Here is a 226,988-nt window from a genome sequence, read left to right on the forward strand (position 1 = left end):
CTTGTATCAGCGGCTCAGGCTGGTGGTGGTGGTGTCATGGATCCATCCTGCCTTGTATCAGCGGGTCAGGCTGGTGGTGGTGGTGTCATGGATCCATCCTGCCTTGTATCAGCGGCTCAGGCTGGTGCTGGTGGTGTCATGGATCCATCCTGCCTTGTATCAGCGGGTCAGGCTGGTGGTGGTGGTGTCATGGATCCATCCTGCCTTGTATCAGCGGCTCAGGCTGGTGGTGGTGGTGTCATGGATCCATCCTGCCTTGTATCAGCGGGTCAGGCTGGTGCTGGTGTCATGGATCCATCCTGCCTTGTATCAGCGGGTCAGGCTGGTGGTGGTGGTGTCATGGATCCATCCTGCCTTGTATCAGCGGGTCAGGCTGGTGGTGGTGGTGTCATGGATCCATCCTGCCTTGTATCAGCGGGTCAGGCTGGTGGTGGTGGTGTCATGGATCCATCCTGCCTTGTATCAGCGGCTCAGGCTGGTGGTGGTGGTGTCATGGATCCATCCTGCCTTGTATCAGCGGCTCAGGCTGGTGGTGGTGGTGTCATGGATCCATCCTGCCTTGTATCAGCGGCTCAGGCTGGTGGTGGTGGTGTCATGGATCCATCCTGCCTTGTATCAGCGGGTCAGGCTGGTGGTGGTGGTGTCATGGATCCATCCTGCCTTGTATCAGCGGGTCAGGCTGGTGGTGGTGGTGTCATGGATCCATCCTGCCTTGTATCAGCGGCTCAGGCTGGTGGTGGTGGTGTCATGGATCCATCCTGCCTTGTATCAGCGGGTCAGGCTGGTGGTGGTGGTGTCATGGATCCATCCTGCCTTGTATCAGCGGGTCAGGCTGGTGGTGGTGGTGTCATGGATCCATCCTGCCTTGTATCAGCGGCTCAGGCTGGTGGTGGTGGTGTCATGGATCCATCCTGCCTTGTATCAGCGGCTCAGGCTGGTGGTGGTGGTGTCATGGATCCATCCTGCCTTGTATCAGCGGCTCAGGCTGGTGGTGGTGGTGTCATGGATCCATCCTGGCTTGTATCAGCGGCTCAGGCTGGTGGTGGTGGTGTCATGGATCCATCCTGCCTTGTATCAGCGGGTCAGGCTGGTGGTGCTGGTGTCATGGATCCATCCTGCCTTGTATCAGCGGCTCAGGCTGGTGGTGGTGGTGTCATGGATCCATCCTGCCTTGTATCAGCGGCTCAGGCTGGTGGTGGTGGTGTCATGGATCCATCCTGCCTTGTATCAGCGGTCAGGCTGGTGGTGGTGGTGTCATGGATCCATCCTGCCTTGTATCAGCGGGTCAGGCTGGTGGTGCTGGTGTCATGGTGTCTTTGGGCCCCTTGGTACAACGCCACAGCCTACCTGAGTATTGTTGCTGCCCATGTCCATCCCTTTATGAGCACAATGTACCCTGTAACATCTGATGGCTACTTTCAGCAGGATAATGCGCCATGTCATAAAGCTGGAAGCATCTCAGACTGGTTTCTTGAACATGACAATGAGGTCACTGGACTCAAATGGCTCCACAGTCACCAGATCTCAATCCAATAGAGCATCTTTGGGATGTGGTGGAACGGGAGATTCGCATCATGGATGTGCAGCCGACAAATCTGCGGCAACTGTGTGATGCCATCATGTCACTATGGAGCAAAATCTCTGAGGAGCTTCCTGCACCTTGTTGTATCTATGCCACGAAGAATTGAGGCAGTTCTGAAGGCAAAAGGGGGTCCAACCCGTTACTAGCATGGTGGACCTAATAAAGTGGCCGGTGAGTGTATATGGTGGCTTTGTGTGGTGACTACATCAGCTTGTGTGATGATGGGTCTTCTGAAGAAGAACCTTCAGTCTAAAGGGTTCCTCAACTTTTTGATTAAGCAGAGGATAAAGTTTTCAAAGAAACTGAGACAACTGGAAGGCTCCATGACCTCGGCGAAAACCAAAAGTCAAATAATTGTCCAGAGGACACAAGTCGGCGTCCAGCTGATACCCATGTACGTTTGTCCTGGCCCAACACCTCCGCGACACACTTTGAGGAATGATTGTTGAGCAAATTGTGTCGAAAGAACCTTATTGTTGGGCGTGAAAAAACAACACATTAGTCAGCAGTCCATAAAAGGAACTGGAAGAAGAAGTCATCGAGGCAGAGACACTTTACCGTCCTTGGCTGAAGGCTCAACGATTGTAGACATGAAGGCCGGCACTTTCATCCTACTGATCTTCCAGTGTTCAGTGGTGTCCAGATTCAGCAACTCCGAAAGACTTTTCCATAGGAGGGATCATTCTGATATGGAACCATCTAATCTCCAGCAAGCCGAGCTGGTCACAGACGTGGTTTCAGCACAGGTGAGTTCCACCGATGGTGACTTCCAAGCTATGGTTCTCCAGTTGTTACCAACCATCAACCTCTACCATGCCTTGGCAGTCTGGAGCCAAAGAACCACAGCTTGGAGAGCGCTGGGGAACATGTCACTAGATGTCATATGATGGAACTAATTTTATAATTTTTTTTTTTTTATTTTTAGCAATATTTATCAAAATACGGCTGGACAGAACCGGTAATCTGGGGAGATCCGATCACTAAAGAAAATGAACACTTGCAAGATATCCATTCAGTGCAAGAGGCAACAGGTCAAAGTTCCCCAGATCCAAAAAAAAGTTCTCCCTTCGTTGAAGCTTTGAAAAAGTTTCAGAAACTGAATAACTTACCCGTCACTGGAAGCCTGGATGATGCCACCATTAATGCCATGAACAAGCCTAGATGCGGGGTCCCCGATAACCAGGCCTTAAAAACTATCCAGGAACAACCAAACTTGACCCAAACCTCAAGCAAAGCCAACTCCAACAAAACCACCACAAGCCAAGATGATGGAGCTCCTAAGAGACGTTCCAAGAGGTTCCTGGACCTGATAATGTTCTCGAACAAGTATAAGAAGGAGCCGGAGGCGTCTCAGAATCCCGGAGGCAAAGTCTTCAGCAAGAAGCTCCTGAAATGGCGCATGATGGGGGAGGGGTACAGCAGTCAGCTCTCTATAAGCGAGCAGAGGTACGTCTTCAGACTGGCCTTCCGGATGTGGAGCGAGGTCATGCCCTTGGACTTTGAAGAAGACAACACATCACCGTTATCACAGGTTGATATCAAGCTGGGCTTTGGACGAGGTAGGTGCCCATTGTGGTTTCGTTACGGTTTTATTAACTCCTTGCTTTATCATGTTCTTCTCATGTCACCTGCAATGTGCTCGGGGGGCTGGGGAAAGTATCTCCAGCGCTTCCAGAATTTGGGTCTTCCAGAGCCGTAACTCCTCCTTGGAGGATTGTGTTGTATTGGCTTGTCAGGTGAAGCATTGGGTGGGCGCCCTTGTATCCCACCATTGTAAGGGGGTCTTAATTGGATACGGTAGGTCACTTTTTCTTGTGTGCCGCAATCGTACAGCATCCGTATTTGTGGTATATTTAGTGGACACTTCACTTTATTGTTGTGTTTACGGCTATCAAGCAACAGATGTAAGGCGGCTTCCAGGGGGCACAATATGGCACTTTTTATAAAGGGATTATACCATAGGGACTTACCGCCATAGGGAGGTGTAAGGTGGGCACTGCCTTTGGCCACTAGTTTTCAGTGGGCTCTATTTGTCACTATTATAAATGCAGCTATATGGCAGTTTTAATTGAGCTCTGGTATTTTCGTATTAATTGACAGGCTTTATCGTCCCGCAGCAGAGTTTATTGTCCCGCAGCAGCCCTGCAGCCAACTATACCACCCTGTGGCCAACCGTACCACCCCGCAGCAGGATATACCAACCTGCAGTAGATCTTACCACCCCATGGCAGTGTTTAGCGCCCCGCAGCAGACTTTATCGTTCCGCGCCTTACCAGAGTGCGGTAGACCTTACAGCCCGCAGCAGACTATACCAACCTGTAGTGGACTATCACCCCATAACAGACTATACTGTCCCGTAGCAGACTTTACCCCCATAGCAGTGTTTAGCGCCCCGCAGCAGACTTTATTGTCCCATAACAGATCTCACCTTGCCACAATGCAGCAGACGTTACTGCCCTGCAGCAGGATATACCAACCTGCGGTAGATCTTATTACCCCATGGCAGTGTTTAGTGCCCCGCAGCAGACTTTATCGTCCCTCACCTTACCAGAGTGCGGCAGACCTAACAGCCCGCAGCAGACTATACCAACCTGCAGTAGACTATCACCCCATAACAGACTATACTGTCCTGCAGCAGACTCTAGTGTTTCAGTGTTTAGAGCCCCGCAGCAGACTTTATTGTCCCATAACAGATCTCACCTCACCACAGTGCAGCAGACCTTACTGCCCCGCAGCAGACTTTACCCCCATTGCAGTGTTTAGCGCTCCGCAGCAGACTTTACCCCCATTGCAGTGTTTAGCGCTCCGCAGCAGACTTTGTCCCATAACAGATCTCACCTCACCACAATGCAGCAGAAGTTACTGCCCCGCAGCAGACTTTACCCCCATTGCAGTGTTTAGCGCTCCGCAGCAGACTTTAACCCCTCTGTGCAATCAGCAGCATATTTTGTATACAGGAAAATTCGGGTTCACCTTAAGCCGTAAATGGCAGAACGCCGTCCGTAATGAGGGTTTCAGTCTCGTAAAAGTCATTATTTGTTCTGAGAGAAGATTTTTATACCGCGAGACGACGGATAATTATAAAATAGTTTAATATGCAAATGTTTTCTGATTGTTCAGGATGCGATTTATTATGGATGAGATGAATCTGCTGCTTTTCCTTTGTTCTCGATGCAAATGACGCGCGTCCGCCAGACGCTGAGACGCTTGCGCCGCCGCTTCTGGAATTTGCTTTTACCCTTTAGCTGCCACAATGTAATTCCTCCTGTCACCCACAGGGCGGCACCTGGGCTGCTCCAGAGCATTCGACGGATCGGGCCAGGAGTTCGCTCACGCCTGGTTCCTGGGAGACATACATTTCGATGACGATGAACATTTTACCGCCCCGAGCAGCGATAACGGGATCAGTCTCCTAAAAGTAAGTGACCTTAAAGGAAATCTACCACCAGGATAAAGGATTGTAAACCAAGCACACTGACATACTGGTAAGTGCCCCCTCTGGCAGGTTCAGCTTTTCCTTTAGCTTCTTAGGACCTTGTTTTTACAATAAAAAAAAGATTTCACACATTATGCAAATGACCCTCAGGGGCTCCAGACTCTATAGATGTCAATGAAGTTTGGAGCCCCAAAGGCTCATCTACATAATTTTTAAACCTCTTTTTCTTAAAAACGAAGGCATACGAAGCTACAAGAAGAGCGGCTTCTGCCAGAGGGGGCACACACCAGTATGTCAGTATGTTTACAATCCTTCATCCTGGTGGTAGATTTCCTTTAAAGGGATCTGTCACAGCATGAATATCTGTATTCCTCATAGAATATCAGACCTGGGTCATTGATCTATATAACTATGTCATGTGGTCCCTCTGTTATTCCGCCTGGAAGTGTATAAATTGGCAACTGGGCGTTACAAGTTTGGAGGACGGGTTTCCCTTCACAGTCTGAGACCGTCCAATCAGTGTTGAGGTCGTTGGACAGTGAAGGGACACGCCCCCTGATATATTTTACACCAGGAATAACAGAAGGACATCGCAACAAAATGTTACAGTAACAGATGATACAGAATTGTTATTTTGTGGGGAAATAAAAGTCAATGTTTCAATGCGGTGATTACAGTCCGGCTGATTGGTTCTGGTTCTGCTTCTCCCAATGAATAGGTTGCGGTTCATGAGATCGGCCACGTTCTTGGACTCTCTCACATCCACCGGACGGGATCGATAATGCAGCCCAATTACATCCCCCAGGAATCGGGTTTTGAACTGGACTGGTCCGATAGGAAAGCGATACAGAACCTGTATGGTAAGAGGCGGCGGATCAGGTCTCGCACCGGGGATGACAATTTTCCGGATCTTCTTGCTTGTGTTTGGAACTTTTCCCAGAAATCTTCACATAAAAGTGATGTCAACTGGGTTTCTATCTGTTTCCGGGAAAGCTGGGTGAAAAGTAATATGGCAGATATATGCACTTACAATGTGATCCAGCTTTTCTAGCATCCAGAATGGAATATGTGCATTGATCTACATCTATTTCTTCTATATAATTACCTATCAGGGCAGCTCTCTCGTGATGGAGCCTAGTGTCTCGATTAAAGGGGTTGTCCAGAGGTTGAAAAACCTTGCTGATTTATCCCAACAACAGCGTCACATCGGACCACAGGTAGTGCGTGGTATTGCATCTCTGCTCCAGTCATCTCTATGCAGCGGAGATGTAATACCACACAAGACATGGTCAGGTGTGGAGCTGTTTTTGGCAGACGTTTTCAACCTCCAGCCCTTTAAGTGACCTCGCCAGTGATGGCAGCGGTTATATTGTTCTCTGAGAAACGTGCAAAAAGTGTATCTTATAGCTGCCGTCTTCAAGCAACAGCTCCACATCGGTCTTCAGGTTGTGTGTGGTACTGCAGCTTCCTTCACTTTACTGGTGCTGAGCTGTAGTAACAAACTCAACCTTGTGATCAGGTGTGGCGCTCTTTCTTCTCATCCTGAACAATCCCTTTAATAACCTGACTCCGGTCTAGTTTAGTTGACACCAGATTAAAGGAGCTTTGCTGTATGTATATGGTATATACGTTCTAAAGCATCCGCTATATACCTTGGGGTATATTCACACATGAGCTCGTAGAAATTTATGTGGTTGTTGCCTACAATGTGACGCCTATAGAGGCGGGTTGGGGGGCGGGGGGTCGGTGTGAATGGAGGAGTCTGGAAACCGGAAAGGCGTCAGGGCTGCAGGATGACAAGATACTAACACTGAGTTTTGTTGGCTTCAGTCTATTCAGTCTATGAGTTCTTAGGATTGATTGGCAGCAGAAGAAGAGGATGTTGACCTTGTTGGAGGCAGTGACCAATCCACCTGTGGATACACTAGTGATATCAGGCCTGTACATGAGAAAAACCTGAGAGGGGTGGTAGTAGCCAGTAGTAGTAGTAATAGTAGCATCTAGTAGTAGTAGTAGTAGTCGTCCCCCTGATCAATTGCGCCAGTGTCGCTTTAAGAGAAGTATTTTCCCTGTATGCGCTGCCATTCATTGATGCGCGCGATGCAATGGTGTCACGCGTCGTCACATTGTGTGCATCTATGGTCCGGATCTGCACTGCAGTCCAAATTTTGCTGCACCATGTGAGCTGTGTCATGGGGGCATGGTACTGTTAAAAAGTAGAGGGGGTCCTAGTTACTATTACTGAGGGTCTGGGGGATTCTGTAACTTAGCTACTGGGGTCCCTGTGACTATTGGCTGCTGTGTGACTATATTGGCTGCTGTGGGGACACTGTGACTTGGCTGCTGTGTGACTATATTGGCTGCTGTGGGGACACTGTGACTATATTGGCTGCTGTGTGACTATTGGCTGCTGTGGAGACACTGTGACTATATTGGCTGCTGTGGGGACACTGTGACTATATTGGCTGCTGTGTGACTATATTGGCTGCTGTGTGACTATATTGGCTGCTGTGTGACTATATTGGCTGCTGCGTGACTATTGGCTGCTGTGGAGACACTGTGACTATATTGGCTGCTGTGGGGACACTGTGACTATATTGGCTGCTGTGTGACTATTGGCTGCTGTGGAGACACTGTGACTATTGGCTGCTGTGTGACTATATTGGCTGCTGTGGGGACACTGTGACTTGGCTGCTGTGTGACTATATTGGCTGCTGTGGGGACACTGTGACTATATTGGCTGCTGTGTGACTATATTGGCTGCTGCGTGACTATTGGCTGCTGTGGAGACACTGTGACTATATTGGCTGCTGTGTGACTATATTGGCTGCTGTGGGGCACTGTGAATTGTTATTTTACTGTTTTTATGAACAAAGCATCATGTCATTTAAATATATTAGACTGGTGTGAGAGGACACATCAGTCTGCACCTGTGGCAGGGGGGCTCTGCTGTCCTTGTGTAACACTGTTCCGGGCTGTTGCCCAGTGGCCTATTTAAACCTGGAGCCGGCCCTGAGTAGTGGTAAAAACTGGATGAGTAGCCCATAAGAATATATGAATTATGACAACAGCAGATGAGTGGGATTCCCTTGTATGAGAAAGTGAAGTATTTTGTGGGTGAGTGAAGATGATAGTAATAATGAGGACCGTGGAGGGAGCGGTGCTCTGCTCATATCTGAGACCTTGTCCACCACTGATGTTATTCAGAGGACGGGAACAGAGTCATGAACTGTACGGAGAAACATTAGATCCTAGGATCTCCTCAGCAGAGGGAGATGAGTGTGTTGTACCATGCTGCAGGCAGTGACCTGTAGTAGGAGCCATTGTCATTATAGTAATGAGCAGCAGCAGCGGCTGAATGTGATGACCTTGTTGGAGCCAGTGACCAGTAATAAGAGGGTTACACTTGTCATGGTCAGTGTTCTATGCGGAGGGGAAGCCCCGGGTAATATCTACACATATTTCGACGTCTTGTAGACTGTAAGCTCTGCAGGGATTGGACGGTTTCGGCCGCGAGTGCGAAGTAGAAGAAGCGGAACTGAGTTTATTACCGAAATAAATGTCTGCTTTTCCCATTTGGTCTCGTGTCAGCAAAAACCGAGGCAGAACGAGCGCCGGACAACTTACTTACCGCTGGACTGACAGGTTCACGGCTTCCATTTATCAGGGGCCAAGTACATTAACCGTGTGGACCGGGGGAGGGGAGGAACTAATGTTTTCCCAATTTAGGAGCCGGAATGTCACCGTCCGTTATAAAAGATGGGAAGAATCTTACAAATATAACTTTTTTCTAATATTTTAAGAAAAAAAATATCATTAGGAAATCAATATTTGATCAGCATCAGACCCGGTCCATCAGCTGTGAATAAGCGTCAGTGAGACTTTAGTGAGGGGGCAATGTTATTTCTGGGGGATTTTGGCGAATTTGCGGCAACTTTCATGCGACACAAATCATGTATACAGAGAGCGGGGATTGGCTGCGGCGCTCATGTTTCCAGCCTGAAACAGCCCAAAATGGTCTTTCATTTTATCAAATTTTCTTCCAATTAAGTAACTTTTTTTTACACATAAACCATAAAACAGCAAAACACACGACTACAATTCTCTGCGAATATGAATATAAAACAAGTCACGAGAGGGAAGACAAAGGTGATTCCTTCCCATAGAAGTTTCCAGCAGATTCATTTTCCCTTCAATACACAAAATAACAGAGAAAAATCATCTGCGGGAGAGGAACCTTCATCACAGGATCACACGTACAAATAAAAGCCGCAGAAACTAATAAAAACTGCACGAGAATGCCAATAAAAGCTGCGCAGTGATATCCCGGCTGCAGGTAAGTAATAATGATGTAAATGCCGAGATCCGGAGGCTCCGGGGAATAACATGGCGCACAGACGTGACTACAATTTACAATTGGAGGGGATTTCATTTAAAGGCGAAGAGCTTGTTGTGTATGGAGCGTATCCACCTTAAAGGGGTTGTACCACATTAGATTATCCCCAATTCTGTGATAACAATCAGATCATTAGAACGGGGGTCCTGTATCTCTTTCCATCATTTGCAGAGCACAGCGCTCGGGTATCTCCACCACTCTAATTCACTCTCTATGTTCTGGAGCGCTGTGCTCAGCAAATGATGGAAAGAGATACAGGACCCCCGTTCTAATGATCTGATTGTTATAGGGCATATATGATAGGGCATAACAAATCAAACTTGGTACAACCCCTTTAACTCGGCCTAGTCTTACTTTAGCCGTTGTCTTCCCTAATACAAAATGTGAGGAACAGGCAAACAACAGAGTCACTTTAAGAGGCTTTTTAATGAGAATCAGAACTAGGCCTCAAGTATCTGTCTCTGTGTTTCCCATAGCAACCAATCAGAGCTCAGCTTTTATTCAGCCAGAGTTGTTTTCAGAGTGAACAGTGAACCCTGATTGGGTGACAAAGTCAATGTATTGGTATTAGAGAGTTTTTAATATTATGGCCGAGGTTTTTGTATTGATTATGGTGATTTTTTGGGGTGTGGCTTATTTATTACATTTTCTGATCATCTGAAGTTATGTTAGGTTTATAATAATATTTTTTTCATGTCTGGAAAGAGGGGGTAGGGGGGGGGGATCTAGAGTCGTCCTGGAAGAAAGGGAATGTCCCATATAGACAGATCTTGGTCATATTGTAGGTGCACAGCGAATATAGTCCCTATACACCAAAGAGGGTGCGTCACTTTACCCGTATGGGGTGTGACTAGGGACAATTGTAAGCAAGTAGGTTGTACAGGATTACACAAATACTTTCTTCCAGAACAGCTCCACACTGCTCTGCTGGTCGTGCGCGGTATTGCAGTTACATTCACTTTGATAGAACTGAGCTGGAAATCCAGAGAGAACCAATGGACGGAGGGTTAGAATTATCATTTTGTTTGGAATTTTCATATTTTTAAGAGAAGATTTTATTTAGTGTTTCTAACAATCTACATAATGAAACTGTATATGGGAAGGTCAGTCAGCGGCCTTAAAGGTCGTCCCGCGTGGCCGCCGTATTCCCAGGTCGTGCCGCGTGGCCGCCGTATTCCCAGGTCGTGCCGCGTGGCCGCCGTATTCCCAGGTCGTGCCGCGTGGCCGCCGTATTCCCAGGTCGTGCCGCGTGGCCGCCGTATTCCCAGGTCGTCCCGCGTGGCCGCCGTATTCCCATGTCAGAGCGGCCGATCCTCCAGCGATCAGCTGATCTCCGTCCTCTTCTCACACGTTATTCAGGCGTCTTCTTACCGATCGTCCATTTCAGGGTCATGTGAAGGACCTTTCGACACCGTATTCGACTTTGTGAGAAAGGAGAGAAACCAATACGGGGAGATCGCCATCCGCTACAACACCTACTTCTTCCGGAAGGGCTGGTACTGGATGTACGAGAACAGGAATAATCGGACGCGCTATGGAGACCCCATTACCATATCCACTGGATGGCAGGGGATCCCGGCAGAGAACATCGATGCCTTTGTGCACGTCTGGACATGGACCAAGGACATCTACTACTTTTTTAAAGGTACAGAGATAGAAGGTCCTGCTAATGTACTGATATCACTATATAATAATGTATGCCTGTGCTGTAGGGGGCACTGACCATCACGGGAGTTGAGCCTCTTGCCTCAGGCAGCACCACCTGTAGCAGCACCAGGAGTGCAGTCATCTGCTACAAAGCAGAACTTCACACCTAAAAATAGTCTTTAACAGCAGATGTTAGCATTGGGGTGAGAACCCAAGTACTAATAATATAACCCGAAATGTTACTACTGGATGGGGTGGAGGGGGCAACAGCTGGCACTGACCTTATGAGTGGTCCCAAATATGGACAGAGAGGTCATAATAGAAGGTCACGGTGACCCTGGCCCGGTGGCCAGCCGCTTGCCTTGGATCTGGCTTCAGAAACCCTTGGTGATACAGACACATGCATGCTCAGCCAGGTGGTGGGAGACGTGAGCAGGACTCCCCATACAGTTGGTAGGTCCTTCCAAATAGTTGGGTTCAGCCATGCTTGATCCTGCTGCTGTGACAGGCTGTATGTTCACGTTCCACTAATGTGGCATATAAATCTAGATGAGGAGATCCATTGTCCGGTACCGGTCACCGCTGCCCTGGTGGTTCCTTCTGTGCCGCTAACGTCTCCCCGGTGTTTGCAGGAACCGTCTACTGGAGATACGATAACGAGAACGACAAAGCCTTCTCCCAGGACCCTCAGGGGAAGACCTACCCCAGGCCCATTTCTCAAGGATTCCCTGGAATTCCCAGTCCAATCAGCGCCGCCTACTTCGACAGAAGGACCCAGAGAATTTACTTCTTTAAAGACGCTCAGGTGAGTGGCACTTGGATGAGTTACTGCATATCATGAGATGTCTCCAGACTGTAGGGATGTAACGGCACTAAACACATTGGGGAAGAATCCATGTGAGTCTCCCTGCCCCTTACTCCACCCAGGACACCAATATGGACCAGAGACCGGGCCGGGGCATGAAAGCCTCGCCCGTCACATTGACTACTGTCTCCACAGGAAAAAATGGCAAAAACTATAGCAACAACCTCCGCTCGCTCTGATTTGGTCTAAATAACTGGCGGAGTTTGCGGCGGAGTCTCTTGGTGAATATGGGAGCAGGACCCCCACAGGGGGAATTATAAAACTGCCCTTCCAAACGCCCGTCTTCATGAATTCCCCCCCGTAGAGTTTTCTCACAAGAGGTTCTTGGCCCATGGAATTCTGTGGTATCAGACGATCTGCAGACCTTCTGAGATTCCTGATGAAGAGACTATGGCCATAGTTCTGACCCTACAAAGCTGAAAAATACATTTATAGTCCAGGACTGAAGCCCATACCCTCTGCTATGAGTCACTGCTGTAGTACCTAAAGGAAGTCTATCCATGGCCCCTTCCTTCTAAAATCATCTTGTAAAATTATGCTAATTACCCCTTATGTGCTTCAGATTCACAGCTTGTTACACTGTGCAGGAGCACTCCCCGCCTACCATGCATCAGGAAGAGGGAGGGTGAGACAGTGTAGCAGCCTGTGAAGCTACAGCATGAAAGGGCTCTGGTAACACCTCAAGGGGAACGTCTGGCTCATTAGCATAATGCTAAAAGTTGATTTTAGAAGGAAGTTGGCCATGGATAACAAATATAACAAGCACAGGGACTGGATTTATAAGGAAGGGCCCCTGGCCTGATTTTGATGTAGATTCCCTTTAAGCAGAAATAATTGGAAGCAGTGACTTGTAGCAGAGGAACATATTATTTCTCCGGAGCTAATACCCAACACTGGCTGCAGCTTTCTGTGGTCAAAACTGTGGGGACAATCTCTTTAAATCAAGGTTTGACTCGTTGAGCGACCAGTGCTCCCAGAAGTGCTTTGGAGGCGGTCCCCAATGCTGCAAAGGCTCAGCAGTGAGCGCCTCCACTTGGGGCAGTAACTTCCAAGCAGGAGAGCCCAGAGCCCCTCAGTATTAGGGACCGCTCTCTTGGCACTTGCATCAAGAACTTTGGGTCATTTTAATGTAAAATTCCTAAAAACGTGATACCTTCTCCTGCCGGGGATTTTCTTGTCCTGTGACGAGATAACTTTATTGTTTGTTCCCTCGTCCTTATTATTCGCAGGTTTTTGCTTTTGATGTGAACAAAAACCAGGCGCTTCCAAACTTTCCGCAGAAAATCCTGGATGTTTTTCCCGCTATTGTTAGAAACAACCATCCGCGGACTCACGTGGACGCAGCGTACTTCTCCTACAGCCACAAATCTCTCTTTCTATTTAAAGGGAAGCATTTCTGGAGAGTGGTCAGCGAGGTGGAGCGGCGAGCCAACCCTTCCCTGCCCCCCAATGGCTTGTATCCCCAGCGAGCCATCTCCGAGCAGTGGTTTGATATATGTAACGTTCACTCATCATTGTTAAAGCTATGACCTACGACCTCAGGAGCTTAAAGGGGAAGTCCCAAGTTTATCCATAACATCCCCTATCAAGCGGTCGGACCCCCATCCATCACAAAATGGTCCCCGGCTTCTTCATCTGCAGGGGGTCTGACTGATATGAGGATAGGGGGACGTCCTGTACACTGGTCCCACCACTCGGATACCAGCGACCGATTCTGTACACACATTTCGGACTCGCACTTCAAAAAAAAATTCCAAAATATGTTGCCGGAACCTTCCAAAGTCTGAACTTCTAGAGTATAGAGAGAATTCCCAAAATCCGCAGGCAAAACGTGTTGTTCAGGATCTGCCCCGCACCAGACACTGTACATTGCACACCGCTTATATGACAACAGGGAGGAGCTAAGTCTTCTCTGGCTTGTAAAGATATCACAGGTCCTCACGACACTGACGTTATTGTGTAAAAGACAGAAAACCAGAATGGTTTTACCTTTTGTTCCCTGACAAAACATTAGATTGTCCTGTGGCTTCTGATATTTATTTTCTAAATAAAAAAATTTATTTATGAGTTGCAAAATATTTGTCATATCTGTCTCACAGGATGTCACAATAATTGTACTGCAACCCCTTGAGCAGAAGGATGTACAATCTGCTCAGCTCCTCCTGCTCTATAACATGCTGCCTGCAGATAGGACACTATGTACAATCTGCTCAGCTCCTCCTGCTCTATAATATTCTGCCTGCAGATAGGACACTATGTACAATCTGCTCAGCTCCTCCTGCTCTATAATATGCTGCCTGCAGATAGGACACTACATACAATCTGCTCAGCTCCTCCTGCTCTATAATATGCTGCCTGCAGATAGGACACTATGTACAATCTGCTCAGCTCCTCCTGCTCTATAACATGCTGCCTGCAGATAGGACCATATATACAATCTGCTCAGCTCCTCCTGCTCTATAACATGCTGCCTGCAGATAGGGCACTATGTACAATCTGCTCAGCTCCTCCTGCTCTATAACATGCTGCCTGCAGATAGGACACCATGTATAATCTGCTCAGCTCCTCCTGCTCTATAACATGCTGCCTGCAGATAGGACCATATATACAATCTGCTCAGATCCTCCTGCTCTATAACATGCTGCCTGCAGATAGGACCATATATACAATCTGCTCCGCTCCTCCTGCTCTATAACATGCTGCCTGCAGATAGGACACTATGTACAATCTGCTCAGCTCCTCCTGCTCTATAACCTTGTCATGTAATCCACCGGACTAGTACAATCACCCTGCTCTGCAACAAATATCTATTCATCCTCTATGGGGCTGGTGAAGAGTCAGGAGGTAACATTAACCTCTTCAACTTTATGGCATTTTTTTTTTTTTTTAGTTCCTCTGTTTTACCTCCTGGAAATGCAGTAAGTTAAAGGGGAAGTCAATCATGTCATGTAACAACTACATGATGTGACATTACCTGTAGTACTGTGCCTACTGAGATGCTGTAGGGGGAGGGCTCCGGCCATATGTGCCATTTCCCTGATCCAGGCTTCTGGCAACACCCACTTGTCAATTTATTCATACATTTCCAGGAGGTTATGAGAAAACGAGCAGAAATAAGGGTCAGTGATACAATCACTTAGCGAATTATCAGAACCTACACATTGGACTCGCCACCATTGTGTTAATAAATAAAATATTATAACTTTATTTCATAAGAAGCTATTCACATTTGCAGGTAGAGAAAATGTACAATACCAAGACGCTGCCTCCAGAACGTACGTGTTACCTGTCCTGTCACATGTGGACTGTATGGATCGGCACCACTTGGCCCATATAGATGAACATAACGGTACCGAATACTGGCGCAGCATCATGTGACCTGCCCAAAAACCTGTGATCCAATCACGAGCAGTAGATATCAAACTGGCCACGTACAGTCATATTTACATCTTATTTCGATGGCTAAAACCAAAAAAACAGGGTCCTAAAAACACAACGTAACAGAAGGTCACAGAATAACGCAGGTCCCTGTTCACACTGATAATACAGAAAGTAACGGAACAAACCTGGAAGATCTTCCACTCGCCCCCATCTACTATCCTGAGGCCACTTACCGGCTCCGGGCTCCCTCCTCTCTGACACAGGGTCTATCTAATGGATGAATGAAGCCCCCAGAGATATTCCGGGCCGGCACTACTATTACTACGATACCGGCAGCACCTTGTTAGTGGAGTGCGGGTTTGCCTGGAATAAGTCCCTAAAACACAGGTTCGTTTCAGTTTCTCACCATTTTTACATTTGTACATCATCACAGCTGAGGGTTTGGTACAATTACAGTATATGTTCCTCTGAGCTATAGAGGAAAACACATACATTACTCTCCGGTTTGTTACAGTGTTTCAGTGTAATTGAACTGTATCAATCCCAGTCCTGTCAGTGAGACTCTTATGGAAACACCAAACCACTGTAACAGACTCTCAGCTGTGAGCATCACAGTGGTGGAGATTCATCTTTAAAAGTCAGGTTTGCATTGATCGAATGATCCACGATGGTTGAAAATTGTGTGATAAATCTGGTGCCGCAGGAATCATGCACGGAAATCTGGAATTAGTGGCCTAATAGTTTTTGTGCAAATAAGCCCAAAAGCTGCAAAAATCTGAATTCTAGCATTAAGCAGCAACTTACAAAATGGTGAGAAATGGACCAAATAAGTTAAAAAGTTGCAGAATTACAGGATAGAAGTCTCAGGCTTAAAGAAAATCTCCCATCAGAAACCATCTGGATAAACCAGGGACATTACTGATAGGTCCAGGCACCGGGACTGTGGGATCTTCTTATATGTGTTATCCATGGCCTCCTTCCTTCTAACATCAACTTGTATAATTATGCAAATGAGTCAAGAGGTGTTACCAGAGCCCCTCTGTGCTGTAGTTTCACAGGCTGTTACACTGTGCAGGAGCACATCCCCCTCCCCCACACTGTGTGAAATGACATCAGGCAGAGGGAGTTGGGAGTGTAAATGCCTTTGAAACTACAGCAAGGAAGGACTCTGGTAACGCCCCTGCCCAGAGCCCTTCTGGCTCATTAGCATAATTTTAAAAGTGAATTTTAGAAGGAAGGAGGCCATAGATAACAAATAGCAGAAGATGATGTATAGCTCCAGGCAAGGGGTAGGTGTCCCTGGTTTATCATGATGGATTTTGATGGTAGATTTCCTTCCGGGGGTAAAAAAAAAAAAATTAAAATAAAATGTATGACCTATCCTCCAGGATTGGTCCTCAATATCAGATTTGTGGGGGGAGGAGGGGGGGGACCCACAGATCAACATTTCTCAGCAGCTGGGAAACAGAATGGGACAAGAGGCAGACAGTGACATTATCAGTGCAGTGGTCAGACCAGGTTACTGCAGGGCTCTACATTCATCTCAGTGGGAGCCGAGCAGCAGTTACTCAGTGCACTACACTGCAACTACTACTTCCTGCTCCATTCCCTGTCAGGAAAAGCTTATCTATGGGGGGGCTGGGGTGAACTCCAACCTGATATTGAGGGCCCACTGGGTTGTAACAAGATTTAAGCACAGGATCCTGGGGGTCTTGTGGCTCCCATATACGATTGTAGAAGCGGTCAGGTAGCAATCACACTGCTGTTCTCTGACCCGATCAGAAGTGACCAAATACCCTACTAAGAGATTAGAGCGTCATGTGCACCTTTAACAGGACCCCCCCCCTGTTCTGGCGATTGGTGGGGGTCTTACAAATGTGTCACATGTAGATACCAATAGCCAGTAAACTGTGCGCCTGGACCACAGGGACCTGGACGTGGGCACATCCCGTGCGGCAGGACAGTGAGTCTTCCTGGTAAGGAGGAGGCGGCAGGCGGATCCTGGGTGTAACAAGGCACAGGGTGTATCCGAGCAGCGGCGGGTCATTGGATGACGCTCTCGCCGGCCTCGCTCTTTGGAGACAGCTGGTCCAGTAGGTGTATGAGAACGCTCAGTCTCTCGGCCAGTGAGCAGTCCTTGTTGGTTGACGCTCGTAAGAGATTGGAATAAACTTGCTTGTAGGTTTTCAGAGCGGCCTCCTCTTCAGTGGAGTTACTGGGGGGAGAAAAGTCACATAATGAGGGTCCGTGTTATACAGCAAGGTCACCTGAGGCTGGTAATTACTCTGTGTCCACCAGACTACATATCGTGTGGTTGCAGGGGCGGAGACACAAAGTTGCAGGACAGTTTTAAAGGGCACCTGTCAGTTAAACTAACCCACACTAACTAAACAGCAGTATAACTATCCCTATATTGTTCCTCCCCATGCCTGAAAAGTTCCAGTCAGTTAATAAAGTTTACTCCACATCTATGTATATTCATGTTCCTCCAGCTCAGCCACAGCTCCAGCTTCCTGATAGACAAGGGGGCTGCTTTCTCTTCAGCTCTGCTACATCATTCGCCTCCTCAGGAATGAGGAAGAGTCGTTGGCCGTGTGTGACTTGCTGGAGATAATTTCTGAGGGAGGGTGGAATGAGACGACTTCTCTTCAGCGAGTCACACAGCCTCGCCTGAAGAGAAAGCAAGTGTCTTGTCAGGAACCTAGCGGCACTGCCGAGCTGCTAGAACATGAATATACATAGATGGGGAGTCAATTATACAGACTGGAATTTTATAGGCATGGGGAGGAACAATATAGGGATAGATGTACTGCAGAACAACAAGTTTTTAAAGAAGTGTTCAGTGAGTGTGGGTTAGTTTAACTGACAGATTCCCTTTAAAGAGTTTTTCCAGGCTAAAAATATTGATGACCTTTCCTTAATATCTGAGTTTGGAGGGTCTGACACCCAGCACCCCTACAGATCAGTAGCTGATATACAGAGAATGTCGGGGGGGGGGGGGGGGATGTATAATTGTACCACAGAAAACTGGGAAAACCTATTGACTCGAGTATAAACCTGGGGTGGGAAGTGCATTGGTCACAGCCCCCTGTATATAGCCAGCATCTAGGCTTATACACGAGTATATACGGTAAAAAAATTTTTTATAAATAAGAGAAATATTTAGGAAAAATAAATTTGTTAATATTCCCAAGCATAAAGTTTAATTTCTGCCCCCAGTGTGTGCCCCCGCCCTCGGTGGGAGAGATCCCTTGTCCGATTACAAGTGAAGTAGAGGGTTTTGCCGGCTGCTCCTCATCTGTCCCTTCCTGCGCCTCCATAACAGAGCGGGAGCTGCTTAGGATTGATGACGGGGCCCCGGACATAAAACTAATTTACCTCTGCAGATTAGTGATCCTGGCAGCGGGTGCAGTGTATACAGAGGAGATAAAGAGCCGCAGGTCTCCTCACATTACACTGGATAAAGCCTTAAGCTGATGAAATATCGTGACACCGGAGAGCAGAAACAATTACCAGATGTGGACAATTACACTAAACAAGCGTCTCCTTAGGACGCGGCGCGGGGCCCTGCCATACGTGGAGTGCGGCGGCTCTCTACTGCCATCTTGTGGAGAGCTGCCGCGCCTGTCAGTCCACCCGGGTGATGGGAGACTTCACAGGAAGCCGCAGCAGAGGCTGATAGAGACCCCCCTATAGAATATCCAATATAGTGTATCTATATAGTGTATGTGCAAATCCTGCCCTGAGCGCTGGTCTAACGCTGAGATCTGGCAGCAGGACAGATCGGTGATGCCACAATTTCTGTGTATCAGGACAGGATTTGCAGCAGTCATACAGTAAGTGGAGAGGGGCTGATGGGGGGACACTTGCTGCATCACAAACCTCCCCCTCCATTGCGTGCATTGAGGGCCATCTAAAGGCTCTTAAAGGGCTTGTCCGGAGGTTAAAAAACATGGCTGCTTTCTTCACAAAACAGCTCCTCTCCTGTCCATAGGTAACATGTGGTATTGCAACTGAGCTCCATTCATATCTATAAAAGCTCAGCTGCAATACCAGCACCCACCACAGTCAGGAGTGGCGCTGTTTTTAGAAGAAAGACGACATTATCAACCGTCGGACAACCCATTTAAGATGTAGACTTCGGCTACACGCGGCCACATGCTATAAGATGGCGCCAGTATTAGACGTCTCCGCTTACCTGCTCTTCTTCTTTGAGGTTAAAAGTTTCACAAATTGTAAGAGAACAAAAGACAATCGCGACTCAAATATGTTGACAAGTTTCAGCACTTCTTCCGTGCGGAGGGTCTCGTCTCCCGTGGCCTCGCTCCCTTCTCCCGGCCCCTGGGAATCAGAAGACGTGGGATTAGCGATAACACATCATAGGGACACAAGGATCTACATGAGACCCGGCGTTGTTATACATGGCGACTATCCCCTGAATGGGTGCAGCAGCGCAGGCAGGTGGGTGCTATCGCTCTGCTGCTGAATATTAATGGGTAGATACGCTCTCTGCTACCAGATTTCATGTTACAGAATGAATGTACAACACAATGAGACACCATAAGGAGAAGGAAGAGAGAGAGCGGGACAAACAATCCGGTGCCGGGACAGAAAGCGAAAGTACCGGAGGGTCGGAAGAACCGCGACTGCCGATGCCAGGAATGGGCTCAGTCATTAAGCTAATAGGGTCATTTACACAATGAATGGGGTCAGAAAGATCAGAACACCCCAGGTATAGGATGCAAGTCCCCTCAACTACCACAGCCAGAACTATGAGGGTCCACATCCGGCGCACCCTGTTATTTACTAGCACAGAGACGCAAGTAAGTGACAAGTAGGCGGAGACACTGCAGGGGCGCTGCAGAGCTGGAGTCACCCAGGACAGGCCTCACAGTCACTCACATATCATTTTACAGGACGTCTATACTGCCACATACTGCACAGGTCGTGCTCCTGTCCCGACTAGCAGGGCAAATACCTCTGTAATGGCTTCCCTGCTGTGACCAGAGGATCACTTTGCGGAGACTGGGCTGGAGGAGGAGTACACGTTCCGCTCATTAAGCCACCTGAACACCAGGTGGCGCCATATCATGTAAATAAATTTCTTAAAGGGATTGTTCAGGATGAATTATTTTTGACCTCAGAAGCTATTAAAAAAAGAAAAAACAAAAAAGGACAAATACTTCTGTCCTGAGCTCCAGTCCCTTCCTGTCGGTCTCCGAGGCTCAGCAGTGACATCACTTCTTGTAAGAAATGACACTAATATTTTTTCTCAAGCCCCGGCAACAATCAGAAAGGGCCACGAGCTGCAGCGCACAGCAGGAGGCAGGGTAAGAACATGCTCCTCCTATGAGGATCGGAGATAAAGGAAACGCAAGGATTACAATTGTATCCACTGCACAACATGTAGGAAGCCCCTCCCAAAGATGGCGGCGCAGCCCAGTGCATCATGGTACATGCGGTCCTCTTAGAGCACCAGCAGATTTATGGGGCGGATTAGTCCGGGCCTAGTGTATCCGTAGCTCCACCAGAGGAATGTATGGAAGGACGGGCACAGGGATCCGGAAGGTGACATATTAGTAGTGGGCGGAGTCAGCACATGGCGGCGCAGAGAACGTCTCACCTGATCGGCCTCGCACTCCAGCTCCTTCTGCAGAACAACAAAAGCCTCGCGCGTCTTCATCATGATGTCCAGCGCTGCGCTCAGGCTCCGCAGCTTCCCCCCGCTGCTGCTCTGACCTGTCATTAGCAGAGAATTAGTGTTATACATAAACATAGGACCCCCCGAATCCCCCCACAAATACATCCTGCATCGTACAAACATCTTCCTCATTATGGTTTATTATCTTTATGCACTGTCCACCTCTGCTTCATGTCACTACAGGATCTTACTCCTGGCCGCCCACCTCTGCTTCACGTCACTACAGGATCTTACTCCTGGCCGTCCACCTCTGCTTCATGTCACTACAGGATCTCACTCCTGGCCGTCCACCTCTGCTTTATGTCACTACAGGATCTTATTCCTGGTCCTCCACCTCTGCTTCATGTCACTACAGGATCTTACTTCTGGCCGTCCACCTCTGCTTCATGTCACTACAGGATCTTACTCCTGGCCGTCCACCTCTGCTTCACGTCACTACAGGATCTTACTCCTGGCCGTCCACCTCTGCTTCATGTCACTACAGGATCTTACTCCTGGCCGTCCACCTCTGCTTCACGTCACTACAGGATCTTACTACTGGCCGCTCACCTCTGCTTCATGTCACTACAGGATCTTATTCATGGTCCTCCACCTCTGCTTCAGGTCACTACAGGATCTTACTCCTGGCCGTCCACCTCTGCTTCATGTCACTACAGGATCTTACTCCTGGCCGTCCACCTCTGCTTCATGTCACTACAGGATCTTACTCCTGGCCGCCCACCTCTGCTTCATGTCACTACAGGATCTTACTACTGGCCGCTCACCTCTGCTTCATGTCACTACAGGATCTTACTACTGGCCGCTCACCTCTGCTTTATGTCACTACAGGATCTTACTACTGGCCGTCCACCTCTGCTTCATGTCACTACAGGATCTTACTACTGGCCGCTCACCTCTGCTTTATGTCACTACAGGATCTTACTACTGGCCGCTCACCTCTGCTTTATGTCACTACAGGATCTTACTCCTGGCCGTCCACCTCTGCTTCATGTCACTACAGGATCTTACTACTGGCCGCTCACCTCTGCTTCATGTCACTACAGGATCTTACTACTGGCCGCTCACCTCTGCTTTATGTCACTACAGGATCTTACTACTGGCCGCCCACCTCTGCTTCATGTCACTACAGGATCTTACTCCTGGCCGCCCACCTCTGCTTCATGTCATTACAGGATCTTACTCCTGGCCGTCCACCTATGCTTTATGTAACTACAGGATCTTACTCCTGGCCGTCCACCTCTGCTTCATGTCACTACAGGATCTCACTCCTGGCCGTCCAGGTCATGTGATGTCACACAGGTGCACGGCTTGTTATATACCCGTTATATCACCTGTGTGACATCACATGACAGAGGACAGATTTTTATCCCCCAAAAGTAAACCAGAATGACAGCAAGCAGAGATCTAGAAAACATTGAGGAATTGATACAGGAAGTATATTGGACAACCCCTTTAATACGTCATCTGTAATATATAGATCATAGTGTAACAATGTATTTCGTGCACTTACTGGACATCTGGAACTCGGCAAAGGCCACTCGTTCTAGTTGTACCCGGAGCAGTTCGCACGGAGCGTCCCTCAGGAGCCGGAAGAGCTTCAGCGCTTTGCTGTAATGCAGATCGGCCATGAGCCGGTGCTGCTTCCTCACGTGCTCATCACCCACCTGCAGCAAGGAATCACACAGGACGTCTTCATTGTTACCATTTTGAGGACTGTGCAACATTTTGATCACTTATTACATTTTTTATGTGGCGGTTTTGGACATTTGAGCGCCATTTTCGGTTAGGGGGTTCACCTTCCGGCAATAACCGGTTTTATATTTTGATAGATCGGGCGATACCCAACACGTCTGTGACTTATACGGTTTATTATGTTTTATATCAGTTCTTGAATTTAATATATATTTTTTTTAACTTTATCTTGTTTTGCCATTTCTTAGACCCTGTAGGGTACATTAACCCTAGATGGTCAGATTGTTCCCACCATATACAGCAATACTATTGGAATGCAGTATATGGCGTTTCTTACACAGAAACCATGTCATGGCAACCGATCGCCGACATCAGGGAAGCGGCTTTCTCAACCAAATGTCAGTGCCCATGTTATTTCTAGGTCACATGATGTCACACAGGTGCACGGATCGCCATATCCCTGGTCATGTGATGTCACACAGGTGCACGGATCGCCATATCCCTGGTCATGCGATGTCACACAGGTGCGCGGCTCGTTATATCCCTGGTCATGTGATGTCACACAGGTGCACGGCTCTTCATATCTCTGGTCATGTGATGTCACACAGGTGCACGGCTCTTCATATCCCTGGTCATGTGATGTCACACAGGTGCACGGCTCTTCATATCCCTGGTCATGTGATGTCACACAGGTGCACGGCTCGCTATATCCCTGGTCATGTGATGTCACACAGGTGCACGGCTCTTCATATCCCTGGTCATGTGATGTCACACAGGTGCACGGCTCTTCATATCCCTGGTCATGTGATGTCACACAGGTGCACGGCTCGCTATATCCCTGGTCATGTGATGTCACACAGGTGCACGGCTCGCTATATCCCTGGTCATGTGATGTCACACAGGTGCACGGCTCGCTATATCCCTGGTCATGTGATGTCACACAGGTGCACGGCTCGCTATATCCCTGGTCATGTGATGTCACACAGGTGTATGGCTCATTATATCCCTGGTCATGTGATGTCACACAGGTGCACAGCTCATTATATCCCTGGTCATGTGATGTCACACAGATGCACGGCTCGTTATATAAGTGTCATGTGATGTCACACGGGTGCATAGTTCTATATCAGATGCTGATGCTTATGAGCCAGGCACCCATAAACATTCACTTTACAATCTTAGGGGTAACCGTCTACATAAGATGATAAGTGTGAGAATACACAGACTGGATGGAGGGTGAGACATTGAGTGAATGACCTGGTTGCGCAGGCAGCTGTGATACATGGAGGCCAGTCTGTGATGGATGGTCGCTGCTCGGTACTGGCACAGGGGCTGCCGGGCAGACACTGTGTCCACGTCACAGTATTTCAGGGACTTCATCATGGCTTCAGTGACTTCTCTCTCAATCTATGGGATGCAGAAAAGAATAGGACATGAGGACTACGTCACAGGGTTAAACAGTGAAGATCAACGCACACAAAAGGGTTTGAGCGTCTACATCATAACCTGAGAAACATTAAATGACTCATTGTTACCAGGGTAATCTGGCTCCACAACATGCACCTACCCCATCTCCTCTGACTACGACTACGACATCCATAAGACTCAGTAATAGCAATACACAAAGTTTGTAAAGTTTCCTACTAGAATGGTAACTCACAGCTAACAGCGCCGTATGGTAACATCTTCAGAGGAATTCTATGTAAAATATATAACATATAGTTGTGAAGCCAAACGGAAGATATGGCCATTAAAGGGGTCGTCCACTTTCAGAAAGTATTCGACATGGTTTGTGTAAGCAAAAGTTATCCAATTTCCCAATATACTTTCTGTATTAATTAAAGTTTTCTGAATCTCTGCTTGCTGTCCTGCTGTAGGAAGCTTCTATGTTTACTTGCAGTGGATAGAAATCTGTCCATGTGATGTGATAGACAGGCAGGTGCCGGGATTATTACAGAGAGTAATAGGAGCCGTGTGATAATACCGAATCGTGCACCTGCACCCCCCGCACATCACATGGACAGATTTTCTATCCACTGGAAGTAAAAATTGAAGCTTTTATAGCAGGACAGCAAGCAGAGATCTAGAAAACCAAGAGAAAATGATACACAGTATATTGGAAAATTGTAAAAATTTTCCTTACACAAACCATATCAGATATTTTCTGAAAGTGGACAACCCCTTTAATTCTAAAAAAAACTAAATTACAAAGACTGGGTAATAGCACCCAAGAGTAAGAGTCATGTAATGCAGCGTGATGGGCTGATTCCTACAAAGGATCATGACAAGCAGCTGCGTGTATCCAGGGGGTTATTCCAGACATGTGATTGGTCACATCCCTCCGCACATCTGCAGGGCACATTACTCAGGAAGTGCTCGAGATCATCAGCAATAAGTTGGGAAATGATGGAGTCTTTTCAGTGCCGACTATAAGGGAGATGAGCCTCATAATCCGGACATAAGGGAAAGGCAGGAGAAAGGATTTCCCTTCATGTAGCCACTGAGACGTTTAACCACTTATATACCTTCATCTCTCATGCGGGGAGCAAAGTTTAGTTATTAAATCGTTTAAAGGGATTTTCCAGACCAACAACATGCAGGTCTTGGCTGCCATCTACTCCCAAGAACATAACGCAATTCTTTGGACTGCACAAATAACTTATGTGACCTGCTGGAAATGTTCGGAAGGGCTCCCGCCACTCCCAAAAATCCCTGGAGATCCATAAGTAAAAGCAGATCTTTTATTTGACTCTTACATGTTAAAGGGCATCTCCCACCAGGATGAAGGACTGTATGCAAATAAGCCTGAAGGGCTCCAGGCTCCATAGGTGTTAAAGAAGCCTGGAGCCCCTCAGGCTCATTTGCATATAGTCCTTCATCCTGGTGATAGATGTCCTTTAAAAGAAGCTATAGGACACACAAATAGATTGATGCGTTTCGACCCTTATGGGTCTTAGCCATGGACAGAGATGCACGAGCATCGAAACGAGTCAATCTATTTGTGATTTGCTTTTATTTATGGATCTCCAAGGACTTTTGTGAGTGCTGGGAGCTCTTCTGAACACATCTATGCGTCTACTGGCTGAAGATTTGGGCCATGAGCACCATAAGGAGCCCAGGGGTTATTTCAGGAAGAGACTGGGTGAGGACTGTACTGCCCTTTTCAATGATGGCACCATAGAGAGATATTTGGGGGGCCTCGGGCAGGCGTGAAATCCCCATTCCCTTTGGTGCAGTGTTCAGTGTCAGTGATCATTACCTGTTCCTGTGCTTTTCTGGAGATGGGTGCATAGTCCTGCAGGAGGGTGGCCATAGTGAAATACGTGGTGGACAGCTCCCAGTACACCGAATCCCAGACAGCCTGGTGCGTGTCTCTCTTATTGAGCGATTTCAATGCTTTGTGATAGTAATCGATGGCCTACAAAGACAAGGAAGATTATACACCCTTACATCCCCATTAGCAGCGGGATGAGGATGTACAGGATCAACTTTAACCCCTTAATGACGCCTGTGTTATACTCTACAGTGTAAGACCTGCACAGGCGTCCTATGAACCTTCCCCTAAAACTTCCCCATCCATCTGGTCAGTGGAGGCGAAGGGATCATACATCCCCCAATTCCTGCACAGACGGATCAGTGGGGTCTCATTATAGGACGTGTACAAATCTTACTATTTGACTGCATGGTAGGAGATCTGCTCTGATGTACAGCCTGTGTTACCTTATTATAGTACAGGGCCTCCTCCGGGGAGAATTCCCCTCTCCTCTCATCACTGCCGCCGCTGTGGGCTTGGGCACAGATCCTCATCAGCCGCCCCATGTTGCACAGCAGCAGCGCACTGTTTGTCGTGTCCTCGATGGAGCCAAAGTTTGTGATTCCCCTTTCGAAACAGGAGAAGCTTTTCTTCCACAAGTCTTGCTCGGTGCTAGAGACGCCTCTGTTGGCTGATGGACAACAGATTTATTGAAATGTTAAACACAGGAGAAAAAAAAAATGCATATTTCCAAATCATTATTATGAATAATTATTAATCAATACTAATAACCTACTTATAGGCTAATCAATATCAGAAAAGTGGGCTGCAATCATCAGCACCCAATGCTATTCATCCCGGACTGTCCACCTGTATCCGTCTATTAAGTAGCTCCGGTCCACAATTATGGAGTTTTGCATAATAATCCAGTATTTATACTTAGTAATAGATCCAGGCACCGCGACTGTGGTATCTTCTTATATTTGTTATCCATGACCTCCTTCCTTCTAAAAGCAATGTTTAAAATTTTGCTAATGAGTCAGAATGGCTCTTGGGAATGTTACCTTTGTCCCTCCATGCTGTAGCTTCACAGGCCATTACACTCTCCACCCTCCCCCTGCAGTGAGCACTTCCTGACAGTATAACAGTATAAAGCCAGATCACATAGGGGCTAGGGTAGCCCTTGTGGCTCATTTGCATAATTTTAAAAGTTGATTTTAGAAGGCAGGAGGCCATGGATAACACATATAAGAAGATCCCACAGTCCCGGTGCCTGAATCTAGAAGTAATGTCCCTGGTTTATCAGGATGGATTTTGATGGCAAAATTCCTTTAATGGCCAATACACACGGTTATGGTCAGGCCTTGTTTCACGGACCATGCAGCGTCCTGGAGTTCTGTCCTAGACAACAAAATGGACTGTATTTTTTAGGACAGACAGCGGACATTTGGCTTTCATCCCTTTCTGCCCGTGACTTCTGACCCATAATTGATACATGTCGGTCATTGGTACCAACAAGTTCTTCTTGTGACCACAAACACGTTCCCAGTATTTTGTGGAAAGGTCACAGATGACGTTGTGCGTGGGATAAACCTATTATAAAACATCCCCATACAGGCTGCAATGTTCTGCAGATTGCGATTAAACTCCCACCTTTATCACATACACATTACCACCGAGTCTTCGCTTCATCCCTCTCAAAAGGAAAAAAAAAAAAAAAAAGGGCAGAATTTGCATGAAACGTGCACAGAAAGTGCGCAGAGAGGATGTAAATATCAGGTTTGTCTGCAGCAGAAAATCACTGCCCTGCAAATAACAGGAAGAGGAAAACAGCCGGAAGTGCCGACGCTTCTACCTCCATGTACAGAACAGAGAATCATAACCACATTATACCTGAAGGGGTAACAAACCCAAATATTACTCCTGGAGATGAAGACGACAACCCCAGCAGAGAGGTCCCGGGATTAGGGACAGGATGACCATTCGCTCTTCATGTTTTGTTCTGTCCTTTTGTTATGGCAGGATCTGCACATTTCTGTCCTGATTCAATATCAGCCATTTATTTGTGCACATATTGTGTAATTGCAGCTTTAAAGGGAACCTGTCATCAGTAATTGGTCTAATAAACCACTACTAGTATATTGTCAGGCAGTGTAACACTAGTTTTTGTATCTTTCATGGTTCAGTGTTCTGACATCACCCAGAAAATCAACTTTGAAGTGAAATGTAAATTGGTTGTCAAGGAGGAGGAGAGTTTAACACTGAAGTCAAGGTGTGGAGCTCTGAACGCCTCCTCCTCTGTGATTGACATCATGAGATCTGGTTAGCGATGTCTCTGGATGTAGGACCAGCAATTACTGTGAAGGGGCTTTTATGCAGAAGAGAGAGCTTGACTTCGGCGTTAAACTCTCCTCCTCCTTGGCTTTATACAATCTATTTACATCTCACTTCAAAGTAGATTTTCTGGATAATGCCACCACATTGGAAAGAAAAAAAAAGGAAGGTGTTCAGCTTCTTGACAAAATAAGTGGTTCAATTGGTCAATTACTGCTGACAGGTTCCCTTTAACGTGACTGAGCCACAATATCAGAAACAACCAATGGACAATTGTAACTCTTTTTAAAGGGGCTGTCCAGAAGTTGAAAAATCTTGCTGCTTTCTGCCAAAAAGAGATCCTCTCCTGTGTTTTGCAGAAAGCAGCCAATTTTTTAACTTCTGGACAAGCCCTTTAAGTAGCTTCCTTACTAAGTAAAATACTTGATCCAGGAGCACTTACTTGATCTCTCAGTCTGGAGGGCAGCCGCCTGGTTCATATAAAACACTCCGATTTCATTGCGGATGTTGCCCAGTCTTTTTAGCACCTGGTTCTGCTGCTCCGGGTTTTGGGTCTTGAGGTTTGTAACAACCAGGATGTCATTGGCAGCTTCATAGCACTTGCAGCTGATGGAGAGCTGACACTCCAAGTCAGTGATCAGGTCTGTTACAAATGAAAACCCTGAGAAGAACAAAGAACATGAGCTTTAAACTGCATCTCTGCTTTTCATGTATATAAAGGAAACCTATTGGATTTAAGCACAATGTCCTTGGACCCTTCAATCACCTTTTGGAATGACACATTGTAACGCGAAAAAATATTTTAGACTAAGATGAGACTTTAATTTTGCCCCCAGACAAAATATTCCATTTGTTAAACATCCTCCTTATAATTAAATCACTGCTGGGGAACCCCCAAGATACAGGAAAATAGGTGAACAATCACCAATCCACAGGGTAAAGAATAACAAAGTGATTGGTAAGGGTCCAATGGGTAAGACCCCCATGGATCCCAAGGACAGGACCCCTAGCAATCTGGAGAACAGGAGTCCTTTCTCACCTATGGGTGTAGTGGTAGGTCGAGCATGAGCCATGCCGCTCCATTCAGTTATATGGGAGATAGTGCCGGAGATAGTGAAGCGCTGTACGCGGCAAATTCCGACACTCCCATAATATTGGATGGAGCGATAGAACGCATGTTCAACCTACTGCTGCACCCAATAGCAAGAACATTGGATAGCTGGAGGTCCCATCAAATGGTCTCCACCAAGCAGCTTGTTATCCTCTATCCCGTGGACAGGAGATAACTTGCATAACCCTTTAAGCTCTGGAGTAAATAGAACATCGTGGTTGGACCCCCAGTGATCAAACATTTTTTGCCATCTCTTGTCTTTGATGGCACAACCCCTTAAATTTCCATTTCTGAGACTATACCAGGAGCATTGTATGGCTGAGGGGATTGTATGGCCGGGGGGATTGTATGGCCGGGGGGATTGTATTGGTAAAACAAGGAATCAGCAGGACTCACCTTCACAGCTGGATTCTCTGTGCAGACTGTGTAATATCTCCTGATCATCTCTTGTCTGGTAATTATATTCCTCGAAGTATGCGGCCCGATTGGCGGCGTTCTGGGCCAGCATAAGCTGGATGTCCCCGCAGAGCGTAAGGTACTGGCACATCAGCAGCATCACCTCAGGAATCTGGTTGGTACAGAGGCAGCTGTAGGCATCTAGACATGGGGAGAGAGGGATAGTAGCAGAGCGGCTGTACACATATACGCAGTGCGGTATTCATCAGCCCTGTCCCTGAACGGCAAAACTCATCTATACCCGACTGATCCAGCAGGGAGAGGTCATCCACCCACAGGCAGACACTTCCCATATGCAGCTCCTATCATTGTCTGTACGGCTTAGGAGCCTCCATGCGGAGATTCTCCGATGCTTCCGAATAAGAGTCTTACACAATGCCGGAGATGACATCTATTCATACATTCATAGAAACTGCTCTGAGAACAAACTATGGATTTTTCACAGCTTCTCTATTCACTGTCACTACAAAGGATTTCTGGGATTGGGGGTCTTATACCCGGCCCCAAACCAATCAGCCGAGAGTCTACAGCCAGAACCAGAAGGTTTCATACAATCTGCATTGGCCCAGTGCAGATCATCTCCCATTCATTATACATTGTGTCAGATTTGTTATCCAAACAATAACTTACCCTAAACATAAGACCTTTATTTTAAGGCCCAGACCTCCCCTTTAAGTGTGAAAATATAAAAAAATGTAAAGTATAATACACTTTAAAGGGAGGGGATGTATTACTCTCTATACAGTGGATGGAGATTTCTGCTTTATTCAGTATATAGGTTCTGGCACCTGGAAGGTACAAGATCCAAGTGCTGGACCCTGACAATCTGATACCACATCCCTTTAAAGATTTTACGAGCTCCCAAGTCACCTCACAAGTAAAAGCAGTAGGATACAAGGACATAAGACCTTTTATAAGCTATAACGTAGATATAGATTTCCACCTATCATTATAGAGAAAATCCAATTATCGTCTTTTTGCAGATTAGCTTCTCAGTGCACCCAATATTTTCCTTCTACCCCTCCAATCATTGTGTGATGCCTGGTGCTGCTGAAAAGCACAGAAGGAACAAAACAAGTGCATCCGGTGATGCGCCTCTAGTGCACTGAAAAAATAATCCAGAGCAGGAAAAGCGGATGAAACGTCACACACAATGTTATTTTTACTTGTTAACTTTATAATGTGGGGCAGTGCATTTACAGCAACACTTTGAAATGATTCCCAATATTAAAAACCCTCAGTGCTACCTGGTGCCGAGGGACCAGAAGTGGTGACGTCCCTGTACAGGTCACAATGATCACATCACCAGTTCTGTAACTTACCATAACACTGTAGGGCCAGCTTGATGTATCGCAAGGCTCGGCCGTACTTCTGCAGGCTCATGGCGGCGTCTGATAGCACATAATACGCCTTTGAGGCTTTAATAATCAGCTGTAGCTTCATCTTGAACTGCCAGGAACCAGGGATGATCCCGGATCTACTGGAGCACTGGTTGTCAGAACTTTCCACTAGACAGGAGAGAATAGAGTAGATTAGACAGAAAATATTGTAAAATCCTAACAAGAACATTCAGGATCACCAAATCAGAATAATAGGACACAGAGACTAGTCCACAATCAGTGTTGTGAGCCCAAGTGGATGGACTTAAAAGCTCTCCTTTAACCTCTACATAACTGTCTGTCATATACAAACTTTTTGCACATGCCCCGTCAAGAGAGAGGACCGTTTAAAGTGGGACCATCTCCTGAACCGTGACACCTAGAAACACAGTTCTGGTGTCCTATTAAAGAGGAGAATCTCTGTTAAAGTCTCTGTTAAATGTGACTTTTAAATGCACATCTCAATTCTTGACTGTAAATGGATATCTCTGGTTCTGTTTCAGAAACAAACACAATCCTGATATTATAGCAAAGGGGAGATTCTCTTCTTTAATAGGACACCAGAACTGTGTTCCAGAATATATGACCATTGAAAGGACACCTACCAATCAGTTCAGTGTCCCAGTAAGAACTTCCTAAGTAACATCATTCCTCAGGACTTCTTTTATTATAACTCTATATCCCATGATCCTCGTATTTTAAATGAATGCAATGAATGCAAACCCCCCGCTAGTGGTCCCGCCTGTCAGATAGATACGCGCTAAGGGTTGGGGGAGCTTGTGGAACCGGGCAAGAACGCCAACGCTACAAGGGGTGCAAACATTAAAATACGAGACTCCTTGAGGCGCTTGGGTGACGTAGCCCCAGGCTGATTTGCATAACTTTAATAACTCTATACTATTATGTTCATTTAGTGCCTTTAAAGGGGTTGCCCAGGTTCAATATGTTTATTTTGTATTTGGCTATAGCAGGTGTGTGCCGGCAATGCTATGCAACTGCTGACACCCTGTATACCAAAACAAGCCGTGATAGGATATGCTGCGCAGGACATGAGGTAAATACCCAGGTAAGTATAACTTTATTATGTTTACACCACCTGGGGACTAACGTAAAAAGAAAACCATGAAAATAATCAATCACTAGGAGTTCAGCGGAGGTCCGGCATCTGGAATCTCCACCAATCATCAGCCCGAAGAAATAGTGGTGGTCTGGTGAACTACCCAAAAATATAGACATAAATTCACATTGTCCAATATGAAAAGAAAACTGACTTTTCTGCAGGAACAGTTCCATCTGCTTCTCCAGGCACTCAGACACTACATTGGCGGACTCATCTTCATATTTTAAGGGTATTGGCGTGTTGGGGTCAGCAGCAGGCAGCTCTCCTTCCTTCTTAATACTGCTGTCAATGCATTTTAACCCCTAAAAACAAAAACACAAAGCTTTATGTGAAACCTCGTCATAACACGCCAACTATGAATCTTCAGGAAAGAACGTGAACGAGGACTTACTTCTAGGACATAACTTAGGACCAAGCGACAGCGCTCCTCTGTGTCACTGCAAACCGGAAATGTGCAACTAGGCTGCAAGTGAAGGGTAACTAAAATCATACAATGTACAGCAGCAGGGAATGAGGATTGGATATTGGAATATGATCACCTGCCCCCGGTGTCACCATGAAGGCACATGCAGAGGGGGTAATGCAGGTGTAGGTCTCCTTACCCTGATCTGATGAGTGGACTTGTACTTCTCAGGAACAGACAGCTCCCGGACAGATTTAATGATGGCCACGGCTTTACAATCTTCTAGGGGGTGAGGAGCTCCGGTATAGGAGCCATTCTCATCACTATCGGGCAGCTCCTCTTCTTCCTCATCTTCCTCACTGTAGCTCTCATCAGAGTTCCCGTTAAGAGATCCTTCTCCATTTTCTTCTTTCTTGGGCTCTAGTTGGAAGAGCTCTGACAGCATGTAGTTGGCCGAAGCAATGATCTGACAAGCAGGATAAGACGTTACAATGTCTATAGTGTAAGTATGGAGTAGTCAATGCTTCACAGATCCTGATGTGGAAGGCGAGTAGGAAGGCCGCCGTACAAGATGGTTTGGCTGAACCCATCAAAAGCATCTGAGAAAAATCTAATCTGTGCTGTTAAAGGGGTTGTCCATGACTAGCAATAACTTAGGGACGGACTGGGACGGGCTTTTAAGGAAAAATAAAAATAAATGTGCCCTTACCTCCTCCTCGGGCAACTTCCGTCCACTTCCATCCGTCAGCATATCCCAGCGCCTACAATGCCGAGAGATGGGGACAGATGAGAGTGGTCGGGCGGAAGCTCCCAGAGGGCGGCTTACGCGCCCCTGTAAACTAACAGGAGCACGGACTGCGGCGTGGGACATCAGCAGCGACGGAGGAGGAGGAGAGTACATGTTTGTTTGTTCTTTTTTAAAAAGCCCGCAACAGCCGATACTCTAAGATCAGAAAACCTTTTTAAAGGGGTTATCTTTAGTAGATGCGGGTCCCATTTAACTAGAAAACAGGGAAACGATGAGCCACTTCCCACAGCCGGGCTAAACGGAAAGTTTGCATCCATGTAAAGCAACTTTCCATCAAGGTCTCTGGGAACATCACAAGGCATATAGTCTGTACGTAGGGCTATTTTCACCACTTCTGTAGACTGGAATGGAGAGTGACCCTGAATCCTGGGGATGTTTTTCTAAATACTAAATATAAGAATAAACCTTTAATCACCACTATTAGGCCACATTCACACATGGCGCTTGCATTTGCTTTACAAACGCAGTGCGAATGCCATGGGAAAGGGGCTCAGCCTGATCCAATATTTGTTTCCATTGAAACGCATGTGATCAGTAACGAGCACCCAGTGTTTGGCATTGTTCTCATGCTTAAGTGCCATGTGTGGCCTTACAGATGTCATCTCAGATGTCACCCTTGGGAACTACTGAATCAAAGCTGAAGCCGGCGCTGGCCTATGTGCAAGTTCTGTGCAACCCAAATTATACTGTATGACTGAGTATCTACATAAGAGTAAGTGGAATTGCATTGTCTCTGTAAGAAAGTCAGAATTTAGTACATGGTAGACAATTTGGATTCAGCCTTAAAAGCGATTAAGCCCAAAAGCTGTCCCCAACCTATTATCCAGGACAATATCTCAATGATTCTTGGAGATGCAACTTCTCTATTCTGGGAAACACAGAGATCTTTAAACGTTGCATCTACACTCACCGGCCACTTTATTAGGTACACCATGCTAGTAACGGGTTGGACCCCTTTTGCCTTCAGAACTGCCTCAATTCTTCGTGGCATAGATACAACAAGGTGCTGGAAGCTCCTCAGAGATTTTGCTCCATAGTGACATGATGGCATCACACAGTTGCCGCAGATTTGTCGGCTGCACATCCATGATGCGAATCTCCCGTTCCACCACATCCCAAAGATGCTCTATTGGATTGAGATCTGGTGACTGTGGAGCCATTTGTGTCCAGTGACCTCATTGTCATGTTCAAGAAACCAGTCTGAGATGCTTCCAGCTTTATGACATGGCGCATTATCCTGCTGAAAGTAGCCATCAGATGTTACAGGGTACATTGTGCTCATAAAGGGATGGACATGGTCAGCAACAATACTCAGGTAGGCTGTGGCGTTGTACCAAGGGGCCCAAAGACACCATGACACCACCACCAGCCTGAGCCGCTGATACAAGGCAGGATGGATCCATGACACCACCACCACCAGCCTGAGCCGCTGATACAAGGCAGGATGGATCCATGACACCACCACCACCAGCCTGAGCCGCTGATACAAGGCAGGATGGATCCATGACACCACCACCACCAGCCTGACCCGCTGATACAAGGCAGGATGGATCCATGACACCACCACCACCAGCCTGAGCCGCTGATACAAGGCAGGATGGATCCATGACACCACCACCACCAGCCTGACCCGCTGATACAAGGCAGGATGGATCCATGACACCACCACCACCAGCCTGAGCCGCTGATACAAGGCAGGATGGATCCATGACACCACCACCACCAGCCTGACCCGCTGATACAAGGCAGGATGGATCCATGACACCAGCACCACCAGCCTGACCCGCTGATACAAGGCAGGATGGATCCATGACACCACCACCAGCCTGAGCCGCTGATACAAGGCAGGATGGATCCATGACACCACCACCACCAGCCTGAGCCGCTGATACAAGGCAGGATGGATCCATGACACCACCAGCACCAGCCTGACCCGCTGATACAAGGCAGGATGGATCCATGACACCACCACCACCAGCCTGAGCCGCTGATACAAGGCAGGATGGATCCATGACACCACCACCACCAGCCTGACCCGCTGATACAAGGCAGGATGGATCCATGACACCACCACCACCAGCCTGAGCCGCTGATACAAGGCAGGATGGATCCATGACACCACCACCACCAGCCTGAGCCGCTGATACAAGGCAGGATGGATCCATGACACCACCACCACCAGCCTGACCCGCTGATACAAGGCAGGATGGATCCATGACACCACCACCACCAGCCTGAGCCGCTGATACAAGGCAGGATGGATCCATGACACCACCACCACCAGCCTGAGCCGCTGATACAAGGCAGGATGGATCCATGACACCACCACCACCAGCCTGAGCCGCTGATACAAGGCAGGATGGATCCATGACACCACCACCACCAGCCTGACCCGCTGATACAAGGCAGGATGGATCCATGACACCACCACCACCAGCCTGAGCCGCTGATACAAGGCAGGATGGATCCATGACACCACCACCACCAGCCTGACCCGCTGATACAAGGCAGGATGGATCCATGACACCACCACCACCAGCCTGAGCCGCTGATACAAGGCAGGATGGATCCATGACACCACCACCACCAGCCTGACCCGCTGATACAAGGCAGGATGGATCCATGACACCAGCACCACCAGCCTGACCCGCTGATACAAGGCAGGATGGATCCATGACACCACCACCAGCCTGAGCCGCTGATACAAGGCAGGATGGATCCATGACACCACCACCACCAGCCTGAGCCGCTGATACAAGGCAGGATGGATCCATGACACCACCAGCACCAGCCTGACCCGCTGATACAAGGCAGGATGGATCCATGACACCACCACCACCAGCCTGAGCCGCTGATACAAGGCAGGATGGATCCATGACACCACCACCACCAGCCTGACCCGCTGATACAAGGCAGGATGGATCCATGACACCACCACCACCAGCCTGAGCCGCTGATACAAGGCAGGATGGATCCATGACACCAGCACCACCAGCCTGAGCCGCTGATACAAGGCAGGATGGATCCATGACACCACCACCACCAGCCTGACCCGCTGATACAAGGCAGGATGGATCCATGACACCACCACCACCAGCCTGAGCTGCTGATACAAGGCAGGATGGATCCATGCTTTCATGTTGTTGACCCCAAATCTGACCCTACCATCCGAATGTCGCAGCAGAAATCGAGACTCATCAGACCAGGCAACGTTTTTCCAATCTTCTACTGTTCAATTTCGATGAGCTTGTGCAAATTGTAGCCTCAGTTTCCTGTTCTTAGCTGAAAGGAGTGGCACCCGGTGTGGTCTTCTGCTGCTGTAGCCCATCTGCCTCAAAGTTGGACGTACTGTGCGTTCAGAGATGCTCTTCTGCCTACCTTGGTTGTAACGGGTGGCGATTTGAGTCACTGTTGCCTTTCTATCAGCTCGAACCAGTCTGCCCATTCTCCTCTGACCTCTGGCATCAACAAGGCATTTCCGCCCACAGAACTGCCGCTCACTGGATGTTTTTTCTTTTTCGGACCATTCTCTGTAAACCCTAGAGATGGTTGTGCGTGAAAATCCCAGTAGATCAGCAGTTTCTGAAATACTCAGACCAGCCCTTCTGGCACCAACAACTATGCCACGTTCAAAGGCCACAAATCCCCTTTCTTCCCCATACTGATGCTCGGGAGAACTGCAGGAGATTGTCTTGACCATGTCTACATGCCTAAATGCACTGCCGCCATGTGATTGGCTGATTAGAAATTAAGTGTTAACGAGCAGTTGGACAGGTGTACCTAATAAAGTGGCCGGTGAGTGTAAATGACCTGGAGGTGTCACAAATGTGGAGAATGACGAATTCCTGCTTAACTAATGACTTATGATGGGTACTCATTGTGAGCAATCAGTACAGGTTGGTAGATGATTTGTGTGACTAAATCCTCAAGATTTTTTTTAGCATAATTATACATAAAATATCCCTACAATATATACAACCCTTAATATCAGATATGTGTGGGGGTGCTGACACAGCATGCTGCACCCCCACACTTCAGCTGATGAGAAGAAAATGTCTGGACTCTTCCAGCACCTCACCAGGAGAGATGGGTCCATCACATAGGAGCGGGTCCCAGAGATGGGCCCTGTATCCACCAAACATTCATAGCATATCCTGTGGATGCACCATGAAGTCAGAGGAAAAGCTCCTTGTAAAACCTACCTGTGGGTGTCTTCCTTTATCCACTAACTTCAGACAGTTCAGTAACAAAGTGCGGATAGTCCCGTAATGTTTTCTATTTTGGGTTTTCTTCATCATCATGTTACAGGCTACCCTAAAAAAAACAAAAAAAAACAAACATAAATAACAGGCAAAATGTCAGCTGGATGGTAGTGATCCTGCAGTAGCACAAGCCGCCACACGAGGTCGCTCTCAGCTGGACCCTTATTTGTCTCTTTCTGCAGTCCCTCCACCTCCCGAAGGTGGTAAAAACGTTCCCGTTTTGATGCATGGCGCTAAATATTTAATGTTATTGTAGCGAGTACAACCCTGCAGAGACGACGGCTTGGTTTACAAACGCTCTCTGGGGAAATCTCACAATCGACGCGGATTACAAAACACGAAAGTGTTCAAAAAGATGTCGGCTTATATGGATATTATTAGGAGGACGTGGGATTGAGGGATGGGATTTAATTACTTAACTCGTCAGGAGTTAATTATTCTCCAGCGCCTCTTTTAATGTCCCGCTGAGACACGACGCTCCGTAACGTGCGTCAATTTCCCGCTTCAATTTCTTATTCTATAAATATTATAACCTGTTCCTGCACAGGAGGCACATGGAGACATAAACCAGAATAAATTAGGGGTGACAGATGTGCTTTACTCTCGGGCAGGAATAAAATGTTACATGTATAAGAGGTTAGGAAGGTGAGAAGACTTTGCCTTAGAAGCTGGCTATGAATATCCGTTTGTCAAAGGGTTAAAAAAAAAAAAAAAAACTTTGCCTGGAGTTACAAAATATACCAGTTCCAACTTACATACAAAGGTAAATGGGTTGGCCATTCTTTAACATTAGTTTCACATGTGCCTTGACTGCCTTAATAATAATACCTGAATGTTCTAGTGATTCAGCAGTCCTGCTACTTACTTTTGTGCTGTGTGCAGACTTTACATGATTCTTTGTTTACATGTCTGAGCTCTGCTGAATAGGAGGAGTTGTAGAAGGAGAGTCACGACTCATCCTGCTCCCTCCCCCTCCCAGTCTCTGTCAGTGAGGACGAACAGCCAGATGAAAGATACAGTGTGTGATGCCATGAGGACGGCTTAGAGCAGTGAGAGAGGAAGCTGTGTATATGCCGAGTGCAGCACGGTGAGAACAGGGAAAGGCTGAAGCTATCAAAGGAGGTACATATACATGCAGAGACATGTCTAATGGAAGAGATTTATTATAAAAGTGGCCAACCCCTTTAAGGATAAACCTATCTTGTATGTAAAACGGGAGACTTACCTCCGCCCAAAGAACTTTATGATACAGGGAGATTTGGGACACTTTATCACAGGTCCATAAGGATCTGTAGTTGTTTTAGTGTCCCAAGTCACCATGATAGGTCCCCTATTTTTGTACTACAGAGTACTGCAAAAGTTCTGCAAAAACAGTTCATACATGTTGGCCATTACTGTAAATTTAGATACCTTCCAAAAGTATATACTGTATATACTCGAGTATAAGCCGACCCGAGTATAAGCCAAGACCCCGAATTTCACCACCAAAAACTGGGAAAACCTATTGACTCGAGTATAAACCTAGGGTGGGAAATGCATTGGTCACAGACCCCCCCAGTATATAGCCAACCAGCCCCCTATAGTATACAACCAGCCCAGCTTGCCCCCAGCGGTATACAGCCTGCCCAGCCTGCCCCCAGCGGTATACAGCCCAGCCCCCAGCGGTATACAGCCCAGCCCCCAGCGGTATACAGCCCAGCCCAGCATTATAAAAAAATAAACTTATATACTCACCCTCCGGTGGCCCCGATGTGCAGCGCTGCTCCCCCAATGTCCGAGCGGTTCGTCTTCAGGCTTCCGGGCCATCTTCTTTCTTCTGCTGGGCGCCGTCATGGATCTTCCCCCGGCCGGCAGGCGCATAGTATGACGCGCCGCTGCTGACGTCATACTAGGAGAAGAAAGAAGACGGCGCAGAAGCCTGAAGACGAACCGCTCGGACATCGGGAGAGCAGCGCTGCACATCGGGGCCACCGGAGGGTGAGTATATAAGTTTATTATTTTTTAACTATTTTTTTAACTTTATATTGACTCGTGTATAAGCCGAGGGGACGTTTTTCAGCAAATTTTTTGTGCTGAAAAACTCGGCTTATACACGAGTATATACGGTACTTCTGATCAATTTCAACTTACTTGTAAAGTAACACAGCCACCGGCATAGTAAAAGGGTTCTGGTACTTGTCCTCGGTTTCTTCACACAGAGTAGTCAGGTCATAGAGTTTCACAATGTCACTGCCGCTCGCTGCAGGAGGGAACAGGTGACAGTGAGTGGATACAATCATAGGAAGGAGAATCCACATGTACCCAGGCAGTCCGTGCGTTACCTTTGAAGAGCCAGTATGTGTGGCCTTCTTTAGTGCAGTTTGACTTCAGAAAGGATAAAATATTCTGTGCAATGTCCTTAATCACCTTGGTGGAGAAGTTGGAGTTCTCTAAATTTGGAATATCCTCTGTTTTAATCATCTCATATTTCTGCAAAGAAAAAAAAAAACAGAAAGTTTGACCACAGATCTGGCAAATTTCTTGACTTAAAGGGGTTATCCGGGTTTAAAAAAATTTTTATGGCCGGGCTGGGGAGGGCTAGTTAAACATAATAAACATGTACTTACCTCGTCCGGCGCCGCTGATGTCCTGCGCCGCAGTCCCTTCGATCCGTGCCCCTGTTTGTTTACAGGGGCACGGAAGCCGCGCACAGGGAGCTTCCGGTCCGCAATGTGGACGGCTCCTCCCATCCGTCCCTATCTCTCAGCGTTGTGAGCGATGGGAGGCGGTGAGCATGGGAGCTTCCGGACGGAAGCTCCTTGTGCGCCCTTGTACTGAAACCGGCACACGGTACAGTGTCGCACCTCACCGCTCCCGTATGGCGCCATGTGCCCATTGCCTACTATGGGGGACACATATATGACTTATATGCGTCGGTCGTATATATATACGCCCCCCATACGGCAGTGTGAATGTAGCCTAAGAGATGATTACTACTTCATTGGTAACATTTTATTTAGAGCAGAAATAAACCTTATGCATAAAATATTTCGCCATCAGACAAGTGTTCCTCTCACCTGCACAATTCCATTGACGTGGAAACACATGACGAGCTCCGGGACGTTACAGATCAGGTTGTCAAGCCAATAATCAATCCCAGTCAGGACATTGATTGGCTTGTTGTTGTCCCTACATTAAAAGTAAAAAATTTTTTTTAAAGTCAATGGATATCAGATAATTATGTAAGAAATAACCCAAAGCAGAAAAATGTCAACTATTCAAAAGTGATCAGAATGCCAACAACTGTTTAAAGGGGCTTTACATGCATACCCCGGACATGCAGAGAATGGGGGTACTAATGGGTGAAGTAGCAGGACGAGCATGCTTCAATTTAATAGTATAGGGCTGTCAGAAATTGCAGAGCAAAGCGCTCAGCTATCTCTAGCACCGTAATAGCCAGGTAATGGCAGTGCTGGAGATACCAAGGGCTGTGCTTGGCAATCTCTGACACTCCCAAAGTAACGAATGGACCCATGTATGCCCAGCCTCCCCGTCCATTAGTGAGAAGGTGACCTCCATTTTCGTGATTTTCTCAGCATTCGGATCCTCACTAATCACCCTGTTATCCCCTACCCGGAGGATTGTAGATAACTTGCAAAGTTGGTCCATTACTTTTATCCCTCTTGGTCACAGTATGGCGTTGCCTCCAGAAGATGGACTTGGCCTTTCCCCATCTACGCTCAAAATAACATGTGGAATCAACAGGAACGGGATCTAAAAACGAGTATCCCAGGGCTCCCTATGCAGCTCCGCTGAATCATTCCAATGACAAAGATTGGCAATACAATTCCATAGTCACCGTAATAGTCCTCGCTCAAGTGCTTCCCATCATACCCAGGTCCTGAGTTACCCCCAGACAATCCTTAGAAAGCTAGCAAGTATAATATGTTGGCCTGGAAGCCTTACCGTAGACGTAAACTGACTGCTGGGTACCGCCCTCCTCCGAAAATGGGCATGTTAGAGCCAACCAGCATATGGATGTCCTCAAAGGTCCATAGGATATTCCTAACAAAGTCATTTTTAAGACCCTGGGGAAGATCAACAAGAATCAGCTTCCGCAAGCCAAATCTAGAGCAAGGAAGTGTTAGCAAAGAAATGGATGGAAATGTTGCAAAAGAAAAGAAATAAAAGGTAAATGTGTCCAACTACAACTACGGTGATTGGTAACAGATGTCGGATTGATTTCATTCAAGTAGCGATGATTTCTTGAGCAGAGGAATTATGTGGTTACTCTGAAGCTTCACATAATTCATACCTGACTGTTCTCCCTGTCAATAAACAGACTGGGATCTGTAGCGGCAGAGGCCACCTGCCCCACTAGCAGTGAGGGCTCAGTGGTGACACTTCCCTGTGGAGAGTGCAAGCACATGAGATTTGGTTGTAGGAAACGTCGATATAGATGCTGCAGACACAGTTTCACATCCTAATAACAATACACCTATAGGAGATCGTGTATAATGCATTACTTTGGGCTTTTAGCATGACGGGATATACTGAGGCTTAGGACAGGTCATTAATTCCTAATTGGTGGGAATCAAATAACAAGACCCGTCAGCAACTGCTTCCATGTTATTCCACATAATCAGTGAATAAGTGAATACTGAAATGCAGTACCAAGCACAGCCACTATACAATTTACAGCTTATGCAAATGCTGTGGTCTCTCCAAACGGCGGATTGGCAGGGGTGCTGGGTGTCAGACACTCCCTGATCAGATATGGATGATTAAAAATTAAGGCTACTAAAATATTGAAGGATTTTGCCACCTTTATAAAGTGATGGCCTGATACCAGAATACCGTATTTTTTGGACTATAAGGCGCACCATTAATAAATGCCTGCTAAAAGGACTAGGTTCATATATAAGGCGCACTGGACTGGAAGGCACTCCTTTGATTTTTGAGAAAATCAAAGGATTTTTTGTGCGCCTTATAGTCTGAAAAATACGGTAAGTCAAAACTTTACATACAACCTCCAGGGCCGACCATCAATGACAAGGAAGCTGCAATAGGTTAGCACCGAATACCCTTGATCGTAGTACCCCAGGGATGGTAGCCCAGCACATGGAAAATCGCTGGGAGCAATGATACACAGGCACTTCTATTGATCTGAATGGAGTTGTTTCTATACCTAAAAGCCGCATTGAGGTTAAAAAGGGCAGTTTCAGTCATAGCCAATTCACGGCGCAAAATTACCAGGAACTAAATGTATTTAAAGTACATAACAATAGACTCACTCAGAGACTCACCTGATCGGACGCTCCACTTTCTTCTGACACTGAACTTAACGTCTCAAAAGGAGCAGGCCAGGCGACGTGATCACTTGGTGACGGCTCCCTAAGATTCTGATCTTCTTGTGACTCATGAGAAGTGGATGGAACGGGTTCAGCCGGATCATCCCCATTAATACTGGAAGGAAGGAGAGTTCTGAGTCTATGTCAGAGGTAAACATTATGGACACAAGTGCTGAAGGGACAAGGCTCACTACCTGTAGTAGAGGAACTTGGAGAGTATGGCTTTCTGATACCAATGTTCTTTACTTTTCTTCTTTCTTTGCCATTTTTGATCCATCAGTCTCTGATAAAACTCCTTCAACCAAGTCCAGTCTCCGGTCTACAAAAATCCATCCCATACATCAATAAGCCATAATCTGTTAAAAGGGTTGTCTCAAGTCACAACCTATCTAAAGCTGCATTCCCACGGCTGTGTGCCCGCGGTACCACATCACGACGGGCACACGTCGACCCCAGAAAGAGGAGGAGGGGGGTGAGCAGCGTTCTACATAAAGGAACATGGCCTGTCTTTTCACCGTAGGGTGCCGTGCGCCCATTGCGGTCTATGGAGGACATATATAGGCCGTTTATACGTCCCCCATACGAAAGTGTTAATGCAGCTTAAAGGTTATGGTAATAAGAGCAAGACTACAGGAGACTGAATCTGCTGATGAGAATGGGGTCTTGCGTTCTCCAAGTCAATCTCCACCCTCCATTACCTGAGATGACCTCATGAAGAGCTCCTGAATGTCCAGCTCATCCAGCAGCAGGGTCCTTCCGATGCGGTGGACAGCCATACTGACGTGCGACTTACTGTACGGGATCTTCAAGAGCTTCTTGATGTTCTATGTGTGGGAAGACAAAAAGTTTCATATAAAAGAGATGACAGATGACATATAACCTGCAATACCCTAAAAGATCAACTCAAGGCTGTAACATGAGGCTCCAAAATGTATGACTTGTGTATCATTCCTGCACTATGGAGGGATACATTCTGCCTGTCTGGATTGTTCTTGCATATTAACATGTCTATGAAGGTGGGACCAACAACCTTACTTGGTGCCTGACCTTACCCGATACCTACTTGAATGCAAGCAGAGTGACCTTGCTTAACAGCACAAGGCCTTAACCTCGGGCACATGCGCAGTGACCTCTACTTCACCAGGTATAATGTGCATGCACCGGGCAGTAGGCAAAGCCGGACTCTTTCCATTATCTTTGAAACTCAGGACCGGTTTGGAGTAAAATAGTTTTGGAACCCTGGAGATTGACACGTCCAACCCAAAACCTTTAATGTTCACTTACAAAGTAAATTTCACTTACTTCAGAATCTGCCACAACATCCACTTCCTTCCCAACAGAATCAATGAAGTCGTACGCCATGCCGAAGCTGGAATAGATAAGCAGATTCCTGAATGGATACAGCATTTGAAGTATAGTACATATAAAAATTAAAAAACGGATCAACCAAGAACAAAATACCAGTGAAAACATAGACAGCCCCAGGCCATGGTAAATTACACCTGAACCGCACATACAGCCCGAGCCCGGACGCCAGAACCGCACATACAGCCCGAGCCCGGACGCCAGAACCGCACATACAGCCCGAGCCCGGACGCCAGAACCGCACATACAGCCCGAGCCCGGACGCCAGAACCGCACATGCAGCCCGAGCCCGGACGCCAGAACCGCACATGCAGCCCGAGCCTACCTTCTAGGAGAACTTAGAAGTTCTGACCTCCACCCAATACACTGGAGCTCCATTCAATGATATAGAAGTGTTGGAAGTCGCGCTCGGGTATCTTCCGCACTCCCACAGACAGTAATCGGTTAGCGCTGGAGATAGCTTCTCTAACTCTCCCATAGAACTGAATGGAGTTAAAGAATCCAATCCAGGCTCCATCTGCCACTTCAATTACATAATATTAGTGAGAGCAGGACCCCTGTTCCCGTGATCGGATTGTGATTCCTCATTCTGTGGGTAGGACATAACAATCAAACACGGTACAACCCCTTTAATTCGATTATGGCCAGCACAGGCTATGAACCCAGCTCCACGTCTGAAAATAACCCCGGACCCCCGCAGCCCCCACACGAATAACGGATCTTACCTGGAGAACGCTTTGCTCTTCTTGCCGTTTCCTAGAATGGTCGGGCCGAGCTTGGCGTTCTCTCGCAGCCAGTTAGCGGGCGGCAGCTTCAGGTCCGTTTTTTCTTGAAGACGAGCAAATGCAGCAGCAGGGGGCGCCGAGGAGTACTTGACTATAGCACAACTCTTAATCTCATTGGCCCCGTTAGTCGACACAGACTTCTGCTATTCAAAGAGAAACTGAGAATCAGAACCACGGTCTAGACCTTTGTGCATGTTGTCAGTAGTAGCAGCAGGGTTGTGAAAAATGCATTTATATTACAGGATTTTGAGGCTTCTCCATGTGCATTGGGGACGGGTCCTCACACCGCTGTGCTCTGTGCAGCCAGGGTTAAGTATCATCCCTGGAGAGATGTTTAATCACAACCTTTGGGTGTGTTAGTAGCAGCAGGACTGTGAAATGTGGAATTATATTCCGGGATCGTATTGCACTGGATGTGTCCCTCACCCTGTTGTGCTCCGAATTCTCCTCACCTCTGTGTAAAAGCTGGAGCAGGCCTCTGGTCAGATACTAGTACAATCACCCAGCATTGCAATGCACAGAGCACAGCAGTGTGAGGACAGGTACGCCGGGCACTTAGAGAAAAAGAGTCTTTTTTCAACCGTATAAACTATGATATAATTTTTTAAAGTGAAAATCTAAGATTTTTCTTGCGGATATAAGAGGGGAGAGGCCTCAAAGTGTCAAATAACGTAACCTTCCCCATCCGGATCTGGTCTTATGTGATGACCCCTTAAAGGGATTGTCTGGGGGGGGGGGGGGGGGGGGGAAACAGCCACAGGTGGTCAAAAAATCTCCATCCTTAGCGCTGTGCTTGATTCCGGTCCAGCACGGAGCCGGCGGGTCCATTAGGTGCCACATTACACAGAACCGGACGCTATAACTGGTCATATCTAAAACCTATAAAGTTAATTCCCTATGACAACTACGCCGGGCGCAAAGTCCCCTGCTGTCATTGATCTTACAACAAACACTCCAGTCTGTCACCATATGGAGTGTGAAGAGGGGTCTGTATCCCCCTTCTTTCTACAGAGGCGCTACACACATGTACACACGATGCGTTACCTGCTCCGCGTTCTCCTCACAGGGCGGCTTCATGAGGTCTTCCTCCTTCTTCAGGTCTGTATCCTCTTCCTCCATCATCTCCGTCACCTCCTCCCGCTGTCACCAGAAACTTCCAGACCGGGTACCAAGCAACCGGAAGTAGCCCGGTCCAAGCCCCGCCCACCACACGCATCAAAGCCCCAGAGCTGGAGGACCCCACACCATAGAGCTCCGAAGGTCGGTGGCTAGAGCGGCTTATGCATACCATAGAGAGGACAACTTTAGAGAAGACAATCGCGTGGTTAGCGCAAAGGCTACGACAAAATGGCGTCTGATGTGAAGACATAAAGTGGACACATTGTCAAACCGGATGTGTAAGAGATGTCAAGGTTGCTACGGTAACTGGGAAACTTTAGTTTGACAACTATTTGTGTGTGTGACTAAATTGGGAAGACAATGCCTAAAGGACGGCGGTGCAACCCCTCCATTGATAAGGACGGTATATGGGTGAGAGATCTATAGGGATCACACTATAGCAGACAGAAAGCATCACAAAAAGTGTATATCTCTTCCTGGGAAAGCTGGGTGACAACCAACAGCCAACGAGCTTTCCCAAACGTTGTGATATTGCACAGTTCGGGAAGGTAAGTGACAAAGGTAAGTGCAACACCCTCGCCGATGCAATGGCGAGGTAGGGTTTGCGAATACGTCCCACCTGCATGTAATACCATTACACTACATGGTCCTTATAGGACATAGGGGTATTGCAGTGGTGAATCCTGCCTGGCAAGGCAGAGGTTAAGTATTTTGTATGATGCAAGATGCTGTTGTCCAATGATATGTGTTACATCCTGTGCTCTGTAAGCTGAGATGTGATTGGAGGAGCAGCCACCACCTGACCAAAGGGAGGTAATAAAACCTCTGGCCAGGAATGTTCTGGAGAACATTGGATGATTATTCTAGTGGAGAATCCTAGAGATCAGTGAGTGAGTGAGTAATCTCAGTCTAGCCCATACCAGAGCAGGAAGAGCCTAGCCCCTGCCTCTGAAGAGTGGAGTATTAGATTAGAGTTAGTGTAGTGAGGAAAAGGGGTATCATCTTACCTTTGAAGGTGATACCTGAAGCCCTACAGGACAAGCTGAAGCTTCCTACCAGGACACAGCTGCCTCCCAGCCTGCCCTCTACATCCAGGCTGGTGAACTATCTCCTGAGGCTCCCTCCAACTCACATCTCAGCACTCCATCTACCTGTTAAAGGCACGTTTGCTGCGGTTCCTGCCGGTTCAAATAAAGAACTGTAAGTTGTTTTCTTCAACTTCTGTCTCCGTCTGGTCCCTGCTAATACGGCTGCCTTCATCACCGGCACCCTGTCCATCACCCAGAGACTCCCACTCGGGACATTAAGGGGTTGCCCCAGGGAGATCCGCTATAGCAGCCTCTCCCTCATCATTTCTTGCCAACACCACCCTGCTGGAGACCTGCCAGGCTGTAGGACAGCCCTCCGGTTCCCCCGTACCAAGCACCGTGACAATAGCGTGCTTAGGCCGCAACCGCCAGCCACTCCGGTACCGCGGGCCCCGGCTGTCTCCAGGCCGCACCTCAAAGGCTAGGCCCCGGTGGGGGATGTTGCAAGTGGCGTCACGAACAGGATATATACTTCTGTGCCTTATCCTGGCACTAAAGACTGTACTTTATTAAGAAAAAGACTGTGCTGCCTAACCCTGATGCCATCCGGGTTTAGGCCCATGTATTTGTGTGTTTCTACATTGAACTTTATACTGCTGCCATGTGCTGTCGAGCGCCGCTCCAGCACTCAAGAGGTTAATTCCTGCAAGAACTGTGTCAGCTCTGCTACATCCGGCGCTGCTGCGCCTGAAGCATTTACCTCAGAGGCGTGTGGCGCAGCAAGTATTTCAAGCCCGCCAAATCTTGACTGGCGGGAACTCCAGAGGCGTCATTAGGCTCCGCCCCCTGCACGAGTGGCGCGAAGCACCGTGGAGGAGGAGCTGGAGCGTGTGCGGCCGGCAACGAAGAGGGTTAATCGGCCATCTTGGATTTCGGCGCAGGCCGCGCCTGAAGCCTGCCAGCAGCGTGCGCCTCATCCGGAGTTCCGGCGCACGTGTCCTGCCACTGGAGGAGAACACCGCTGAGCATCACTGAGCCCTGCTGCCTGCCGGACATCGGGAACGGAGACCTTCGTGTACCGGAGCTGTCCTGTCACCGCGGCTGATCCTGAGTGAGTACCGCTGGGGAAGTTAAAGGGGGGTAGAGATTGTTTCCGACGCTAGGTTATTGGCTCACCTCCCAGGGAATAGTGACTGTGTCTTAAAGTGCCCACGTCCCATTCTAGCCATCGCCCATAGCAACGGACTTTGTGTAACCCTACAGACTTCCCTCAGCTAGGCCAGTCATGTCCGCCCAGGACGAAGATACGGGACTGGCGCAAGTCCCGTCCCCTGGTCCCTCCTCAGGGTACCGGAGCATGTTAAGTCCTCCAGAGAGTCCCTTCAGCCCTGCTACAGCTAGTGTCCCTGGGACTCCCACCATGATGCCTCTGACTATGCCCTACTATCTGGGGGCCCCCTGGTTACCCTACTACGAGGGAGAATCACATACTCTCCCTGAATTCAGGGACAAGTTGTTAGCCACCTTCGCCTTGCTCCCATTCACAGAGGAACAGAAAGTGGGCATCCTCATCGGGCAGTTGAAAGGACCCGCTCTCCGGGAAGTCAAGTCCTGGCCCCGAGAACAGTGTCAGAATGTGGTCCAGATTCTTGATAGGCTACGTAACACCTTTGACAAGTGTACTGTCTCCGAGTTGAAGCAGAAATTCTTCGGGAAAAGACAGAAGCCCCAAGAGTCCCTCCGAGACTTTGCCCTCTCCCTACAGGAGACATGGAAGGCCATCACCTGCCTTGAGCCCAAAGACGCTAAAACCTCTGACCAAACCTTAAGGGAACAATTTATCAATGGACTTGTTGATAGAAATCAAAGGTGTCAACTAAAGATCATCTCTTCTCAACATGCCCAGGCCTCTTTCCTTGAGTTTAAGGAAATTGCCATTGACATATTAGGAGACCGATCACCTACTGGACCGCAGAAAGAGCCTGAATCCGTAGAAATGGAAGAATCTGCTCTCGCTTGCCATCCCACGCAGTCAGCATCACCTACTCCTGCGACTATGGAAGTTACTGGCATAACAGGACCGGTCCCTAATCTGGCGGACACCCTGCATCAAATCCTTGATCGGTTGACCCAGTTGGAAGTAACTGTCTCTGCTATGAGGAGGAAACCTCCAGAGAACCCGGTACGGTCAGCTACTCCTCGTGAATCTCCGACTAAACAGCGCCCAAAAGAAGCGAAGTCGTTAAGCACCTGGAGTCAGAGGAAACCCCGCCAGCGGTGCAGCTACCGCCATAAATATGGGCATGAAGAGAATGATTGTCGTCAGTTAAACGACAAACCCTTGGAGCTAAGGGACGACCTCCAAGGGAAGAACTTGTAAGTCCCCGAGATGCTAACTGGATGCCCAGGTTCGTGGGGACTCGCCCCATGGTTCATGTAACCATCAACGGAGTTACTCTACCGGCCTTAATTGATACCGGCTCTCAAGTGACCACCCTCCGGAGTGCTGCCTTCGAGAAATGCCGAGGAAGAGCATCCTTAGTCCAGCCTCCAAAGGCTTACTTGAACATCATTGCTACGAATGGAAAACCCGTACCCATCCGCGGCTACTGGGAGCCCACGCTAACCATTGGAGACACTGAGTTAACCAGACAGGGCGTAGTGGTGACACGTGTGCCCGAAAACGGTAACTTCTCCCTGGTACTGGGTACCAATGTCCTCCGCAACTGCTACCCCGAAGTGCTGAAGGCTCTCCATGACTCCCTGCCAACAGTGCCCAACGGTTCCCGGAAGGTAATTCAGGAGACTATGCAGGTTCTAGCGGCGCAACAGAAGTTTGCTGGCCCTAATGGAGAAATCTGCAGAGCCCGGATCAAGGATCCCCAACCTGTTCGCCTTCAACCTGGGACTGAGACGTTAGTATGGTGTCGAGCCTGCATGGGCGTCCAAGGTCAAGACTACCAGGCGATAGTAGAACCTCTACCAGCCGATGAAGACCTGCCCATTCTAGCCGCCAGGAGCCTAGTCACGGTATCCCGAGGACAAGTACCCATTCGACTACTAAATGTGGGAGACTCCCCAGTGGATCTGAGAAAGTACCAAGCCGTAGCCACTCTCTTCAGCGTGCATCCTGAAGACTTGGTGGAAACCTCTCTGTCTGCCTCCCAACAGTTGGAACTGAAGCAAAGTGCTGAAGGTGAGCCTGCCGAGCAATCCTGGTGGCTTGAGCTCAATATTGGAGATGACGATTTTACTCCTGCAGACCGAGTACAAGGTGTCCTGGATGTCGTTATGAAGCACCACCAGGCCTTCAGCAAACACCCACTGGATTTTGGGCAGACTACTCTGATCCAACACACCATCCCTACTGGCTCTCATCCTCCTATCAAGGAACGATATCGGCCCATACCTCCAGCCCGTTACCAAGAGGTGAAGAAGCTGGTACAAGAGATGAAGACAGCCAACGTTATCCGGGAGAGTCGTAGCCCATGGGCTGCCCGCTGGTCCTTGTGAAGAAGAAGGATGGAACCCTTCGATTCTGTGTTGACTATAGGAAGATCAACAATATCACCCACAAGGACGCCTATCCTCTGCCTCGAATCGAGGAATCCCTCGCAGCCCTAGGGTCAGCTGCCTACTTCTCTACCCTGGACCTGACCAGTGGCTACTGGCAAGTGGCCATGGCGCCGGAAGACAGAGAGAAGACGGCTTTCACCACCCCAATGGGCTTGTTCGAGTTCAACAACATGCCGTTCGGGCTATGCAACGCCCCAGGCACATTTCAACGGCTGATGGAGAGATGTTTGGGTCATCGCAACTTCGAGACCGTCCTGCTATATTTGGACGACATCATCATCTACTCCAAGACTTATGAAGACCACCTCCACCATCTGGCTGAAGTCTTCCAAATCCTGACCCAACATGGGTTGAAGGTCAAGCCATCCAAGTGCCACCTGCTACAACCTAGTGTCAAGTACCTGGGACATGTGGTGAGCGCTCATGGAATTGAGCCAGATCCAGAGAAGATTGCAGCTGTCCACGACTGGCCTACCCCATCAACCGTACGGGACATCAAAAGCTTCCTGGGATTTGCCAGTTATTACAGGCGTTTCATCCCGAAGTTTGCCCAGCTGGCGGCTCCCCTGCAAGAGCTTCTAAGGGGCCTGCCAAAAGAGAGCCAACGTTCCCGAGTAGCCATTGAGTGGACGGCCGAACGAGAAGCTGCCTTCCAGATGCTCAAGCAACGGTTGACTGAGCCCCCGGTGTTGGGATATCCAGACTATAGTCTGCCTTTCACCCTATACACTGATGCCAGCAAGCAAGGTCTAGGGGCGGTATTATCCCAGCTCCAAAACGGAACTGAAAGGGTCATAGCCTACGCCAGCCGTTCCCTCCGAGAACCGGAGCAAAACGACCAGAACTACAGTTCCTTCAAGTTGGAGTTTCTGGCGTTAGTCTGGGCTGTGACCGAAAAGTTCAAGGACTACCTAGCTGCATCATCTTTCACTGTCTTCACAGACAATAATCCGTTGGCGCATCTGAACACCGCACGTCTTGGAGCACTGGAACAACGGTGGGCCTCCAGACTTGCCAATTTCAGCTTTACCATCAAGTACCGGGCTGGTAAGACCAATGACAACGCCGACGCTCTGTCCCGTCTCCCTGACCAGTGGGAGGGACCCTCCACGGATGCTCAGTGGGAAGATGTCGAGATGCCCGCATTCTATGCCCGGTTTGTGCGTCAAGATGCCCAGAGAGTTTACTCCCTACCGACAGAGGCAGCGCCAGTTACTCCTCAAGAAGAGTCAGAGCCCCCTGCGGAAAAGGACCTCTGGATGAGTCTTCAGGCTGATAGCCGTGCCATAGGAGAGGTAATGGACTATCTCTCTAGTGGGCGAGTGCCTGAAAGAATCCGGCGCAGAAGAGCTGATGGAGAACTGTCTCAATTGTGGCGCCAGAGAAAGACTCTGAGCATGCACCAGGGTCTGCTAAAGAGAAGAACTCTGGACCCGATCACTTATGACCGGCTATACCAGGTTGTGATTCCCAGGAGGGACGCCAAGATAGTACTGGAAATGTACCATGACCGGTCTGGACACTTTGGCGCTCAGAAGACTGAAGCCACCCTCCGAAGGCGATTCTTCTGGGTCAACATGAAGTCCGACATTGAAGCCTGGTGTCGAGAATGCCCAGCCTGCGCCATCGCTCGAGGAGAGCGACACAATCAAAGGGCCCCTCTACGTCCCATTGTGAGCCAACGGCCCTTGGAGATCCTGGCATTGGACCACGTGAAGTTGGAGCCCAGCAGATCCGGTCACAGTTATGCTCTTACGATCATCGACCACTATACCAAATTTGTGGTTGCAGTACCTGTCAGAGATCTGTCTGCAAGGACTACCGCAGCGGCCCTGTGGAAGAGCTTCATCCTCCCCTATGGCTGTCCGGACCAGATCCTTACAGACCAAGGAACAGCATTTGAGTCCCAAGTCTTCCAGGAGCTGTGCACGCTATATGGATGCAAAAAGCTGAGGACCACGGCTTATCATCCCCAAGGCAACGGGCTTTGTGAAAAGATGAACCAGACTCTAATTAATATGCTGAGGACTCTGACCCCGGCAAAAAGGGCTGACTGGCCAAAGCTGTTGCCCGAATTGGTGTACCTGTACAACAATACCAATCATTGCTCCACAGGATACACCCCGTACTATCTGATGTTCGGGAGACACGGCCATCTCCCTGCTGATATGACCTGGGACATGGAGTCCCCTGATTCCCAGTCTTTACTCCCCCAGACTGACTGGGTTCACGAACACCAGAGGCGCCTGGCGGATGCCAGAGAAGTTGTGGATCTGCGGTTGGAAGAGGCCCGAGAGAAACAAAAAAGGGACTTTGATCGTAATGCCTGTGCTGAGCCTTTTGCCCCAGGAGATCGAGTGTGGCTGCGCAACAACCATCCTACCAGTAAGCTAGATGGGCGTTGGGAGCGTGAGCCATACCTAGTTAGGGACAGTCTCTCCCCTGAAGTCTACGAGATTTCAAGAGGAGACCGTCCATCACTCCGGGTACATAGGAACCGGCTGAAGAGATGTCTTCGTCCTTTTGCCCCTATGTCTACACCTCTCACCTCGTCCCCCAACTTACAGACCTCCTTGTGTTCGCCTACCCCCAGTTTCTTGGAACTTGTGACTGTGCCTCAATTCTGTTTTGTTTCCACTCCAGTAAGAGGTACCTCGGAGAGACCATCATCCCCACCGCAGTCTCCAATACTGCTGCCTGTGGAGGATGATCCGGCTCCAGTGTCTGCAACCCCTGAAGCATCAGAGGCAGCTGAGACTCCGACTCCAGCGCTTGACTCAGAGGAGGACGATGAGGAGGTTGTTATCTTCTCCAGGCCGGAACTTCGAAGGTCTCAAAGGGAGACAAAAGGAAAAGCTCCTGCGTACCTGCAGGAGTACCAGCTGGTGACACGCAGAAGCAGGAGGCAGGTACGTTTTTCTGACACCGAAGTACTTACCACCGAAGAAGATGCAGACTAACCCCTGAAGGGCTGTAGCCCACTTCAGGTACTGTACCATGTGTACATATTGTATATTTCTGTCCTTTCCCTAAAGAGCCAGAGACTTTCCTGAGACTCTCATCCCTATTTATCTCAGTCAAGAGACATACCTTGAACTGATTATTGTCCTGTGCTATGATAGCACCCCTTCCTCTGCCACAGCAGAGAATTTCTTCAAAGGACTCTGTCCCTCTACACATAGAGGAGACCCTTTGCTTCCCAGCGCACTTTTCCCCACATCAAGGGCTGTACCCAGAAGATGGACTTTGTCACTAGAGACCTTCTGTGAGACTTTTGCCAGATACTCCAAGGAAAAGTTGCCACTTTATTTATTATCATTTTGCACTTAATGCCTTCCTTTTTAGGTACGGACATTATGTTTGCACTTCCATGCCTTTCCTTTTCAGGTAAAGAGACATTTTCTATTCTGCTACCCTGAGTAGCCTATCTACCTATGTAACGTTTGTAACGTTCAAGATGTGTACCCATTGGGCTCCTAAGCCAATGTGAATTTACCTGTTTGCACACTGTCATATATGCCAGTAGTCTGCATTAACCCTTTCATAGGCTTTTCAGGTTGTAGTGTGGCTGTGTCGGACCGTCTCTATGTAGTACAATGTTTTATTGTGTCACATATGCCAATGTATGCATATATACACTATATAATTGCCGCCAGGGAAGAAGCGTTGATAAAACAAATATACAGGCCTTGGTGCAAGGAGTGGATTACAGTACATGACACCACACCTTTCCTACTGTACAGTTTGGTTTAATGGCGTCAGCGACCAACTGTCAAGCACTTACATGTTTTGTCTTAGTCCGACACCAACCCAGGTGCCTGTCTCCAGGACCATGGGCGGTTTGTCCCTACACCTCACATAGCCTGCACTTCCCAGAAGTGCCCTTAGCCCCCTCTGTGCCCCAAACCATCTGTAGTCGAGCCGAGGGCGGCTCTTTCAATTGCCCCCGGGGTATGCAACACCCTCGCCGATGCAATGGCGAGGTAGGGTTTGCGAATACGTCCCACCTGCATGTAATACCATTACACTACATGGTCCTTATAGGACATAGGGGTATTGCAGTGGTGAATCCTGCCTGGCAAGGCAGAGGTTAAGTATTTTGTATGATGCAAGATGCTGTTGTCCAATGATATGTGTTACATCCTGTGCTCTGTAAGCTGAGATGTGATTGGAGGAGCAGCCACCACCTGACCAAAGGGAGGTAATAAAACCCCCTGGCCAGGAATGTTCTGGAGAACATTGGATGATTATTCTAGTGGAGAATCCTAGAGATCAGTGAGTGAGTGAGTAATCTCTGTCTAGCCCATACCAGAGCAGGAAGAGCCTAGCCCCTGCCTCTGAAGAGTGGAGTATTAGATTAGAGTTAGTGTAGTGAGGAAAAGGGGTATCATCTTACCTTTAAAGGTGATACCTGAAGCCCTACAGGACAAGCTGAAGCTTCCTACCAGGACACAGCTGCCTTCCCAGCCTGCCCTCTACATCCAGGCTGGTGAACTATCTCCTGAGGCTCCCTCCAACTCACATCTCAGCACTCCATCTACCTGTTAAAGGCACGTTTGCTGCGGTTCCTGCCGGTTCAAATAAAGAACTGTAAGTTGTTTTCTTCAACTTCTGTCTCCGTCTGGTCCCTGCTACTACAACTACCATCATCACCGGCACCCTGTCCATCACCCAGAGACTCACACTCGGGACATTAAGGGGTTGCCCCAGGGAGATCCGCTATAGCAGCCTCTCCCTCATCATTTCTTGCCAACACCACCTGCTGGAGAGCTGCCAGGCTGTAGGACAGCCCTCCGGTTCCCCCGTACCAAGCACCGTGACAATAGCGTGCTTAGGCCGCAACCGCCAGCCACTCCGGTACCGCGGGCCCCGGCTGTCTCCAGGCCGCACCTCAAAGGCTAGGCCCCGGTGGGGGATGTTGCATAAGTGTCACCCAGCTTTCCTGGAAACGGATATAGCAAAGAAACAACTGTACAAAGTCTTTGCTGTGGTTTTATGGACCTCACTGGTTTGGGGTACCACAGGCGCAAACAAAGAGAAAAACAAGGTTTTATGTTAAAGGTTTTAATTTTACATCTGTATAACACCAGGGCTTGATGGTTTATAATGATGTATTTATTGTTATATCTTTATAGTTCCCGCACATTGGGGTCAGTAATACACTGCCCATGAGCAGCACAAAGGAAATGCTCTACTGGGCGAGGACAGCGCCATGGAAAGAGGCAAAACTACCTCATCTGTGCACAACCTGTAACAAGGTAAAATATCTATTATCTCTGTCAGTGACTCCACCGAGAGAATGGTGAGAAGCTCTGGGGTATGATACAGGATGTAACTCAGGATCAGTACAGGATAAGTAATGTCATGTATGTACAGTGACTGCACCAGCAGCAGAATAGTGAGTGCAGCTCTGGGGTATAATACAGGATGTAACTCAGGATCAGTACAGGATAAGTAATGTCATGTATGTACACAGTGACTGCACCAGCAGCAGAATAGTGAGTGCAGCTCTGGAGTATAATACAGGATGTAACTCAGGATCAGTACAGGATAAGTAATGTCATGTATGTACACAGTGACTGCACCAGCAGAATAGTGAGTGCAGCTCTGGGGTATAATACAGGATGTAACTCAGGATCAGTACAGGATAAGTAATGTCATGTATATACACAGTGACTGCACAAGCAGCAGAATAGTGAGTACAGCTCTGGGGTATAATACAGGATGTAACTCAGGATCAGTACAGGATAAGTAATGTCATGTATGTACACAGTGACTGCACCAGCAGCAGAATAGTGAGTGCAGCTCTGGGGTATAATACAGGATGTAACTCAGGATCAGTACAGGATAAGTAATGTCATGTATGTACACAGTGACTGCACCAGCAGCAGAATAGTGAGTGCAGCTCTGGGGTATAATACAGGATGTAACTCAGGATCAGTACAGGATAAGTAATGTCATGTATGTACAGTGACTGCACCAGCAACAGAATAGTGAGTGCAGCTCTGGGGTATAATACAGGATGTAACTCAGGACCAGTACAGGATAAATGTCATGTATGTACACAGTGACTGCACCAGCAGCAGAATAGTGAGTGCAGCTCTGGGGTATAATACAGGATGTAACTCAGGGTCAGTACAGGATAAGTAATGTCATGTATGTACACAGTGACTGCACCAGCAGCAGAATAGTGAGTGCAGCTCTGGGGTATAATACAGGATGTAACTCAGGATCAGTACAGGATAAGTAATGTCATGTATGTACACAGTGACTGCACCAGCAGCAGAATAGTGAGTGCAGCTCTGGAGTATAATACAGGATGTAACTCAGGATCAGTACAGGATAAGTAATGTCATGTATGTACACAGTGACTGCACCAGCAGAATAGTGAGTGCAGCTCTGGGGTATAATACAGGATGTAACTCAGGATCAGTACAGGATAAGTAATGTCATGTATGTACACAGTGACTGCACCAGCAGCAGAATAGTAAGTGCAGCTCTGGGGTATGATACAGGATGTAACTCGGGATCAGTACAGGATAAGTAATGTCATGTATGTACACAGTGACTGCGCTAGCAGCAGAATAGTGAGTGCAGCTCTGGGGTATAATACAGGATGTAACTCAGGATCAGTACAGGATAAGTAATGTCATGTATGTACACAGTGACTGCACCAGCAGCAGAATAGTGAGTGCAGCTCTGGAGTATAATACAGGATGTAACTCAGGATCAGTACAGGATAAGTAATGTCATGTATGTACACAGTGACTGCGCTAGCAGCAGAATAGTGAGTGCAGCTCTGGGGTATAATACAGGATGTAACTCAGGATCAGTACAGGATAAGTAATGTCATGTATGTACACAGTGACTGCACCAGCAGAATAGTGAGTGCAGCTCTGGGGTATAATACAGGATGTAACTCAGGATCAGTACAGGATAAGTAATGTCATGTATGTACACAGTGACTGCACCAGCAGAATAGTGAGTGCAGCTCTGGGGTATAATACAGGATGTAACTCAGGGTCAGTACAGGATAAGTAATGTCATGTATGTACACAGTGACTGCACCAGCAGAATAGTGAGTGCAGCTCTGGGGTATAATACAGGATGTAACTCAGGATCAGTACAGGATAAGTAATGTCATGTATGTACACAGTGACTGCACCAGCAGCAGAATAGTGAGTGCAGCTCTGGAGTATAATACAGGATGTAACTCAGGGTCAGTACAGGATAAGTAATGTCATGTATGTACACAGTGACTGCACCAGCAGCAGAATAGTGAGTGCAGCTCTGGAGTATAATACAGCATGTAATTCAGGATCAGTACAGGATAAGTAATGTCATGTATGTACACAGTGACTGCACCAGCAGCAGAATAGTGAGTGCAGCTCTGGAGTATAATACAGGATGTAACTCAGGATCAGTACAGGATAAGTAATGTCATGTATGTACACAGTGACTGCACCAGCAACAGAATAGTGAGTGCAGCTCTGGGGTATAATACAGGATGTAACTCAGGATCAGTACAGGATAAGTAATGTCATGTATGTACACAGTGACTGCACCAGCAGAATAGTGAGTGCAGCTCTGGGGTATAATACAGGATGTAACTCAGGATCAGTACAGGATAAGTAATGTCATGTATGTACACAGTGACTGCACCAGCAGCAGAATAGTGAGTGCAGCTCTGGAGTATAATACAGGATGTAACTCAGGATCAGTACAGGATAAGTAATGTCATGTATGTACACAGTGACTGCACCAGCAGCAGAATAGTGAGTGCAGCTCTGGGGTATAATACAGGATGTAACTCAGGATCAGTACAGGATAAGTAATGTCATGTATGTACACAGTGACTGCACCAGCAGCAGAATAGTGAGTGCAGCTCTGGGGTATAATACAGGATGTAACTCAGGGTCAGTACAGGATAAGTAATGTCATGTATGTACACAGTGACTGCACCAGCAGCAGAATAGTGAGTGCAGCTCTGGAGTATAATACAGGATGTAACTCAGGATCAGTACAGGATAAGTAATGTCATGTATGTACAAAGTTTATGGAAGGAAGATTTCTCAAAACTATTACCGTACATCATCCTTATCCTCATGGTCTTTATGTATTGCATTACAGAATGAGCTACAGAACGGTTTCCCCTTTTCTGCACATGACAACAGGAACCTAATACAGGGAGCAGGAGAATATCTGGATACTGTAAGTATATTCCAGGAACAAACTACAACAGCCTGGATGAAAAACAAAACACACAGAATGGCCGGCACTGCCCCACACATCTCTCAAGAGGCACAAAATATCTTCCAGGTGCAGGCCCAACCCCCTTTGCACTAGGAGGCGGAATTTATATAACTTATCGTTAAAACGATAAATATTTCTGCTTTGGCTGGACTGTTTTGGGCAACAATGGCATGCTTGTCGTTAAAAGGCTCTACGAGACTACTGTAACATTGAACCAGTGTTTGTCACATTGTGCACAATCATTAGTTTAGGCTGCTATGACATAAGCGTGTTTCTGGGAGATCTGCTGCTATGACATCACAAGTGTGTGTCACATGAGCAGCTCTGACATCACACAAGTCACTCCGTTAGATATCCTGCTATGACATCATAGGCTGGTGTAACTTAGTCTCAGCCACATGTCTGTGTGAGATCACAAGAGACAACTGCTGCTAGTCCATAGGTTTTGCCCATGGACTTTCTGTAGTTGATGTCCTGCCCAGAACTTAGACCTCTGAAATAAATAGTTTCAAGCTTATCTTGAATATGTATCTGATCACTTCCATCTTTAATATTTCAGGGTCTCGGAAGAAAGAAAACTCCACTGGATAAAAAACAGCACAGCTCTGGACATTTTAACGTTTTTTGCCACGACCAACCTCCTAGACCGACAAGTTACTGGGACGGCTTCACAGATCATCAAATCTCTTACAGAGGAAGCCAGGATACGGAGAAGCCGTTGTGCAGAAGATACCCCAAACACCACCACGAGAGGTCCACTCACATGAGGGATCTCCCCGAGAACAGATTCATGTGGTTTGGCGATTACCGCAGTGTTTAGTGATACTAATCATCGGTCTGAGGTCTACGTGTGGTTTTCACGTCCATAACATTGCATGCACAGCCGCAGGACATGTAGTCATGAACTGCAAATTTATGGATGCATCTACCACAAGGCGGCCCCCACACCAGCATCACTGACATCTCCATATGTGTTCCCACCATTATGTAGCATGACTAGAATATACATTTTTGCTAAATCGACTATACAACTGTGTGTATGACTTTACTCTATGGGCCAAGGAGACTCTAAAAAGTTTGTTAGACCCAGCACTGATTTATTCTACATGATGAACGACCAGCGGATACAAGAGATCCGGATCGTGTCACACGGATAAAGCACCATAGTGCACGTTCAACCGGCCCCATTCACTTCTATAACATCTCCCATAATAGCAAATGGAGCACCGAGTGAGCTTCTGTACCATTCACCCCACACTCATGGGCCCCTTGCCTTCTGATCCCTGGGGGTCCTCATGTTCAGTCCCTCAGTTAGCAATGGATGGTGTAAGCAGTGCATGGACAATTCAATGGGGGGGCGGGCAGCAGCAGGGATAGCAGCCCCACTCCCTAGTGCGCCAAGAAGCTAATTTAGATAAATGTAAGCTGAATTTTCACTAAAATTACAAGAAATCAGAAAGGGTAGAACCAAAATGCTCATTATGTGCCCTAAACAATGCTGATCACATTTGCTGTTGCTCCCTTCAAAATTATGGAGGGGCGATCGGGAATTGCAGAGCACAGCGCTGGAATATCTCCTGCAGTCCCATTCCCTGTCTATAGGAGGCACCAATGTTCCTGTATTATTGAATGGGGCGTCAGGACTAATGTTTCACCTGCTGTCATGATTGGGGGTCCCAGCAGGATGGGGCATTCTGATCAAACTTTATACAACCCCTTTTAAGAGCCTGCAGATGGTTTTTTTATCATACATGTGGCTGCTCTATTCCGAGAGGCGGTTATTACGCCGTACCGTTACACACCAGCGCTTGACAAATGTATTTATTGGAATCAAACATCTGATATTCTTACGCCTTAAATGTTCGGTCACAAAGAACAACCTGTACAAAGTCTTGAAATAGAAATTAAGTACAAAAAATATTTAATTGAAAACAAAGAAACAGTATTTCCGGATGCCCTGATAAGACGAGCCCATTGAGCGCTGCAAGGGGTTTGGGTTCTGCTAACACTGGCCTGTTCCCTGCTTTCGGACCTTCTTTAATCCTCCAACTAAGAATTATACTGAATGCACCAAGAGTGATTTCTATGTCTAAGGGCATAGAAGAGTAAAATCTTAGGAGCTCTACAGCCCGAGCCCTGCAGGAGCCATGATCAGCCGGGGCGCACAGCTACTGCTCAGTCTCTTCTGGATAATCTGGGGGTCTCTCTTATTTCATCAAGGTGCATAGTCGCTTTATCTTACATAGAAGGCTATGGCCGTCTGTCAGCATTGTGACTGCTGGGTGATCCCTGACACTACATGAGCTCTGTGCTGGTTCTAGCTGCTTGTTCTCTGGGGTAAGGGAATATTTTCATGGAGATATTTCATGCTTCCTTGTTCTGAGAAGTCAGAGACCACGTGATTCTCCCCTCGCAGTAACCACTTGGTGGTCAGCAGACCCTCTATTCCCACCGGACCCCGAGCGTGGATCCTGGCTGTGCTGATGCCAACTTCTGCTCCTAGGAATAGAAAGCGACACCAGGTGTGAGAAGCCTTAAGAATAAGAATCAGGACAAAAAAAAAAAAAAAAAAAAAAAGTAAACAGTATAATATATAAAAAATTTAAATAAAAAGAACAAATACAGGTAAAATATCTGCAGCTGATAATATGAACAACTTGCTCCTCCAGTCATAGAGGTAATAGGAAATCCTCCTGTGTATGTACCATATTATCCAACATTTTAACCCATGAAAATCGTTTCAGAAGTCGGGGGTCGTTTTATAAGCCGGGTTAAAAGGGGATTCAATAAGGTCCCCCATGCACCAAAACCCCACCCATAGCACCTGCAATCACGTCCCCCGAAACAGTGTCTATCATCTTCTTTACTGCTGTGAACGACGGCTGTAAGCACCAGCTCTGAAGCCAGCAGATGTAACATCATCAAGTCTGCCGGCATCAGAGCCAGTGCATACAGTACAGAAGATCATGGCCGCTGCTTCGGGTATTACTGTGACTACTGGGGGGGGGCGGAGGGGAACTGTGGCTACCGTGGAGGGCACACAAACATGTTAGGTTTCTCCGCATCCCAAAATGTCCGATACATCAAAAAAGTAATAACAGCTATTCCTGGTGTTTAACCCAGTAACGGAAAATAGCGTCCAAATGACCAAAGCGCCACTTTTTCGCCATATAAATTTTTTTTATAAAAAGTGATCCAAAGGCCGTACAGTCCTCAAAATAGTAGCAATAAATAAAAGTCATCGCCTCTCACAAAAAAAAAAAAACACGTCACACAGTCCCGTACACTGAAGTATGGAAAAGTCATTAGCGCCAGAAAATGTTGAAATGAAAGATTAAGTTCAGAAGTTTTTCATTAAAATGACAGTGCTGAAATCAGATCAGGTTTTTTTCCCCATTTTTTTACCATATGCCCGTTGGAAGAGGGGTAGGAACTTTAGATTTTAACTGGAAAAGTTGGGGGTCGTCTTATACGCCGTAAAGTACGGTTCCAACTAAATTCTGCAGGGATTATGAGACCTTATTCAGACCATCTATTCCGTCCTGATTTCAAGTAACGTTATATGAATTAGCAAGATCATAGAGTTTTATACTGTTGTGACTTGGGAAAACATGGAACAGACATGAAGGGACATAATCCGTGTGCAGCGACATTCCCCAAAACTACACCGGATTTGTATACATTCCAGTTAGAATAACAGCGGGACAGCACCAGGGTTCAGAATGGTTACATGATAAACATAGTAGCGAAGCGCACAGGTCGTCTGGACACATGGAATGGATTGTTTTGTCTACACTGTATCCACAGCCTCGGGGCACAGATACGATTGAAGCCTGTGGCCCATCTGCGGCTTCTTCTATAGATTATCACAGCTGATCCAAAGCCACAGGCAAGAGGATTGCAGGAGAAAGTAAAAAATTCCAGACAAACATTTTTGGTAAGCGTGTTGCAGCATTGAGATTCTATCCACATACCCAGCCCAAAGCGGTAACCGTCCGAGAACCGGCTGCTGGCGTTCCAGAAGACGCAGGCGCTGTCTACGTGCTGCAGGAAATATTCTGCCGTCGCTTCTGTGAAGGGAAAGGATCGGGATTAAGTCTCCCAGGATAAGACCCGAGCGTGTGACATGCGACGGGGCGGAGGCCTCACCGTTCTCCGTGACAATCACGTCCGTGTGAGAGCTGCCGTATTTATGAATATGTTCAATCGCGTCTTCCACTCCGTCCACCACTTCGATGCAGCACTCCAGGTCTCCATATTCCGTTCTCAGGGATTTTACTTCGGAGGGGCTGAAGGTCAGGTAGGAGGCAAACTTCGGACCGGCGTGGATTTTTACCTGCACATCGTAAATTGATTTTAGTACAGGTGGTCCCCTACTTAAGAACACCCGACTTATTTTTAAAATCCAATTGTTTATAAAATTACAATTAGAAAATATACAGTTCCAACTTACATACAAATTCAACTTAAGAACAAACCTACAGAACCCATCTCGTACGTAAACTGCCTGTACCAATGTACAGGCTACCACAGCTATAAATCTATGCATAAGGTATGATGAGCATCAACTCAATCTACTAGGGGGGGGTCCGTAACATCCCCACGAAGGAAGCCCACAGGGGCCACATGCGAGAGGGGTGCTAATGGAGAGGTCATCAATGTGTGACCACATCTCTTGTCACTTGTAGACAGAGCATTGCCATGTACAAGCCATAGGGTAACGGCAAAGAACTAGTCAAACATATGATAGGCAGTCCTAATCTTTTAAAGGGGTTGTCCCAAGTTTTGAACTTATCCTCTGCCCACAGGATAGGGGATAACAAGCTGACAATGAGGGACCCGCACTAATCACAAGGACGGGACCTCCAGAAATGCTGAGAACTAATGGGTGGAGTGTCAGGTTGAGTATGTGTCCATTCACTACCATTGGAGTGTCTGAAATTGCAGAGCACAGCGCTTAGGTTTCTCTGGCACTCATAGACAGTAAATAGGAGTAATGTTTTTGTTACTTTCTGACACTCCCATAGTACTGAATTGAACATCCCCAAACAGCTGAGAGTCCATTCTTGTGATCAGCGGGGGTAATGATGTGGCCTCCGCAGCCAGATCCCACTGGTCACCTCGTTATCCCCTATCCACAGGATAGCTTAAAAACTTGGCACAACTCCTTTTAAAGAAAATATAAAATTAAAGTCCATCCTGATAAAACAGGGACATTACTCATAGATCCAGGCACCGGGACTGTGGGATCTTCTTATATGTGTTATCCATGCCTCCCTCCTTCTAAAATCAACTTTTATAATTATGAACAAAAAAAAAGGGCTATGGAGGGTTTTACCAGAGCCCCTCTGTGCTGCAGCTTCATATGCTGTAACACTGTCCCTCTCTCAGAACTTCCCCCTCCCTGTTGTAATCTTACAGCACCAGTACACAGTCTGCTTCTGCGCAGTGTAACAGCTTTTAAAGTTGCAGCATGGAGGAGCACTGGTAACACCCCCTAAGACTACCATAATTTCAAAAGTTAAAATTTTAGAAGGAAGGAGGCCAGATTTAAAAATATTACCATTGCCACTGTGCATGAATCTATGATTAAGTGTCCCTGGTTTTTCACGCTTCATTTTGGTTTCCTTTAACCTTTACCAGGCAGGCAGGGTGTAACAGAATTGCAGTTTTTGGACCACAGTAATATATATATATATATATATATATGTATGGTTTATATATACATCCTGGATATAAGCCATAAGTGCACAATAGGAGAATTATCCCGGTCACTTAATAAAACTACAGGAGAAGAGGAGAGTCACACTGAGCCGCATGTTACCTGTTCCACCCTCAGCATGTCAATGATTTGGTCAAACAATGGGGTCCTCAGTACGTCTCTGTGGATGAGCAGAGTCTCCATGGCGTTGCAGGCGGCCGGGTACTCGCACTTTGAATCTCGGACTAAAGATCACAACATAATAATCAGTACCAAGACGGAGAATAGTGTCACACACACACATTAAAGGGGTCCTTCAGGTTCCCCATATGGGATGAGCGGGGTCCTGGCTACCAGTATAATGTGAGGTCTCTTACCAATCCTTGTGACCTTCTCCACACTGGCCTCATTGTCCACATACACATGACAGATGCCCTCGCTGTGGCCCATGACTGGGATTCCTTTAGCCGCTTTCTGGATATCCCTGACCAGCTCAGAAGAGCCACGCGGGATAATCAGGTCAATCAGCTTATTTAAGCGGCACAGATCCTCCACCTCTTCCCTTGTGTTCACCTGTAATACAGAGGAGATACAATATGCACCGATCAGTAATCACATTATTGCAAAGGTCATTCCTCACACTGCTGTGCTCTGTGCAATGACCTAGTTCACAGTCCCTCCCCTCTGCTCTAAGTAAAAGCTGTAGCAGGCTGCTGGTTGGATACTACAGCAGGGAAATAGATCAGCACAAGGCACAGAGCACAGCAGTGTGAGGACACATCTCCAGCTACAATCCTGGAAGAAAAATTTTTTTCACAGTTCTGCTGCTACTAACATCTCTCCGGTTATCCTAGAAGTCACCGAATGCAGTCAAAACCGCAGACAGAACATAAAAAGCTAAAAAAAGATAGGAAAGTATGTACCAGCTGGATGGCATCCTTCACTCCATGAATAGACAGCGCCTCTTGTGTAAGTCGGTACAGAGTCTGGTTGCTGTTAGACGCCTCTTTTCCTCCTTTCAACAACAGACCATTGCCGCTGGCGATAGCTAAAGCAGAAACCTGATAAACAGGATAGTAAGGAAGGAAGGAAGATCCATTATCCATCACAGTAACGAAAATTAGCACATGCGCAGCATCTTCTGGATATAGATGTAATATACAATCTACCAGTATGCAGTGAGCTTGTGAGCCCCCTCTAGTGGTGACTGCAGGTAGCTGGAATTATGGACACATTATGAACCTCAATAAGCTGACATAGTATCGGATATAATAAGGTCTCACAGTTGATTTATGAAACATAAACTCTTAGTAGTACCTGAGGCAGGCAGTCTGGCCGAGACTCGAAAATAACAAGCAGGACTCCAATGGGGACAGTAACTTGTTCCAGCTCCAGTTCCTTAGCAATTCGCGTTCTGCGGATAACACGTCCCACGCTGTCCTGGGAGGAGGCCGCTATCTGTCTAAGTCCTATGGCCAAGCTGTTTAGTTTTGCTGTTGAAAGGCTCAACCTTTTTAACAATGGAGGTGCGAGTCTACCTGTAATGAGAAAAATTAATAAAAACTAAAAAAAAAAAAAAACCTCAACCCCAACCAATGACAAGGGCTCTTTTTACACCCAAATGCATGCAAAGACTGTGTGCGCATGCGCTGCTGCTCCAAGCAATTCCCAGAAGTGAATGGAACAAAATATACAGCTCAACTATCCTCACCAACCCAAGTTTATCACTTACACCCCCCCCCCCCCCAATGGATTGGGATAACAGAGTTATCCCAGCAGTGACTCCCCCAGTGATTACAAGGACTAATGGATGGGGGGGCAGGCTGAGCGTGCATGTGCTGGCGCTCCATTCTATCCTATGGAAGATCTGGAGATAGCAGAGCGCTGTGATTGGCAGCGATCACAGAACCACCCACCTTTTTCCTCGGCCTCCTCCATATCCTTCCGGTTTGCAGCGAGAATCTCGTCTCGGTGATCAGTCAGTAAATCGGCGAGGTGGAAAATGATTTCTGCTCTCTGTCGTGGAGAAATTATAAAACTTTAGCATCGTCCCATTAAGGACACTAACCTGCGAGAAGATTACTAGGAACTGAAGCAATGAGAAGCCAGTGATCTATTACAGGAAACCTCCCGTGAGGAATCAGAAGTAGATCTGATGGTAGATCCCTCCTGCCTCTGCCCCTGTAGCCTCTGCAGCTAATTTACATATTACAAAAATAGAGGCTACTGGGACGTGTACTAGCCTGGCCGAAAACCACACCCCAGTAGCCTCCACAGTTAATTTACACATTATTAAAATAATTAAAAAAAAAAAAAGTTGAGTTAGGTTCCAGGATTTTAAATTTTAGATTGGGGCAGAGGCAGGAGGAGGAATCTACCATCAGCTTTACTCCTAATGGTAGATTCCTCATGGAAGTTTCCTTTAATTGACCGCCGGTCCCCATGAAAGCCACAGCAGCGGCCACCCGCCGGTCCCCATGAAAGCCACAGCAGCGGCCACCCGCCGGTCCCCATGAAAGCCACAGCAACGGCCACCCGCCGGTCCCCATGAAAGCCACAGCAACGGCCACTCGCCGGTCCCCATGAAAGCCACAGTAGCGGCCACCCGCCGGTCCCCATGAAAGCCACAGCAACGGCCACCCGCCGGTCCCCATGAATCCCATAGAAGTAAAATGAGCACATGTGCAGCTCTATATGTACGGAGCACTCCATGGGACTTGTGGGCCCCCATTCTAAAGATCAATTGGGGTCCAAACAATATGAACCTCAGTAGTTGGATACTATGCTGTGAATAGGGGGGGAAATATTTGCCCACTGGATGTGTAACTTGGAGCCCCAAGGTCTCCATATAAAATCTGCCCAAACAACCCCCACCTACCATGTGCCTTGTAAAATACTGAGTTATTGTATGCGTCTTATGACAGATTAGGCTTGTGTGTTGCTAGATACTCATTCTCCTTTACAGGCCATCTACTCAGGCATACGGATTATTAAAGGCCGTGCTTTTTCTGCTGGGGATTCAGGTTAAGTAATGAGCAGGGACATCTAAAGTAAGGTCGCACCTTAAACAGCAACATCTGATGAAAAGGCATAGGGCTGTGTAAATGTTATTGCATCTCATCAGTGCAGTGTAGGGAAGCAGTTTGTCTGTGTGAGAGGCCATGTATGCAGGTCAGGAAGCGATTCATTCTGCCTTTTTACAATTTGATAGAAGATTATTATAAGACATAACAAAAACCAATAATCTTTTTATCACCTGCTCGGGCTTCAGAGTTGCCAGATTCCTTCCACCTGCCCGGGCCATTTCAGCCTGCTGCTCCACAGTGGGCCCTGGAAAGGATCAGGAAAAAACCCCAAAAGGTTAACCCCTTAAGGACCAAGCCTATTTGATGCTTAAGAAATGTAGGTCTCTTTTTGCCGGTTGGGTTGTATTTTTCAATGGCACAACTTTACCATCTGTATTTGTAGCTTATTGATCTACTTTTATTACCTCTTTCTTTCAGGACGTAATTTTTAAATAACATTTGTGTACATGAACCTTTCCACACTATTTGTATTACTTTTTTTTTGGCCCCATATTGGGCGTTTATTATTATATTATACTGTAACATTATGCAGTCTTGAAAGGTGATCCAAGATGGCAGCAATGGATCTGGATACTGTGAGGACACCCACAATCATTTAGACCCCCCGAGATCACATAGCAATGGCTAAACCAGGGCCACAGTTCACTAACAGGCGACAAACTCCCACTGACCCAATACTGATCTTAAAAAAAGACCCATTAGCATCTTGTCTGCAAATTTAAAGGACTTTTCCAACTTACCAGCAGGTTTCACTTCAGAAAAGAAAGTTCCAACTTTTTTCCCTTCGACGATATCAGTGATGACGTGGCCAGATATTTTTGGATGAGTCCCATTGGCGATCACAACCGAGGTGCCTCCCTGAAGAGCCCACAGAGCGGCCTTCACCTAGAAGAAATTTTTTCATAATTAAACTAATATATATTCTATATGAAATAATGTCAATAAATAATCTGAAATAAGCCAAATACTGGATCGGTTACCAGTAAACTACATTCAGGAAATCTCTCCCAACAAACAGAAAAGCGTTTCCAAAAATAAGTCTGTGGCGACTATGATCAAAAACAAGCCATGTACCACCACCGGGTGTCAAACTCCAGTTCTCGAGCTCTAACAAGGTCCTTTTCACGGATTAGAGACCCATCACTTACACTTCTTATGTATCGATTCATAACTTGTAACTATGTTATTAGTTGTTATTTAAAATTTTGCTCCCCTTGACAGAAAATGCTGATGACATAGACTGTAATGAAGAATTAAAATGCTACCGGCCCTTTAATTAGTCCATTAATTTCCTCCGCATGGAGGAGACACAGGACAGAAGAAGCTACTGGTCACATGTCCACATCATATGTCCTGCAGCTGCCTGGGCAGGTCATGTGATCACCACTACGTTTGGCTGTAGTTGGTTGGTTGCAGGGCATCCAGTATGGCCGGTGTGTGGTGAGGCGTCATCTCAGTGATGTAATGTGCAGTGACGGCAGTTACATATCAGTACTATGGTAACAGAACAGGACAGTCTGTTACATCATCACTGGGAGCAGAGCATAAGAGGGAAGAGGAGTTACTGAGAACTGAGGGATCATGGGACTTGTAGCATCTAGTGATGGCCATTTTGGTGATAACTCCGCCTACTTTAGAGATTTAGTAAATTATAAAATCAAACTATTTAAGCTCCGTTTTGTGACTAGTGACATTGAGTTTTGTTACATTCATTTATTTATAGCATCATGGGTTTTTGTGTCAGATGTTCATATTCCCGGAATATCCCTTTAATGCTTTCATACCAAAGTGAAGACCTACAATGATCTTATCACGGAGACTTACCTTGGCCTCCATTCCTCCCATACCAACTCTCGATTTGGTCCCGAATGTCACCGACTGCTGGTCTCCAGGGTAGAAAATGTCAATGAGTTTGGCATCATCTGACCCAGGTGGGCTGTCAAAAAGGCCTGCAACCGAGAAGTGATGCCGGGTTATAGGGGATGTGTCAAGTGATGAAATATCCACTAAAACCCCCCCCTATACCCCACCAGAGGTACACCTCTATATCTAAAGCTCATTTGTTGTTGACTCATAGTCCTAGAAAGTTTTATAACACCTTGGCTCCAGATAGGAGAACATTAAGGGAAATTAATGGGGTCATGCCCAGTTATCGGAGCAGAACATTGGCAATCAGCACAGTAATATAATAATAATACCTTCCACATCAGACAGGACGATGATTAAATCTGCCTTCATTTCGACAGCGAGCCGTGCTGCCAAGCTGTCATTGTCCTTGATACTGATCACCTGAGGAATAGAGCAAGGTCAGCAAAGAAAACCGAACCCAAAGGAGAAGACAGACTGAAGGTTAAAGTGAAGCAGGGGAGGAAGAAGAGGTGAGATGGATACAAGGCACAAGTAGGAAGCAAAGAAATGTTCTGCTACAAACCTTGTAAATAGCAAAGCCCGAAAGTGATTACAGATGCGGTTATTAAATATTTGCATACACCAATATACATGCCAAAACCTCCGGGGGGAGGGGGGGGGGTTTCCTACAGGTGCATTGAAAAACCCCAGGTGTCAGATCGGGCATAACTGAGCAGGATTTGTGCACATGAAGCAAAGAGGTTAGTTTGCAAGTAGGTAGCACATAGCAGCAAGAGCCTCGGCCAATGTTATGGGTTCTACATTTCATTTGGGGGCAACTTCAGGTTGGGAGTGGTGTATTTTTGGCTGTCTGGTGCATTTGGCTTGGGAACATTGTCCCGGGAGGTGGCTGTATTTATATGGTTTGCTTTGGAGCCTTATAATGAAGGTATCAGGTCTATATTAGGGCATGGGATTGCTGGGACCTCTATTGATCACAAGAACTAGGATCCCTTTCTTACTCATTGGGGCACATTCACTAAGAGCAGTGCAGTGTGTACTATGTGCAGTTGCCTGTGTATAGTGCAGGGGGCACCAGATTCAGGATTTATGGCGCCCGTTCTTCACGAATCTGCTGCCCCCTGAGTTCGGCATTTCCAACACTCCCGTGGCTACAGGACACATGATCGACCTGCCTCTCCATCCATTAGTGAGAACGGGATCCCCATTTCTGTCATCGGTAGGGAGGTCCAAGATGTCAGACCCCCATCAAAAATATTGTTATTTAAACTTTGTCAGCCCCTTCTTAAAAGTTAGGGCAGACATCGTAAACCAACTGCCCAACCACATAATATGTATCCTTTATAAAAAGAACTCCACAATTGGCCCAGAGCATCATTTTTAGAGTCATTTTTGCACCATATGTATTCCCCCTTTACATAACTCCGTATTATATACGTCACCTACGTCCGTCATCTCCAGCGCTCACGTGTTAGTTAGCCAAGCCATGCACTATTGCTACCGGAGCCCTGCGAGCGGCCGCACACCCACACAAATACTTCACCCACATTTACCCCCTGCAGGTCACTGTTTGGTTCCGGAGGAGGAACAACGGCATCATTGGTGTTAATGATGGGCACAATGTTCATCCGCAGCAGCTCATGTAAGGTGCCGTTTAAGTTCCGTCTTTTCTGTTCGTCGTGAAAATCCAGATTTGTGACCAAAATCTAAAACAAAGAAACAAAGTCATAAGCAAAAGAAACTTTATTTGAAATATTTTTCAGACCCCTTTAAATTCAGGGACCTCTACCCCAGAAAGTGCGTATGAGCCGGTATCTGGCAGCCGGCCCAGAGTCTACAGAGCCCCCTCCCGCGCCAATGCGGCTTTTCAGGTGAAGTCACACGGACAGAATCGTAAACTAAATATCACACATTCCAGATACCAGATGGGGTAATAAAAGGTCTGGGAGTCTGCTTTCCAACAAGGACAAAGTCTGATGAGGGCACACGTGCAACAATTGCTTCATGCATTTAATACAGATAATGGGGCACAGTTACTTACCCGGTCCAGTCGCGATCCAGTGGCGGGTTCTCCGACGCTGATTGGGTTCCGGCCGCGATTCACTAAGGTCCGTGCGCCGATATCCACTAGGTGTCGCTGCTGCGCCGAGGTCCGCTGGAGTTCACCTTCTATTTCTTGGTGCAGGTAAGTGCGTGTCAAGCGACACTTTTTTTTTTAAATACCGCGGTTTTTCCGAATCCGTCAGCCACGCCCCCTGATTTCTGTCGCGTGCAACCCGGCGCGATTGCACCGAAATCCGATCGCGTGCGCCAAAATTCCAGTGGAATTTGGCGCAGATCGGAAATTGTTGGGATACCTGATGGATTCGTGTAATTCGGACCCTTAGCAAATGAGCTCCAATATTTCTAAAATAAGTATTTCCAGGATTACAAAAACATAGAATCTCTTATTCCAAAACAGCGCCACTCTTGCCTACAGGTGATGTGTGGTATTACGGCTCAAAGTAATGACTGCTGTACACTACATCCCAGCAAACCTATAGCACAATACAGCAACTGTGTTCAGAGGATGCAGCCAGACAATTCTACATAACCCATATAGCACCTCAATGGCCACCACAAAATTACTATCTTGAGTCGCTGTTTCATAGTATCATAGTATATAAGGCTGGAAAAAGCCGCAAGTCCAACCTTTAAGAATTAAATAAATGTTTTTTCCCCATAACCGTGATATTTGTAGCTGTAATCCCCAGTAAGAACAGGACGTGCATATATAATATATATATCCCTATGCACTGACCTGGGCTGCACATATGCTGTACTGGGTAAACATGGCTTCATATAGGGCCATAAGTCCACTCTGTCCGGCCGCTGCACAGGCTCGGGCCTCCAGGACCGGAACTTGCTGAAAAAAATAAATAAAAAAATTAAATAACATTGTAATAAAAAAATTATAAAAATAATATGAAGCAAATAAAGCAAAGCTGTGTGTGTGGGTGCATATATATATATATATATATATATACACACAGCTTTGCTTTATTTGCGTCACGCAGTTACGGTTCCGCTCACCATGTCCTTCAGCTGGTTCTGTCCGGAATGTAACGCCTGCCTCACACTCTGCGACAATAGGATTTCATGGCGGAGACGCTGTTTCCCGAAGGCCACGGCCCCACTGGTGACGATCATCATTTCCCGGCCTTGGTTCTGCAGCACGGACACCTGGAGCAGGACAGGGATACATCCGGGTTACATGTATCATCTCTGCTCAGTATAACAGCTACAGAGCATCAGGCCTCATTAGACCAGATACATTACTGGTTGGGCCTTGTGTTCATTATTACTATACATTTACTTTAATATCTGATTTTGTTTTTAGAATTATTTATACAATAACTAAAGTGATTTCAAAGATTGATATTGAATAGACTTGTCATTGACTGGAGACCAGTGGGGTCCATTAGCTGGGCTCTTCTATACATCTATCAGAGCGGAGCAGTGCAGATGGCTCTGTACACGTCTATTTGTAGGACCCCCAACAATCTCTAATTAATAACCAAACCAAAGTAATGTCTGTTAATGAAGCTGTACCAGGTTTGCATGTTATCCCTAAATAAACTGATTGTCGAGCGTCTGACTGCCGAGACCCCCAACGATCACCAGGGCAGACCCCATGGGATCCAGAGAATGGGGGTCCTGTTCTCTGTAATAGGTGGAGCTTCAGGTCAAGGATGTGTCCTACCGCTGCATTAAATATCTTGAAAGTGTAGGAATTTGCAGAGCGCAGCGCTCAGATATCTCTACAACTCACATTCACTCTATGGAGAGCACTGGAGATACCCGAGAGCTGTACTCCATTCAGGGGTTCAATCACGTGATCGGTAGTGGTCCCACAAGACTTATCCCCTATCCTATGAATAGGGGATAACATGGAACAACCCCCTTTAATTGTCAGTTTTTGGATACCCCTTTAAAGATGCATTTCCATTTTGGATCTTACAAGATACAAGGACATAACGGGTCAGCGGGTTCCACTTTTTAGACTTACACCCATCACAAGTAGTGGGGTTCACCTACCCCCCCAAACACTAATGCTGCCCATTTACAGTTAACCTGTTATTATCTGGCACAACATCACCAGTGTTATTGTCTAGTCTAAATAAAACCAAGTTTAGACTTTGTCCATAGACTGACATCTCAAAGATGATTATTATTATCACTGTCCCCCCATGTCCTGACCTGTGGATGTAGGTTATATCAGAGGTCACCTGAGGTCGTTCACCTGATGCACCGCGCCGATGCTGCTCACCTGCTCTACGATGGATGCCAGACGACCCAGCGCCAGCCCACACTCATCTCCCCGGGTCACCACGGCGCTCCCGAGCTTCACCACGATGCGTTTGGCGTGCTTCAGCTCGCTGCGGTGCGCAAATGGCTTTCCATGAGAGCGGATAAGAGGCATCGTCATAAAGGGAATGTTGCTCCATTGTCTTGGATGTTGCTGGGCAGTGACGGAGGATGGGACATCTGCATGACAAATCAAAGACATATTAGGTCACCACACAGAGACTTCCCCTTTAATTTCATGTAATATTCACTCCACATGAGAACATCCCCCAATTATGATGGAAGCTCATTGAGGATTCTGACATTACAGCACGGCCAACACTACACTGATCATACTATAAACTATCCCTATGACATAGGGAACACTTTGAGGAGTTTTCCTCTTTGCGGCTCTGCCAGGGCTGGTTATTGGAGACCGGCTGCTATGAAGTCCGGCTGCACACAGAAAGTAGCTGACAACCTTCTCCATAACTATCAGGATCTGCAGGATCATACAAGAGATTATAGAGAAAAACTGACCTGGACTCGTGAGACCAAAGCACTTGGGGTGAGAAAGAAATATTATATTCCGCTCCAGCAGCCTCTGCCTTTCTCCTCTCATGCCCCCTCTACCCTTTCTATAGACTACTATGTAATCAATAACTTTACTGTGCCTTCAGTTTAGAGGAGGAAAATGGCATAAGTGGAGAAAGAAGCAGGTTTCTCCAAATTATATTAGGGGGAATTTATAAAGTGCTGACTACAAACATTGACCCCCACCTAGACCAGCACCGATACGGCCAAGGACTCGCACCCTGACACAATCCTCTGTGTAGTCCCAGGGGTTGGGCTTTGGATGCATTTCAAAAAAACAATAAGTGACTTGTCTGTGCTGCAGACTCCTCAGCTCTCAGCCCCCACTTCTGTACTCATGTACAGCTCCTCCCTCCTGCACAAAGCTCACAGCCTGGTGAAATGAAATCAATGGGAGAGGGAGGAGCTTTACAGGGGCACAAAGTTGGGGGCTGAGAGCTGAGGAATCTGCAGCACAGAAGTAGTCACTTATTGTTTTTTGAAATGCATCCAAACCAAAGCCCAACCCCTGGGACTACACAGAGGATTCTGTCAGGGTGCAATGTAAGTTAACACACATAATTATATGGTAATACAAATGCTTAGAGAAAGCAGAAAGACAGATGTGCACTACAGGTGTAATGGACTTCTGTAACCTGTCTTGAGTGAAAATTAGGTCCCAGGTGACAGGTTCCCTTTAAAAATCCTGTCCATAGGCAGTCAGTGGCATTGCAACTAAACTCCATTCATTTCTATAAAGCTGAGCTGCAATACTGGCACAAGCCATGGTCAGGTGTGGCGCTGTTTGAAGAAGAAAACAGCCAGACAACACCTTTAACTCCTATAATACCCGGTCTATTTCCATTTTTCTCCTGGTGTAGTAATATTGTAGATGCCAGTAAACTGGATAAACTGCATTCACTTGCCACGACGGCTTCACATAAAGCATGTCATAAAATGACAAACAAAACAAAAAAAACAATCAAAGCAGTAAAAGAGAGAAAAAAAAAAAAAACTACTTACATTTCAAATGGGAGGATACAGTGGTCCGAACGCGGGAAATAAGAGATCGTCCATGGGTGGGACCCCGGCAGCTCAGTGCAGCCCGACACAACATTTTTCCTAAGGGACAATAGAGCAGCAGTTAGTACAGTCACTGGGTTTTATAGTGCAATAACACACCCTCAAAGTCTATAAAAAGGGCCGACATCAGGAAGATATGGTGGAAATCCAAAAAAAAAAAAAAAAAATAATAAAAAAAAATTAAATATTAGCATATGCAGCTGAAAAAAAAACAACCAGGAATATAAAGGGTTAAAAGTAGTCCAATGCAAATACAAAAATCACCAATATCATTGTTTGGGGAGTTAACTGCTTTAGGACATGAAGTGTTGTCATAGGGTCACAGAAGACTAAAGTAGCAAAAACCTTTAATGCACCACATACTGCACTCAGTGATTGTCCGGGTCTCATCCGGGGATGCAAACATTAAGGGAGGCCAGTATTAACTCTTTCCTGACCCTAGAGCAGAAGAGATCCCTACAGTAATCCCTCCCATATGCTATAATTATCAACATACATATTAACCCTTTCAATGCTCCAGGGTTACATACAGACTTAACAATTGTTATCAGCTATTCTGTGGAATGGGGATAACAATGTGATTGGTCGGGATCTGACCCAAAATTTATGGCAAAGTGGTCATTTAGTATTCTCGGATAACAACTCAAGAAACTTAATAAAGGCACTGCAGTTTGTAATTCGGCTTTCCTAGAAAAGTGACATCATCTATTTGTCATTGCACACCTGTACAAGACCGGCCGCCCCTGACCCGGCTCCCTGATGAGAGTGCTACCCCCGGGGTCAGCCCCTGCACTGAGCGGCTGCATGGATTTATTCGGCAGCCAATGAGAAGAGCAGGATGATCACACGGAAGATGATGAAACCCTCGTGCAGGATTGCAGGAGACAGCCGACTGCGAGGAGGAATCCAAGGTAACGAGCAATCAATGCAGCATCGGCCTCTCGAACTGATGTGTAACTACTACTCCCAGCATCAACTCCAGAGCGGAGTCTGAAAATCTGAGATCTGCATATGTGACTTTAAATCAGTTTATGGAAAGCTTTGAAATTGACCTTGTGTGTGTAACAAAAAGTTATCCAATGCTCCAATATACTTTCTGTATCAGATCTCTGCTTGCTGTCCTGCTACAGGAAGCTTCATTGTTTAGTTCCTGTGGATAAACACCAGTCCCTGGTCATGTGATGTCACACAGGTGCACGGCTCGTTATATCCCCGGTCATGTGATGTCACACAGGTGCACGGCTCGTTATATCCCCGGTCATGTGATGTCACACAGGTGCACGGCTCGTTATATCCCCGGTCATGTGATGTCACACAGGTGCACGGCTCGTTATATCCCCGGTCATGTGATGTCACACAGGTGCACGGCTCGTTATATCCCCGGTCATGTGATGTCACACAGGTGCACGGCTCGTTATATCCCCGGTCATGTGATGTCACACAGGTGAACATGAACACAAAAAGTAAGCCTGACCCTTGTATTCATAGAGCTAGCAGACGTCTCTCACTTTGGGTGTTGGGCAGCCGGCACATACCTCAAAGCCTCTGCTGTTTTTTATGGTCCTGTAGTAATACTGTACTAGACCAGTGACTGGACCCCTGCGGCTGATCACTGGCTGTAAACACAGGCGACATCTGCCAGTGATTGGCTGCAGCAATCACATGGACATAAAACACTATTGTCAGGAGAAAAGGAATTTATCACCACTTTGGTTTCTTTTACTATTTTTTTGAGACTTTTTTGTCTCAACTGAAACAAGTCTGAAAATGTTGTAAAATGAACCAAAGCGGCGCCAAATCCTCACCTATAAACCTACTGATTGACTCATGATCCCAGACAACCCCTTTAAGGCATCTACTCTTGTTTTATCAAAATTTTACAAAGGGGGACCTAACCCAATTACTTTTCCACCAATCACAGCGCAGCGCGCCCCATCACACATTCAACATCACAAAAAAGGAAAATTAAAATTGAAACTGGATTGCAATGCGGTCCATGGATCTGGAGGAGGTTGCTGCTGAAATACTCTTTTGGAATCCCCCTTTAAATCAGGAAGCAGTTTGGGTTTCTGATGACACCTCTGCCACGTTGTCTTTAAGATCTGGATCTCCTCCAGGGGATGTATCTACACAAGTGGCGACATTGTTGCAATCTTCCTGGATACACTTAGAAACAAGTGCATGGAAACCCACGACAGCGCCAGCACCACAGCTTCTGCCAATCAAACTCCAGCAGCAGAGATCGCACGACCAAAGTGCAACAACTTCATCTGGTGCACATCGTCACTGCGTTATTCCACGCCGACGCAACTATCGCAAGCAAATCGGCATCGATGCAATCCCACTTACCCTTCACTGCCGACCAAATCCAAGTTCTGCCGGAATTCGCTGGATTTACTACAATTTATCCAGCTCAGAATATTGTCCCGGCTGGCATGGCCTAGTGCACATGCGCCGGGTACACGCACAAGGGCCGGACGCGCATGCGCCGGCGATTTCCATCGCGCCAGCGAAGACAAAAGCACACTGAGCATGCGCGGCACGGGGACGCGCCTGTGGCTCTGGGTGCGCGCGCGCGCTGGAGAAGTTCACATGAGGTGTGTGTGGCGACGTGTGGACGTGTCAGGGAAAGTCTGAGGAAAAAAATTCTTGTTTTTATCTTATGCGTCTAAATCAGAACTAATCAGGTAATAAAACCCCCCGTAAATATAGGGAGTTGAATCAAAAGACACTGGGAAAGCTGAGTGATAACTAATATGGCGGCAATTGCAACCCCTAGAGAATTGGGGGATTATCTTCTGGGAAGATTTGACATTCAGGGACCCAGAAAAGATGGGTGACAGAATTATATTTATTATTCTGGCAAAATTTTATAGGATTTATCCACCAGTGTCTGGTAATGGAGTGGCTATCCAGTGTAAAGCAGAGCTGCAGTGTAAAGCATGGAGGAGGGACAAGATAGTAGCCTGAGCCGCTATGAGACCAGACACGCTTCATTAAAGGGGTGTGTAACAGTCCACGGCCTGGAATAATACTATCGCTACAAGCAATAGTGGATTATAATATCGGTGGTTTGGGTTAGTGATGGGGAGGCCGGTTCTTCTTAGTGAGCTGGCCCATTAGGCTCGTCTCATTCAGAAGAGCCGGCTCTTCTGGCTCCCTATTAAATATATAATAGGGAGCCGCAGGCCAGTCAGTCACCCCACACCACATCACTTTGAACCCGATTTTTATCGGGTTAAAGGGGGCGTGGTGAGCCATTTAGGGGCGAGGTTTAGCGAGCCATCGGCTCACTGAGGTTAACTGGCTCATTCGCGTGAATGACCTGAGCCGGCTCACTAAACCTCTTCGTGAAAGACCCATCACTAGTTTGGGTGGTAGCCCTGAGCCCGTTTTTTCTAGGGGGCCCATGACCACCCAAACCATCCGCCAAATTTTATACAGAGATGGACCTTCACTCATAAAATCCTCTTACACCCAGTCGTCCTCTCAATACACATGTACACAAGAGCCATTTCTGGACCTTTAACCCCTTAAAGGAAATCTACCACCAGGATAAAGAATTGTAAACCAAGCACACTGACATACTGGTGAGTGCCCCCTCTGGTAGGTTCTGCTTTTCTTTTAGCTTCTTAGGACCTTCCGGAGTGGGCACACACCAGTATGTCAGTGTGCTTGTTTTACAATCCTTCATCCTGGTGGTAGATTTCCTTTAAGGACGCAGGGTTTTTTCACTCATTTCTCGCTCTCCACCTTCAAAAATCCATAACTTTTTCATTTTTCCGTGTATAGGGCTGTGTGAGGGCTTATTTTGTGCGTAACAAATTTTACTTCTCTGTCACATTATTTATTATTCTATGCCGTGTACTGGGAAGCTGGAAAAAAATTCCAAATGTGGAAAAATTGGAAAAAAAAATCTCGTTTTTGTGGGCTCAATTTTTACAACTTTCACTCTTCGCTCCAAATAACACGTCTACTTTATTCTTTGTTTCGGTGCGATCGCGGTGACACCAGATATATAGGTTTTATTGCGTTTTAATCCATTTTTAAAAATTAAACGAATGTGTACGAAAAAGAAAAAAAAAATTTGCCCTATTTTGCCGCTAATAACTTTTTCATACTTTGGGGCACGGAGCTGGGGGAGGGGTCATTTTTTGCGAAATGAGCCGACGTTTTCATTGCTACCATTTTGAGGACTGTGCGACATTTTGGTCACTTTATTCCATTTTTTATGTGAAGTAAAAGTCGCATTTCAGACATTTGGGCGCTATTTTTCGTTAGGGAGGTCAGCGCCAGCCGTAACCGTTTTTATATTTTGATAGATCGGGCATTTTGGGATCGCGGCGATACCTGATGTTTCTGTGATTTTTACTGTTTATTATGTTTTGTATCAGTTCTAGGGAAAGCGGGGTGATTTGAACTTTTAGGTTTTTAATTTTTTTTTTATTGTTTTTAAAACTTTTTTGAAACCTTTTTTTTTTTTTTTGCTGTTTTTTAGACCCTCTAGGGTACATTAACCCTAGATGGTCTGATCATTCCTCCCATATACTGCAATACTACTGTATTGCAGTATATGGCATTTTTGCACAGTATACATTACATTGAGCCACGGGGGAGCGACAATCGGATCCACGCGCCACCGTGGAGGAGTTAATAGCCGCAATCGGTGCAAGCACTGACTGCGTCATACAGCTACAGCGCAGAGCGTCAAGGGGTTAAAGGTTCTCCAAAGGTCCTGAAGCCGCAGATTGAAAGCAGCAGAAGGGACACGTCCTCCATTCTCCAACAAGCTGATTCTAGTACCAGATGTAGGAAGTGAATTTGGGACATGTAGGGGCCATAATATTCATACAGTCCAGGGACAGCCCAGGGCTCATGGAGGTCTTAATTCGCCCCTGCTAGAAAGTACAGCAGAAACAAGACCCCACACAGCTCTGTACATGGGGAAAAATAAAAACCTTATGGATTTTTGAATGTGGAAAGCGAAAAATGGAAACTTAAAAACGAAAAAAGGGCCAAATTGTTAAGGGGTTTGTGTACAGCGCAACCTGCTGATAGATGCTCATTACAGGGTTTATCACGTATGGAGACCCCCATTAGGTTACAGGCCCTTTGTTGCAGGAGTTCTAGGTCCTAAGGCCAGTTATTAGCTGTTATCACAATGGGAAATTATCGGCACCTACACGTTTCATGGTGACCATTCGTGGAAATAAATAACCATACACACTCAAACTTAAAAGCCACATGACTATGTTGTCTTCTCCAGCAGTTGTGATGGGGAGAAATGTCAGGAAAGATTCTTCCACATTAGCTATGGATCTCCTCCAGAGTGATTCCCAGTGGGGACCCTTGTCAGGCCGCTCAGTGGCTTCCACCTCAATCTGAATTCGGAGATACAGTCGAGTTGTGGTGGCCGGTATATTTGCCACACAACAAGTTCAGTTACAGGGGGGAAGCCAAATATGGGGCCCAATCAATTCTCGCTACGCCCCTGACCCCTGTGATGAGTGCTCTGCTTTTCTGAGCTGTCAGTTTAGGAGAACATCCACGTCTTGGTAGCTTAGCTGTTGTGCCATTCATCTTCTTGTTATGGATGATGGGTTGAACAGAGCTCTGTGAGATGTTCAGGGCCTCACAGAACTTTATCCCTTGATCTCTGGTGTGTTCTCTGGTTTTCATGATGCTGCTTGTTCTCTAATGTTCTCTTACACAACTCTGATCCTTCATGAAACAACTGTAGTTATACTGAGATCTAGATGCGGTCTGGTTACTAATTGTGCGACCTCTAAAGGTGCTTAGATACACTAGCCCTTTATTTAGGCCTATAACACTACAGGATGCTCTTCCCCCATCTTGAAAGAAAAAAACTGAAATGTACATATTTTTGCACTAAGGTGGGGGCTCAGATCTGAGGAGTGAGCAGCACAGACAAGTCACATGTTGTTTTTTGAAAAGCATCCAAAATAAAGCCCAACCCCTGGGACTACACAGAGGATTCTGTCAGGTTGCAAGGTAAGTTATAACACACAATTATATTGTAATGCAAATGCTTAGAAAAGGCAGAGAGGCAGATGTCCACTGCAGGTGCAATGGGCTTCTGTAACCTGTCTTTAATGAAAATGAGGTAATTGGTGATAGGTTCCCTTTAACCCCTTCTGGGTGCATCGAGAGGGCTCATGGGCTGAGCCCTCTCCTTAGCCAGTAAGTCTTTGCTGCATATTGCAGCAAACACTTACCGGTAACACCATGACAGCTTTGGGTTTTCTGAAGACCCGAGGCTGTCTGGATTTAACCCATTCATTACAATGTGCGATTTGGTATGATCATTCAGACAACCTAGGGTTAAAGTACCCTAGGGGGTCTGAAAAATAGTAAAAATTTAAAAAGTTTACAAAAAATTATAATAAAAAAACCTAAGAATTCAAATAATCCCCCTTTTCCTAGAAGTCATATAAATAAACAGTAAAAATCATAAACACATTAGGTTTTGCCTCGTCCAAAAATGCCCGATCTATCAAAATATATTAAAGGTTTTTCACTGCATTTAACCCCGCAGTGCCTGAAGTTGAAAATGGCACTTTTTTGCCATTTCGAAACAATAAAAAGTGAATAAAAGGTCGTACAGTCCTAAAAATGGTAGCATTGAAAAATCAAACATTTCAAAAAATTACACCACCCACAGCTCCGTACACCAAAGTATGAAAAAGTCTTTAGTGCCAGAAAATGCCGAAAACAGTTATCCCTGTGATCGCACCGAGCCAAATACCATCACTATGAAGTGTAATTTGTTACGCAGAAAACAAGCCTCCACATAGCTCTTTACGTGTAAAAATAAAAAAGTTATAGATTTTTGAAAGGGGGGGGAGTGAAAAATGGAAATGAAAAAACAAAAAAGGGCCAGGTCGTTCAGGGGTTAAAGCACTGTCTTTTGAGCACTGTACCGGATTATACCTCATGCTGCTAGATGGCGACTTCTTTTTATCTTTTTTCCCCCCTTGTGCTTTGTATGTTACATCTTCATTGTGCATTTCCCACTTTCCTTTAGGGGGCGCTATTGTCATTTCTAAGCCAAAGTAAAGTTGCTTCATGACACATACATTGATGATTGCTTTGTTAAGGGTAAATTCAAATGCAGTAATAGAACACATGCAAGAGTCTATAACACCCACCCCAGGCTTTCAGGGGCATTGAAAGTGTCACAAGGTTATACTTACATTCTGATATCTGATATATTATTTTGACCCAAGGGTAGACCCAAGTTTTAAAGGGGTGTTTCAGGATTGTTTCTATTGTTAATTGTCCTTAGTATAGGTAATCAATATCAGAGTGACAGCTTGTGTGAGCGGAGTGGATGTGATGCTGCAGGCCTTGGAAGTTCCCTACCAATTAAATATTGACCAAATATATTGACCAAAAAACTTGTGGAGCTGCCGAAAGTAGCCAAATACTATACTTGGCTTCAATTCAGCACTCTCATAGGGGCACATTTACTTACCTGGTCCGGAGGAGATCCCGAAAGTCCATTGTGCGACGACAATGCACTGTGCCTTGATTCAATAAGATTGTGCGCCCGATATCCTGCATGTGTCGCTTCCCCGCTCAGGTCCCCGGAGTTCACCTTCTTCTTCCTGGTGCATATAAGTGCATTGTCCGTGTATAATGCGCTGTGTGGGGAGTCACTAAGATCCTGCCCCCGATATCCTGCATGTGTCGCTTCCCCGCTCAGGTCCCTGGAGTTCACCTTCTTCTTCCCGGTGCATGTAAATGCATTGTCCGTGTATAATGCGCTGTGCGGGGAGTCACTAAGATCATGTGTCCGATATCCTGCATGTGTCACTTCCCCGCTCAGGTCCCCGGAGTTCACCTTCTTCTTCCTGGTGCATGTAAGTGCATTGTCCGTGTATAATGCGCTGTGCGGGGAGTCACTAAGATCCTGCGCCCGATATCCTGCATGTGTCGCTTCCCCGCTCAGGTCCCCGGAGTTCACCTTCTTCTTCCTGGTGCATGTAAGTGCATTGTCCGTGTATAATGCGCTGTGCCTTGATTCAATAAGATTGTGCGCCCGATATCCTGCATGTGTCGCTTCCCCGCTCAGGTCCCTGGAGTTCACCTTCTTCTTCCTGGTGCATGTAAGTGCATTGTCCATGCATAATGCGCTGTGCGGGGAGTCACTAAGATCCTGTGCCCGATATCCTGCATGTGTCACTTCCCCGCTCAGGTCCCTGGAGTTCACCTTCTTCTTCCTGGTGCATGTAAGTGCATTGTCTGTGTATAATGCGCTGCGCGGGGAGTCACTAAGATCCTGCACCCGATATCCTGCATGTGTCGCTTCCCCACTCAGGTCCCTGGAGTTCACCTTCTTCTTCCTGGTGCATGTAAGTGCATTGTCCATGTATAATGCGCTGTGCAGGGAGTCACTAAGATCGTGCGCCCGATATCCTGCATGTGCCGCTTCCCCGCTCAGGTCCCTGGAGTTCTCCTTCTTCTTCCTGGTGCATGTAAGTGCATTGTCCGTGTATAATGTGCTGTCCGGGGAGTCACTAAGATCCTGCGCCCGATATCCTGCATGTGTCGCTTCCCCGCTCAGGTCCCCGGAGTTCACCTTCTTCTTCCTGGTGCATGTAAGTGCATTGTCCGTGTATAATGCGCTGTGCGGGGAGTCACTAAGATACTGCGTCCGATATCCTGCATGTGTCGCTTCCCCGCTCAGGTCCCCGGAGTTCACCTTCTTCTTCCTGGTTCATGTAAGTGCATTGTCCATGCATAATGCGCTGTGCGGGGAGTCACTAAGATCCTGTGCCCGATATCCTGCATGTGTCACTTCCCCGCTCAGGTCCCTGGAGTTCACCTTCTTCTTCCTGGTGCATGTAAGTATTGCGACACAATTTTTAAGTTAAATCCTGCTGTTTGTCCAAATTCGTCGGATCGTCCGATGGCCCGCACCCCGATTTGTGTCGCATGAAAGTTGGTGCCCAAATCCGATCGTGTGCGACCCAATAGCCTGCTAGATACCTGTCCCAGCGGCGCGATCCCCGAAAAACGTCGGGAAAACCCAACGGAAATGCGATCCGCCGAGTAAAAAAGCCTCATAGTCTGTGAGTACAGTGATAAGCGTGAGGAGTCATGACTTCTGCTGCATTCATACTAAGAGCATGGGACCCCTGTCCTAAGTTTGATTGAACCCCCAAATGACTCCTGTTACCTAAGCGAATAGCCAATAAGTTTCAGCCTTAGGACAAACCCTTATAATGTTGGTTCCAACATGGAGAATCCATTCTGTAGATAATTACATCACAATTTACCTCTGAACAGTCTATATAGTGAATATCTATCTATAGAGATACAATGTCTATTACATATTTCTATTGTGACTTATATTGACCAAAAGTTATTTTTGTAATTTTTTGCCTTAGCTACAAAATACCCAATTCCCCAGTCCCCTCCTGAAGAAGATGAACTCCTCCCAGCTGATGATACGTCATAGAATTTTTATTTGAAGAGCTCACAACAATATCACGATACAATAATCGTTCATAAACGAAAGAAGGAAATTCTGTTTTTGTTTCTACAATAACAATGCGGACGTTTCAGAAGAGAATCGTGTAAACTGTTTTTACATCGGCATGGAAACAATGTAAGCAAAGAACAAAAGTCAAATAGATAAATAAGCAGAAGAAAATGTTGGTTCTCGCTGGGATGAGAAGTAGTGGAAAAAGTTTAATTTTGGGTACTAGTAATGGCTTATCCAAGTAGGAGAGTTCAAAAGTATTAATGGTTTTATGACTCCTTGATGCTTTTGTATTGCAGAACTAAACCTCCTCTGCCGTTTTGGGTATACAACCTGTATGTAAAAATATTTGTCTCCATGGTTACAGACTACAACTAGAACATATATACCGTATATACTCGAGTATAAGCCGTGGCCCCTAATTTTACCACAAAAACCTGGGAAAACTTATTGTATAAGCCGAGGGTGGGAAATGCATTGGTCACAGCCTCCCCAGTATATAGCCTGCCGAACCCTGCCCCATAGTATATAGCCAGCACCTGCCCCCCAATATATAGCCTGCCGGACCCTGCCCCATAGTATATAGCCAGCACCTGCCCCCCAGTATATAGCCTGCCGGACCCTGCCCCATAGTATATAGCCAGCACCTGCCCCCCAATATATAGCCTGCCGGACCCTGCCCCATAGTATATAGCCAGCACCTGCCCCCCAATATATAGCCTGCCGGACCCTGCCCCATAGTATATAGCCAGCACCTGCCCCCCAATATATAGCCTGCCGGACCCTGCCCCATAGTATATAGCCATCACCTGCCTCCCAATATATAGCCTGCCGGACCCTGCCCCATAGTATATAGCCATCACCTGCCCCCCAATATATGGCCAGCCCCCTGCCCCAGTATAGAGCCAGCAGTGGGGAAGCCAGAAAGGTGAGTTCTAATATATTTTTTACATATATTTTTTGATTTTTTATATACATTTTTTTGTGCTGAAAAACTAGACTTATACTCAAGTATATATGGTGTGTATGTATATATATATATATATATATATATATATATATATATACACTCACCGGCCACTTTATTAGGTACACCGTGCTAGTAACGGGTTGGACCCCCTTTTGCCTTCAGAACTGCCTCCATTCTTCGTGGCATAGATACAACAAGGTGCTGGAAGCTCCTCAGAGATTTTGCTCCATAGTGACATGATGGCATCACACAGTTGCCGCAGATTTGTCGGCTGCACATCCATGATGCGAATCTCCCGTTCCACCACATCCCAAAGATGCTCTATTGGATTGAGATCTGGTGACTGTGGAGGCCATTTGTGTCCAGTGACCTCATTGTCATGTTCAAGAAACCAGTCTGAGATGCTTCCAGCTTTATGACATGGCGCATTATCCTGCTGAAAGTAGCCATCAGATGTTACAGGGTACATTGTGCTCATAAAGGGATGGACATGGTCAGCAACAATACTCAGGTAGGCTGTGGCGTTACCAAGGGGCCCAAAGAGTGCCAAGAAAATATTCCCCACACCATGACACCACCACCACCAGCCTGACCCGCTGATACAAGGCAGGATGGATCCATGACACCACCACCACCAGCCTGACCCGCTGATACAAGGCAGGATGGATCCATGACACCACCACCACCAGCCTGACCCGCTGATACAAGGCAGGATGGATCCATGACACCACCACCACCAGCCTGACCCGCTGATACAAGGCAGGATGGATCCATGACACCACCACCACCAGCCTGACCCACTGATACAAGGCAGGATGGATCCATGACACCAGCACCACCAGCCTGACCCGCTGATACAAGGCAGGATGGATCCATGACACCACCAGCACCAGCCTGAGCCGCTGATACAAGGCAGGATGGATCCATGACACCACCACCACCAGCCTGACCCGCTGATACAAGGCAGGATGGATCCATGACACCACCACCAGCCTGACCCGCTGATACAAGGCAGGATGGATCCATGACACCACCACCACCAGCCTGACCCGCTGATACAAGGCAGGATGGATCCATGACACCACCAGCACCAGCCTGACCCGCTGATACAAGGCAGGATGGATCCATGCTTTCATGTTGTTGACGCCAAATTCTGACCCTACCATCCGAATGTCGCAGCAGAAATCGGGACTCATCAGACCAGACAACGTTTTTCCAATCTTCTACTGTCCAATTTCCATGAGCTTGTGCAAATTGTAGCCTCAGTTTCCTGTTCTTAGCTGAAAGGAGTGGCACCCGGTGTGGTCTTCTGCTGCTGTAGCCCATCTGCCTCAAAGTTGGACGTACTGTGCGTTCAGAGATGCTCTTCTGCCTACCTTGGTTGTAACGGGTGGCGATTTGAGTCACTGTTGCCTTTCTATCAGCTCGAACCAGTCTGCCCATTCTCCTCTGACCTCTGGCATCAACAAGGCATTTCCGCCCACAGAACTGCCGCTCACTGGATGTTTTTTCTTTTTTGGACCATTCTCTGTAAACCCTAGAGATGGTTGTGCGTGAAAATCCCAGTAGATCAGCAGTTTCTGAAATACTCAGACCAGCCCTTCTGGCACCAACAACCATGCCACGTTCAAAGGCCACAAATCACCTTTCTTCCTCATACTGATGCTCGGTTTGAACTGCAGGAGATTGTCTTGACCATGTCTACATGCCTAAATGCACTGATTGCCGCCATGTGATTGGCTGATTAGAAATTAAGTGTTAACGAGCAGTTGGACAGGTGTACCTAATAAAGTGGCCGGTGAGTGTATATCGATGTATCCATAAGTAATTTTGATGCACAGAGATATGTGCTCCTCGCTGTGGTCAGTCCGTGAGATCCAACCAACGCAACGTGATGCACCAGACCCCATCTCGTAGCTCCGGCCTTAGTTCCTACTATAAGTGTCCCTTTTTTCTACCCAGGAAATCTTTTCGTAAAAATGCTGATTCATCAGGCTCCACATCTGAGACTTCAGTAATCCCTCAGTTCCGCCACTTCTTATCATTTTTACTGTAAGCTCCATTCCATTCTTACTGTGTCATTCCAAAACTAAGCTTTATTTTCCCTCCTATTATGCATTTAACATGGGAACAATGCCAGATTTTGTCACTTGTGTTGAAAGATTTGTGTTTTCTTTTCTCTCTTTCTACTTGTCTTCTAGAGTGTTTAGTGAAAGTGATTTGCAATAATGACAAACAGTATCCTTGTGATACAAAATTATATAGTCTGGCACCTACATCTGGTACCAGACAATCTAAAAAGTCACAAAGCCAGACGTGGAAGACTGAGTGACCTCAGCTTATATTAACCAGTTTTTAATAATTTTATCCCTGCTGTAATGGAAATCGTGTCTCCATAGATTAAAGAGATTGGGCCACATTTATCAGAATTAGTGCAGTCCGTACTATCTGAAGTTTGCATGTGGAGTGTGGAGGGAGCTCCAGATTCATGAATCTGGTGCCCCCGCCACTGCTCGGTAAGTCTGCACCATTTTTTTGGTGCAACTTTGTTAAAGGAAACTTACCATGTGATGTGATGCAGTATGAAGCAAACATACCTTGTGAATGCTGTAGCTACACTGATGCCGGATCATATCTTGGTTAATCTTTGAGCTGAGTGGTTTTTCGGATAAAACAGATATAACATTATGATAATGAGGCTCTGTGGCTTCTATGTCTGCTTTGGCGCTTGCTTTGCCGCTTCTCATAGCAGGAGAGTTTCTCACTGATTGCATCATCATGTACTGCAATTTACTTCCTGCCAGACAGAATAATCAATTGCTGCACCATCCCCCAGCTGCTGTGTATGAGTCATCCAGCTCAGGTGGATTAGTGCTTGACTAGTCATGCTTTATTTAGCAGCCATTTTAATTCCAAGCTCCCTTGTAATGTGTAAGCCAGCCTGTCCCAGCTTTCCCAAGGTCCTGAATGGTATAATTGATTTTTTGGCAAAACTACTCAGCTCAGGGATTAACCAAGATATGATCCTGCATCAGTGTAGCTACAGCATTCTCAGGGTATGTTTGCTTCATAATGCATCACATCACATGGTAGATTTCCTTTAATGCTGCAAAATTGTGGTGCACGTCAGTAATTATATATGTGGCGCAAACACAAACTAAGCAGCAGGACACAGAGCAGCTGCAACACAAAACTTGGGCAGACACTTTATAAATACATGTACAAGCAGTCTGCACCTTCTTTTCAGTGCAAAGTCAGACAGAAAACTGGAGCAATAAATGTGGCCCATTGTCTGATATAACATAGGTCATAAATTGGAGTGTAAGGAGCCGGAAGCAGATGGAGTTCTGAATTGTGTAGGGACCTGAGCACCCGCAGTCCTTTTAACCCTTTATAGTAGGAAAGGTAAATTATTGGGGGAAAGAAAGGGAAGATCACATTTCTTGGTTAAAGACTTGACATAGATTTTAGACTACTCCCTTAACCGGTTAAGGACCGGGCCCTTTCCCGTTTTTTCATTTCCATTTTTCACTCCCCACCTTCAAAATTCTATAACTTTTTTATTTTTACACGTAAAAAGCTATGTGACGGCACTTCATAGTGATGGTATTAAATATTCCATGCCATGTACTGGGAAGCGGGAAAAAAATTCCAAATGCAGTGAAAAATCGCATTTGTGTCGTATTCTTGTGGGCTTGGATATTACGGCTTTCACTTCACGCAACAAATGACGCATCTAATTTATTCTTTGGGTCAGTACGATTACAGGGATACCAAATTTGTATAGGTTTTATAATGTTTTCATACATTTACAAAAATTAAAACATCATGAACAAAAATTTTTTTTTTATTTTGCCGTCTTCTTGTGCTTATAACTTTTTCATACTTTGGTGTATGGAGTTGAGGGTGGTGTCGTCTTTTGCGACTTCTGATGATGTTTTCAATGATATTATTTTTAGGACTGTACGACCTTTGGATCACTTTTTATAGAATTTTTAATTTTTTTTTTAAATGGCAAAAAAGTGCCAGTTTTGACTTTGGACGCGATTTTCTGTTACGGGGTTAAACGCAGTGAAAAACCGTTATCATGTTTTGATAGATCGGGCATTTTCGGACGCGGCGATACCTGATGTGTTTATGATTTTTACTGTTTATTTATATTTATATCAATTCTAGGGAAAGGGGGGGGGGGTGATTTGAATTTTAGGTTTTTTTTTTATAATTTTTTTTTTTTAACTTTTTTTTTAATTTTTATTTTTACTATTTTTCAGACTCCCTAGGGTACTTTAACCGTAGGTTGTCTGATCGATCCTATCATATACTGCCATACTACAGTACACTACAGTATGGCAGTATATGGGGATTTTACTACTCATACATTACAATGTGCTGATAGCACATTGTAATGAATGGGTTAACCTGAAGTAGCTTTGGGTCTTCGTGAGACCCGAAGCTACCATGGCAACGGAACGCCACTCCCCGATGACGTCACGGGAGCGGCGATCCTCGGAAAGATGGCGGCGCCCATGCCCTTTGCCGGTGGCGTTCTGCAAGAAAACACCCGCGATCGGTGCCGGCACTGATCGCGGGTGTTACCGGTAAGCCTTTGCTGCAATATGCAGCAGAGACTTACCGGCTGTGGAGAGGGCTCGGCCCGCGAGCCCTTTCCATTCATTGGAATGCGACCGCCGCAGTGAATACACGGCGGGCGGTCGCGAACCGGTTAAACAATGTATGAGCATAGAACATCAGACCTAAAAACATGATCAGAGAGGTTCAACATTCTGAGTTTAGAACATTGATCCACCAATCAGGACCCTCATTAATTAGCGAAAGGAGGTAGTGGCTGCACATAGCCCCTCTTGCTTTAGAGGACAGGGTGATTATCTAAAAATGCTATGGGATTTATTTACTAAGAGCTGCGGATCGCACTTTTGTTGGACTTTCCGACGTTTTCGGGGATTGCGTGGCTTGGACAGGTATTTAACAGGTGTCTGCGCTGGCATTGTGTCGCACACAATCGATTTTTGGCGCAGCTGGGCTGCTTTCATGCAACACAAATCAGGGGCTGGCTGTCGGAGGATCCGACTAATTCGGACTGAGCGCGGGATTTAACTTTCAAATTGAGTCGCAAGCCCAAGCACTTACATGCACCAGGAAGAAGAAGGTGAACTCTGGGGACCTGAGCGGGGAAGCGACACATGCAAGATATCGGGCGCAGGATCTTAGTGACTCCCCGCACAGCGCATTATTCACGGACAATGCACTTACATGCACCAGGAAGAAGAAGGTGAACTCCGGGGACCTGAGCGGGGAAGCGACACATGCAGGATATCGGCCGCAGGATCTTAGTGACTCCCTGCACAGCGCATTATACACGGACCATGCACTTACATGCACCAGGAGAAGAAGGTGAACTCCGGGGACCTGAGCGGGGAAGTGACACATGCAGGATATCGGGCGCACAATCTTACTGACTCCCCGCACAGCGCATTATACACGGACAATGCACTTACATGCACCAGGAAGAAGAAGGTGAACTCCGGGGACCTGAGCAGGGAAGCGACACATGCAGGATATCAGACGCACGATCTTAGTGACTCCACGCACAGCGCATTATACACGGACAATGCACTTACATGCACCAGGAAGAAGAAGGTGAACTCCGGGGACCTGAGCAGGGAAGCGATACATGCAGGATATCAGGTGCAGGATCCCAGCGTCAGCATGGGTTTATGAGAGATCAGTCCTGTCAGACTAATCTGATTGGTTTCTACGAGGAGGTAAGTTCCAGACTGGATCTGGGGGACGCTGTGGATGTTGTATATCTGGACTTCTCAAAGGCATTTGACACCGTGCCACATATAAGGTTGGTATATAAAATGAGACTGCTGGGAGTAGGAGAAAATCTGTGTATTTGGGTAAGTATTTGGCTTAGTGATAGAAAACAGAGGGTGGTCATTAATGGCACATTCTCAGATTGGGTTGATGTTAACAGTGGAGTGCCACAGGGGTCAGTATTGGGGCCACTTCTTTTTAATATTTTTATTAATGACCTTAGCAAAAAATCTACAGAGTTGAAGGAGTGGCACAATGATAATCTGGATTGAAATCCGTGTGGGTGCAGGCTCCAGGGAATCCGGCTCAAAGACTCCTTTAGCACAATAAATCCAACGACAGGGAAGCAGCACTCCAATTGAATAGTGGTATTTATTTCACCAGTGGAAAAGATACAACGTTTCAGCTAACTCTATGTAGCCATTTTCAAGACCTTGTAGTGGGTTTACACAGTCAAGTTTCAATATTTGCAGATGATACTAAGCTGTGTAAAGTAATAAATACTGAGGTCGATAGTTTAGCATTACAGAGGGATTTGTGGAAGCTTGAGGGATGGGCAGAGAAATGGTTGATGAGGTTTAATGTAGATAAATGTAAAGTTATGCACTTGGGCCATGGAAACAAAAAGTATAATTATGTTCTAAACGGTCAATTACTTAGTAAAACTGAAGCTGAAAAGGACTTGGGCGTATTGGTGGATGGTAAACTTATTTTTAGTGACCAGAGCCAGGCGGCTGCTGCTAAAGCAAATAAAATAATGGAATGTATCAAGAGAGGAATAGATTCTCATGATAAAGACATAGTTTTGCCCTTATACAAATCCCTGGTCAGACCACACATGGAATATTGTGTACAGTTTTGGGCACCAGTGTATAAAAAGGATATAGTAGAGCTGGAACGGGTGCAGAGGAGAGCAACCAGGATTATTAGGGGAATGGGGGAACTAGAATACACTGACAGATTAAAAAATTTGGGATTATTCAGTTTAGAATAAAGACGACTGAGGGGAGACCTCATTACAATGTACAAATACCTGAACGGACAGTACAAGGATCTCTCCAAAGATCTTTTTATACCTCGGCCTGTGACCAGGACAAGGGGGCATCCTCTACGCCTAGAGGAGAGGCGATTCTACCATCACCATAGACAGGGGGCATCCTCTGCACCTACAGGAGAGGCGATTCTACCATCACCATAGACAGGGGACATCCTCTACACCTAGAGGAGAGGCGATTTTACCATCACCATAGACAAAGGTTCTTTACTGTAAGAGCAGTGAGACTGTGGAACTCTCTGCCGCAGGAGGTTGTTATGGCCGACTCTATGTACATGTTCAAGAGAGGCCTGGATGACTTTCTGGAGAGAAAAAATATCACGGGTTATGGGGATAAAACATTTATTTAATTCTTAAAGGTTGGACTTGATGGACTTGCGTCTCCTTCCAGCCTTATATACTATGATACTATGATCTTAGTGACTCCCCGCACAGTGCATTATACACGGACAATGCACTTACATGCACCAGGAAGAAGAAGGTGAACCCTGGGGACCTGAGCGGGGAAGTGACACATGCAGGATATCGGGAGCAGGATCTTAGTGACTCCCCGCACAGCGCATTATACACGGACAATGCACTTACATGCACCAGGAAGAAGAAGGTGAACTCCGGGGACCTGAGCGGGGAAGCGACACATGCAGGATATCGGGCGCACAATCTTAGTGACTCCCTGCACAGCACATTATACACGGACAATGCACTTACATGCACCAGGAAGAAGAAGGTGAACTTCGGGGACCTGAGCGGGGAAGCGACACATGCAGGATATCGGGCGCACGATCTTAGTGACTCCCCACACAGCGCATTATACACGGACAATGCACTTACATGCACCAGGAAGAAGAAGGTGAACTCCGGGGACCTGAGCGGGGAAGTGACACATGCAGGATATCGGGCGCACGATCTTAGTGACTCCCCGCACAGCACATTATACACGGACAATGCACTTACATGCACCAGGAAGAAGAAGGTGAACTCCGGGGACCTGAGCAGGGAAGCGACACATGCAGGATATCGGGCGCACGATCTTAGTGACTCCCCGCACAGCGCATTATACACGGACAATGCACTTACATGCACCAGGAAGAAGAAGGAGAACTCCGGGGACCTGAGTGGGGAAGCGACACATGCAGGATATCGGGTGCAGGATCTTAGTGACTCCCCGCACAGCGCATTATACACGGACAATGCACTTACATGCACCAGGAAGAAGAAGGTGAACTCCGGGGACCTGAGCGGGGAAGCGACACATGCAGGATATCGGGCGCAGGATCTTAGTGACTCCCCGCACAGCGCATTATACACGGACAATGCACTTACATGCACCAGGAAGAAGAAGGTGAACTACGGGGACCTGAGCGGGGAAGCGACACATGCAGGATATCGGGCGCAGGATCTTAGTGACTCCCCGCACAGTGCAATATACACGGACAATGCACCTCGGGGATCATGACAGGACCGGGTAAGTAAATGTTCCCCACTGGGTAACACAGCTTTGCACCTACCATGTGCCACATATAATACTGGTGTTTTCTTCTGGGGCCTCTAAGACCTCCGCAGGGCCCAGGTGAGGCCGACATTTCTTCAAAGCAGGTATTTAAGTACTTAGCATGTCTCAGTAATACGTTTTCTTCTTTGTTACCTGTCATTTATTTTTGTAGCCATTTAATTCTTTGAAACCAGAATTAAACACCCTCCTGACATCCAGACCATAATAAGATGATTTATGAATCCCCCTAATGGCTCTGTGTATACAGCGGTAATGAGCGCTAAGGATTAACGTACATTTCTTCAGAAGTGGGAGAATATAAGCTTCACTTACACCTCCACCTAAAGTCATAGACAATATTTTAAATGGTTTGGGTAAGAACACTTTCACCCAAAGCACATAACACGCCACTTCTGTCATAAATTCATTATATATACACTCACCGGCCACTTTATTAGGTACACCTGTCCAACTGCTCGTTAACACTTAATTTCTAATCAGCCAATCACATGGCGGCAGCTCAGTGCATTTAGGCATGTAGACATGGTCAAGACAATCTCCTGCAGTTCTCCCGAGCATCAGTATGGGGAAGAAAGGTGATTTGTGGCCTGTGAACGTGGCATGGTTGTTGGTGCCAGAAGGGCTGGTCTGAGTATTTCAGAAACTGCTGATCTACTGGGATTTTCACGCACAACCATCTCTAGGGTTTCCAGAGAATGGTCCGAAAAAGAAAAAACATCCAGTGAGCGGCAGTTCTGTGGGCGGAAATGCCTTGTTGATGCCAGAGGTCAGAGGAGGATGGGCAGACTGGTTCGAGCTGATAGAAAGGCAACAGTGACTCAAATCACCACCCGTTACAACCAAGGTAGGCAGAAGAGCATCTCTGAACGCACAGTACGTCCAACTTTGAGGCAGATGGGCTACAGCAGCAGAAGACCACACCGGGTGCCACTCCTTTCAGCTAAGAACAGGAAACTGAGGCTACAATTTGCACAAGCTCATCGAAATTGGACAGTAGAAGATTGGAAAAACGTTGCCTGGTCTGATGAGTCTCGATTTCTGCTGCGACATTCGGATGGTAGGGTCAGAATTTGGCGTCAACAACATGAAAGCATGGATCCATCCTACCTTGTATCAGCGGGTCAGGCTGGTGGTGGTGGTGTCATGGATCCATCCTGCCTTGTATCAGCGGGTCAGGCTGGTGGTGGTGGTGTCATGGATCCATCCTGCCTTGTATCAGCGGCTCAGGCTGGTGGTGTCATGGATCCATCCTGCCTTGTATCAGCGGCTCAGGCTGGTGGTGGTGGTGTCATGGATCCATCCTGCCTTGTATCAGCGGGTCAGGCTGGTGGTGGTGGTGTCATGGATCCATCCTGCCTTGTATCAGCGGCTCAGGCTGGTGGTGGTGGTGTCATGGATCCATCCTGCCTTGTATCAACGGCTCAGGCTGGTGCTGGTGGTGTCATGGATCCATCCTGCCTTGTATCAGCGGGTCAGGCTGGTGGTGGTGGTGTCATGGATCCATCCTGCCTTGTATCAGCGGGTCAGGCTGGTGGTGGTGGTGTCATGGATCCATCCTGCCTTGTATCAGCGGGTCAGGCTGGTGGTGGTGGTGTCATGGTGTCTTTGGGCCCCTTGGTAACGCCACAGCCTACCTGAGTATTGTTGCTGCCCATGTCCATCCCTTTATGAGCACAATGTCCCCTGTAACATCTGATGGCTACTTTCAGCAGGATAATGCGCCATGTCATAAAGCTGGAAGCATCTCAGACTGGTTTCTTGAACATGACAATGAGGTCACTGGACACAAATGGCTCCACAGTCACCAGATCTCAATCCAATAGAGCATCTTTGGGATGTGGTGGAACGGGAGATTCGCATCATGGATGTGCAGCCGACAAATCTGCGGCAACTGTGTGATGCCATCATGTCAATATGGAGCAAAATCTCTGAGGAGCTTCCAGCACCTTGTTGTATCTATGCCACGAAGAGTTGAGGCAGTTCTGAAGGCAAAAGGGGGTCCAACCCGTTACTAGCATGGTGTACCTAATAAAGTGGCCGCTGAGTGTATATAATTTCTTAGCATGCACTTTGAGTAATGTGACCACTAATATGGCCCTGCTTCTTGTCTTGTTTCTAGGAATGGCTTCTGCCAAATCCCTGAACCTATTCCCTAAACCCCCAAAAACAGAAGGACCTGCAAGAATTTGGCTTCCTTTCCCTGAGCTCTTCTGCCTACAACAGGGCATTTGTATCCAAAGTTATGTAACATTATGTGATCTAACAGAATAGACCATTAAAGGTCCCTTCTCTGTCTCCAAAATGGATCCCCTGGTGAGATGAGTAGATGATGAGTATGGCCCTTGTACTACTACTATTGGGACTGTTATGGGATCCGGCAAGTAGCAAGCAATGGGGTCAGTCTATATGCAGTTGGGTGCTCAGCTGGACATATAGATAAGTGTAAGTATCAGCAGAGGGTCACACACCTGTAGTATTTGCATTTTTTCTGCGGTGATACATAGCAGAAAGATACCAAGTAGGAAATTAATGGAGAAGTCTATTCTACAGAAAGGGTATACTATGGATGTCTCAGACTGCTTTAAAGGGAACCTGTCATCAGTAACTGGCCTAATAACCCACTACCAGTATATTTACAAAGAACTTTATGCCTTCTAGCTTTCGTGGTGCAGTGTGGTGGCATCAACCTGAAAATCAACTTTGAAGTAAGATGTCATTTGGATGGATAAAGTTAAGGAGGCGGAGAGTTTAACATTGAAGTCAAGGTGGGGAGCACCAAACGCCTTCTCCTCTGTCATCGACATCATGCATTGGACTTCAGGAGATCTGGTTAGTGATATTGACGGTCCTGCATTCATAAACAAAGGGCTTTCTGAGGCAGGTAAAGCTTGATTTCAATGTTAAAATCCCCGCCTCCTTGACTTTATACAACCAAGTTATATCTCACTTCAAAGTTGATTTTCTGGATGATGCTACTGCACTGGGTCATGAAAAAAACACCATCTGGAAGGTGTTAAACTGCTTGGCAACATCCTGCTAGTGGTTTATTAGGTCAATTTCTGCTGACAGGTTCCCTTTAAGATATCCCAGCATTTGTCCCCCTAAAATACACATAAATGTCCCTGTTTGTTGAAATGAGTGTAATCCACATCCACTTCACATGAAAACCTGTACTTCTGGGATGTATTTTAGGGCAGCAATGAACCAGCGGAGCAGAAATGTGCCATATAATCCTCTACTTAGAGGGAGGTGTTAGCTTGATTTTTGCAGTGAAACCTGCTATCTTCCATCTACGCCCCTGACCATGTGCCTTCATTTTTGGCATTTTATACAGCCGGACTATACCTCGTGTATAATTGTTTAGTCACAATAACTATAATTGCCAGTATATGACACTATGTTGGCATGACAGCAGCCCTTTCACTCTGGCAGCATAATAAAGACGTTCCTTGCTTACACGTCGTCGTGACTTGCAGCTATTTATTATCTATTTTTCCATTGTCTCCTCTCCAAAATGTCCTTAGCGCCGAGATCAAGTGGAGAAGGAGTCATCATTCTGCCTGCATTGTGTCTCTCGCCTGGCATCTTTATACACTGTGTCACAGAGTCAGCATCATATGCCATGCACACCATCCGCTGCCAGAGGCGACAAGGCGGCACTTCAAAGAGCCGACATTTACAAGAGCTTTCTTGTGGTTTGTTTTGTGCTTTAAAAAATATAGTAAGGCATTTAGTGGGACGTTGTAACATTAGAGACGTTGCTCATTGTGCAAAGAAGAATAGCGCTGGGGCTACTGGAGGCTTGTGGGATCATAGAATAAGAAATATGAGTCAGCTGTATCCCAGGCTTGGACGTCTGCCCCGCTCCCTATTCATTTCAGTGGGAAATAGTTTTTAGCTATTCTTTTCCCAGAAGGCATAATCAGGCATTGTACTCCTAAATCCACTGGACTCTGATGAGGCTGAGATGTTTTACTCTATAATATTGTATTTGTTTTGTCTAAGTTTTGGGAACTATGGCCATTACAGTAATGTCCGGGACCATAACGGACCTCCATTCAGCATGGGTTATGTATGCTGCTAGTGTTGTCTTTTAGGACCTTTGGACCCCCTCAGTCACAATGGCTCTGGTTAGCCACAAAATTCTTGAAGGGATTGTAGGAACTTAGAAAGTTATGCCCTATACCCAGGACACAAGCTGATTGCTGAGGGTCCAACCACTGGGACCTTGTCCACCGATGACAAGTTTGGGACCCCCCGCAGTCTGGAGAACGAGCATGTGTCCTCCCGCGCCTTTCAGTAGTAGCTTTGGGAATTGCAGAGAACAGTATCTCCTGCACTCTAATAGACAATGAATGGGAGTGCCAGAGTCAATTTCTGATGCTCTGATACTATTTAAAGGGAACCTGTCACCAGGAGAGCCATTTTTAGCACTCCCCCAGTCCCCACAGAGCATAGTACATACGCTGCCAAAGTGTTTTTGTATAAAAAAAATAGGTTTTACAGAAAAAAAGATATGTTATATTGTACCTTTCATTAGCATCTGCTGTGTGACTAGGCACTCGTCCCCTGGGAGGGGCTGGAAAGGAGCAGTGTTTTTTATGGGTGTTTTCATATATTTGAAAAGGTCACATGGAGGAGCTGTTTCCCAAGGGTGGGGGGGGGGGAAACTGCTCCTTTCCAGCCCCTCCCAATTAGCAACTGCCTAGTCTCACAGCAGATGCTAATGAAAGGTACAATATTACATATCTTTTTTCTGTAAAACCTATTTTTTATACAAAAACACTTTGGCAGTGTATGTACTATGCTCTGTGGGGTAGGGGGGAGTGCTAAAAATGGCTCTCCTGGTGACAGGTTCCCTTTAATGGAGCTGGGCTTGGCCCCGCTAGAAAATAACCTGTGTGCCAGAAAACTCAGTATTGTGGTGCAGCTAACTAACCCAACTAATAGGAGGTGCAAAGTGGGACTCGTCAGTCTTAAACCGCACCAGATTAATCATCCAGGATCAGATACAACGGCCCGCACCTAACATTCTGGATGCGCCAGTTTTCTGTCTGACTAGAAAGTGCGTCTTTGGATCTCGCACATGTATTTATGAAGTGTCTGCGCCAGTTTTGTGTCGGGGCTGCATGCTGTGTATTAAAGGTGCACCCTCAAACAGATCACACATCCAGAGCAGTGCAAGGGGCGCCATATAATTGAAGAGCGTGCACCAGTATTCAACTACCTACACCCTGCACATTCATGAGGCAAATCTGGGGCAGCAGAGAAATGTCTACTTTTACTCTGCACTGGTCTAAAGACAAACACACTGGCGGGGAGTCACTATGATTGTGTGTCCGATATCCTGCATGTGTCGCTTCCCCGCTCAGGTCCCCAGAGTTCACCTTCTTCTTCCTGGTGCATGTAAGTGCATTGTCCGTGTATAATGCGCTGTGCGGGGAGTCACTAAGATCCTGCGCCCGATATCCTGCATGTGTCTCTTCCCCGCTCAGGTCCCCGGAGTTCACCTTCTTCTTCCTGGTGCATGTAAGTGCATTGTCTGTGTATAATGCGCCGTGCGGGGAGTCACTAAGATCGTGTGTCGATATCCTGCATGTGTCGCTTCCCCGCTCAGGTCCCTGGAGTTCACCTTCTTCTTCCTGGTGCATGTAAGTGCATTGTCCGTGTATAATGCGCTGTGCGGGGAGTCACTAAGATCCTGCGCCCGATATCCAGCATGTGTCGCTTCCCTGCTCAGGTCCCCGGAGTTCACCTTCTTCTTCCTGGTGCATGTAAGTGCATTGTCCGTGTGTAATGCGCTGTGCGGGGAGTCACTAAGATCATGCGCCCGATATCCTGCATGTGTCACTTCCCCGCTCAGGTCCCTGGAGTTCACCATCTTATTACTGGTGCATATAAGTCCATTGTCCGTGTATAATGTGCTGTGCGGAGAGTCACTAAGATCGTGCGCCCGATATCCTGCATATGTCGCTTCCCCGCTCAGGTCCCCGGAGTTCACCTTCTTCTTCCCGGTGCATGTAAGTGCATTGTCCGTGTATAATGCGCTGTGCGGGGAGTCACTAAGATCCTGCACCCGATATCCTGCATGTGTCGCTTCCCCGCTCAGGTCCCAGGAGTTCACCTTCTTCTTCCTGGTGCATGTAAGTGCATTGTCTGTGTATAATGCGCCGTGCGGGGAGTCACTAAGATCGTGTGTCGATATCCTGCATGTGTCGCTTCCCCGCTCAGGTCCCTGGAGTTCACCTTCTTCTTCCTGGTGCATGTAAGTGCATTGTCCGTGTATAATGCGCTGTGCGGGGAGTCACTAAGATCCTGCGCCCGATATCCAGCATGTGTCGCTTCCCTGCTCAGGTCCCCGGAGTTCACCTTCTTCTTCCTGGTGCATGTAAGTGCATTGTCTGTGTATAATGCGCTGTGCGGGGAGTCACTAAGATCGTGTGTCGATATCCTGCATGTGTCGCTTCCCCGCTCAGGTCCCCGGAGTTCACCTTCTTCTTCCTGGTGCATGTAATCCCCAGTTAAATACCTGTCACATCCCGAAAATTTAAAAAATCTGACGAAAGTGCGATCGGCGAACCCTTAGTACATAAGCCCCACTGGATCAGATTTATTAAAGCCCCTGCGGCAGTTTTCTGTCTGACTTTGCACGTTCTTATTAGTGCAAACTGCTTGTACATGTATTGATAGTGTCTGCACTGCCACACAAAATTCTGCACATAAAGGAGCGTTCCTTAGTGAATCCTGGCCGGACCCGAATCAGCATCGGGTAAGTAAATGTGCCCCTTTATTGTACCTTCAATGAAATTGCCAGTGACAAGCAGGAGGTATTGTCTTTGAACAAAGCCTGGTAAAACTCACAAATCTTGTAATTCTGAATGGGGTATTATTGTAATAACCTCCCTGGGGGATTGAGGCAATGTGCATATAATAAATATAATATTTAATAAATAATAATTATAATATAATAATATAGTAAATGGCTGTCGTATACTGTAACAGTGTAAGGATAAACTTTGGTACCACCATGAGACATTGTAGTACCCACAACCGTGCCCATGTTAGATAGGTAAGACCACCCCAGCTCTTACATCAGTCTATACCAGTGATGGCGAACCTTTTGGAGACAGAGTGCCCAAGCTACAACCTAAACCCACTTATATGTCGCAAAATGCCAACATGACAATGTGAGCAGTAACTTAGTGATTCCTGCTGTATCACAGGTTGTAATCGTATTGGCGTCCTGAGGACACCATTACAATAGAAAGGTGATGGAGAAATTTGGATTGTAGCTTCCCACCAGGGTGCCCTGAAGAGGAAGAATCAGGGGACCCAGAGCAGGAGCTCCAATGATGATCCATCTCTATCCACACCTTCCTATCTCTATCCTGAGGACACCATTACAATAGAAAGGTGATGGAGAAATTTGGATTGTAGCTTCCCACCAGGGTGCCCTGAAGAGGAAGAATCAGGGGACCCAGAGCAGGAGCTCCAATGATGATCCATCTCTATCCACACCTTCTCGCACCTCCTTTAGTCCTGGCAGCCAAATATAGCTGAGCATGGCACGTCCTGGGCTTTATTGGATCACAGGAGAAAAGCCTTAGCTGGCAAACTCTGTGTTGGGGTGAAGGCCTGAGTGCCCACAGAAAGGTCTCTGAGTGCCACCTCTGGCACCCGTGCCATAGGTTCGCCACCACTGGTCTACACAAATACTCTACAAATAAAGCGTTACGTTACTTATATGTTTGTTTTCTTTTTTTACTAGAAGTCCCTGTATTTATGGATCCCATTTATCTGAGTTTTGCTCATTGGTAGTTGGAAGTAAACCAAAGTAGACTCCTGCCCTATGTTAAAGGTGCACCACAAAAAAGATGGTGAACTCTGTCGGACCTGAGCTAGAAAGCGACACATTCATGATTTCTGGAGAGCCCTAGTGGTACCAAAACAGAGGGGAACCCCAACAAGTGTCACCGCTTTGGAAAGTGCACCCTTTGGAGAATTTAGCAAGGTGTAATATTGTCCCTACGGGTGTCTGCTTCAATTAGGTCCCTAAGAAAAAGATGAAAATTTTCCCAAAAAAGTCACTTTTACGGCTAATTTTTGTATCCCATAAGGCATCAAAGATTAAACAACCCCCAAAAATGTGTACTACTATTTCCCCCGAGTATAAAATTGCCCCACACGTGCAAATAAACTGTTGTATGGGTACGCAGTGAAGCTCAGAAGGGAAAGAGGGGCGTTGGCCTTTTAGAAGCCAAATTTGACAGACATCCTTTACATATGTCAGGATGCATTTAGAGACCTGTAGTGGTACCAAAACAGAGGGGAACCCCTACAAATGTCACCATTTTGGAAAGCACACCTCTTACAGAACTTAGCAAGGTGTAATATGTGTCCGTGAAGGTGTTTGATTTAGTTAGGACCTAAAAAGGAAAAAGGTGAAAATTTTCCTATAAAGGTCATTTTACCCCTAATTTTTTTAGCGTCACAAGGGATAAAAATATGTAATAACCCCCCAAAATGTGTAAACCTCGAGTGTAGAAGTAAAAGGGAAGGGGGATGTTTGCCTTTTAGAAGCCAAATTTGACAAAAATGTTGGACATGCATTTGGAGAACCCTAGTGGTATAAAACAGAGAAGAACCCGAAAAGTGACCCTAATCTTTGAATGCACACCCCTTAGAGAATTTTGCAATGTGTAATATATGTATTTGCCCCTACAGGTGAATGATCCAATTAGGCCCTAAAAATTAAAAAGGTGAAAACTTTCCTATAAATGTCACTTTTACCCCTAATTTTTGTAAGCCACAAGGGATAATATATTAAATAACCCCGAAAAAGGGGTAAAACTATTTCTCCCGAGTGTAGAAGTCCCCCACATGTGCATATAAAATGCTTTATGGGCGCACAGTAGAGGAAAAGAGGGATGTTTGTCTTTTAGAAGCCAAATTAGACAGAAATCCTTTACATGTGTCAGGATACATTTGGAGAGCCGTAGTGGTACCAAAACAAAGGAAAACCCGAAAAGTGACCCTAATTGTTGAATATACACCCCTTGGGGAATATAGCAAGGTGTAATATGTGGTGTAGTGTAATACACGTGGTGAAATGAGCATTTTGAACATACAGGTGGTTTCCAAATATGATGTGCAATGGAGTCCTAGATGGAAATTTCAATTATTTGTGGAAAGTTAAGTGCCCGTTATGTGGCGCCCGTTATGTGGCGCCCGTTATGTGGCGCCCGTTATGTGGCGCCCGTTATGTGGTGCCCGTTATGTGGCGCCCCACAAGTGCCCCTAGTTTGCATACTACATCCCGCAATGAAATAATGGAGGGGTATAGGGAGCAACGTGACCTCACAGTTGTTACAATTTTACCAAAATGAATTCACAACAAAGGTTGGACGTGAATTGTGAATGTGTTGCATATAAGGAGGTGGAATATACCAGGGGACCAACCCATGTATTTATTGTGGCTTGGGGGCAGCGGATGAGGTACCTCGTACAGGGGTGACAAGGACATTGCATGTTCTGATTGCTGAGCTCCTTGATCTCACCACCTTTCTAACCCGTTGCCTAACAAGGGTTCCAGTTGTCCATGGGGCAGGATGGATGGCTGTCAGGTACAGCCGCCATCTTTCCCCGATCACTGTGTTGGCAAGTCACTACCCGCCGCACCGTTCTATTACAGCGCGCATTGGGAAGGGGTTTATAGGCTATACAATCTTTATTTATTTTTTTGGCAATTTAAGGGCTTATTTTTTGCGCAAAGAGATGCATTGTAAAAAAAAACGTAATAAAATTGCTTCAATAAGCTAAAAACCCACTAAAATTAACTCTTTACGTGTGGAGGAAAATAAAATCATCAATTCTTGTTTTGGGCTTTTAGCATTTTTTTGGGGGGGTGTTCACTGTAGCATAACAATAATATATTATCTTTATTCTACGGATCACTACGATTACGGTGATGCCTCATTTATATAGTTTTTTTTATATTTGTCCAATTTTATTGAAGGGAAACTAGAATAGAAAAAATTGCATTTGTTTTAGTATCGCCATTTTTACAGCGGCATAACTTTAGTATTTTTTGGTTGACGGAGCTGGTTGTGAGCTTATTTTTTGCGTGACAAGTTGTTCTTTTCAGTGGTATCATTTTGGTGCTTGTAACTTTTTCGCATCACTTTTTAGAACATTTTTTGTAAAGCAGTTTGATAAAAAATGTAAACTTTTAGCAAGTTTTTTTTGGGGGGGTTTTTTTCACGTTCACCGAGCGGGTCCAATTATGATTAGGATTTATTGTACAGATTGTTACGGACGCATGGATACCAAATAAGTGGTTTTTTTTTTTTGTGATTTAGTGTTTTTTTTGTACTTTATTACTTGTGTACAGGGAAATGTGGTGTTTGGGGGGGACTTTCACTTTCTTTTATTATTAATTTTTATTTAAAAAACCTTTATTGTTTAAACATTTTTTTTTACTTTTACTGACATCTTAGCTTGAACAAGTGATCTCCTGATTACAGGTTACACAGTGCAATACATCTGCGCATGCTCAGTGTCTTACAGCCGGCTCCTGGCAGAAGGCAGGGATCCGACTCCCGGCAGAAGATCGCGTCCAATGCCCCTGACACGCCGCGGTCAGGCAGGTGTCAGCTATAATATATAGCCGACACCTGCAGCTTCTGGCGCCGGTGCCAGAAGCATGACGTAATAGTACTGCAATTTGCGGGAACGCACCTCCCGCGATGCAGTACTATTACGTCAAATGTCGGGAAGGGGTTAATAGTCCAGCTTTATCTGGTTCCTCTTATCATTTTATAATGACAATAATGTAACATATACAAAGTATTAATTATCATTAATTATATCCTTCTCCATGAGGAACCATGCCAGAAAGCAACGTGAGTTGAGCATGCCGTCATAGTCGGAACAATGCCATAATTGTGTTTCATTTTGTCAGAGCTGACAAATAAATAGGCACGCCTCGTTTCCAAGTCTGGTAACTTTCATGTTCTAATAACCGCAAGTTTAGATGAAGTAAAATACAATTCAAGCGAAGCGAGTTTTATCAGCTCTCGCCAACGTTAAAGGGACACGTAGGGTAAACTACTGTGTCATGGTTAGAGCCGGATCTGAGGAATGGAGCATGACACAAGATTATCTTTCTGCAGTTCTTGGAAACAATTTACAAAGCACCTTTCCTTGAAACCTGCAGTAGGCAGAAAACAATGTAACTTTGATAAACTCCAACTGTTGAGTGATTCCACGGGGTGCGCCAATGCTAAAGAGCCTCAAATTTGGCACATAAATCCCTGTTCACCTATGCAAGATGGCGGCTTTGCTCTAAACTTTACTCTCCAAGCCCTGATGCTCACTTAATTTCCTTGCTGCCACCACCTACCGTACCTTTTAAATTAATTATTAATATTAATTAGGCAAATAACCACCAGACTACATTAATCCCTCAACAATTTAGAAACCCAAATTATAGATTTATAATTATGCAATTATCTTTATGATTACTAAAGAATTAATCCAGGTAGCGCTATCTTTTCAGAAACTTAGAATATCTAAGGCTACAAGCAGAGATTTATTAATTTTTTTAAATTTTATATACAAAAGTACAGTGCAAACATAAAAAAACATACAATTGTCAGATAAAAACAGTTATAAAACAATATACATATGATACATAAGCAAATCAGTTATGAAAATAAATGGGATACAAACTAATAGCCTTACTAATGAATAATAGCAGATATCCGTGCTGTGAGACCCTATTTAAGAATTATTTTGTTCAGCCTTCCAGGTGGTGTTTGGAGTCTCATGATGACTGGCAATGGACATTAGCATTTCTCCATAATGGATCTTCCTCCCAACTCCCATCTTGTCACATCACTAAGAATGGGTTTTTCACATGCTAATGAAATACACCACCCCTAAGTGAGACACATTTTTAGGTGAGTTGTTAGTAAACGCCATAACTCTGGATAGAATGGTGGAACAATTGTGTCAATACCTCCAATCCACTGGGCACCTTGTTACCTTTCACCCCATTCCAGGGGTGTTATGTGATTTATAGGAGCTCCTGGAGTCCCACCTACTCATGATTCTCAAGGCTGATGGGGCTAGCCTCTCTTATCCTATTTTGTAACTAAACTAAAGATTATGCTTAAGTTAGTAAATATATATGATTTTCCATTGTTTCACTTTTGGAGGAAACTAAACCACTACCAAGCGTATTCCTTTGATTCCTGGCCCAGGACATGTGCTTTGGTTAGTTTGTAAATGGACACACTTTCTGTACACATAAGACTTCCCTTCAGTCTTTTGAACTTCAGGCCCCCCTGGTGCACAGCCAGAACCACATTTGCAAAAGAGGCTTTGTACTCAGGGTAAGTTTATTGCTGGCTTTTCTGTGGATGTAAATGCAGTTGTCAGAGGGAAGAGGACTTGAAACAGTGGGGGTCATTTACTAAGGCCCCGATTCGTGTTTTCCTAACGTGTTACCGGAATATTTCCGATATGCGCCGATTTTTCCCTGTATTGCCCCAGGATTTTGGCGCACGTGATCGGATTGTGGCGCATCGGCACCGGCATGCGCGCGACGGAAATCAGGGGGCGTGGCTGAACGAAAACCCGACGGATTCAGAAAAACCGCCGCATTAAAAAAAAAAAAGTGTCGCAGGACTCGCGCTTACCTTCACCAGGAATAGGCCGGTGAACTTCAGTGCATTCCGGCGGGCCTCGGCGGACTTCAGCGCAGCAGCGCCACCTGGTGGACGTCGGAGGAACTACCTTAGTGAGTCGCCGGAAGACCCGAATCCACCGCAGAGAACGCGCCGCTGGATCGCGAATGGAGCGGGTAAGTAAATCTGCCCCAATATGTTATGGCTATATCTCATACTTTTACCACATCAACCCTGGAAAGGTGATTGGCAGTGGTTATGCAGTAACATGATGAGACGACTCTACAGGGAATGGAGCATCCTCTTTCTAGTGTCATCCACTTCTTATACAGGACACAGGCTCTGGAATCACAGCTCTGCTTTCCTCTGTCTGGGCGCTTTCCATCTCCAACACGGGGATTGCTTTTGCTGTTTGGTGAGATCCTTCTGCCAGTTTGGGAGGTGTAGAGGCTTTAGTGCGCTGCGCTTGTCTAGCAGACTGCGTCTCACCTCCTGGTACGTCCTGCCATCAGCTGAGGGGTAAACTGTACTAAGTCCAGTACAAACGACTGCCCTACCGCTGCCACCATATGTCGAGGGGTGAATAGTGAAGTATTTGTCTGTCTGGTGCTTGTATCGTTCTCCGCTTTTCTCCTCCTGCTGCCAGCAAAACTTTGTCTCTATCCACAACAGACAAACTAGTTCAGCATTGACCACCCAGTGTTACCTGCATCGGAGGGTGATGCCACACCCGTTTAAAGCTTGCGTTTTAAAAAGTGTTCAGAGTGTCGGAGCTGACCGCAGGGGATCTGCTTGACCCCTGAATTATCTGCATTTTTGTAATCATCCCACTCTCTTCTATATGGATCCTGTCTATGAAGAATTCACTCCTGGACTCGTCATTTTCGTGTTAGATCTTATCCCAATTGACCTCATCGCAATTATCTCAGGTTTGGATCATTTCCTTGGAAATATGGGCTATAATTTCCAGCCTTTTCCATTGCTCTGTATATACACATCTCTCTCCTCCCTTGAGAAATGTCTGTTGCTAAGTTTCCCTTATCGGTCAGCAAAAATGCACTGAAGTCTGCAGTTCGTGGTGGTCCTGCTCGGGTCACAACCTTTGTTAGAAAAGCAATGAAGATAAAAACTCTCCCTGTTATTGCGGCCTACATTCTTGCCTATAAGCGCAGTGCTATAGTAGGTAGTGCAGAATTAAAGAACATCTACCATCAAATTTACTGCTAGGATGATCTTGCTTTTGTTACACTATACACTCGTGTATAAGCCGAGTTTTTCAGCACAAAAAAATGTGCTGAAAAACTTCTCCTCGGCTTATACACGAGTCAAAAAAAAGGGAACTTGCATACTCATTTTCCGGCGCCCCCGATGCTCGGCGCGGCTCAGCTTCTCTCTGCAATGTTTGCGTCACCGTGCCTCCTTTTCTTTCTTCTGTCCGCTGTAACAGCCAGCAGAGACGCGGCCATGCGCTCTGCCTGCCGGCGTACACTATGATGCGGTGGTGTCGCCACTAATGACATCACAGTATGCGCCAGACCAAGCGCATGGCCGCAGCTCTGTCAGCTGTTGCAGCAGACAAAAGAGAGAAGAGGAGCTGCGGTGACGGAAACATCGCAGAGAAGACAGAAGAGGAGCCATGCCGAGCATCGGGAGCGCCGGAGAGTGAGTACTTTTATTTTTTTGTGCCAGCTACTAAAGGGTGCAAGAAGGTTTCAGAAAACCGAGAAAAAGTAGCTGGCACGGCGCTGATTAAGGGAGATTAATCGACTTGACGACCCTCTCCCTTAATCAGCGCCGTGCAAGCTACTTTTTCTCGGTTTTCTGAAACCTTCTTGCACATTTCCGAATACTGGTTGAGACCCTTCCAAGGGACAACACCAGTAAGCTGAAGAGCAGCTTGGGAGGATATATATATGCCTGATTTTACTAACCCAAGGTGAGCATGTTTTTAGGGGGGTATAGCCTATACCCTTCCCCAACATACGTATCTCGCTGATACAAGGTTATTTTCATCTTCTAAGCCACAATAATACACGAGGCGCCGTCCTCTTGTTTTTGTCCTTGTTTTTTCTTTTTCCTTTATATTAGCTACTAGAGGGGGCTGGCTGGCTACTAGAGGGGGCTGGCTGGCTACTAGAGGGGGCTGGCTGGCTACTAGAGGGGGCTGGCTGGCTATATACTGGGAGACTGTGACCAATGCATGAGTCAATAGGTTTTTTTTGGTGGTAAAATTAGGGGCCTCGGCTTATACTTGGGTCGGCTTATACTTGAGTATATATGGGGTATCCAGGTACATCAGCATTTATTTAAAAATCATTTTAAAAATGTTCCCATGAGACGTAGGCGGCCCGAACTACGTCACCTGGGCGTCTCTCGGCTCCGCCGCCTGCTCAGTGTTCAGTACAGCTTGGTCCCGCCCAACGATTGTGGCATCAGGGGATCGGTAGGCGGGCCCAGGCGCCATGAACTTGGCGGGAATGGGGGGAACACATATTGGTGAAGCTAAGGGGTGCTCGGGTAACATTGTATAGTTTTCTCAATGAAACATCTTGGAGGACGGTCAAGCTGTTCCATAGACATCTGCTGCTTCTGCTGACAGTGAGACATCTTATGACGGTCACCAGCAATGACTGCAGAGTCTCGGCAGCGTCACAGCGTCTTATAATCGGCACTTTTTCTTCCTTCTCTCCTCTGCTAAGCTCTTAAAATTCATGTGTTAGGGGCTGTCACGTTGCCAGCAAGTTTCCTCGCCTTCTGCTTGTATCTACCATACAGACACCCACGTGAGGGAGCAGATTAAGTTTATCTCCATAACACCGGGAGCCCCGTCTTCTCCACCCACACCCTTCACAAAGGAGGGGACCCGCTGACGATATTGTAGCCACACAGATGGATTGGTTCCCTGGCACAAAGTCCTGAGAATGAAAACTCCTTTCATGGAGATGTCACCGGCTCTTGCATATCATTAAGGAGCGGCGTCGCATTTTTTACGTATTTGTGAATGAAATGGAACAGATCGCATTACTCATGTTATGGTAATGGATTAGTAAGCTTAGTATTCATGCTGGAGGATCACAGTTCCATTGTCTACATGAATATTAATTGTATATTTTCATATAATTCATAGCATGATGTTGCATATAATAAGTTGCTCTGAGCACTAATCCGTTTAGCGGCCAAACAGATCGTATCAGTTTTATTTTAAGTTTAAAGGGGTCGTCCACTTTCAGCAAATAATCGATATTGTTTGCGTAATGAAAAGTTGTACAGTTTTCCAATATACTTTATGTATCAATTCCTCCTGGTTTTCTAGATCTCTGCTTGCTGTCATTCTAATAGGAAGCTTCTACTTCCTGGGGTTAAACACCGGTCCCTGGTCATGTGATGTCACACAGGTGCACAGCTCCTAATGTTACACAGCTCTGATTACTGTCTGTGATATAAGGAGCCGTGCACCTGTGGGGCATCACATGGCCAGAGATATAATGAGCCGTGCACCTGTGTGACATCACATGACCAGGGATATAACAAGCCGTGCACCTGTGTGACATCACATGATCAGAGATATAATGAGCCGTGCACCTGTGTGACATCACATGACCAGGGATATAACGAGCCGTGCATCTGTGTGACATCACATGAACAGGGATATAACGAGCTGTGCACCTGTGTGACATCACATGGTCATGGATATAATGAGCCGTGCACCTGTGTGACATCACATGATCAGGGATATAATGAGCCGTGCACCTGTGTGACATCACGTGACCGGGGATATATAACGAGCCGTGCACCTGTGTGACATCACATGACCAGGGATATAACGAGCCGTGCATCTGTGTGACATCACATGACCAGGGATATAACAAGCCGTGCACCTGTGTGACATCACATGATCAGAGATATAAAGAGCCGTGCACCTGTGTGACATCACATGACCAGGGATATAACGAGTCATGCACCTGTGTGACATCAAATGATCAGGGATATAATGAGCCGTGCACCTGTGTGACATCACATGATCAGGGATATAATGAGCCGTGCACCTGTCTGACATCACGTGACCAGGGATATAACGAGCCGTGCACCTGTGTGATATCACATGACCAGGGATATAACAAGCCGTGCACCTGTGTGACATCACATGACCAGGGATATAATGAGCCGTGCACCTGTCTGACATCACGTGACCAGGGATATAACGAGCCGTGCACCTGTGTGACATCACATGACCAGGGATATAATGAGCCGTGCACCTGTCTGACATCACGTGACCAGGGATATATAACGAGCCGTGCACCTGTGTGACATCACATGACCAGGGATATAATGAGCCGTGCACCTGTGTGACATCACATGACCAGGGATATAACGAGCCGTGCACCTGTGTGACATCACATGACCAGGGATATAATGAGCCGTGCACCTGTCTGACATCACGTGACCAGGGATATAACGAGCCCTGCACCTGCACCGTATTTATTTCCATAGGCAGTAAACAATGAAGCTTTAGAATGAAAGAAAGCAGAGATCTAGAAAACTGTGAAGAATTGATACTGAAAGTATATTGCAAAAATATATATGTATATGTTTTGGGTGATACATTTCAAAATTATAGTTACATACAGCTGCCACTAGGGAGAGCTATTGACACATATTTGCATACAGTTAATATTGCACTTAATGTAGGTCAGTACTGAACTGACACATTTCTTATAGGCCATATTCACAGATGGAGGTTCATGTGATCTCTAACTGCCTACGAGCAATCAGAAAAAAATTACGATATTTTCACATCCAAAAAAAAAGGATAAAAAGTTATCAAAAAGTAACATTTATCCCAACATGATACCAATAAAAAGTACAGCTTGTCCTGCAAAAAACATCTCTGTATATAAAAAAAAAAGTAAATGTTCTGCCTCTTAATACACGGCGATGCAAAACAAGCAAATTTCTCACAAAATGGGGCTTATTTACTAAGGGTCCACTAACGCACTTTCGTTGGATATTCCGACGTTTTTGTTGGGACAGGTATTTAACTGGGGATCGTATTTTTGGCAACAGAACTCGGACTGAGAGCGGGATTTCAGATTCAAATTGTCGCAAAATCAAGCACTTACATGCACCAGTTAGAAGAAGGTGAACTCCGGGGACCTGAGTGGGGAAGCGACACATGCAGGATATTGGGGAACGATCTTAGTGACTCCCCGCACAGGACATTATACACGGACAATGCACTTACATGCACCAGGAAGAAGAAGGTGAACTCCGGGGACCTGAGCGGGGAAGCGACACATGCAGGATATCGGGCGCTGGATCTTAGTGACTCCCCGCACAGCGCATTATACACGGACAATGCACTTACATGCACCAGGAAGAAGAAAGTGAACTCCGGGGACCTGAGCAGGGAAGCGACACATGCAGGATATCAGGCCCATGATCTTAGTGACTCCCCGCACAGCGCATTATACACGGACAATGCACTTACATGCACCAGGAAGAAGAAGATGAACTCCGGGGACCTGAGCGGGGAAGCGACACATGCAGGATATTGGGCGCACGATCTTAGTGACTCCCCGCACAGCACATTATACACGGACAATGCACTTACATGCACCAGGAAGAAGAAGGTGAACTCTGGGGACCTGAGCGGGGAAGCGACATATGCAGGATATCGGGGGCAGGATCTTAGTGACTCCCCGCACAGCGCATTATACACGGACAATGCACTTACATGCACCAGGAAGAAGAAGGTGAACTCCGGGGACCTGAGCGGGGAAGCGACACATGCAGGATATCGGGCGCATGATCTTAGTGACTCCCCGCACAGCGCACTATACATGGACAATGCACTTACATGCACCAGGAAGAAGAAGATGAACTCCGGGGACCTGAGCGGGGAAGCGACACATGCAGGATATTGGGCGCACGATCTTAGTGACTCCCCGCACAGCACATTATACAGGACAATGCACTTACATGCACCAGGAAAAAGAAGGTGAACTCCGGGGACCTGAGCGGGGAAGCGACACATGCAGGATATCGGGTGCACGATCTTAGTGACTCCCCGCACAGCACATTATACAGGACAATGCACTTACATGCACCAGGAAGAAGAAGGTGAACTCCGGGGACCTGATCGGGGAAGTGACACATGCAGGATATCGGGCGCACAATCTTAGTGACTACCCGCACAGCGCATTATACACCGACAATGCACTTACATGCACCAGGAAGAAGAAGGTGAACTCTGGGGACCTGAGCGGGGAAGCGAAATATGCAGGATATCGGGGGCAGGATCTTAGTGACTCCCCGCACAGCGCATTATACACGGACAATGCACTTACATGCACCAGGAAGAAGAAGGTGAACTCCAGGGACCTGAGCGGGGAAGCGACACATGCAGGATATCGGGCGCACGATCTTAGTGACTCCCCGCACAGCGCATTATACACAGACAATGCACTTACATGCACCAGGAAGAAGAAGGTGAACTCCGGGGACCTGAGCGGGGAAGTGACACATGCAGGATATTGGGCGCATGATCTTAGTGACTCCCCGCACAGCGCATTATACACGGACAATGCACTTACATGCACCAGGAAGAAGAAGGTGAACTCCAGGGACCTGAGCGGGGAAGCGACACATGCAGGATATCGGGCGCAGGATCTTAGTGACTCCCCGCACAGCGCATTATACACGGACAATGCACTTACATGCACCAGGAAGAAGAAGGTGAACTCCGGGGACCTGAGCGGGGAAGCGACACATGCAGGATATCGGGCGCACAATCTTAGTGACTCCCCGCACAGCGCATTATACACGGACAATGCACTTACATGCACCAGGAAGAAGGTGAACTCCGGGGACCTGAGCGGGGAAGTGACACATGCAGGATATCGGGCGCAGGATCTTAGTGACTCCCCGCACAGCGCATTATACACGGACAATGCACTTACATGCACCAGGAAGAAGAAGGTGAACTCCGGGGACCTGAGCGGGGAAGTGACACATGCAGGATATCGGGTGCATGATCTTAGTGACTCCCCGCACAGCGCATTATACACAGACAATGCACTTACATGCACTAGGAAGAAGAAGGTGAACTCCGGGGACCTGAGCGGGGAAGCGACACATGCAGGATATCGGGCGCAGGATCTTAGTGACTCCCCGCACAGCGCATTATACACGGACAATGTACTTGCATGCACCAGGAAGAAGAAGGGGAACTCCGGGGACCTGAGCAGGGAAGCGACACATGAAGGATATCAGACGCATGATCTTAGTGACTCCCTGCACAGCACATTATACACAGACAATGCACTTACATGCACCAGGAAGAAGAAGGTGAACTCCGGGGACCTGAGCGGGGAAGTGACACATGCAGGATATCGGGTGCATGATCTTAGTGACTCCCCGCACAGCGCATTATACACAGACAATGCACTTACATGCACCAGGAAGAAGAAGGGGAACTCCGGGGACCTGAGCAGGGAAGCGACACATGAAGGATATCAGACGCATGATCTTAGTGACTCCCTGCACAGCACATTATACACAGACAATGCACTTACATGCACCACTTTCGACTGGTATTTAACTGGGGATAGTATTTTGGCACAGCTGCGCCGATTTTCATGCAACAGAAATCGGACTGAACGCGGGATTTAAGATTCAAATTGTGTCACAAGATCAAGCACTTACATGCACGCCCAGGGAGAAGAAGGTGAACTCCAGGGACCTGAGCGGGGAAGCGACACATGCAGGATATCGGGCGCACGATCGCGGCACAGGGCATACCGGACGGACAATGCACTTTTGGGGATTGTGACAGGACAGGTAAGTAAATGTGCCCCAATGAGTTCCATATTCCGTAAAACAAGTCAACCTTAAAAAAAAAGCTATATGAATGGGGTATCGCCGTAATCATGGTGAACTATACAATAAAGATAAAATATTAATTTTATGATATGGAGAACGGCCAAGAAAAAACAACTAAAAATCCTAAACCAGAATTAATTATTTTCTTACCCACCAACAAGAAAGTCTCATCAATTAGCTATTGAAATCCCCTAAAATGATGTCCCTAAAAAGTGGATCTCATACTGGAAAAAGTAATCCCCCATACGTCCACAGAACAAAAAATATAAACATTTTATAATCTGCTCTGAATGGAGCTCCATCCATTCTGTGCCCGGCCGTGCGCCCATACAGCAGTATACCAACACATATGGGGCATCCTCATACTCTGGAGAAATTGGGTATCAAACTTTTCGTCATTTAATCCATTGTGACTGTTTAATTTTTGGGCCCAAGTTAATGTATTGTCCAAAAAAATTACAAATTGTAAATTCCATCTCCACCAACCTCTGTTAAACACCTAAATGCCTAACAAACTAAAATTTGGTTCCACACATTGAGGGGTGTAATTCCTACAATAGGGTGATTTATGGGGTCTTACTTTTATTTAAGTCTCTCAAAGTCCTTTAAAAACTGAGCTGGTGCCTGTAAAAATTTGAAAAATTTAACCCAAAATTCTAAGCCCCATAAAATCTTAGAAAAATGAAAAGATGCTTGAAAAGCCAACGGCAATATAAAGCAGACGTTCGGGAAATGTTAGTTATGAAGTTATTTTGGTCTATGACTATCTACCTGAAAAGCAAAGAATTTAGAACTTTGGAAAATTGAAATTTTTTCAAAATTTTTGCCAAATTTCCATTTTTTTACATAATTAAACACAAAAAGATATTATCCAAATTTTTCCACTAAGTACAATGTGTGACGAGAAAACAATCTCCGAATTAAATACTAAATTAGAAACAACATAATAAGGGGTTAAAGTTTACAATGATGCCTTATGTACAATAGTAGAACTATAATTCCCATTTTAATATATATGGTAAAGCGTTCGAAGGTTATAACCACTTATAGTGACATAGGGCATCCTGATCTAGCTCCAATCAGTGGACAAGGAAGTCAAGTTGACTGGCTGCCGAGGAGGATTGGAATTTTATAGAACATCATCCACTGTTGCAGTCACTGGCGCATTTAGCTTGTATAGTAATGCAAAAAAAAAATAAAAAAATTAATAAAAAATTAGTTTAATCACAATCCATCCTGATAAACCAGGGACATTACTTATAGATCCAGGCACCGGGACTGTGGGATCTGCTTATATGTGTTATCCATGGCGTCCTGCCTTCCAAAATCAACTTTTATAGTTATGCTAATGGGCAAGAAGGACTCCATGTTGCCTCCTTATCTGTCTGGGGTGGACAGCGATAAGGATTCCAGATAAACTGCTCACTGCTGGAAAAAGAAGCAGAAAAAAAGTTACTTTACTTAATGAAGTATATTACAGAGTTTACTATTATCACCTACACTATGCATTCTGACATTTTAAAAAATTGCTTCAAATTGCAGGTTTAGTAACATTTTTAATTTTGGGAAATAGGCAATATTTTAAATTTTAATCCTACCACCTGGAGCAAGGATTGTAAACCCAACACACCGCCATACTGGTTTGAGTCACGTCTGTCAGGATCCAATCTCTTTTAGCTTATTATGCCCTTGCTTTTGCAAAAAAGGCTTTAAAAATTATTCAAATGAGCCTGAGGGGCTCTGGGCTCCATAAATGTTCCAGGAGACTGGAGCCCCTCAGGCTCATTTGCATATTTTTTTAAACCTTTTTTTAAGAACAAGGGCATAAGAAGCTAAAAGAAGAGAAGATCCAGAGTGCCAAAGGGGGCACACGGCAGTGCGTAAGTGCGCTTTGTGTACAAGCCTTCATTCTGGTGGTAGCTTTCCTTTAAGCAAGATCTACCTATCCCTAGTTGTATGTTAGAACGAATTGGGATTAAATTTATTCACTGCTAATGAGTCATAATATGGATCCAGACAGGCGTATGAAGCCATTCCCTAGAGGTGCCTGACTGGGGTGAATAGTTGTTGTTGTAAAATAATTGTGTAGGGTACGTCATAACCATCTGACAGATGCGGGGCCCACCTTTGGGAATGTCTGGGGATGGCTGCACATTAGATGGCTGCATCATATACTCCTTCAGCACTATTATTGGTCCTGCAGCTATAAAGCACTTAGACCCCTTTTTCCAGTAGGAAAAATGCAGCAGAGGAATATCCCTGCAGCAAACCTAGGGAACGGGGAAGTGCTCCTGCACAGTGTAACAGTCTGTGAATCTGCAGAATGGAAGGGTTTTGGTAACACCCCCAGGATCATAAACATAATTGATTTCAGAAGGATGAAGGCCATGGGTAACAAATATAAGAAGATTACCACAGTCACAGTGCCTGGATGTATGATGGTAGATTTTCTTTAATTTTGCCATATGGTGGAGCTGCAGCAAAAGACATTCTCAACGAGATTTCCTATTTCTTCTTTACAATGTTTGAATCCCTTGAAGGAAACCTATCACCATGGATCCACCTATAAAGGTAGATTGGGTGCTAGGTGCATCTATTGGATGTGAGGATAGTTCTTTTAAGGGCTAATCCTCACGTCCCTGCAATCTTTTTATAACTTTTATTTCCCTAATATGCAGATTTTTTAAAGAGGCTACTGGGGCGTGGAGTAGCCGGAGCTGAGGCTACACGATGCACCTACTCCACGCCCCAGTAGCTTCTTTGACCCTCCTACTAGATATCTTCGGTGCGCAGCTATGAGGAGCTGCGCGCCCTCGTCCGCGAAGCCTGTCACCTGGGCATGCGAATACGAAGACGCCAGGCTTCATGGACGAGGGCTACCGAAGATATCTGGTAGGAGGGTCAAAGAGGCTACTGGGGGCGTGGAGTAGGCGTGTCGTGTAGCCTCAGCTCCGGCTACTCCACCCCCAGGAGCCTCTTTAGAAAATTGGCATATTAGGGAAATAAAAGTTATAAAAAGATTGTGGGGACGTGAGGATTAGCCCTTAAAAGGTCTCTCCTCACGTCCAATAGAGGCACCTACCACCCGATCTTTATAGGTAAATCCGTTGTGGTAGGTTTCCTTTAAATTTTGTAACATTTAGATTTAAAAAAATATGATTCACGGCAGCCACCACTAGGGGGAGCTCACCGGTAACCATTTATTACCTTTTTAATTAAATGTCAAATCAGTAGTGACTGGTACAGGAAGGAGCTCCCTCTAGTGGCTCAGTAGGCAAAAAATAGTTATTTATTAAAATCTTACTACATAAGAGTGTGTCTGTCAAGTGTTGACAGATGTATCTATACACTTTGCATTGAACCTTTAGTGAATTTCAGAATCTTTGTTACTACTCATAGCCCTCTATTCATAGTAGTACATCAAGATTCTGTTCTATTTGGCTCGTGAATGGATAAAGACAATGAAAGCGCTCCTTTGTGTGATACCTTTTTTGTAGATGTATAAAGCCTGCTCACCTTATGTTGTTGTGCTAGAGGAGACAAATTGCGCTTTTTATACAGTTGTCCCGTCCCATCTTGATCCCTAAGAATAGACTGTTTTATGTAGTGAATCACTTGCCAAACAGGCTCAATAGGGTTCCGACATTGGGGCACATTTACTTACCTGTTCCTTGGAGTTTGCATTGTCCGTGTATAGTGCGCTGTGCGGGGAGTCACTAAGATCCTGCGCCCGATATCCTGCATGTGTCGCTTCCCTGCTCAGGTCCCTGGAGTTCACCTTCTTCTTCCTGGTGCATGTAAGTGCATTGTCCGTGTATAATGCGCTGTGCGGGGAGTCACTAAGATCATGCGCCCGATATCCTGCATGTGTCGCTTCCCCGTTCAGGTCCCCGGAGTTCACCTTCTTCTTCCTGGTTCATGTAAGTGCATTGTCCGTGTGTAATGCACTGTGCGGGGAGTCACTAAGATCATGCGCCCGATATCCTGCATGTGTCACTTCCCCGCTCAGGTCCCCGGAGTTCACCTTCTTCTTCCTGGTTCATGTAAGTGCATTGTCCGTGTGTAATGCACTGTGCGGGGAGTCACTAAGATCCTGCACCCGATATCCTGCATGTGTCGCTTCCCCGTTCAGGTCCCCGGAGTTCACCTTCTTCCTGGTGCATGTAAGTGCATTGTCCGTGTATAATGCGCTGTGCGGGGAGTCACTAAGATCGTGCCCCTGATATCCTGCATGTGTCGCTTCCCCGCTCAGGTCCCTGGAGTTCACCTTCTTCTTCCTGGTGCATGTAAGTGCATTGTCCGTGTGTAAAGCGCTGTGCGGGGAGTCACTAAGATCCTGCGCCTGATATCCTGCATGTGTCGCTTCCCCGCTCAGGTCCCCGGAGTTCACCTTCTTCTTCCTGGTGCATGTAAGTGCATTGTCCGTGTATAATGCGCTGTGCAGGGAGTCACTAAGATCGTTCCCCCGATATCCTGCATGTGTCGCTTCCCCGCTCAGGTCCCCGGAGTTCACCTTCTTCCTGGTGCATGTAAGTGCATTGTCCGTGTATAATGCGCTGTGCGGGGAGTCACTAAGTTCGTGCGTCCGATATCCTGCATGTGTCGCTTCCCCGCTCAGGTCCCCGGAGTTCACCTTCTTCTTCCTGGTTCATGTAAGTGCATTGTCCGTGTATCACAATTTGAAAGTTAAATCCCGCACTCAGTCCGAAACAGTTGGATCGTCCGATGGCACGCCCCCCAATTTCTGTCGCATGAAAGCAGCACAGCTGTCCCAAAAACCAATTGTGTGCAACACAATCCCAGCGCAAACCCGTTAAATACCTGTCAAAGCTGCTCAAATCCCAAAAATGGGAAACAGCCCGACGAAAGTGCGATCAACGAGCCTTAGTAAATAAGCCCCATTGTTTTGGTCCCTAGAAGCTGCACTTGGCTGACCGGACACAAAACGCGTAGCTTGTTTTTAAAATCATGTTTATATATTGTTGTTACCTTTTTTATGTAACGTATAAATAAAAGCCGGATGTTATTTTTGGGATGATGTTCCTGTCATCCTGAGGCACCAAAACAACGTACGGACCCTATTGATCCTGTTCGGCGAGTGATTGACTAAACTGGTTGGTATGATCCATGCGGCATTGCAAAATATCATTGTAATAGATGCAAAGACAGTCGTCCGTCAGCTAGATTGGGACGTACTCACAGGCTCAGGTTAACAATTAGCAGGATCCAGTCATTGGCTATATCATCTTATATCGGAATGAGATGTCTCACCCCAGTTAAACCTCAGCAGATATAACCACACCTAATAATTAGATGCATTTATCTCGTGCCAACCCCATTCATCCTACATGACTTTTGCATGGCATGAGATCCATCATGTAGCAGGGACAGAGGCAGGAGCTGCTGCTATAGCCCAGTAATACCAATCAGTCCTGCACATGGAAGGTGATCTGGTGGCTGAGCACACACTGAGAGGCTGCATTGTACTGCATGTAGGGCAGGGACTGGCTCTTTAAGAACAGGGCATATTCCCTCTCTCTCTCCTTCTCCCTCTCTCTTCTCACATATGTCTTCTTTCCTGTGTGGAGCTGCTTGTAGAGGATGAATAATGACCCCCTCTGTCTGCAGCCCAGGGCTCTTATTATTGCAGGGGACTGGGCTCTGCTGCTGTACAAGCTGAAGACATGGGCTGCCTCCACTAGCTCCTATCCATCCTAGAGGAATCCCGAGCTCCAGCAGCAGCCAGGCCCCTGTGTCCTCTCCATCCTCCAGAGACACTGACCTCCTGTCAACTGGGATCTTCCATGGAGAGAAAAAAATTCTGAGTCCACCCACATGCATGCACCGTTAAATAGGCAAGTCTCATGTGCATCTCTCAGTGAGACTGCAGCAGGCACAGGCTGAGCAAGGAGCAGCAGAGCTGATGGAAGAACCAAAGGGTGAGTGCTAGCTCTGTTCTCTCTCCAAGTTTTTAACCCTTGCTGCCATGGAATGGAGAGATCACCGCAGAGCTGAACTTTTATTGTGCATGGGATACATTGTTTCATTCAAACCTTTTTGTCGTGAAGCCAGTGGATACTGTTACTGCTGCTGGGAAAAGTTTTCAATGAATTCTGTACCACAAGCAGTCTCATAGTAACCATATGGTCTCCAGGTTTACAAGAAGTATTGCTTCTACCATGTCTAGTGTAGGTATATTGTATCCAGCAGTAAGGACTTTCATTGTAATATTGGGATATCTGTAAGTTTTCCTTATTTAGATTTACCTCCCACATACTACTGGAACTTGTATAGTACATATAATGGAATGACCCTTAGTATGGAACATATATAATATTATAACTGTGTAATGTTGCTAATTTGTTTCCAGAGCTTGTGCAGTACATAGAATATTATGTGAACTGCATGTATTCCACATATAATATTAGATGACTGAATATATATATATTACTTCTATGTATTGTAGTGTATCTGGTACTGGAGCTTGTATAGTACATACAATATTATAAGACCCCTGGGCATGTACATATAGTATTATGACTTCTATGTATTATAGACAGTGTATCTGGTACTGGAACTTGTATAGTACATATAATAGAATGACCCTTAGTATGGAACATATATAATATTATGACTGTGTAATGTTGCTAATTTGTTTCCAGAGCTTGTGCAGTACATAGAATATTATGCGAACTGCATGTATTCCACATATAATATTGGATGCCTAATTATAGTATTATGACTTCTATGTATTGTAGTTTATTTCTTACTGGATCTTGTATATTGCATACAATATAATATGATCTCTGTGTATCTGGATATAGTATTATGACCTCTATGTACTGCAGTTTGTATTTATGGTGCTAGTTTAGTACATATAATATTATCCTGTAATAACTCGGCCTGCGATGGGCTTATTAATTATTGGAGCTTGTATAGTACATATGAGCTGAATGCGTACTACAAATGACTCATATGTAATATAATTTATTCCATTTGGAGCTTCTATAGTATATATAATATCCATAGTTATGGCTTATAGTATGTATATTATTGAGAGGAACATGACTAGCGCTGTGACTTGTATGTATTGGACTGTATTTACTTACTAGGAAAGCGTGTAATCTTTGCTGTGATGTCCTATGTGGTTACTAGCATAACTGTAACTTTCTTCTCTATTTGTTCTATTACATTTGCCATAATTGTGTTGAGAAACAACAACCCCCAGCAGCCAGACTTGTATCTAGAAGTATTACTTTTACCATGCCTTTTATCAGTAGCCATAAGTCTAACAATGCTGCTTACAGCGTTCAGTAACAATACTTATAGTACTAGACATCTACGCATAACTTATTACCCCTTCATCAACCTACACTCCCATAATGTGTAGACAGATGTCAGGGATCATATTGTGCCCAAAAATCAGACCTCCTGGGGGTCTTTTTCTAGCCCCGCTGCCCCTTCATTCTTCTTATCAATGGGGTCACAGTAGTTGGACACATGGAAGCTGGAAATTAGGGATATGCTGCCAAAGTCTGTGATATTGTATGATGAGACAACCCCTATAAGTGCTCACATATAGACCCAGGCTAATAGTAATAGAAAGTAAATTCATTAAGTATTTTGGGGGTACAAAGTATCTCGGACTCCATACATATGGATGCTCTGGTCAAAGACAAGGTGACATGTTTGTACTATACATCCTATGGAGCCGTAGGATGTATTTACACTACTTTATTAGCATCATATAGATATAAGAACAATACTCAACTGAATGGAGGACTATAGGTCTGAGTTTAAAAAACATGTCTGTTTTCTTCCCCAAAAAAGCACCACACCTGACCATAGTTTATGGCGCTATTGCAGATCAGTGGAGCTATAGCGTGTACTATACATTGAGAGTAGCTGTTTTGGAAGAAAGCATCCATGTTTTTTCCCCCTCCGGACATCCCCTTTTAGTGTGTCCAGATGATTGCTATGTCTAGACGGGGTTTGAGGCCGGTTTCACATGCCTGTATTCTGGAAAATATGGTCCATATGTAGGTTGTTTTCCTGGACTGAACACTCTCCAAATCATAATCGCCTTGGATGTTAGGAACCTCTTCCTCCCTATCCTGTACTATTATTATGTTTTTGTAGCCCGGCTGAGAGAAAGGCTACAAAAGGTGACTGTGATGCTGGGAGCCGAGGCCCTTCTATAGGAAATAAGACTGACATATTGTACATATCTCCCCCCATGAATTCTTGTGATAGCTGAATAACAGGTAATCTGAAGAACTTCACATAACCGAGATCATAAACATTTTTGCCCAATATTTTGAGGTCCTGACCTGTAGGATAACCTATGCAGCATGAATGCAGAAGGAATCTGCTGAGTCTGGATTCTCCGCGCCCCTGTTACTTTGTGTTCTCTCTTGTTACTATATGTTTTTTAGCCTCTTTGTGTCAGGTGTTTCTCTTCGCTGGAGTTTGTTTGTTTAGTTTTTTTTTGTATTGGATGTACAAACACAACCCGTCTACATAGATCAGGCAGGAGTCTACAATGTGTGGCATGTCACCCGTGTGCATGTGTGACTGCCACCTCTGAATAGTGAGCGGGGGAGGGGGGCTGACCGCCGGCCTTGGGGGATTGCTACAAGTTATGTTTTTCAAAAAGATACGACCTTGCTGCACTGCAAGATAACACTGATCTACCCAGTAGAAAACAGTCATTGATAACCTACCCTCCTACAACAAATACATCCCCTTACCAGACCCCAATCTGCCCCAGATATTTTATTTGCAGTGTGTTATTATATTTCTGCACCAGGAGGCTCAGGATGAACACCCCTTTATATTTAACCGGAATGCAGAAATATATCTAAATGGTGACCACAATAGAGGAAAATAGAAATGCACTTGGGGGCTATGATTACCGCGCTTTGCATCCTGACCGGAGATCTATCGGGTGCCCTAGTAAAGCTCTGAAAGGTTCCCACAAGAGCTGAATGACTGTGCAGTGGAGTTTTGTGGTAGGTCTTGTACGTGCTTTTGTCAGTGTCTCGTCTTGTAAATACCGTAGGTGAACCACAAGCTTGACCAACACTGAAGGCAGTAGGAGTGTTACTGTAAGCAGACATTGAAGTGCTTTTTTTTCATAGAATTTTTTTTCCAAATTGAGATGAGACAACATAAGACTAAATAAAAACACGCAAATAATAATGTAATAAATTACACATTCTGCTACCAAAGCAGCGGTGACCCATTGAAGCACAGGTTCTCCAAGACTAGTAACTTTTTTTAGCATTTTGTTCAAAGAAGCTGTTCTAAGGGTTTGTCAACATGGATTAAAAATATGTGAGCCTTGGGTGCCCACAACTGAGCGTCCTCTAATGAAACCGCTTTGACAACCATGTAACAGTGATACTTCTTTGTACTCTATACTATTATTCCTAAAGGTATTAAACAACTGACCCTTAACCCCTGTACAAGAGTCTGGACTTGTCTGTGTCAAGGTTTCAAGGCTCAACCTAGCAGAGTAGTCCTGGTGTAGGTTGTCTCAGGGGATCAGGAGGCATCTACGCAAAGCATCAAGGGGTCAGGCAGTGAATGGTCAAAAACAAGCCAAGGTCTCAAAGGGGGCAGACAGAGAATGGTCAGAAGCAAGCTGAGGTCAGGGCAGCGTGTCAGTTGTAGAATGGTCAGAAACAAGTCAGAAACAAGCCGGGGTCTGGGCAGTGGAACAATTAGAATGGTCAGGAGCAAGTCGAAGTCTGGGCAGTGTGTCAGTCATAGAATGGTCAGGAACAAGTCAGAAACAAGCCATGGTCTGGGCAGCGTGTCAGTCATAGAATGGTCAGGAACAAGTCGAGGTCTGGGCAGTGTGTCAGTCATAGAATGGTCAGGAACAAGTCGAGGTCTGGGCAGTGTGTCAGTCATAGAATGGTCAGGAACAAGCCAGGGTCTGGGCAGTGGAACAATCAGAATGGTCAGGAACAAGCCGAGGTCAGGGCAGCGTGTCAGTCATAGAATGGTCAGGAACAAGCCGAGGTCAGGGCAGCCTGTCAGTCATAGAAAGGTCAGAAACAAGCCGGGGTCTGGGCAGTGGAACAATCAGAATGGTCAGGAACAAGCCGAGGTCAGGGCAGCCTGTCAGTCATAGAATGGTCAGGAACAAGTCGAGGTCTGGGCAGTGTGTCAGACAGAGAATGGTCAGAAACAAGTCGATTTCTGGACAGCGGATCAGGCAGAGAATGGTCAGAAACAAGCCAAGGTCTGGGCAGTGGGTCAGGCAGAGGATAGTCAGAAGCAAGCCAAAGTTTGGGCGGTGGGTCAGGTAAAGAATGGTCAAAAATACGCAGAGGTCTGGGCAGCAGGTCAGGCAGAGAATGGTCAGAAACAAGCCAAAGTCTGGGCAGCGGGTAAGGCAGAGAATGGTCAGAAACAAGCTTATGTCTGGACAGGTGGAGTTCTAGCAGATATAAAGTACAGAACAAGGTCGGCAGTACAGTTTCCAGGTCAGGTCAGTGTCAATAGATCAGGAACACAGATGAGAGATGGAGTCATATATAAGCTGAGGTCAGGAACACAGATAAGACAGTAGGAGGTCAAAACACCTAAACAGGGCACTATCAGCCTACAAATCTATAATGTTTAGGGATAAGCTGTGATTTTCTAGGGGCACATTGAGCTGTTGGCAGCCTGGTCCTGGAGCAAGTGGTGGGGGATGAGTAGCAGTGTCCACCGGGAAAGTCAGCAATGTCACAATTGAGTTCATCCAGACCTTATACTTAAAGCCATGGAGCAAATTGGAGAGCCATGTGATCAGGATAAGCGGAAGCATTGGACGTACTACAGGTATGCCCGGTGTTTGTGGAATGACACAACTCATGGTTTACATAAAACTCTTGTAGGTACAGAGCATCTCTCGTGCACGTGCTGCGAGTAGGAAGGATGATTGGTAAGTTGTGCACAGGCCTTTCTTTGATGTATAGAGACTGCGCTCTCCCCGCTGTGATATGTTTTTGTAGCTGTAATTCTAGATGTGACCTCTGTCTCAGGAGCCTACAGGAAAAACAGCGTATACCCCAAGGGAGCGCCTTGTAAACCTCAAAAACACTTGTGGTAGCTATGTAACTATGCTCTGCAGGGAATGACAACGGCTGGAACAGTTGTGCATAGTTATCCCTTGGCCATTTTGATGGTTTCTCTGGAAACATTTCTCCAGGTGACTAAGTTATGGGCATGTTATGGGCATAACCTTGTTGTAAGGGGTTGATGTTTTAGGATATCTTCTTGTGTGATGGGGTAAGAATGAATACGTTGACCCAAAAAATTTGTAGACGCCTGCGCTGACTGGAGGGATGTATAATTATCCAATAAGTGGCATTCTACCACCCATAAGTATAAAGAGATACAAGTTTGTGTTAAAGGATTGCAAAGTGGGTATTGGATATAGCTGTAAGGTAACCCGTACGTTTGTATGTAGTGGCCACTGGGAGTATATATGTCTGTATGATGGTAATACCTACAACACCTGAGCCCCTATGATGTAAAGGTGTAGATAGTGTTTGCAGTTCAAAAACACGATACAAACAAAGTGAATGCTCGGGAACCTGTTTCAGGAGATAAGACGATCCCAGTTGCTCTTCCTATAGTGGACAAACGGTCTCCGCTGTCTTTCTATAACGATGCCTTTGCTGGATTACCATATCCTCCGGGTTAGATAGTGAAGCTCTTTTGGGTAGCAGTTTGTTCCTGTAGCTAACAGGAGGATGCCCCGGCCAGTGGCAAAAACCCCCTGTATGCCGCGACTCACCTGATTCGAGTGACGTCACTTGAATACCAGGACCAGCAAGGTCCATAAACAGTTCCAGGGATTCCCAAAGTCAATTTTTTTAAAGAATGAATAAGACACAAGCAGCAGGGGGCATTCCTGCTGAGAATATGGTTATTTAACTTGTGGGTCTACAGCAGTAGATTGAGAACTGTAAGTGGCCCTGGAAAGAATCTGAAAGGGAATCCATCATCTGTTTTCATAATAAACTGCAGACAGTGTTAGCTACTCATACCTTTGTGTATATATAGTAAGTAGCAGCAGGACAGTGAAAAGTGACATTTACTTTATCCAGATGTGCAGCTCCTCTAAGTGCTCTGGGTGGGTCTGAAGAGCCTGAAGAGCTTTCTGCTCTTTGCAGTGAACTATTCTACAACCCCTCTGCAGAGTGACTGAGTATCCAACCAAATCCTGATACAGCTCCTCCTTCTAGCAGAGGGGAGGGGCTGTGGAGCACAGAGAGCAGAAAGCTCTTCAGGCTGGAAGAGCTGGATTATAACTTTACTTTTCACAGTTGTGTTACTCCTAGGGCAGCACGGTGGCTGAGTGGGTAGCATCCAGGTCAACATCTGCAAAGATGTTAAGTTGTTTAGATTGTGAGCCCCATGGGGACAGGGACCAATTTGCCATGCTTTGTGCAACGCTGCAAAATCTGTGTGCGCTATATAAATAAAGAATTATTATTATTATATGCTGACACAGCTCTCCAGGTCCAAAACCTTATACTGTCTGCAGCTTTGTATGGTTAAACTGCTGACAGATTCCCTTTAAAATGTCTACCATTAGCCTTTGTAGGCCGCTCTAATCAGTGGTCGACAATAATGACCTATAGCATTGCTGAGCCTCCTGATCCCTACATCAATGATTAAACAGCATGATGTATATGCCGCACAGGGATGCTTGTTATACCCTCGATGGGCGGCTTCTCATATGGGCACTGTACATGTTGGCCATATTACCCAGCACCTCGCGTGGGATAACAAGATAATCCATAAATAGCTGAGTAGGAAACTAATGAGGACGCACGAGGATGACTCAGAATTCTGTAATTCTTATTACATTTCATTTTGGATAGAAATTCTTGATACATTTTACCTCTTTTATGTTGCCTTTTTACATTCTGTATACAGTTTATATATACAAGATGCTATTGGATAATGGAGGAAGTTGTCATGACTCTTTCACATTCCTCGCTCGGGACTTGTCTGTCTTCATTTCAGTCACTGGTTGTTGTCCTTTAGCTTCAGTTACCTCCTAATGTGAATGGTATGTGGTGCGCTGCACGTGCCAGCAGACAGATTGCCATAAAACATGGACATACAGACTGAGCACCTGCAATCCGGGAGATGAGATGTGAGTAATGAAGGACGTAGTGCTGGGGATATGTAAGTAGACGTAGATATCTGATGAGTAACACTTGTGCTGGTGTTAGTTGCTCTATGATGTTGTTTATTGAGAGAGTAGAATAAGGAAGTCATGATGGCACAAGAGTCACTATTTTGTCTTCCTTCCGTTTTTCACATTAAGAACTAACTACATGCACAATTGTGTCCTACAATAAGGTCATAGAGTGATGGGGCAGAGCTTCCAGTCTGTACTTGGTGATTGCAGCAACAAACTAAGAGAGTCCGTACAAATTCCATACAGCGGGTACGGAAAGTATTCAGCCCCGGGTGATGAGTATTTAGCCCCGAGTGATGAGTATTCGGCCCCTGGTGAAGAGTATTCGGCCCCAGGTGATGAGTATTTGGCCCCCGGTGATGAGTATTCGGCCCCAGGTGATGAGTATTCGGCCCCAGGTGATGAGTATTCGGCCCCAGGTGATGAGTATTCTGCCCCAGGTGATGAGTATTCTGCCCCTGGTGATGAGTATTTGACCCCCGGTGATGAGTATTTGGCCCCCGGTGATGAGTATTCGGCCCCAGGTGATGAGTATTCGGCCCCTGGTGATGAGTACTTGGCCCCTGGTGATGAGTATTTGGCCCCCAGTGATTAGTGTTTGGCCCCCGGTGATGAGTATTTGGCCCCCGGTGATGAGTATTTGGCCCCCGGTGATGAGTATTTGGCCCCAGGTGATGAGTATTCGGCCCCAGGTGATGAGTATTCGGCCCCAGGTGATGAGTATTCGGCCCCAGGTGATGAGTATTCGGCCCCAGGTGATGAGTATTCTGCCCCAGGTGATGAGTATTCTGCCCCTGGTGATGAGTATTTGGCCCCCGGTGATGAGTATTTAGCCCTGAGTGATGAGTATTCTGCCCCAGGTGATGAGTATTCTGCCCCTGGTGATGAGTATTTGGCCCCCAGTGATTAGTATTCGGCCCCGGTGATGAGTATTCGGCCCCCGGTGATGAGTATTTTGGCCCCCGGTGATGAGTATTTGGCCCCCGGTGATGAGTATTTGGCCCCCGGTGATGAGTATTTGGCCCCCAGTGATGAGTATTTGGCCCCCAGTGATTAGTATTCGGCCCCCGGTGATGAGTATTTTGGCCCCCGGTGATGAGTATTTGGCTTTGGAGCTGGTGCAGCTAGGAGTCTTCTTGGGAAGATGCTACAAGTTCCTCCCCCCTGGATTTGGGGATCCTCTGCCTCTTCCTTGCAGATCCTCTCCAGTTCCCTCAGGTTGGATGGTGACTATGGTGGAGACATTTTCCAGTCTCTGCAGAGATGCTGCATTGGGTTTAGGTCTGGGCTCAGGAATGGTCACAGAGATGTTCTGAAGCCTTTGCTGTGGTATTTTAGCTTGTCCAGAGGCTTTGGAAGAGGTTTTCATCCAGGATATTTCTGTACTTGGCCACATTCATCTTTCCATCCATTACAACCAGTGGTCCTGCCCCCCTTCCTCTTAGCATGATGCTGACCCTTATGTGTCACTGCTGGGATTGTATTTGGCAGGTGATGAGCAGCGCCTGGTTTTTTCCACTGCTTAGAATTGTCACCAAAAAGTTCGTTAAAAATCTTCATCTCATCAGAGCAGAGAATCTTATTTCTCATAGTCTGGGAGTCATTCATGTGTTTTGCACAGTGTATGCGGCTTTTCTCCTACGATTGCATGTTTTGGCTGGACAGCCAGGTTGAGGAAGAGTTGTGGTCATCCCAAACTACATAAGGATTGTGGTGGCCATTGTGCTCTTGAGTGCTGCAGAAATTCTTTTTTAACCTTGGTCAGATCTGTGCCTTGCCACAATTTTGTCTCTGAGTTCCTTTAGCAGTTCCTTAGACCTCATGATTCTCATGTGCTCTGACATGCACTGTGAGCTGAGAGGTCTTGCATAAACAGGTGTGAACCTTTTCTTGTCAAGTCCAAACAGTTTAATTAAATACAACTGGCCTCCAATGAAGGAGTAGAACCATCTCAAGGGGGATCAGAAGGAAATGGGCAAAAATATCTATATTTCTGTCAAAAGATGGGGGCACATTAATGAGCAAAAAAAAAACAACTTTTTAGATCTTACCAATTGGCTGCAATTAAACAAATATTTTAAAATTTGAAGGGCTCTGGATACTTTCCGTACCCGCTGTATGTATCAGCTTTACCCACATGTTTCTACTGGACCATTCAATGTGAATGGGTGAATGCTCTTCCAATTAACGGCCTCTGTATCTCATGTGTGTATATATATATATATATATATATATATATATATATATATATGTATGTATATATATATATATATATATATATATATATATATGTATATATGTGTATATATACATCACATGTATACTTGGGATGATTGAGTACTCGTGCTTATAATGATGGAGGAGTAAGATGTTACATCCAAAATGTGCCAGACACCTTCCACCGGAGTAGAACCAAGAAACCGCTATACAAGGTCAAGATGATCATCTCATACCACTATGATAAGTTGGTCAACCACTATCTAAAAGGTTGGGTCAGATAAAATTGGTTTGTGGATAGGCTGTGGAGTGGTAGCCTTGTGGTCCCCATCAGTAGTGGATTATAATATGGGGGGTTTGGGCAGTAGCACGGGGCCCAACCCTTCTAGGGGGCCCATGACTGCACAACCACCTACTAAATTTAATACTCAATTGGCTCTCAATACATATGTACATAGCAGCGATTTCAGGACCTTTGAAGGTCCTTCTTCTGAAACTGCAGACAGAAGGGACAGATCCTCCATTCTCCGAAAAGCTTGATTGCAGTACCACTTGTAGGAAGTGAATTCCAGATATGTAGAGTCTATAATATTTGTACAGGCCACCGTAGAGAATCTTGAAGAATCCTTAAATAGGTGCTCTGCTGCTTCTGACTTAGTAGGAATTTCCTCCTTAGTCCCCACCATTCCCAAGAAATCAATGTCATCACATTTGGATCTCTATCATCAGGACCACCCATCTGACAGTAGAGAGCCTAAATATTGGGTGCCTAAACTATTCAGCATATATGCTAATTAGCCTCTCTACTGTCAAATGTTGGTCCTGGGCTGGAGAAGGAAGCATTGGACTCGCTTCTCCAGAACTTTGGGTGCTACAGAAAAAATTACACATAGGATGAAATTAGTTGAACAATGTCCAGTAGAGGATGGAAAGAGTTGAGGTTAGTGAACGTGGTGAGAGGTTCTCTTTCATTGCATAATCTTTGCACACACTACTTACACCACGCTGCAGCAGACTAGACCAGTGAGGGACACTCCAAACTCGCTTCATACAGGCTACCGAGAAGTGCGTGGGGGGAAGGGAGGTGACATTCTGGTGACATTTCAGGTTCTATTTGTCACTTTTGGATTTACTCAACGTGTTAAATGCTAAATATCTAGACCTCTTATGAAAGTGTAGTAATTGTAGTCATAAAAGAGTCTAGGGAAATAGAAGAAGATCCCACACATGTCATTTGCTGATAGCTTAAAGTATATTTATAGGATCGGGGGCCCTTATCCCCTACAGGTGCTGAGCTCAGGGTGTCATTGATCACCTGCAATCTGCAGAGAAACCCATTAGCAGGTGTTCTGTTTGCCTGCAGCGTCACCACAGGTCAAATGTGGCATTACACAGTTCAAATTAAAGGGAACCTATCACCAGGGATCTCATTTTCGCTAAAAACAGATTGTAGAAGCCCATTACAGCTGCAATGCAAATCTCCCTTTCTGCTTTCTCTAAGCATTTGCATTACTTACCAACTTATTTACACCCTGACAGAATCCTCTGTGTAGTCCCAGGGGTTGGGATTTGGTTTGGATGCATTTCAAAAAACAACATGTGACTTGCCTGTGCTGCAGACTCCTCAGTTCTCAGCCCCCACCTTTGTGTTCCTATACAGCTCCTCTCTCGCATCTCACCAGGCTTTTCAGGAGGGAGGAGCTGTACAGGAGCACAAAGGTGGGGGGCTGAGAGGTGATGAGTGAGCAGCACAAACAAGTCACATGTTGTTTTTGAAATGCATCCAAACCAAAGCCCAACAGCTGGGACCACACAGAGGATTCTGTCAGGATATAGGTAAGTTATAACACACAATTACGGTATATTGCAATGTAAAAGCTTAGACAAAGCAGAAAGACATATTTGCAATGCAGGAGTAATGGGCTTGTCATCTGTGAAAATGAGGTGCCTGGTGACAGGTTCCCTTTAAAGTAATGGATGCATGAATGCATGTACAGTCCTCCAAAGTTTAGGGTCACTCTGCTTTTGACTGATGCTTAAAGATCTTGAGCGAGTTACCTTTCTATTAACTCCAACTTTACTAATGGGGGACAAGAAAATGGGTTTTCTAAACCAGTCGGTCTTTTCTGCGATTGTTCCAATGCTTCTCGTCTATCTAGATTGCTTGTGTGATACAAACGAGAGAAACAGGAAATGTCAAGGTCCTTATACCTTATACAGTATCTCAGTGAGGGATTCTTCATGCTATATTTGGTAGATACTCCTGCATGATCTCACCCGGTGGTATCTGAGTCTAGTACTAGAAGATGCAGAGTGAAGGCGGGTCTGACTTGGTCTTCACTTTTTATTAGCTTTATTATTATCTTTTGACTGTTTTATTGTGATTTTAGGGAACAGTGCAGAAGGTTGATGAACCATGTTATGTGATCAGGTTCTTCTCACGTCTATATAAAAAGGAGAATAGAGTTGAAAAAGATGTAATATAATAAGAATGGGGGCCTAAGAGTGTTGCTTATTGATTGTACATGTACATAGCTGTGAACCCGAGGTTATACTAAATGGTCATTAAAATGAACCTACCCTGAGCTATTATAAGAGGTATGTAGGTGAGAGGGAGACTCATTACCTGCTAATGATTTACCAAAGTCCTTTACAGGTTCATTGTATAAATGTGGATACAGGCGGTCCCCTACTTAAGAACACTCGACTTACATACGACCCCTAGTTACAAACGGACCTCTGGATACTGGTAATTTATTCTACTTTAGTCCTAGGCTACAATGATCAGCTATAACAGTTATCACAGGCGTCTGTAATGAAGCTTTAGTGTTATTCCTGGTTCTCATGACAACCCAACATTTTTAAAATCCAATTGTCACAGAGACCAAAAAAGTTCTGGCTGGGATTACAATGATAAAATATACAGTTCCGACTTACATACAAATTCAACTTAAGAACAAACCTACAGAACCTATCTTGTATGTAACCCGGGGACTGCCTGTATATTATTGGTAACAATGTATGGACCACATAAGATGCTCATGTGTCCTGGTGGGCCACATCAAATACTGGAAGACACATCGAGATGCTCCCGACAGAGCAAACCTTCACATCATGGAAATTATATATTACAGGCGGTCCCCTACTTAAGGACACCCGACTTACAGACGACCCCTAGTTACAGACGGACCCCTCTGCCCCATGTGACCTCTGGTGACCTCTCTGGATGTTACTATAGTCCCAGGCTGCAATGATCAGCTGTAAGGTGTCTGTAATGAAGCTTTATTGATAATCCTTGGTCCAATTACACCAAAAATTTTGAAACTCCAATTGTCACTGGGGCAAAAGAAAAAAAATTGTCTAGAACTTCCATTATAAAATATACAGTTTCGACTTACATACAAATTCAACTTAAGAACAAACCTCCAGACCCTATCTTGTATGTAACCCGGGGACTGCCTGTATATATTATAGTTTCTCCTATGTAAGGAGTAATGGTGTCAATCAGATGACTGGGAATTGAGTCCGTTCATTTGGCTGCCCTTTCATTATCTGATCTTAACCCCTCAACGACCTGGCCCTTTTTAGTTTTTTTCACTTCCATTTTTCACTCCCCACCTTCAAAAATCTATAACTTTTTTATTTTTCCACATTAAGAGCTCTGTAAAGGCTTTTTTTTTTTTTGCGTAGCAAATTGCACTTCATTGTGACGGTATTGAATATTCCATGGCACGTACTGGGAAGCAGGACAAAAATTCTAAATGCACTGAAAATGGTGAAAAAAACGCATTTGCACCGTTTTCTTGTGGGCTTGGATTTTACAGCTTTCACTGTGCGCCACAAATGACATGTCTACTTCATTCATTGGGTCAATACGATCACGGGGATACAAAATTTGTATAGGTTTTATAATGTTTTCATACATTTACAAAAATTAAAACCTCCTGTACAATTTTTTTTTTTTTTTTCATTTTGCCATCTTCTGGCGCCAATAACTTTTTCATACTTTGGTGTACGGAGCTGTGGCTGCTGTCATGATTTGTGACTTTTTATGGCGTTTTCATTGCTATAATTTTTTAGGACTGTGTGACCTTTTGATCACTTTTTATTGATTTTTCTTATATTTTTCAAAATGGCTAGAAAGTGTCATTTTTGACTTTGGGCGCTATTTTCCGTTACGTGGGTAAAACGCAGCGAAAAAAAAGTGAAAGTGATAGAGCCCTAAGGGATAACAATGTGACCAGTGACAAATGGTGGAGAGGAAAATGTGTCCTGCTGCTCCATTCAGTATTATGGGAGTGTGGGAACCATTAGTGAGAGCGGGACCTCCATCCTCTGGATTGCTGGGGATCATGCAGGTCACAGCACACGGACCCTCACCAGTGACCTTGTTACCCTATTCTGTGGTTAGGAAATAATATCCAATATGTGGTTTGTATCCAGTGTGTTCCTTTAAGATTTGGGTAAGGTCTTGCTGCATTGTTACAGCACTGAGGTCATCAGTCTCTGTTTGGCGTTTGTGGATGACAGTATTTTTCCTCTGGTTTTCATTACTTGCGGTTTGCATCCTTGTCCCTATGACCCACCTCTTCTGATCTCCTGATCAGTCAGATGCGATGACGTTCTGCCCTCGGGTTTCCTGATACAACTCGGAATGTATTTCTTTTACAGTGATTTGCAAACCAGCCGAACCCTGAGGCATCAAAGAAAACCTGACATTGCTGAGCTCACTGCTGATGCACATCTGGGATGAGGTTTAGGTGTTGATGAGCAGAGTCTGTTTTCTCATTGCATAAAGTTCAGCACATTACCTAAAATGTTGTATCTCTTCACAAAAATCAGCTCTGAACCTTCCAGGTGGTCTGTAGCAGGCTATTGTTTTATAGAACATTCCATATGAAACCTTTGTGCCAAGTTATTTTAATAATTTGATTTTTATAAATATCGAGTGCCATCAAAGTTTTTCCAAAATCACAGAGCAAAGTCGCCTACCTACATTACAGTACCTAGCGTACTCCCTGCCAGGACTTGACCAGTCACTGGTTGATCTAAGTCACCCCTGCAGCCAGTGATTGGATGAGCAGTTATTTCCTGTATGACAAGGAAGCACAGACCAGATGGCATCCAGATTGTTGAGCATACATCTCTGTTATACTGTTTAAATTGAAGCCACAAATCCTTTCCTGCCCACTGGGCTAATGAACCTGTCAGGATTCGGGGTGGACCCACTGGACCACCGCGGCAGATGGTACTAGCCGAAACCTGGGACCGGAATCTAAGTGGCACCCGGTCTGCACCAGAGCCTGCCGCAAAGCAGGATGGTCTTGCTGCGTCAGGGTGCCACCAGGTCGTTCCACAGGAGCGACTAGCCCGCGGTGACAGCCAAGGTCGCGGTACAGAATTGGAGTCCAGGTTCATGGTCAGGCACAGGCAGACAGCAGAGATGCAGAAGTCAAAGGTCAGATCTGAGGTCACAACAGGAGTTCAGCAGAGCAGGAACAAGGAACAACGTATGGAGCACAGGAAGCTTTCACTATGGCTATGTAGCTCAAAGTTCCGACAGGGAATCCTGGGAACAGCCGGCCTTTAAGGAAACCGGAAAGTGTCAATGCTAATCAGTGGTGCGCTGGCCCCTTAAATCTTTGAGTGCCGGCATGCGCGCCCCCTAGGGAGCAGGGACGAGCGCGGGCCAGTCAGGACAGGAGCAGGAGCGTGGAGAGGTGAGTTTGGAGCAGGGGCAGCGCCACAGAGAGGGGCACGGTTGTGACCGTGATATGTGACATGGTTCGCGGGGTCACCTGTGACCGAACCCAATTTACTGTATCAAAGACCCAAACTAAGCTTCTAGTTCAGGTCATCATATCTACAGCCAGAATGCGATCTGAAGCCATAGGAGGGTATTATGCTTGTGTGATTCAGCTTAAAGGGAACCTGTCATCATTTTTACCCCAAGAAAGGTTCCAATACCCTCTGGCATGGTCATTTGTCAGCAATATGAATAAATACAGTGTTTTTTTAATACATTTTTTTTTCTTTTTTACATTACATGACTCACCCGCGGTTCAAACGCAACAAATCATTTTCTCCTCAGTCACTCCTGCTCACTCAGGGCGCAGGGGAGAGCAGCAGGGAGGGCCATGAATGATGAGGAGGGATGACTTATGCCATCTGAACTCTGGCCCACCCTTTCCCCTGGGACTCACCACACACTGCTGGCAGGGAGTCAGGTAATGTAAAATAATTGATTGGAAAGTACTGGATTTATTCATTTTGCATTTATTATGCATTTATTCAATGCCTGACAAAGGCATTTTTGAAATGAAGATTCATAGGCTTGTCTTTAGGTAAAAATTACCTCCATGATGACAGGTTCCCTTTTAAAGCATTCAAATTTATGTCTACGTCTACAACTACCACTAATTGAAAAAAAAAGGTGCTTAGTAAATATTTTTTTAGTATTGTTGAGCTTAATGTATGCATTGTATGCATGGAGCTCCCCCTAGTGGTGTAAACTTACACTAAACTTGAACTAAGACTACGAAACAATCTAAAGATTCATCAGACACTAAGAAATCAGGCACATAGTGAGACAAATTAGAAAAGATGAGTAAACCTGCCGCACTAGATAACGATTCTGGTATTTTGATGTGTTTATGGCTGTAGCTTAGAAGTTAAATTCTGAAAAAATTCTAGTTGCCTTAGAATCAGTGAAGCAACATCTATGAAATGTTTCCTATTGCTATGTAATCGGTCATTCTGAATTCTAGAATCCCAGATGGGATATAGTCACTTACTGCAGCTGTCCAATGCTATATACAGATGCGATTATTAGGGCAGCCGCGCATTGCACCCCTGCATTAGGTGATCAGCTATAGGAAGCTTTTGCTTTGCACCTTGTAGCTTTCAGAGAGACAAAGTGCTCCCTCGCTCCCCTCTTCTTCCCATGATGGGACTATTCATTTCCAATGTCTCTGCTGATCTATCTCAGGAGCCTCAGGCTTTCGCTGACACTTTAGCTTCTGCAGCTGCAGGATTTTTATCCGGCCAAATAGTCACTTGGGGTTTAATGACCAATTTCTCCCATAAACTGCCGACAATCAGTAGCCAAGGCCCTGAGCTTTCTGCGTGGCTGCGATGTGACCTCATCATGTCCTGGTATCACTCTCTTATGTAGAAGGATGCATTGTGATTCTTACAGAGGTTGTACCAAGTATTATTGTTATCACCTCTACAGAAGAACAGAACCCGGGTCCCAAATTGATGGAGCAGCTGACAGAGGATGCATCCTACCCCTCCATGTCGGAAAATTGCAGCTCGAAACTGAGCTGTGTAGCCCTGCTCTTAGAAAGAAGAAGCTTTTTCCTGGATACCTTTTATAACCATTCTCACATGAACTTGAACATTTAGCGTGCCAACTGAGGCTGCTAGAGTCTAAGACATAGCTCATGGGTTTGTGTAAACTTCTTGGAGAACTACATGGTTTCATGAGATCATGAGAATGGACCCTCAGCAATTATGAGAACCAGGGTCCAGTTCACACTAACATAGGATAAGATAACACATCTAACACTATAGAAGTGTTGTGAATAACTGAGCACAGCGTTTGGATATCTCCTGCACTCTCATAGACAAAGAATGAGAGTCAGAGATACCCCAGTGCTGCGCTCGGCTATTTTCGATGATCCCATAGTGTTAGATACTTGAATATAGAATAAGAGTTTCGGAGATACCCCAGTGCTGTGCTCGGCTATTTACGATGATTCCATAATGTTAGATACTTGAATATAGAATACGAGTATTTGAGATAACCCAGTGCTGTGCTCAGCTATTTCCAATGAACCCATAGCATTAGATGTTGGAATATAGAATGAAATTGTCAGAGATACCCCAGTGCTGTGCTCGGCTATTTCCAATGAACCCATAGCATTAGATGTTGGAATATAGAATGAAATTGTCAGAGATACCCCAGTGCTGTGCTCAGCTATTTCCAATGAACCCATAGAATTAGATGTTGGAATATAGAATGAAATTGTCAGAGATACCCCAGTGCTGTGCTCGGCTATTTCCAATGAACCCATAGCATTAGATGTTGGAATATAGAATGAAATTGTCAGAGATACCCCAGTGCTGTGCTCGGCTATTTCCAATGAACCCATAGCATTAGATGTTGGAATATAGAATGAGAGTGTCAGAGATACCCCAGTGCTGTGCTCGGCTATTTCCAATGAACCCATAGCATTAGATGTTGGAATATAGAATGAGAGTGTCAGAGATACCCCAGTGCTGTGCTCAGCTATTTACGATGATTCCACAATGTTAGATACTTGAATATAGAGTGAGAGTATTGGAGATAACCCAGTGCTGTGCTCACCTGTTTCCAATGATCCCACAGTATTAGATGCTTGAATATAGAATGAGTGTCATGACCGAGGTTCATTGGCGCCTAAAATCCAAGTTTATTTAAATGACAATATGTTTGGAATCACATCACAGAAAGGTTTACTTAGATTTTTTTGTTTCATGTCATGTGTGACTTTTGTCATGTTGTTTTTAGCTAACAACTACAAATTTAAAAAAAATAAGGTTTTGAGATTTTTCCCAGTAAATTTCTTTTTTTTTTTTTTTAAATTCGTCACCCGTCCCCAGGTTCAGCGACACAGGCAGAGGGTGCAGGTACTTCTACAGATAGTCAGCCCTGCAGCTCCTGCTCCATTCTGCCTTCAGCTGGACAAGCTGGAAGGCAAATCATTTCAAATGGCTATATCTTCTGAACCGTGGCACCTAGAAACACAGTCCTGGTGTAATTTTAAAGAGCTGGAGATATCCGCTGTTAAAGTAACATTTGGGAAGTTTGTAAATACACATTTCATTACTGATCAGAGGGGAGATTCTCCTCTTTAAATGGCACCAGAACTGTGTTTCAAGGTGTTACAGTTCAGAAGACATAGCTGTAGTGTGCCACTATCATGACATCTATACACTGCTATCTGCCATAGGGCTGTATAGGATGTATATAGCCCTACGGCAGTCAGGAATAGGTTAAACTACATCATTTTACCTCTGTTGTGACAAAAACCTAAACCTCTCCATGTGCTGCAGGCCGATGATTTACGACGATAACCTAAACACATAAACCATGTCCATGACTTGTTTATTCACCTTTTCCCGCTATTTGGAATGTTTTCCCCGGAGATTCATCTGGTCGTCACATTCGGGCCCTGGATCTCGTTATATCTTTGCCATTCAATGTCTGGTGCAGGAATGATTTCCCCATGTTATGTCATGCGTCTGACAGTCATCTGCACACATGTGGATTGGGTAGTTTTTAGTTTTGCAATTTGTGTGTTGCATAATTTCTTACTAAGTTCTCATTCAATAAATGCAAAATAAAAACGGGAAAGTCTGCAACCTATTACACTCCAGATGTCCGCCACCTCTATGTACCAGGGTCTATGCACGTCATGAAGAAGATTGTTATTGAGGCTTTTAGGATTTAAAGGGAACCTGTCACCAGATTTTACCTTATTAAACTAATAGTCCCCTCAGGCAGGGTATGAAATGTCCTTTCTAGAATTCCCTCTTTTATGTGAAATCCCCCGTTTACCTACAAAAAAAAATCTCCCCTCAAAGCAGAGACGAGTCATATTTGAATGAGATGAGTCAAGTTTAGAGGCTGCAGGAAGAGTGTAATTTCAGATGTCCCTAGCTCCAGTACCTAGAACATGCTTTTGATTATTTATGTGAGCTACAGAGTCCGAGATACCGACAAAAATACATAGCGAAAGGATTTAAATCGGATCTTTTATCTGCAGTTTGCTTTTCCAGCTATGTCTGTCTGTATCTCCGATTCTGTAGAAAGCTTGAAAGATGAGATTCTTATGTTTTTGTTTTTATATTAAAGATGTTTCTAGTTATTACCGAACCAAAGATGGGGGCATCTGAAGTGACACCCCCTGCAGCCTCTAAACTAGACTCATTTCAGGCAAATATGACTGTTCTCTGCTCATTTTCAAATGATTTTGGAGAAGATTCTTTATAGGTAAATAGGTGATATTTCACATTTCATACATAAAGGGGCTGGTAGTTTAATGGGGTAAAATCTGCTGACAGGTTCCCTTTGAGAATATCCTTCTTCTAATAATCATGTGGTAAAATACACTGGGGCACATTTACTTACCCGTCCTGCGCATTCACTTAGATCGTGTTCCCGATTTCCTGCATGTGTCGCTCTCCGCCCAGGTCCAACAGAGTTCACCTTCTTCTCGGTGCATGTAAGTGCATGTCTTGTGACACAATTTTAGAGTAAAATCCCGCGCTCAGTCCGAATACTTTGGGCACCCCCCCCCCCAGTTTCTGTTGCATGAATGCCGGCGCAATTGCGCCAAAATCTGATCGCGTGCAACACAATTCCCTTCTAAATAGCTGTCCCAGGGGCGCAAATCCCGAAAATTTCCAAAACCCGACGAAAGTGCATTCCGCGGACCCCTAGTAAATAAGCCCCACTTTGACCACTATGGGTCCTGACTTCATATCTGTAGGCAGGGGCATTGTAAAAACTTCCTGTAATATTTAAACAGTGTGAGTGCTGAGTGGAGACTGTTCCTAGACAAACTTTGTATCGTTAGTTATTTGGCTTAGTGAACGCTGTGGGATTTCAGGATTATTTTCTATAATAGCTGTTACATGGAAATTTCAGATTTTCAAATTTCAAAGGCCATTGTTGCTTCTAAAAGTTTGTAATGATATTACAAAGACCCCGGCCCCGTGCAGCTCCACGACCTTCATGCAGTGTCATGATCACCTATATAAATCTCCTTTCCCCTTGATCTTTTACAAGCTCCATAAACAGCAAGTGTGTTACATCTGTAAGAAATCCTCCCGCTCCGTCCCTTGTGACTACATTTCACCGTCTCCGTATTTCACCCTCTCTCCAAATACGTCAGGTCCCCCTTATCTAATATATGCTGACATATAGTTACACATAAAGATATAACGTATTTGTGTGAAATTGTGATGTCCGGGTGCATTTTAGAAGAGGCGGATGTGTCTACCCTAAGTGCCTGCAAGAAAATATGCAAATACGTTTTCCTGGGATGGGGTAAGGAAAACCACGCTACCTTGTAATGCAGCTCCCTTACTATCAAGCATGACCTTCAGGAAGCCTAATGACATGATGTGGGATTAAGACCAAACAGGTTCATCTATTCCAGAAGTAACAGATTCCCAGTTGTACACAGCGCTGTTTCGTCATGGTTGGGTCTCTTCAGCACAGTGCAGGGAGCTGGTTTGGCTGCGGAGAGGCTTGTGACTAGGGTCGGGAAGTAAGAGTTTTTTCTTATCCCATCCTGGAAAACTTTTTTGCATGTTTTCCCAGAATCCCCTAGTGGAGCATCCATGGCTAAAAGTCTCCACACTCCTACAAGGCGGCCTTAATTTACAAAGTTTCTTTAAGGAGAACTCTTACTTCCCGACCCTAAGTGCCTTTGAGACAGATCCAGGAACATGTAGTGTAGTGTACTGTCACGGGTGCTCCTGCAACCAATGTCCCAGGTCGCAGGCGCACCAGTGTGCCCCCGGAGCCAGTCTGCAGCCTCACTTACCTTTCTTTGCCCCATCGGTGATCCCCGCTGATAATTGGCGCTGGCCGGCCGCCATCCCTGATAAATTGCCAGCCCCTTCACGTGTTCCCTGCCGGATCTTTGTGCCTTTGAGAAAGCGTTCCTACTCTGCCTGCGTGATTCCCGTTGTGACCTCCTGCTCCGTTCCTCACTCCGAACCTTTGCTGCCTGCCCTGACCTTCTGCTACATCCCGACTTTGATCCTGTGCTGCCTGTCCTGACCTCCTGCCTGTCCACGGCCACAGTTCTGCTCTACGATTCTGTAATTCGCCTTGGCCTGGTGGTACCCTGCCGCAGCAAGTTCAACCAGCTTTGAGGCGGCTCTGGTGAAAACTGGGCGCCACTTAGACTCCGCTCCCAGGTGTCGGCTTACGTCATCGTTTGCGGTGGTCCAGTAGGTCCACTATCCCTGAATCCTGACAATTAGACTCCATTGAAGTCAACAAGGGGCCGGTTTGGTCCTGACCTCCTGCTACAGAACTTCCAGCTAGTTCAGGACAAGATGGAATTTGGCATCGCAGCCAATCCCCCATCCATGTATATATCGTCCAAATCCTTTTAATGGAAATTGTTCATATTTACTAAAACAGGCGCGATCCCCTTTAACGCGTTCCAGTATGAGTGTTTGGCGACGCTGCTCTTCATCCATCTCCTTACATGGGGATGTCTGTCTGTCTCTCACTTGTTTAACAAGAGCTTCATTTCTTTGATGTCAGTGCAGTTTGTATGTTTTAACCTTCAAAGCCTCTTGAGGATGTGTCTATCCATTGTCATAAACTTGGAAGTCTAAGTCTCCAGTGTCTCGGTGTAAAACTGCAAACCGCAGGGACATGAAAGCCGTGTCCTCGGTAATAGTGGTGCTGGGTCAAGGCTTCGCTTTGTGCACAGGACACTGATGATGCTCCTGGGAGTCAAACTATCCCTTTCCTTCGTAGTAAACTAAGAATGGAAATGTTCTTTTTCCCTGACTGTTGCCAATTTCAGCTGCATTCTGCCCGAAAAACATTCACAGTGAACGGTAACTGGACCTGGTTAGGAAAGGGTGGGCCTCCAAGAAGGAAAAGCGCACTCCAAATATTTACTGCCACCTAACAACGGGGGCACCAGAACAGGTATCACAACGTTCCTAAATGTGGGAATATTCTTTATTACACTTATAGCACAATTTGTTATGGAGCTGGTTCTGCCGCTCTGCATCATGGTCAGACATCTTCCGGTTTGGCCTTGTCTGTCCTTGCAGAAGTCATGTAACTGTGCAAGACTAAGCTGTGTAGCCACATTCTTAGAATGCAGAAGCTTTATTCCTGGCAAAGCTTCCACAGTCTTTTTAGTAATATAGGGGGTCATTTATTATGGCCTTTCAAAAGCAAAACTTGCTGGTGTTTGCTGTCGCTCTCAACTTGTTATTTTTTTGGGCGCAAAATTATGCTGCCGCTTGTGAATTCAACATTTTTCTGGCGCCTCTATTTTTCTGACTCGGTGTGTGGCGCAAATTTTGAGCAGCTTAAAGCAAGTCTAGGGAGTTCTAAACCTTTTAGTCCGTGCGCCAATTCATTAATCCCTTGCACAACAAACTTACATCCCACTGAAAAATATAGCACGGTTCCAGCAGCCCCCTGCACCCAAATTAAAAAATGCCCCTGATAATCTCATGAACTAGGACATTTAGCATGTAAACTGAGGCTTATACAGTCTAAGATGTAGCTCATAGGATTTTTTTACATTTCTCTGAGCACTGCAGAGTCTGACCCTGTGGAATATCCATTTCTGGGAATATTTGGTGGAATAACCATTTCTGGGAAGATTGTCTTGAATGTTTTCCACTGCTGAGTGATGGACTTTATATCAGCAGAAATAAATTTGTCTTGCAAAATTACCTGAACCATGACAGTGAGTTACTAACCAGCTTTGTGCAATGTAACCACTTCCCTCTTCTAATGAGGACACTTCTCCTTTAACAGAATAGACATGAATAGCACATTGTGTGCACAAATGTGTGTGTGTGTGTAGCTTAAAGGGACCATCCATAGTGCATGTTTAGTGCATCCAAAGAATACATTGTAACTAGTTGATAGATGGTGCTCTGTCTTTAAAACCTATTGGAAGAACTGGGGGCTTGATCCGTGCCCCTGGGGTCTGCAACATCCCCCACCAGGGCCTAGCCTTTTTTGTTGGCTGGAGGAAGCCAGGGTCCTGAGTAGCTGAGTGGCTGACTAGGGCGTCCTAGGCACGTCAATGATCATGGGGCTTTGCATCGGTAGCGGAGGCCTCGTCCATAGCCTGTCAGGTCTCCAGCAGGTGGTGTGTGCAAGAAAATGGAGGGAGAGGCTAAAAGTGTAGGTTTCAACCCCGATGTGTAGATAGGGATCCCTGGTGATGGAGACTGGGACACCCTTGGTGGTTTACAGCCTGATCCAGGGATCACTCAGAGGCACATTTACTAAAGCATAACTTACTGTTGTTTATGGGCAACGGCCACAATAGCAGCAAAACTTCAGCTGGGTAGAGCTGGATGGTTGGATCTTTGGTCCTCAGGAAATTATGTATAGTCTGGATAAACAGCTTCAGGCTTGGGTAGGTAGGTAGAGTAAGCTGCTTCAGCAGCAGGGTAGGAGCAGAGTCCTGATGGTGGAGCTCTGCTTTGGGCCTGGTCTCCTGACAGGCCAAGGTGTCAGGGCAGCATGCCACACCTCTCTCTCTCTCTCTCTAGAAGGCCTGGAACTTCCCACCCACAATGGGCTTTATAACCTCCCCTTGTGAGCTGCCAGCTCCTTTATCCAACCAGCTTGCTTTTCCCATTACAATGGTACAGGGCATTCTATTGGTCAATGGTACCTTCACAGGCAGAGACTTACAGCTGCAGTACCATGATTCCACACTGGAGGCCCTCGGTGAGTTGATCACTCTTACAGAGTAACCCTTTGTTATGGAGGAGGATTTGGAGTTTCCCAACACCTGTTAACCCTTGCACTGGCAGGGGTGTTGCAGGCCAAGTAGGAGAGAAGGAAGGTACAAGCCGAGCATTTGCACTGCTCAGAGCCATAACTTGCTCTATCAGGGTCTTCCTACCTCCCGTGTACCATTTAGACTCGGACCTTACTGCTATGTGGTAAAGTTGCGACCAACAAGTCCATGACTCAGAATTTTGTTACAATCACGACAACTCCTGCGTCGCAACGTGAGCACATTCACAATCATGAGATGCGATGCTAATTTTACCCATGTGTCACAATTCTGATGTCTTATTAAGTGTTAGGGCCCAGTTGGGACTTTGCATGATGCTGCCCTTTAAGCCTGTCTGTATCATCGACTAGAATTTGGCAGATAAAGGGGTGTAATTTATGTCAGCATCCTTTATTATTTTTTTCCATACAACCTTTAATTAGGATAAAGTGATCTCATCCCTTGTACAGCAATGACCTGTGACTAATGCTTGCAGCCTGTACTGGGTCGTGCAGGTGTCCCGGGCTCCGTCACGGCTTTGTCAGCAAGTCTCATTACTGCGTCGGCGCGCATCCTCCTCCGTTCCCTTCTGTCTGCAGCACATTCCTGAGGTTTGTAATTCCATGTGCGCACCAAGAGATTGTTCTCTTCATCTTATGGAAATCTGGGGGGGGGGGGGGGGGAGTTACAAAAGTGCACTAGGAATCAAGCCCCAACTCATCGTCTACCCTAAAACATAGAAGAGGCGGAGTGATTGCATCTAATGACTCGATATTACTCATGTCAAATGATCTCACCACTAAAAATGGATTTTCAGTGCCAGTAGGCAAACAATGTTCTCCGGTAATTGTTTATGATCTAGAAGGACACTGCTTGCACCCGAAAAGCTGCCCGTAGGCAAGGACCTCATGTGCCTTACCCTAACAGACTGCATATAATAGAGGTATAAAATGATCTGATATATTAGTCAAAATCAAGATTATTCTGGTGGAGTCAGTCAGCTGCCTGTAAAGCCGCAGGATCTTGTCATGTATCAGCAGTGGTCTGGACTCTCGTGATAGGGATGTAACATTACACTGTACAAGGCATTGGTTCGGCCTCACCTGGAATATGCCGTCCAGTTCTGGGCACCGGTCCATAAAAAGAAGGGGGGACACAAAAATGATAAGGGGTATGGAGAGTCCCAGTGATGAGGGAAGATTAAAACAACTAGAATTATTTAGCCTGGAGAAGAGACGAGTAAGAGGGGACATGATGAATTTATATAAATATATCAATGGTACATTAAATTACATCAAAAGACGAGAGGGTGCTGTCTCCGTCTGGAGAAAACAAGGTTTAATCACAAGATTAATCTGTGGAATAGCGGAGCTCAGGCGCTGGTCACAGCAGGGACAGCAGAGAGCTCAGGCGCTGGTCACAGTAGGGACAGCAGAGAGCTCAGGCGCTGGTCACAGCAGGGACAGCAGAGAGCTCAGGCGCTGGTCACAGCAGGGACAGCAGAGAGCTCAGGCGCTGGTCACAGCAGGGACAGCAGAGAGCTCAGGCGCTGGTCACAGCAGGGACAGCAGAGAGCTCAGGCGCTGGTCACAGCAGGGACAGCAGAGAGCTCAGGCGCTGGTCACAGCAGGACAGCAAAGAGCTCAGGCGCTGGTCACAGCAGGGACAGCAGAGAGCTCAGGCGCTGGTCACAGCAGGGACAGCAGAGAGCTCAGGCGCTGGTCACAGTAGGGACAGCAGAGAGCTCAGGCGCTGGTCTCAGTAGGGACAGCAGAGAGCTCAGGCGCTGGTCACAGTAGGGACAGCAGAGAGCTCAGGCGCTGGTCACAGTAGGGACAGCAGAGATCTCAGGCGCTGGTCACAGCAGGGACAGCAGAGAGCTCAGGGGCTGGTCACAGCAGGGACAGCAGAGAGCTCAGGCGCTGGTCACAGCAGGGACAGCAGAGAGCTCAGGCGCTGGTCACAGCAGGGACAGCAGAGAGCTCAGGCGCTGGTCACAGCAGGGACAGCAGAGAGCTCAGGCGCTGGTCACAGCAGGGACAGCAGAGAGCTCAGGCGCTGGTCACAGCAGGGACAGCAGAGAGCTCAGGCGCTGGTCACAGCAGGGACAGCAGAGAGCTCAGGCGCTGGTCACAGCAGGACAGCAAAGAGCTCAGGCGCTGGTCACAGCAGGGACAGCAGAGAGCTCAGGCGCTGGTCACAGCAGGGACAGCAGAGAGCTCAGGCGCTGGTCACAGCAGGGACAGCAGAGAGTTCAGGCGCTGGTCACAGCATGGACAGCAGAGAGCTCAGGCGCTGGTCACAGCAGAGACAGCAGAGAGCTCAGGCGCTGGTCACAGCAGGGACAGCAGAGAGCTCAGGCGCTGGTCACAGCAGGGACAGCAGAGAGCTCAGGCGCTGGTCACAGCAGGGACAGCAGAGAGTTCAGGCGCTGGTCACAGCATGGACAGCAGAGAGCTCAGGCGCTGGTCACAGCAGGGACAGCAGAGAGTTCAGGCGCTGGTCACAGCATGGACAGCAGAGAGCTCAGGCGCTGGTCACAGCAGGGACAGCAGAGAGCTCAGGCGCAGGTCACAGCAGGGATAGCAGAGAGCTCAGGAGCAGGTCACAGCAGGGACAGCAGAGAGCTCAGGCGCTGGTCACAGCAGGGACAGCAGAGAGCTCAGGCGCTGGTCACAGCAGGGACAGCAGAGAGCTCAGGAGCAAGCAGAGAGCTCAGGAGCAGAGCACAGCAGGGACAGCAGAGAGCTCAGGCGCTGGTCACAGCAGGGACAGCAGAGAGCTCAGGCGCTGGTCACAGCAGGGACAGCAGAGAGCTCAGGCGCTGGCCACAGCAGGGACAGCAGAGAGCTCAGGCGCTGGTCACAGCAGGGACAGCAGAGAGCTCAGGCGCTGGTCACAGCAGGGACAGCAGAGAGCTCAGGCACTGGTCACAGCAGGGACAGCAGAGAGCTCAGGCGCTGGTCACAGCAGGGACAGCAGAGAGCTCAGGCGCTGGTCACAGCAGGGACAGCAGAGAGCTCAGGCGCTGGTCACAGCAGGACAGCAAAGAGCTCAGGCGCTGGTCACAGCAGGGACAGCAGAGAGCTCAGGCGCTGGTCACAGCAGGGACAGCAGAGAGCTCAGGCGCTGGTCACAGCAGGGACAGCAGAGAGTTCAGGCGCTGGTCACAGCATGGACAGCAGAGAGCTCAGGCGCTGGTCACAGCAGAGACAGCAGAGAGCTCAGGCGCTGGTCACAGCAGGGACAGCAGAGAGCTCAGGCGCTGGTCACAGCAGGGACAGCAGAGAGCTCAGGCGCTGGTCACAGCAGGGACAGCAGAGAGTTCAGGCGCTGGTCACAGCATGGACAGCAGAGAGCTCAGGCGCTGGTCACAGCAGGGACAGCAGAGAGCTCAGGCGCAGGTCACAGCAGGGATAGCAGAGAGCTCAGGAGCAGGTCACAGCAGGGACAGCAGAGAGCTCAGGCGCTGGTCACAGCAGGGACAGCAGAGAGCTCAGGCGCTGGTCACAGCAGGGACAGCAGAGAGCTCAGGAGCAAGCAGAGAGCTCAGGAGCAGAGCACAGCAGGGACAGCAGAGAGCTCAGGCGCTGGTCACAGCAGGGACAGCAGAGAGCTCAGGCGCTGGTCACAGCAGGGACAGCAGAGAGCTCAGGCGCTGGCCACAGCAGGGACAGCAGAGAGCTCAGGCGCTGGTCACAGCAGGGACAGCAGAGAGCTCAGGCGCTGGTCACAGCAGGGACAGCAGAGAGCTCAGGCACTGGTCACAGCAGGGACAGCAGAGAGCTCAGGCGCTGGTCACAGCAGGGACAGCAGAGAGCTCAGGCGCTGGTCACAGCAGGGACAGCAGAGAGCTCAGGCGCTGGTCACAGCAGGGACAGCAGAGAGCTCAGGCGCTGGTCACAGTAGGGACAGCAGAGAGCTCTGGCGCAGGTCACAGCAGGGACAGCAGAGAGCTCAGGCGCAGGTCACAGCAGGGACAGCAGAGAGCTCAGGCGCAGGTCAAAGCAGGGACAGCAGAGAGCTCAGGCGCTGGTCACAGCAGGGACAGCAGAGAGTTCAGGCGCTGGTCACAGCATGGACAGCAGAGAGCTCAGGCGCTGGTCACAGCAGGGACAGCAGAGAGTTCAGGCGCTGGTCACAGCATGGACAGCAGAGAGCTCAGGCGCTGGTCACAGCAGGGACAGCAGAGAGCTCAGGCGCAGGTCACAGCAGGGATAGCAGAGAGCTCAGGAGCAGGTCACAGCAGGGACAGCAGAGAGCTCAGGCGCTGGTCACAGCAGGGACAGCAGAGAGCTCAGGCGCTGGTCACAGCAGGGACAGCAGAGAGCTCAGGAGCAAGCAGAGAGCTCAGGAGCAGAGCACAGCAGGGACAGCAGAGAGCTCAGGCGCTGGTCACAGCAGGGACAGCAGAGAGCTCAGGCGCTGGTCACAGCAGGGACAGCAGAGAGCTCAGGCGCTGGCCACAGCAGGGACAGCAGAGAGCTCAGGCGCTGGTCACAGCAGGGACAGCAGAGAGCTCAGGCGCTGGTCACAGCAGGGACAGCAGAGAGCTCAGGCACTGGTCACAGCAGGGACAGCAGAGAGCTCAGGCGCTGGTCACAGCAGGGACAGCAGAGAGCTCAGGCGCTGGTCACAGCAGGGACAGCAGAGAGCTCAGGCGCTGGTCACAGCAGGGACAGCAGAGAGCTCAGGCGCTGGTCACAGTAGGGACAGCAGAGAGCTCTGGCGCAGGTCACAGCAGGGACAGCAGAGAGCTCAGGCGCAGGTCACAGCAGGGACAGCAGAGAGCTCAGGCGCAGGTCAAAGCAGGGACAGCAGAGAGCTTCAAAAAGGGTCTAGGTGTGTTTTTACATCAAAATAATATTGGTGGTTATGTTATAATATAGAATTATATTCCCTTACATCCCTTCCCCATCCAATCCCTTCCCTTTCTTTGCTTGGTTGTACTTGATGGAAGTACAAGGATGACTTTTTTTCAACCATACTAACTAACCCTTTCATTATAAGCCACACACATTCATTATTAGCCATAACGCCGAAGCAAAAAAAGTGCCAGAAACACAATAAATCACATTTTTTGAACAAATAAAGCCCAAATTGGGGCACCTTTAGCTAGCTAAATCTGCTCCAGTGTGTTGACGAAGAAAGGAGCGCGGCAGTAATAAATTGTGGCTCTTGTCAGTGCCGCGACCTTCCCAGGTTTGTAGTCACAGGCTTGTCCCTACTATTGGGACTGAGAGAATGAATCGCTACATCCTAATGTATTCTGGAACTTCCCTTTCTCCACCTATGAAGCATAGGCCTTTAATATTTAGTTGGTCCCAATCTACCCCCTACACCCCACACTAATCAATTGGATTGGGTCCAGGCTCTCCACTCGATACAGCGCCTCACATCCGGCTGTGGTTGTGCATGGTACTGCAGATTTATTTCACTTAAATGTGACTGATTTCTGTGAACTCTGTGGCTCCATCATTTAGCTTATAATTAAGAGGTGTAAAATGAAGACCCCATCAAGTATTTTGTTTCTTTTGTATCATTGTGTTTTATGAAGGTAATTCCTGAGTGATTCCACCTGCCCCGGATGAAGTAAATATTAGCATTTTCAGCTTTCTACGGATTACTGCAGAGCTAAATCTTGGATCTTATCTTTCATTGTGTACATGTTCAAGTGGGAAAGAATATCGTAATAATAATGTGTGCCAGAAATTCTTATTGTACAGCTCCTAAAACACAGCCTGATGGTGCTGTACTTCACCTTGTCCAGCTACATTACAGATTTGGGAACGTGTGGGAGCACCATAGTGTTTGTGTTATAAAGGTTTTATCTAGATCCCTTTTTTTTTTTTTGGAGAATGTTCTTTTGTAAACTGTGGGTCATGGCTTTGTAGCTTTGGGGTTCATGTGAAGACCTCCGGGGGGGGGGGGGGGGGGGGACCGGGGTCATGAACAATTCACAATTATGCTCCATGTGAATGTGCTGAAAAGCCAAATAAGAGGCCAAATAGTTGTAAAAGTAGTCACAAGTGCCGAAGAATGGGTATGGCCTTCAGAAAGTACAGGAACAACTGATCTAGAAGATACCATGGTGTGAGGGATGCAGGAGACATCGAATAAGGACTGGGCTCATCTCATACTAGAATTTCTTGATTTTGTAGAACCCTTGTGTACAGCTCATGAAGACCAGAAGCCCTTACATCTCTGTGCAAGAATTCAACTCCGATATCTAACCTCAAGATTTAAACCTGAAGACCAAATTTACACACAATTAAAGGAAACACTTGACAGTGGAAAGGATATTTTGACATGCAAGCCTGGTCAGAAGAAGATCAGGGAATCTGTCAGCAAGCCTGGTCAGAAGAAGATCAGGGAATCTGTCAGCAAGCCTGGTCAGAAGAAGATTAGGGAATCTTGTCAGCAAGCCTGGTCAGAAGAAGATCAGGGAATCTGTCAGCAAGCCTGGTCAGAAGAAGATCAGGGAATCTGTCAACAAGCCTGGTCAGAAGATGATCAGGGAATCTGTCAGCAAGCCTGGTCAGAAGAAGATTAGGGAATCTGTCAACAAGCCTGGTCAGAAGATGATCAGGGAATCTGTCAGCAAGCCTGGTCAGAAGAAGATTAGGGAATATGTCAGCAGTTTTGACTGTGTAAAACTGCTCGGTGTTACATAGCAACCCCAGAGAGCTGAGTAACCAAACCATTTTGTGTTATTAGTAGCAGCAGGACTGTGAAAAATTTATAATCCCGGATTGTAGTTTTAATGTACTTTTCCTACCACTTCAGTGCTCTTAACTCTCTTCTTCAAGCTGTTCCATTACTGTCATGTCTTGTTTTATTTGTATATGTCCCTCTTGATCTGATCACTTCATCATCTCCCATGACATACACCCATCTAGCCTCCAAGTTTTTTTGTATCTATGGGATCCAGTTGTAGATTAGAGCCTCGGTCCAGCAGATGATTCTCTGGTGGTTCATAGCCTTTGGGGATGACTTGTATGGGGCCTCATAGCGAAGATCAATCTAGGACTGTTTCTTCTGCCAGTTTGTATCCTTTCCCATGACTTCCTACTTCTTTGTTTATGAGAGATTTGTAGTTCTTCTAGGGAGTTCTGTACAGGTTTTGCAGAGGGGTCCTGTGGTCCGCCCTGGTCTGTCTTGTGAAGCGCCACGTGCCAGGATAAGTAACATTGTAGCGTCTGCATATACTATAAAATCTGTTACATTTTATCACATTTTTATTACAATATTTAGCTTAAAAGTGGTTAAACGTGTCATTACGGGGTAACTTCTGTACGTAAAATCTGCATCTTAATTTAGCAGTATGACACAGCATTCGGAATTGATGTCGCATCTGCCAGCAAAGCCCCGTTGGACGTCAAGAGCAGATCTGGCGTCACAGGTTGTGCAAAAAAAAAAACTCGGAGAATGTTTGAGCATCTGATTACATTACAAGTACGTTATCCGACTACGTATGAGGCCGTCCCCGCTGAATAGCAGCAATTAGCACAACTCCAAGGACTTGATTGGGCTTTGTGTTGTGCTATGGAGCAATGAACACATGCAGCTTACTGTACGTGTGAGCACCCGGAGCCGAGTATTTGTCATCTTACGTGGGTTCTAGAATTTGGTAAAAAAGGCGTCATCGTCGCTGTAAATTGTCAACAGGTGCGATGATGGCTCAGCCTACGGATTACACAGACCTAATTATGGCCTTGTGCCGCACAGAAAGATGGTTCTAATATGGAAGTGATTAATATTTTATGACGCACGATGTCCATACAGTGACAAAGTGGCCAAGTTACCGATGCTCTTCTATAAATATCAATGTATACCATTGGGGTCCTGTGAGTGACATCAGCTATAGAGCTGTAAACCGGATTCAAACAGTGACTTTTTTGTCAGCATTCTCCATTCTATTTTTAAAACAGACGTTCTCTACTACTTATTGTAACCAATTGTAAGCAATAAGTATATTGAGCTAGATGAGGGTTAGTTACAGTATATTCACATTACTTTTTTATGATACTTTAGCCAGGGCCGGATTTAGGCAAAACTAAAAGTGTGGCCCCAATATAAAACTATTTTATGAGCAGTCACAGTCAGTAAAAGGCTCCTTTAGTCCTGCACAATAATAACACTTTGTTACACGCTGTAGTAGGTGAGTATCTGTAATGTCGGGCACTTTATAGGATGATACAGATGATGGGAAGATGGATGATAGAAAATAAATATGAAAGATGATATAGATTTATAGATGCAGAAATATAAAGTAGATTATATATAGATAGTTATGAGATATAGAGTAGAAGATTTATTGATGGATGGATAGATAGATAGATAGGACATAGATAGGAGATAAAAAAAGACAAAAAGCTAGATAGGCAGATAAATGTTTAGATAGACAGATATATAGATAGAAAGTAGACACATTATAGGAGATCGATAACTAGACAGACAGATTATAGATATATAGACAGGGATAGATAATAAGCATCTGCACCCGGGCATTCAGCTAAGGGGTATTATAGGAGTAATACATCCCCTGCCCACAAAAGTCCACATGCAGGGGGCCCCTTTAGGACAGGGGGCCCTTGGCAAATATCCAGTTTGCCGCCCCTGCTAAACCTATAGCCATAGATATATACTGGCCTCCCTTTTGCCTCCGTGTGAAAAATATACATCCCGTCCAACAAGTTCCGTCTTTCCATCCTGCTCCCTCCTGCCAAGCATCTGTTCCCGGCCCACCCTGGGACCCAGTGTTGCCCTCTCCATTAAAGCCTATGGCAACTAAATTAACAAGTAGAGATATGAAGCTTCGACAAAAGAGTCCAAATTGAATTGGTCCGAAGCGATGTTGTTCCAATTGTTCCGGAAATTGGTATATAAACCCTTCCAGTCCTCTATAAGGATGTGTGCGGTCCATAGGAGACACTTCTTCCAGTGAAGCCGATCGGTGGTCCATACTGACATGCCTGTGAGTCTTCCGCATTCAGAAGATGGACTTACCTGTTATACACTCGCGTCTTGTGTTGTCTGGTGAATGTACAGAGGTCAAGGGCTATGGGAAGTGGAATTTGTAATAAACCCCAAACGACTGGATACATACAGTAAAAGTTGAGCTGAAACATATATTTTGAATGTGAAATGATATTGAACCTGGCAGCTGCTGTCATGATTACTTCATAGCCGACCCCGTAGTTCAGCAGGATTGACGCGTAACTCATGAAAAATGACACACACACTGCAGGCTCCCTGATGTCTTTACAATGCGGAGCGCGAGAGGTTGGGGGTTGTGTTAGCCATCGGGTGGTGAAGACAGGTGAAGGACGCGCTAAGAGGTCCCACAACTCGACCGTCTGTCAGATCGAGAAGGATTATTCTCCAGACGAGGGGTGAAAGTCCTAGAGATGACTGTGACATGTTGGGTTGTCGTGTGTAAAGGACGAGTTGGTAAATCTGCCGGAGCTCTTCTACATTGCAAATGCAAAGTATATTTTTCTCCAAGATTTCTGGTGTTGTGTCTAGTGCACCCGAAGCCTTGATGTGCCAGATTATACATCCATTTCCCGAATGCGTTTAGGAACCTGGATCCAGCACTAAGTGGAAGGATCCATAGTGCAAGCTCCATGGGGCACAGGTGACAGGTCATGCACTGATTGCACACCACTGGGGCAGGAATGACAAACTCCTTTTCACCAGGGGCCATATCAGCCTCATGGTTCCCTTAAAAGGGCCGAATGCTGAACATATTGTTAAATAACCTGAGACACTGCCATGACCACTATGTGCCCCCACAGTAGCAAATAGTCATAGTATCTTGCCCACAGTAGCCAATAGTCACAGTGCCTGCCGCAATAGTCTATAGTCACGGTGTCTGCCCCACAGAAACCAATAGTCACAGTGTCCACACACAGTAGCCAATAGTCACGGTGTCTGCCCCACAGAAACCAATAGTCACAGTGTCCACACACAGTAGCCAATAGTCACAGTGTCAACACACAGTAGCCAATAGTCACGGTGTCTGCCCCACAGAAACCAGAATGGCCAAATTCTACCCCCCCCCCCCCATAGAAATTCATGGATGTTCATGTAAAGTGTTCTTTTTGGGATCACAATATTGATGGCTTATACCTGGGATAGGTGATCACTCGTAGATTGATAAGGATCTATTTTTTCATAACACTGTCAATCAACCATTTGAAGAGACTTAAGGATACAATGAGGAGGTTACAGCTTATGTCTGAGGACCCCAACCCCATCTCCAAGGATCAGGGCCCCACCAATCTGATTTTGATATCCTATCACCAATACAGGAGGTCCCCTACTTAAGGACACCCAACTTACAGACGACCCCTAGTTAAAGACGGACCCCTCTGCCCACTGTGACCTCTCTGGATGTTACTGTAAGGTGTCTGTAATAAAGCTTTATTGACAATCCTTGGTCCCATTAAAGGAAAAAATTTTGAAACTCCAATTGTCACTGAGTTTTTTGTCTGGAGCTACAATTATAAAATATACAGTTTCGACTTACATACAAATTTAACTTAAGAACAAACCTATGAAATTGTCTTAGTGCCCGGATTCTGTTTTTATGGACCACACGTGATATTGAAAACTACAAAATCAATTTGCACTTTTTTTTTCATTCTTGATTCAGACAAGAAAAAATGTTCTCATCTCTAGCAACTTTCTTCCGGCTGATCCAATGCTGTGAGCTAGTGGCAACACGTCTGCAGTGTAAATCTCATATAATCTGACATTATTTTGCTTGTAAAAACCTTTAACTGCTCATTTGATCTATGTAATTGTGGACAGAGAGTATGACCTCAAAGTTGTAAGAAGTTGGTAGAAAGTTGTAAGCTTTAGCACATCGGGCAGAGCCTGAAATGAAGCAGCGAAGTTACAGTCACAGATTACTGGGCAAGGGCAGTGCATTTGCTATCATGTGGGCACTGTATTTGCCCCTCAATCATAATACCTTGTGATTCCTATACTAATCTATGCCACAGCATAGCCTCAAAGTATTAAAGTTCATGGATTTGTTTAAAGGGAATCTGTCAGCAGTTTTCTCAACAATACCCCAGTGGGGCCTGACCGCAGTGATGGGGTTGCTAGATTCCCAGTTACCTGATTGGCTGGCTTGGAGTGTGGCCTAGTGCCAGGATATGTCACAGTGGATTGGTCCACGAGAAAAGGTCATATCCATGCCCATCAGGGCCAGAAAGGAGATGCAAGAAGAGGTTGGAGGCCCAGATGTGGAAAAGGGATCCCCCGGGGACACTCCTGGTATGTGTGTGTGCTAACTGATCCCCAGGAAGATGGTGAAGGGGAGGCCCCTGGTGTTAGTGGCAGGCCAGGGGTCTCACCGGACATAGGAAATCTTGAAATAACTGGCAGCTTCTTTTGTGCACACAGTTCAGAACATCAGTATGTAACAGGCTGTAAATATTTCTTCCTGCGGGCACACACAAGGCGGTGGATTGGTTGGCTGTGGCTATGATTCCGTCATGAAATAGGAATTCGTTAGTACCTCGGCCGTGATCCATTGGTCAGAAGTCTAGAAATAGGAGCCAGATTGGTTCCGCTGCTTCTGCAGCAACGAGATGCAGACACACTGAACTCTCATGAGGCCTCGACAGAGCCTAAATTTATAGGCTTACTCTGTCTACACAGTTCTGGATTATACTGAGACTAACAACCAATCACCTGCCTGGGATTCTGCAGAAAAGTTGCATTACCTTCACACATAACATGTATCTCCGTAAATCGAAAAATAAAAAAAGTTATGGCTTGTGAAAAGAAGGGAGTTAAAAACCAAAAAGAAAAAAGGGGATCTCCGCTTGGTAGGTATTTTTCAAAAAGTTAAAAACTGAAACGCAAAAATGGAAAGGGCTCGGTAAGGAAAGGGTAAAAAGAGGGAACTTTAGAAAGGACATTTCATCCCCCACCTGAGTAGGGTAGTAGATCTGGTGACCGGTTCCCTTTAGGACCCCTTGAGTTTGGCCTATAGTATGATCTATATTGGAGTACATTTATTTTAAGCTTTCCCAAGGCTTTGTGACCTTTCCAGCTGAGATAAGAATCCCTGCGGAGTCAGACGTGTATTACAGGACACTTTTCCACATTTTCACAGCCGCTAATTGTGATTCCTCGCTACAAACCCATATAAGGAGTAATAAGAGGTATTATATATTCTCATGGTGTGCACCTCAAGCCTCTCCAGCACATGAAGTGTAAAGTGCTGTAATATTGATGTATTTCCAGGCGCTTTCCTCCTGCCAGATCTTATCATAAACTTCTGCCGGAGTCATAGTGCAGGAATCCAGATGCGGAGAAGCCTCCAGACAACACGAGCTTTCCAAGACATATTCCATAACTAAGTCAATGGCCTCCGGGTTATTACTAGAAGACGCTTTATTCACAGTTTCCTACGGAACAGGGTTACAGCGCACAAACGCCTGGTTTATTGCGGTGGCTCTTAATGTCAAGCCGCGCCAACAAGACACTGGGCCGTTCTCTCGCTTATTATGTAAATGGAGTCACAAAAGCAGTTCAGCTAAGGAAAAGCGATTCTATCTTGGGCACTTCTTTTTCTTCCCTTGCAGTGTTTGGCTGAGCGGGAATATATCCAGATGGAAAGAATGTGCTTTGTAAGAGGCAGTGAATGGTACAGATTGTTAATGTGTACAAGGCCATGCCGCAGGGAATCCCGGCTTACACTCCTATGACATAATTCCACCGGAAAGCAACGTATCGCTTCCTCTTCTTCAATGAAACAAAACAGGATCTGCTTCCTTTCTTAAAACTTTTCCATCATTAATATTCAGGGCAGGAGACTTTAAGACTTGTTGTTAAAGCTGTTATGAATGAGTTCTGTATGTAGCGGGGGTATAAATATTGGGGGCGCAGTCACTCTCCAGACCCTGGAGAAAGTTATGTTGTATGTTTGGGAGGTCGCTTAGAATACAGAGATGAAAATCTAGCGCCAGCATTGTCTGAATAATTTGATCAGCCTTTATGTAATTCCATATGTTAAAGGGTATAAATATTGGGGGCGCAGTCACTCTCCAGACCCTGGAGAAAGTTATGTTGTATGTTTGGGAGGTCGCTTAGAATACAGAGATGAAAATCTAGCGCCAGCATTGTCTGAATAATTTGATCAGCCTTTATGTAATTCCATATGTTAAAGGGTATAAATATTGGGGGCGCAGTCACACTCCAGGCCCTGGAGCTTGTGATATCGCATGTTTGGGATATCGCTTACATTACACAGATGTAAATCAAGCGCCAGCATTGTCCGAATAATTTGATCAGCCTTTATGTAATTCCATACGTTAAAGAGGATATAAATATTGGGAGCGCAGTCACTCTCCAGGCCCTAGAGCTTGTGATATTGCATGTTTGGGATGTCACTTAGCATACAGAGAGGAAAATCTAGTGCCAGCATTGTCCGAATAAAATGATCAGCTTTAATGTAATTTCATATGTTAAGGAGGTATAAATATTGGGGGCGCAGTCACTCTCCAGGCCCTAGAGCTTGTGATATCGCATGTTTGGGATATCGCTTACATTACAGAGATGAAAATCTAGTGCAAATAGATTTTATGTAATTCCATATATTAAAGGGGATTTCAGGTTGTAAAGGGAACCTGTCACCAGATTTGACCCCATTTAATGACACCTTCAAGTAGGGAATAGTAGGGAATGCCATTTCCTTTCTAGAATGTGAAATCTCACCTGTTCACCTATATTTTCGCATGACTTTTTAGGCAATTTTTTTTATACATAAAATGGCAAAATTTCATAACCGAGAGAATTGTAGAAAGGACATTTTACCCCCTACCTGAGGGGGCTGATAGATTAATGGGGTAAAATCCGGTGACAGGTTTTCTTTAAAAACTGACAACTTACCCAATTGCAGATATGAATGATTGTCATTTACATTGTTTTTGCTTTGTTACAGTTGCGAAACAGAAGAAGACATGGAGCAGGAAGGTCGTCTTCTTCCTAGGTGTCCTTTTTACCATGGGGATAATTGCTTTAATTGTAGTCGCCGTAGTGCAGAACAGACCGCTCCCAAAGAACATAAAGGTAATGCGAGTCACTGCTTACATCTCTCCGGACATGTTTAATGGGGTTTCCCATTACAGTATGTTATGTCATATTTCTCGGATTTGTCCCTGGGGTCGTATCCTCAGTATCCAATCGGAGAAGATCCGACTACAGGCACCAATGTCATTCCACTGTTGGACTGAAGTTCTGGGGACTTAGCTTCTCCCACATTTACATGGTTCCTGACCTTGCACTGCTGCAACCATAAGGACGACATCTGGCAGTGTGGGGTTGGTGTAAAAATAAGCACTAGCACTAGTTGATCCCTGCAAAATCCCTTCAAAGTAAATCTACCATCAAAAGCAAGAATGATAAACCATGCTATACACTGTGCATGAGCACTTCCCCCCCTCCCTCTGTGTGAGATAACATTAAATAGAGGGAGAGGAGAAGTGCTAAGGAAGCAGGGGGAGGGGAAACAATGTAACAGCCTGTGAAGCTACAGCACGGAGGGGCTCTGGTAAAACTCTGGTAAAAATTAGCATAATTCTTAAAGTTGATTTTAGAAGGAAGAACAAATATAAGATGATACCACAGTCCCAGAGGCTGGATCTGTGAATAAGTGCCCCTTTATTATGATGGATTTTGATGTTAGATTTCCATTGCCATCCCCTAGGCAGGGCTAGGGTGCCTTCTATTGGTGACTGCAGAATTGTAGGGTACTTTGACCTGGTGTGGATAAAACCATATTAAAAAAATAACAGAAAAAAACGTGTTTTGATGAGGGCTGTAAATTACATCCGTAAATTACAAAAAGGATGAAATAACAAAATTGCATAAAAACGTAAATCACCTGCTGAATCCTACCCATTGCATCAACTGGTCTCAGCGTTGAATGCTGCTATCACCGCAGTTGAGATGACATCGCCACTGCTGAGGCCGTTGTAGTCACGAGCTGTCAACGCTGAGACTGAGCAATTCAGCGGGAATAATGGATCTTTGTGCATACAGCTCCATCATATTAAGCAGCGAAGTAAACATATGACACAAACATAGGATGTAAACATACGGACACAATAAGACATTACACAGTAACAACATATGAAACTGTAAGGCTACATTCACACACATGTATGTATATACGTCCCACGTATATATACGGCCGATATACGTCCCCCGTACACTTCTATGGGTTCATGGCCCTATACGGGAGCGGTACGGTGCAGCACTGTACCGCTCCGTAGCCCGGGAAAAGATAGGACATGTCCTATCTTATCCTGTATTACGGCGCTGTGCACCATAACTTCCTATGGAGAGGGGCGGGGGTGAGCGGCGCTCACCTCCTCCTCCTCTCCCCGCGCTGCCATGTGCCCGCCGTGCTACGGTGCGGCGAGCACACTGCAGTGTGCATGTAGCCTAAGGCTACATTCACACGGACGTATGAAAACGGCCGTATCCGTACCGTACCGTTTTTTTACGGATTACATACGGCCACATTCATTTCAATGGACAATACGTCTGACCATTTATATTGCCATTGTTAACTCCGTTCCCTACTATACCATATACTGGCCATATAAAAATATAAAACATTCCCGTATTTCAGTACCGTATGCCCTAGAAGTCTATGGGAACGTATAAAATACGGGTTACATATGTGCTGCATACGGGTGAAAAACGTCAGGTGTATACGTCCCATAAATACGAGACTGGAGAAATCATACGTCCGTGTGAATGTAGCCTAAGAGTGAGAGCTTACAATCTATGAACTGATTCAGCATCATTGAAATTGCTTGCACCCTAAATACAAGTATTAAAAAAGTATCTCCTGAATTACCACAATGTTTCCTCATTTCTTTCTCAGCTGCTTTGGTGAAATATTGTGGGTGCTGTACATTGTAGGGTCAGGGAAGTTTTCTTAAAGAAATCTCCAGGCTGGATATTTGTAACACATAATTAAGATGGCAGCACATTCTCCATAATATCCCTTATCTCCCCTTGTCAGGTTTATTTTCATTGTGCAGCTTTTATCCGAGAGAGAACCTCATTAGTGTCAGCTTCAGACTGTAACGTACCATTTACCGCGTCTGGGACAGATTCCAGGACTGAAACTGCTGACAAATGTGCAAGATTATATACAGCATTACACAATTAGGCAGCTCTTCCATGTTACAATGTGCCATCCTATATTTATCCTATATAGGCGCACGCCAGCACCAACTGCAAGGTTGTGTATTAACAGGATTGGTACAGACAGACCGTGCCACTTATCTGCACGTCACTCCGCCTCTTACTATTGCAAGTTATTGTATTTGCAAATGTTATGTACAGGTAACTAGTACAATGTGGAAAATAGATAGAATACAGGGCACATGTAGTACCATAAAGTGCAAAGTTACATACTGCAGTACAGAAAGTACCATAGAGTGCACAGATATATAGTGCCATGGAGTGCACAGATACATAGTGCCATGGAGTGTACGGATACATAGTGCCATGGAGTACACAGATACATAGTGCCATGGAGTGCACGGATACATAGTGCCATGGAGTGTACGAATACATAGTGCCATGGAGTGCACGGATATATAGTGCCATGGAGTGTACGAATACATAGTGCCATGGAGTGCACGGATACATAGTGCCATGGAGTGTACGAATACATAGTGCCATGGAGTGCACGGATATATAGTGCCATGGAGTGTACGAATACATAGTGCCATGGAGTGTACGGATATATAGTGCCATGGAGTGCACAGATACATAGTGCCATGGAGTGTACAGAAACATAGTGCCATGGAGTGTACGGATACATAGTGCCATGGAGTGTACGGATACATAGTGCCATGGAGTGTACGAATACATAGTGCCATGGAGTGCACGGATATATAGTGCCATGGAGTGTACGGATATATAGTGCCATGGAGTGCACGGATATATAGTGCCATGGAGTGTACGGATATATAGTGCCATGGAGTGCACGGATATATAGTGCCATGGAGTGCACGGATATATAGTGCCATGGAGTGCACGGATATATAGTGCCATGGAGTGCACGGATATATAGTGCCATGGAGTGCACGGATACATCGTGCCATGGAGTGCACGGATATATAGTGCCATGGAGTGCACGGATATATAGTGCCATGGAGTGTACGGATACATAGTGCCATGGAGTGTACGGATACATAGTGCCATGGAGTGCACGGATATATATAGTGCCATGGAGTGCACGGATATATAGTGCCATGGAGTGCACGGATATACAGTGCCATGGAGTGCACGGATATATAGTGCCATGGAGTGCACGGATATATAGTGCCATGGAGTGCACGGATATATAGTGCCATGGAGTGCACGGATATATAGTGCCATGGAGTGCACGGATATATAGTGCCATGGAGTGTACGGATACATAGTGCCATGGAGTGTACGGATACATAGTGCCATGGAGTGTACGGATATATAGTGCCGTGCCGTGGAGTGCACGGATATATAGTGCCATGGAGTGTACGGATATATAGTGCCATGGAGTGCACGGATATATAGTGCCATGGAGTGCACGGATATATAGTGCCATGGAGTGTACGGATATATAGTGCCATGGAGTGCACGGATATATAGTGCCATGGAGTGCACGGATATATAGTGCCATGGAGTGCACGGATATACAGTGCCATGGAGTGCACGGATATATAGTGCCATGGAGTGCACGGATATATAGTGCCATGGAGTGCACGGATATATAGTGCCATGGAGTGCACGGATATATAGTGCCATGGAGTGCACGGATATATAGTGCCATGGAGTGTACGGATACATAGTGCCATGGAGTGTACGGATACATAGTGCCATGGAGTGCACGGATATATATAGTGCCATGGAGTGCACGGATATATAGTGCCATGGAGTGTATGGATATATAGTGCCATGGAGTGTACGGATATATAGTGCCATGGAGTGTACGGATATATAGTGCCATGGAGTGTACGGATACATAGTGCCGTGGAGTGCACGGATATATAGTGCCGTGGAGTGTACGGATATATAGTGCCGTGGAGTGTACGGATATATAGTGCCATGGAGTGCACGGATATATAGTGCCATGGAGTGCACGGATATATAGTGCCATGGAGTGTACGGATACATAGTGCCATGGAGTGTACGGATACATAGTGCCATGGAGTGTACGGATACATAGTGCCATGGAGTGTACGGATACATAGTGCCATGGAGTGTACGGATACATAGTGCCATGGAGTGTACGGATACATAGTGCCATGGAGTGTACGGATATATAGTGCCATGGAGTGTACGGATACATAGTGCCATGGAGTGTATTCGGATTCAGAAAAACTGCCGCATTTAAAAAAAAAAAAAAAAATTGGTCGCACGCGCCATACTTACATGCACCAGGAAGAGATCAGTGAACTCCGACGCAACTCGGTGGACCTCGGCGCAGCAGCGACACATGGTGGACATCGGGCGCATTACTTTCTTGAATCGCCGGAAGACCTGAACGCTTGTCCGAGAAGCCGCCACTGGAACGCGAATGGACCGGATAAGTAAATGTGCCCCATAGTGTCATGGAGTGCAAGGATACATAGGGGCAGATTTACTTACCCGTTCCATTCGCGATTCAGCGGCGCGTTCTCTGCGCTGGATTCGGGTCCGGCCAGGATTCATTAAGGTAGTTCCTCCGCCGTCCACCAGGTGGTGCTGCTGCGCTGAAAAGCATCGGAACGTGCTGGAGTTCACCGGGCCGGGCTGAGTGAAGGTAAGTGCAAGCTCCGCGGTTTTTCCGAATCCGTCGAGTTTTCGTTCGGCCACGCCATGGAGTGCTCGGATATATATAGTGCCATGGAGTGCACAGATATATAGTGCCATGGAGTGCACGGATATACAGTGCCAATGAGTGCATGGATATATAGTGCCATGGAGTGCACGGATATATAGTGCCATGGAGTGCACGGATATATAGTGCCATGGAGTGCTCGGATATATATAGTGCCATGGAGTGCACAGATATATAGTGCCATGGAGTGCACGGATATACAGTGCCATGGAGTGCACGGATATACAGTGCCAATGAGTGCAAGGATATATAGTGCCACGGAGTGCACGGATATATAGTGCCATGGAGTGCACGAATATATAGTGCCATGGAGTGCACGGATATATAGCGCCATGGAGTGCACGGATATATAGCGCCATGGAGTGCACGGATATACAGTGCCATGGAGTGCACGGATACACAGTGCCATGGAGTGCACGGATATACAGTGCCATGGAGTGCACGGATATACAGTGCCATGGAGTGCACGGATATACAGTGCCATGGAGTGCACGGATATATAGTGCCATGGAGTGCACGAATATATAGTGCCATGGAGTGCACGAATATATAGTGCCATGGAGTGCACGGATATATAGTGCCATGGAGTGCACGGATATATAGTGCCATGGAGTGCACGGATATACAGTGCCATGGAGTGCACGGATATGCAGTGCCATGGAGTGCACGGATACACAGTGCCATGGAGTGCACGGATATACAGTGCCATGGAGTGCACGGATATACAGTGCCATGGAGTGCACGGATATACAGTGCCATGGAGTGCACGGATATACAGTGCCATGGAGTGCACGGATATATAGTGCCATGGAGTGCACGGATATATAGTGCCATGGAGTGCACGGATATATAGTGCCATGGAGTGCACGGATATATAGTGCCATGGAGTGCACGGATATATAGTGCCATGGAGTGCACGGATATATAGTGCCATGGAGTGCACGGATATATAGTGCCATGGAGTGCACGGATATATATAGTGCCATGGAGTGCACGGATATACAGTGCCATGGAGTGCACGGATATACAGTGCCATGGAGTGCACGGATATATAGTGCCATGGAGTGCACGGATATATAGTGCCATGGAGTGCACGGATATATAGTGCCATGGAGTGCACGGATATATAGTGCCATGGAGTGCACGGATATATAGTGCCATGGAGTGCACGGATATATAGTGCCATGGAGTGCACAGATATATAGTGCCATGGAGTGCACGGATATATAGTACCATGGAGTGCACGGATATATAGTGCCATGGAGTGCACGGATATATAGTGCCATGGAGTGCACGGATATATAGTGCCATGGAGTGCACGGATATATATAGTGCCATGGAGTGCACGGATATATATAGTGCCATGGAGTGCACGGATATATAGTGCCATGGAGTGCACGGATATATATAGTGCCATGGAGTGCACGGATATACAGTGCCATGGAGTGCACGGATATATAGTGCCATGGAGTGCACGGATATATATAGTGCCATGGAGTGCACGGATATATATAGTGCCATGGAGTGCACAGATATATAGTGCCATGGAGTGCACGGATATATATAGTGCCATGGAGTGCACGGATATATATAGTGCCATGGAGTGCACAGATATATAGTGCCATGGAGTGCACAGATATATAGTGCCATGGAGTGCACAGATATATAGTGCCATGGAGTGCACAGATATATAGTGCCATGGAGTGCACAGATATATAGTGCCATGGAGTGCACAGATATATAGTGCCATGGAGTGCACAGATATATAGTGCCATGGAGTGCACGGATATATATAGTGCCATGAAGTGTATGGATATATAGTGCCCTCCCATGACACAGCCATACACAATGGCTCCTCCAGTGCCTCTAGAGATCTATTCTCAGTATGTTTTTGATGCAGCTCCTCAGGCCGGTTTCTATGCCAATCACCAGGACCAGAAAATATGTTGTCAGATGTCTGATGTTTTCCCATATTCTGTGCTGCAGCCATATCAGAGTCTATAAATAGATGCATGGTCGGGCAGGTGGCTTTAATTCACTCTGTTATCAATAATCCCACGTGTTCAGGAAAGCAAAGAGCTCAGGAACAAACATCACACACAGGTTATCTACTCTGACATACAGGACAACAGCCTGAAGATATCTCTTTCCCAGCAGCTGTACAGGCACCAGCAGGCAGCACAATGGCCATTATATATGAAGAGGAGGATTCTGGGTATACAATCACTACATCCCCAATATGACATATACACAGGGCCAGATTATAGGGGGGCTCCCGGGGCATGTGTCCCTGGGCCCCCACCACCCTTAATATGATGTTGTATATACAGCTAGGATCACATGCACATATTACATATATATCTGATTTAAGGATTAAGAGGCAGATGTACTATTATCCTGCCTATAATACTGAGACTGTAAACTTAGACCTTTGATTTTCTGCCATGTTTATTATGTTACTTCTCCTCAGTATGGCATAGTGCTGGACGCCGGCTCCTCACACACCAACCTGTATATCTATCAGTGGCCGGCCGAGAAGGAGAATGACACTGGAGTTGTGGAACAAGTAGCAGAATGTAAAGTTGAAGGTTAGTATTCTATCCATCCCATATCCATCCATCCATCCCATATCCATCTATCTATCTATCTATCCATCCATCCCATATCCATCTATCTATCTATCTATCTATCTATCTATCTATCTATCCATCCATCCCATATCTATCTATCTATCTGTCTCCTATCTATCTCCTATCTATCTATCTATCTATCTATCTCTTATCTATCTATCTCCTATCTATCTATCTCCTATCTATCTATCTCCTATCTATCTATCTATCTCCTATCTATCTATCTCCTATCTATCTATCTCCTATCTATCAATCTATCTCTCTCCTATCTATCTATCTATCTCCTATCTATCTATCTCTCTATCTATCTCCTATCTATCTATCTATCTATCTATCGATCTATCTCAAATCTATCTCCTATCTATCTATCTATCTATCTATCTATTATCTATCTATCTATCTATCTATCTATCTATCTATCTATCTATCTATCTATCTCCTATCTATCTCTCCTATCTATCTATCTATCTATCTCCTATCTATCTATCTATCTATCTATCTATCTATCTATCTCCTATCTATCTATCTATCTATCTATCTATCTCATATCTATCTATCTCCTATCTATCTATCTATCTATCTATCTATCTATCTCCTATCTATCTCTCCTATCTATCTATCTATCTATCTATCTAGAAAAGTAAAAATTCACAGCAGCACAGCGTCAAGAGAGAACCCCTAACAAGGGGGGGTGCAGAGAATCAGCAGTCCTGGTAGAAGACTGACAAGTATATAAATCCAAAAAATTGAGGCAGCACTCCAGATTGTGAATGGAAAAACGGAAGGGTTTATTCCAAAACCGGCGACGTTTCGGTGTTTATCACCTTTTTCAAGCAATGTGTGCATACAAAAGAGCAAACTTATATACCCCCTTGGTGGGAGGGTTCACAAAGTGACATCATAGACAAATGTGCAAATACAGCATAATTAAGGTAGCAACAGTGATATATAATAAAGTGTCAGTGCATTATTAATAAATATCACATACATATCACATCATGTCCTGTGTATAAAGATAACTCTACTGCGCATGACCGGAAGTCAGAAACAGGCGCATGTGGCCACCTCTCATTCCATTTTCTTCTCTACACATGCGCCTGTTTCTGACTTCCGGTCATGCGCAGTAGAGTTATGTAGACGCGATTAGGCGCTGGATCGCTATTACAGACACATGGAGACGCCGGACACCGGTAATCAGTCGCACATGATTTCTTTATACACAGGACATGATGTGATATGTATGTGATATTTATTAATAATGCACTGACACTTTATTATATATCACTGTTGCTACCTTAATTATGCTGTATTTGCACATTTGTCTATGATGTCACTCTGTGAACCCTCCCACCAAGGGGGTATATAAGTTTGCTCTTTTGTATGCACACATTGCTTGAAAAAGGTGATAAACACCGAAACGTCGCCGGTTTTGGAATAAACCATTCCGTTTTTCCATTCACAATCTGGAGTGCTGCCTCAATTTTTTGGATTTATCTATCTATCTATCTATCTATCTATCTATCTATCTATCTATCTATCTATCTATCTCATATCTATCTTTAATCTGCTGGGGATTATTATATCATATGCTTGCGCGTGGTGCTCCAGCGTATTATGTCCCCCCTCACTCCGCCGTGCTGGAAATTTCAGGAGGCTCCATCTTCCTGATTTATCCGATGACAGTTCTACCCCAGTCCTTGTATATAGCTAGTAGGGTGCTGCACCAGGACACCCTGTCTGACGAAGAATTACTCTTAGACCTGAGCCCAGGCTATAGCTAAAGTGCAGGTGCGGTAACACCCTGCGCTGGCCCACTCTGCTGTTGGGTCTGCACCCCTCCACACCCACTTGGCAAATAAAAACTGCCCTGCAAACCCTAATAAACATCCCTCACTATGCTCATAGACGGTGGACCTCATTTTAGCCTCAGCCTATGCAAATATTGAGTGGCTAACGTGTAATACCTTACATCCCCCGTAGTGGCCGCTATTGCTCCATCGTAAGACTGATCACATCACAGGCGATCACTTGATCACCAGACTTGTCATCATGAGAATTTTGTGAAATTTTCTAATATTGTCTTCCAAATCAGAACATAAGCCCCTGAAGGAGTGAGATAAGTGCGAGACGAGTCCTCTCCCTCATAGAAGAACGTGGGCCGCCTAATCTGTGGTTACCTCTGTTTGTTTCTCCATTGCTCTCCTTATCCACACTCATCCATCCTGATGACTAATATAAACTAAAGAAATAGGATATTCTGTTGTGGGTTTTCCAAAAATAGACATCCGTGAGTGATTAATGAGGCTGAAATTCCTCTGCGCGTCCGTTTTATTATTTTTTTCTTTCTTTCTAATTTAGTCTAAAGCCGTGAAAAGCAGTTGGATAAAACCTAAGTCCTGGCCCTCGTCCATTAGTCTCAAAATTGTGCGTAAAGGAAAGGACATCAGATTTATGAAATGTTTTATTTCTGTCTCACAGTGTCAGAGCTGTGCGTCTGCCAACAGCCAAACTGGCGAATAGTCAGGAAACAATCACAAGAGGATCATGATTAGTGATGACATCAGAGCGACGGTGACATCACATCTGACTTTCTGCTTTCTTTAAGAATTTGCATTACAGAATCCTGACAGAATCCTCTGTGTAGTCCCAGGGGTTGGGCATTGGTTTGGATGCATTTCAAAAAACAACGTGTGACTTGTCTGTGTTACGCACTCCTCGGCTCTCTGCCCCCACCTTTGTGCTCTTGTACAGCTACTCCCTCCTGCTTCTTCACAGAGCTCACAGCCTGCTGAGCTCACATCAGTGGGAGAGGGAGGAGCTGTACAGGAACACAAAAGTTGGGGGCTGAGAGCTAAGCAGTCTGCAGCACAGACAAGTCACATGTTGTTTTTTTTAAATGCAGCCAAACCACAGCCCAACCCCTGGGACTAAACAGAGGATTTTGTCAGGGTGCAAGGTAGGCAAATATGACTATTCTCACAACATTTTACTTGAGATGAGTCAAGTTTAGTGTTTGCAGGAGGAGTGTCACTTCTGTTCTGTGGCACCTAGAAACACATTTTTCGTGTCATACTAAAGATAACAATCTCCTCTTTCAGACCACATCTTTCACATTGTGACTTAAAGAACCAGAGATACAGGCAGTTCTAGACATAGTTGGAAATGCAAGTTGCAGATAAAGATCCAGTACCAGTCTACTTTTTAACTGCCTGTATGTCCAATTTTGTAGCTCACAGAACCACAAGGGATCTGAACCTTGATGGGGGCTTCTGAATTGACACCTGCAACCACTAAACTTGACTTATCTCATGTGATAATGAGGTGAGAAGAGTCTTATTTGTCTGACTTTAGGGGAGATTTTTTTTTATAAGTGAACAGATGAGATTTCACCGAAAAGAGGGAATTCTAGAAAGGACTTTTCATACCCGACCTGAGAGAACTCGTAGTTTAATGGGGTATAACTTGATGACAGGTTCCCTTTAAATATGTGTTGAGCTGCCATTATTACCATAATTATCATAATTATATAATTATCTCCATCCACAAAGATAGATACTAAACAATGCAAATTTCCTTGCTTAGAGGATACTCTTTAAGGTTAGAATCCATATTTTACAAAGAATGTAAACTAAAAATTCACAAAATAGATATTTTTTGAAATTTTTGTAGACATGTCAGTCATCCAATCAATTGGTCCGCCCCTCTACCCTCGAGAATCGCACTGGGAAGTGGGCGTGGTTAGCCTGGTGACCTCATGCTCGTCATATTAATCAAATGCGACTTTTTTCCCCCCAAATGTAACAACAACAAAAAAATTGTCGCAATGTCACTCCAGTAGGGGGGGCGACTGCATAACTTTGTTTTCTCTTCCAAAAAGGTAACGGTATATCTAGCTACTACCTGAAGCCTGCGGATGCTGGTCCTTCTCTTCAGCATTGCATTAGCAGAGCCCAAGAAAAGATTCCAGCAAGTCAACAGAAGGAGACACCTGTGTATTTAGGGGCCACTGCTGGAATGAGACTTCTCAGGTATATTACCCCGCCAAGCGATCAGGTGCTAGAGCTATGACACTCAGGGTTGTAGGTCATAGATAAGTCATACCGGGGCTTTGCTCAGAAGTGCTCCAGTGTTAGGTAAAGGATTTCCACCAAATAATATCATATATTCATTGTATAGAACAGGAACCATCAACAATGTTCACAAGAAACAAATTGATCAATAAAGTGAAGAGTTATAGCATCCAGAGCCGGTGCCAGCACCAAGTGCCGGGGCCCAGAGCTGCTGGGGGGGCCCACATAAGGCTGTACACAGGAGTGAGAGGGGGATTCATATAAAAATACCAAAAAGGGGCTGTTTGGGGTGAATATGAGGCTGTTTTAGTTTCTGTATTTTTAATGCCTCCACTAGAGTTCACTGCAAAGGGGCCCACTGAGGCCCCGTCGCCCAGTGGCCTCCTGAAACCTGGAGCCGACCCTGATGGCATCTACTGACCAAGTATGGAGCTAGTATAGCAGTGGAGTTTACTGCAAAGGGGCCTACTGAGGCTCTGTCACCCAGGGGCCTCCTGAAACCCAGAGCGGACCCTGATGGCATCTACTGACTGAGTATGGAGTTAGTATAGAAATGGGCAGCGTTGCCCAATGAAATGATCAGTCACTCTCCTCCCCACAGCCAGGTCTGTTTGGTTGTACAGCAATCATCTGATCAGTGCAGAGCAGCCAATAGAAATAGCTTCTTGCCCGGCTTGTCAGGGAAGGAGCAGAACTTGTGCCACTAAAGCTGAGGAGTAAGGGATTATATTGTTAGCCCCCAATGGGGAAGAAGACTGATTCTATCCAGTAAGACGGGCACAAGGACGCAAACAGGATGAAACCAGTAGTGTTTTATCCTATATACACTGTGATATACTGTAAAACAGCATTTATGGCCAATTGATGTGTTACACCCCATGGAAAGTATTTGTGAAGTTAATTTTTGTTCAGTATTAAGCCGTCATTTAGTAAATATCTTTTTCTACTCTAGGATGATGAACCCAGCGGTGGCCAATGAGGTTCTGACTTCGGTGGAGAATACGCTGCGTTCTTCTCCCTTTGATTTTCAAGGCGCCAGAATAATTTCAGGACAAGAAGAAGGAGCCTATGGCTGGATCACAGTTAACTATCTGCTAGGAAACTTCATTCAGGTGGCACATTTGTTGTTGTGTTTCTGTCGTACTCGTACATTATACATTTATTAATAAAGATTATTATTATTTAATTTTTATTCTTATTTTCCCTCTTAGCAAAGGTCATATTTTAGATCAGTAAGGACATCGGGTGCTCTGGATCTCGGAGGAGCCTCCACGCAGATCACGTTTGAGTCAGACGACTTTATCGAATCTGAAGATAATTCCTTGCACTTCCGATTGTATGGGAGAAGCTACAATGTGTATACACACAGCTTTCTATGCTACGGAAAAGACCAGGCCCTCCGCCTGCAGCTGGCGAACAGGATAGCGGTAAGTCCCTATCCGGGAGACGCATGGGGGCTGAAGACATAAAACGGCAGGATAGTTGTAAATCAAAAGAGTATATAATAACATACAGTATATAGAATGTATTTATTGTTTCATTGAAATTGTCTGTAGCAGTAAAAATTGCTGTGAAGGTAACACAGGCTAAAAGAACATCGATCTCTGCTTGCTGTGATTTGATAGGACACTTCACTGTTTCTTCCTGTGGATAAACACTGGACCCTGGTCATGTGATGTCACACAGGTGCACAGCTCGTTATATACCTGGTGTTGCGATGTCACACAGGTGCGCGGCTCATTACATCCCTGTGCAACATCCCCCACCGGGGCCTAGCCTTTTCTTGGGGCCTGGAGACAGCCGGGGCCCAGAATACCGGAGTGGCTGACGGTTTGCGGCCTAGGGCCCGCTGGTGTCCCAGTGCTTGGTATGGGGACCGGAGCGCTGTCCTACAGCCTGGCAGATCTCCAGCAGGTGGTGTGTGCAAGAGATATGGAGGGAGAGGCTGATGTACTGGTTCTCCCTGGGCCACCCTTAGTGTCTGTAAGGTATGTCCCTGGGTAATGGATTGGGAAGCCCGTGGTGGTGACGTATCCAGGCAAAATTTTCAAATCAACTCACGGTTCTTTATTGAACAACAGGTAGCAAACACTGTGCCTAAACGGTCAAACAGCAGATTCAGATTCTGGTCCTGGAGTGGTCATGGAGATTGATCCGCAGGAAAAAGCACCAGCCTGGTAATAGATGCAGGCTGGGGTAATGGAGATGTAGCTGTGTCCAAACTGTGTCAGTTCCTGGGATTGGGTTCTGTGGCAGCACTAGAGGTGTGCTGTATACTCTATCTCTTCACTCTGACAGCAAGTCTGACTCTCTGCTGTGTGGAAAGACCATGAGGTCAGACAGACCAGCTAACACTGGACTAAGACCATGTGATCCCATGGCACAGGGGTTTTATACTCCAATCACACTCCAGTTTACAATACAGCCTCATAATTGCATAACATCCAGTCCACAGCTCCTGACCTGGAGAGGGCACTATTCACAACTACCAGCCTGCCAATGCATTGGCAGGGGTGTTGCACCTGTGATGTCACAGAGGTGCGTGGCTCGTATCCCGGGCAATGCTAATGCTTATATAATATATTATTACTTTAAGTTGATATTTCCCCTAGTGCCACCTACCACAGAACACCTACTCTACCCATAAGCCTACAGGAGACATCTTTCACCCGGTGCTGTGCCGACATGAGAGACAAACCAGCAGCCTCCCTTCCTCCAAAGAAACTTTTAGTATAACTATTCTACCCTGCACTTTATTCCTGTACGATGTGCAGTAATCTATAGTTAAACTTAAAATATTTGAGAAATTACCTAACGTAACGTGATCCATAATTACCAGAAAATAACACGAAAAAGCGACAGTAAAGCACAATAGACTTTATATAACCGCCCCAAGTCTAAATAATCCCGTACTCGCTGCGATCGCGGCTTAATATTTTGCTATAAATAATCAGAACTCCAAATTGCTGGAGCGAAAAAAAAAAGTTTCAGAAGCGAAACAAGAATCGCAGAGCAATTTGTAGGAACAATTACTCAACTAAAATACTCTGTAACTATTTGAGGATAAAGGGAACAATAAAAAAAAGTTAATTGCTGCCATTGTGCGGCTGGCAGGGAAAAGATGGCTGTGCTAGGTTGGAAAATGATGTTTTTTCGGCATCAATTGTAGGGGTATAAGAATGTTCTCCATGCCGAGGATATATTTTAGTCTGATAAGCCTCCAGTATTCTGAGCTGTGGCCTATTAAAGGGGTAATCCCGTCTTATAATGTAATGATGGGTCCAACCTCTGGGACCCCCACCAGGAATTGAGATTGAGGGCTTATTTGCAGGACACGTATTCAGTGCAGCACTTATCTGCTGGTAAACACAAGTCATGGAGACGGAAGAAGGAGACTCATTGTACCTATGGAATCCGGTGCAACATTTTGGGGGTCATTTACTAAGGGCCTGAATCGCGTTTTTCCGTCGGGTTACCCGAATTTTACCGTTTTGCACCAATTTTCCCTGAATTGCCCCGATATTTTGGCGCACGCGATCGGATTGTGGCGCATACGGAAATCAGGCGGCGTGGCCGTAGGAAAACCCGACGGATTCGGCAAAACCGCCGTATTTTTTTTAAAAAAGTGTTGCTTGACACGCGCTTACCTGCACCCAGGGTAGCTTGATGAACTCCAGTGAACTCCGACGGAATTCAGCGCAGCAGCGACACCTGGTGGACCTCGAGCGCACTACCTTAGTGAATCGTCGGAAGACCCGAATCCTCCACAGAGAACGCACCGCTGGATCGCGAATGGACCGGGTAAGTAAATGTGCCCCTTTATGTCTATAGATACTTTTTAATCTGTCTCCATGGTTATCTGATCCTATTATTTTGCAGTCACCTCCCCTGCAGATTAATGCCCCGCCCCTGAGGATCTAAAGTTACCATGAATCAAGTGTCATTGTGTATGTTTGTATAGCTGCCCCATAAAAATTCACGAAGCTTCAATCACACTGAAGCTTCACTCGCCGGGAGGATTTAGGGTGACTTTTGGTTCCCTTCTCTTGATTGTCGCAGGTTTTGGAAACTGTACTTTGTAAGAAGAAAGCAGATCACACTCCATCACACCTCCATGGGTGATGTAACGGTGCTGCGGGTTGCCTTCTGGAATGCAGGGCAATCACCATGGATGACACCACAATAAAATCCAATTACTTTATTCTTGTTTCATGATGAAGCCCATAAGGTGGAAGGAGCCTACATAAATCTAGTGTCATGACGAAGAGCATCTGTATTGCTCAGTAGTTGTAGACTACTACTGTTCCTGTTTAGGAATATCCATAACATACATTGGCTGGTTTACTAATGGTGTTAAAAAGTTAGACGAGACGGTCTAAGGCCTCATGGACACGCACATATGACAATGGGCGTATATACGGGTAGCATATTACAATGCGCTATACAGTCACTCATTTACATGACCTATTGCCTGCCGTACTGTGAGTATATAGAGCATTTTCTATTTTCTCTGGTATTTCTGTTCCGTATGCCCCAAAGAAGTCTATGGGAATGTATAAATTACGGGTTGCATACACGCTGCATATGGTTGTGCACCTCATGCTGTATATATATATATGTGCACTATCCAGGGAGACCACGACCAGTGGGAGGGGCATTCTGTCAGCAGCCAATAGTCAGCCATCATTTACCAGAACCAGTATTTTATACGGATACAGAGCCACACGTCCTCATCCAGGGGAAAAACGCCCTGTATTTACGGCCAAAATACAGCTGTATATACAGAACAGGAAGAAACATCCGGCCGTGTGCATGAGGCCTTAGGGTGCATTCACACTCACATAATGGGGACCAATATCCACAATTCCTCACCGCACCGTGACCGCGCACTAAGATATATAGCACTGTCCTATTTGCCGTGTTACGGCGCTGGCCCTGTGCTTCTCTATTGAGAGGAGAGGGGTGAGCAGACCCCTCTGGGGTGAGCACATGTTGTCTGAATGAGGCCTTATGCTGCACCAGATGTAACAAATGGCAATACATCCGGCTTAAGTGCATTATAGTCTCGTCTACCTTTCTTCACCTACTATTTGCTTGCTTGGTCTTGATGCTTTTTTCCTGCTGAGCCCGCCTCCTTTGCGCAGAGCCCGCCTCCTTTGAGCCGAGCCCGCCTCCTTTACGCTGAGCCTGCCTCCTTTGTGCCGAGCCCGCCTCCTTTGCGCTGAGCCTGCCTCCTTTGTGCCGAGCCCGCCTCCTTTGTGCCGAGCCCGCCTCATTTGTGCCGAGCCCGCCTCATTTGTGCCGAGCCCGCCTCATTTGTGCCGAGCCTGCCTCATTTGTGCCGAGCCTGCCTCATTTGTGCCGAGCCCGCCTCATTTGTGCCAAGTCCGCCTCATTTGTGCAGAGCCCGCTTCCTTTGTGCTGGGCCCGCCTCCTTTGTGCTGAGCCACACCCATTTTTTGGTAACAATCTCAAAAAAGTGTATAAAACAGTTTAATGATGTGTTACTACAGATTCCAGGGCAAATTTTAAGTAAACGTATATGGAGAAAACTGTACATAAATCTCTGCAATGACTGGTGCAGCGTTGGGGTCCGTTAGACCCCCGTACAGGGAATGGGGCCGTGCATTTTATAATGTATAAATGTGTCTATATTGATCCTTCCAATGTCGTCCATTACAGAACATACAGGATGTCTCCCTGTTGGATCCCTGCTTTAACCCAGGATATACAAGGAATCTCAGCACCAGTGATCTCTACAATAGCCCCTGCATATCCCACCGGCGGACCCCCACAGCACCGGCGAGCATTCGCATCGAGGGATCGGGGGATTATAATCTATGCAAGAAAAACGTCCAGGAAATCTTCAACATTTCCCATTGTAGCTTCTCCAAATGTTCATTCAATGGCATTTTCCAGCCCATTTTACAGGGGGAGTTTAGGGTGAGTAAAGCGTTTACTTCTCATGTGAAGGAGGATTAGATGTACCAAATATTCAGGAAACAAAGCATCAGTAGAGGTTATTAATATATTTGCCTCCTGTATCTCTCCATGTCTCTGCACATGTACATGTGAATAGAATTTTGAGGCGTTATAGCATTCAGTCCCTGGTGGTCCAGTATTATAGCATTTAGTGTCTAGTGCTCTAGTGATATAGCATTTGGTCCCTCATGCTCCACTGTTCTAGCATTCTGTCCCTGGTGGTCCAGTGTTGTAGCATTCAGTCCAGGGTGGTCCAGTGTTGTAGTATTCTGCCCTTTGTACTCCACTGTTTTAGGATTTGGTCCCTCGTGCTCCACTGTTCTAGCATTTGGTCCCTGGTGGTCCAGTGTTCTATCATTTGGTCCCTGGTGGTCCAGTGTTCTAGCATTCGGTCCCTGGTGGTCTGGTGTTCTAGCATTCGGTCCCTGGTGGTCTGGTGTTCTAGCATTCGGTCCCTGGCGGTCTGGTGTTCTAGCATTCGGTCCCTGGTGGTCTGGTGTTCTAGCATTCGGTCCCTGGTGGTCCAGTGTTCTAGCATTTGGTCCCTGGTAGTCCATTGTTCTAGCATTTGGTCCCTGGTGATCCAATGTTCTAGCATTCGGTCCCTGGTGATCCATTGTTCTAGCATTCGGTCCCTGGTGGTCTGGTGTTCTAGCATTCGGTCCCTGGTGATCCAATGTTCTAGCATTCGGTCCCTGGTGATCTAATGTTCTAGCATTCGGTCCCTGGTGATCCATTGTTCTAGCATTCGGTCACTGGTGATCTAATGTTCTAGCATTCGGTCCCTGGTGATCCAATGTTCTAGCATTCGGTCCCTGGTGATCCAATGTTCTAGCATTCGGTCACTGGTGATCTAATGTTCTAGCATTCGGTCCCTGGTGATCCAATGTTCTAGCATTCGGTCCCTGATGATCCATTGTTCTAGCATTCGGTCCCTGGTGATCCAATGTTCTAGCATTCAGTCCCTGATGATCCATTGTTCTAGCATTCGGTCCCTGATGATCCATTGTTCTAGCATTTGGTCCCTGGTAATCCAATGTTCTAGCATTCGGTCCCTGGTGATCCAATGTTCTAGCATTCGGTCACTGGTGATCTAATGTTCTAGCATTCGGTCCCTGGTGATCCAATGTTCTAGCATTCGGTCCCTGATGATCCATTGTTCTAGCATTCGGTCCCTGGTGATCCAATGTTCTAGCATTCGGTCCCTGGTGATCCAATGTTCTAGCATTCGGTCCCTGGTGATCCATTGTTCTAGCATTCGGTCCCTGGTGGTCCAGTATTCTAGCATTCAGTGCCAAGTGCTGTAGAGCTACAACATTCAGTCCCTGGTTGCTCCGCATCATGACATGTAGTGACCCAGTAAGGCAGCCTTTATTCTATTGTAACCCATTTCTGATAGAAACCAGAACCATGATGATCCAACCACCAATCACTCTGTAGGATAATTAGTTTCTAATGACATTTTGTGTCCAGTGACTTATTCCTTGAGAGACCAGTGTGATCAACTACTTTTGGAAATTAGAATTCCAGTCTAATCCCTGATAACCTGCAGACCAGTAAATACATATGTATCCCAGCATTACTAGGAATGTGCTATCCCGGGATAGTGCTTTATGTATTGTGTGTCCATGGACCAGGGCTGTCAGGTAAAGTTCCTCAGACCCGATCCGTCTTCTTCTTTCAGGCCTTCTCCGCTTTCTTTTTTGTCATGGATTTCCTAAAGCTCAGCAAGGAGAAGTTCTCTCTGGAGGTGGTGAAGGAGACGGTGGAGAGACACTGCTCCAAACCCTGGAGTGAGGTAAGTCCCTAACGGTTACCCTTATCTGGGCAGGAGGGGGGGAGGGAGCCTTTCTAAATGATATCTACCTTTCGTGTTCTTTAAGGTGAAGAGCCAGTCTGGAAAAGTCAAGGAAAAGTATCTGAGCGAATATTGTTTCTCTGGAGTCTATATAATAAATCTGCTTGAACTTGGTTATGGCTTTAACTCCAGCAGCTGGAATGACATCACATTTTCAGGCAAGGTAATGGCATTGTATCCTGGAAACACAAAAATATCTATCAATCTATCTGTCTATCTCATATACTATCACAGGAAATACAAGTCCTCCTTTTTTTAAATCTGGGATTGTATTTTTTAGGACTTAGAAGATCCTAAAATTGGCAACACTTCTCAAAACAGATTCCACTGTGTCCCAAAAACCAGGCCACATTCTAGAAGCTACGTGTGAACATCTAAGTGTCCTCCATAAATCAATATTTCGCAGAACACCCTTACAGCAATCGCTTAAAGTAATTGTCATTACGGGGGAGTTTAGGCCCAATCTCCATCACAAGGTGACCTGAGGTCATTGAGATTTGTAGCTTCCGTTTTATCCACAGCTTTCTAGGTCCTGTCATAGCTTTTCAATTGAGAAGACCTCCGGACTACGATTGTAGATTTACAGCTTTACTTGAGATCTTGTCCAGTTGCATGACTCCCTTTCGGCCAAGCTTCAGCTGTTGGATAGATGGCCTCACATTTCACTATACTACTTCATTGTTCACTTACCAGACTCATGGACAGCAACAATTGCTGATATGTTAACACAAGCTCCAGACCATCTGCTTTTATAGAAGTGGTCACACTGGCTGACAATCAAATAGTCAAGAACATTTGATTGGCAGCTCCTGGCTGCTCCTTATGGAAGCAGTAAGGTTTTGTTTAATTTTTCACACAAACACTTTAAGTTTTGGCCTAGGTTTGGTTAAGTAACTTATAACAGGGTGGAATCTGTTGTGTTGTTGTTGATTGGAAGTTGCATTCACCTAATTTTAAGGCCTAGAATTTTTTTTTAAATGTTCTGATGATAAATCCATAGAATTTCAAGAGGTCTAACTTTTATTTCTCATGACTCTATCTTATCTATCTATCTATCTATCTCCTATCTATCTATCTATCTATCTCCTATCTATCTATCTATCTATCTCCTATCTATCTCTCCTATCTATCTATCTATCTATCTATCTATCTCTCCTATCTATCTATCTATCTATCTATCTCCTATCTATCTATCTATCTCCTATCTATCTATCTATCTATCTATCTCCTATCTATCTATCTATCTATCTATCTATCTATATATCTCCTATCTATCTATCTATCTATCTATCTCCTATCTATCTATCTATCTATCTATCTCCTATCTATCTATCTATCTATCTATCTATCTCCTATCTATCTATCTATCTATCTATCTATCTATCTATCTATCTATTTATCTATCTATCTATCTATCTATATATCTCCTATCTATCTATCTATCTATCTTATCTATCTATCTATCTATCTATCTATCTATCTCCTATCTATCTATCTATCTATCTCCTATCTATCTATCTATCTATCTATCTATCTTATCTATCTATCTATCTATCTATCTCCTATCTATCTATCTCTTTCTTTCTTTCCATCTGAGAAAGACCTCCAGGTTCACTACCACCTTTTTTGTACCCTTCTTCAGATCCATGGCAGTGACGCTGGATGGACTCTTGGATACATGCTCAATTTAACCAATATGATCCCAGCAGAGCTTCCTCTTTCCCCTCCGCTGTCTCACGGTGGTTACGTTGGACTCATGGTCTTTTTCTCAGTCTTCTTACTATTCATCCTTTTGACTTGCTGGCTAAGTTTCCGGAAGCCAAAGTGTATACAGAAGGGCATCATTTAGGAACATCTTAACGAGTGGATCACTTGCCGAGTGATTTGAGAGCTGCTCCGTGGATTTGCCTTGCCATGGATTCCTACGGTGACTCTGCAGAACCTGGATCAGCCAGGACGGGACAAGAAGAGAACACTGAGCCTCTTCTTGCATTGTGGGACCATACAAGCCATGCTTGGATCACAACTATTGGAATATTTGATCGACTTCATATTGATGAAGCTTTTAACTAAGATTATTTTTTCAAGTGGAACATGATGGAAGACTGTGAGTAGACTAGACTAAATATATATATGGATGAACGTACCCATGGGGCTTACGTTCGGAACTACAAAACATAAACTGATCTCAGGTGACATCATATAATTAGGTCTATCATTGTATTTTTCTAAGCCCTTGTCATTTCTAATAGGTTGCATTCCCTCGTCCTTGTCGAAAGCCATAGCATTGCTATCGTGTACATGTTTATATATAAAAGCAGCAAAAACTTCCAACGTCACTGTGGTGTGAGTGCTTGACCAGACACTGTGTCGTCAACGGCAAGAGATATTTTTCATCTTAAACAAGACGATAACTTTTACGTAGAAACGCCCTTAAAGTGACTTTCCAGTCCCTAGCTAAAATGTAACCAATACATGGTCAATGTACAGTGAACATTCCGAAGGTCTGATGATGTCATGGCCATGTGATCAGTTCCCTCCAATACACGAGGTGGATCTCGTGGCTATGACATCATCAAAACTCTAAGATCTAGTATCTTCCGTATCACACCACTTGGATTTATGTCCCTGAAGAAGGACAACACATTCCTAATTTTTTTTTCTTTTTTACCATTTGTTTGTTGTCTGTTTCGGAAAAGTAAAAATGGAAATATGTCTGTAATTCTGCTCTGATTTGTTTTCTGATATATTATTATAGGGAATCTGTCAACAGTTTTGACCATAATAAATTGCTGACGGTAACAGATAGAGGCGGAACCTCAGAAGCTGTGGCTCGACATTCCAGTATGTGAGACATATGAAGGATTCAGATCCAGGTCAGAGATCACATTTCAATAGGTCACCGTTCATACACCTTCGCTATGCGTTCTTTACTTTCTATCCTCCACATGCTTATATAACAGCAATTTCTAGAGGGAAATCATAAAAGGAACATTGCATAGCCTGTAGTGTAAAAAAAACTGTATGGGGGTCATTTATCATTAGGCGGCTCTTTGGGACAGTTCTATGTCTATTTTTGGAGATCCGCTGCCCATCAGATTCATTTAAGTGTTTTGGGCCCTTTAATAAATGTTCTTATCGTCTATTTTCTGTCTGGGTATTTTTTTTCAAAAAGTCCCAAAAAAAAAGTCTCAAAGTGCATAAAAAAGTCCCAGCACATAGAGCAGCACAGGGAATGGAGTAACTGTGAGACTTTTAGGAGACTTTTTGCAAAAGTCTCAAGTCATGAATGTGGCTTTGCTCACAGTAGTTCTATGTTTACACCGGATTAATGAGGAGGAGGATATAATCCGGTGAAAGTTCTTAGCAGTGAAAAGTCTCAAAAAAACTCAATGTGACAACTTGGAGACTTTTTATGCCAAAAAAACCCAGGAAAACCAATGATAAATGTAATCTACAGGCCACGCTATGGTCCTTTTATGATTTCCCTCTACAATTGTTATTATATATTACGCATGTGGAGGATAGGAAGGAAAGAAGGCACAGCCAGGGTGTCTGAACGGGGACCTATTTTTCTGGAAATGTGATCTCTGATGTCAATAGAAGAACCTGGGTCTGAATCCCTTAAATGTCTGTGTTTTGGAACCTTGAGCCACGGTTTGTGTGGTTTTGCCTCTAGCTTCATTGTATTTAGGAACTTTGCGGGATCAGTCTAAAATAACGGGATATAGAGCTCCAGGGCCAGGAATAAGAAGAGCGGAGGTTTAGATAAATTGTGAAATTGCAGACAGTGGTTGGCTTCGTCCCCGGAGAGCTGAGTAACCAGTGGCAGCAGGACTGTGAAAAGTGAACTTTTAATCCAGGTTTCCTGCTCCTTCGAGTGTTCTAGACGGGTCTCTCAGCCTGAAAATATATACCTTATATACTCGAGTATAAGCCTAGTTTTTCAGCACAACATTTGTGCTCAAAAACCCTAACTCGGCTTATACTCGAGTCGACTAAAAACAAAGACAAAACTCACCTTTCTGACGTCACCCATAGGTCCTCTTCTGTCTGAGACAGTCTGAGACAGAAGAGGACCTATGGGGGACGTCAGAAAGATGAGTACAGTGTTATTTTTTTTCCTGCTACAGGGGCTGGGCAGGCTGTATACTACAGGGGCTGGCAGACTATATACTGGGAGGCTGTTACCAATGCATTTCCCACCCTCGGCTTATACTCGAGTCAATAGGTTTTCCCAATTTTTTGTGTTGAAATTAGGGGTCTCGGCTAATACTCGGGTCGGCTTATACTCGAGTATATACGGTATATATACTCATATATACCCATCTAAACAAATGGAATGTGACCAAAAATTGTATTCAGAGTGCCATGACCGACGGCTCCTCTGGGCAGAAGGGGAAAGTGTAACAGGGTAAGGCTACATTCACACAACCATTGGGGGATGTATACTCGGCTGCTGTGTATATACGTCCCCCATAGGCCGGCAATGGGCGGACAGAGCGGTAAGGTGCGGCACCGTACCATGTATCTCAGTGAAGAGGAGCGGGGGTGTGCAGCGCTCACCCCTCCTCCTCTCCCGTGCACTACGGCATGGCGGGCACATGTTCGTGTGAATGTAGCCTAAATACAACATGGGTGACCCTATTAGGGTATTGTCTTTACCCTGGTAAACTTTCTTGTGCGCTCCCCACAATATAAAATTGTACAAACCAAGACAAATTAACATTGTGACAATAGATTGAAATGAAAGTCTTACAAAAGTTTGTACAACCTCTAGAGAGAATGAAAAGATATTTCCTGTCTGCCCTGAACTTCACTTCAAAATGCAGAACTTAAAAGGGATTTTCAGTTCTTGAAGGAAATAAACACTGCAAAGGCAGAAATTATTAGAAAATGAATGAAGACCTACCTCCCTGGAGGGTCCCCCATGACTGTAGAGGTGGTTCCCAGGCTCAGACACCTCCGATCCCAGGGGAGAAGGATTGCTGCAGTCACGTTCCTTCCCCTGCGGATGATGGCTGAGCCAATCCCTGGTCTGAATGAAGGTCACATGACTGCAGAGTCCAGGGATTGGCTCACAAGCAGAATGACGTCCTGCACATTGCAGACTTAGGGGCCTCCTGGAGAGGTAAGTAGGTTTTCTTTTTTTCCTTTTTCCGGCAATATCACAAGGTAACTTTTATAATGGGGTAGAACTTGGACCAAACCAAGTGCTCTTAGATTCCTTTCAATTCTCACCCCATAGGTGGACATGTGTTTGGCATGTCAGGGTACCCGACATCACTCCCTGGTCAGGATGGGGGCTCCCTAATCATCTGACGTAGGTCTGTTTTATGTAGATCCCTTAATGAGAAGATCCAATGGATCAGCTCATTATCAATGCAACATTGTAGCCATTCAATGTAATAAGTTGGCCCATCCTACAGGTGTCCATACACATTAGATTTGGCTGATTTCAGCAGGGGGAACCTGAATATAAGATGACATCAGTGAATAAAGGGGCAGGCATATAGATTTTTGTCTATGCCTGATCCTTTGTTCTTAAAGAGAACCTGTCAGCAGGGTTTCAACTAAATTACAAGCTCCATCATGTAGGGTATGAAACGTCCTTTCTAGAAATCCATCATTGATGTGAAATCTTCCTTTAAAAAATCTTCCTCCAGTGTCAGGCAAATATGACTCTTCTAACCCCTTTTCACACGAGATGAGTCAAGTTTAGTGGTTGGCGCGGGAAGGTCCATTCAGAAGCCTTTGCTCTATAGCACGTAGAAATATGTTTTTGTGTTCTATTATAAGATAAGAATCTCATCCTTCCAATCACAAAAGGCTTAAGGCTTTGTGAGCTACAGAACCAAAGGTACAGGCAGCTAAAGACATAGTTGGAAATGAGATCCGCAGCTAAATAACCAGTTCCTGCTTTTATTTAACTGTCTGTATGTCCAGGTCTGTAGCTCACAGAACCACAAGCCTAAAAGATCGAAAAGATGAGATTATTATCTTTAATATGACACAAAAAGCTTGTTTCTAGGTGCTACAGAACCAAAGAAATTAAACTTCCCCTGTTACCACTAAACTTGACTCCTCTCATGTGAAAAAGAGGTGAGAAGAGTCATATTTACCGACTTTGGAGAATTTTTTTTATAGGTAAGTAGGTAAGATTTCACATAAAAGAGGGAATTCTAGAAAGGACATTGCATAACCTTCCTGAGGGGACTAGTAGTTGATTTGGGGTAAAATCTGGTTTACAGGTTTGCTTTAAAGGGGTTGTCCACCCATCCCAAACTTTAACAGGGTAAGTATAATAACCTAGTAAGGGTCATCCATTGTATACTTACCATGTTAGAATTTGGGGTTCACTGCCAGGAGCCGCTGGTTGCGTGACTCAAGACTTCTCTCTTCCCTCAGGTCCTAGCAGCACACCCCAAACTTTAACATACTTTGGGCGACCCCACCAGGGGCTTATACTTACCCGGTTAAAGTTTGGGACTAGTGGACTCCCCCTTTAAGAGAGATAAGATGTTACCGGCTGCATAGAGAAATCAGGACTATTAATCGCGGCTCCTGATCATATATGAAGAGTCGGTCGCCCTGTGATGTATATTGCCCTGCACATGGCGGGGGCAGTGCACGGGCTCCAGGAGCCCACACTCATACACTTACATGTAGTAGCAGTGTCGTCTGGTCTGGGAGAGATCTAAAAGGGAAATTATTCTAAAAAAACCACAAGAAATGAGTGTTTTCTGTACTTTCTATGATGTCTGTAGTTCTATATGACATGAAATAAACATATCAGGTTTCTTAGTTTTTATTGCTTTATTATGTTTTTTTGTCTGTGTATTGAGAATTGTGCCCTGGAAATGCCCATGGACCCTCCTTGTTGTAGATTTGTTGTGTAGATGTGTAGACAGTCCTACGACCTAGGTACATAGGTGATGTCTACCCTGAGGTCTAGATCTTACAGAGAGAGGACAGAGTTATGTCCAGAAGGAAGGCGACGCGATAGTGATGGCGTTACACATCCTTCCGTGATTGTTACATAAGGTAAGATGGTTGTTAGTGCCTAAGGGACAGTGTTATATAGAATGGACTGGTGATGTCACAGACTGGGTTATCTGGTAAGGCTGGTGATGTCATAGTACACACTACACACCCTAGATAACCGCACCTCTCACACTATGTGCGGGGTGTACTATGTGTAGTGTGTACTATGTGCAGTGTAGTATGCAGTGTGTACTGTGTGTAGTGTGTACTATGTGCAGTGTGTACTATGTGCAGTGTGTACTATGTGCAGGGTATGTACTATGTGCAGGGTCCTGTGTACTATGTGCAGTGTGTACTATGTGCAGGGTGTACTATGTGCGGGGTGTACTATGTGCAGTGTGTACTATGTGCAGTGTGTACTATGTGCAGTGTGTACTATGTGCAGTGTGTACTATGTGCAGGGTGTACTATGTGCAGTGTGTACTATGTGCAGTGTGTACTATGTGCAGGGTGTGTACTATGTGCAGGGGGTGTACTATGTGCAGGGGGTGTACTATGTGCAGGGTATGTACTATGTGCAGGGTCCTGTGTACTATGTGCAGTGTGTACTATGTGCGGTGTGTACTATGTGCAGGGTGTACTATGTGCAGGGTATGTACTATGTGCAGGGTCCTGTGTACTATGTGCAGTGTGTACTATGTGCAGGGTGTACTATGTGCAGGGTGTACTATGTGCGGGGTGTACTATGTGCAGTGTGTACTATGTGCAGTGTGTACTATGTGCAGTGTGTACTATGTGCAGTGTGTACTATGTGCAGGGTGTACTATGTGCAGTGTGTACTATGTGCAGTGTGTACTATGTGCAGGGTGTGTACTATGTGCAGGGGGTGTACTATGTGCAGGGTATGTACTATGTGCGGGGTGTACTATGTGCAGGGTGTACTATGTGCGGGGTGTGTACTATGTGCAGGGTGTGTACTATGTGCAGGGTGGGTAGTATGTGCAGGGTTGTACTATGTGCAGGGTTGTACTATGTGCAGGGGGTGTACTATGTGCAGGGTTACTATGTGCAGTGTACTATGTGCAGGGTGTACTATGTGCAGTGTGTACTATGTGCAATTACCTGTGTACTATGTGTAGTGTGTACTATGTGTAGTGTGTACTATGTGCAGTGTGTACTATGTGCGGGGTGTACTATGTGTAGTGTGTACTATGTGCAGGGTGTACTATGTGCAATTACCTGTGTACTATGTGTAGTGTGTACTATGTGCGGGGTCTACTATGTGTAGTGTGTACTATGTGCAGTGTGTACTATGTGCGGGGTGTACTATGTGTAGTGTGTACTATGTGCAGTGTGTACTATGTGCGGGGTGTACTATGTGTAGTGTGTACTATGTGCAGTGTAGTATGCAGTGTGTACTATGTGCAGTGTGTACTATGTGCAGGGTGTGTACTGTGCGCGGAGTGTACTGTGCGCGGAGTGTACTGTGCGCGGAGTGTACTGTGCGCAGGGGGTGTACTATGTGCTGGGGGTGTACTGTGTGTAGTGTGTACTATATGCAGTGTGTACTGTGTGCAGGGTGTACTATGTGCAGGGTGCACTATGTGCGGGGTGTGTACTATGTGCAGGGTGTGTACTATGTGCAGGGTGGGTAGTATGTGCAGGGTTGTACTATGTGCAGGGTTGTACTATGTGCAGGGGGTGTACTATGTGCAGGGTTACTATGTGCAGTGTACTATGTGCAGGGTGTACTATGTGCAGTGTGTACTATGTGCAGGGTGTACTATGTGCGGGGTGTGTACTATGTGCAGGGTGTGTACTATGTGCAGGGTGGGTAGTATGTGCAGGGTTGTACTATGTGCAGGGTTGTACTATGTGCAGGGGGTGTACTATGTGCAGGGTTACTATGTGCAGTGTACTATGTGCAGGGTGTACTATGTGCAGTGTGTACTATGTGCAATTACCTGTGTACTATGTGTAGTGTGTACTATGTGTAGTGTGTACTATGTGCAGTGTGTACTATGTGCGGGGTGTACTATGTGTAGTGTGTACTATGTGCAGGGTGTACTATGTGCAATTACCTGTGTACTATGTGTAGTGTGTACTATGTGCGGGGTCTACTATGTGTAGTGTGTACTATGTGCAGTGTGTACTATGTGCGGGGTGTACTATGTGTAGTGTGTACTATGTGCAGTGTGTACTATGTGCGGGGTGTACTATGTGTAGTGTGTACTATGTGCAGTGTAGTATGCAGTGTGTACTATGTGCAGTGTGTACTATGTGCAGGGTGTGTACTGTGCGCGGAGTGTACTGTGCGCGGAGTGTACTGTGCGCGGAGTGTACTGTGCGCAGGGGGTGTACTATGTGCTGGGGGTGTACTGTGTGTAGTGTGTACTATATGCAGTGTGTACTGTGTGCAGGGTGTACTATGTGCAGGGTGCACTATGTGCAGGGTGTACTGTGTGCAGGGTGTACTATGTGCAGGGTGTACTATGTGCAGGGTGTACTGTGTGCAGGGTGTACTGTGTGCAGGGTGTACTGTGTGCAGGGTGTACTATGTGCAGGGTGTACTATGTGCAGGGTGTACTGTGTGCAGGGTGTACTATGTGCAGAGAGTGTACTATGTGCAGTGTGTACTATGTGCAGTGTGTACTATGTGCAGTTACCTGTGTACTATGTACAGTGTGTACTATGAGCGGTGTGTACTATGTATAGTGTGTACTATGAGCGGTGTGTACTATGAGCGGTGTGTACTATGTGCAGTGTGTACTATGTGCGGGGTGTACTATGTGCAGTGTGTACTATGTGCAGGGTGTGTACTATGTGCAGTGTGTACTATGTGCAGGGTGTGTACTATGTGCAGGCTGTGTACTATGTGCGAGTTGTACTATGTGCAGTGTGTACTATGTGCAGTGTATGTACTGTGTGCAGGGTGTACTATGTGCAGTGTAAGTACTGTGTGCAGGGTGTACTATGTGCAGTGTATGTACTATGTGCAGTGTATGTACTGTGTGCAGTGTGTACTATGTGCAGTGTATGTACTGTGTGCAGTGTGTACTATGTGCAGGGTGTACTATGTGCAGGCTGTGTACTATGTGCAGGCTGTGTACTATGTGCGGGGTGTACTATGTGCAGTGTATGTACTGTGTGCAGGGTGTACTATGTGCAGTGTATGTACTGTGTGCAGGGTGTACTGTGTGCAGGGTGTACTGTGTGCGGGGTGTACTATGTGCGGTGTATGTACTGTGTGTACTGTGTGCAGTGTGTACTGTGTGCAGTGTGTACTATGTGCAGTGTGTACTGTGTGCAGGGTGTACTATGTGCAGTGTGTACTATGTGCGGGGTGTACTATGTGCAGTGTATGTACTGTGTGCAGGGTGTACTGTGTGCAGGGTGTACTGTGTGCAGTGTATGTACTGTGTGCAGTGTGTACTGTGTGCAGTGTGTACTATGTGCATGGTGTACTGTGTGCAGGGTGTACTGTGTGCGGGGTGTACTATGTGCAGGGTGTGTACTGTGTGCAGTGTGCAGTGTGTACTATGTGCGGGGTGTACTATGTGCAGTGTATGTACTGTGTGCAGTGTATGTACTGTGTGCAGGGTGTGTACTGTGTGCAGGGTGTGTACTGTGTGCAGTGTGTACTGTGTGCAGGGTGTACTATGTGCAGGGTGTACTGTGTGCAGGGTGTACTGTGTGCAGGGTGTACTATGTGCAGGGTGTACTATGTGCAGGGTGTACTGTGTGCAGGGTGTACTGTGTGCAGGGTGTACTGTGTGCAGTGTGTACTGTGTGCAGGGTGTACTATATGCAGTGTGTACTGTGTGCAGGGTGTACTATATGCAGGGTGTACTGTGTGCAGGGTGTACTATATGCAGGGTGTACTATGTGCAGGGTGTGTACTGTGTGCAGTGTGTACTATGTGCGGGGTGTACTATGTGCAGTGTATGTACTGTGTGCAGTGTATGTACTGTGTGCAGGGTGTGTACTGTGTGCAGGGTGTGTACTGTGTGCAGGGTGTGTACTGTATGCAGTGTGTACTGTGTGCAGGGTGTACTATGTGCAGGGTGTACTGTGTGCAGGGTGTACTATGTGCAGGGTGTACTATGTGCAGGGTGTACTATGTGCAGGGGGGTGTACTGTGTGCAGGGTGTACTGTGTGCAGGGTGTACTGTGTGCAGGGTGTACTATATGCAGGGTGTACTATATGAAGGGTGTACTATGTGCAGGGTGTACTATGTGCAGGGTGTACTATGTGCAGGGGGGTGTACTGTGTGCAGGGTGTACTGTGTGCAGGGTGTACTGTGTGCAGGGTGTACTATATGCAGGGTGTACTATATGAAGGGTGTACTATGTGCAGGGTGTGTAGTGTGTGCAGTGTGTACTATGTGCAGTGTGCAGTTTGTGCTATTTGCAGTTGCCTGTGTATAGTGCAGGGAGGGCCCCCTGCACTGCCCTGACAGAGGGCACCACTTCTTTTTATGGTGCAACTTTAACATGGGTCCGGACATCGCACAGTCTGACTGAGCACCGGATGCCCCCTTTAGTGCAGAAATTCTTGTTGCATGAAAAATAGTGCAGCCGCGACACAAATGTTGTACAGACACTTCTTACACCTGTGCAAGCAGTTTGCACCTAAAAGAACGTGCAAAGTCCGACAGAAAACTGGAGCACGGAGCTTTGTAAATGTGGCCCATTGTCTGGACTATGAGAAGGGAATTGGCCTCGGTCGTGTAGGTTTTCTACCTTCTTCGGGTTTAACACTGTAGGATTGTGGATCGGCCCCGATGGACCGGCGTCTATAGTCATCTATTCTATAGTATTTGCTTAGTTTTCGCTCCGTTTTGCCTTCTGTACTGGTTTTGTGTCTGTTTTTAGTGATTATTGATGTGTTTTGATGTTCCCCTCTAATTAATGTTCTTCAGTCTTCTCTCCAGATCTTCTGCCTCTAACCGGAGAAGTTTTAATCATTGCTTGTAAGTGAGCGGCTCTAAACATCGCTCTGGTAATTATACGTGCCGCTCCTCTCACAGCTGTGATTACCCGCGATGGTGCGCGTCTGATACCGAACTCCTCTCCCGCTAATATCTAGGTCTTGGCAAATAAACTTTCTCTTAAAGGTACGGTATCTACAGAACATATTGGCCCACATTGTACTAGAAAGAACATGGAAACTCAGTGTCCATGTAGTTATAAAGTGTCTGCGCCAGTTTTGTGGTGCGGCTGCTCTGTGTCCGACAAGACAGAAAACTGTGCGGCTAAAGGGTCGAGTTACTGCCACATTTATTACTGACGAGTGACACAATTCTGCAACATGGACCTAGTGCACCAAAATAAATGGTGCATTCTGCCGGAGCAGTGCAGGGGGCGCCACATTCAGAAAGACCGTGCACCAGATTTGATAAATCTGGCGCCCCCTGCACACTACACAGGACACTGCACACAGTACAGACTGCACCCGTTCTGATGAATATGGACCATTGACTTTGACAAATTAATTCTGTATTTTTCTTTTTTATTGCACTTCCAATTTGTTTACATATGTAGACACAATACACTATACTTTAATATCATATCAGCTATATACAGCCCGTAATATAGGTAATTTTAATATTTTTTATTTATATAGTGCACACAGATTACGCAGCGCTGCACAGAGTTTGCCAAATCAGTCCCTGTCCCCAATGGGGCTCAAAATCTCATCAACCTACCAGTATGTTTTTGGAGTGTGGGAGGAAACCGGAGGACCCGGAGGAAACCCACACAAACACAGAGAGAAACTCTTTGCAGATGTTGACCCTGGGACTTGAACCCAGGCCCCCAATGCTGCAAGGCTGTAGTGCTAACCACGGAGCCACTGTGCTGCAAGGCTGTAGTGCTAACCACGGAGCCACCATACTGCAAGGCAGTAGTGCTAACCACAGAGCCACCGTGCTGCCCAACTATGCAGTTCAATATAAAGAAAGTCTACCACTTCCACTAAGCGTTATGATCTGCTGTTGAGGAATGCACTGGGATTTCCATCATACCTATATTATTTCTGTCCATTTGCATGTCTCCGAGATATTCCCATTTAAATCTGTATGCTAATGAGGAAATTGGTGCACTCAGACGTTTCCTGAGCACTCGGAGCACCGCTTTTCACATCTTTACCAATTTTCTGTCCTCCCAGTGTCACCCCATACTTTTCACATGACTGATCTCCTGTGAACGGAGAGAGGTCTAAGCAAGAATAGCAGTGGCCTGGGTGCTGAGGACACATCCCGAGTGTCCTGTCTCATTAACATAAGGATAAAATTACTTCGTTTTTTTTCTTGGAAATGGCAAAATGAAAACAACTTGATTGCAGTATATGGAGTATATGCTGTGTATGAGTATATGCAGTGTATGAGTATATGGAGTATATGCAGTGTATGAGTATATGGAGTATATGCAGTGTATGAGTATATGGAGTATATGCAGTGTATGAGTATATGGAGTATATGCAGTGTATGAGTATATGGAGTATATGCAGTGTATGAGTATATGGAGTGTATGCAGTGTATGAGTGTATTCAGTGTATGAGTATATGCAGTGTATGAGTATATGCAGTGTATGAGTATATGCAGTGTATGAGTATATGCAGTGTATGAGTATATGGAGTGTATGCAGTGTATGAGTATATGGAGTATATGCAGTGTATGAGTGTATGGAGTATATGAGGATATGCAGTGTATGAGTATATGGAGTATATGCAGTGTATGAGTGTATGCAGTGTATGAGTATATGCAGTGTATGAGTATATGGAGTATATGCAGTGTATGAGTATATGCAGTGTATGAGTATATGGAGTATATGCAGTGTATGAGTATATGCAGTGTATGAGTGTATGCAGTGTATGAGTATATGCAGTGTATGAGTATATGCAGTGTATGAGTATATGGAGTATATGCAGTGTATGAGTGTATGCAGTGTATGAGTATATGCAGTGTATGAGTATATGCAGTGTATAAGTATATGGAGTATATGCAGTGTATGAGTGTATGCAGTGTATGAGTATATGCAGTGTATGAGTATATGCAGTGTATGAGTATATGGAGTATATGCAGTGTATGAGTATATGGAGTGTATGCAGTGTATAAGTGTATGCAGTGTATGAGTATATGCAGTGTATGAGTATATGGGGTGTATGAGTATATGAGTATATGGAGTGTATGCAGTGTATAAGTGTATGCAGTGTATGAGTATATGCAGTGTATGAGTATATGGAGTATATGAGTATATGGAGTGTATGAGTATATGGAGTGTATGAGTATATGGAGTGTATGCAGTGTATGAGTATATATAGTATATGCAGTGTATGAGTATATGGAGTGTATGAGTATATGCAGTATATGAGTATATGCAGTGTATGAGTATATGCAGTGTATGAGTATATGGAGTGTATGAGTATATGCAGTGTATGAGTATATGGAGTGTATGAGTATATGGAGTGTATGAGTATATGGAGTGTATGAGTATATGGAGTATATGAGTATATGGAGTGTATGAGTATATGGAGTATATGAGTATATGGAGTGTATGCAGTGTATGAGTATATGGAGTATATGCAGTGTATGAGTATATGCAGTGTATGAGTATATGCAGTGTATGAGTATATGCAGTGTATGAGTATATGGAGTGTATGAGTATATGGAGTGTATGAGTATATGCAGTGTATGAGTATATGGAGTGTATGAGTATATGCAGTGTATGAGTATATGCAGTGTATGAGTATATGCAGTGTATGAGTATATGAGTATATGCAGTATATGAGTATATGCAGTATATGAGTATATGCAGTGTATGAGTATATGCAGTGTATGAGTATATGGAGTACATGCAGTGTATGAGTATATGCAGTGTATGAGTATATGGAGTATATGAGTATATGGAGTGTATGAGTATATGCAGTGTATGAGTATATGGAGTTTATGAGTATATGGAGTGTATGAGTATATGGAGTGTATGCAGTGTATGAGTATATGGAGTATATGCAGTGTATGAGTATATGGAGTGTATGAGTATATGCAGTATATGAGTATATGGAGTGTATGAGTATATGGAGTGTATGAGTATATTCAGTGTATGAGTATATGCAGTGTATGAGTATATGGAGTGTATGAGTATACGGAGTGTATGAGTATATGATTATATGGAGTGTATGAGTGTATGAGTATATGGAGTGTATGCAGTGTATGAGTATATGGAGTATATGCAGTGTATGAGTATATGCAGTGTATGAGTATATGCAGTGTATGAGTATATGCAGTGTATGAGTATATGGAGTGTATGAGTATATGCAGTGTATGAGTATATGCAGTGTATGAGTATATGCAGTGTATGAGTATAAGAGTATATGCAGTATATGAGTATATGCAGTGTATGAGTATATGCAGTGTATGAGTATATGCAGTGTATGAGTATATGGAGTACATGCAGTGTATGAGTATATGCAGTGTATGAGTATATGGAGTGTATGAGTATATGCAGTGTATGAGTATATGCAGTGTATGAGTATATGAAGTGTATGAGTATATGGAGTGTATGAGTATATGCAGTGTATGAGTATATGCAGTGTATGAGTATATGGAGTGTATGAGTATATGGAGTGTATGAGTATATGCAGTGTATGAGTATATGGAGTATATGAGTATATGGAGTGTATGAGTATATGGAGTGTATGAGTATATGGAGTATATGCAGTGTATGAGTATATGCAGTGTATGAGTATATGGAGTGTATGCAGTGTATGAGTATATGGAGTGTATGCAGTGTATGAGTATATGCAGTGTATGAGTATATGCAGTGTATGAGTATATGGAGTGTATGAGTATATGCAGTGTATGAGTATATGGAGTGTATGAGTATATGCAGTGTATGAGTATATGCAGTGTATGAGTATATGGAGTATATGAGTATATGGAGTGTATGAGTATATGCAGTGTATGAGTATATGGAGTATATGAGTATATGGAGTGTATGCAGTGTATGAGTATATGCAGTGTATGAGTATATGGAGTGTATGCAGTGTATGAGTATATGGAGTGTATGCAGTGTATGAGTATATGAGTATATGCAGTATATGAGTATATGCAGTGTATGAGTATATGCAGTGTATGAGTATATGGAGTACATGCAGTGTATGAGTATATGGAGTGTATGAGTATATGGAGTGTATGAGTATATGGAGTGTATGAGTATATGCAGTGTATGAGTATATGCAGTGTATGAGTATATGGAGTGTATGATTATATGGAGTGTATGAGTATATGGAGTGTATGCAGTGTATGAGTATATGGAGTATATGCAGTGTATGAGTATATGCAGTGTATGAGTATATGCAGTGTATGAGTATATGGAGTGTATGAGTATATGGAGTGTATGAGTATATGCAGTATATGAGTATATGCAGTGTATGAGTATATGCAGTGTATGAGTATATGGAGTGTATGAGTATATGCAGTGTATGAGTATATGCAGTGTATGAGTATATGCAGTGTATGAGTATATGCAGTGTATGAGTATAAGAGTATATGCAGTATATGAGTATATGCAGTGTATGAGTATATGCAGTGTATGAGTATATGGAGTACATGCAGTGTATGAGTATATGCAGTGTATGAGTATATGGAGTGTATGAGTATATGCAGTGTATGAGTATATGCAGTGTATGAGTATATGCAGTGTATGAGTATATGAAGTGTATGAGTATATGGAGTGTATGAGTATATGCAGTGTATGAGTATATGCAGTGTATGAGTATATGGAGTATATGAGTATATGGAGTGTATGAGTATATGCAGTGTATGAGTATATGGAGTATATGAGTATATGGAGTGTATGAGTATATGGAGTGTATGAGTATATGGAGTATATGCAGTGTATGAGTATATGCAGTGTATGAGTATATGGAGTGTATGCAGTGTATGAGTATATGGAGTGTATGCAGTGTATGAGTATATGCAGTGTATGAGTATATGCAGTGTATGAGTATATGGAGTGTATGAGTATATGCAGTGTATGAGTATATGCAGTGTATGAGTATATGCAGTGTATGAGTATATGGAGTGTATGAGTATATGGACTGTATGAGTATATGCAGTGTATGAGTATATGCAGTGTATGAGTATATGGAGTGTATGAGTATATGCAGTGTATGAGTATATGGAGTATATGAGTATATGGAGTGTATGCAGTGTATGAGTATATGCAGTGTATGAGTATATGGAGTGTATGCAGTGTATGAGTATATGGAGTGTATGCAGTGTATGAGTATATGCAGTGTATGAGTATATGGAGTATATGAGTATATGGAGTATATGAGTATATGGAGTGTATGAGTATATGGAGTGTATGAGTATATGGAGTATATGCAGTATATGAGTATATGCAGTATATGAGTATATGGAGTGTATGAGTATATGCAGTGTATGAGTATATGGAGTGTATGAGTATATGGAGTGTATGAGTATATGGAGTATATGCAGTGTATGAGTATATGCAGTGTATGAGTATATGGAGTATATGCAGTGTATGAGTATATGGAGTATATGCAGTGTATGAGTATATGCAGTGTATGAGTATATGGAGTGTATGCAGTGTATGAGTATATGGAGTGTATGCAGTGTATGAGTATATGCAGTGTATGAGTATATGCAGTGTATGAGTATATGGAGTGTATGAGTATATGCAGTGTATGAGTATATGCAGTGTATGAGTATATGCAGTGTATGAGTATATGGAGTGTATGCAGTGTATGAGTATATGGAGTGTATGCAGTGTATGAGTATATGCAGTGTATGAGTATATGCAGTGTATGAGTATATGGAGTGTATGAGTATATGCAGTGTATGAGTATATGCAGTGTATGAGTATATGCAGTGTATGAGTATATGCAGTGTATGAGTATATGGAGTATATGAGTATATGGAGTGTATGAGTATATGGAGTATATGAGTATATGGAGTGTATGCAGTGTATGAGTATATGCAGTGTATGAGTATATGCAGTGTATGAGTATATGGAGTGTATGCAGTGTATGAGTATATGGAGTGTATGCAGTGTATGAGTATATGCAGTGTATGAGTATATGGAGTATATGAGTATATGGAGTATATGAGTATATGGAGTGTATGAGTATATGGAGTGTATGAGTATATGGAGTATATGCAGTATATGGAGTATATGCAGTATATGAGTATATGCAGTGTATGAGTATATGCAGTGTATGAGTATATGAAGTGTATGAGTATATGGAGTGTATGAGTATATGCAGTGTATGAGTATATGCAGTGTATGAGTATATGGAGTATATGAGTATATGCAGTGTATGAGTATATGGAGTATATGAGTATATGGAGTGTATGAGTATATGGAGTGTATGAGTATATGGAGTATATGCAGTGTATGAGTATATGCAGTGTATGAGTATATGGAGTGTATGCAGTGTATGAGTATATGCAGTGTATGAGTATATGGAGTGTATGAGTATATGCAGTGTATGAGTATATGGAGTGTATGAGTATATGGAGTGTATGAGTATATGCAGTGTATGAGTATATGCAGTGTATGAGTATATGGAGTATATGAGTATATGGAGTGTATGAGTATATGCAGTGTATGAGTATATGGAGTATATGAGTATATGGAGTGTATGAGTATATGCAGTGTATGAGTATATGCAGTGTATGAGTATATGCAGTGTATGAGTATATGGAGTGTATGCAGTGTATGAGTATATGGAGTGTATGCAGTGTATGAGTATATGCAGTGTATGAGTATATGCAGTGTATGAGTATATGGAGTGTATGAGTATATGGAGTGTATGAGTATATGGAGTGTATGAGTATATGCAGTGTATGAGTATATGCAGTATATGAGTATATGGAGTGTATGAGTATATGGAGTATATGCAGTGTATGAGTATATGGAGTGTATGAGTATATGCAGTGTATGAGTATATGCAGTGTATGAGTATATGCAGTGTATGAGTATATGGAGTGTATGAGTATATGCAGTGTATGAGTATATGCAGTGTATGAGTATATGGAGTATATGGAGTGTATGAGTATATGGAGTGTATGAGAATATGGAGTGTATGAGTATATGGAGTGTATGAGTATATGGAGTGTATGAGTATATGGAGTGTATGAGTAAGCTTGGGGAAGGTAGTGGGCTCCTTTTTTGAAGAAAACTTTTTAAATTCCAGTGAGTCTCCATTGTAACCTTCATCATCCAGGAGCAGATCTAAAGTGGCAAATATTCCTCCCTTACCCTATGCACGCCTGGCTGAGCATGCATGTGTTTTCTGTATGAAAAGTGGTTGAGTAAACTGCTGCAAGATACCACCTGGGAGCATCGATCCCTAAAAGGGGTTTTCCCATGAAAGGAAATTGACACATCTCAATCTCCTAGTGGTGTTAACGCGATACAGATCATTTTAACCCCTTACTTTACAATTTTACAGAGTTTTATTGCTGTTTTACCTCCTATCTCTCCCTCCGCTGCTCAATGCAAAATCCCAAGGTGTGGGCGGGGCCTCTCTAAGCAGACACATTATAATCCATGTAGTTTTGTGGGGTGACCATGTGGTTACATTATCAGGGTACAAGGTGTATATGCACTTTCTGACATTCCACTAACACACTGACACAATGGGGGTCATTTACTAAGGGCCCGATTCGCGTTTTCCCGACGTGTTACCCGAATATTTCCGATTTGCGCCGATTTCCCCTGAATTGCCCCGGGATTTTGGCGCATGCGATCGGATTGTGGCGCATCGGCACTGGCATGCACGCGACGGAAATCTGGGGCGTGGCCAAATGAAAACCCGACAGATTCGGAAAAAACGCCGTATTTAAAAAAAAAAAATATTTTGCGGAGCTTGCACTCACCTTCACTCAGCCCGGCTCGGTGAACTCCACCGCGTTCCGATGCTTTGCAGCGCAGCAGCGCCACCTGGTGGATGGCGGAGGAACTACCTTAATAAATACCGGCCGGACCCGAATCCACCACCGAGAACGCGCCGCTGGATCGCGAATGGACCGGGTAAGTAAATCTGCCCCATAGAGAGAGAGAGATGAGACAGATCAGAGATGAAATGCATGAGATACCTACTACACAGAGGCTGATGGACACAGGCTGACAGACTTTTACACTGTCAGCACTGCTACATCTCACAGACATGTGCCTGCCTCCCCCTTCTTGTGGATCACTTATCTCCTTGTAGTTTGCAGCTTCTCTTTCCTCACAATGTGGTGCTGGCAGGAAGTGAATCAGTGAGTGTCTGTGAGCTCCTGTAGGGGGGCAGGGCTACAGTGCAGGGGGCAGGGCTACAGTGCAGGGGGTGTGGCTACAGTGAAGGGAGCAGAGAGACAGAAATCTCACCTCCACGCTGTCATACAGAAATCCAAGATGGTGGCCACCCAACCCTAAGTCAGAAGTTACAGGGTCGTGTCTAGGGGCAACTGAAATTGTGTACACCGGGACTATTAGAGACACTGGAATGATATCTGTGAAATGCTCCATTTTTGGTAATAACAAAGAATTAGGGAATGTGTTATTTTGTTACATATAAGAAACTTGTCTTTGTGGGAATATCCCTTAAAGGGGCTTTGCCAAAATAAGGAATTTGTGTTCTTCTTTCTACCAGCAATACAAGGACCCCATTCTCCTGACCAACTGCAGATTAGGGAGTGACCCCCACGTGTAGACCCCGCTACGTGCCCTGTAATACACATAGTCCAGATTGTGCATCTGCTCTTTCTCTGCACTTTAGATTTAAAAAAAAAATGACGGGAAAACTTTCTCACCATTGTTCTGTACGTTCCTAACTGTGACATCAAGGTAATAGTGGTAAGTCCCCGGGGGGCAGGTAACCATGGTGCACGCTGTACACAGGCAGGGATTAGGCTCCTGGTGCGGGGCCTGACATAGTGACAGGTAGTGAAGGCTTTAAAACCAGTCCCGACCAGTCCCGTCTTATCCTGGATGCTGGGAACGACTTTGATATTAATCCCGGCCTCCAGTCACATTGATACATTTGTGTTCCGGTTTTTAGAATAATGGGGAACCGGTCCTGAAAGCTTCACCTTTCCTTTATTAGGACCTACTAATACTGGCATGTGGCACGGGGGTCCTTAGGCTCCGTCTGAACCCCTATAGCAATGCCAATGATCAGAGGGTCATTCATTGGATCCTTGATGTAGGATGAATCAGGGATGTAGATCTGATGGAATGGCAGTGTGAACATTGCCGTAGATAGGCTGGTAGACATGTAGGTAGGTAGGCTGGTAGACATGTAGGTAGGTAGGCTGGTAGACATGTAGGTAGGTAGCTGGTAGACATGTAGGTAGGTAGGCTGGTAGACATGTAGGTAGGTAGACTGGTAGACATGTAGGTAGCTAGGCTGGTAGACAGGTAGGTAGGTATGCTGGTAGACAGGTAGGTAGGTAGACATGTAGGTAGCTAGGCTGGTAGACATGTAGGTAGGTATGCTGGTAGAAATGTAGGTAGGTAGGCTGGTAGAGAGGTAGGTAGGTAGGTAGACTGGTAGACATGTAGGTAGGTAGGCTGGTAGACATGTAGGTAGGTAGACTGGTAGACATGTAGGTAGGTAGGCTGGTAGACATGTAGGTAGGTAGACTGGTAGGCATGTAGGTAGCTAGGCTGGTAGACATATAGGTAGGTAGACTGGTAGGCATGTAGGTAGCTAGGCTGGTAGAAATATAGGTAGGTAGGCTGGTAGACATGAAGGTAGGTAGACTGGTTGACATGTAGGTAGGTGGACTGGTACACATGTAAGTAGCTAGGCTGGTAGGCATGTAGGTTGGTAGACATGTAGGTAGGTAGGCTGGAAGACATGTAGGTAGGTAGGCTGGAAGACATGTAGGTAGGTAGACTCGTAGACATGTAGGTAGGTAGAGTGGTAGACATGTAGGTAGGTAGACTGGTAGGCATGTAGGTTGGTAGACATGTAGGTAGGTAGGCTGGAAGACATGTAGGTAGGTAGGCTGGAAGACATGTAGGTAGGTAGACTCGTAGACATGTAGGTAGGTAGAGTGGTAGACATGTAGGTAGGTAGACTGGCAGACATGTCGGTAGCTAGGGTGGTAGACATGTAGGTTGGTAAACTCTTAGACATGTAGGTAGGTAGACTGGTAGACATGTAGGTAGGTAGACTGGTAGGCATGTAGGTAGGTAGAGTGGTAGACATGTAGGTAGGTAGACTGGTAGGCATGTAGGTTGGTAGACATGTAGGTAGGTAGACTGGTAGACATGTAGGTTGGTAGACTGGTAGGCATGTAGGTAGGTAGACTGGTAGGCATGTAGGTAGGTAGACTGGTAGACATGTAGGTAGGTAGACTGGTAGGCATGTAGGTAGGTAGAGTGGTAGACATGTAGGTAGGTAGACTGGTAGGCATGTAGGTTGGTAGACATGTAGGTAGGTAGACTGGTAGACATGTAGGTAGGTAGACTGGTAGGCATGTAGGTAGGTAGACTGGTAGGCATGTAGGTAGGTAGGCTGGTAGACATGTAGGTAGGTAGACTGGTAGACATGTAGGTAGGTAGGCTGGTAGACATGTAGGTAGGTAGGCTGGTAGACATGTAGGTAGGTAGGCTGGTCAGACACGTGATATGAAAGCTCCTGGGTCCTAGTGTGAAGTTTGCCTCGGAGCCTGAAGCTGCTGTGATATCAGATGCATGAGGACAGTCGTAGATTTCATGAGTTGTCGCTGTAGGTGGTGGGTGCACTGGGTGATATTTTGTGACCCCCATTCAGAAGACCTATGGTAAGGCAAGAGGGGGGCATTGAGGGGGTATTTATTTCCATATAGAGGCCATTATACTGTGTGATAAGACTAAATGGGTATCTTACTATGTGGGAATGTTAGGATGATATGATGCTGCTAGGGGGCGCTGTGTGGGGGCACTAAGGTGACGGAACCATGAAAAGCAGCTGGCAGCAAGTTGTGTCCCTCTTTTAGTGCCTTCTAATGTGCCAGAGGAGCCCCTGTAGGCACCAGGCCGTCTCTGCACCCCCATAGCTGCCCCCCTGACGCTGGCATTGGTCTGTATTAGTTACATGACAATGACAGTCCGTGGGTTGTTAGGTCTCTTCCCCTCTCCCCTCTTTACTTCTGCTGATGCAATCTGTTCCTTGTGGTTAGTGAAATTGCAAATGTGTCCTTTTTCTGTTTACCTAAGCAAAACTTGTAAGGAAGTGGCCATCTGCGCCGTGCTACCCCCCGCCATGTGGTCCTGGGGGGCAACACAGAGTAAAAACATTAGTAACAGGGTGCCACCAAAGGGGAATCGGCAGCGGGCACTGCCAGTTATTATTGATCTTTTCTTTAGAATAAAGTAACAGATTTGCCATAACTGATACAATGTAACAATTGTGCAGCTGATTGCTGGCTCAGTATCTCCACCTGTTGGTCACAACGAATATTGCAGCAACCATAATAGAATGAAACATTCCTCTTCCTATCTTCCTCTTCCTGGAAAGAAACCTCTTGGTTAATTTTTCTGCAGATTTTAAAGGGTTTCCCAAAGTGGACGTCACATTAAAAATTGCTAAATTTTCTTTGGTAATGAATTATAAATAATAAAACCACGAGATAAAAATACTTTGGGCGCATTTCCGCTTTTTAGTTTCATTATTTGTGTTCATCTTTGTGACATTTTGTCCTTGATGTTGTGTCCTGACATTAGGGTGAACCCATTTATCAAATATGCTATGGGGGCGCTGTAATGGCATCTTCAATGGGTACACTGGCTGGCTCTGCTATGGGGGCACTGTAATGGCATCTTCAATGGGTACACTGGCTGGCTCTGCTATGGGGGCGCTGTAATGGCATCTTCAATGGGTACACTGGCTGGCTCTGCTATGGGGGCACTGTAATGGCATCTTCAATGGGAACACTGGCTGGCTCTGCTATGGGGGCACTGTAATGGCATCTTCAATGGGTACACTGGCTGGCTCTGCTATGGGGGCGCTGTAATGGCATCTTCAATGGATACACTGACTGGCTCTGCTATGGGGGCACTGTAATGGCATCTTCAATGGATACACTGACTGGCTCTGCTATGGGGGCACTGTAATGGCATCTTCAATAGGTACACTGACTGGCTCTGCTATGGGGGCGCTGTAATGGCATCTTCAATAGGTACACTGACTGGCTCTGCTATGGGGGCGCTGTAATGGCATCTTCAATGGGTACACTGGCTGGCTCTGCTATGGGGGCACTGTAATGGCATCTTCAATGGGTACACTGGCTGGCTCTGCTATGGGGGCGCTGTAATGGCATCTTCAATGGGTACACTGGCTGGCTCTGCTATGGGGGCATGGTAATGGCATCTTCAATGGGTACACTGGCTGGCTCTGCTATGGGGGCACTGTAATGGCATCTTCAATGGGTACACTGGCTGGCTCTGCTATGGGGGCGCTGTAATGGCATCTTCAATGGGTACACTGGCTGGCTCTGCTATGGGGGCGCTGTAATGGCATCTTCAATGGATACACTGGCTGGCTCTGCTATGGGGGCGCTGTAATGGCATCTTCAATGGGTACACTGGCTGGCTCTGCTATGGGGGCGCTGTAATGGCATCTTCAATGGGTACACTGGCTGGCTCTGCTATGGGGGCACTGTAATGGCATCTTCAATGGGTACACTGGCTGGCTCTGCTATGGGGGCACTGTAATGGCATCTTCAATGGGTACACTGGCTGGCTCTGCTATGGGGGCACTGTAATGGCATCTTCAATGGATACACTGGCTGGCTCTGCTATGGGGGCGCTGTAATGGCATCTTCAATGGGTACACTGGCTGGCTCTGCTATGGGGGCGCTGTAATGGCATCTTCAATGGGTACACTGGCTGGCTCTGCTATGGGGGCGCTGTAATGGCATCTTCAATGGGTACACTGGCTGGCTCTGCTATGGGGGCGCTGTAATGGCATCTTCAATGGATACACTGGCTGGCTCTGCTATGGGGGCGCTGTAATGGCATCTTCAATGGGTACACTGGCTGGCTCTGCTATGGGGGCGCTGTAATGGCATCTTCAATGGGTACACTGGCTGGCTCTGCTATGGGGGCGCTGTAATGGCATCTTCAATGGGTACACTGGCTGGCTCTGCTATGGGGGCGCTGTAATGGCATCTTCAATGGGTACACTGGCTGGCTCTGCTATGGGGGCACTGTAATGGCATCTTCAATGGGTACACTGGCTGGCTCTGCTATGGGGGCACTGTAATGGCATCTTCAATGGGTACACTGGCTGGCTCTGCTATGGGGGCACTGTAATGGCATCTTCAATGGGTACACTGGCTGGCTCTGCTATGGGGGCGCTGTAATGGCATCTTCAATGGGTACACTGGCTGGCTCTGCTATGGGGGCGCTGTAATGGCATCTTCAATGGGTACACTGGCTGGCTCTGCTATGGGGGCACTGTAATGGCATCTTCAATGGGTACACTGACTGGCTCTGCTATGGGGGCACTGTAATGGCATCTTCAATGGGTACACTGGCTGGCTCTGCTATGGGGGCGCTGTAATGGCATCTTCAATGGGTACACTGGCTGGCTCTGCTATGGGGGCACTGTAATGGCATCTTCAATGGATACACTGGCTGGCTCTGCTATGGGGGCACTGTAATGACATCTTCAATGGATACACTGGCTGGCTCTGCTATGGGGGCACTGTAATGGCATCTTCAATGGATACACTTGCTGGCTCTGCTATGGGGGCGCTGTAATGGCATCTTCAATGGGTACATTGGCTGGCTCTGCTATGGGGGCACTGTAATGGCATCTTCAATGGGTACACTGGCTGGCTCTGCTATGGGGGCACTGTAATGGCATCTTCAATGGGTACACTGACTGGCTCTGCTATGGGGGCACTGTAATGGCATCTTCAATAGGTACACTGGCTGGCTCTGCTATGGGGGCACTGTAATGGCATCTTCAATGGGTACACTGGCTGGCTCTGCTATGGGGGCGCTGTAATGGCATCTTCAATGGGTACACTGGCTGGCTCTGCTATGGGGGCACTGTAATGGCATCTTCAATGGGTACACTGGCTGGCTCTGCTATGGGGGCACTGTAATGGCATCTTCAATGGGTACACTGGCTGGCTCTGCTATGGGGGCGCTGTAATGGCATCTTCAATGGGTACACTGGCTGGCTCTGCTATGGGGGCGCTGTAATGGCATCTTCAATGGGTACACTGGCTGGCTCTGCTATGGGGGCACTGTAATGGCATCTTCAATGGGTACACTGACTGGCTCTGCTATGGGGGCACTGTAATGGCATCTTCAATGGGTACACTGGCTGGCTCTGCTATGGGGGCGCTGTAATGGCATCTTCAATGGGTACACTGGCTGGCTCTGCTATGGGGGCACTGTAATGGCATCTTCAATGGATACACTGGCTGGCTCTGCTATGGGGGCACTGTAATGACATCTTCAATGGATACACTGGCTGGCTCTGCTATGGGGGCACTGTAATGGCATCTTCAATGGATACACTTGCTGGCTCTGCTATGGGGGCGCTGTAATGGCATCTTCAATGGGTACATTGGCTGGCTCTGCTATGGGGGCACTGTAATGGCATCTTCAATGGGTACACTGGCTGGCTCTGCTATGGGGGCACTGTAATGGCATCTTCAATGGGTACACTGACTGGCTCTGCTATGGGGGCACTGTAATGGCATCTTCAATAGGTACACTGGCTGGCTCTGCTATGGGGGCACTGTAATGGCATCTTCAATGGGTACACTGGCTGGCTCTGCTATGGGGGCGCTGTAATGGCATCTTCAATGGGTACACTGGCTGGCTCTGCTATGGGGGCACTGTAATGGCATCTTCAATGGATACACTGGCTGGCTCTGCTATGGGGGCACTGTAATGGCATCTTCAATGGGTACACTGGCTGGCTCTGCTATGGGGGCACTGTAATGGCATCTTCAATGGATACACTGGCTGGCTCTGCTATGGGGGCACTGTAATGACATCTTCAATGGATACACTGGCTGGCTCTGCTATGGGGGCACTGTAATGGCATCTTCAATGGATACACTGGCTGGCTCTGCTATGGGGGCACTGTAATGGCATCTTCAATGGGTACACTGGCTGGCTCTGCTATGGGTGCACTGTAATGGCATCTTCAACGGGTACACTGGCTGGCTCTGCTATGGGGGCACTGTAATGACATCTTCAATGGGTACACTGGCTGGCTCTGCTATGGGGGCGCTGTAATGGCATCTTCAATGGGTACACTGGCTGGCTCTGCTATGGGGGCACTGTAATGGCATCTTCAATGGGTACACTGGCTGGCTCTGCTATGGGGGCGCTGTAATGGCATCTTCAATGGGTACACTGGCTGGCTCTGCTATGGGGGCACTGTAATGGCATCTTCAATGGATACACTGGCTGGCTCTGCTATGGGGGCACTGTAATGACATCTTCAATGGATACACTGGCTGGCTCTGCTATGGGGGCACTTTAATGGCATCTTCAATGGATACACTGGCTGGCTCTGCTATGGGGGCACTGTAATGGCATCTTCAATGGATACACTGGCTGGCTCTGCTATGGGGGCACTGTAATGACATCTTCAATGGATACACTGGCTGGCTCTGCTATGGGGGCACTGTAATGGCATCTTCAATGGATACACTGGCTGGCTCTGCTATGGGGGCACTGTAATGGCATCTTCAATGGGTACACTGGCTGGCTCTGCTATGGGTGCACTGTAATGGCATCTTCAACGGGTACACTGGCTGGCTCTGCTATGGGGGCACTGTAATGACATCTTCAATGGGTACACTGGCTGGCTCTGCTATGGGGGCACTGTAATGGCATCTTCAATGGGTACACTGGCTGGCTCTGCTATGGGGGCACTGTAATGGCATCTTCAATGGGTACACTGGCTGGCTCTGCTATGGGGGCGCTGTAATGGCATCTTCAATGGGTACACTGGCTGGCTCTGCTATGGGGGCACTGTAATGGCATCTTCAATGGATACACTGGCTGGCTCTGCTATGGGGGCACTGTAATGACATCTTCAATGGATACACTGGCTGGCTCTGCTATGGGGGCACTTTAATGGCATCTTCAATGGATACACTGGCTGGCTCTGCTATGGGGGCACTGTAATGGCATCTTCAATGGGTACACTGGCTGGCTCTGCTATGGGGGCACTGTAATGGCATCTTCAACGGGTACACTGGCTGGCTCTGCTATGGGGGCGCTGTAATGGCATCTTCAATGGGTACACTGGCTGGCTCTGCTATGGGGGCACTGTAATGACATCTTCAATGGGTACACTGGCTGGCTCTGCTATGGGGGCACTGTAATGGCATCTTCAATGGGTACACTGGCTGGCTCTGCTATGGGGGCACTGTAATGGCATCTTCAATGGGTACACTGGCTGGCTCTGCTATGGGGGCGCTGTAATGGCATCTTCAATGGGTACACTGGCTGGCTCTGCTATGGGGGCACTGTAATGGCATCTTCAATGGGTACACTGGCTGGCTCTGCTATGGGGGCACTGTAATGACATCTTCAATGGATACACTGGCTGGCTCTGCTATGGGGGCACTGTAATGGCATCTTCAATGGATACACTTGCTGGCTCTGCTATGGGGGCGCTGTAATGGCATCTTCAATGGGTACACTGGCTGGCTCTGCTATGGGGGCACTGTAATGGCATCTTCAATGGGTACACTGGCTGGCTCTGCTATGGGGGCACTGTAATGGCATCTTCAATGGGTACACTGACTGGCTCTGCTATGGGGGCACTGTAATGGCATCTTCAATGGGTACACTGGCTGGCTCTGCTATGGGGGCACTGTAATGGCATCTTCAATGGGAACACTGGCTGGCTCTGCTATGGGGGCACTGTAATGGCATCTTCAATGGGTACACTGGCTGGCTCTGCTATGGGGGCGCTGTAATGGCATCTTCAATGGGTACACTGGCTGGCTCTGCTATGGGGGCACTGTAATGGCATCTTCAATGGGTACACTGGCTGGCTCTGCTATGGGGGCACTGTAATGGCATCTTCAATGGGTACACTGGCTGGCTCTGCTATGGGGGCACTGTAATGGCATCTTCAATGGGTACACTGGCTGGCTCTGCTATGGGGGCACTGTGCTGGAGTCTCTAGCAGGAATGTTGTAGATAGTATTGTTATGAGGGCACTGCAGTTTGCTTACTTTAATGGGTCTTTATGTTTTAAGGAGTTCAGTGGCTGACTCTATGATGGAGGCACCCGGGCTTACTGTCTTTTGTGGGTTCTAGGGGCACTGTAACAAAATGTGAGCACCCGGATTCTTTCTGCAGCTCAGGTAGGAGTTACCAGCAGTTACTCTTATGGGGGCACTGAGTCTTGCATTGCTGTAACTGAATATGTAAATGTAACATTGTGGCTGTCACTGTTGACTCTGTGTCACCTGAGTGAAGTTGGCCCCCCCACCTTGTTCAAATCAAACAAAATTGGTGTCAAACGTTTGTGCTGGTTTGTGCAGCAGAAATTTTTGTTTGTGCCGCCATCGTTTTCGAGATTTTAATGAAAGTTTCCAGAGGTCATCAGAGGTCAACCAGCCCCCCCACATTGCCCAAATCAAACAAAACTGGTGCCGAACAATTCTGCTACGTTTGTGCTGGTTTGTGCTGCGCAAATTTTTGTTTGTGCTGCTTTTGTTTTGAATATATGAACAAAAAATTAAAGTTGAAAAGTTCAAGCAGCCCCCCCACATTAACCGAATCAAACAAAACTGGTGTCAAACGTTAGTGCTCCGTTTGTGCAGCAAAAATTTTTGTTTGTGCCGCTATTATTTTTAAGGTATGTTCAGGTATTTGAGGTGTTTAGGATGAACTGGTAAAAAAACAAACCTAGTGACACTTCCCTGGTTTGATCACCAGGGGGAGCTAGCAAACACATTGTACTTTGGAAGAAATGAACTCTGATGACCTCTGCAAAAAAAGTATGAATATATTAAAAATGATAGCGGCACAAACAAAAATTTCTGCTGCACAAACCAGCACAAACTTTTGACACCAATTTTGTTTGATTTGAACAAGGTGGGGGGGCAACTTCACTCAGGTCTCTGTGTCTTGTCAAAACATATCTTCCTATGTTATGGGGGCACTGAGTAAAGTTGGGCCAGGACCTCTATGGCGTCCAGCATCCGGCTCTGAATCTCTGCAATATCCCGACTCATCAGGTATAATATCTGCACCATTAACCTCTGCAATCCCAGAACCTGCCTGGCGTCTCCGTCCCGTCACAGTAACGTGTGATTGTAACATGTAGCTGTCACATTCCTCCTAGTGTGTGTGTGTGTGGGGGGGGGGGGGGGGTGCAGAGCCCGTGCTGCACACGGAGGAAAGGGGAGTCAATTCTCAGCTTTTCTTCTAGAGAAGAGTGAAAAATAAACCAATTATTACTATTATTATTTAATTCCCCTGCAGCAGAATCTTCTCTGCTAAACCTCCATCTGCTGCAGAGACTCTGCTCCTCTCCTGACAAGCAGGGCAAATGTATTGGTTGCTCTGCATGGAACAAACTATCAGTGACCCCCCCGAGCATCGGGTCAGTATATAATCAGGTAGGGGAAGCTGAAAGGGTTACAGGTTCTCCTAGTAGTATCCGAACTATAGAGGAGACGCCACCAGATGTAACCGGAGCATAATCACTTCTCAGTGTGTTCAACTGGTATCTGATGTAAGGTATATAGGTACCTACCACTCACAGATCTGATGTATCTAAGCTTTCATTATAGAGACATCTACCATATATACAGCTACTATATCTATGCTGCCAATATAGAAGCATCTACCATATATACAGCTACTGTATCTAAGCTGCCAATATAGAAGCATCTACCATATATACAGCTACTGTATCTAAGCTGCCAATATAGAAGTATCTACCATACACAGAGCTACTGTATCTAAGCTGCCAATATAGAAGTATCTACCATACACAGAGCTACTGTATCTAAGCTGCCAATATAGAAGCATCTACCATATATACAGCTACTGTATCTAAGCTGCCAATATAGAAGTATCTACCATACACAGAGCTACTGTATCTAAGCTGCCAATATAGAAGCATCTACCATATATACAGCCACTGTATCTAAGCTGCCAATATAGAAGCATCTACCATATATACAGCTACTGTATCTAAGCTGCCAATATAGAAGCATCTACCATATATACAGCTACTGTATCTAAGCTGCCAATATAGAAGTATCTACCATACACAGAGCTACTGTATCTAAGCTGCCAATATAGAAGCATCTACCATATATACAGCCACTGTATCTAAGCTGCCAATATAGAAGGATCTACCATATATACAGCTACTGTATCTAAGCTGCCAATATAGAAGGATCTACCATATATACAGCTACTGTATCTAAGCTGCCAATATAGAAGGATCTACCATATATACAGCTACTGTATCTAAGCTGCCAATATAGAAGCATCTACCATACACAGAGCTACTGTATCTAAGCTGCCAATATAGAAGGATCTACCATATATACAGCTACTGTATCTAAGCTGCCAATATAGAAGTATCTACCATACACAGAGCTACTGTATCTAAGCTGCCAATATAGAAGTATCTACCATATATACAGCTACTGTATCTAAGCTGCCAATATAGAAGGATCTACCATATATACAGCTACTGTATCTAAGCTGCCAATATAGAAGCATCTACCATACACAGAGCTACTGTATCTAAGCTGCCAATATAGAAGTATCTACCATATATACAGCTACTGTATCTAAGCTGCCAATATAGAAGGATCTACCATATATACAGCTACTGTATCTAAGCTGCCAATATAGAAGTATCTACCATACACAGAGCTACTGTATCTAAGCTGCCAATATAGAAGTATCTACCATACACAGAGCTACTGTATCTAAGCTGCCAATATAGAAGCATCTACCATATATACAGCCACTGTATCTAAGCTGCCAATATAGAAGGATCTACCATATATACAGCTACTGTATCTAAGCTGCCAATATAGAAGGATCTACCATATATACAGCTACTGTATCTAAGCTGCCAATATAGAAGCATCTACCATATATACAGCTACTGTATCTAAGCTGCCAATATAGAAGTATCTACCATACACAGAGCTACTGTATCTAAGCTGCCAATATAGAAGCATCTACCATATATACAGCCACTGTATCTAAGCTGCCAATATAGAAGGATCTACCATATATACAGCTACTGTATCTAAGCTGCCAATATAGAAGGATCTACCATATATACAGCTACTGTATCTAAGCTGCCAATATAGAAGGATCTACCATATATACAGCTACTGTATCTAAGCTGCCAATATAGAAGCATCTACCATACACAGAGCTACTGTATCTAAGCTGCCAATATAGAAGGATCTACCATATATACAGCTACTGTATCTAAGCTGCCAATATAGAAGTATCTACCATACACAGAGCTACTGTATCTAAGCTGCCAATATAGAAGTATCTACCATATATACAGCTACTGTATCTAAGCTGCCAATATAGAAGCATCTACCATACACAGAGCTACTGTATCTAAGCTGCCAATATAGAAGCATCTACCATACACAGAGCTACTGTATCTAAGCTGCCAATATAGAAGCATCTACCATACACAGAGCTACTGTATCTAAGCTGCCAATATAGAAGCATCTACCATACACAGAGCTACTGTATCTAACCTGCCAATATAGAAGTATCTACCATACACAGAGCTACTGTATCTAAGCTGCCAATATAGAAGCATCTACCATACACAGAGCTACTGTATCTAACCTGCCAATATAGAAGTATCTACCATACACAGAGCTACTGTATCTAAGCTGCCAATATAGAAGTATCTACCATACACAGAGCTACTGTATCTAAGCTGTTAATATAGAAGCATCTACCATATATACAGCCACTGTATCTAAGCTGCCAATATAGAAGTATCTACCATACACAGAGCTACTGTATCTAACCTGCCAATATAGAAGCATCTACCATACACAGAGCTACTGTATCTAACCTGCCAATATAGAAGTATCTACCATACACAGAGCTACTGTATCTAAGCTGCCAATATAGAAGTATCTACCATACACAGAGCTACTGTATCTAAGCTGCCAATATAGAAGCATCTACCATATATACAGCCACTGTATCTAAGCTGCCAATATAGAAGTATCTACCATACACAGAGCTACTGTATCTAAGCTGCCAATATAGAAGCATCTACCATATATACAGCCACTGTATCTAAGCTGCCAATATAGAAGTATCTACCATACACAGAGCTACTGTATCTAAGCTGCCAATATAGAAGTATCTACCATACACAGAGCTACTGTATCTAAGCTGCCAGTATAGAAGTATCTACCATATATACAGCCACTGTATCTAAGCTGCCAATATAGAAGTATCTACCATACACAGAGCTACTGTATCTAAGCTGCCAATATAGAAGTATCTACCATACACAGAGCTACTGTATCTAAGCTGCCAATATAGAAGTATCTACCATACACAGAGCTACTGTATCTAAGCTGCCAGTATAGAAGTATCTACCATACAGATAGTTACTTGGCCACATTTACTAAGAACAGTGCAGTGTGTTCTATGTGCAGTTACCTGTATAGTGTGCAGGGGGCGCCAGATTCAGGATTTCTGGGGAACAGTCTTCATGAATCTGGCGCCCCTTGTGCAGAGCACACCACTATTTTTGGTGCACCTTTAACCAGGGGGCATGCGACAAAATACTGTCAGACTTTGCATGATAAATGTGACGCACGGTCCGACTGAGCACCGGAGCGCCCCCTGCAGTGCTCCTCCCGCCACTCGTTTGTCTCCGTCCATCGATCTTCTATGCAATACGTGTTACTGTAAGGAAGTTTTGTGACTTAGCGGATGATAACCAGAGTTTAAATATAAACTTTCACAGAAAACCCGTGGATGGTCCATATAACAAGCTGAGCGCAGGAGCCGAGCGCCGTGACTCACCAACGCAACGCGGCTCCCCCTCCCCCATTCATGCTGTCAGCCCCTTTACAGGAGTCGATCTCTCTCCATCTTACGTCTTATAAGTATCAGAATAAAGAAGACGTCTGCGGATTATTCTACCAATGGCTGCAGCACCCGGGGGAGAAGGGAAGGTGTGCAACGGCTCCTCTAATCATCCGAATCTGAAATATGTGGAAGTCTCTTTGGGACCCACTTTTGGTTTCACAAAAACTAATATTCCACATTGGGAGAAGAAACAACCACAAGACGTATTTCTCCACCCTGCATGGGGAACACATTGTGTTGTGTACTATGTGTGGTGTGTAGTATGTGCAGGGTATAGTATAGGCAGTGTGTGTTCTTTGTGTGGTGTGTATTATGTGCAGTTTGTACTATGTGCAGTGTGTGTACTATGTGCAGTGTGTACTATGTGCAGTGTAGTATGCAGTGTGTACTATGTGCAGTGTGTAGTATGTGCAGTGTGTATTATGTGCAGTTTGTACTATGTGCAGTGTGTGTACTATGTGCAGTGTGTACTATGTGCAGTGTGTACTATGTGCAGTGTGTACTATGTGCAGTGTGTGTACTATGTGTAGTGTGTACTATGTGCAGGGTGTACTATGTGCAGTGTGTACTATGTGCAGTTTGTACTATGTGCAGTGTGTGTACTATGTGTAGTGTGTACTATGTGCAGGGTGTACTATGTGCAGTGTGTACTATGTGCAGGGTGTGTACTATGTGCAGGGTGTGTACTATGTGCAGTGTGTGTACTATGTGCAGTGTGTACTATGTGCAGTGTGTACTATGTGTAGTGTGTACTATGTGTAGTGTGTACTATGTGCAGTGTGTACTATGTGCAGTGTCCTGTGCACTATGTGCAGGGCTATACTATGTGCAGTGTGTGTACTATGTGCAGGGTGTACTATGTGCAGTGTGTACTATGTGCAGGGTGTGTACTATGTGCAGGGTGTGTACTATGTGCAGGGTGTGTACTATGTGCAGTGTGTGTACTATGTGCAGTGTGTACTATGTGCAGTGTGTACTATGTGCAGGGGGTGTGTACTATGTGCAGGGTGTGCTATGTGCAGGGTGTGTACTATGTGCAGGGTGTGTACTATGTGCAGGGTGTACTATGTGCAGTGTGTACTATGTGCAGGGTGTGTACTATGTGCAGGGTGTGTACTATGTGCAGTGTGTACTATGTGCAGTGTGTACTATGTGCAGTGTGTACTATGTGCAGTTTGTACTATGTGCAGTGTGTGTACTATGTGTAGTGTGTACTATGTGCAGGGTGTACTATGTGCAGTGTGTACTATGTGCAGTTTGTACTATGTGCAGTGTGTGTACTATGTGTAGTGTGTACTATGTGCAGGGTGTACTATGTGCAGTGTGTACTATGTGCAGGGTGTGTACTATGTGCAGGGTGTGTACTATGTGCAGTGTGTGTACTATGTGCAGTGTGTACTATGTGCAGTGTGTACTATGTGTAGTGTGTACTATGTGCAGTGTGTACTATGTGCAGTGTCCTGTGCACTATGTGCAGGGCTATACTATGTGCAGTGTGTGTACTATGTCCAGGGGGTGTACTATGTGCAGTGTGTACTATGTGCGGTGTGTACTATGTGCAGTGTGTACTATGTGCGGTGTGTACTATGTGCAGGGTGTACTATGTGCAGGATGTGTACTATGTGCAGGATGTGTACTATGTGCATTGTCCTGTGTACTATGTGCAGGGTGTACTATGTGCAGGGTGTGTACTATGTGCAGGGTGTGTACTATGTGCAGGGGGTGTACTATGTGCAGGGGGTGTACTATGTGTAGTGTGTACTATGTGCAGGGTGTACTATGTGCAGTGTGTACTATGTGCTGCGTGAGTACTATGTGTGGTGTGTACTATGTATGGTGGGTGTGTACTATGTGCGATGTGTACTGTGTATGGTGGGTGTGTACTATGTGTGGTGAGTGTAGTATGTGCAGGGTGTACTATGTGCGGTGTGTACTATGTGCAGGGTGTACTATGTGTGGTGTTTGTAGTATGTGCAGGGTGTACTATGTGCGGTGTGTACTGTGTATGGTGGGTGTGTAGTATGTGTGGTGAGTGTAGTATGTGCAGGGTGTACTATGTGCAGGCTGTACTATGTGCGGTATGTTCTATTTACGGTCACTAATGTGTAGGGTACAGCAGATAATTGAATACTGGCGCTGGGTCTTCATTAATCTGGATCCCCCTGCACTGCTCCGGGAGTGGCACCATCTTTTATTTTCGCTGTAGTAAATCCGTCACAAACTTGGACTAAGCAGCAACTCGCCCCATTAGGTCACACAAAACTGTCTCAGACACAATAATATTCTGTGTTGGGGATTAGGAGGACAAGCTTATATTTGGGCAATGTACCTGGCTACATGTCCTACATCAGTGCGTCATGTAAAGGTACAGATGTTTATGAAGGAAACTTGGGGCACGCGAGTCTTGGGTTACGCTGCCACCAAATAGCAAAGAACTTTACCTGTTTGAGGACCTACACAAAATGATCATGTGACCACTGGTCCTGCATCTTATAATAACACACCAGAAAATGAGGTCATTTGGTCACTAGGGGGCAGCATAGTAATGCAGTTATACAATATATGTACAGGAATAGGTACGAGTTAGTGGCTGCTCAACCACCTTAGGGAGCGTTCACACACTGCTTTTTGGATGCATTTTGGATGTGTTTCCATGTTTTGCGTGTCAGTAAAGCGAAACATGTGTTGATCATATAATAATAATAATTCTTTATTTATATAGCACACAGATTACGCAGCGCTGTACAGATCAGTCCCTGTCCCCATGGGGCTCACAATCTAATCAACCTACCAGTATGTTTTGGAATGTGGGAGGAAAACGGAGGACCCAGAGGAAACCCACGCAAACACGGAGAGAACATACAAACTCATGCCCCTCCAACTTGCGTTGCAGATGCGTTCAAAAACGCATCCGAAATGCATCCGAAACGCCACGTGTGAGAATCCAAAAGACAACATTTCCTGATGTTCCGTAACAATGTAACAACATGTAATTGGTGACTTGTTACAATGTCACAAACAGAATATATTGCGCTGCGGGAGCATAGTCCTGTTTTGTTTTTGCTCTTTTTGTTGAGTGCTGTGTCGGTGGGACCCATTACTCCATGGAGGATGATGGTGGTTGTACACTTTTCGCTGTGTGGGTTCTGCTGGTTTTGTTAATAAGTTGACGCGCAGAACAAAAGAGCAAAACTACCGGGAAGAGATCAAAGTCAGAAGCCTCTGGGAAAGGAGGTTCAAAGAGCCGAGGCCGGAGCTTTCATGTCACTCAACCCCCGGCCCAGCGCCTGTGTACAGCCCTTCCGTAGTAGGACTCTACAGGAGCTAAGATTAGGTAGAAACGTTTCCTCCATCAACGTCCTCATCCAACCTCCCTTATATGGAATCTCCAAGGAGAGTAATCCGGGAAAATATCTGGAGATTTATCGTGAATGCCGATCATACCTCACATACATCTCATGGAAGAGCCTCTCCGCATTGGGTGGTTCCTTTATATTAGAAGGATCCCAAAATTATAGAAAATCTCCAGTCACAGATAATTAAATAATACAGGGGGAAGGCCCTAAAGGGAGGAGCGGGACTCATTATCATTGTATTCCGAGAAGCTGGAGTCTCCCTGCACTGAGGAACATCCCCTACTCGTTGCGGAATATTTACTTACCTGGCCGCGGAGTTCACAGAAACTGCATTGTCCGTGTATAATGTGCTGTGCCGCGATTTACTAAGATTGTGCCCCCGATATCCTGCATGTGTCACTTCCCCGCTCAGGTCCCCGGAGTTCACCTTCTTCTTCCTGGTGCATGTAAGTGCATTGTCCGTGTATAATGCGCTGTGCGGGGAGTCACTAAGATCGTGTGCCCGATATCCTGCATGTGTCGCTTCCCCGCTCAGATCCCCGGAGTTCACTTTCTCCTTCCTGGTGCATGTAAGTGCATTGTCCGTGTATAATGCGCTGTGCGGGGAGTCACTAAGATCGTGCCTCCGATATCCTGCATGTGTCGCTTCACTGCTCAGGTCCCCGGAGTTCACCTTCTTCTTCCTGGTGCATGTAAGTGCATTGTCCGTGTATAATGTGCTGTACGGGGAGTCACTAAGATCCTGCACCCGATATCCTGCATGTGTCGCTTCCCCGCTCAGGTCCCCGGAGTTCACCTTCTTCTTCCTGGTGCATGTAAGTGCATTGTCCATGTATAATGCGCTGTGCGGGGAGTCACTAAGATCATGCACCCGATATCCTGCATGTGTCGCTTCCCCGCTCAGGTCCCCGGAGTTCACCTTCTTCTTCCTGGTGCATGTAAGTGCATTGTCCGTGTATAATGCACTGTGCAGGGAGTCACTAAGATCGTGCGCCCGATATCCTGCATGTGTCACTTCCCCGCTCAGGTCCCCGGAGTTCACCTTCTTCTTCCTGGTGCATGTAAGTGCATTGTCTGTGTATAATGCACTGTGCGAGGAGTCACTAAGATCGTGTGCCCGATATCCTGCATGTGTCGCTTCCCCGCTCAGGTCCCCGGAGTTCACCTTCTTCTTCCTGGTGCATGTAAGTGCATTGTCCGTGTATAATGCGCTGTGCGGGGAGTCACTAAGATCCTGCGCCCGATATCCTGCATGTGTCGCTTCCCCGCTCAGGTCCCTGGAGTTCACCTTCTTCTTCCTGGTGCATGTGAGTGCATTGTCCGTGTATAATGCGCTGTGCGGGGAGTTACTAAGATCGTGCGCCCGATATCCTGCATGTGTCGCTTCCCTGCTCAGGTCCCTGGAGTTCACCTTCTTCTTCCTGGTGCATGTAAGTGCATTGTCCGTGTATAATGCGCTGTGCGGGGAGTCACTAAGATCCTGCGCCCGATATCCTGCATGCGTTGTTCCTCGCTCAGGTCCCTGGAGTTCACCTTCTTCTTCCTGGTGCATGTAAGTGCATTGTCCGTGTATAATGCGCTGTGCGGGGAGTCACTAAGATCCTGCACCCGATATCCTGCATGTGTCGCTTCCCCGCTCAGGTCCCCGGAGTTCACCTTCTTCCTGGTGCATGTAAGTGCATTGTCTGTGTATAATGCGCTGTGCGGGGAGTCACTAAGATCGTGCCCCGATATCCTGCATGTGTCGCTTCCCCGCTCAGGTCCCTGGAGTTCACCTTCTTCTTCCTGGTGCATTTAAGTGCATTGTCCGTGTATAATGTGCTGTGCGGGGAGTCACTAAGATCCTGTGCCCGATATCCTGCATGTGTCGCTTCCCCGCTCAGGTCCCTGGAGTTCACCTTCTTCTTCCTGGTGCATGTAAGTGCATTGTCCGTGTATAATGCGCTGTGCGGGGAGTCACTAAGATCGTGCGCCCGATATCCTGCATGTGTCGCTTCCCAGCTCAGGTCCCCGGAGTTCACCTTCTTCCTGGTGCATGTAAGTGCATTGTCCGTGTATAATGCGCTGTGCGGGGAGTCACTAAGATCCTGCACCCGATATCCTGCATGTGTCGCTTCCCCGCTCAGGTCCCCGGAGTTCACCTTCTTCTTCCTGGTGCATGTAAGTGCATTGTCCCTGTATAATGCGCTGTGCGGGGAGTTACTAAGATCCTGCGCCTGATATCCTGCATGTGTCACTTCCCCGGTCAGGTCCCCGGAGTTCGCCTTCTTCTTCCTGGTGCATGTAAGTGCATTGTCCGTGTATAATGCGCTTTGCGGGGAGTCACTAAGATCGTGCCCCCGATATCCTGCATGTGTCGCTTCCCTGCTCAGGTCCCCGGAGTTCACCATCTTCTTCCTGGTGCATGTAAGTGCATTGTCCGTGTATAATGCGCTGTGCGGGGAGTCACTAAGATCCTGCGCCCGATATCCTGCATGTGTCGCTTCCCCGCTCAGGTCCCCGGAGTTCACCTTCTTCTTCCTGGTGCATGTAAGTGCATTGTCCGTGTATAATGCGCTGTGCAGGGAGTCACTAAGATCCTGCCCCGATATCCTGCATGTGTCGCTTCCCCGCTCAGGTCCCCGGAGTTTACCTTCTTCTTCCTGGTGCATGTAAGTGCATTGTCCGTGTATAATGCGCTGTGCAGGGAGTCACTAAGATTGTGCGCCCGATATCCTGCATGTGTCGCTTCCACGCTCAGGTCCCCGGAGTTCACCTTCTTCTTCCTGGTGCATGTAAGTGCATTGTCTGTGTATAATGTGCTGTGCAGGGAGTCACTAAGATCGTGCACCCGATATCCTGCATGTGTCGCTTCCCCGCTCAGGTCCCCGGAGTTCACCTTCTTCTTCCTGGTGCATGTAAGTGCATTGTCCGTGTATAATGCGCTGTGCAGGGAGTCACTAAGATCGTGCACCCGATATCCTGCATGTGTCGCTTCCCCGCTCAGGTCCCCGGAGTTCACCATCTTCTTCCTGGTGCATGTAAGTGCATTGTCCGTGTATAATGCGCTGTGCAGGGAGTCACTAAGATTGTGCGCCCGATATCCTGCATGTGTCGCTTCCACGCTCAGGTCCCCGGAGTTCACTTTCTTCTTCCTGGTGCATGTAAGTGCATTGTCCGTGTATAATGCGCTGTGCGGGGAGTCACTAAGATCCTGTGTCCGATATCCTGCATGTGTCGCCTCCCCGCTCAGGTCCCCGGAGTTCACTTTCTTCTTCCTGGTGCATGTAAGTGCATTGTCCGTGTATAATGCGCTGTGCGGGGAGTCACTAAGATTGTGCGCCCGATATCCTGCATGTGTCGCTTCCACGCTCAGGTCCCCGGAGTTCACTTTCTTCTTCCTGGTGCATGTAAGTGCATTGTCCGTGTATAATGCGCTGTGCGGGGAGTCACTAAGATCCTGCGCCTGATATCCTGCATGTGTCGCTTCCCCGCTCAGGTCCCCGGAGTTCACCTTCTTCTTCCTGGTGCATGTAAGTGCATTGTCCGTGTATAATGCGCTGTGCGGGGAGTCACTAAAATCCTGCGTCCGATATCCTGCATGTGTCGCTTCCCCGCTCAGGTCCCCGGAGCTCACCTTCTTCTTCCTGGTGCATGTAAGTGCATTGTCCGTGTATAATGCGCTGTGCGGGGAGTCACTAAGATCGTGCGTCTGATATCCTGCATGTGTCGCTTCCCCTCTCAGGTCCCTGGAGTTCACCTTCTTCTTCCTGGTGCATGTAAGTGCATTGTCCGTGTATAATGCGCTGTGCGGGGAGTCACTAAGATCGTGCGTCTGATATCCTGCATGTGTCACTTCCCCGCTCAGGTCCCCGGAGTTCACCTTCTTCTTCCTGGTGCATGTAAGTGCATTGTCTTGCGACACAATTTGATTGTTAAATCCCGCACTCAATCCGAATCAGTCGGATCGGCCGACGGCCTGTCCCCGTGATTTCTGTCGCATGGAAGCAGCGCAGCCGCACCACAATCCAATCAAGTGCGACACAATCCCAGCGCAGACACCTGTTAAATACATGTCAAAGCCGTGCAAATCCCAAAAACAACGAACAGTCTGATGAAAGTGCGGCCGTGGACCCTTAGTAAATAAGCCCCGTTGTCTTTGATATTCAGACATCTGGGGAACACATCTGCTACTTTGCCCCGTTAAAGTCCCAGCCCCCTCAGGTAGGGGATGAAATGTCCTTTCTAGAATTCCATCTTTTATGAAATCTCACCCGTTTACCTATCACAAAAATTTCCTCCAGAGTCATGTGACCATCACCAGATAACAGTCATATTCTATCTGAGATGAGTCAAATTTAGAGGCTGCAGGTGGAGAGTCACTTCAGACATAGTGACATAGTCTATAGCACCTAGAAAAATGCTGCTAATTTCATATTAAAGTTAAGAATCTTCTCTTTCAGGCAACTTATTATGATTCTGAGAGCAACAGAACCGGACATACAGGGAGCTAAAGATGTTGGGAATGCAAGCTGCGGATAAAGGTCAAGTCCCCACCTATTTATTTAACTGTCTGTATCTCTGTTTCTGTATCTCTGTAACCACAATCCCAATGTAATCTGAAAGATAAGATTCTTATGTTTCTAGGTTCTATAGAACCGATGATCGGGGGACTGAGGTGGCGCTGCCCCTACAGCCTCTAAACTTGACTCTTCTCAGGGAAATATGACTCTTCTCTGCACATTTTGTAGGGGGATTTCACATTAAAGAGGGAATTCTAGAAATTCTGTTTCATACCCTACCTGAGGGGACTGGTAGATCAAAGGTAAAAATCTGAAGGCAATATTACAGGAGGAGCAAGTAATAATGATAATAGTTATTTTTGCCCTTTGGTGCTATGGCTGTATCTCAGATTCAGATCTCCTGCCCAGCATTTAGCAAGACTTCTCTCTCCATCACAAGGGGGTGCATGTCCAGGTCCTGTGGTCGGCGCTGAGGATCTGTGCTCGTGGCTGAGGACCTGTGGTCGGGGCTGAGGTCCTGTGCTCGGTGCTGAGGTTCTGTGGTCGGCGCTGAGGATCTGTGCTCGTGGCTGAGGACCTGTGGTCGGGGCTGAGGTCCTGTGGTCGGGGCTGAGGTCCTGTGGTCGGGGCTGAGGTCCTGTGGTCGGGGCTGAGGTCCTGTGCACTCCCTACTGATTGGTGACTGCTGGGACCTGCAGAAAATATCAGTATGATCTTTCCATGTGCTCCAGTCATTGCTGTTCTATTATTATTATGTTTACAAAATAAAAGTTTTATGTTGATACATTTGTATCATTTTGTAAAAAACAGTTCTAGTCGCCTGGTGACCCCTCAAATGTTCGTTAATGGAGACATTATTTCTGAAGGCAGCCAGTGATCACACATTGGGCCACATTTATCACTTTTGTGCGCCTAAGTGTAGTAGTTGCGCCTACTAGGTGGAGAGTCACTTCAGACATAGTGACATAGTCTATAGCACCTAGAAAAATGCTGCTAATTTCATATTAAAGTTAAGAATCTTCTCTTTCAGGCAACTTATTATGATTCTGAGAGCAACAGAACCGGACATACTGGCGCACTGTTTTGCCAGAATTATCACAAGCTACAACCAACTGTGATAAGTATATTTTCTGCCTCTAATCAATCACTTTACTTTAACACAGTTTAGGCGCAGTTTAGGCGCAATGTTAGATTCGGGCACTTACATGTGATCCTGCTACAAGCTCCTCTCTGCGTCTCCCACATCCCAGAATGAAGATAACACTCACAGCAGCACCCAGGTGTGTGACACCCAGCACCCAGTGACCTCCTCAGCAGCACCCAGGTGTGTAACACCCAGCACCCAGTGACCTCCTCAGCAGAGGCTTCTCCTGGAGGGGATCCCCCAGTGCTGGTCTCCTGCTGCACCCCTGTAATTCTGCACAATATCCCCCTCAGACACTGTGCAGAATTACATGGGGGACACTTGTTTGTAATATCTGCAAACCTCTGCAAGCTTCTGCAAACTTGTGCAAACTTCTCTTGCTCTTGCTGTGAGCTCAGCGTTTTGCAGAATATTTTGTAAATAGAAGGTGATGAACTGTAAATAGAGTCTGCAGCTCCTGTCTGTAATGTATCTAATGTATCTATTATATGTTCTAGTGTCTGCAGTGTATCTAATGTATCTATTATATGTTCCAGTGTCTGCAGTGTATCTAATGTATCTATTATATGTTCCAGTGTCTGCAGTGTATCTAATGTATCTATTATATGTTCCAGTGTCTGCAGTGTATCTAATGTATCTATTATATGTTCCAGTGTCTGCAGTGTATCTAATGTATCTATTATATGTTCCAGTGTCTGCAGTGTATCTAATGTATCTATTATATGTTCTAGTGTCTGCAGTGTATCTAATGTATCTATTATATGTACCAGTGTCTGCAGTGTATCTAATGTATCTATTATATGTTCCAGTGTCTGCAGAGTATCTAATGTATCTATTATATGTTCTAGTGTCTGCAGTGTATCTAATGTATCTATTATATGTTCCAGTGTCTGCAGTGTATCTAATGTATCTATTATATGTTCCAGTGTCTGGCTGAGCTCTGCTGCTAGAAATTAGCTCTTCTGCAAAGAGGCTCAGTGCTTTCTTCTCAGATAACGCCACCTTCAGGCTGGAGTGTTTTTGCGCCCGTTTTTGCGCCTAAATGCAAAAGTCGCACGTGATGAATATCATTAGGCGCAGCAAAACATCTGGAATTGAACGATAGATGAGGGAAAGGTGGTTATTTTAGCTGCGCGGCTAATTTGACATTTAATCGCAAAAACGGTGCGCCTAAACGAAAAGGCGCAAAAACAACAGAAAAAACAAGTGATAAATGTGGCCCATTGTTCTCTAGTTTTGATCTCCAGTGCACAGTAATGGTGATCCATGCTGTGACCTGTAGCAGATATCTATGTAGACCTCCCTAGAAGACCCCTTACAAGTCATTGCCCTCCTACTTGGTGCCTTATTGCACCACTCTCCACACTAAACCCATAAATTATGCAGCGCGCAGTGTGTGCACTCAGCTGTGCTCCTCCGTCCTGCATCCAGGTGTTCTTTATGGAGCAGGTTCAGGATTTTGGATGCAGGTGGATTGGGGAAAACCCTTTAATGTGGTGAATCCTTTGATGCATTAACCTGCTTTATGTTTCCTATTTTACCGCAGTAACGTCTGGGAGCGGCCGGGGGTCTTGTCTGAGGCTCAGATCATAGGAAAAGGTGAAGCTTTGTGCGTGCACTTAGTTAGTTTTAATGTTAAAATTGCAAAATGAAAAGAAAAGTTTCCAAATATTCAAAGTTTCAATGTCCTACAGCAACAATTTATACTTTTATGCAACACAGTTTGTGTATGAGGTGAGATAACAAGACGGTGGCCCCAGCTGTGGGCGACTTACCATCTGTGCAGCTGTACAGGGGCCCAGGGGGTCCATTTCTCATCAATTCATTACTTCCTAGTAAAGGGAATCTGTCAGCAGGATTGGCCATGTTGAGCTACAGACCTGGAGCAGCGCTGGAGAGTTTTTAATCATACTGTAAGTTGTAGTTGCAATTGGGACATCTCCTCACACTGCTGTGCTCTTAGCGCTCTGCATTAAATTGCTCCACAACCCCTATGCTATAGTGCTGGGCCCTTTGCCTTGAGTGCTGACTCAAGGCAAAGGGAATCGTCTGTAGAGCAACTCCTGGCAGAGAGCACAGCAGTGTGAGGACACGCCCCAAGTGCACTTCAAGAAGCTCCAATTTTGTAATGTAAATTATTTACTTACCGTGATCTGCAGTTTTGCCTTTGACTGTTACATCCAGTCCAATTACACTAGAATATCGTTGTCACACGGGAGACAGAGGTCAAGGTAAGATACACAGAGGACATGATGCCACGTGCGGACACTTCCCTGTATACTACGTATGTGTGTGGCACTGGAGAAGGAACTAAATCCATTACATTCATGTAAATGAGGTCGTTTCTGCAGCACGTGCATGGATTTCTATCCCAGTACAGCGCCATCTGTTGTATAGTGGCTGAAATTGGTATTGCACTCTCCTGATGGGGGACCAATCAAATGTCCTCAAAGCTATTACTGCAATTTCTAACATTTAAAAACAGCATTTAAGCCTCATTTTAAACACAGGGTTAGGAACATGTGTTCCTCGGGGCATCTCTCTCCTTCCCCTTCTGGCAACTGACAAAATAGTCTTCTCACTTCCCCTGCAGAAGCAGTCGTCTCAGCTATACAGAAAGCTAATACATAATTCTCTGAACAGGAAAGACACAGAATATAATAATAAGGGCGGCCACTATGTATAAGGAATAGTCTGTACTAACTTCGGAGGGAGTAGCAAACAGCAGTAAACAGGGGTTTCCATTCACTGACAGCAAACAGAGACCTCAAGGAGTTGAAACATAAAGGATATCAGAAAGTTCCTAAAGTTCCTAAACTTATAACTGTGGTATGACTATTACCTTCTACTCTAATCTAGTTTGGATGTTTTGGGGATTTAAAGGGAACCTGTCACCACATTTTTCACAAATACAACTACTGACAGGTTCCCATAAAGCCCAATTAACCAAATCTCACCCTTCATTAAGCTCAAACTAATTTCCCTCACATCCCCATTAAATAAACTTTGTTATCTTACCTGGCATCGGCAACAAGTCTGGGGGGGGCGTGTCCTAATTGTCCAGAGACTCCTCCCCATGTCCCATGCCTCCCCATTCAGCACCTCACCAGGGTGATGTCATTTAAGGTTCTTTACCCACTAATATTTGTAAAATCTTCCCCATTTATGTATGTGATCACATGAGATCACTGGAGTCTCCATTGACTTCTACTCCTCCCCATCCTCCATAGAGGCTGCTGTGATTTCATGTGATCAGATACATAAATGGAGCAGATTTTAAGTGGGTAAAGGACCTAGATGACATCACCCTGGTCACATGACATGAAGTGCTGAATGTTGAGAAGGTGGCATGGGATATGGGGAGGAGTCACTGGACTTGGCCTAGCAGGACACACCCCCCTTGACTCACAGCTGATGCGAAGTAAGTTAACAAAGTTGATTTTATGGGGATATGAAAGTAACAAGAAAAAGGGTTGCATTCACTTAATAGGGTTTTATGGGAACCTATCACTACATGTATTTGTCAAAAACGTGATGACAGGTTCCCTGTGAGTATAACTTCCCTGACCACAGCAGGGGTGAGGTGGATGGCCATTGGCTCCCTGCTCCATCGCTAAGTCTCTCTCACTGGAAATAGATAACCACTGTAATATAAAGAATTTTTTTTTTTTTGGGGGGGTGGGGTTGGTAACAGAACATGATGATTATAATCAAGTGCTAGAGGAAAAGGGACAACAGAAGACATAGCACTATAATTTGGGGACTACCGAAATGGGGACATTATAAGTGGGAGTAAAAGGAGCATATTTAGGAGGACCACCTATTCTAAGGTGCGATGGGGTGCACAGGAAGAGGGTAATACATAGTGAGGGTGGGGGTCACACAACGGGGGCATTATACAATGTAAGGACCAGTAATCGGGTACATTATATAAGGCACTGGGGCAGGAGTCGGGGTTGGAGGCTGAAGATTTGCAGAAGGGTCGCGGTTTGGCAGGAAAAAGGGGTGGAGCTATAAATTGACACAAAATTCTGTTGCGGAATTCTACGGCGAAATGACTCCACTTGTATATTATAGAGCACAGGGCGCAGAAGAGCAAAAAGTTACAAAAACAGACACTTGCGCAAAATCTGTCACATTTCCAAACAAGTGAGGGGGGGGGGGGGCTCCGGCTTTAGATGATTTGCATCAAATCCGGCGTCAGACATTGTGATAAACACCGTTTTGCCAGAATTTGGAAGTTTGCCCCAAATTTATGGAAAATTATAAATCCACAGATTTTCGGCTTCACAAGGAGGAACCACAGACGTGGAGCCCTGGCGGTGGGAAGGTGTTACACGCCGGGTGGGTACAGACACCAGACATGGAGGTGATGGGTAACGGCGGCCAATACATGGCGGGGGGATCATTCTGCCCCCGAGAGTTAATTGACTGTTTACTGACTGGTTAATAAGTGAGTGGAGGTCAGGGGTGCTGCTGGGGTTACCTGGAGGGGGCTGCGGGGAGGGAGGAGGAGGAGGGGGCTTCCTCATGTGCTGGGAGCCCCTCTGGAGGATGCTGGACAGGGAGGAGTTCTGCACAGAGAACTTTTCTCCTTCCTTACACCTCCCTGGGCTGCGGGGGGCTGGCACTCTGCGGTGTAACTGGAGCCGGCTGGTTGCAGTTCACACTTGTGGAGGGACAGGACAGGACTGTTACGTATTCTGGAGAGTGCAGGAATGAGTGGGAAGTTGTGCGCTCTCCTTGCCCTCCTGTGTCATGTGGCAGAGCCCGTCAGCTTCCATTACCACCGCTACCAGGGGCTCATCCAGGCTCTGTATGACGTCCACAACTCCTGCCCCTACATCACCAGGATCTACAGCGTTGGCAAAAGTCATGAAGGGAGGCACCTATATGTCATCGAGTTCAGCGACCAACCTGGCATCCACGAACCACGTAAGTATAAGGCGCCGCCACGTCTGGTCCTCACGTATATAATTCTCCTTATTTATTATTATATCAAAGGAAACAGAAACTTATAATGTATCGTTATCTTATATTACAACTTCTATTGTGT

At 45.9% G+C, this 226,988-nt stretch overlaps 6 protein-coding genes across 21 annotated transcripts in view; 4 read left to right on the forward strand and 2 right to left on the reverse strand.

Annotated features, from left to right (window-relative positions):
• Nucleotides 1-1,803: 1,803 nt before the first annotated feature.
• On the forward strand, nt 1,804-13,942 carry MMP21 (matrix metallopeptidase 21). Its single transcript, XM_072129442.1, has 8 exons — nt 1,804-1,976; nt 2,049-2,328; nt 2,508-3,141; nt 4,861-5,000; nt 5,737-5,878; nt 10,802-11,059; nt 11,694-11,866; nt 13,156-13,942. The coding sequence occupies exons 1-8, from the start codon at nt 1,804-1,806 to the stop codon at nt 13,453-13,455; spliced, it is 2,100 nt and encodes a 699-aa protein (XP_071985543.1). The 3' UTR covers nt 13,456-13,942.
• Nucleotides 13,943-15,116: 1,174 nt separating this feature from the next.
• EDRF1 (erythroid differentiation regulatory factor 1) lies at nt 15,117-46,511 on the reverse strand. 3 transcript variants are annotated; one of them, XM_072131407.1, is made up of 25 exons: nt 46,351-46,511; nt 45,247-45,449; nt 44,459-44,525; nt 43,855-43,980; nt 43,351-43,475; nt 43,112-43,271; nt 42,121-42,213; nt 41,772-41,893; nt 40,883-40,994; nt 40,148-40,295; nt 39,957-40,065; nt 37,767-37,878; nt 32,956-33,222; nt 32,745-32,816; nt 32,505-32,655; nt 31,177-31,362; nt 29,795-29,995; nt 28,730-28,948; nt 26,421-26,644; nt 25,960-26,118; nt 23,958-24,107; nt 22,519-22,672; nt 20,931-21,046; nt 19,506-19,648; nt 15,117-17,522 (listed from the first exon to the last, which is right to left on the reverse strand). In XM_072131407.1, the coding sequence occupies exons 1-25, from the start codon at nt 46,426-46,428 to the stop codon at nt 17,351-17,353; spliced, it is 3,669 nt and encodes a 1,222-aa protein (XP_071987508.1). In that variant the 5' UTR covers nt 46,429-46,511; the 3' UTR covers nt 15,117-17,350. The 3 variants fall into 3 exon arrangements, with proteins under 3 accessions (XP_071987508.1, XP_071987509.1, XP_071987510.1); XM_072131408.1 differs by having other exon boundaries at nt 45,247-45,446; nt 46,351-46,510; XM_072131409.1 differs by lacking the exon at nt 42,121-42,213 and having other exon boundaries at nt 46,351-46,510.
• Nucleotides 46,512-46,534: 23 nt separating this feature from the next.
• Nucleotides 46,535-60,328, forward strand: TEX36 (testis expressed 36). Of its 3 annotated transcripts, none has more exons than XM_072131425.1 (4): nt 46,535-46,703; nt 56,165-56,287; nt 59,160-59,240; nt 59,842-60,328. In XM_072131425.1, the coding sequence occupies exons 2-4, from the start codon at nt 56,198-56,200 to the stop codon at nt 60,100-60,102; spliced, it is 432 nt and encodes a 143-aa protein (XP_071987526.1). In that variant the 5' UTR covers nt 46,535-46,703; nt 56,165-56,197; the 3' UTR covers nt 60,103-60,328. The 3 variants fall into 3 exon arrangements, with proteins under 3 accessions (XP_071987526.1, XP_071987525.1, XP_071987524.1); XM_072131424.1 differs by having other exon boundaries at nt 46,536-46,727; nt 59,842-60,327; XM_072131423.1 differs by lacking the exon at nt 46,535-46,703 and adding an exon at nt 46,712-46,836.
• Nucleotides 60,329-61,087: 759 nt separating this feature from the next.
• On the reverse strand, nt 61,088-78,424 carry ALDH18A1 (aldehyde dehydrogenase 18 family member A1). Of its 5 annotated transcripts, none has more exons than XM_072131414.1 (18): nt 78,270-78,424; nt 75,861-75,959; nt 74,248-74,465; nt 73,011-73,160; nt 72,739-72,843; nt 71,492-71,644; nt 70,268-70,358; nt 69,894-70,018; nt 68,810-68,954; nt 68,240-68,313; nt 66,900-66,999; nt 66,301-66,521; nt 65,907-66,044; nt 65,361-65,556; nt 65,107-65,228; nt 63,432-63,618; nt 63,257-63,352; nt 61,088-61,781 (listed from the first exon to the last, which is right to left on the reverse strand). In XM_072131414.1, exons 2-18 carry the CDS (start codon nt 75,952-75,954, stop codon nt 61,600-61,602), a joined length of 2,397 nt encoding a protein of 798 aa, XP_071987515.1. In that variant the 5' UTR covers nt 75,955-75,959; nt 78,270-78,424; the 3' UTR covers nt 61,088-61,599. The 5 variants fall into 5 exon arrangements, with proteins under 5 accessions (XP_071987515.1, XP_071987511.1, XP_071987514.1 ...); XM_072131410.1 differs by having other exon boundaries at nt 71,486-71,644; XM_072131413.1 differs by lacking the exon at nt 78,270-78,424 and adding an exon at nt 77,014-77,139 and having other exon boundaries at nt 71,486-71,644.
• A 67-nt stretch (nt 78,425-78,491) lies between these two features.
• On the forward strand, nt 78,492-182,321 carry ENTPD1 (ectonucleoside triphosphate diphosphohydrolase 1). Of its 8 annotated transcripts, XM_072131418.1 has the most exons (12): nt 78,492-78,607; nt 81,815-81,932; nt 85,334-85,554; nt 159,334-159,461; nt 166,748-166,865; nt 170,785-170,935; nt 171,930-172,089; nt 172,189-172,404; nt 176,660-176,920; nt 178,644-178,757; nt 178,843-178,980; nt 180,460-182,320. In XM_072131418.1, exons 4-12 carry the CDS (start codon nt 159,396-159,398, stop codon nt 180,664-180,666), a joined length of 1,431 nt encoding a protein of 476 aa, XP_071987519.1. In that variant the 5' UTR covers nt 78,492-78,607; nt 81,815-81,932; nt 85,334-85,554; nt 159,334-159,395; the 3' UTR covers nt 180,667-182,320. The 8 variants fall into 8 exon arrangements, with proteins under 8 accessions (XP_071987519.1, XP_071987520.1, XP_071987521.1 ...); XM_072131419.1 differs by lacking the exon at nt 85,334-85,554; XM_072131420.1 differs by lacking the exons at nt 81,815-81,932; nt 85,334-85,554.
• A 44,185-nt stretch (nt 182,322-226,506) lies between these two features.
• The window catches only part of CPN1 (carboxypeptidase N subunit 1), a 23,871-nt gene continuing 23,389 nt past the window's right edge, over nt 226,507-226,988 (forward strand). Inside the window, exon 1 of the mRNA XM_072129986.1 lies at nt 226,507-226,867. Coding sequence (XP_071986087.1) covers nt 226,651-226,867 — 217 coding nt within the window. The 5' untranslated portion in view covers nt 226,507-226,650. The remainder of the gene's footprint in view (nt 226,868-226,988) is intronic.

This window comes from Engystomops pustulosus, chromosome 11 (genome assembly GCF_040894005.1).
Source record: "Engystomops pustulosus chromosome 11, aEngPut4.maternal, whole genome shotgun sequence".
NCBI classification, from domain to species: Eukaryota; Metazoa; Chordata; class Amphibia; order Anura; family Leptodactylidae; genus Engystomops; species Engystomops pustulosus.

Bases quoted from the DNA above. Each gene is read 5' to 3' on its own strand.
- MMP21 (XM_072129442.1), top strand. From the start codon at position 1,804: ATGGGTCTTCTGAAGAAGAACCTTCAGTCTAAAGGGTTCCTCAACTTT. The intron at 1,977-2,048 runs GTACGTTTGTCC...TTGTGTCGAAAG, and splicing joins GGCGTCCAGCTGATACCCAT to AACCTTATTGTTGGGCGTGA. The intron at 3,142-4,860 runs GTAGGTGCCCAT...TGTCACCCACAG, and splicing joins CAAGCTGGGCTTTGGACGAG to GGCGGCACCTGGGCTGCTCC.
- EDRF1 (XM_072131407.1), bottom strand. From the start codon at position 46,428: ATGATGGAGGAAGAGGATACAGACCTGAAGAAGGAGGAAGACCTCATG. The intron at 43,476-43,854 runs GTAATGGAGGGT...GGATTTTTGTAG, and splicing joins TCTTCATGAGGTCATCTCAG to ACCGGAGACTGGACTTGGTT. The intron at 26,119-26,420 runs GTAACACAGGCT...TTGTCTTTGTAG, and splicing joins AGGCCCTGTACTATAATAAG to GCCATCGATTACTATCACAA.
- TEX36 (XM_072131423.1), top strand. From the start codon at position 46,786: ATGCCTAAAGGACGGCGGTGCAACCCCTCCATTGATAAGGACGGTATA. The intron at 56,288-59,159 runs GTAAAATATCTA...ATTGCATTACAG, and splicing joins TGTGCACAACCTGTAACAAG to AATGAGCTACAGAACGGTTT. The intron at 59,241-59,841 runs GTAAGTATATTC...TTAATATTTCAG, and splicing joins CAGGAGAATATCTGGATACT to GGTCTCGGAAGAAAGAAAAC.
- ALDH18A1 (XM_072131410.1), bottom strand. From the start codon at position 75,954: ATGTTGTGTCGGGCTGCACTGAGCTGCCGGGGTCCCACCCATGGACGA. The intron at 73,161-74,247 runs GTGAGCAGCATC...GTCCTGCTCCAG, and splicing joins TGGCATCCATCGTAGAGCAG to GTGTCCGTGCTGCAGAACCA. The intron at 72,844-73,010 runs GTGAGCGGAACC...TATTTTTTTCAG, and splicing joins AGAACCAGCTGAAGGACATG to CAAGTTCCGGTCCTGGAGGC.
- ENTPD1 (XM_072131415.1), top strand. From the start codon at position 128,549: ATGAAGGACGTAGTGCTGGGGATAT. The intron at 178,758-178,842 runs GTAAGTCCCTAA...GTGTTCTTTAAG, and splicing joins GCTCCAAACCCTGGAGTGAG to GTGAAGAGCCAGTCTGGAAA. The intron at 178,981-180,459 runs GTAATGGCATTG...ACCCTTCTTCAG, and splicing joins ACATCACATTTTCAGGCAAG to ATCCATGGCAGTGACGCTGG.